Source organism: Tamandua tetradactyla, chromosome 4 (genome assembly GCF_023851605.1).
Source record: "Tamandua tetradactyla isolate mTamTet1 chromosome 4, mTamTet1.pri, whole genome shotgun sequence".
Taxonomy (NCBI): domain Eukaryota; kingdom Metazoa; phylum Chordata; class Mammalia; order Pilosa; family Myrmecophagidae; genus Tamandua; species Tamandua tetradactyla.
Genome location: NC_135330.1, coordinates 80,465,626 through 80,753,983, shown reverse-complemented (window position 1 = coordinate 80,753,983; position 288,358 = coordinate 80,465,626). Strand labels below are relative to the sequence as shown.

Genomic DNA, 288,358 nt, shown 5'->3' with positions numbered 1-288,358 from the left:
TAAAATGAGTCCACTCTTCAAACTTTCATGACATCTTAAATCCTTTTAGAAAGAAGGGATGGAACTCATTTTTTTCAAAAAACTTTAGAGCTGTGTGCCTAGTATAAGCTTAATAAGAGCGGGCCTAACTACTAACAAAAATGGACCCAGTGCAAAACCCATCACCCCCTGGTTGAACAACAAAAGAACCCTGCTCCTTTTCTTTCAAACTAAGGACAAGAGTTTAGCTACACCAAATCTGGTTCTGGTTGAGTAAAGGGCTTAGAAGAAGCATTTTTCTTCTTTAAACCTTAACTAAAATGAAGACACCAGTGTCTTAGTACTATAGCAAAAATAATTCTGTATTCCTGGTGCCACTATGAGATTTCCATAGACATCCTGGGCTGCAGTATGACTGAGCTCCAGCTTCACCCTTTGGCCTGTGATCCGCAAAGGTGACTTGGCTGGAAGACACAGCCTTCCTTGCACACACACCCCAGCCTCATCCCCACTTGAAAAAGAGACAAAGGTGGATCCTCCATCCCTTTCACTCCTGCTCATGCCTCCAGCTCTGAAGGAAGGGAGAAAGAACCATTTCTTACCATTGTCCTAAGGCCTCCTGCAATCTGGCCTCTACCCACCCCTATGACCTCATCTCCTACTTCTCTCCTCATCACTCACTCCCCTTCCACTGTCCTCACCTACTTACTGTCTTTGAACCACCAATCTAGTTCCTGTCTCCAACTTTTCTGTTTGCTATTCCATTTGCCTGGAATTCTCTTCCCCCAGCCCTTTGCAAGGTTTCATTTCCACATTTCTTTGAGTTCTCTGCTTCAATGTTGCCTCCTCAGAGACTCTTCCCTGATTACCCCAAATGGTCAGCAATCCTTTGCTCACTGTCCCCTCACCCTCCTTTATTTTTTTTTAAAGTAACATTTGTCACGACCTGACATTGTATTGTATGTCCATACGTTGCCTTATCTACTTCGGGCAGGCCTAAAGCTAGGTCTGTTGGGGGTATGATATGCCTGGGAAATAGATCCTAAGAAACTCAGATGTACCCAGCCATGCAGCAAACTCTTGGAAATGGCCGAGGTGGTTCCCAGCACCCATTTCTGGTGGGCAGCCAGGAGGTCTCCAGCACAGGTGGGAGGGAACAGAGAGTATAAAACCCTCACAAGAGTGGCAAAAGGACCATCTCCTAGAACCTACCCATCCAATGAAGTTGTATGAGGCTCATCAGCAACTGGGTGTCCTCCTGGGGCTGAAGCCAAGGAGATGCCACTCTGACTTGTTTCCTACAGTGCTTTGGCTCTGCAGAGCTTTCTGTGCGGAGTTAATTGTCCCCTTTGTATGAAGGAGAGCAGCCCAGATCCTCTACCTGTGCCTTCTGGCATCTTCCCATGGTCTCACCGAGACCATGATATGGACAGGACGAAGCTCAATGGGGACAGGGGCTTTTCTGTCTTGCTCATGTTCTCAGTGCAAAAGCAGTTATCCGTCACAAAGCAGGCACTCAGTAAGTGCAGAAAATGTGTCTGTGAGATAGCAGGTACTCGATGTTGTTTTAATGCCTAAGTAAAAGAACAGTGAGAAAGCCTCTAGTAGTGAGAGGAGAGGAAATTATAAAACAAATACACAGGAACTGGGAGGGGAGGATCAGTCTTTCCCTCCAGAAGAAAACAACTTCAGAGGTGCCCAAACCCTGGAGCAGTAACTTCTGCCTTTGACCAGCAGCCTCTTACTCAGACAAGGCACGCAGCCTTGTGGCATCACTGGGCCTGTGGGGCACGGCACCCAGGGCTCGGCTGGCTTTCTTCCCTGATAACAAGGTTCTCTGAAGTTTACAAAACTAAAAGGCATGGCCCTTGTTGCTCAGAATGATCTTAAACCTCTTCCAGATTTGCTTCCAGTCCCTCTCGGAGCCTGAGCACCAGGACCCACTGTCCTCCTCTGAGGTAGAGCCTTCCTCGCTGGCACTCGGCTCTGACTTCCATCCTCCACTCTGGCTCACAGCTCTTGCTGGATGTAGCTCTGCTCCCGGGACCTATGCCCAGCGGCCCTACTGGGTTCTTCCTGTCCCCACTAATGGGACCTGGAAATAGGCTTCCATAGAGTCGACCCAGCACTTAGACAATTGGGTGGGACATCAAAGGAACCAAATCAAATGCCCCATCCTGACACGTTCTCTCTGGGGAAGGTGGGAGGGGTGGGAAATCCTGTGGAAGCAGAAGATGACGCTGAAGCAGGCTGGTCGTGGGAAAATTATTGGCTTAAAAATGAAACTTTGAGAAACAAAGGTAGAGGTAAGGAAGTCAAGCTCAAAAGCTATAACTTGCAACTCTTTAATCAATATAGGAAACAGGAAAGACTTCTGTTTGCTACAGTTAGCTGTTTTTTTAAAGATCCCATTTAAAACCACACTCCATTAAGGAGGGTGTGTCTAGGTGGATGACTGAAGAAACATTACATCCTACCGTGCCATCAAGGAAGGATAATGAGGCAAACAGCAGGCTGGTCACATGATCTTACATAAAGACGTCAGCAGAAGGGAGTTCTCTAAACCCAAGTGTATTTCAAAAATAGAGATTGAAAAAATGCAAAAAGTCATAGAGCAAACAACTGCACTTTGCAAGTTTCCCTGTCTTGCTTCTGTCCAGGAGTCACTTGGTGCCTGGGAGCGTTGAGTGGAGGTCTATCCTGCCAGGGACTTGAGGTGTGTGTGCTTTGCTCTCGAGTGATAATGAAGTCACCTGGTTTTAGTCTGCCCTTTGGTGCCCCAAATCACGGGGCCGACTCCAGGGGTGTATGGTGTCACCCAGCCCCCAACACCCACACCTACACACACAAACACAGACAGACACCCTGCAGCCAGTGATTCTTTCCAGGGAGGGACTGTGTTAAAATCTCAAAACCAGGGGATCAGTGTCTGGTTTCAAAAAGCATGTTCCATGCACTTCTCGTTTACTCATATAAATTACTGAAAATACAGCTCGGCAGGAATCTTTGTATTGGTATGCATTAGCAGAATTAGAGAAAGGAAGCTTCGTAGCCACAGGGTTTTAAAAAAAAAAATCAGTGAGAAACACTGCTTGAGTGAGTCCCTGTCCTTGGTGAGGGCATCAGATATGACAGGGCAAGTCAGAGGGTGTTTCAGGCCTGTTTCCTGCCCATAATACATAAGCCTTGTTATTTGGGAAGAAAAATAAATTCTGACCTCTAAGCAATTGAGACCACAGGAAAATCTGTTTGCATTAGCCAGTTGGATGCTGGAAACATTTGTTTTTGTCTTCATAAAAATTATTTTACTAACAGATGTCTGATGTCTACCTGAAAGAATTACTGAGCAAAGAACAGATTTGCCACAAACAGCAGCTTAGTGAGTCGTCACTGATGTAAGGCAATGCACCAGCTGCAGACATTTGGGGAAATGGAACTGGAAGGGAGCTGGCTGTGAAACTCTGATAGTATGGCGTCTTGATGGAGAGACAAAGCACTGAAATCTATGTGATTGGAATTTTAATACACTGAGATTTTATACAAGGGTTATAGGATGTCAAGGCTTGTTAGCTGCACATCAGAGCATTGATTACAGAGCTGAAAATAGGTCTTCTGCCTAAAAATTAATGAAGGCTTAATACCAGGACTGTCTTCAATAGGCAGCAACCTAAAATTAAAAAAAAAAATTAAGCTCTCAAGAATGAAAGTGACCCTAGAAGTGAGTTAGTCTAAGCAATCAAGAAGTCAGTTTCTACAGCCAACAAAGAAACTGAGCATGAGTCGAAGAGGCTGGAGTGCTGTTCTGTTTAAACACTGGTACAAAGACCTATTAAACATATTCCAAATCCTCCCAAAAGGCATAAATGTATCCATGCACAAATGCACACACACATATATATGTGCTCACACACATATTCTTAGGCATTTTTAACCTTTCATCTACAACAAGCTTGCTGCTTATCAGAATTATCTCAGGAGTTTCAAAGACCCCTGACCAATTAAGTTAAAAGCTCTGGGCATCAGACCCAGGCATCAGCACCTTTTAATACTCCCCAAGTGATTCCAAGGTGTAGCCTAGGTTAAGAGTTGTAGCTCCAGAGAAAGTGTATTTATTCATTCATTAGCTCACTCTTTCATTCAACATTTAATGAGCATTTAGGATAGGCCAGACACTGCTCTAGATGCTGGGCATAAAATGGTGATTTAAAAAATTGTTCCCTCTGATCTCATGGAATTTTCAATCTAATGAGGGAAGATTAATTAACTACATTACAGAGTATATCATTTAAAATGTAACAAATGTTCTGGAGGAAGGTTATGGTTCTATGGGCAGATATAATGCAGTGTCTGACCCAGGTTACTGTTGAAGAAGACACTCTAAGGAAGTGACATCTGCATCAACATCTAAGAATAAGTTGAGTGAACCGGCAAAGAAAGGGAGAGCTCCCAGCTTCGCCAAATACTAGTTTGATGAACTTGGGCCGTTTCCTTAACTTCTCTCTAGTTGTTAAAATTACATTAAATAACACAAAGTGCCTAGACCACTCCTTGACACAAAATCCATGCTTATAGATTGCGGCAATCACTGCTATGTCTTCTCCCGCTGCCTCACAGTGACAGAGTTCCAAACTACCCATGAAAGACTGTCTGATGGAAGTGATAATGGCATTTACAGAGGAACCACAGAGGTGGTGAGATACATATCCAAAGTCAGAAAGTGACTAGGATAAAAGCAAATGTGTAAGGTCTAGTACTATTTTTCCCCCCTGCATGTGTATGAAGTGCTTTTAATACAATTATACGTGCAATGTAATGTAGAGCTGCATCAATGTTCTGGAGGAAGATGATGGTTCTTTGGTTCTGTATCAATTAATGTAAGCACGTGTCTCTGCAGGTACAATTCATAAAGACAAACGGAAAGACATGACTCTGGCCAAACACCCCCAAAACTAACCTCGATGAATTACTTTCTGAGAAGCTGTGGGAAGAAACATTCAGGTCTGGTCTTCATCAGACAGCTGGATAACTGTGCCGTGGAGCTGAGAGTCGCTAAAGAGATCCCAGAGGCATCCTACGCAGGTGCCTTCCGTAAATGGAGCAGCCTAAGGGAGCGAGATCAAGGCTGAGCTGTGGCTCCCTTTCACTTCAGCTTTAATAAAAAAGCACCACCTCCAGTTCCCATGCTAACAAAAGGATTAACAGCCGAGACTGAGGTAAACCCTCCATCAGTCCACTGGACCAGCGTGATCCCCACAGAGGCACTGCGGGCTTGCCTTGGGCATCAGCCACATGCCCTCTGCTGTCGCCTCCTGACACGAGAATGACAAAAGACTCATGACAGTCTCTGAATTTCGTAGAGCCCACAACAGTGTGTGTCAGAGGAGAGGGGACTCAGGTTCACCAGGGTTAAGGGTGAGGGTTGAGAGGTGGCTTCTGGAAATGGAATGGGGAGGTAATGTGCCCTCCGCACGACGATTTAGACACCTCTGTCCTCACTGGAACTGTACCGCAGACAACACTCAGACTTAGCAACATAGTTTCCATCTCTAAGTGGCTTACATAAAGACCACAATGCTTGGCACATATGGGTACTGCTGAAGCAATAGTACAATAAGAAGCTAGAAATACTGCTGTTATTTCCAAGATACCAACCTTAGATTAACTTTCAGATCTTCATTCATTCAAAACATACTTACTAAGGAGCTACTATGATTCGGTGATTGTTTACTTTACTACGTTTGGGGCTTTACTAGAAGCGATAAGGCCAAGTTCTTGCCCTCAAGGAATTCACACACCCCACAGGGGAGACAGATGAATAAGGGAAGGAGTGCACCCAATGCAGTGATAGTGCCCTGACGAAGTTGTCCAGGCTTCCAGTCTCCATACACCTGCGACAGAACTGACCAGACAGGAGTAACTATTCACCAAATAGTTACTGAGTGCCCACCACGTGCCGGGAACTGTGCCAGAACCTTGGGACTCAGTGGGGATCAAAACCAGACAAGGACCTGGCATCGTGACTTTGAAGTCGCGAAGATCTGGGCTCAGTTCATCTCTACTCCTTACTAGCTAGGTTATCTTCTATTTTATAGCCTCTCCAAATCACTGTTTCTTCATCTGTCAAATGGGACTAATAATAGTATCCACTTCTTACCTTTCTGTGGGAACCAAATGAGAAAATGCACATGCTTTCAGCGTGCCTGACACTGAATACTCAAAAGCTATTTTTTAAAAAATCATTGTGTGTGCGTATGTGTGTGTGAAATTAAAACCAAGAATTTTTATTTATCCCTGCCGTAGCAAGTTGACCTGAAACAAAGATTGTAGAGTCCTCGAGAGTATGAGGAGCACAAGATTTGGGAGAGGTGTGTGTTTCGTGCATGTGGGGGCGGGGGGGGGGACACAGAAATTAGGTGCCGAGATTCTCACCTCTATAACACAGAGTTCTGATACACATGTCCATGTCCCTGTTTTTCACTGGTGAGATCTGTTTGGGGTAACTACTTTAAAATTTGTTTTTAGCCATGGCCAAGAAAACATGAGAATCTGAATGTTTGTTCCTATTGAAAACATAACTGCTCCCCAAGAAGGCGAGGGGTATTTTTCTACATGATACCAAAGCATGAAAGGTACCCAACTTCATCACACATTTAGGGTACATTCACTTTTGCCCCCAGTATTTACTGAGCACCTGTCTCTCACAGGTATGATGACCACATTACAGAATTAAACCAGGACATGGTCATACCAGAACAAAAATAAATCCTAATACAACATATAATGAATATACACCTTTAACATAAAAATATGAAAAATGTGTATTTATTTGAAATGACATGTTATTCCTTATCATTTCCTTTTCTGTTATATATATATTTTCTAGACAAAACAATAAGACTAGTTAACAGTGTTAACTGGTAGTAATTAATGGTAGGACTAATTTAACACAGACATATTTGTGAAAAAATATGACAGTATTTTGTAGTGTTTCTTCTGATATAGCAATTATTTTAATTTTTAAAACTCTTTATTGGATATTTAAATTTTATAAGCTATATTACTGTGTATTCTAAAGACACACAAATGTAAGCTTTTTAAAAAGAGAATATAAATTCAGGGGTGTGAGGGTAGTTCAGTGGTAGAATTCTTACCTGCCATGTGGGAGACCCGAGTTCAATTCCCGGACTATGCACTTCCCAAACAAACAAACAAAGAAACCAACAAAAACAAACAAAGAAAAAATTCAACAAATGGTTCTGCAGTAAAGGGATACTCACATGGAAAAAGAATGAAATGTGACCCAGCAATACAGCACATAAAAAAATAGAGAAAGAGGATATAAATGCAGTAGGGCTTATTAAACTGATATCTAAATTTAATAAAAATAGCAATGACATGCTTCTTTCTCCCCATGATTAAGCAGGATATTTTACTCCTCTGTTTCCTTTTCAATAATACTTCTCTGAACTGACTGCAGCCTTTAATACATCCTTCTTTTCTTTTATGTAGTGGTAAAGTGAATGCAGTCAAATGTAAAATTATCTCCTTTTATCAAGTGCACATTACATTGATTCCTTGTGGCAGTCCAATGTGATATCATCAAGTTAAATATCTTAACAAATGCATTTGAACACGTAATACTCAAGCAACTGCAGGATTTTAGAATTGCAGGAATTCATTTCCCAGACTCCAAATATGTCCATTCGCTTTGTATTTACAGGTTTGTTTTGGTGGACCAGCTGTTTGTCAATCAGCTCCTTTTAATCCATAAATTCATCATATAGGATGTTCACATCTAAAATGTCCATCATTTTGAAATACTCAGAAGCACATCGAATGCCATCAATCCTAATTCTTTCTTAACGAAAGTAGTTTGAAAGCACAGAGGTGACGCACCGAACTTGAAAACAGAACTTAGATTCCAAACAAGCTAAGGCTTTAGTAAAGACATTGAGAAAGTTTTGTTTAACTTGGCTGCTCTTTACTGTGTTGCCTGGTTTTGTTAGTTCTGGGGCAGTCCTAGTTCCCTAAAAATAAATGTATTTTTTTCTGTATGAGTTTTTATCACAACCACCACATAAAATTAAACTATTCAAGGGCAGCCGCTTCATCCTTTTCTAGGCTCCTTATGGCCTCTATGCGCCTATGATCCGAAGATCACCAAGTAGGTTTGGAGAAACAGTATGTACATTTCTGTTTTACTATAACCATTTTCTCCATTTTTATCCTCAATGTTTTTCCAAATTAGAAAAGGACATTCTGCCTCTCCCCACCTTTGAAAATGTAGTTTTATAACAGACCAGCACTTTAACATCGTTTCAATGTCTGGCATCTTGTAGGTACATACCTAAAGCTATCTCCTTCTATTTCTACAAAACTCAAAATCTCATTAAGTGTTTCTGTACATTTTAAGGAAACTGAAAAGTGACCAAAAACTTCCACTTTGAAACCTTCAATACCTCAGGTAAGCAAGTCATATCCCTTTTTTAATCAATGTTGTGTAAAAAGTTTAGCAGGACATTTTGCAGGTAAGACTTTTTTGTTTGGTTTGTTAAGAAGTTTATAAACTGAATAGAACTTTCCAAGATTTACATTCACACTGTCTGCTGATATGCATATAGATAAGCATATCTAAGCATAAAAGTTTAGTTTGTAGTTGGGCAAGATATCAACAGTTTTTTGTTTTATGATCTTTGCGGTTGCATTAAAATCTTCATGGAAACAAAGAGGACAAATTGAAATTCCACTTTTCAAATCAAATCAAAGTACTTAAGAACTCAGGGAACAATTTTTGTTTTCTTGATGCAATTCATCGCTTGATATACTGTAGAAAGATTGGTAAGATCTGATAGGACCAATTCTATGTCGCAAGAGACCAACAACACATCTGTCATCAAAATGCCCTCTTTTGTTTGTCTGCAGGGCATTTTAGCTGCAATCTCAGAATCAGGAAGTGTAACTTTGCTCAGTTTCATATAACAATCAAGTGAACAGAAGATATTGAGTGTTCTTAGGTGTAGTATGCCCAATCTAATTCAGTGTCCACTATTTTTTACTAAGAATTGTGGTCTTTTGGGGAAAATGATTTTTGATTGATTTAGAAGTATTTGCCTGTCTCATCCTGGACTTGTGAGATGTTTCCAAATGTACTTTTCCCATCCCCTTCTCTGCCATGCCCAATCCCAAAATTTGTGTAGTGTACTCTATGTTCTCTTTGTATCATTTTCCAACTAATCCAGTTGTATGTTCTTTCAATGGATCATTAAAGAACTCGGTCATTTAGTTTTTTTTTTTCTGCAATGATATCTGGAACATGCTGGCACTGATATTACAATCGCTCTCATTTTTATTATCTGAACTCTTAGAAAACTCAATCACAATATTCACAAGTTTAACAGTTTAATGAGCACTATCTCAATACAAAGCAAACAGCTAATCCACAAGCAAAGTCAAAGACTGGCTGTTAGCATTCGTGGTTTCAACACACAAGTTGCATGACTTAGGTTATGCCAGGATGGATGATCCATAAATCATGATTCCAGCATCAATGGCCTGGGACACAAACAGTGACAACGAGTAGACAAGGTGGATACTTTATACCTGTCCATTTGACACGGAATCAGTGTTCATTTCAGCTCCTATTTTGGAGGGCCACTACATGGGTTGTGTACTTCCCACCCCCCCCAACCTTCCACACCCATCCCAGAAAATGGGGAGGATTCATGTCCCAGGAACTGGTTTTCTGGAGCCAATGGGGCTAAAACCAGTACAGTCCTAGGAAAACCGGGATGGCTGGTCACCCAAAGGGGTAGTAACTCCTACCGCCATCAGGGCTAAAACACCCTTCTCCATCATCCCAGCCCTAAGAATGTATGCAGCTCCCAGGAGCAGAAGAGTCTGATGTAGTGTGGCAAAGGGCTTAAACATCTTGCAACCTTTAACTGGAATGGCAGGCAGTGCATTTTGAGGGAACACAACACTCCCACACACACACAAAATAATCATTAAAGACTAGTATGCGTAGTCTAATATACAAAGACTATGCTTTGAGCAATACTTAGTTAAATCCTTCTGTAATTAATCACTGGAGCTCTATTATAAAAGGTGACTATGAGATATCATACAAAATAGAGGTCTTCCAATTTTTTTGCTGGCATGCCCAATAATTTTAAAAACTATGCACCCCTTGCTCATTTTTAAGTTGATATATAAAAATTATAATTTCTGGTATATTGTGAATACTGACATTTTAAAATAAAATAATTATATTATCTAATGAAATATAATATGACCATTTTTTACTCACATTCATCCACTTTTTAAAAATGAAAAAACTCTTTTTTTAATATTTGAAAATTTAACATCTTTCTTGTTCTACTTAAACTCATATTTCTATTCTGCTTCCCTACAGCATTTCATCCTAGTATATTCTATGGTTAAAACTCTTCGATCATCCCATCACAACCACTATATATATATATATATATATAAATTTAAAACTGGTTTTATTTCCTGTGACCTAAGGTGTTAAACACTTAAAGAATATTTTTCAGGTACATTAGCTAAAAAATAGGTAAAATATATATGTGCTTTATTTTTCGCAATTGGTAGCTAAAATCTATATTACCAAATCATATCAGGAAATACTTGCTCCAGTTATATGCAATCTTTATTTTATCTCATAAAATGTTAAATTAGTTTTAACTCCTAATAACAAAAATAAAAAGGCTCTTGATGTATTAAAAAATTAGTGTTACTAATTTATATTATTCAAATATAACTTGCTTTCTAGCTATAAAGGGCTGAGCATTGAGAATAGCTAAAAGAAAAATTGCTTACAATGAAAATATCTTAAGAAATCTTTTTTAGAATTCAATTTTCCTTATCTATGTCATCTGCATTACTGTTACAAGATTCTTACTCAATAATCAGGAGATGGAAGAGGCAAAGTCATTTAAAACTATCATTTCTCCCATCACCCCCCTCTACTGCTACAGCTGGATCTGAATTTCCCAACATAGGGATTGCCACCTCCACTTGAACCGAAATGAGTAAAACTGGGAAAGATAGGAAGCCTGGGGATTGACGGTGTTTTCATTACGTATCAAAAGAATCTCTTCCTTTGTTTGGCATCAGGAGATCTTTATACCCTGGGGCTATGTGTCCAAAGTAAGATTTCAAATGAGTGAGTGATATGAAGAGTTTTCTAAGAGTTTCTCGGTGAGGAGGGTTGAATTCTGGAAATTCATTTCCTTAAAACTATGTGTTGTACACTTAAATTTTTTTTCACCCACCCCAGGGGTGTACCGAATCCAGGTTGAAGAATACTGAATACAAGAGTTTAGTTCTGCAGTCAGCCACATGTAGGTTATAATCCCAATTCTGACATTACTAGCCTTTGACCTTGGGAAGGTTGTTTAGTCTCCCGGAGTCTCAATTTTCTTGAGGGTAAAATGGAAATAATGGGACTCATTTCACAAAATTACAATGAGAATTAAGATATCACAGATAAGGCAACTAATACGTTGCCTGTGAATATAATAGAAGACCCTAAATGAACAGTTATTATTAGTATTATCACTGTTTTGATTTTAGCACAGAAGCTACTATTATTAACCCCCTGCAGACGGCATAGAATTAGATGAGTAAAATAGGCACCAAAAGAGGATCCAGTGCAAAACAAAGCCTATTTTGTTACAGACCATGTGGTGGCTTCATATTATTTATTCCAGAAAAACATGTTCTTAGTTTTAACTCATTCCTGTGGGTGAGAATTCATTGTAAATAGGACCTTTTGATGGGGCTACTTCAGTTGCGGAGTACCCAACTGAATCTTAACCTTATTACTGAAGGCCTTATGGGGAGGGTCGGAGAAAGAAGACACAAGGAGCAGCCAGAAACTGGAAATTATCAGAACCCAGAAGAGAAAGAAGACATCATCCTATGTCCTGTGATGGAAAAGCCAAAGAAACCCAAAGATTGCCAGCCAACCAGAAGATACCAACCCTGGGAGGAAACAAGCTTTCTAGTCTCAGCAACTGGAAGCCAATAAATCCCCATTGTTTAAGTCAACCCATTGTATGGTATTGTTTTAGCAGCCAGGAAATGAAAAACTAAACAGTCCCTAATGGCTTAAGATTTTTGCTGTTTTCATGGTTGAAAGGAATTAGTGATAGGATTCCACATAACCATTTGGTATGATTCTTATTGCAGAGAATGGGTTCACTCATTCTCACTCATTCTCAACAATACTTTTGAAGTCCTTTGTTTAAAAACCCCTTTAGGGTTTTCTACATATAGTATCATATCATCTGCAAACAGTGATAGTTACTTTCCAATTTTGATGCCTTGTATTTCTTTTTCTTGCCTAATTGCTCTGGCTAGAACTTCCAACACAATGTTGAATAATAGTGGTGATAGTGGACATCCTTGTCTTGTTCCTGATCTTAGGGGGAAAGTTTTCAATTTTTCCCCATTGAGGATGATATTAGCTGTGGGTTTTTCATATATTCCCTCTATCATTTTAAGGAAGTTCCCTTGTATTCCTATCTTTTGAAGTGTTTTCAGCAGGAAAGGATGTTGAATCTTGTCAAATGCCTTCTCTGCATCAATTGAGATGATCATGTGATTTTTCTGCTTTGATTTGTTGATATGGTGTATTACATTAATTGATTTTCTTATGTTGAACCATCCTTGCATACCTGGGATGAATCCTACTTGGTCATGATGTATAATTCTTTTAATGTGTTGTTGGATACGATTTGCTAGAATTTTATTGAGGATTTTTGCATCTGTATTCATTAGAGAGATTGGTCTGTAGTTTTCTTTTTTTGTAATATCTTTGCCTGGTTTTGGTATGAGGGTGATGTTGTCTGCATAGAATGAATTAGGTAGTTTTCCCTCCACTTCGATTATGTTGAAGAGTTTGAGGAGAGTAGGTACTAATTCTTTCTGAAATGTTTGATAGAATTAACATGTGAAGCCGTCTGGTCCTGGACTTTTCTTTTTAGGGAGCTTTTGAATAACTAATTCATTCTCTTTACTTGTGATTGGTTTGTTGAGGTCGTCTATTTCTTCTTGAGTCAAAGTTGGTTGTTCATGTCTTTCCAGGGACCTGTCCATTTCTTCTAAATTGTTGTATTTATTAGCGTAAAGTTGTTCATAGTATCCTGTTATTACCTCCTTTATTTCTGTGAGGTCAGTAGTTATGTCTCTTCTTTCATTTCTAATTTTATTTATTTGCATCCTCTCTCTTTTTCTTTTTGTCAATCTTGCTAAGGGCCCATCAATCTTGTTGATTTTCTCATAGAACCAACTTCTGGTCTTATTGATTTTCTCTATTGTTTTCATGTTTTCAATTTCATTTATTTCTGCTCTAATCTTTGTTATTTCTTTCCTTTTGCTTGCTTTGGGATTAGTTTGCTGTTCTTTCTCCAGTTCTTCCAAGTGGACAGTTAATTCCTGCATTTTTGCCTTTTCTTCTTTTCTGATAAAGGCATTTAGGGCAATAAATTTCCCTCTTAGCACTGCCTTTGCTGCGTCCCATAAGTTTTGATATGTTGTGTCTTCATTTTCATTTGCCTCTAGGTATTTACTAATTTCTCTTGCAATTTCTTCTTTGACCCACTTGTTGTTTAAGAGTGTGTTGTTGAGCCTCCATGTATTTATGAATTTTCTGGCCCTCCGCCTATTATTGATTTCCAACTTCATTCCTTTATGATCCGAGAAAGTGTTGTGTATGATTTCAATATTTTTAAATTTGTTAAGACTTGCTTTGTGACCCAGCATATGGTCTATCTTTGAGAATGATCCATGAGCACTTGAAAAAAAGGTGTATCCTGCTGTTGTGGGATTTAATGTCCTATAAATGTCTGTTAAGTCAAGTTCATTTATAGTAATATTCAGGTTCTCTATTTCTTTATTGATCCTCTGTGTAGATGTTCTGTCCATTGATGAGAGTGGTGAATTGAAGTCTCCAACTATTATGGTATATGTGTCTATTTCCCTCTTCAGTGTTTGCAGTGTATTCCTCACGTATTTTGGGGCATTCTGGTTCGGTGCGTAAATATTTATGATTGTTATGTCTTCTTGCTTAATTGTTCCTTTTAATAGTATATAGTGTCCTTCTTTGTCTCTTTTAACTGTTTTACATTTGAAGTCTAATTTGTTGGATATTAGTATAGCCACTCCTGCTCTTTTCTGGTTGTTGTTTGCATGAAATATCTTTTCCCAACCTTTCACTTTCAACCTATATTTATCTTTGGGTCTAAGATGTGTTTCCTGTAGACAGCATATAGAAGGATCCTGTTTTTTAATCCATTCTGCCAGTCTATGTCTTTTAATTGGGGAATTCAGTCCATTGACATTTAGTGTTATTACTGTTTGGATAATATTTTCCTCTACCATTTTGCCTTTTGTATTATATATATCATATCTGACTTTCCTTCTTTCTACACTTTTCTCCATGTCTCTCTCTTCTGTCTTTTTGTATCTGACTCTAGTGCTTCCTTTAGTATTTCTTGCAGAGCTGGTCTCTTTGTCACAAATTCTCTTAGTGACTTTTTGTCTGAGAATGTTTTAATTTCTCCCTCATTTTTGAAGGACAATTTTGCTGGGTATAGGAGTCTTGGCTGGCAGTTTTTCTCTTTTAGTAATTTAAATATATCATCCCACTGTCTTCTAGCTTCCATGGTTTCTGCTGAGAAATCTACACATAGTCTTATTGGGTTTCCCTTGTATGTTAAACTCTTATCCTTTTAAGCTTTTAACTAACTTATCAAAATCTGTTTGCTAGGCTTGTTTAAGAGCCAGAACCCCATGCTCACTCTCTGCTTGTACTGAAAGATGATTCAGTAGCCTGTTCAAAACTGGGTGTGAAATGGTTAAACAGTAGTAGGATGTGAGGCTGCTGCCGCTGTAGATCTGTTTAATAGTGTTGTGCCTGGCACCTTTGACTTCCACCCAACCGCGGAGGCCTTTTCACATCAGATTTGAGCTGCACATATGAGAAATCCCATGAAAAATCCAGGGGCTGTGAAGTAGGTCTTCCCAGTTCCCACCTCCCCGGCTCCTGCCTCCTTGGCCTCCCACTTGCAGCCGCTGGTAACAAAACTCACAGTCTCACAGTCTGCTATCAGAAAGCATATTTAGAAAAACGCTGAAGTTGGCAAATCGGCAAAAATGGAGAATGAGGCCCTTTTCGAGAAATTCTTAGCTAGTTACAGGATGTTTCAGATAGTATTGGAAGATAATTCTCTAACCTGCAATTGATCCATTTTCAGTAGTTATAATCCAAACTTAGAGCCACTGCAGGTACAGAGACTAAACATTCTCTGCCAGTGGAATAAAGTCCTGGGTGGAAAAGCAGTGTAAGACAAAAGCAAAAGCATCTGCAGATCTGAACAGAATGAGCAAGCGACATCAGAACAAAAACAGTCTTCCTAGACACACTTGGACAAGGATTTCAGTAATTCCTACTATGGAAGAATTGGAGGTTAATTATTTGAACCAAAACAGATAGTACATAATATTGTGTGCTATAGATAATTATACTTGATCGAGTTTATTGTAAGGCAAACTATATATAGTTCTAAATTCAGTAAGTGAATTGTCTTTCTCAATTAATGCTTTATGCTGTGTTTATAAAGCCTAGAGGCAAATAATCCCTTTAAATAAGTGTGCTAATACATATATCTACAGCGAGTAGATTTCTACTGATATTGCAGATAAAGTTTTTTTTTTAACTTTTTTTATTAATTAAAAAAAATTAACAAACAAAACATTTAGAAATCATTCCATTCTACATATATAATCAGTAATTCTTAATATCATCACATAGTTGCATATTCATCATTTCTTAGTACATTTGCATCGATTTAGAAAAAGAAAAAGACAACAGAAAAAGAAATAAAATGATAATAGAGAAAAAAACTACACGTACCATACCCCTTACCCCTCGCTTTCATTTACCACTATTTCAAACTGAATTTATTTTAACATTTGTTCCCCCTATTATTTATTTTTATTCCATATGTTCTACTCTTCTGTTGATATAGTTGCTAAAAAGGAGCATCAGACATAAGGTTTTCACATTCACAGAGTCTCATTGTGAAAGCTATATCATTGTTCAATCATCATCAAGAAACATGGCTACTGGAACACAGCACTACATTTTCAGGCAATTCCCTCCAGCCTCTCCACTACATATTGAACAACAAGGTGATATCTACTTAATGCGTAAGAATAACCTCCAGGATAACCTCTCGACTCTGTTTGGAATCTCTCAGCCATTGACACTTTGTCTCATTTTACTCTTCCCCCTTTTGGTTGAGAAGGTTCTCTCAGTCTCTTGATGTTAATTCTCAACTCATTCTAGGATTTTTCTCAGTCCTTTGATGCTGAGTCTCAGCTCATTCCAGGATCTTTGTCCCACGTTGCCAGGAAGGTCCACACCCCTGGGAGTCATGTCCCATGCAGAGAGGGGGAGGGTGGTGAGACTGCTCATCGTGTTGGCTGGAGAGAGAGGCCATATCTGAGCAACAAAAGAGGCTCTCTTGGGGGTGACTCTTAGGCCTAAATTTTAAGTAGACTTGACCTATATTTTGTGGGGTTAAGTTTCATGTGAACAAACCCCAAGACTGGGGCCTCAGCCTACAGCTTTGGTTGTCCACACTGCTTGTGAGAATATCAAGAATTCAACTTGGGGAAGTTGAATTTCTCCCCACTCTCACCATTCCCCGAGGGGGGCTTGCAAATACTTTTCCAGTCACTGATCAAATCATTCTGGGATTCATCGGGGCATCACTCTGGACAAACCAACAAAATCTCATGTGCTACCTGAGATTCCAAGTACTTATGACATTCAATCAAACTATCTACATGAGTTATATTAGGAAATGCTCTAGTCAAAATCTAAATTTTGTAACAAATAAACATTTTTTGCTTTAGTCTCACACATAATGTGACATTTTAAAGTATTAATTATCATCTATTTTCAGCACCTGCAGATGAGGTTTTGGTTCCTAGAATGAACAGATGAGATAAGCAGTATGCCTTGAAATAGATTGGCTTAGCCAGGCTTACTCCTGTCTGATATCCCACAGTTATCCTGCTGTTTACTGGTGGTTTAGTTTTTTCCAAATACCTATGGCTACATAGCAGCTTTAGAAACTCCAAACTGAGGGTTTACTGTGCTTTGCTGCAATGAAATGCGAAAGCAGCATCATGGAGCTTCCTCCTAGGTGCATTTATGTTCTGATCCCAGGAGTATTAAGGCTTTACTGTTTTCCCTCCATTATATAGGCGTGTATTTTCTATCACAGGAGTTGTTTGACTCTGAAAAATGGCATTTGTTGTGGGATGTCTCACTTTTCCTCTGAAAACTGGGACTGCTAATACATAATAGTCACTTTTCCCACCAATCCCTCAGAACTGATGACAGCCTTAAACATCAGTCATATCCAATGTGTGTTATCAGAAACTTTACTGATGTGAAATATTATGCAGGTGTCTAAGTGGCAAGCAGTATCACCAACAACTATTTAAGGATGTCAATGGACTATTGATCACCATGACATAAATTTCATTTTAGGGAAGGAGAGATGAAAAGTCAGAAAAAGATAAAGAGGCTTGCCCAGAGGCACATACTGACTCAGGAGCATCGGTGAGAAGAAAATTCTCCCTTCTCCTCATCTATCCCTCTCCCAATTTGCTTGCTGCCACAGAGTCGGGGCTCTCTGATGTGGCATTTCCTGTCCAGATTGCTGAAGCTGCTCAGAGAATGCAAGGCAAAATGCACCCAATTGCAATCAAAACAGTACTTTGAAGAGTGATTGCCCACTCCTCAAAGGCTTCTAGTCATTGTGGGCAAAGGAAAAAAAAAACCTGGGACCAAGACACATGCTTTGAATGTCCTGCGCTGAGGGAAGGGAGACTCCAGATGAGCTCCAAATGATAGTATCTGGTTTCTTTCCCTTTCTGGCTCCTGTTGCAGAATGTGCAATGCTTGCCCAGCTCTGTTGAAGGGTTTCTTTCCTTTAGCCCTTATTAGCGATGCCTAAAGCAGAAGCACAATTAAAAAGAAGGTTTGCTTCCCTGGCAAAACCAGAAGCAACTGGCAACTGAAGGGAACTTTTTTAGACTTCCCTCCCACCCTGGGAGAATCTGATATACCCTCATGGGGCCTTCTCCACCTTCTCTGCTAGCCACGCCTGTTGAAAATCCCTGTGTCAGGGAGATTCTGTTACTGATGGAATTGGACATGTTCTTTAGATGTGTTGAGTCAACACAAAAGGAACAATAACAGGTGCTATAGTGACTCTTCACTCAACCTGAAATAAGCCTAAATTTTAAACAAGGAGTCAAGCTAATACTCTACTGGGCTGGCTATGACTAATTAAAAAATCTGAGTGCTGCTCAAGGTCAAGAGCATTTAAACCAGACCTTGCAGGATATGTAAAGATCTGGTTGCCAGGTAGAGGAGGAGCTGGGAGAATGCAGAGCCACGAGCTTTAAGGTCAGCAACACAGAAGAGGCATCAGGCTACCATCCCAGAATCAGGTTCAGAACACTAATCAGAGTCAGGAAAGATAGAGAAGAGCATGGTGGAGGTGCTGGGCTAGAGTAGCGTGAAGCAGAGCAGAACCAGAGGGCAGCAGAAAAGAGCGTCCAGCGGATATCAATGCTGGGCTGCATCAGGGATGTGTCTCCCTCCTGACCGTGACCCACGACTAGCTCTGGTTCTCTAACAGTTTGGCTGGGAGACTTCCAGGGCCTGGGGGCAGCTCTGGAAACAGGTGTCCCCCTAGTAGTCACAGGACCTCAGGGGCCCCTGCTCAGCACAGGACCTCAGGTGCCCCTGCTCAGCATCCTGAGGATCGTTTTATTTAAAGAAAAGAAGACATGCTTTTCTATTGTGTGCTTTCAGTCTTCTAAATGAAGTCATTAAAAAATGTGTGTTGCTAAGTTTTGTTTTGTGCATGTTTTTTTTTTTCTAGTAGTGAAATAGTTAGCTTTTCTCTATGTTGGATTTGTTGTTGGAGATTGTGTTCCACATAAACTTCGACATAAGCTCAAAAGCAAAAAGCATCTAAGACATTTCTTTCCTATCCCCTCATACTGTAAACCTAACACCTAACATTTTTAGCTTTGCACACATATAAATTATGGCAGAACTAATTTCCTGTTTTACAAGCTCGTCCAGACAAGTGAAGCAGCTGTCACAAATGACTAATGACCGCGCTTACTTGTTATGATATGTCTGAGGAGCAACAGGATTAAAAGGTGTTTTGTCTTTACTAGTTGGAGGACAAATGCAATGCTGTGCTGTGTCTCAGTCCAGCTGACCTGTGACTCTGCAGGGCAGACGTAAGAGAAGAGTGTCTGACTGAGCTTCTTCATGTGCTACAAGAAACACCCAAACTGGTCCATTGTTCCTGGGATTCCCCTTACACCTTTGAACACATTTCTCCTATGAAGTAAATCTAGATCTCCAAAGTTTCTCCAAAACAAAAAAGTAAGCGTCATTTTACTTTCAAATCAACAAGAGTCAAAAATTTAGACAGAGAAGTCAGAGAAAAAAATATAAGGCTAGATCAAGAGGTAATGGGTGTTTGTACAAGAATTCGGCCATATATCTCGCCTCTGTCTTGAACTGCAGAAAGGAAGAAAGAAAAAAGGAAGAAAGAGAGGACAGTGAGAAAGGAAGGAAGGAAGGGAGGGAGGAAGGGAGGGAGGGAGGGAGGGAGGGAGGGAAGGAGGGAGGGAGGGAGGGAGGGAGGGAAGGAGGGAGGAAGGAAGAAAGAGAGAAATAAAGGAAGGAAGGAAGAAAGAAAAAAAGGAAGGAAGAAAAAACTTAGCGGGCGTAGACAGATGCTGACACCTTTTGGAAAGACATTTGGCCTAAAATATTTTCTCACAATTAGAAATGACTGAACTACAATCCTCATCATGGAGAAATTATTTTGAGACAAATTTCTTCCCTTGTTTCTATGCAACTAACATGTAGTGTGTATGTTGGCTATACATCCACACTACATATTATAAACTTGTCAATATTTGAAAAAATGTGCCTATATATTTACAATGACCCCTGCCCTAGACCATGTTACCCTGCTAAGAAACTTGGACCTAATCAAAATATGATCAGAAGACGAGGTCATTCCAACTGGTTTCCTCCATGCCTATCTTATCTTTTCAGGATATTCTTACCAGAATAAACTGGAACCTCTGTGGCTCCTCCCCAGCTTACTCCACCTACAACACAATTTTAAGAAGAAAAAATTCAGAAATTCAAGAGATATCATAACAATTGTGCCGTTCATTCCAGAGAGCCCAAATAGAGGTGCCCACTGTTAATGTGCGTGCTCTGTAATGCAAACAAGGCCAATGAACCTCTAACATAGTAAGGCCAGAGCTATCATTTCTTAAAAAGTAGGGTTAAACCCATGTTTAAGAAGATCAATGGAAAAGCAAAATTAGTTCTCTTTGTCCTGGGGATGACTGCTTTTCAGTAATTCAGGTGAAATTAGCCATGCACCGGCTAATTAGGTGAAATTAGCTGGTGCAAACTGGACTGGTGTTGGCTCATGTTCTAGTTTGCTAGCTGCCAGAATGCAATATACAAGAAATGGAACGGCTTTTAGAAAGGGGAATTTAATAAGTTGCTAGTTTATAGTTCTAAGGCCGAGAAAATGTCCCAATTAAATCAAGTCTATAGAAATGCCCAATCTATGGCATCCAGGAAAAGAGACCTTGATTCAAGAAGGCCAATGAAGTTCAGGGTTTCTCTCTCAAGTGAGAAAGCACATGGTGAACACAGGATTTCTGTCTCATCTAGAAAGGCAAGGGGCAAACATGGTGTCATCTGCTAGTTTTCTCTCCTGGCTTCCTGTGTTGATGAAGCTCCCCAGGAGGTATTTTCCTTCTTCATCTCCAAAGGTTGCTGGCTGGTGGACTCTCTGCTTCTCATGGTTACATTGTTCTGCTCTCTCAGAATCTCTCTTTTCTTCAAAATGTTTCCCCTTTGTATAGGATTCCAATAAACTAAGCAAGACCCACCCAAATGAGACATGTCTCCACCTAATCCATTTTAACAACCACTCCTGATCACTCAAGATCACATCAAGATGTGACTCCCTAAGTCACATCTCCAGGAAGATGATCCAATTACAGTTTCAAACATACAGTACAGAATACGAATCAGAAGAAATGGTTGCCTTTACAAAATGGGATTAGGATTAAAACATAGCTTTTCTAGGGTACATATATCCTTTCAAACCAGCAAGCTCACCCAGTATCTCCCCCTCCTTATGCCCTCCACTTGCCCCCTTACACCCATCTGAAAGGGGCTGAAATGAAGGCTGAGTTCAGCCACTCCTCCCTGCAGAGTCAGCAGAGGCCAGGTCTGGGGAAGACTCCACTGACATCCACCTGAAGCCTGAGGTGCTGAGTTTGTAAGATACAAAAACAAACGGGGCTTAGACTTCTTTAACCTGTGGGAAGGTACAGTGAACCCACAAGGAGAAAAGGGGCTTAAAGAGAGTGTTCTCCACATGGGAAATCTTGGGGAAACAGAGTTAGGGAACGAGAGAAATCTTGACAACTTGTGAATTATAAGGAAGAAAGATAGATAAATAAACCCACAGCGCTTAATCCTGGACTCTTTTACTTTGGGACATGGTTTACCACTTCATTCATGTTTAAAGCGTTTGGGAAGGAAGAAAAGATGCAATATTCAGGACTCTATTCAGTCATCTTCTAAAGACTGCATACTCCTTCCTTAACATTTTTCCAGGCCTTACCGTCTCTCAGATACAGAATTAGTTGTTTGGTGATTCTCTCTTCTAGTAAATGCATAAAGGTCAGGCAGATTCCATTATGCAATCTTTCCCCATTGAAGAGATGAAGGGGCATTCCTCACAAGACAGAAAGGAAATACTCTCTGAAGCCCTTTTCAATGCAACTTCCTTGTGCCACTTCCCTGGCACAAGGAAGGGAGGGAAGTAAAAATGGAGCTAATCTGTTTCAAGGATCCATCTTATATCTCAGTTCTTTAACTTCTATTATTCAAGGAAGGAAATTTTGATGGTTCCATTTGATGGTTTCATCACCCCTGGGAGATGAAAACTAGACAAATTCTTGTAGCTTCTCCCACCAAATGATAGAGACATTTTTATTAAATCTGGAGTGGCCTTGTGACTTGCTTTGACCATTTGTGGCAGGAATGACACAAGTTCCAAGCCTAGACCTCAAAAAGCCTTGCGGCTCACACTCTTGTCCTCGTGAAACATGTCATGTGTGACAAACCCAGGCAAGCCTCCTTAAATAGAAGAAGCCACACGGAGAGAGAGGCCCCAGAGATGGGAGTGAGCCAGCTCTCCTCATATGGAGCAGATATGAGCCAGTGGTGGTTTCTTAAGCATGTCTGCAAGAATCTTAGGTTCTCCTCACATAACATGGTGGAATTTAATTCCTTTGCCCTTGAATCTGAATTGAATTTCATCACTTGCTTCATGAATATAATCCAGTAAACATGACATTGGGTGAATTCTGAGGTTAGATGAGAAAAAGCAATACAATGTCCATGAGGATCTCTCTTGAGGCATGAACCTTGAGAATTCTGAGTGGACAACAGCCACCATATGTGAGAGAACACATGGAAAGACTCATAGGAACAGAGAGAAATACTTGCAGAGCCTTGGCTGTTTGAATTCGCCCAGTGTCAGTCACCACATGTGTGAGCAAGACAGCCTTCAGATGATGCCAGCACTAATATTCAAGCCACACTACAGTGATACCAGGTAGAGCAAAAATGAACTGTTTCTACCTACCACCGCCCAATTGTCGACTTGTGAGTAGAATAAATAATGTTATTCCTAGCTACTAACTTTCGACCTTAGACACAACACTGCATTTTCTCAATCTGGTTTCTCATAAGTTGGTGAGCTAAGGTTAGTGGTGTGCTTAGGCCTCAACAGCTTGAAGAAGAAGCTGAGAACCAGAAACTAGAATCAAGAGGGATGATGGTAGAGATCCCTACCTCAGCTTCAGAGGCAGCTGAGGTATCCAATGCCTTACACATAAAGGTCAAATAGAAGGGAGAGAAGAAGGAACAATCCAGCAAGCATCATAGGACAGAACACATTCTCAGGTAGGCAAGCAAGGACTACTTGGTACCCAGCCATCCATGGGATTTCATCATGAGTAAGGGATTGGGGAAAACAATTCTGCATCTCAGAGGAGGTGCTTTCCTCTCTGTCTTGTGATTCAGTTAAAGAGACAAAAGCAATACTCATGAATCCATTAGAGAGATAATTGAGTGTTCAATTACTAGGACTATGTGTTCAAAGAACCGAAAATTTCAATATGTTAAACATGAAAATCACCTCCACACAAAACTATCCATATTAATTCGCCCATCGCTAGTTGACCTTTCTTTAAGTGCAAAGAGCTGGATGAAGATGGGTCACGGATGCATTCCATGGGTCACAGATGCATTCTATGGCAACAAAATGAGGCAAGCTATTTAATAGAAATTAGGATGTGTGAAAATGAAACATCATAGAGAAAGGGTTTAGACTCTGCAGCAGGTTGAACTTGATGGTGAAATTTCCTGGACAGCCCCAAATCATTGCCTTCCCTCCCAGCATATTTTTTGGAAATCCATTGAACGTCCTCTTTTCTTCATGAACTACTCACCTGAGCATCATTCCCATATTTTTGTATAGTTTAAACCAAAGCCTTTAGCCATGAGAGAACCTTGTGCGCTGAACCACAGGGGCAGAAAACTATAAAGCAAATGAAGTCAGGGATGCTGAGCATTTGTTAGGGGCTAAAGGGTAATTTGCCTTGGATCTGTGACTATCTGAAATAATCTCATATTCTCACTGTAAGATGTTACTGCAGCTTTTCTATTCATTTGCCAAGAAGATTATGGAGAAAGAGCAGTTCAGAGAACTGTGTTCAAAATAACTATTGTTGCTATTGGTAACTAAAACGGAGTAATTTGAACTAAAGGGAATCTGTGCCCCTTTTCTGCTTTTCAAATGGTTGGAACGTTTGAAAAAGGGATTTAGTTTATTTTTGGTTTTTATGGTTCAAATATTTCTCAAAAGGTCATAGGCCTTGGGAAGGTTTATATACCCTATTTAGACTACTAAAGCCATGTTTTAATAAGAATGTTTGGGACTTATCCAAAAATTAAATTAAAACTATGAATTGGAAGATAAGTAGGCTATCAGTACTGACCCGACATCTGTCTGTCCCTATTCAGGGATGTCATTGTAGATCCTTTCACTTCACAGCAGCCATTGCTCATACCCCACAGGCTTATCCAGTGTCCTCTTACAATTTCTTTGGCTTCTTCCTCTCAATCCTCTCTCTGTGCTCACCCTTTGAACCTGATGAAACAATTTGGCTAACTCAGTATTATACATTGGGATTTTTGAAACTGGCCTCAACAACAACAACAACAAATGCATTGGCCTAGATAATTGGAAGGTTCAGAAGTTCATGCACGTCTTGGTACAGGGGCTGAAATGATAGATCCTGGACCCATTTTTCTCTCTGACTCATTACTCAGCCTCTTCTGTGTTCATTCAGATGGGCTCCAAGATGGCTGCTGCAGGCTCTGGGAGGAACTTCCTGCTAGGTTCAAATATGATGGAAAAGAGTAGGTGTCTGACTCAGAATTCTCAAGAAAAGTCCAGAGATTTACTCTGATTAGACCAGTCTAGGCTGCATACTTACCCTTGTGCCACTTCTTGTGGCCAAGAAATGTGATGAGCCAATTGGCTTTGGACTTATCCCGGTTCAGCCCCCAGAGCTAGAACACTACGGATTCTACATGGAATGAAATGGAGAAGGAACTACTAACAGAAGCAGAAGGACTGGATGCCAAGGGGACAAACAACAAAAGCCCATTACCTCCAACTTTGACCTTCAACCCTTTCTAGTCTCAGATTACACTCAACACTCTAGCCATATTGAACTCTTCATTCTCCTAACTTTCCATCTCTTTTTGCCTTCATGCATGCTGTTTCCTCTGCATGGAATGGAGTCTGGGCATATCGTTGGCCTGTCATGATAAAGGACAACAGATAACAATTGATGTAGTTGGACTCTGTCTAATAAAACACCTTGGCAACACCACAGACCTATAGAAATGATGCTTCTAAAGTCTATTGATTACCATGTAAGCACCTCATCTATAAGTTTAAAATCTATCCTGAGACAGAAATACCTCTGATAGAATGTCTGCTGCAGATGCACGGTGCCCAGAAGTCCTTAACATGGTGGCCAGTTAACTTTGGAGCGCTTCCATCTCTGATGTCCTAAGAATAGTTAAGGACTTATCCTCCAAGCATTCAATAATTGTGTGGACACTACTAGACACCTGTTGTAGTTGTTCAACTTAGAGAATAGAAGTCTGACTTCAGATATATGAATGACCATGAACTAAGTAGTAAATTGAAAGAAACAGACTTATGGTGTGTGTGTTTTGTTTGTTTGTTGGAGGTATATCCATAGAACTATAAGGAAAGGTTCAAAAGGAAGATCATTTCATTCAAAATATATTTACCAAGAGTCTGTTAAGTGCCAAAGTTGGTGATGTAACATTGAAATGACATAAGATTCTGCCCAAAGTGCAAATTGTTTAGCAGGAATCAGACACACGAACTATTAATAGCACATTAATACATGCATTGACAAATGCTCCGAAATGTGGCAGATACTCCCTGATTGAGAACCACTGCAATCTTCCCCTCCTCTTCCAACACTGCCACCTGGAGAAGAAGTGAGGCTTTGCGACATTTTAGTTCCCTCCCAGCTTGACATCTTCCAATTGGTGACTCCTCTCCCCTAGTTTTTGCCCCCATTAAATCCTGCTGCATCAAGACCATTACAGCAGCACTTTTCTGCCACTTTCCCTGCTGTTGTGAAAGGCCTGTGAACTGGAAGAAGGCTCACTGAATAATTTAAAGGCAGGTTCTCACTTCAAGAACCAGTGCCCCAGTTACCTAAGATAGCATCAAGCCTCCTACCTTTTTACCTGTGACTGAGGCAGACATACGCTGGTGGTGGCGTTAGCTAAAACATCCAGTGAATCAGCAGTGGTAATATCTGCCAAAAACACCTCACGAAGTGTAGACTTCACTCAGAGGTGAGAGATGATGCTATGTGTGGGAAAAGAGCTGTTAGATTAGCTGGTCAGCAGCAGGGTAAGCAGACAAAAGTTATCACTAGTCTTGGGCTACAACATCACAGTTTCTATTAAGTTGTTTTTAATATCAATCATGGACATTTTACCTACTTCCTCCTACTTACGCCAGTCTTCTGTTATTTCAGAAGGCATCTTTACCAGGAAATTCAGAGAAACACAAAGCATTAATACATTTGAGTCCTAAATATAAACAAAAGTGAAGCTCCCTCTGTGAGGTAAACAAATGCAGGAAGATGTAGAATTCCCAAACAAGCTTTGTCCTTTCAAATTCCCTACTAAAGTTTATTTCCAAAAAATTCCTTCAATTATGAACCTGCTCACAAGATTTCTAAGTGTAGCTATTGAAATGTGCCGACTTAGGGCAAAATGATTGAATAGAAGCTAAAGTTGGAGGAAGAATAGAAACAAATCCAACGAACAGGGTCCTCCCTATATCCCTCTGTGAAGGTTGTGTGCATTAATTTAATTAACCCCCGGGATTAATTTAGGGGAGCCCCCCTTAATCCTTCCTTATTCATGCAGGGAACCCAGCCTGAGCCTAAACCGGGTTCCCTGCAGGACTCAGGAGCGTCATGGCATGTTTGTGAGGGCTGGGAAAGAGGGTTCAATGGGGACTTACTTATGGGAGGGATAGAGGAACCTCCTGGGAAAAACTTCTCCTTGGGGAAGAGACTGCTGAGGCAAACAAGTTTAGTACAAGGATAGTGATCCCGAGTGGGAGGGGTAAAAGGGCAACAGGGGTGGGGCTGGGGCGCTTGCAGGTTAAAGGCACCCCAAACTACTGTTTGGGGGACCCCTGAAACATTAAAACATCAAAAATTACCCAAACTGGATTATATAAACTGGCATATTTTGCAAATTTACACTGAACACATTCATGTCTTAAACAGGCACGCACACAAACCACATTGCAAACAATTGTGCTATTCACAAGAGAATTCAAGGATTTGTGAGAATCCCCAATTTATAGTTCGGCACAGGTGACGCACTGCAGCACAGAGACACAGGGCTGGGGCTGCGTGGTGAATGCTGTCTTCTCTCAGATTTCCTCGTTCAGAGCTCATCCCCATGACTGCTCTGAGGGTACCTCTCTCTGCCCTTTAGGTGCCCTCGTGCTTGGTCCACCCCTACCCAGCCTGAAGCTTATGCCTTGAAGGTTGCAGGAAAAGAGCAAGCAGAAATCACAGCTCATTATTCAGAAGCATTGAGAGACGGGCAAAAAATCCTTCTAGAGCCAACAACTCCTTCAGCAACTCTGGTGACTTTGGCAACCAGAGAAGTCAGCTCAGATGCTGGTGTCCTGGCATGGGGACCAGCAGCCTTGGCACAGGTGTTGCTGGGGCGTCACAGAAGTGGAAGTGCCTTTGATTGACACCAGCAGTGGCTGCATCTTCCAGCTCACTGGCAACAGAACTGTCATTTTGGTATTTTTATAAGACACACTACCAGAGAAAGCCAGGGTGGCGGGAAAATTGTAGTAGCTTTGCGATGAGCAGGAATCGCTTGTTCCATCAGCTAATTCTTCTGTGACCTTTCCCCTGGGGACCAAACTCCCCTCAGAGAGCACACATTCTGCTCTCCAAGGCTGATTTACCAGGGGCAGGCCATATGGGGAACCATTCCTGGGATGGGTGGCTGGAATTCAGTATTAAGAAGTCCACTTGTCCACAGATATGTCTTCCTCTCCTATATATACACTTCAGCAATAATTTTTTAATGTCATAACTTGAACTCTTTTGTCTCATTTCTAGATTGGTTCAGAGCTCACAGAAGTGAAGTGCTATTTTTTGAGCCTCTCAAACACTCTTAGGAATCATTATCACCTCCATTAGCAGCAGCAGCAGATCACCACTGTATTCTCAGGACTTGGGATATTCTTCAGTCCTAACAGACACCTAAAAATATATTTGAATCAATGAAAAAAGATGTACAATTCTCAATTTGAAGGGTATGGGAAGAAGACATATCCAGATAAAAATTGTTTGGTGATGTGACAGTGACTCAAGTTTTACCCTAAGGCTGATAAAATCCAGGAAACACTGGTTACTCATGTATTGATTCATTCTTTCAAGAAATATCTTCTAAGTATTTATCATGTGCCTGGCATGTAGAAGAGAATTTTTACCATTAGGCAGTTCATAGTGTAAGCTTGATAGACAAATTTGAGTATGAGAAACTGAAACTCAATATGATACATGACTTACTAACAATGCAAACTGGTTTCTATAGTAGTATAGAGAAGGTGACAGTTAATTCATGGTGTCCAAAGATAGCTAAAGTTCCAGAAGGCTGGGGAAAAAATCAACTGAGGTCTATGGATTCAAAACCTGGAAAGAGAAGAAATGCTTGGGAGGTCAAGTGAACACCAGTTAACTGGCAGTTATCTGGAAGCCAGTGGATGAAATCTCAATTCTAATGAGCAGACAGTGATCTATTCATTCAACAAGCATTAGCTGAGAGCCCATTATGTGCAAAGAACTCTCCTGGGCCTGCAGTGGATGCAAGTATGACAGAAAAAGGACTAAGACACCATACAACCAGATGAAAAAGGGAAACAGGAACCTTTTCCGGTTTTTATCTCAGGACAGATCTTTCACTCAAGGCTCTGTTTTTGGAAACAGTTCTCCTTCTCAAGGATTTCCTACAGAGAAGGGAAAACCAAATAACCTGAGCTTTGACTCACACCTGAACCTATGATTCTGGAAAATGTAATGAAGAGGATCAAATTTAGAAAAGTCTCATTTCAAACTTTTGAGCAATTCTCCATATTATAGACAGTAAGTGTTAAAATTACCTTTGGACAAGGTATTCCTTTGTGTTGGAAACCTCACAGAGATGGCTGCTCCAACCCACCAGGTAGGCACTGGCAGAAATGTTTATATCATGCAACCCTTTCTTCCTGGTGACGGTTAATAAGATAAAGAGTGGTCATCTAAGACGGACCAAACTCTTTCCAGAATTTGGAAATTGATGCTGAGCCACATGAATTGCTGATGTCTACATGAATCAAAACAATACGAACTTGGAGACTGTCCAAACATCTTTCCGTCTTACACAAAGAGAAGCAGCAGCCACTTTGTGGAGAAGAAACTGGTGCACCAGAAGGAACATGGAGGAACTGCCCTAGTCATGGATGGCTTCAGCCCCCTTGTGAGACAGGATCTCCTGGTGGGGCACTTTTTCCCTACAATAAATCCCACATGCACACACCTGCTTTTTTTCTTTAAGCTACTTTGAGTGGGATTCTTGTTACTTATCACCAAAAGAACTTTGAACTAAAAATTAAAGTGAAGATCTTCTTCAAGGATGTATAGGTTTGTAACTCTCCAGCTGCAGAAAGTTCAATTGACTTGCATGATTCTATAAAGTCTTTCTTGTAGGGAGACTTGCTAAATATGAACTTAAACACATTGTCCTGCAAATCATTGTTTTTGGAAAAAGCTGTTACTCGAGGAGATCAGCTGCTGAGATAGAAGTAGGGCTATACAGGCATGGGCATTGTCTCAAACAGAGGAGAAAATTGCAAACAAACTGAACTGAGTTTAGCAATGTTTGCCCTAGACTAGACTGTCTGTGCCCTTTATATGGTAGTATACTCACCCAACTGAGGAAATTAACTGATATCTAATTGCTAAGTTTTAAAGGGATATTCTGGTTGACTGAATGTTCCTGAGGCTAGAAGTCACTTTCTGTGGAATAGAAGTTGTTGTTTTTTTTCTTCTAAAGGGAATGGAAATCCCCAGAACCTGTCATATTGATCCAGGGTCAGAAGGAAGAGACTTAGAAGGCAGGGAATCCTTTACCTTTGGTGACATGAGGCTTTAGCTTGGCGAGGCAGAGATTTGAAGTCTTTCCCTATGGTAGGCAGAAGAAAGCTAGCCTCCACCACAGTGAAGCAGGGCCAGGAACTTTTCTGGCTTTAGCCAGGGGACTCCAAGAGCTGTCATATCTGATATTAGTTTTATATTTTTCTGCATTGTAATTTCCTTCTGCGATATTAAGGCCTTCCATAGAGAGTTGTTGTTACAAGCTGATCTTGGCATGTGAGTAGGAGCAGAACCTGTGTGGAGTAGCAGAGGGTGAGTAGTCTGCCTTCATCCTGAGGTCAGCTTCACAATAGCAGCATTGACTGAAGGGAGGGAGAGGTTTCTGGACTGCAGAAGGTGGCTAGCAGGAAAGTGAACGGTGGCCCTTGGAAGAGTGGGATTTGCCAGTCTGGACTAGACGTGACTGACTCGAGAACCAACATCCAACACTTCCCAGGTGTGTTAGAGGAGAAGGAACAATTTTGGCAGAGACTGGCTAGGTGCTCAACATGATTGTTTCCTCCTCCTGAGCACATAAGACATTTCCCAGCTTCTTAGACACTGCTACCTATCACAACCTGCCAACCCCCAACCTGGACCATTCCAGCCAATCCTGAAGAACACTTAGGGCAATAAATAAGATTCCACAAAAGTCCCATGTACTAGGGTAACTTTCCAGAAACCTAACACCTCCAGATGGGTTCCTGGACCAGATAAGTCCTGAAACCCAGAGGGACCAAACATCAGTAAGACCCATCTCCCTATCCCATATTATAGTCAGCCGTGAAAAAGTTCCATAGCCCCAATACCTCTAAACAGTGAGATAGAAAGATCAAAGGTGATGGTGGAGTTATACAGAGAAGGTAGTGTTTAACAAACAAATATGATTTCTGAATCATTATATTGATATTTCTTTTAGTCTCCAGTATCTTAGAGCAGTTAGAAATAAAATCCTAAAATTGTAGAACAGTAGGCCATACCAAACTCTGAAATCTGTTCTACAACTAATTGTGCTGCGCTTTGAAATTTATTTGTATATATGTTATTTTCAAACATAATATTTTTTCCCAAAAAAGAAGAAAGTTGATTGTGATGATACAAAAACATGTATTGCTTCTAGCCTCCTATATTGTGGAGCAGCTAGAAGGAAGAGGATGTTATGGTAGTCCATGAAAAACTTTGGAATCAGTCCTGTAACTCCTTGTTGAAAAATTCCTTGAAAACTATTGCTTTTTTCTGTCTTTGCTTTGTATATATGTTATATTATACAATAAAAATGTTTAAAAAATTGATTTGTTCAATATATTTCAGGTTAATTACAGATGAAATTAAATACAATGTACTTCCGTACTGGTAAGGAAAAAAAAAGAGCATTTAATAGTAAAAGAGTGGAACAACAGCAAAATAATGAAACAGCCCAAATTTCAACCAACTGAACTGATAACAACGGGACATAGAATCTGAATAGTGAGTTCTGAATAGTGACACGTTATGCAACAGTGAAAAATAAATAGCAGTTACACATATTTATGATAGGTGAATAACAAAGATGAAATCCCCAAATGAGTCGTATAATGTTACAAAAAACGAGTCACATATAGAACAATTAGGTAGAACAGTTCAATATATCAAATAGATCGCACAAGGCACCTCTTTGGCAGAACTGTAAGCAAAAATAAGGGAACGGTAAATAAAAAATTCAGGACAGTGGTTCTCTCTAGAAAAGAAAGGTGGGAGATAGGGTCAAGGAGGTGGGCCTAAGGACTTCAAAAATGTCTCACTGTCACCACTATTATTCAAAATATTACTAGAGTGCTAGCCAGAGTGATCAGGCAGGAAAAAAGAATAAAAAGCATCCTAATTGGAAAGGAAGTAGTGTAACTTTCATTATTTATAGATGACATTATAGTATATTTGGAAAATCCTCAGAAATCTATGACAAAGCTGCTTGATGAATGACCAATTTCAACTAAGTCTGTGATCGAAGATTACTGTACAAAAAATCAGTATTGTTTCTATATATAAGTAATGGCCTGAGGAGACAAGGAAAAAGCTTAGGAATACGCTTAACATATGCATGGGAAACTACAAAACATTGCTAGATCAAAGATCTAAACAGGAGGAAAGAGAGTCTGTTCTCATGGATAGGAAGGACATTAAGATGTCAATTCTACTCAAATTGATCTACAGATTCAATGCAAACCAATCAAAATTACAACAACCTACTTTGAAGACTTGAAAGCTACTTATCAAATTCCTTCAGAAGAAAAGAGACATTGAATCGCTAAAAATATACATAAAAAAATTGAAGTGGGAGGATTAACGCTTTCTGACTTTGAAGCTTATAATGACTTCAGCATGGTACCAGCACAAAGACTGAAATATTGACCAACAGAACCGAATAGACGGTTCAGAGACAAACCACCTAATCTATGGTCAATTGATCTTCAACAAGGCCCTCAAATCCACTCAACTGAGACAGAATAGTATTTTCAAGAAATGGGCATGGGAAACCTGGGTGGCAACAGACAAAAGAATGAGAGGAATGTGCCAGTTTGGAACTGTAGTGTACCCCAGAAAAGCAAAACTAATCTGCCTCCTGCAACCACGAGTGGACAGTGACTGCAGTGGCCATGCCATTCCCACTGGAGACACGATCTGCAAGCCTGTGTGTAAGGAAGACGACAGGGTGGGCACAGCATCTGAGGATTTCCACGGAGAGAGGAATGAAAACCAAGTCAGCATCAGGAGCCTCCATGTAGTCTGTGAGGCGTCTGGGGCCTCTGATGCTTTTGCTGGGGTGGAAGGGATCAAATATAATGAATCTACCAGGCTTGATGTGTCCACCCCCAAACTCGCGCTGCCTGCCAAAGGGGGAGATGCGGCAGGGAAGGGCAGTGTAGTAGGCGTGTGGAGTATGACAACATTCAAAGTCAGCAAATTCTGAACAGATCAATGCTGCAATAGCGGGAGCAGCCTCCGAGGGCCCAAGAGGAAGCAAGAGCAACATGGCCATCGCAGTGTTGTCAACGTGTCCTTGAAGAGTACTTAGGGAGTCATGGTACAAACTGGAAGCAAGACCTCAGCGTTTGCTTCTAGCAGAGTGGTGTGGGCCACGCTCTCTCCAGTGAGCAGCATGAGTGTGGAGATGACCAGAACAATCATCTCCCAGCAAGGCTGTTAGAGAAACAGCTCCACACTCAGCAGCGGAGCCGCCTATCTCCATCTTGGTGAGTGAAGGCCACAAGATTGGGCAAGAGGCAAGCCAGTGAGTCTCCCATCTATGCTGAAGACTAGAAGGAAAGAAAAGAAAGGGGGGAATGAAGGGAAAAGGACAGAGCCCCTGAGGGCAGGAAAACTTTCCGTCACCCTAAGACCAGAGAAAGTCATTGCAAGACAAGAGAATGCAGCACTGACCAAAAATCATGGTGTCAGTCCTTGTCCAGACACAGATCCACCAGGGAAAATAAAAAGGAGAAAGGTTGTGGGGGCAGCAGGCACTCTGCCACTCACAGGCATCAGGTGCACACCCACAGGAAAGGAGCCCAAGTCTTCTAAAAAATCTGGGAGGGGCATATCCACGGCTTGTTCAGGCTCCATGAGCAAGCGACCACATAAGATCAGTTCTTTCTGAGGTGTGTCCGAGTCAGCCTTTCTACTAAATCACCAGCCTCGGCCTGCAGTAGAGATGAGGACACTGTGTCCAAGACAGTGGAGAGGAGCAGCACAGGGTCATCCTGGAGATAGCAGAGTGTGAGCACAGGGTGATTATCGGTGGCATGATGCCTGAGACAATAGAGTCAATGACCTTTGAAGCCCATTAAATAGCTTCAAAGAGGACAAAGGATCAGTGGAGTATCCCCAGAAAGCCTATTCCAGTTTTCCTTAATGCAATTTAAATAAAGAATTACATGACCTCAGCATGGCGTGTTGTGTTCTGATTTTGCATGTCCTGCAGTCTAGTAGCAACCTCACAGGGGACTGTGATGTCAACTGTACTGCAGCTATGTCCAGGGAAGGGGAAGCCCGCCTCACCCATGCTTGGAAGAACTGTATGGATCACTCCAGAAGACTCCAAGTTGCCAACCCATTTCTGGTTGGTCTCACAAGGCTGAGGCTGGGAATCTCCACTACCACACTAGCTCCCACCTTTTTACAAACTTTTGTTCCTTCTGAAGGTCCATAAGGTCCATAACAAAGCAACAGCAAGACTCATGGGAGGGGGTATGCATCCAATGAGAAAGGGAATGCAGCAGAATTTGTTGCATCCAAGGAGAGAGGAAGAGCAGTAGAATTTGTTGCAATTAGAACAGGGGAGACTAGCAATTCCACTCCTATGTATATATTCTGAAGAAACTGTCACTCACACATGTTGTAGGAGACAACTACAAGAATGTTTACTGTGTTACAGCAAAATAGTGGAAACAGCCCAAATCGTCAACATGTGAAAATGAGATTATACACAGTGAGAAATGAATAGCAGCTACACATATTCAACATAGATGAATCCCATAGTGCTGTTCTAAAAAAGTGAATCCCACATGTTGTTACAAAAAAGCAAGTCATGGCTTGCCCTTGTGAAGCTTGTGCATGTAGTGGAAATGTTTAGCCTACCTATGGTATGCCTAAGTGTTACTGCTGGAGGACCTCTTTTGTTGCTCAGATGCAGCCTTTCTGTCTCTAAGCCCAACTCTGCAAGTGAGATCACTGCCCTCCCCACTATGTGGGACATGACATCCAGGGGTGAATGTCTCCCTGGTGGTATGGGAGATGACTCCCCGGGATGAGTTTGGCCCTGGCACCCTGGGATCAACAATGGTATCCTGACCAAAGGGGGATAAAAGGTGTAACAAAGAAGTGACAGTGGTTGAGAGAGTTCAAATAGAGTCGAGAGGCTACACTGGAGGTCACTCTTAGGCAAGCTTCAGTTAGACATTGCTACCTGTCATAGCTTCCCAAACCCCAATCAAAACCGTTCCAGCCAATCCTAAAGAATACTTAGAGCAATGTATAAGATTCTACAAAGGTTCCATGCATTAGGGTAACTTTCCAGAAACCTACTACTTCCAGATGGGTCCCTGGACAAGGTAAGTCCTGAACCTAGACGGCCAGTCTCTCCAGAACATCAGTTAGACCCATCTCCCTACCCAATATTATAGACAGCCCCTTTGAACGTGAAGAAGTTAGAATGGGCATAGCCCAAACACCCCTATAGTCTGGGATAATGAGATCAAAGGTGATGGTGGACTTATACAGAGAAGGTAGGGTTTAACAAATGAGTATGATTGCCAAATCATTATATTGATGTTTCTTTTAGTCTCCAGTGTCTTAGAGCAGCTACAAGTACAAACCTAAAATTGTGGAATTTTAACCCATGTCAAACTCTGAAATCTGTTCTATGACTAATGTGGTGATGTGATTTGAAATTTATTGCTTTTTTGTATATGCATTTTCACAAAAAAGAAAAAAAATCAAAAGTGATGATAAAAATTATTAATTCCTTCTGGTCTCCAAAGTTCTGGAGCAGCTAAAATGAAAATTCTGAGTTGATGATATGGTAGCCCATGATAAACTTTGGGATCTCTCCTATAACTACTTACTGAAGAGTGCTTTGAAAACTACTGTTTTTTTTTCCTTTCTTTGCTTTGTATGTATATTATACAATAAAAATTTAAAAAAAAACAAGTCTCAGAGTACATGATAATGTCACTTATAGAACAGTTCAAAACTCAGATCAGATAGACCATACAATGGTAAATGCAAAATTAGGACAGCAGTTCTCTCTAGGAAGGAAAGGAGGGAGATGGGGTCAAGGATGAAGGCACAAGGACTTCAAGAGTGGGGAACAGTTCCATTTCTTCAGCAAGCTGATAGGTCCATGGCGTCGATGTATTTTGTTCACATTTTAACATCTCTGAACTGAAACAATTATCTCAGGTCTATCTTTTCCCTTTATTTCCACGTCTATGTTCAGATATATCCTTTCCCTATCTTTTCACTTTTATTTCGCACAAGAATGATTATATATAGACAAGAGTGACATCTAAGACAAAAAGTCTAAGCTATCAATAATTGTAAATGCCAAACATTTTAGATAAATTATCACAAGAAAGTCAGATTGATTATGATACCATATCCCTAATTCATAAATGAAGACACTAAGGCTCAGAGAAGGTAACCTGCTTGAGTCACATAGTGGGACCTTGACAGAAGAGTGAGCCCCAAGCCCACTTTGTGGGTAAAACCCTGTCTCAGGCATGGGGGTCAGCAACACGGACAATCTAAAGAGACAGAGATTCCACAGAACCCCAAGACATCCGTGTTCACCACCATGACCCAGAAATGTACAGAGATGAACCCCAAAATGCCAGCTATTTAGTGGAAGGAGTTGAGGAAGATGTGGGGAGGTAGGGAGGCTCCTGGTAGAGAGCCATTTCTCTTGGTTTTTTAACTTAAGTGAGCTCCAAGTCCTTAGCTGCCTTATCTAAAGAGCTTCCAACCACCCTTAAGCTGGGTCTGGCTCCCAGGCTTCTGTCTGCAGGTTCTGGTGGGTGATCCACGCTGTAGTTACAAACAGACCTCCCTGTTCCACCATGGGCCACTCCTGACAGAGCCCAGTCCTCCCTTGGCCAGTAATTAATCTTTTGAAAGACAGGCTCAGTATGATTTCTCCACACCAAATTGTCAGGAAATTTCTTTTATGGTGGTTCCATCAAATTCTTAATTCCCATGTCAGGAAGAAGATTCTGAGCTAAAACACAGCATGCTTCTTTTGGGGACATCCACTGTTAAATCCTATACCCACTTTCGGGGAATGCACAGACCAATTCAAGGGAGTTAGGTGGCGGCTCTCTTGTTAGTGGTAGAAATGGGGCATTGGGAGGGGTCTCAGCTGAAAAGGAAGAGGGACCCACATGAACCCACCATCTCCTCTGCCAAGGGTCCTGCTCCTAAGAGAATTATTAGAGCGAGACAAGTTATTAAGAAAGGAGGGAACATGCCAAAGGTTAGATATGAATTGGCTCTGGGAGAAAAACAACCTTAGAATCATTAACCCAAGGCTTCTGAGAAGATAGGAGGGTCTGCTGGGAGACAAAATTATTGGTTTACTCTTTCTTATATATCTATATTTTTTGTCAAGAAATCTGTACACATATAAAGTCCATACCTGGTAAACAACCAACGGTTCCCAATATCATCACACAGTTGTATATTCATCACCATGCCCATTTTTAGAATATTTGCATCAGTTCAGAAATAGAAATAAAAAAAGAAAAAACCCATACATCCCATACCTCTTACCCATCCCTCTCATTGACCACTAGTATTTTAATCTACCCAATTTTTTAAATCCCCCCATTATCCTCATTTTCCTTTTTACTCATCTACCATATCTTGGATAAAAGGAGCATCAGACATAAGGTTTTCACAGTCATATGGCCACATTGTAAAAGCTATATAATTATAATCATCTTCAAAAACCAAGTCTACTGGACACCGCTCAATAGTTTCTGGTATTTCACTCCAGCCACTCCAATACACCATGAACTAAAAAGGGATCTGTATAATGCATAAGAATAACCTCCACGATAACCTCTTGACTCTGTTTGAAATCTCTTAGCCACTGAAACTTTATTTTGCCTCATTTTTCTTCCCCGTTTTGGTCAAGAAGGCTTTTTCAAGCCCATGATGCCAGATCCCTGCTTATCTGGGGAGTCCTGACCCACATTGCCAGGGAGATTTATACCCCTGGGAGTCATGCCCCACGTGGGCGGGAGGGTCATGAGTTCACTTGCCAAGTTAGCTTAGAGGAAAGGGCCATATCTGCAACAACAGAAGTGCTCTAGGGGTGACTCTTAGACACAATTATAAGTAGGCTTAGCTTCTGCTTTGTAGGAATGTTTCATAGGGGTGGACTCCAAGATCGAGGGCTCATTCTATGGAATAGGTTGTCCCCACTGCTTACAATAATATCAGATGTTCCCCAGATAGGGAAGTTGAATATTTCCTCCTTTCTCCACACAGTCCCCCAAGGGGACTGTGCAAATACTTTTTTATTCTCAGCCCAAACTACTTTGGGATATATTACAGCATCATACGAATCTATACACACCCACAGGATCTCACACCCTATTCAAAATTCTGTGTAATTATGGTGTTCAAATAATCTGATCATAGAAGTAAAATTAGATAATGTACCCAAAATACAAATTATGCACCAAATATACATCCTTTCCTTTGACCTGACACAGAAGTTGAAGCTTTTAAATATGGACCATATCATCCTGTACCCCGGATTCTGCTCTCCCTGAGTCCTCTCCACATCAGCTTCATTCACATTTCTAGTTGATGTCTGATCACTTTTTCAACCTTTTTAACTGTTGCTGTATGGGGTAATTCTGACCTTTGTGGCTTCAGTGCTCTCACTCAGCGTCTCAGGTGACATATACAGACCCGAAATTTCAGGGTACAACAGGGTTATCCTCAAATAGCTCAGTATCTCAAAATTTAGAAATAACAGTTACAACTCCTGAATATATGTGACTGCTGTAAGAGCTTACAATCTTGGACCCTTTACATTAGGCCCCGACCTGATAACCCATGCTCCCAACTTCAATTCAAGTCTGTACATTATAGTTACTCCATATAATTGAGGCATGATAATATTTGCATTTTTGTTTCCCATTTTATTCAACATACAGTTCTTAAGGTTCATTCACCTGGTTGCATGCCTCACAGGGTCATTCTTTCTTGCAGCCACTCAGTAGTCCGTTGTACATGGACACACAGCTCCCTCCTCCTTCCCTCAGCCGCTGTACCCTTAGGCCACCTCCATCCACAGTGGATTGCAAACACCGCCTCCATAAACATCAGTGTGCAAATGACTATTTGTGCCCCTGCTCTCAGTTCCTCCAGGCATATACCTAACAATGGGGTCTCAGGATCCCATGGCATCCCCACCCTTAGCCTCCTGTGGAGCCACCACACTGCCCTCCAGTGAGGCTGCATTTCTCAGTTTCTCTACCAAAAGGGAATAGGTATATCTCTTTCTCCACATTTTCTCTGTTTCTTTTTAAACAGCTTTATCCACACATCCTAGAATCCAACCTAAGTAAATAGACCTGCCTTTGCCACCATAATATATATGAAAAAAATATTGGTTTACTCTTGAGCAATTTTCTCCTTAACTCAAGTGGGGAATAAAGATGACATCACATTCCTTTGATATAATTCCCACAGAGGCAATGCTAGATAAACATTAGTCTTGAAGAAGAAAATGCAATAAAAACATTTGCATATTCTTGGCTATTTATAAAAATTTTTAGTGTATTTGCTTTCTACTGATTCTCACAGCTCTCCATTTTGCAGATTAGCAAACTGAAGTTCAGAACATTTAAAGGCCTTACAAAATCTGGAAGGTGATGGTGCAAATTTGCTGGTAACAGAGTTATGCTCCTTTACCACCCCACCCTCCCACCCTCCCATAGTCTTCCTGAGGAGAGAACTTCACCAGATGAAACAGAAGCAGGAACAATGACCCCAAGGCACCAGGAAAGAGAGAAATGGCCTGGTGAACAAATCTTCAGGCGGAGCCTCTGGACAAGGTATGGGAGAGGGAACAACTCCAGTACGACACCTTTCATGTAGCACCTACTGGGTGCCGGCCCTGGGTGCCACAGGGCGACAGAGCCAGTGGCAGGGACAGGACAGGTGTGCGAGTACTGATCACCACTTCAAGTGAGGGATACAATGAGAGATGCATGTTCAGGGAACAGGATCCATTCAGAAGAGAGATTCTGGGGCACAGGAAAGGAGTTGTGAGTCAGGAAATGCTTCAGAAAGGAACACTGTTTTGAAGGATGAATAGGGCTATTTCCAAGGAAGAAAGTATGGGAGAGAGTACCAGGCCACAAAAAAGAACTTGTGCAAAGTGCAAAGGCTTGAAACATCACGGTGTGTTCAGGGCAATGACAATTATTCTAGTGTTGCTGTTCAGAGGGCAAGAGGAGAGGGGGGACTGAGGCTGACAATCAGGCAGCTGGATCTTGGGGAATCTGGGGCTCTGTGCGGATGGCTGGGGCTCTGGGAACCCCTGCAGGTCGGGGCCTGATGGCAGTGGGATCTCTCTGCCTTCAGAGGGCAGAGGAGATGGGCGAGGAATCCTCCAGGAAGCACAAATCCCAGACAGAGATGCTGAGCCCTGAATGGGGGGCCCGGGAGGAACAGGTCAGGAGATGCAGAGATGAAACAGGACAATATTCCATCCACGTTCTGGAAGACAGGGAGCTCATGGTTTGGGCCAGGCACTACAGGAGGTGGAACTACAGAAAGCGGGGGCGTTTTCCCCTTTTGGGGACTGCTGGTCTGTAAGCAAGAAGAGAGGCTCATGTGGAAGCAAGGAGGAATGAGATAGATATAAAACCGTAGGGTTTTGACTCTGGTGCTTTGAAGGGAAAAGCACAAGGGTAAAGCAGCCACGGGGACCTGGGGGCTTCCGTGCGCAGAGATCTCTGAGAGGAGAGACCACCCCAGTGTTCCTCGGCTCATCTACCTGCTCAGGAGCCCCCACCTCGACTTCTCCACTGCGCCCCGTAGAGCCCCTTGTGGCCACAAGCTGTTCCTGCAGGTCGGCGCTTGAACGACTGGAGCCAAGCCTGAGGCTGCCGGTCCCCCTTTGCCTCTGGACACCACGACTAGCCTAGTGCTGACTCACTGGCGGCCAGCCCAGCCCCAGCAGCTGAGGGTCGCCACAGTGTGAGCAATCACTACTGTTTCTTCCATTCATTTTAGCCATTCTGGCGGTTCTTTTCTTTTTAAACAGTAGAATACATTTTAAAAATAAAGTATGGAGACCTACAGTAGATGGTAGGGATTTTGCAATGTCTCTCAATGAAAACAATTAAAAGTTCGCTACTAAATCTACTCTGAAAGTTCCCAGGACTCTGAAATCTTGTTCATCTATCTTGACAGGGTTTTCATTACTATTTCAGGTTAAGGGAGATTTTTTTCTTAAAACTCTCCTCCTATCACATTCCAGAATCTAATGCATCATGACAAACTATCTCAAATCTTTGTGACCAAAACAAAAACCGTTTTTTAATATCTCAGAAATCCTACATTAGGAATTGGGGCTGGGCTCCGTTGGGACCTTCTGTGCCTCACAGTCTCAACTGAGATGCAGATGTGGATGTGTCCCGCTTAGCTGGAGCTCGGGCTGGTCTGGAGGGGCCGACGTAGCTTCATTCACCCGTCTGGTGCCAGCACGGGAAATGGCTGGAATTGTCTGTATTAAACGCCTGGGCGTGGCCTCTCCGACATGCTGGCACACACTGGCCTCAGAGTTAGTGTTCCAAGACAACCACCCAGAAGCTATTTTTTACCAAACTTCAAAAGCTACCAGCCTAACTTTTCTCACGTTTTACTGGTTACAAACAAGTAATAAGATCAGTCCAGATTTTTTTTTTTACTGCAACGAGTAGTTTATTCCAGCCCCTTTCAAAGGGGGGTAGGGGGGATAAATCAAATGAAAAACCAGTCTCTCTCACATATACAATGAGGAAACTCCTGCAGTGGCTTCAGTGCCATGCCACTGATCTCTTTTAGGAGAAAGAAGCTCACGACAGTAATGATTAAAAATGGCAAGAAGTTGCACCACTTACAATATTTATTTCTTATGATTTGCAGTATGCAGTGTACTTAAAAAAAAAAAAGAACTTTGCCCCAGTTCACCTTATAAATTAATTTACTAATATAGAGTTATGCTAGAAACAATATTTTCAGAAGTCTATACAATTTATCACTTACAAATATATCCATAAAAACAAGTTTTTTGTGTACATAAGTGGGGATAGGTAGTCTCTTTGGTTTTGTTTGTGTTATGATTTTTTTTAAGTAATGCTGATGTAATTTATATTTCAGTAAGGCTTTTTAATGAGAGCTCTTTTCTGTGCATATATTTCAGAATTGAAAAAGAAGCTTTCTTCTTTCTAAGAACACTGTCTTAGAAAATGATACAAGCGGAAAAGTTTAAACTTTTTAGTTTGTGCTCCTTCTTCTAAAACAAAATTAAAAAGCAGTAACACATCAAAGATCTAAAAGCAGGACACAAAGGCAATTCAAAAACATTATCTTCATATTAATGGAAGGCTATTCTAAGAAATTCAACAACTATCCACATTTTATGAGCACTTTGTGAGTAAATTATTTCATTCAACAAATGGTGGTTGTGGGTTTGCCAGGTACTAGGAACTCTGCTGGGCACTGGGTGGGTTAGGAACTCTGCTGAGCACTGCGTGGGTACTGGAAACTCTGCTGGACACTGGGTGGGTACTAGGAACTCTGTTGGGCACTGGGTGGGTACTAGGAACTCTGCTGAGCACTGGGTGGGTACTAGGAACTCTGCTGGGAACTGGGTGGGTACTAGGAACTCTGCTGAGCACTGGGTGGGTACTAGGAACTCTGCTGGGCACTGGGTGGGTACTAGGAACTCTGCTGAGCACTGGGTGGGTACTAGGAACTCTGCTGAGCACTGGGTGGGTACTAGGAACTCTTCTGGGCACTGGGTGGGTACTAGGAACTCTACTAGGCACTGGGTGGGTACTAGGAACTCTGCTGAGCACTGGGTGGGTACTAGGAACTCTGCTGGGCACTGGGTGGGTACTGGGAACTCTGCTTGGCACTGGGTGAGTTCTGGGAACTCTTCTGGGCACTGGGTGGGTACTGGGAACTCTGCTGGGCACTGGGTGGGTACTGGGAACTCTGCTGGGCACTGGGTGGGTACTGGGAACTCTGCTGGGCGCTGGGTGGGTATTGGGAACTCTGCTGGGCGCTGGGTGAGTGTTGGGAACTCTGCTGGGTGCTGGGTGGGTACTGGGAACTCTGCTGGGCGCTGGGTGAGTGCTGGGAACTCTGCTGGGTACTGGGTGAGTGCTGGGAATTCCTCTGGGCATTGGGTGGGTACTGGGAACTCTGCTGGGCATTGGGTGGGTACTGGGAACTCTGTTGGGTACTGGATGGGTACTGGGAACTCTGCTGGGCACTGGATGGGTACTGGGAACTCTGCTGGGCACTGGGTGGGTACTGGGAACTCTGCTGAGCACTGAGTGGGTACTGAGAACTCTGCTGGGCACTGGGTGCCTACTGGGAACTCTGCTGGGCACTGGGTGGGTACTGAGAACTCTGCTGGGCACTGGGTGAGTGCTGGGAACTCTGCTGGGCACTGGGTGGGTACTGGGAACTCCGCTGGGCACTGGGTGAGTGCTGGGAACTCCGCTGGGCACTGGGTGGGTCCTGGGAACTCTGCTGGGCACTGGGTGGGTCCTGGGAACTCTGCTGGGCACTGGGTGGGTCCTGGGAACTCTGCTGGGCACTGGGTGGGTACTGAGAACTCTGCTGGGCACTGGGTGGGTACTGGGAACTCTTCTGGGCACTGAGTGGGTGCTGGGAACTCTGCTGGGCACTGGGTGGGTGACCACAAAAGTCATCACGATGGAGATACTTTTGAGCATTGAGGCCTGCTGAGATTTAAACGGAGAGAAATTAGAATACACTTCTTGATAAGGAAATGGCCAAGACCACATTGTAGCAGTCTTCTTTGGGCTCAGGCAATTGTGGTGGCCACCACAGATCTATCTTTCATATTTTCCCTCTCCTTATCTCCCTTTCCCATACTCTTCCTTATTTTCTTACTTTCCTCTCTCCTCCCTTTCAGCAAACGAATCTCATAAGGGCGTCCAATGGACATTAGTTAGTCCCTTCCTCCCCCACCCTTCTCCCACATCTTCAAACTCTTCAACTTCTGGGTGAGAGGTTACTTAGATACTTAGACCCATAGCCTACTAGACGGGAAGAGGTCAGACTATTTCTAGATGCACTTTACACATGAGGAAGTTGAAGCTCACAGAAGAGAAGGGAATTTCCCAAGGCCCTACTTTCAGAGTACTGGAGCACAGCACAAAACATAGGCAACTGTGGGGTCTCAAAGATGACGACAGTTTCCTTTCCATTTCTGACTACTTGAGACTAATGCCACTTGTTTCTGTTCTACAGTCATTGCTTCACCATAATAATTTTCTTTTGACCTGCTGGGTCAAAGGGTGAAACCAGTGATTTCAGGTTTCTGTACCCAGAGAAGCCAGTCTCAGGCCTCACTCGGGGCCAAGACTTCAGAGATGGTTGGGGGACTGTGGGTGGAGCAAATTAAGACCAATGAGGGCTGCCCCTGCCACCTACACCTCTGCAATCACAAAGCACGTAGCCTGTTTTGCTTATCCTTGTCCTTTGGAAGATTAATGTCTGTATATATCATATGTAAAAGCTTCTCTCAACTTTCTCCCCAACCTTTTAAAATTTTTGCCACATTTATTAGGCTTTCTAGATGTAGAGAGGTTGCCAATGTATGATAAAGTAGAGACAGAAAACCACGTCTTCTGATGCCCATTTCTCTGAAAAAGAAAATGATAGAAATATGTTCTGGAAATGACTTTGAAATAGACTCTAGACAGGCCCTGGAAGTGACACGGGAAGGGGCACACATGAGGCTTGCTCTGTGGACTAGAGGACAAGGAGCAGAGGCTGAGAAGGGGAAGGGAAGGAGGTTCTATGCCAGACTGGTCATAGTTAGAAGACCTTTTCATATTATAACTGCTGTTCTGTGTCTGCATTTTATTCCTCACTACTCTCTTTATAGTTGACATGCTAAATGCTTTTTGAAATATCTCCACTTTCAAGGTGTTCTGAAAGTGCCTAACATATGTTTAAAGCAGAGGTAGTAAAATGACACATTTCCTAATTATCTTTTTGTTAAAACTCATACGAAATATTATAGGGTTCTTTGGCATGGCCAAACCATCTCTCTGAATAGCACACATTTTATGTACTGACTTGGGGGAGGAGGGAGAAGGAAGCGCAAAGAGTTCTGTGCCAGGGTGCTTGTAATGGGGCAAGACTAACTATTGTCCCTATGTTTGTGCATTTGGCTTTATCTTGCTGTATATAGAGTGTATGTAATAGACGAACATGTCCTAACTTACATCTCATCTTCTAGATGTTAAAGAGACTGCCAGTGTATGACAAAAAATATGGTTAGTAAACTAATATACCTTGTACATTTTGTGTTAAAATTCCTAGGAAAGATTTTTTGAAACTGTAAGTGTTATAGCCTCCGGGGTTAGTGAAGGGGGTGAAAGGGAAGGTTCTGAATCTGAGTGTTCATATTTGGAAGACACTTTCAGATGAACTGTTGTTACACGTGTGGAGTTTACTCATGACTTTTCTCTCTATAGTGGGCAAACTAAGTACCTGTTTGAAACAGTTAGTCCGTCTAGATGTTCAGAAGTCCCTGATGTATGTTAAAAGTAGAAGTAGGGAAATGGTACTTTGTAAATATGATTTTGCTCAAATTCACAGAAAATCATGCCACTGGAAATGGGATTGTTAAACCATCTCTGTGGGTAGCACAGCACTGTCTACTTGTTCTGTGGTTTGGAGGAGGTGGGAGGGAAGCAATTGCAGAGTAATATGTTAGTGTGTGCAGACAAAGCTTTTTCTGTTCATTTTGTCTGACTGTATATATAGTGTATATAATGGACAAATAAGTCCTAATTTTGCATCATCTAGTTTATAGATGCTAAAGAGATTGCCAGTGTTTGACAAAGGAGAGTGAGCAAAATTAGCATATTATGTAAACTTCTTGTTGAAATTTATCGGAGAACTTGTCTTTTGTAAATGACTTTGGGATACAAATTTGTTCACCCACCTCTAAGCATTACACTTGCCTGGACTTGTCCACTGAAATGGGAGTGGAGAAAAGGAAGTAAGGAGGGAATCGTTTGAGGCCAAGATGGTCATGTTTAGGAGATACTTCAGATTATAACCAATGCTGTGTGTGTGCAGTTCTATTTAACAATATTATGTAAGCAGTGGACAAGTAAGTTCTTATTTGAAATATCTAGTCCTTCTAAATGTTTAGTAGTGCTTGATGTATTTCCAAATAGAGGTTGTAGGGTAATGCTGTTAAATAGCTTTTAAACACTGATGGGAAGCATTGTCTTTTTTTTTTTTTTTTTTTACCTCTGCCTTTCTTTTTTTTTTTTTTTTTATTAATTAATGGAAAAAAAGAAATTAACCCAGCATTTAGAAATCATACCATTCTACATATGCAATCAGTAATTCTTAACATCATCACATAGATGCATGATCACCGTTTCTTAGTACATTTGCATCGGTTTAGAAGAACTAGCAACACAACAGAAAAAGATATAGAATGTTAATATAGAGAAAAAAAATAAAAGTAATAATAATAGTAAAAAAAAAAACAACCTATAGCTCAGATGCAGCTTCATTCAGTGTTTTAACATGATTACTTTACAATTAGGTATTGTTGTGCTGTCCATTTTTGAGTTTTTGTATCTAGTCCTGGTGCACAGTCTGTATCCCTTCAGCTCCAATCACCCATTATCTTACCCTGTTTCTAACTCCTGCTGGACTCTGTTACCAATGACATACTCCAAGTTTATTCTCGAATGTCGGTTCACATCAGTGGGACCATACAGTATTTGTCCTTTAGTTTTTGGCTAGACTCACTCAGCATAATCTTCTCTAGGTCCATCCATGTTATTACATGCTTCATAAGTTTATCCTGTCTTAAAGCTGCATAATATGCCATCGTATGTATATACCACAGTTTGTTTAGCCACTCGTCTGTTAATGGACATTTTGGCTGTTTCCATCTCTTTGCAATTGTAAATAACGCTGCTATAAACATTGGTGTGCAAATGTCCATTTGTGTCTTTGCCCTTAAGTCCTTTGAGTAGATACCCAGCAACGGTATTGCTGGGTCGTATGGCAATTCTATATTCAGCTTTTTGAGAACCGCCAAACTGCCTTCCACAGTGGTTCCACCATTTGACATTCCCACCAACAGTGGATAAGTGTGCCTCTTTCTCCGCATCCTCTCCAGCACTTGTCATGTTCTGTTTTGTTGATAATGGCCATTCTGGTGGGTGTGAGATGATATCTCATTGTGGTTTTGATTTGCATTTCTCTAATGGTCAGGGACATTGAGCATCTCTTCATGTACCTTTTGGCCATTTGTATTTCCTCTTCTGAGAGGTGTCTGTTCAAGTCTTTTTCCCATTTTGTAATTGGGTTGGCTGTCTTTTTGTTGTTGAGTTGAACAATCTCTTTATAAATTCTGGATACTAGACCTTTATCTGATATGTCATTTCCAAATATTGTCTCCCATTGTGTAGGCTGTCTTTCTACTTTCTTGATGAAGTTCTTTGATGCACAGAAGTGTTTAATTTTGAGGAGCTCCCATTTATTTATTTCCTTCTTCAGTGCTCTTGCTTTAGGTTTAAGGTCCATAAAACCGCCTCCGATTGTAAGTGTCATAAGATATCTCCCCACATTTTCCTCTAACTGTTTTATGGTCTTAGACCTAATGTTTAGATCTTTGATCCATTTTGAGTTAACTTTTGTATAGGGTGTGAGATATGGGTCTTCTTTCATTCTTTTGCATATGGATATCCAGTTCTCTAGGCACCATTTATTGAAGAGACTGTTCTGTCCCAGGTGAGTTGGCTTGACTGCCTTATCAAAGATCAAATGTCCATAGATGAGAGGGTCTATATCTGAGCACTCTATTCGATTCCATTGGTTGATATATCTATCTTTATGCCAATACCATGCTGTTTTGACCACTGTGGCTTCATAACATGCCTTAAAGTCAGGCAGCGCGAGACTTCCAGCTTCGTTTTTTTTCCTCAAGATGTTTTTAGGAATTTGGGGCACCCTGCCCTTCCACATAAATTTGCTTATTGGTTTTTCTATTTCTGAAAAATAAGTTGTTGGGATTTTGATTGGTATTGCATTGAATCTGTAAATCAATTTAGGTAGGATTGACATCTTAACTATATTTAGTCTTCCAATCCATGAACATGGCATGCCCTTCCATCTATTTAGGTCTTCTGTGATTTCTTTTAGCAGTTTTTTGTAGTTTTCTTTATATATGTTTTTTGTCTCTTTAGTTAAATTTATTCCTAGGTATTTTATTCTTTTAGTTGCAATTGTAAATGTGATTCGTTTCTTGATTTCCCCCTCAGCTTGTTCATTACTAGTGTATAGAAATGCTACAGATTTTTGAATGTTGATCTTGTAACCTGCTACTTTGTTGTACTCATTTATTAGCTCTAGTAGTTTCGTTGTCGATTTTCCCGGGTTTTCGACGTATAGTATCATATCGTCTGCAAACAGTGATAGTTTTACTTCTTCCTTTCCAATTTTGATGCCTTGTATTTCTTTTTCTTGTCTAATTGCTGTGGCTAGAACTTCCAACACAATGTTGAATAATAGTGGTGATAGTGGAAATCCTTGTCTTGTTCCTGATCTTAGGGGGAAAGTTTTCAATTTTTCCCCATTGAGGATGATATTAGCTGTGGGTTTTTCATATATCCCCTCTATCATTTTAAGGAAGTTCCCTTGTATTCCTATCCTTTGAAGTGTTTTCAACAGGAAAGGATGTTGAATCTTGTCAAATGCCTTCTCTGCATCAATTGAGATGATCATGTGATTTTTCTGCTTTGATTTGTTGATATGGTGTATTACATTAATTGATTTTCTTATGTTGAACCATCCTTGCATACCTGGGATGAATCCTACTTGGTCATGATGAATAATTCTTTTAATGTGTTGTTGGATACGATTTGCTAGAATTTTATTGAGGATTTTTGCATCTATGTTCATTAGAGAGATTGGTCTGTAGTTTTCTTTTTTTGTAATATCTTTGCCTGGTTTTGGTATGAGGGTGATGTTGGCTTCATAGAATGAATTAGGTAGTTTTCCCTCCACTTCGATTTTTTTGAAGAGTTTGAGGAGAGTTGGTACTAATTCTTTCTGGAATGTTTGATAGAATTCACATGTGAGGCCATCTGGTCCTGGACTTTTCTTTTTAGGAAGCTTTTGAATGACTGATTCAATTTCTTTACTTGTGATTGGTTTGTTGAGGTCATCTATTTCTTCTTGAGTCAAAGTTGGTTGTTCATGTCTTTCCAGGAACCCGTCCATTTCATCTACATTGTTGTATTTATTAGCGTAAAGTTGTTCATAGTATCCTGTTATTACCTCCTTTATTTCTGTGAGGTCAGTAGTTACGTCTCCTCTTCCATTTCTGATCTTATTTATTTGCATCCTCTCTCTTCTTCTTTTTGTCAATCTTGCTAAGGGCCCATCAATCTTATTGATTTTCTCATAGAACCTACTTCTGGTCTTATTGATTTTCTCTATTGTTTTCATGTTTTCAATTTCATTTATTTCTGCTCTAATCTTTGTTATTCGTTTCCTTTTGCTTGCTTTGGGATTCGTTTGCTGTTCTTTCTCCAGTTCTTCCAAGTGGACAGTTAATTCCTGCATTTTTGCCTTTTCTTCTTTTCTGATATGGGCATTTAGGGCAATAAATTTCCCTCTTAGCACTGCCTTTGCTGCGTCCCATAAGTTTTGATATGTTGTGTTTTCATTTTCATTTGCCTCGAGGTATTTACTAATTTCTCTTGCAATTTCTTCTTTGACCCACTCGTTGTTCAAGAGTGTGCTGTTAAGCCTCCACATATTTGTGAATTTTCTGGCACTCCGCCTATTATTGATTTCCAACTTCATTCCTTTATGATCTGAGAAAGTGTTGTGTATGATTTCAATCTTTTTAAATTTGTTAAGACTTGCTTTGTGACCCAGCATATGGTCTATCTTTGAGAATGATCCATGAGCACTTGAGAAAAAGGTGTATCCTGCTGTTGTGGGATGTAATGTCCTATAAATGTCTGTTAAGTCTAGCTCATTTATAGTAATATTCAGATTCTCTATTTCTTTATTGATCCTCTGTCTAGATGTTCTGTCCGTTGATGAGAGTGGTGAATAGAAGTCTCCAACTATTATGGTATATATGCCTATTTCCCTTTTCAGTGTTTGCAGTGTATTCCTCACGTATTTTGGGGCATTCTGGTTCGGTGCGTAAATATTTGTGATTGTTATGTCTTCTTGTTTAATTGTTCCTTTTATTAGTAGATAGTGTCCTTTGTCTCTTTTAACTGTTTTACATTTGAAGTCTAATTTGTTGGATATTAGTATAGCCACTCCTGCTCTTTTCTGGTTGTTATTTGCATAAAATATCTTTTCCCAACCTTTCACTTTCAACCTATGTTTATCTTTGGGTCTAAGATGTGTTTCCTGTAGACAGCATATAGAAGGATCCTGTTTTTTAATCCATTCTGCCAGTCTATGTCTTTTGATTGGGGAATTCAGTCCATTAACATTTAGTGTTATTACTGTTTGGATAATATTTTCCTCTACCATTTTGCCTTTTGTATTATATATATCATATCTGACTTTCCTTCTTTCTACACTCTTCTCCATACCTCTCTCTTCTGTCTTTTCGTATCTGACTCTAGTTCTCCCTTTAGTATTTCTTGCAGAGCTGGTCTCTTCGTCACAAATTCTCTCAGTGACTTTTTGTCTGAGAATGTTTTAATTTCTCCCTCATTTTTGAAGGACAATTTTGCTGGATATAGAAGTCTTGGTTGACAGTTTTTCTCTTTTAGTAATTTAAATATATCATCCCACTGTCTTCTAGCCTCCATGGTTTCTGCTGAGAAATCTACACATAGTCTTTTTGGGTTTCCCTTGTATGTGATGGATTGTTTTTCTCTTGCTGCTTTCAAGATCCTCTCTTTCTCTTTGACCTCTGACATTCTAACTAGTAAGTGTCTTGGAGAACGCCTATTTGGGTCTAATCTCTTTGGGGTGCGCTGCACTTCTTGGATCTGTAATTTTAGGTTTTTCATAAGAGTTGGAAAATTTTCAGTGATAATTTCTTCCATTAGTTTTTCTCCTCCTTTTCCATTCTCTTCTCCTTCTGGGACACCCACAACACGTATATTTGTGTGCTTCATATTGTCCTTGAGTTCCCTGATGCCCTGTTCAAATTTTTCCATTCTTTTCCCTATAGTTTCTGTTTCTTTTTGGAATTCAGATGTTCCATCCTCCAAATCACTAATTCTATCTTCTGTCTCTTTAAATCTATCATTGTAGGTATCCATTGTTTTTTCCATCTTTTCTACTTTATCGTTCACTTCCATAAGTTCTGTGATTTGTTTTTTCCGTTTTTCTATTTCTTCTTTTTGTTCAGCCCATGTCTTCTTCATGTCCTCCCTCAATTTATCGATTTCGTTTTTGAAGAGGTTTTCCATTTCTGTTCGTATATTCAGCATTAGTTGTCTCAGCTCCTGTATCTCATTTGAACTATTGGTTTGTTCCTTTGACTGGGCCATATTTTCAATTTTCTGAGCGTGATCCGTTATCTTCTGCTGGCATCTGGGCATTTAGTCAGATTTCCCTGGGTGTTGGACCCAACGGGTTGAAAGATTTTCCTGTGAAATCTCTGGGTTCTGTTTTTCTTATCCTCCCCAGTAGGTGGCGCTCGTGGCACACGTTTGTCTGCGGGTCCCACCAGTAAAAGGTGCTGTGGGTCCTTTAACTTTGGAAAACTCTCGCCGTGGGGGAGGTTCGCCAGCCGAAGCGGCTTGGAAGAGTGCCAGCCGGCCCGGGGGTCCGAACGCGGGGAGGGTCGCTGGCCGCCTCAGCTTGTGAGAGCGCCCGTCCGAATTTCTTAGTCGGCCTGGGGCACCAAGCATGGCGGGAGAGCACCAGCCGCTGCGGCCCAGGAGAGTGCACCGTTCCCAGACGAACCGGGGAGTCACGTGTTTGGAAAGGACCCCCCCAGTCACCATTCTCCGTGGCCTGGGGATTTCCGATCCAATTCTCTCAGTTGGTCCGGGGGGCCGCGCATGGTAGGGGCGCCAGCCACCACGGCTTGAGGGGATCGCCTGCCCAATTCTGCCAGCTGTCCCGGGAAGGAGGAAGGGAGGGACTCCGGCCGCTTGCCGCCCCGCCCGGGGAAGCCTGTGCCCCTCGGCGATCTCACCGTAGCGGGTTCTCTCAGCCAGTCAGCCATTCCAGGATGGGGTACGCTGTCTTTTTTATCTCTGTCGTGGCTCCGGGAGCTGTTCTGTATCGTTTCTACTCCCCTAGTAGCTGTTCTGGAGGAGGAACTAAGATCCGCGCGTCTTACTAAGCCGCCATCTTTTCCACAAGTCGAGCATTGTCTTTTGAAATGGAATTGTTAAACCACTTATGAACATTGTGCTCTTGTATCTGTTCATTGGTTTGAGGGAGGTGTGAGGGAAGAAATGGCAAAAGATGCTTTGCTAATGTGTACAGAAAATTTCTGACCGTCCGCTGCCCTGTATGTTATGTGCATTCATTTAACTTTGCTGTACTGTATATATATAGATCTAATAGACAAATGAGTCCTTATTTTATCATATCTGGTCTCTAGATATTAAAGAGGTTGCCAGTGTATGATAAAAGTAGAGTCGGTCAATAACATATTTTGTACACTTTGGATTAAAATTCATAGAAAAGCTGTAGTCTGGAAATGAAATAGTAAAACTACGTTTCTATAGACTTGTTTTAATTGGACATTTTCTCGGCCTTCGAACTGCAAACTAGCAACTTGTTAAATTCCCCTTTTTAAAAGCCATTCCATTTCTGGTATATTGCATTCCAGCAGCTAGCAGACTAGAACACTTTCCTCTTCAAGTTTTATTTAACTATAGATTTCTGTCTTTTGAGTTTTCATGAAGTATCTGACCAACCAGCACAGATGACTTCAGGCAGTTGGACGCCCAGGGAGGGTTGTCTGTGGATAAAGATGGTGTGAAGGATTGCTCTCCTTCACTCTCATTGCTTTACTTTTGTCCCTAGGAATGAAGAGTAGCTGAATAAAGCATAAATTTTATCGGGTATAGCATATTAACTTGCTCACAGAACTGTAGGATTTTGCAACTATAAGGAAAATTTGGTTAAGAGTAAAAATTCCCTTGGAAACCATGTCTCGTTCTAGGTTGTATCACTTTCTGTGCAGAATAAAAACTGAAAAACAGAGAAACAAATCTCTTGTTTCCGAGTTCATTGCCAGGTTCATGGAGGGTCTTAGAATCATATGAATTTCTTTAAATGGACGGTTCTGTTGACTCTACTCAAGTATTCCTTTTTTAACAGAATTAGGTTTACCTATTCTCTTTAACAGTTGTTTCGAGAAGTACGAATAATGAAGATATTGAATCATCCTAACATAGGTATGAAATTTTTACATGTATTTAATAGCTGATACTTTTTCTTTAATATGAGGATGCTTGAAAAGATAAGTTTTCTAAAAGATGCAATTTTAAAGATTTAATATAAACAGAAGAAAAGTGAAAACCTGAGGGATAACCCGAGAAAGTGATACTTTGGATGAAACTAGATTAGAAAGAAGTTAATTAATGGTTACAAATTGCTGTTTTCTACTCTTCTGCTATCTACTGCTTTATACTAAAATAATAGATATGACTTGGAGTTAAGGTTAATACATATAAACATGCTTTTTGTATTTATTTCCTTACTACATCTCTCTAGAGATTGCTTGCCTTTAGGTATTTACAAAAAATGAATTCAGTTAATTTGATAATAAGAATTTGAGTTTGATCATAATTTATAGGCAAAATAACTATTTGCATTTTAAAGAAAATAAAGAGTTAATTTCAATTTTAATGAATTTATTTCAGAAAGATCTGAATTTATCCCTATCTTTACAAATGAATTTATTGATCAGATATATTATTATTTGAAGTCATTTAATTTTAGGAAGTGAAAAACAAACCTTTTCTTAATCTCTTTATTTTTTGAATACTGGTTTCTCACGCATTTCACAATCTTGTCTTTATCAGAGATATTAACTCTTTGTGGTGATAGCCGCAACTACATAATTCTGATAATTTAGTTTTTAAGTAGTAACTTTTGTTGTATTACATAAATGTAGAAATATTTATTTTTATTTTTGTTTCTGTATTATAGATTATTTGACATGTTATGATAGGTTCATTTTAAGCTTCATTTAAAATTTTCTTTTATTGTTCTGATTTTGAGACTCACCCTTTAGTTGCCTTATTCCAAATTAGAAAAAGAAATGGTTTTTTCACCCAGAAACATAACTCTTTTTGACCCAGCAGTTGGTTCCAAATCAGTTATGGTAAGTAGTTTTCCTCTAGGAGTAATAACTCTTGGAAGAATTGTTAAACTTTAAATTTTATTAAAATATTTTTTAGTAGATTTTCTACTGGTTTGTGTTACCTTAAATTTTCTTAAAGCACATCACAGCTGTGCTGACATTTATAGAATTATTTCTCTAATATCTTTTTTCAGTAAAATTGTTTGAAGTTATTGAAACAGAGAAGACCCTCTATTTAGTCATGGAATACGCCAGTGGTGGTAAGGATGAGGCAGTTTAAAAAGTTATCTTTGATGTGACAAAATTATCAGTGCCTCGATGTGCATTATAACATTGATGTTTTTATTATTGCTAATGAATTTTTATTAAAATGCTTTAAATTATATCATAAGGAAAATTCAGTGTTTATTTTCAAGACCTCTTAATGCTAAATTTGATTATTGAAATCTTTGCTTAATTCATATTATTTAGAGGAATCTTCTGAGACTCTTAATTTGCCTTGTCATCTATGAATATTTTAATTCTCTAATCTAAATTTTATTATGTTATAATAATATATCATAATGCTATTATGATTAGAAGCTCTTTATTATTACAAGGAAGATATTAAATATGGAATGTAGTTAATAAAACTTATAGGAAAAGAATTTCTAGGTCAAATGTTTATTTCCCTGATTATGCATGTATGACAGATTATCCATATTCATAAATTTTCAAGATAATTCAAAAAATGTTTCAATTTAAATAGGTATTGACTTATGTAATTTTAATAGTTAGAAGACTGACTTGATAGAAATATTGTAACTTGCATTTTCAGTAGACTCTAATGTATATTTTGACTACCACAGTGCCAAAATTAGGTGATTTCGGAATATTATTAAAATATATGATAGAAGATCACTTTCTTATACTGCACTTTCCCTCGAATGGGAAAGAGGGACGTCAGCTCAGTACTGCTGTTCTGGTGGGCGCAGAACTCAACTTTCTCAGGAATGAATTCAGAGGGTCTGGAGTTAAATCATTTAATAAGTAAACAATGATATTTAAAGGTGGATTTTAAGAGCTCAGAGAATTTAGACAATTGAAGAAGAGGGAGGCTGGTCGAATATTTTAAGTTAACTTTTTGCTAATCGTTAGTAACACAGTGTTGAACTTAATGTTGAGCCCTTTTTAGCTAATAAAGTTTATAGATTTTTATGCTAAGATTTTATATAAAATGGAATAAAGAGAATTTATTCTCATCTGTAGCATCTGAACTATATATTTTATATTGTCTCTGACTACAAATTTTTGTTACAAATATTAAATATGTTAATTGCTTTTTCAGTTGTCTGTACAGATCGACTATTTTGGTAGATTTGGTTTTTTATAAAGCTTTTTCATCCTGAAAATATTTGTGTAGATTTTTATTCAACTTAAAATCCTTTGTCATTAATGTGTATTATTATAAATTTTTTTGATTATGTTAATACAGCCATGTAAATTTGGATAAAATTTAGGCTTGTGATATAACTAATGAAATACATTTACCACATGATGAATTTTTTCCCTTTTTGTTTCTGTTCTTTAGTTAGATTCTGTAATAATTTGGTCAGCACAGGCTCCTTGAGTATATTTTCAGTATAGTGACTTGTTTTTTGGGAAAGGGGCTGGGTACACTTCAGTGCGAGAACCTGCAGACTGTAAAAGCTGCTGGGCTCCCGTCTGTTCTCATGAAGGCCCCAGGCCGTGCGGACGGCCATGTGGACATGTTGGGATGAGGATGGTGACACGGCGACTCTCCACGGGTCCTGGTGAAGGGGGCTCCGCTGGAGACTGCGGGGCACCAGGGCTCCTCCCTGCGGTCCTCAGTGGCCTGGTCAGAGGCCGTGGGCAGAGTGCGGACGGGGCAGGCTTGGGACTCAGCCCGACCAGCTGCTCCCGCCTTCAGTTCCGTTCTGGGTGGTGGGTTTTCTTCAGCTTAGGACCCTCGGCCACCAACCCCGGGAAGACAGCAAAACCCAGCATGATCCCATGGTAGAAGGATCTAGGAACATTTTCTTGCCTTTTTGAATCTCTTAAAAAATGACAAGGTAACACTGGAAAATAAAACACTTAATACATGTCCTCAGAAATTTCTAGATGTTTTTATAATTGAATCTGGCATGCATACCAGAAATCTAGGACGAACGAGGGTTGAATCAGACAGCTGCGTCTCTGCCGGAAGGAGACTCTCGTGCGCTAGGGGGGCAGGTTTCAGTGGTTGGGTCAGCAGGGAGCTCCTTTATGATTCGGAACCATCTCTAGTCCAAAGGAGCCCATTAAAAGTAGGCATCAGGGTGACTCAGGAATGGTACATTTATTCCCTCCTTCATTCATGCAAGCAATACTTATGAAATCTTCATTATATACCAGGTAATATTTGAGGTACTGAGACTAAAGTGGGGAACAAATATAAACTCCCTACCCTCAGAAAGATTATGTTCTAGTTGGAGAGACAGATCACAAACAGATAATATATAATAAAGTGAGGGACTGAATCATGTAAAGACCTGGGGTATGAGCATCCCAGGAGAACTTAAGAGTCAATCCAGATATTTAAAGGCTCTGATAAAATCCTTCCTCACCTAAACTCACATGTCTAGAAGTGAGACTGAATTAATTATTACAGCAGGGTGCCCAGAGCATCCTTTCATTTCTCTGTTCTCATCATCCTGTTTAGTCACTGAAGTATGCATCATGTAACATGCTGTCTGATATTGTAGACGTATTAATTTCATCTGACATCCATCCATTACATATTTGATTTTTAGTATTTTATCTCCCAGGATTGATATTGCATATATTCCTATGTACTATTTCAGTAGACTTAGGTACAAATGTGTCATTTATTGAGTGCTCACTAAATGCCAGTCACTTTCCCCAACACATGCATTATTCCATTTGATCCTCACCACAGCCATGTGAGGTAGGAAGTAGATAGAAACTGAGTCTTAATGAATTAAGAAATGTCCTAATGTTACTCAATAGATACTTAGTGGTTAAACCAGGATTCATACCCAAATTAGTTTGACTCTAAAGCCTGATTTTTAACTATTCTGTCCCTTATTAGAGCTCTTTAAGTTATTTCATGAGTTAAAAAAAATATATATATATACACACATATATAGGTTTTTCAATATGTTGCAAGTTATAATTATAGGACATAAAAATAAATTTTTAATATTGTAACTGAATATCAATTTGCTTTTTTTTGCTAATATTGACCAGAGAAGAATGAAAAAAAAATCACCTTATAAACTGTAAGATGTAAAGTTATGGATCCAATAGAAAGTTTCTAGTTATTTTTAAATTATTTCAACAAATGTTTGTTGTCTACCCACTTTTTGTTCTATCATGGGGACAAGGGTATAAATTAAGCACTGATGTGATGATGGTGTTCAGGTAGTTTATAGATTCATTTGGTGTGGCAGAAGATACATGCAGGAATGATTTAATTATGTATATTTTACAGGTAATTACAAAAACATGTGAAATGAGTAGAATGAGAATAAACGTAATCTGAGTGTGAAAAGGTAAAGAAGAAAATCATGTGGAGGGAAGGAGTAAGATGGAATCTAATCAAGACTTCTTGATGGATAGAATTTAAAAGAGAAATACTACATGATATGTCTTCTTTATTTTGTTTGAAATGTAGGCCCCAAATACAAAACTAAATGTGATTTTTGATTGCCCATGCTGTGACTACCCTTTATTAGGACAGATAATAAAGAGTTGACTGTATTTTTATAGAATACATGGAAGCAGAAAGCAAGTTTTCTCTATATTTTTGTGATTCATTTTTAAAGAGCTTTTCTGAGTCATAAGCTGCTCTCGATACTCAATTTTAAATGTAATATATTTTTTCTTTTATTCTATTCCTTTATTAATTTGTGGCTTATAAAGACCTAGCAGAAAATTGTGAGCCAAAAGTTTTCTTTAATTCAAGGCAAAAAAACTTGAAATTGCATATGTAATTTGGAAATTAACAATCTGTGCATATTTTTACTTGCTTTACCTTTCTGATTCAGGTGAAGTATTTGATTACTTAGTTGCCCATGGAAGAATGAAAGAGAAAGAAGTCCATGCAAAATTTAGGCAGGTATGGAAAGTAATTTTCAAGTTTGTTTTCCTGATATTTTAGTGGTGAACAATGGGTGGTGTCATAAATTGGACAAACTGAGTACATGGTATTTTAAAAAGAAAAATTCCTGTTTCTTACATTTGATAAAAATGGAAAACTTCTGGAAAGATCTGTTTTTCCCGAACATAAATTTGAAATAAATACGGGTGGTTATTTGGAATAGTGAAATTTTTATACGTGTGTCTCACCTTATTAATTCTTTGAGAGCATTAGAAGCATAGACTGGACAGAGATAAAAATAAGGTCACCTTTGAAGCTTTACCTATAATTTTCATCAAGTATTATTAGATATATGTATATAGCATTTGTGTTACTATTGGAGAGATTTATATATTGCTTTCCTTTATAATTCAAATATTTTTGTAGATATAAAGAATGCAGTCATTTTTTTTTTTTTGCCAAGTAGGCATGGAACCTTGAAAATGTGACAGAGGAATATGGTAAGATATTCATGTTGCCAGTTCAACTTGAATATGACTTGCTACAAAAATAATAAAATAAGAAAAAATCTGTGAAGTCCATCTAGGTTTTGATTTTTCAGTTTTAGGAACAAAGTGACTAAAGTAAGCCTGCTTTATAAATTATTGTAGAAATGACAAATTAGTGAATTGTAATTTGCTCATAAACTCTATGAAATGAAGTTTGAGCAGCAAACTTACCATATCCAAAACTTTCCTTCAGTGAATTTAAAGTCTTTTGTATAAAAATGTTTTATTATTAGTTCTTTAAGCTGAACAATAATTCTACAATTGAAAGGTACCTGTAATCAATAAATTTGGGGAACACTGAATACCAATATGTTTCTCTAAGAAATTTACAGGTATTTCAGCATATTAAAAGATCTGAGAAGTCTAGATTGGGAGGGGAATAAAAAAAGTCCTATTTCACAATTTTTGTTTTTGTTTTTGATTTTGGCATAGCATTCCCCAAATTGTTTTACAGTGGAGCGAGTGAGTTCATTTTGCAGAGCCTTTACTGTTAATATCTCATGATTACTACTTTTTGGAACGCTGTTTGAGAAATGCTGTATACAGAAGACATGCATAGCCCTCTCATTAGGATAGATTCCTAGAGGCATTCATTTAAATTAGCTGAATCTAACAACTGATGGTGAGAAAGGAACGTTGAGAACCTGAATGGTGTTCATTCCCCTACTGCTAAATCTTCGCTATCCTCGGATGGAATCCAAGTTTACCCTTCATAGCACAGTCATCACTTTATATATTATTGCTCATTAAAAGTTAGTCATAGTAGTTTGAATAGCAGACCAGCAAGAAAATTCCAATTGACATTAAATATTCCTGTTGGGGAACTGTTGAAAAAGTGGTCAGACTTCAACTAGAAATATGAATGAAACTGATTTGGATAGGATTGGAGTAGATCAGAATACAGGGTAAAGGATGATATCGTCTATATTTTAAAACTTCAACTTCTGTGTGAGACCAAAGGGAGAGATGTTTATTTGGTGCAAAATTTATATTTTGGGTAGTGCATTACCTAATTTAACTAGCATGGTCAGTTTTGTTGAACACCATAATTACATGAAATCTTGAACAGGGTATGAGATCTTGTTGGTTTGTCCAGGTTAGTGTGATGCCCAGATATATCCCAGAGTAATTTGGGGAGTGAATAAAGAAATATTTGCAAAGTCCCCTTGGGGACTGGGGAGAAAGGAGGAAGTATTCAATTTCCCCATTTGGAGAATTCCTGATATTCTCTCAAGCAGTGGAGACAACCACATCAATAGGCTGAGCCCTTGATCTTGTGGTTCGCCTCTATGAAACTTATTCCTGCAAAGGATACTCTAAGTACACTTAAAATGAGGCCTAAGAATCACCCCCAGAACCTCTTTTGTTCCTCAGATGTGGCCTCTCTCTAAGCCACATTGGCAGGTGAACTCACTGCCCTTCCCTCTATGTGGGGCCTGACTCCCGAGGGTAGAAATCTCCCTGGCAACATGGGACAGGACTCCCAGGTGAGCCAGGACCTGGCATCGAGGGATTAAGGGAGCCTTGACGAAAACAGGGTCAAGAGAAATGAGACAAAATAAAGTTTCAGTGGCTGAGAGATTTCAGACAGAGTCAAGAGGTTATCCTGAAGGTTGTTCCTACACATTATAGAGATATTCCTTTTTAGTTTGTGGTGTATTGGAGTGCCTGGAGGGAAGTACATAAAACTGTTGAGCTGTGTTCTAGTAGCCTTGATTCTTGAAGACAATCGTGTAACGATACAGCTTTTACAGTGTGATTGTGTGATTGTGCAAACCTTGTGTCTGATGCTTCTTTTATCCAAGGTATGGACAGATGAGTAAAAATATGTGGATAAACTTTTTTAACTTTAGCCATTTTGTGAGTGGAAAGTGGTATCTCATTGTGGTTGGTTTTTTTTTTTTTTTTCTCTTGCGGGGGGTGGGGGTGGGGGGTTGCATCGTCCGTAAATTGAACCCGGGTCTCCTGCATGGAAGGTGAGCAGTCATTGTGGTTTTGATTTACATTTTCTCCATGAGGCTAATGATGGTGAGCATCTTTTCACGTGCTTTTAGCCATTTGTGTATCTTCTTTGGAGAACTGTCTACTCAAGTCTTTGGCCCATTTTTTACTCGGGTTGTTTGTCTTTCTGTTGTTGCTCAGTTGAAGATTTCATTATATATTCTGAATGTTAACCCTTCAACAGATACGCAGTTTCAAAATATTTTTTCCCATTGTGCAGTTTGTCATTTTACTTTCATGATAAAGTCCTTTGAAGCAGCTTTTTAATTTTTTTGTTTTGATGAGGTCATTTACTTTTTCTTTTGTTGTTAGTGTTTAGGCTGTAAAGTGTAAGAAAACAAAGCCTAACACAAAATCCTAAAGGTGCTTTCCTATGTTTTCTTTTAGAAATTTTATAGTTATGATGCTTATATTTAGGTCTTTGATCCATTTGGATTTGACTTTTGTATATGATGTAAAGTAGAAGTCCACCTTTCTTTTGCAAATGGAGGTCCAGTTTTCCTCCTAGCAGTATGTGTTAAAAAAAACTATTCTTTCTTAATTGAGAGGTCTTTGCCTTCTTGTCAAAAATCAGTTGACCATAAATGTGAGAGTTGATTTCTGAACTCTCTTGGATTCCATTGGTCTGTATGTCTGTCCTTGTGCCAGTACCATGCTGTTTTGATTACTGTTGCTTTTTAATACGTTGTAAGATAGGGAAATATGAGTCCTTCAGCTTCATTCTTTCTCAAGATGGTTTTGACTGTTTGGGGACCTTATTCTTCTATACAGATTAGATAATTGGATTTCTATTTCTGCAATGAATGCTTGAATTCTGATTGTGATTGTCTTGAATCTGAAAATTGCTTTTAGTAGAATTGACATCTGAACAATATTTTGTCTTCTAATCCATGAACACAGAGTGTTGTCTTTTAAAAATTTCTTTTGGTGATGTTTTTTAGTTTCCTCTGTAAAAGTCCTTAACATCCTTGGTTAGATTTATTTCTAGGTAGTTGATTCTTTTAGTCACTGTTTTAAATGGAATATATCTGTGTCTAGATGTACTATCCATTATTGAAGTGAGGATTTGAAATCTCGTACTATTAATGTAGAACTGTCAATTTTTTCCTTTAAATCTGAGAGTGTTTGCTTCATATATTTCGGGGTCTGTGGTTAGGTGCATGTCTATTTATAATTGGCATTTTCTTGTTGAATTGATCCCTTTATCTGTATATAATGACCACTTTTGTCCCTTGTAACTTTTTTACTTAAAGCCTATTTTATATAACTTTAGTACAGCTACCCAACTCTCTTGGTTACAACTTGAATGGTATATCTCTTTCCATCCTTTCACTTTCAGTCTAGTTATATCTTTGAATTTAAGGTGAGTCTCTTGTAGAACACATATAGTTGAGCTATGTTTTTTATTCATTCTGCCAGTTTCTACCTTTTGATTGGAGAATTTAATCCATTTGCATTTAAAGTCACCACTAATAATGCGGGACTTTCTGTTGTCATTTTGCTATTTAGTCTTTTTAAGTCTTATACTTTTTTTATCCCTCAGTACTTTGATATTTGATTGTTTGCATTGTACCATCCTGAGTCCCTCCTCATTTCTATCTGGATATATTTTTCATGTATTTTTCTTATGGTTAGCGTGGGATTAAAATTTAACTTCCTAAATATATACCAATCATATTTGATCCGATAACAGTTCGACTTCAACAGCATACACATACACTGTTCCTATAACCCTGCTGTCCCCCCAACTTTCTTTGTGTTTGTTACAGATTATATCTTCGTATATTGTATTCCCAAAACCACAGTTACCATTACTATTTATGCATTTGCATTTTCACACCTGTAGGAAGTAAGAAGAGGAGTTGCATAACAAATTACGTATGAAAAAATACAGTGCAATGTTGTATCATTTATAATTACCCAAATTGATGCCTTTACTGGAGTTCTCTATTTCTTCGTGCCACTTTGAACTGCTGTGTAGTGTCCTTTCCTTTCAGTTGGAAGAACTCCCATTAGCATTGCTTGTAGGGCAGTTCTAGTGGTGGTAAACTCCTCAGCTTTTGTTTATTTTGGAAAGTCTTCATCTTCCCCATGATTTTGAAAGAAAGTCTCACTGGATATAAAATTCTTGTTTAGTAGTTTTGTTTTGTTTTGTTTTCCAGCCCTTTAAATATTTCATCCCACCACCTTTGTGCCTTTATAGTCTCTGGTTAGAACCCAGAACTCGGTCTTACTGGGCTCCCCTTGTGTGTAATACATTGTTTTTTTATGGCAGCTTTCCAGTTTTCCTAGCCTTCTTGTTGTCCTTTCCATTTGACAGTTTGGTCAGCACATGACAGGGCACATTTTTCTTCAGGTTGATCCTGTTTGCTGGCTCTGGGCCCCTTGGGTGTGTGCAGAGAGTCTCATCCTTCGCTAGATTTGGGAAGCTTTGTGTTATTATTTCTTTGACTAGTACTCCTCTTTCTATCTGGGACCCCCATAATGCATATATTGGTGTGCTTAATATTACCCTAGAGATTTCTCAGGCTCTTTTGCCTTGTGTCATTCTAGTTTCTTTCTCCTTCTCGGCCAGCCTGCTTTCAGTTGTGTTTGTCTTCATGTTCACAGATTTGTTCTTCTGTCAGCTCCAACCTGCTCTTGAAACCTTTGTGGGAATTTCTCGTTTCATTTCTTGGGGTCTTCAATTTCAGTATTTCTCTTTGGGTCCTTTTAAAATTTCTACCCCTTTTTACGATTCTCATGTTGTTCAATCACTGTTTTCCTAATATCCTCTTGTCCTTTCTCTGTATTTTCCTTCTCCTTAAGATACTGAAGATGGTATTTTTAAAGTCTTTGGTTGGGATGTCCATGGCTGGTCTTCTTCATTGATGTTTTCTGGATTTTTATTATCCTCTTCCTTTGCAAGCACCATCATTTCCTGTCCCTTTGTTTGACTTGTACTCTTGTCACACATACTTACTTTATTATTTTAAACTATTAACTCTGGGATTTACTCCCCGAGACGCCTGTTTCTTTAGTTTGTAACCAGTCGGCGACATGACGGGGATTTTTGTGTCCACCCTCCCATCGGGAATGTGAGCTCAAGGCTAGTGCAGGTGCAGGGTCCTCCTTGTCTCTTCTGGACCCGGGTCTTGTCCTGGGCTTGTGTTTGCGCACAGCCTTGGGGGCTCCCCTGTTTATGGGAGTTTGAGTGGCTCCTCTGCTCCCCAGGATAAAGACCTTTCCTCTCCTTGTTCCACTGCCAGGTTTACAGCAGGTGAGCTAGAGCAGCGTCCACCTCCATTGTCTCTTACACTGCTGTCACTGTCTCAGCTACTTTTGTGCAGAGGGCACATGCTGGTGGGTGGCAGGGATCCCAGAGGAGGCCTCCAAGTCATCCTTTCCTGGGTGGGTCAAGGCCACACGCAAGCTCCACATTGCCAGGAGACGGGATGAGGAAGGGCCAGGAAACGTGCCAGGGTTTCCTCCATGGTTCCTCAAACCTGTGCTTTTTTGACCTGTCCAACAAATGAAGCCCTTCGCTGATCTCCACAGCTCTGAGGAAGCAAATTGTCTTTGTCTCCTCCATTGCCCTTCTCTGAAGCGGGTTAGAACAATGGCTGCTCTTAGAGCCCAGCCTCCGGTGGTTAAGCCAAGCCATGATCAGCAATTGGCCTGTGCCCACCCCGTATCTTGGAGAGGTGGACATGAATGTCCTTTTCCGGCAGCAGCAAGCTGTGTCACCGGCCACACCCCACTGCTGCCTTCTATGAGGGCGGGGTCTGGGCCATGCTAAGTAGGTGAGAGCATTTTACTTGTATTTACTGTAATTCACCAGCCTCTTCCCTGATGCTGTACAGTGTTCTACTGATTCCAGCATTTCAGAATAGCTGATTCAAGCAGTTCCTGCCTGTTTAGTAGTTGTGGCAGAAGGACTGATTCCTGGCGCTTTCTGTCTGTCCTGTCATCTTCCCACAATCCTCTCTCTATTTGTTTTCCTCCTTCTTTTCTTTCTTTCTTTTTTTTTTTTTTTTGTTTTTTGGCATAGGCAGGCCCAGGAATCCAACCCCGGTCTCTGAGAATTCTGCCACTGACCCAGTGTTGCAGCGCCCTCTATTTGTTTTTAAATTTATTTTTGAGGAACTCTGTTTTCCTTCATGATTTAATTAAAGCTCCTGAGGAATTAATGTAAATTTATTTTTATTTGCTCTGTTTTTTGAAATTATTATTATTTTCATATTTTAACAGTGAAGGAATGTACTCTATTAGAAAGGATATATTATGCAAAGATATGCAAGAATTGACCCTGCTGTTAGATGTATCAAAGGCACTATGACAATTTATAACCACGTTAACAGCCACCACCTATATAATACCTCTGCATTCTTTATAATTTGAGGGCCTGCGGGAAAAATCATAATACTGATGCATTCTTCCAGGATCAAGGCTGTGACTTAGAACATGGCATTTCTGACCTACTTCTAAGTAACTGCAAAGTACCCCAGCAACCACACTTCACTGTCAAACACTGGCATGTGTGGTCTGAGAGTCAGTGCATGGCTGATGCTCCATAATAGAAAGATTTAGGGAAGAGCTTATATCCCATTTTTTAAAACTTTCTTATTGTATAATATGGCATATATAGAAAGCAAAGAAAGAAAAGCAATAACTTTCAAATCAACTCTTCAACAAGCAGTTACACAACAGATCCTGGAGTTTGTCATGGGCTACTGTTTCATCCTCTCAGATTTTCCCTGTAGCTCCTCCAGGACATTGGAGGCAAGATGGAATATATATATATATTTTTTTTTCTATTATCATAATCAACTTTTTTTCTTTTCTGTGAAAAATAACATATATACAAACGAGTAATAAATTTCAGAGTACTTCACAACAATTAGTTGTAGAACAGATTTCAGAGTTTGGTATGGGATACAATCCTACAATTTTATGTTTTACTTCTAGCTGCCCTGAGATACTGCAGACTAAAAGAAATATCAATATAATGATTCAGTACTCACACTCATTTGTTAAACCCTCCCTTCTCTGTAAAACTCCGCTATCACCTTTGATTTTTCTCCCACTCTTTAGGGGTATTTGGGTTATGCCCATTCTAACTTTTTCAAGTTGGAGAGGGCTGTTGATAATATGGAATGGATGGGTGGAACTAGTTGATGTTTTGGAGAGGCTGGCCCTCTAGGTTTCAGGACTTAACTGGTCCAGGAACCCATTTATAGGTTGTAGGTTTCTGAAAGTTACCTTAGTGCATGGAACTTTGCAGAAGCTTATATATCACCCTAGGTGTTCTTTAGGATTGACTGGAGTGGATTTTGTTGGGATTTGGCAACTTATGTAGGTAGCAATGTCTAACTGAAGCTTGTGTAAGAGTGACTTCCAGAGTAGCCTCTTGACTCTATGTGAACTCTCTCAGCCACTGATACCTTATTTGCTACACTTCTATTCCCCCTTTTGGTGAGGATGGCATAGTTGATCCCACGGGCCCCAGGCCAGACTCATCCTTGGGAGTCATCTTCCATGCTGCCAGGGTGACTTTCACCCCTGGATGTCATTTCCCACATAGTGGGGAGGGCAGTGATTTCACTTTCAGAGTTGGGCTTAGAGAAAGTGAGGCCACATCTGAGCAACAAAAGAGGGCCTCCAGAAATAATACTTAGGCATACCTATTGGTAGGCTAAGCTTCTCTGCTATATACATAAGCTTCATAAGAGCAAACCTCAAGATCAAGGGCTTGGCCGATTGATTTAAGTGTCCCTGATGTTTGACAGAGTAACTGGGGTTTTCCTGGTGGTAAAGTTTTAATAGTTCCATAGTTTTTCTCCCATCCCTCAAGGAACTTTGCCAATACTTTTTGATTATCTGCTTAATATCCTCTGAGATGTATCCAGGCATTACATAAACTATACAGGATTAAAGGCCCTCATTCTTATTCTGGGCTCCCTGTGTTTCAATTGTTTGAAAGATCTGTCCAGACCGTTTAGTTAAATTATGTACTACAGAAAATTTAGGTTCTGGACAAAATAAACCTTTCTTCCTTTGGTCTCAAAGAGTAGATGATGTTCTAAATTTTAAACAATATCTTACTTACCCCTGTAGTTTGAATTACCTTAATCCCAACCTGATCAGCTTCATTCTTATCTCTAAATACCAAATTATACATATATAAAACAGCCTCTCAAAATCCAGAAATACTAATTACCACTCTGCATGGTATGTTACTGCTTTAAGACCTTACAATCTAGGCCTTTGTTTTCTTATAATCATTTTCTAAATGAGACCATACAATAATTGCTCTTTTGTTTCTTGCTTATTTTGCCTCACCAAGTGTCCCACAAGTTCATTTGCAATGTTACTTGCTTCACAATTTTGTTCCCTTTTGTAGCAGCACAATATTTGATTATATATACCTATACACCATCATTTGCCAATGTACTTCTCAGTCAGCACATCCTTCAGCCACCTCCATTCATTAGGCATTATGTATAATGTCTATTCTTTCAAAGACACCATTCTGGAGCACAGATAAATATTGAAAAACTATGCACTTACTCTCCTAGTATAGCCCAATAACAAACCTGACAGACCCAGAAAACAGTAGGCTAGTTTATCTTTAAAAAAAGAATCTAAAAATTCCTAAATTACATTAGCACATAATATATTAAGATTATTTAAAAACAGCTATACTGCCCAATCAAAAATATTTTTCACCATTGGGAATTCCATTAAGACATTTATGGAATTTGCTATCCCTCAATATATGATTGAAATGAACTTTTAAAACTAGGAATAGAAGGAACCTTTCTTAATAGAAAAGGTTTCAGGTGGAAACTATAAGCATATACTTAATAATAAAATACTGGCTTTCCCATTAAAGTCAAATAATGATATCAACAGCTTTTCAGCTTTATACAAAGGTTATAATCAAGAAAATGAACTGGATATAAACATAGTACAAGAAGAGACAAATTGAGATTATTTACAGATATAATTTTTTTCCACCTAGAAACTCAAGAGTTCAGCAAAGCAGCCATATTGAAGAATGATAAACCAAAATTTTTGATATTGCAATTTAAAAAGAATCCAAAACTCTCACTCAGCAGTGGTCATGTGAGCCACATATTGGAGATTTTCAGAATTTTAAATGTGAATACCCTTTTTCTACTTTGAGGAATTTATTATTTAACAGTATTCACAAAATTGCACAAATATATATGTATATGTATACACACACACACACACACAAATGGGAAGCATCCCCCACCATTTTATTTTGAAGATTTCAGAACCAATAGAAAAACTGAAGGAGTAGTATAATCAAAACCTGAATGTCATCCTCTTAGTGTTTTGCCATACTTGCTTTCTTCCTCCCTCTCTCTATTTTTGAAGATATAATTATGTATACATTTTGTTACTGTTGAGCCACTTGTAGAATCATATCCTTTGTCCCATACACAGCAAAAACATTGCCCTACATAACCACCATGTCATTATGTCACTCAAGAAATTTGTCATCAATTCATTTCATTATCTTTTAAAATATAGTCCGTACTCAGATTTCTCCATTTGTCCCAAAAAGGCTTTTACTGTGTTTTAAAACATCTTGAACCAATAAAACTCATTCATTAGTATTTTTAGTTGCCTTTCATCGTGACACTCCTCTGATCGTATGATATTGACATTTTATAAGACCCGAGGCCAATTATCTTGTAGAAGGTCCCATATTACAGATTATTTAATTCATTAGATTCAAATTAAATTTTTTGGTAGGGAAAGATTGTCCATTGTAAAAAATAGCTTTATAAGAATTAAGTAATCTGCAGAGTGATACTTCAAGAATGTCACTATATCCTCCCTCCTCACCAGAAATGGCAGTGAATTGCAAAACTTGCTTATTTGCCTACTAACCTTCTTAGAAATTTATTTTAAAAAATGATCCTCCTTTGGTTAGCTTCTTAAGCTCTTTTTTTCTAACACTAATGAAATCTAATTTATTCTTGTTTTATAAATAATATTAATTCTTATTTTATAAATTATTAATAACTTTGATGTTCATGTAGACGTGTTCAAAGAGACTGAGCAAAGTCCAGCTTACTCACAGATGCCCATGGAAATTCGGTAGAATAAGGCTCTTACATCAGAACATTGGGATAATGTATTTTTTCACACCATCCATAAATATTATGATCTGTTATAAATCTACCAGATTCATATGCTTTTCTAATATTTGTTATAAATGATACCACATTTTTTATTGCATAGTCCTGTATGCTAAGTATATGTCCATTTTCTAAAATAAAACAATAAATAGTACAAGCAAATACACCTTACAAATAAAAAAGGAAGAGGAGGAGGAGAAGATATGCGATGGGTGTAGTGTGCCACAATGACTTTTGGAGCCTTCAATGATATAAAAAAATTCTGATTTTCAATTTAGGCAACTTCTACTCCAAAGCAACCTATAACTTTGTTAGTCTGCCAGTTATAACATAGAGTTTGAAACAAAACATGTAAGAACAAGTCCTTTATAGAATTGCCTGCATTTACAAAAGGCACATTTAAAGTTTTTTCTTTGGGAAATTCTTTTTCAGAATTTAGGGAGGAAAAATGTAGGAAAATTCACTGTTTTCTACCACAGTATACCTCCAGAGGAGAGTCTAACGTGAGAATAACGAAAGAAAGTTTATGATGAACAGCCGATCTTACAGAGGTTTATATTGATTTGTTTTACAGAGAGAACAGTATTTTTTTTTGAAGCAGGATTCTCAAAGGAAGACAAAGGAATGAATTCATTAGTCCCAGAACACCAGATTGTCAGTTGTTTCGGATATACCTTGAGCCTTGCTTGTTAACCAAACCTATTAAAATAGGCTCCTTTGGATAAACTTCTTGGTTTCAGTGCAAGATGGATTAATGTTCTGATGACTTATGATGACTTATAGAATATGTCATATTAACAAACACTTCCAGAATTTTTCTTACATTGGGAAAAAAATGGGTTTTAAATTGCCTATCTTAAAGAGATTTTTATATGCACAAAAGCAAGAGCTTTCCCTTCCTAGTCTTAAAATTCAGTCTTAGACAGATGTAATTCTGAGTACTTTTGCATTGAAGAACCATGCTGAGCTTCTGAAATTTGATACTGTCTTTTGAAATGAGAGGCAAAAAATAAATGTTAGTGATCTGAAACAATTATAGGAGTATTTTCGTCAGTTCTTTACGTTGTCACTTTTATTATTTTCCACTTAGGTTGAAAACCTTCTCCTTGATGCCGATATGTAGACTGAACAGTACTTGTTGACCTATTTGAAATGAGGGACCAAGACCCTCAGCTCGCAGCATAAGCAACAGTTGTATAAGGTGCATTTGCCAAATTAGGAAAAGAGTGGATTTCACAGGAAAGACGGCAAGTTCTATTTGGGAGAGCTGAATTTGAGGTTACTGTTGGATGGAGCTATCTAATAAGCTTTTGGATATAAAGATCTGTATTTGGTGGGAGAGAGGTGAATAGAATTCTAGATATAGGAATTTGCCTCAGAGAGCACACAGAGCACAGAGTAATGTACCAGGAACTAGTCTAAGGACTTTACGTGTATTAATGCACTTGATCTTCCAAAGGGCCCTACGAAGGAGATACTGTTCTTATGGTAAAAGAGAGGAATCTTCAGTGAAGCTGCTGACAGCCAAGGAAATGGTGTCAGACAAGCCAGGTCAAGAGAATTTTAAGAAAAGGCAGAGTACACACGGTTATTTCTAACATCTTTGAATTGTTACTACTAAGATTTTAAATTTCACACCTGAGATTTTTAATATTCCTGTTAACTTCAAGGTAAAGGATGCACTAATTTTACCTGTATACCAGCCATCCCATGCATGAGTGAAAATAGAATTTGACTTGTATTGAATATAAACTACTGAGGCATTATAGTTTGGAACCAGATTCGCTTGGTTTGAATCTTCATCCCCACCCCAGTATAGCCACTACCCATGTGTCTTAGGCAACTACTTAATTTCCCTGTGCCTTAGCTTCCTTAGGGTCTTTGAAAGTCTTTAGAACACTTCCTGGTATATCATTCTGCTTGTGTAAGTTATTATCTCTTATAATCACCAATATTATCCTACCATGCATCTTTAGTATCACTTATATGAATTTAGATTGTTTATTGGGATGCCAGTGACTCAGTCAAAAGTTTGCTGGTAAAGTACTATTGCATTATGGAGAAAGGAATGATATATGTAGTGTTACAATCCATAAGCACAGAACATCCTTCCATTTATTTAGGTCTCCTTTGATTTCTTTTAGTAATGTTTTGTAGTTTTCTGCACACAAGTCAATGTGCTGGTTTGAAATGATGTATGTACCCTAGAAAAGTCATGTGTTAATCAAAATCCCATTTCATTCAGAAAGAAAAGATAGACAATAAAGATTGAGATGTTATAATCTAGGAATGCCTAGAGTGTATAATAATAGTGACTAAACGTGCAAATTTTTAAAATGTTTGTGCATAGGAAGAACAAACACTACTGCAGGGTGTTAAAATAGATGGTAATTTATATTTTAAAATTTCACCTTATGTGTGAGAATAAAGCAAAAAATGTTTGTTTGGTACAAAATTTATATTTTGACTAGTGCATTTCCTAATATAACTTATGTAGATAGCTTGATTGAACACCATAAGTACTTGGAATCTTGGGTAGGACATGAGATTTTGTTGGTTTCTTCAGAGTGATGCCCTGATGCATCTCAGAGTGATTGGGTCAGTGAGTGGAAAAGTAATTGCAAAGTCCCCTTCGGGGAATGGTGAGAATGGGGAGAAATTCAACTTTCCCATCTCACAAGCAGTGTGGACGGCCAAGGCTATAAGCTGAGCCCCGAGATTTGGGGTTTGTTCATATGAAACTCAAGCCCACAAAGGATAGGTCAAGTCTACTTAAAATTTTGGCCTAAGAGTCACCCCCAAGAGAGCCTCTTTTGTTGCTCAGATGTGGCCTCTTTCTCCAGCCAACACAACAAGCAAACTCACCACCTCCCCCTCTCTACGTGGGACATGACTCCCAGGGGTGTGGACCTTCCTGGCAACGTGGGACAGAAATCCTGGAATGAGCTGAGTCTCAGCATCAAGGGATTGAGAAAAACCCTAGAATAAACTGAGACTCAGCATCAAGGGATTGAGAGAACCTTCTCAACCAAAAGGGGGAAGAGTGAAATGAGACAAAGTGTCAATGGCTGAGAGATTCCAAACAGAGTAACCATTCTTACACTTTAGGTAGATACCACCTTGTTATTTAAGATGTAATGGAGAGGCTGGAGGGAACTGTCTGAAAATGTAGAGCTGTGTTCCAGTAGCCATGTTTCTTGATGATGATTGAATAATGACACAGCTTTCACAATGTGACTGTGTGATTGTGAAAACCTTGTGTCTGATTTGATGCTCCTTTTATCTACCTAGTCAAAAGATGAGTAGAACATATGGAATAAAAATAAATAATAGGGAGAACAAATGTTTAAATAAATTTAGTTTGAAATGCTAGTGATCAATGAAAGCAAGGGGTAAGGGGTATGGTATGTATAATCTTTTTTTTTCTGTTTTCATTTTATTTCTTTTTCTGTTGTCTTTTTATTTCTTTTTCTGAATTGATGCACATGTTCTAAGAAATGATGAATATGCAACTATGTGATGATATTGAGAATTACTGATTATACATGTAGAACGGAATGATCATTTGTTAATGTTTTTGTTAATTTTTTTAATTAATAAATAAATAAATTTTTAAAAAAGAATTTTAAAAAATCCCATTTCATAAAGGTAGAATAATCCCTATTCAATACTGTATGTTTGAAACTAATCAGATCATCTCCCTGGAGGTGTGATTTAATCATGAGTGGTTGTTAAATTGGATTAGGTGATGACATGTCTCCACCCTTTAGGTGGGTCTTGATAAGTTTCTGGAGTCCTATAAAAAAGGAGACATTTTGGAGAATGAAGGCAATTCGGAGCATGCAGAGAATGCTGCAGCACCATGAAGCAGAGTCCACGAGCCAGCGACCTTTGGAGATGAAGAAGGAAAACGCCTCCCGGGGAACTTCATGAAACAGGAAGCCAAGAGAGAAAGCTAGCGGATGACGCTGTGTTTACCATGTGCCCTTCCAGCTGAGAGAGAAGCCCTGAGTGTGTTCGCCATGTGCCTTCTCACTTGAGAGAGAAACCCTGAACTTCATCGGCCTTCTTGAATCGAAGTACCTTTCCCTGGATGCCTTAGATTGGATATTTCTATAGACTTGCTTTAATTGGGACATTTTCTCAGCCTTAGAACTGTAAACAAGCAATTTATTAAATTCCCCTTTTAAAAAGCCATTCCATTTCTGGTATATTGCATTCCAGCAGCTAGCAAACTAGAACAAGTCCTTTACATCCTTGATTAGATTTATTCCTAGGTATTGCATTCTTTTAGTAGCTATTCTAAATGGAAGTTTTTTTCTAGATTTTTTTCATCCAATTGTTCTTTACTTGTATATAGAAACACTACTGATTTTTGCATGTTAACTTTGTACCGCACCATGTTGCTGAATTTATTATTTCCAGTACCTTTGCTTTGGATTTTTCAAGATATTTTTATATTAGATAAGTCATTTGCAAATAGGCACTTTTACCTTTCCTTTCCAATTTGGATGTCTTCTGTTTCTTTTTCCTGCCTAATTGCTCTAGCTAGAACGATGTTCAGCAGCAATGGTGATGGTGGATGTACTTGTTGTATTCCTCATCTTAGAAGGAAAGCTTTCAGTTTGTTCACCAGTGAATGTGATGCTACTGTGGGTTTTCATACATACCTTTTATCATGTTGAGAAGGTTTCCTTCTATTCCTCGTTTTCTAAGAACTGTTACCAAGAAGGGGTACTGGATTTTGTCAGATGCCTTTTCTGTAGCCATTGAGAAAATCCCATGGTTTTTTCCTTTAATTCTTTTAATGTGGTGTTTTAGGTTTTCTTAAGTTGCTGATCCACCCTTGTATATGTGGGACAAATCACAATCATGATGTATAATTTTTGCTTGTTTGTTTTTGTTTTGCTTTGCATAGGCAGGCACCAGGAATTGAACCCAGGTCTCCAGTATGGCAGGCGGAAATTCTGCCACTGAGCCACCATCACACTGCCCTGTATAATTTTTTTGATGTGCTGTTGGATTCTGTTTGTGAGTACTTTGTTGAGGATTTTTGCATCTGTATTCCTACAAGATCCTGATCTTTAATTTTCTTTTCTTCTGGTAATTTTTACCTGGTTCTGGTAAGAGAGAGATTTTGGCCTCATGAAATTTGTTATGGAGTATTCCCTCCTCTTCAATTTTTTGCAAGAGTTTGAGTAGATTTGATATTACGTATTCTTGGAATGTTTGGCAAAATTCTCCTGTGAAATTATCTGGTCCTGGTCATTTCTTTTTGGGAGGTTTTTGATTACAGGTTCCATCGTTATTAATTATTGGTTTGTTAAGATTTTCTACTTTTTCTTGAGTCAGTGTAAGTCATATGTGGTTTCTAAGAATTTGTCTATTTATCTAGGTTATCTAATCTGTGATATACACTTTTTCATATAGTTTTTTTTTATTTCTCTGGGGTTGGAAATAATGTCCCTCTTTTCATTCATGATTTTAGTTATTTGTATTCTTTTTTTCTTTATCAATCTAAGGTGCATCAGTTTTATTGATCTTTTAAAAGAACCAACTTTTGAAGATTTGTGATTCTCTCTATTGTCTTTTAATTCTCTATTTCATATATTTCCACTGGAATCCTTGTTATTTCTTTCCTTCTGCTCCCTTTGGTTTAGTTTGTATTTTTTTTTTCTAGCACCTCCAAAACTCTGATTTGTGATCTTTCTTCTTTTACAATTTAAACATTTAGAGCTATAAATTTCCTTCTCAGCACAGACTTTGCTGCACCTCATGAGTTTGGGTATGTTGTATTTTTGTTTTTATTTGCCTCGAAACATTTCTTAATTTCTCTTGTGACTACTTCTTTGACCATTGGTTGTTTAAGTGACATTGTTTAATTTCCGCTTATTTGTACATTTTTCATTTCTCCCTCTGCTACTGATTTCTAGCTTTATTCTGTTGTGGTCAGAGACAATATATCAGATGATTTCAGTATATTTGAATTTATCAAGACTAGCTTTGTGATCTAAAATGTGGTCTATTTTGGAGAGTGATCCATGTGAAGTTTATGGATAGAGAAGGAAGTTTATTTTGCTGTTTTTGGGTGAAAAGTTCTATATACGTCTCTTAGGTGTAATTGGTTGGTAGTTTCGATCAAGTCTTCTATTTCCTTATTGATCTTCCATCTAGATATTTGTTCTAGTTTGAAAGCTGCCAGAATCTGATGTACCAGAAATAGAATGGCTTTTAAAAAAGGGAGTTTAACAAGTTGTGAGTTTACAGTACTAAAGCTGGGAAAATGTCCAAATTAAAGCAAGACTATAGAAATGTCCAGTCAAAGGTATCCAGGGAAAGACATCTTGGTTCAAGAAGGCCGATGATGGTCAGGGTTCCTCTCTCATCTGGAAAGGCACATGGCGAATATGGTGGCTTCTCTCCTGGCTTCTTGTTTCATGAAGCTCCCCTGGGGGTGTTTTCCTTCTTCATCTCCAAAGGTCTCTGACTGCGTGGGCTTTCTCAGCTCTGAAGCTTTTTCCAAAATGGTTCCCTCTTAAAGGGCTCCAGTAAGCAACCCCACCTCGAATGGGTGGAGACACATCTCCATGGAACCCATCTAATCAAAAGTTACCATTCATAATTGGGTGGGTCACATCTCCACAGGAACAATTCAAAAGCTCCCACCCAGCAGTACTGAATGCGGGGATTAAAGGACATGGTTTTTCTGGGGAACACCACAGATTCAAACCAGCACAATATTCTATCTGTTATTGAAATTGGCACATTCAAGTCTCCTACTGTTAATGTAGAACCACTGATTTCTCCCTTCAAATCTGTCAGTATTTCCTTCATATGTTTTGAGACTCTGCTGGTAGGTGAATACATATTTATAATTGTAATGTCTTCATGTTGAGTGAAACTGTCTATCAGTATATGATAATCTTGTTTGTCTTTCATAATAGTTTTTGACTTAAAGTCTATTTTATCAGATATTAGTATAGCTACCCCAGCTCTCTCTTGGTTACCCTTCATGATATGTATTTTTTTCATTCTTTAACTTTCAGTCTGCTTATTTCTTTGAATTTAATGTGAGTCTCTTGTAAACTGCATATAGTTGGATCATGATTTTTTTATCCATTCTGCCAATCTCTGCCTTTTGACTGGAGAGTTTAATCTCTTCACATTTAAATAGACTAGTTACAGTGTGATACTTTTCTCTACCATTTTGCTATTTAGACTTTGCAAGTCTCACACCTTTTTTGACCCTCAACTCTTCCATTAATATGCGAATTCCATATTTATTTAGTTTTTGCATTGTACTATTTTTGAATTCATCTCATTTATTTCTAAATAATTTTGATATATCTGCTTTGTGGTTACCATGGAGTTAAAGTTTAACATCCTAGATCTATAACAGTCCTTTTTGATTTGATATCAACTTATGTTCAATAATATACACATACAATGTTCCTATATTCCTCCACTTCCCACCTTTTTTGTACTTGTTACAAATTTTATCTTTGTATATTGTGTGTCCGTATTCATCGTTGTATCATTACTTTTTATTCATTTCCATTTTAGCACCACTAAGAAGTAAGAAGTGGACTACAACACAATAGTATTGGCGTTTATAGTTTCCTGTTTGATTACCTTTATTGGAGGTCTTTATTGCTTTATGCCACTTTCAACCACTGTCTAGTGTCCTTTCCTTTCAGTCTGAAGAACTGCATTTAGTATTGCTTGTAGGGCAGGTCTTGCTGGATATAAAATTCTTGGTGGGCAAATGTTTTCTTTCAGCATTTCAAATGTTTTCTATGATTGTCTTTGTCTGTCCATGGTTTCTGATGAGGAATCAGCACCTATTCATGTTGGGATTCCCTGGTACATGACTCAGTGCTTTTCTCTTGCAGTTTTCAGCACTCTCTCCTTGTCCTTGGCATTGGACCATTTGATTACCATGTGTCTTGGCATGTTTTTCTTTGAGTTTATCCTGTGTGGGGTTTGTTAGGCTCCTTGAATGTGCATATTCAGGTTTTTCATTAAGTTTGGGAATTTTTCCATCATTCTGTCTTTGAATTTTTCATTTCAGTTATTGTCATCTTGGGCTCGGTTATTTCTATATGGTTCTTTTAGAGAATTTCAAAGAGATTCCCATATGGTTCATTCATTGTTTTCTTCATATCCTTCACTCCTTTCTCTGTGTTTTCCTTTATCTCTGAGCATATTGATGATCATATTTTTAAGTCTCTGTGTGGTATGTACAAAGTCTCGTCCTCTTTGTTACTGGCTTCTGGATTTTTCCCTTGTTCTGTGGCTACGCCATCATTTCCTGCTTCTTTTTTGTCTTGTAATCTTTTGTTACACACTGTACATTTCAGTATTTTAAAGGGTAAACTGTGAGATTTAGTCCCTGAGTTGTCTCTTCCTTAATTTTTTTGTCCAGCTAGTAATATGATAGAGATTTTCTTGAATACCTGTTGTGGTATTTACCACAATTTACCAGCCTCTTTCCTTTCATTCTTTCTTGTAGACACTGTACAATATTCCACTAGACTCCAGGGTTTCAAAATAGTTGATTCAGACAGTTCTTGCTAGTTCAATAATTGTTTTGGTGGAGGGACTGATTCCTGGATTTTCTTATTCTACCATCTTCCCACAATCCCCTTTGACTCTCTTAGTCCCAGTTTTTCATCTGTTAAGTGCAGGTTAGTATATCATGGTTTTGTAGTAAGAGCTTGACATGGTGTCGTATTATACCATGTGGTAACTGACAGCTGTTATTTAGTGCATTGATTAAACCAAGCATCCAGTGCCATCTGCACAAGATAACGGATTGCACGTACTTATGGAAGCATGTTATGTCCAGTTTCCTCCCTTCCTGTTTACGAGCTTGAAGTTCTGTATCCAAACGACATATATATATATTTAATCCTGATTACTACTTGTATAGCTTTGAATGGATGAGGAAGTCAAGAGTGCACACTGGTTGTGTGATTTTTTGGTTTTCAAGTGCTGGTGGTCTTTCTCTTCCTTGCAGTTGGAAGGAGGTGAATCCTTATCCAGTGGAAACTGGTGCCAGAGGTCACAGCCCAGCAGTGACTTGAACAACAGCACGATTCAGTCCCCTGCTCATCTGAAGGTCCAGCGAAGCACATCAGCAAATCAGAAGCAGCAGCGGTTCAGTGATCACGGTGGGGAAAACATTCAAATAAGTGGAAAGACACACAGACTTTACCCACACCTGTGTTTTCAAAGCATTATATGTTCACACCTCTGTGTGCTTGTATGTTTGTGCCTCATCCCATTTACCACAGATTTACATTACTGGCTGATAAATATAGTCCCCTTTACAGGACTGGCTTAATTTTTATAATCAAGTAGTTTAATGTTCAGAGTGAAAATATGAAATACAGGTATTCTTTATACAGAGTTTCTTGTTCGTAAGAAGAAAATGTCTCAGTTGCTTTTCAGCTCACTGTACTGTTTTTTCATTTTAGTGGGTCCATCTATTCCTCCTGCCGTGTCATACACCAAAAGGCCTCAAGCTAACAGTGTGGAAAGTGAACAGAAAGAGGAGTGGGACAAAGACGTTGCTCGTAAACTTGGCAGCACAACAGTTGGATCAAAAAGTGAGATGACTACAAGCCCTCTTGTCGGGCCAGAAAGAAAAAAATCTCCAGCCATTCCAAGTGTGAGTAGATACTCTAGTATATTACAATTTGTGGTAGTTATTTGTTGTCAGAACTTTTGTCAAAGTCTTTGAAAATCTTCTTTTGTTTTATTTTTTAATGTTTCAAAATTTTAAAGTGAACCATACATTTGAAGACTATGCAAAAGAAGACAAGGTTCTCATAGATGTAGTCAAGAACAAAAAAATGTAATATGAAGTCTAAAAATACAAGTAACACTCAACCTCACCCCAAAATGGTACATGAAACTTTTCTGCCTCATTTTCCTGTTGTAATATTTATTTGATGTTATAGTGGGACATTTAATATTAAATTTACAGATAAGCTTTTAAATGAAGGAATACTCGGTTAATAATAATAAAGCCAGCTCCTATTATTCGTTTAAAACAGCAAACTCTACAAATCATTCAGTGGGAACTGGAAGGTAGACTGAGGCACCTTTCTGTAAAGCATCAGAAAAAGATGAAAGTATATAAAATAGGAAAGAAAACTATGACATGTGAAAGACATAAATAGAATCTGTAGCGTTTGGGTAATAGGAGTTGCAACAGAAAAGGTAGAAAATGAAGGGAAGGAAATATTTGAAGAAATGACAGTGAATAAAGAAAGATAAGACTTCATTTTGAAAGAATGCAGAATAGCAAATAGATGCCAAAAAGAAAACCTATCCCTGGACTCGTTCAAGGGAAAATTATAGACATCAAAAACAAAGAGAAGTGTTTACAAAGTTTCCAGAGTGAGAGAACAGGTAACCTTTAAAAGAACAAGAATCAGACTGACATTAGATTTCTAAGAGCAACACAAATGCAGGAAGATAATTGGAGTAATATTTTTTAACTATTGAAAGAAAGGGACTTTTTTTAAAATTAAACATAACCACATACAAACACAAACATTCTCACCATATGATCATTCCATTCTTCCTATACAGTCAGTAACTCCCAATATCATCACATAGCTGTATATTCATCATCATGATCATTTCTTAGAACATTTGCATCAATCCAGAAAAAAAACAAACAGAAAAAAATCATACATACCATACCCCATCCCTCCTCCCCACCGACCACCAGCATTTCAATCCACCAAATTTATTTTAACATCTGTTCCCCCACCATTCATTTATTTTTAATACACATGTTTTACTCATCTCTCAATAAGGTAGATAAAAGGAGCATCAGACACAAGGTTTTCACAATCACACAGTCACACTGTGAAAGCTGTATCATTATACAATCATCTTCAAGAAATGTGGCTACTGGAACACAGCTCTACATGTTCAGGCAGTTCCCTCCAGCCTCTCCATTACACAAAAGAAAGGAACTTTGAGTCTAGAATTTTATATCTGGCCAAATTGTCACTAAACACGGGTACAAGATGAAGCATATTCTTTGTGTAAAATGTCTCAATAGTTGTGCTACATTGCCACCTATCTGAAAACACCCTTAGAAGAAGTACTTATAAGAGGAAAATAAGATCTAGAATGTTGCTGTAAAATATATGGGAATTGTAAGTGATCAAATAACTTGTTAAAAAAAAGTAGTAATACACACTCAAAAAAAAGGAAAAATACTGAAAATTCAGGACCAGAATTCTGGACAGAGTCCAGGATGAGTAGATGAAGAAATTAAAGGATTATGAGAACATGCTGAAATACTTGCCTTGTTAGGCAAAAGATAGGGTTATTTTTAAGAAATCAGTAAGGGTAAGCAAACATGAAATCCAGGAACTTTGGGGCAAATTATATGAGAACAAAAATAGGATTTATGACTTTTAAACCAACAGAATGGGAAAAAATGATCTAGACTATGGGAAGTAGGAAAAAAGAAGAAAGAACGAATACTTGAGTAGAAACGTGAAATAAGATGCTAGAAAACCCAACATAAACTTAATCGTAAGCAGTGTAAATGGGTTAAAGTCACTTAGACCTGTTGTTTCATATAGCTGATTGAAATTGTAACTTTTTGAGTGTAAGATTAGATTATCACATGGTCTGAGAAACAGACATGTATTATTCCTTATAAGAATTGATGCATATGACAGTTTACCTTCCATCTGATCTCCTTGGAAAGAATTGAACTATAATAGGGTTTAATAAAATTTTTTAAAGTAATTTTCCTAATCATTTCTCTTATCTAAACATCAACCAGAGGACAATTTTCAGTTTCATCCCCTCACATAGCAGAAAGAAATCATTTGGGGACCCTTATTTTCTACCACCCCTTATATTAACCTGCCATGTGACTCAGCTCAGTCTCCTTTACCCATGAATATATGCAGTTTTGACTGCTTCTGTGCCTGCCTTAAAGTAGTGCTGCTTCCCTAAAGTTCTCTCCCCATATTATGGAAATCCTGTCTCGGTAGATAATTTCAAGTCCTGCCTCTCAATGGAACCTGTTACTGAATACTCAAATCCTCATAATCCTTTCTGATTGTTGATATCATGTAATTTAACTCTTAGTTATATGCTGTCTTATATTGTTCACTGTTATTTCTTCACATTAATCTCATCTCCCCAATTATATTTATCTCCTGTTTTATACTGACAGAGTAGCCTCCTCAAAATCATTGCTAAACTCCATAGTTTGTATTTAAACCATATTCGTTAATTTAAGGAAGGCATAAAAGCTAGGATATTTATATATATTCAAATTAGCTTTGCCATATTTATTTCTCTTTTATGTATTTTTAAACATAAATGTCAAAAGATCTTGGTAAAGAGATTCTTTTCTTGGCCATTTAGTACTAGAACATATTATTTATTTACTGTTTTAGTTTTGGTAATTTGAAAAGCCAAAGGAATATTTTTTGGAAAATAAGCAATTCAGAGTGTTTAAAATAAAATTAATAGTCACCCCTTTCCTATCTTTTACCTTTTAGTCTCACCTTCTAATTAACTAGTCCTTTGGTATAACTTCTTTAAACGGCAGCTCCAGTCTGCTGTCACAGCCTTCCTGGGTATTTCTCCTTTCAGTTGTTGTGTTCTTCAACTCCAGTAATTTCTGTTTGGTTCATGTTTAAAATTTCTCTGTCTTTCCTAAGATTCTCATATTACTCATGAATTGTTTTCCTGATCTCCATTATTTCTTTATATGTATTTCCTTCATCTCCTTGAGTACTTTTAAGATCTTTTTTTTTTTTTTAAACCTTTGCTCCGTATGTCCACAGTCTGGTTTTCTTCACTGGTGTTTGTGCTGGTTTGAAAGGATGTATGCACCCTATAAAAGTCCTGTTTTAATCCTAATCCCTTTTTGTAAAGGCAGCTGTTTCTTCTAATCCCTATTCAATACTTTATGTTTGAATCTGTAATTAGACCATCTCCCTGCAGATGTAACCCAATCAAGAGTGGTTGTTAAACTGGATTAGGTGTAGATGTGTCTCCACCCATTTGGGTGGGTCTTGATTAGTTTACTGGAGTCCTATAAAAGAGGAAACATTTTGGAGAATGAGAGATTTGGAGAAGGCAGAGATTGCTGCAGCACCACGAAGCAGAGTCCACCAGCCAGCGACCTTTGGAGATGAAGAAGGAAAATGCCTCCCGGGGAGCTTCATGAAATAGGAAGCCAGGAGAGAAAGCTAGCAGATAATGCCGTGTTCCCCATGTGCCCTTCCAGATGAGAGAGAAGCCCTGAGTGTGTTCACCATGTGCCTTCTCACTTGAGAGAGAAACCCTGAACTTCATCGGCCTTCTTGAACCAAGGTATCTTTCTCTGGATGCCTTAGATTGGACATTTCTATAGACTTGTTTTAATTGGGACATTTTCTCAGCCTTAGAACTGTAAACTAGCAACTTATTAAATTCCCCTTTTAAAAAGCCATGCCGTTCCTGGTATATTGCATTCTGGCAGCTAGCAAATTAGAACAGTGTTTTCTGGATATTTATAATCCTTTTCCCTTGCATGGGTCATTATTTCCTGTTTGTTTGGTACTCCTTTGTAGCACAGTGCTTATTTTAATATTTAAGATGTTAACACTGGGATAAAGCCCACTTGATTATGGGGTATAATTCATTTAATGTGCTGTTGGATTTGATTTACAAATAATTTGTTGAGGATTTTTCCATCTACTTTCATTAGTGAACTTGGTTTGTAGTTTCTTTTCTTGTTGTACCTTTATCTGGCTTTGGTGTTTGGGTGATGTTGGCTTCATAGAATGAGTTAGGTAGTACTCCCTCCTTTACAGATTTTTAAAAGAGTTTGAGCAGGATTGGTATTAATTTTTCTTCAAATGATTGGCAGAATTCACCTGTGAAGCTGTATAGTCCTGGTTTTGGTGACTGATTCAGTCTATACTTAGAGTTGGTCTGTTGAGGTCTTCTGTTTCTTCTAGAATCAGTGTAGGTTGTTCGTGTGTCTAGGAATTTGTCTGTTTCATCTAGGTTGTCTAATTTGTTGGCATACAGTTGTTCGTAAATCCCCTTATGATCCCTTTTTACCACAGGGTCAGTAGTTATGCCTCACCCCAGCTCATTTCTGATTTTATTTGTGTCTCCTCTCTTATTTTTGTCAGTCTAACTAAGGGTTTGTCCACTTTTTAAATCTTTTTGTGGGTTTTTTATCTTCAATTTCATCGCTTTCTGCTATAATCTTTGTTATTTCTTTCCTTCTGCTTGCTTTGGGGTTAGTTTGTTGTTCTTTTTCTAGTTCTTCCAGCTGTGCAGTTAGGTGTTTGTTTTTAACTCTTTCTTCTTTTTGAAGGTAGGCATTTAGCCTATACATTTCCCCTCAGCACTGCCTTTGCTCTGTCCCATAAGTTTTGACATGTTGTATTCTTGTTTTCATTCGTTTCCAGATATTTACTGATTTATCTTAGAATTACTCCTTTGACCCACTGATGGTTTAAGAGTGTGTTGTTTAACTTCCATATACTTGTGCATTTTCCATTTCTCTGCCTATTAATGATTTCCACGTTTATTCCATTATGGTCTGAGAAAGTGCTTTGTATAATTCAGTCATTTAAAGTTTATTGAGACTTGTTTTGTGACTCACCATATGGATTCACCCTGAGAATGTTCCAAGAGCCCTTGAGATGAATGTTATATCCTGCTACTTTGGAGTACTGTGTTCTGTATATGTCTGTTAGGTCTCGTTCCTTTATCATATTATTCGAATTCTATTTCCTTATTGATTCTCTGTCTAGATGTTTTATCTATTGGTGAGGGTGATATATTAAGATCCGCGACTATTGTTGTAGAGATGTCTAATTCTCCCTTCAGTTTTGCCAGTGTTTGCCTTATGTATTTTGGAGTACCCTGGTTAGGTGCATTAATAATTATTAATATACAGTGTCTTTCTTTGTCTCTTACACAGTTTTGCACTTGAAGTCTCTTTTTCCCCAGTATTAGTATTGCTATCTCAGCTCTTTTTTGGTTACTGTTTGCAAGAAGTATCTTTTTTCCAGTCTTTCACTTTCAACTATTTATGTCTTTTGGTCTAAGGTGAGTCTCTTGTAGACAGCATATATCCATTCTGCCAATATGTGACTTTAAAAAAATATTTTCGCTGAAAAATCTTCACACACATACATTCCAGACATGGTGTACAATCAATGGCTCATAATATTATCACAAAGTTGTGTATTCATCAAAGTGATCATTTTTTAGAACATTTGCATCACTCTAGAAAAAGAAATAAAAAGAAAAAAGAAAAATTTCATACATGCTATACTCCTTACCTCTCTCTCTCATTGACCATTAGTATTTCCATCTACCCAATTTATTTTACCCTTTATCCCCCCTATTATTTATTTAGTTTTAATCTATATTTTTTATTCATCTGTCCATACCCTGGATAAAAGGAGCATCACACACAAGGTTTTCACAATCACACAGTCACACTGTAAATATATCGTGTTCAAGAATCAAGACTCCTGGAATACAGCTTGTTCTAGTTTGTGAGCTGCTTGGGCTGCGCTACGTTGAGCTCTCTCATGTAAGCACCAGTCGATTAAGTCAAACATCACTCATTGCAGCAGGCACACCTCCTAGCTGACTGCAGATGTCATCAGCAACAAATGAGGTTCACATACCATTGGCTCCTGTCCACTGAGGAGATCACCTTTTTCTCTGCCTCACTCTCTCCAGGCATCGGGGCCACTCCTGGGCTCTCTGCCATTTCTGGGGCACATGCTCAACCCCTCCATGTGGTGGCAGCCAGGCTCTCCCCAGTCCCCAAGGAGCATGCTATACCTTCTCAAAGGCCTGAGGCGGCACAACTCTTCCATTGCAATGAGATGGAAGACTCACCCTCTGCCCTCAGGGCAAACTCACCCTCTCCATGTATATGGGTGTGTGCTGGTTTGAAAGGAAGTATGCCCCCTAAGAAAAGCCATGTTTTAATATAAGTCTCATTTTGTAGAGGTAGGATAATCCCTGTTCAATACTGTATGTTTGAAACTGTGATTGGATCATCTCCCTGGATGATGTGATTTAGTCAAGAGTGGTTGTTAAACTGGATTAAGGGATGACATGTCTCCACCCATTTGGGTGGGTCTGGACAAGTTTCTGAAGTCCTATAAAAGAGGAAACATTTTGGAGAATGAGAGACTCAGAAAGGGCAGAGAATGCTGCCGCACCACGAAGCAGAGAGTCCACCAGCCAGTGACCTTTGGAGATGAAGAAGGAAAACACCTCCTGGGGAGCTTCATGAAACAGGAAGCCAGGAAAGAAAGCTAATAGATGACACCATATTCGCCATGTGCCCTTCCAGCTGAGAGAGAAGCCCTGACTGTGTTTGCCATGTGCCTTCTCACTTGAGAGAGAAACCCTGAACTTCATCAGCCTTCTTGAACCAAGGTATCTTTCCCTGGATGCCTTTGATTAGAGATTTCCATAGACTTGTTTTAATTGGAACATTTTCTCGGCCTTAGAACTGTGAACTAGCAACTCATTAAATTCCCCCCTTTAAAAACCATTCCGTTTCTGGTATATTTCATTCCGGCAGCTAGCAAACTAGAACAGGGTGTGTCCTCTCTCCTGGCCAAAGAATCTTGGCTTCAGACCTGAGCTTCCATGGTTCACACTCTGCAAACTCCAACTAGTCCCTTTTGTGTCCCCCTTTGTCCAGACTGGCAGTGGTTCCATTTATACCAACAGTCTCTTCAATCACTCCAGGACTTCTCCATCATTCTCTTCACAGTTCTTCCAAAATCGTCCCCTTGTCCATTTAAAAGCCATTCCAACATATTTGGTGTTTGCAAACAGCAGCAGCATCCCACTCTCCGGTACCAAATCTGTTCTAGTTTGCAAGCTGCTTGGGCTGTGCTACATTGCACTCTCTCATGTAAGCACCAGCCAGTTAAGTCAAACATCATTCATTGCAGCAGGCACACCTCCTAGCCAACTGCAGATGTCATCAGCAACAGATGAGGTTCACGTACCATTGGCTCATGTCCACAGCAATAGAGCTAGGCACCTTCACCTGGCCAAGTTGACAACTAAGTCTAACTCCCACACAGCTCAAGTGTTTCAGGTACTTCCCTCTAGCTACTCCAATACCCCATAAACTAAAAAGGAATATCTATATAGTGCATAAGAATAACCTCCAGGATAACTTTCAACTCTGAAATCTCTCAGCTACTGAAATTTTATTTTGTCTCATTTCTCTCTTCCCCCTTTTGGTCAAGAAGGCCTTCTCAATCCCTTGATGCCAAGTCCAGGCTTATACCAGGATTTCTGTCCCATGTTGCCAGGGAGATTTACAGCCCTGGGGTTCATGTTCCATGTAGGAGGAGGGCAGTGAGTTCACTTGCTGAGTTGGCTTAGAGAGAGAGAGGCCACATCTGAGCAACAAAAGATATTCTCTGAGGGTGACTCTTAGGCCTACTTATGAGCAGGCTTAGCTTATCCTTTGCAGGCATAAGTTGTACAGGGGCAAACCCCAAGATCGAGGGCTCAGCCTACTGATTTGGTTTCCCCACTGCTTGTGAGAATATCAGAAATTCTCCAAACAGGAAAGTTGTATATTTCCTCCTTTTTCCCCATTCTCCCAAGGTCCCCTTCTTTAATTACTGCCTAGATAACTCTGGGATTTATCAGGGCATCAGACGAACCCAGACAAACCACCAAAATCACATGGTATTCAAGATTCCACATACTGAACGGTGTTCAACTAAACTGACCATAGAAGTTAAATTAGGAAATGCACTTGTCATCATCAGGTTCATGTGTCAACTTGGCCAAGTGGTGGTACCTGTTTGTCTGGTTGGGTAAGTGCTGGCCGGTCTTGTTCCAGTGAGGACAATTCATAGAGTTAAATCATTATCATGTCAGCTGCATCCACAGCTGATTCCATTCGTAATCAGCCAAGAGGAGTGTCTTCTGCAATGAGTGATGCTTAATCTATTCACTGGAAGCCTTTTAAGGAGGATTCGGAAGAGACAGGCTCTCTTCCTGCTTCTGCTGGTGAGTCTCTCCTGTGGAGTTCATCCAGACCCTCCATCGGAATCGTCGGCTTCACAGCCTGCCCTGTATATTTTGGACTCTGCATTCCCACAGTTACGTGATACACTTATAAATTTTATATTTGCGAGTATTTCCTGTTGATTCTCTTTCTCTAGACAATCCTAACTAATACAGCACTACCCAGAATATAAATTTTACACCCAACAAACAACTCTCCCTTTAGTCTCACACAGAAGTTGAAGTTTTAAAATGTGGACACCATCATCCTTGTGCTGGTTTGATATGATGTATGTACCCTAGAAAAGCCATGTTTTAATCCTAATCCCTTTTTGTAAAGGCAGCGTTTCTTCTAATCCCTATTCGGTATTGTATTTTAAATCTGAAATTAGATCATCTCCCTGGAGATGTGATTTAATCAAAAGTGGTTGTTAAGCTGGATTAGGTGACAACATGTCTCTGCCCATTTGGATGGGTCTTCATAAGTTCCTGGAATCCTATAAAAGAGGAAACATTTTGGAGAATGAAGGAGATTCAGAGAGAACAGAGAACGCTGCAGCACCATGAAGCAAACAGTCCACGAGCCAGCGACCTTTGGAGATGAAGAAGGAAAATGCCTCCCGGGGAGCTTCATGAAACCAGAAGGCAGGAGAGAAAGCTAGCAGATGATGCCGTATTTGTCATGCACCCTTCCAGCTGAGAGAGAAGCCCTGAGTGTGTTCGCCATGCACCTTCTCACTTGAGAGAGAAACCCTGAACTTCATCAGCCTTCTTGAACCAAGGTATCTTTTCCCTGGATGCCTTAGATTGCACACTTCTATAGACTTGTTTTAATTGGGACATTTTCTCAGCCTTAGAACTGTAAACTAGCAGCTTATTAAATTCCCCTTTTTAAAAGCCATTCTGTTTCTGATATATTGCATTCTGGCGGCCAGCAAACTAGAATAATCCTTTGCCCCATATTCCGATGTACCTTAGTCCTATCCAGATCAGCTTCATTCATATCTCTACTCGAAGTCTAATCACTTTTACAACTTTTTAAACAGTTCCTATATGGGGTACTGCTGACTTTCATAGCTTCAGAACTCTAACTCTGAGTCTCAGGTGTCACATAAATACCTGAAGTTTCTGGGAACAGCCGTATTATGTACAAACAGCTCAGTATCTCAGGATTTAGAATTAATAGGTACATCTCCTGAATATATGTGACTGCTCTAAGAGCTTACAATCTAGGACCCTTAACAGTAGGCCCCAACCTGATAACCTGTACTCTCAACGTTAGTTCACTGAGTTTTATATTATAGTTAGTTCATATGATTGAGGCATGATAATATTTGCCTTTTTTGTTCCTGACATTTCACTCAACACACAGTCCTTAACATACAAGCCGAGTTGCATGCTTCACCACTTCATTCCTTCCTTCTCACAGCCACTCAGTAGTCTGTTGTGGGATACACCACAGTTTAACCCATTCCATGCCTCAGTCCTTGTACCCTCAGGGCACATCCATTCATCATGGAGCAGGAGCACTGCCCCCACAAACACCAGTGTGGAGTGTCCACTTGTGCCCCCCCTCAGGTCCTCCAGGCACACACTGGGCAGTGGGGCTGCAGGGTCACATGGCCTCCCCACCCCAGCCTCCTGTGGACCACCCCACTGCCCTCCACGGGGCTGCACCTCACAGCTTCCCTACTGCACTGAATAGGTGCATCTTTCTGTGTATTTTCTCCAGCACTTGTTTGTCTTTGTTCATTTTTAAACAACTTCAGCAAGTAACTTTTGATTGGGGAGTTTAATCCATTAACATTCAGTGTTATTACTGTAAAAGCAGTACGTACTTCAACTGCTTCATCCTTTGTTTTTATGTGAAATTATTTTTGTCTCATTTACCCTTGTGGTTACCCTTACTGATAACCTTCATTTCTTTACTTTACTCCAAACCTCATTCTCCTGTCCTTTCCTTTGAACCTGCTGAACTCCCTTTAGTCTTTCTTGTAGAGCAGGTCTCTTGCTGATGAACTCTCAGTTTCTGTTTATCTGTGACTATTTAAAGATTCTTGATTTCTAAAGGACAGTTTTGCCATGGAAAGAATTCTTGGCTTTCAGTTTTTCACTTTCAGTAACTTGGTATATCATACCACTGCCTTCTCACCTCTGTGGTTTCTGATGAGAAATCAGCCCTTAATCACATTGCAGTTCCCTTGTATGTGTTGTGTCACTTTTCTCTTGCTACTCTCAGAATTCTCCCTTTGTCTTTGGCATTTGACATTCTGTTTTAGGATGTGTCTCAGAATAAACATATTAGGATTTACTCTGTTTGAAGTATCTTGTGCTTCTTGGACATGTATATTTATGTCTTTCCTAACAGTTGGGAAATTTCTCACCATTATTTCCTCAGATATTCTTTGTGCCTCTTTCCCCTTCTCTTCTCCTCCTGGTACACCCACGGTGTGTTTGTCTGTGTTCTTTGTGCTGTCATTCAAATCCCTGAGACCCTGCTTAATCTTCTCCTTTCTTTTTTCTCTCTCTTCTTCCTTCTGTAAGATTTTGATTATCCTGTGTTGTAGCTGCCTGTTCAAATCTTGTTATATGACTCTAGTGTAAAAATCTCTTTTATTGTGACTTTCATTCCCACAATTTCTGTGTTTCTTTTTATACTTTCAAATTCTTCTTTTTGCCCACCCAGTGTCTTTGTAGTATCTTTTCTCTCTGTAACCATATTTATCTTCATCTCCTTAAACTGATTTAGGAGATTTGTTTGAGCATCTTTGATTAGATGTTTTGACATCAGTGTCACCTCTGAAGTTTTGATTTGTTCCTTTGAATGGGCCATATCTTTTTCTTAGCATGGCTTGTAATTTCTTGCTGATGTCTAGATATCTGATTACCTTGATAAGTTTACTCTGAAGGTCAGTTCCTCTCTCTTGCCTGGGGTTTTATTGTTGTTTAGCTTTGCATTAACAACACTTGTTAATGCAAAGCTAACAAGTAACAACACTTGTACTTCTTTGACACTTGGTCCAACTTATTCCAGACCTTTCAAATTACCTGTATTTAACGATCAGTTTTTCAGTTCTTCTTCAACTGATTCTTGCCCTGGATATATGGTACAAGTTTAAAGATTGCACTGTTTATGCAGTTGTTTCACCCCCTGGAGAAAGCATCCTTTCCTCTACTCCCTCTCCAGAAATCTTGATCTGTTTGTTTTTTATTGTTTTGTCTCTATCATTTTGTTTCATTGTGTTTATTTACTCTCCTTTTGTTGTCTCTTGCTCCTGTTCCCTAGAGGGCAAATTCTGGGAAGAGGGCACCATGGAGAGGACTTTCTCAAGTCGGTATTTCCCAGAAATCAGGGCCAGGAACCCATGAACGGGGTGGGGTGCAGACCCGCTCCAGGAGCCCCGGGGAACAGGTCCGTAAAGATGCCAGACCCATTTTGACAACTCCCAGAGCTGGGCTTTCCTGGTCTGCCCAGCAGATGGTGCCTGAGCAGGTTGTTCCCGCAGCTCTAAGGAGGCCCTGGGTCTTTAAACATCCACCATGTCACCCCGTCAGAAGGTGGACTGAAACGATGGCCGTGCTGTCCCTGTTCGGGACGGGCTGCAACTGCAGCTTCCAGCCAGGACCTGCTCCTCCGAATCCATCCATGAAGAGCTGTGACTGCTGCTCAGCTGTGCCCTCCTCCCCTCCTGTGGAGGGAGGACATCCATATCCCTGTCCATCTATGCAGCCCACCAGGGACGGGACCCTGAGGTGACCCTCCTGGGGAGTGGGGGATGGGTGCTAGCCGCTGTCGCTCAGCAAGCTCCTTGCAGTTCGTGACATAATTTCTCAGCCTCTTCCTTCTGTTCTTCCCTGGACCTTGTATCATATTCCCCTGGCCCCCAGAGCCCCAGAACAGTTGTTTCAGAGAGTTCCTGCCTTGTCTACTGGCTGTTTCGGAGTAAGAGTGGATCCTGGCGCTGCCTGCTGTACCCCCTTCCCCAGAAGTCTCAAAATCCAAGTCAGCACCCATTCTTGATAAAACCAATTAGAAAGCTAGGAATAGAAGGAAACTTAACATGATAAAGGGCATTTATGAAAAACTCCCAGCTAACATCCCACTTAGCGGTGAAAGACTGAAAGCTTTTCCGGTAAGATGAGGGACAAGACGAGGATGCCCACTGTCACCCTGTTACTCAGCCTCGTGCTAGAAGGTTTTGTGAGAGCAGTTAGACAATGAAAGTAATACAAAGCATCCAGGTTGGAAGGGAAGAAGGAAACCTTTCACTGTTTGCAGGTGACATGATCCTATATGTAGAAAGTCCCTAAAAATCCACAACTATGCTCCTAGAGCTACTAAATGCATTCAGCAAACTGGTGGGGAACAAGATCAACACTCAAGAATCAGTAGTGTTTCTGTACACAAAGAGCAATCATAAGAAATCAAGAACAAAATTCTACTTACAACAGCAATTTGAGGAATCAAATATCTAGGAATAAATCTAAACAAAGGATGTATGCAGTTTAGTTTCTAAAACTGCTGGAGTGAATTATACCAGAAATGGAAAGGATTTTGAAAAGGAAATTTATTAAGTTGCAAGTTTGCAGTCCTACAGCCATAGAAATGTCCAAACTAAGACATTCAGAGAAAGATACCTTAAATCCAAAGAAAGGGCTGATGAGGTTCGGGGTTTCTCTCTCACCTGGGAAGCCACATGGTGACATCTGCTAGCATTCTCTACTGGCTGTGTGGGTTCTGTTGGCACTAAAACTTTTTCCAGAACAGTTCCCTCTTAAAGGACTCAGGTAAGCAACCCCACACATGGATGGATCGAGACACATCTCCATGGAAACCGAGTAATCAAAAGTTAGTGCCCACAATTAGGTGGGTCACATCTCCATGGAAACAATCAAAAAGACCCCACCCAACAGTATTGAATGAGGATTAAAGAACAGGGCTTTTCTGGGGTCCACAACAGATTTAGATCAGCACACACTTGTCCACAGACAACTGTAAATCAGAGAAGACCTAAATAAATGGAAGAGCATTCCATGCTCATGGATTGGAAGACTAAATACTCCTGAGATGTCAATTTTCCCCAATGTGATCTACAGATAGAAAGCAATTCCAATCAAACTTTCATCAACCTTCCTTGCAGAAATAGAAAAGCCCGTCAAAATTTACGTGGAAGGGTAAGGGGCCCTGAATAGCCAAAGTCATTTTGAAAAAGAATGAAGTTCAGACACTCTCACTTCCCGATCTTAAAACGTTTTACAAAGCTACAGTAATCAAAACTGCATGGTACCGGCATAAGGACACTCATATAGGCTCACAAATCAACCCTCATATTAATGGCCAAATGATTTTTTTAAAAACTTTTTTTATTGTATAATGTAACATATATACAAAGCAAAGGAAGAAAAAAGCAGTAATTTTCAGACCATCTTAAACAAGTAGTCACAAGACAGACCCCAGAGTTTGTTGTATACTACCATAACCATCATTACAAATTTTTCCTTCTAGCTTCTCCAGAACATGGGGGCTAGGAAGTGGGGGCTACCAAATGATTTTTGACAAGGGGGCAAAGACCACTCATTTGCAAAAGAATAATCTCTTCAACAAATGTTGCTAGGAAGACTGGATCTCCATTTGCTTAAAAAAAAAGGAATCCCCTCCCTTATACAAAAATCAACTCAAAATTGATAAAGGCCTAAATGAGAGAACTGACTAAGCCCTGGAAGCAGCTTCAAGACCTTTTGGTAGGCAATAGTTTCTTAGCCTTTACATAGAAAACACAAGCAAAAAGAAAAAAATATTTATATAAATGAGACCTCATCAATATTAAAAACTTTTCTGCCTCATAGGAGTTTATCATGAAAGTAAAATGACAACCTACTCAATGGGAAAAATATTTGAAACCACATATCCAATAAGGTTATTAAGGAGTTATAAAAAGAAATTCTACAACTTAACAACAAAAAGACAAACAACCTAATTTAAATATGAGCAACAGACTTTAATAGACATCTCTACAAAGAATGTATACGGAAGGCCAGAAATCACATGAAAATTTGCTCAATATCATTTAGCCGCCAGGGAAATGTAAATCAAAACCATAGTGAGAGAGACTTCCGGAGAAGATGGCGGCTTAGTAAGACGCGCAGGTCTTAGTTCCTTCTCCAGAACAGCTACTAGGGAAGTAGAAACGGTACAGAACAGCTCCCGGAGCCACGACAGAGACCAAGAAGACAGCGTACCCCATTCTGGAACAGCTGACTGGCTGGGAGAACCCGCTGCGGTGAGATTACCAAGGGGCGCGAGCTTCCCCGGGCTGGGGCAGCAGGCGGCCGGAGTCCCTCCCTCCCTCCTTCCCAGGCCGGATGGGAGAATTGGATCGGAGATCCCCCAAGACGCGGAGACCGGCGACCGGGGTCCTTTCCAAACACGTGACTTCCCAGTCTGGCTGGGAATGGTGGATAGGCACTCCCCCAAGCCACAGCGGCCAGCGACCCTCCCCACGCATGGATTCCCGGACCGGCTGGGAGATTCGGATTGGCACTCCCCCAAGCCGCTTTGGCTGGCGACCCTCCCCTACAGCGAGAGTTTTCCAAAGTTAAAGGAGCCACAGCATCTTTTACTGGTGGGACCCACAGACAGATGAGTGCCACGATCGCCACCTACTGGGCAGGATAAGAAAAACAACCCAGAGATTTCACAGAAAAATCTTTCAACCTGCTGGGTCCCACACCCAGGGAAATCTAATTAAATGCCCAGATGCCAGCAGAAGATAACGGATCACGCTCGGAAAAATTAAAGATATGGCCCAGTCAAAGGAACAAACCAATAGTTCAAATGAGATACAGGAGCTGAGACAACTAATGGTGAATATATGAATATTCTGAATATTTCAGAAATGGAAAACCTCTTCAAAAACAAAATCGATAAATTGAGGGAGGACATGAAGAAGACATGGGCTGAACAAAGAGAAGAAATAGAAAAACTGAAAAAACAAATCACAGAACTTATGGGAGTGAAGGATAAAGTAGAAAAGATGGAAAAAACAATGGATACCTACAATGGTAGATTTAAAGAGACAGAAGCTAGAATTAGTGAATTGGAGGATGGAACATCTGAATTCCAAAAAGAAACAGAAACTATAGGGAAAAGAATGGAAAATTTGAACAGGGGATCAGGGAACTGAATGACGATATGAAGCGCACACAAATATACGTGTTGTGGGTGTCCCAGAAGGAGAAGAGAAGGGAAAAGGAAGAGAAAAACTAATGGAAGAAATTATCACTGAAAATTTTCCAACTCTTATGAAAAACCTAAAATTACAGATCCAAGAAGTGCAGTGCACCCCAAAGAGAATAGACCCAAATAGGCATTCTCCAAGACACTTACTAGTTAGAATGTCAGAGGTCAAAGAGAAAGAGAGGATCTTGAAAGCAGTAAGAGAAAAATAATCCATCACATACAAGGGAAACCCAATAAGACTATGTGTAGATTTCTCAGCAGAAACCATGGAAGTTAGAAGACAGTGGGATGATATATTTAAATTACTAAAAGAGAAAAACTGCCAACCAAGACTTCTATATCCAGCAAAATTGTCCTTCAAAAATGAGGGAGAAATTAAAACATTTTCAGACAAAAGTCACTGAGAGAATTTGTGACCAAGAGACCAGCTCTGCAAGAAATACTAAAGGGAGCACTAGAGTCAGATACAAAAAGACAGAAGAGAGAGGTACAGAGAAGAGTGTAGAAAGAAGGAAAATCAGGTACGATATATATCAAACAAAAGGCAAAATGGTAGAGGAAAATATTATCCAAACAGTAATAACACTAAATGTTAATGGACTGAATTCCCCAATCAAAAGACATAGACTGGCAGAATGGATTAAAAAACAGGATCCTTCTATATGCTGTCTACAGGAAACACATCTTAGACCCAAAGATAAACATAGGTTGAAAGTGAAAGGTTGGGAAAAGATATTTCATGCAAATAACAACCAGAAAAGAGCAGGAGTAGCAATACTAATATCCAACAAATTAGACTTCAAATGTAAAGCAGTTAAAAGAGACAAAAAAGGACACTATCTACTAATAAAAGGAACAATTGAACAAGAAGACATAACAATCACAAATATTTACGCACCAAACCAGAATGCACCAAAATATGTGAGGAATACACTGTAAACACTGAAAAGGGAAATAGACACATATACCATAATAGTTGGAGACTTTAATTCACCACTCTCATCAATGGACAGAACATCTAGACAGAGGATCAATAAAGAAATAGAGAATCTGAATATTACTATAAATGAACTAGACTTAAGAGACATTTATAGGACATTACATCCCACAACAGCAGGATACACCTTTTTCTCAAGTGCTCATGGATCATTCTCAAAGATAGACCATATGCGGGGTCACAAAACAAGTCTTAACAAATTTAAAAAGATTGAAATCATACACAACACTTTCTCGGATCATAAAGGAATGAAGTTGGAAATCAATAATGAGTGGAGTGCCAGAAAATTCACAAATACGTGGAGGCTCAACAACACACTCTTAAGCAATGAGTGGGTCAAGGAAGAAATTGCAAGAGAAATTAGTAAATATCTCGAGGTGAATGAAAATGAAAACACAACATAACAACACCTATGGGATGCAGCAAAGGCAGTGCTAAGAGGGAAATTTATTGCCCTAAATGCCTATATCAGAAAAGAAGAAAAGGCAAAAATGCAGGAATTAACTGTCCACTTGGAAGAACTGGAGATAGAACAGCAAACTAACCCCAAAGCAAGCAAAAGGAAAGAAATAACAAAGATTAGAGCAGAAATAAATGAAATTGAGAACATGAAAACAATAGAGAAAATCAATAAGACCAGAAGTAGGTTCTGAGAAAATCAATAAGATTGATGGGCCCTTAGCAAGATTGACAAAAAGAAGAAGAGAGAGGATGCAAATAAATAAGATCAGAAATGGAAGAGGAGACATAACCACTGACCTCACAGAAATAAAGGAGGTAATAACAGGATACTATGAACAATTTTACGCTAATAAATACAACAATTTAGATGAAATGGATGGGTTCCTGGAAAGACATGAACAACCAACTTTGACTCAAGAAGAAATAGATGACCTCAACAAAACAATCACAAATAAAGAAATTGAATCAGTCATTCAAAAGCTTCCTAAAAAGAAAAGTCCAGGACCAGACGGCTTCACATGTGAATTCTACCAAACAATCCAGAAAGAATTAGTACCAACTCTCCTCAAACTCTTCAGAAAAATCGAAGTGGAGGGAAAACTACCTAATTCATTCTATGAAGCCAACATCACCCTCATACCAAAACCAGGCAAAGATATAACAAAAAAAAAGAAAACTACAGACCAATCTCTCTAATGAATATAGACGCAAAAATCCTCAACAAAATTCTAGCAAATCGAATCCAACAACACATTAAAAGAATTATACATCATGACCAAGTAGGATTCATCCCAGGTATGCAAGGATGGTTCAACATAAGAAAATCAATTAATGTAATACACCATATCAACAAATCAAAGCAGAAAAATCACATGATCATCTCAATTGATGCAGAGAAGGCATTTGACAAGATTCAACATCCTTTCCTGTTGAAAACACTTCAAAGGATAGGAATACAAGGGAACTTCCTTAAAATGATAGAGGGAATATATGAAAAACCCACAGCTAATATCATCCTCAATGGGGAAAAATTGAAAACTTTCCCCCTAAGATCAGGAACAAGACAAGGATGTCCACTATCACCACTATTATTCAACATTGTGTTGGAGGTTCTAGCCAGAGCAATTAGACAAGAAAAAGAAATACAAGGCATCAAAATTGGAAAGGAAGAAGTAAAACTATCACTGTTTGCAGATGATATGATATTATACGTCGAAAACCCAGAAAAATCCACAACAAAACTAGTAGAGCTAATAAATGAATACAGCAAAGTAGCAGGTTACAAGATCAACATTCAAAAATCTGTAGCATTTCTATACACTAGTAATGAACAAGCTGAGGGGGAAATCAATAAACGAATTCCATTTACAATTGCAACTAAAAGAATAAAATACCTAGGAATAAATTTAACTAAAGAAACAAAAGACCTATACAAAGAAAACTACAAAAAACTGTTAAAAGAAATCACAGAAGACCTAAATAGATGGAAGGGCATACCGTGTTCATGGATTGGAAGACTAAATATAGTTAAGATGTCAATCCTACCCAAATTGATTTACAGATTCAATGCAATACCAATCAAAATCCCAACAACTTATTTTTCAGAAATAGAAAAACCAATAAGCAAATTTATCTGGAAGGGCAGGGTGCCCCGAATTGCTAAAAGTATCTTGAGGAAAAAAAACGAAACTGGAGGTCTCACGCTGCCAGACTTTAAGGCATATTATGAAGCCACAGTGGTCAAAACAGCATGGTATTGGCATAAAGATAGATATATCAACCAATGGAATCGAATAGAGTGCTCAGATATAGACCCTCTCATCTATGGACATTTGATCTTTGATAAGGCAGTCAAGCCAACTCACCTGGGACAGAACAGTCTCTTCAATAAATGGTGCCTAGAGAACTGGATATCCATATGCAAAAGAATGAAAGAAGACCCGTATCTCACACCCTATACAAAAGTTAACTCAAAATGGATCAAAGATCTAAACATTAGGTCTAAGACCATAAAACAGTTAGAGGAAAATGTAGGGAGATATCTTATGAAACTTACAATCGGAGGCGGTTTTATGGACCTTAAACCTAAAGCAAGAGCACTGAAGAAAGAAAGATATAAATGGGAGCTCCTCAAAATTAAACACTTTTGTGCATCAAAGAACTCCATCAAGAAAGTAGAAAGACAGCCTACACAATGGGAGACAATATTTGGAAATGACATATCAGATAAAGGTCTAGTATCCAGAATTTATAAAGAGATTGTTCAACTCAACAACAAAAAGACAGCCAACCCAATTACAAAATGGGAAAAAGACTTGAACAGACACCTATCAGAAGAGGAAATACAAATGGCCAAAAGGCACATGAAGAGATGCTCAATGTCCCTGGCCATTAGAGAAATGCAAATCAAAACCACAATGAGATATCATCTCACACCCACCAGAATGGCCATTATCAACAAAACAGAACATGACAAGTGCTGGAGAGGATGCGGAGAAAGAGGCACACTTATCCACTGTTGGTGGGAAGGTCAAATGGTGGAACCACTGTGGAAGGCAGTTTGGCGGTTCCTCAAAAAACTAAATATAGAATTGCCATACGACCCAGCAATACCATTGCTAGGTATCTACTCAAAGGACTTAAGGGCAAAGACACAAATGGACATTTGCACACCAATGTTTATAGCAGCGTTATTTACAATTGCAAAGAGATGGAAACAGCCAAAATGTCCATCAACAGACGAGTGGCTAAACAAACTGTGGTATATACATACGATGGCATATTATGCAGCTTTAAGACAGGATAAACTTATGAAGCATGTAATAACATGGATGAACCTAGAGAACACTATGCTGAGTGAGTCTAGCCAAAAACTAAAGGACAAATACTGTATGGTCCCGCTGATGTGAACCGACATTCGAGAATAAACCTGGAATATGTCATTGGTAACAGAGACCAGCAGGAGTTAGAAACAGGGTAAGATAATGGGTAATTGGAGCTGAAGGGATACAGACTGTGCAACAGGACTAGATACAAAAACTCAAAAATGGACAGCACAATAATACCTAATTGTAATGTAATTATGTTAAAACACTGAATGAAGCTGCATCTGAGCTATAGTTTTTTGTTTGTTTGTTTGTCTTTTTAAAATTATTATTTTTTTATTTTTTTCTCTATATTAACATTCTATATCTTTTTCTGTTGTTTTGCTAGTTCTTTTCCTAAATCGATGCAAATGTACTAAGAAATGATGATCATGCATCTATGTGATGATGTTAAGAATTACTGATTGCATATGTAGAATGGAATGATTTCTAAATGTTGTGTTAATTTCTTTTTTTTTCTTTAATTAATAAAAAAAAAACCCATAGTGAGATACCATTTTATACCCTCTAGAATGGCTACTGTATAAAAACTGGAAAATTACAAGTGTTGAAGAGGATGCAGAGAAATAGGAGCAGTTATCCATTGCTCCTGGGAATGTAAAATGGTTCAGCCACTGTGAGAAACAGTGGGGTAGTTCCTCAGAAAGTTAAGCACAGAATTACCGTATGACTCCGCGACCCCACTTCCAGGTCATGCCCCGAAGAACTGAAAGGCCAGACCCGATGAGACACTTCACACAGGCGTCCACAGCAGCATTACGCACAGTTGCCACAAGATGGCAGCAACCCCAAGTGTCCATCAGCTGTGGACGGATAAATGAAGTGTGCTGTATATGTACGATGGAATGTTACTCAGCTGTAAGAAAGAAGGAAGTTCTGATACCTGTAACAACACGGATGAACTTTGAAAACATCAAGTTCAGTAGAATAAGCCAGACACAAATGGGCAAATACTGTGTGATCTCACTATTATGAAATAACTAGCATAAGCCGCTCAGAGTAGAATCTAAAATGTGGGCTACCTGCGGGCAGGGTGGAGACAGGGAATAGGGAGGTCAGGCTTGAAAAGGACTACAAGCTCCAGTTTGGAATGATGGAGATGTCTTGGTAATGGACAGTGGTGATGGTAGGACAACACTGTGAACATACTTAACAGCACTGACTTATGTATCTGAGTGTGGTTATAAGGGAAAATGTTAATTTGTATGTATGGCGATAGAATAAAAAACCTTTTTTTAATCTGTGGAAATGCACGACACAAACATTGAATCCTAAATTAAACCGTGAAGTATATATAGATAACAGGACAATTATAAAAATGTACTTTCTTCTGTTCTAACTAATGTATCACCCTAATCAAGGTGTTAATAATAAGGGCGTTTATGGGAACCTTGTATTTTATGCAAGATTGTTCTGTAAACCCACAATTTCTCTATTAAAAAAATTTTGGAGATAATAAAACTTGTGTTTTTCCATGTTTTTAGCATATATATATACATAAACGATACAAAATTCTTTGCAAAATGAGGATGGGGAAGATTGCTTCTTTCTAGGAAACTCAGATCAGAAATGCTGTAGTGAGTATAATACATTTTATATAAAAATTGTGATATAATGATATAAAATATAATCACTTTACTTTAAGCCCAAAGGAGTTGTCCACTTAGTTGGTTGCTTGGGAAATGCTGTAATTTTTATATATCCACTTCAGAGAAGTTGCCAAGCTAAGGATTTGCCAGGGTAATTTCTACCTGGTCCCCCTATCCTAAACAGAAAAGCCTGGCTGATTAGCAGTCCTCAGAGCTTTCTTATTTGAACTATTGGGTCAGTTATAAATGGTAGTTTTATAAATGAACCTGTGCCAAATAGAATAAGTGACATGGTGTTTCGGTAAGTTCACTTGGCATAATTGTACCCTACAGTACAGCTGTAGTACGTTCAGTGAATTGGTGGTTGCACCAGAGTCACTGGAAACAGAGGGTCAAGACAAGGGACACAGCACGTGAGAATCCTGAATCCAGAAGACACAGTTTTGAAGGAGAAGCTAGTTCAACCATCACTCTTTTGGGAAGAAAAGGAATGTTACAAAAAATAGCCAGAAATATTTTATTTCATTTTTTAAATATTCTAAAACTAATAAAATTTGACCAAAAAATGTTTAAAAATAGGTTATCATGACAGTTGCCCAAATGATGAAATTATCAGAAGTAAAAATCCTTATATAGGTACATTAAGTGCCTGTGGATAATTTTACAGCCTCTCAGTAATTGTGGTGCAATTTTGATAATTTTTCAGGATTTTTTCCCATTTCTCGATTTGTTTTGCAGTATTTTTCCTAGATTTTAAATTTGCAATAAATTTCTATGCAATTTAAACCACTTCAATAGCAAACCTACTGTAACAGCAAAGTTTGAAATAATTTAAATGTTAAAAAATCAGGGGCCTCTTGGTTAAAGTACTTTAGGGTATATATCTCTAAAGCTGCATACCCTGCAGCTGTTAAGATTTGACATGGATAGATGTTAATAACACGTTGAGTGTGAAAGCAGGTTATAGACGGTATGTTTCAAACTATGAAAGATAGATTACATTTCTTGTTTTTTAAGAACCTCAATGAATATCAGTTTCATAATTGATTTTCCATAATCAAATCCACTTTCTTTTGCTTTCAGTTAGCATGGATCATGCCTTACCTACAGAATATTTTTAATAATCTTAGCCTGCTTTGCTCCCATATTTTTTAGTTTTAAATTTATGCTTGTTTTGTAACTGGTGACACAATTCATTCCACCTAGAAACCTTCACTGTTAAAGATTTGAAACCTGCCCTTGATTCTCTTCAACCTTGGCCTTGCCCGCCGCCACCGCTGTCCTGCTGGGCACTGCTGTCCCCCGCTGCGCCATAGCTGCAGCTGCTCGCGCCGGCCCTCGCGGCCTTCTGCTCCCTCCCGCTCGTGGCTCCGCCGCGGCCGTCCAGTCGGTTCGCTGCTGCTCCCATGGGTCCCGTGGGACAGATGAGGAGTTGGATGCTCGCTGGGTGGCATACTTCAACAAGCCAGGCATCAATGCCTGGGAACTGGGTAAAGGGATGAACACGCTGTGGGCAGTGATCTGGTTCCAGAACCCAACCTCACTGATGCTGCTCTGCCGGCATGCAGGCGGTTAGAGGTCTCTGCTAGTGCAGTACGCGTCCTAGAGGTTCAGGACAAGGCAGGACCTCATGAGGAATTCTACCCCTTTGTCATCCAGGAACTTAGACCAACTTTAAATGCACTGGGACTCTGCACTCCAGAGAAGCTGGGCCTTGACAGAGGGCAAACTCCCATGGATGGGCTTGCCAAGGGTTTACTGGTGTTGCCACTTGATTGTAAACTGTCGCCTGGAAATATTAATGATAACATACTACTTTATTCAAACAAGTTTTCCTTTATTGAGAACCAAACCATGTCATGGTAACTTGGACCTTAATAAAAGGGAAACGAGTTTGAACTGAAATTAGGTGTTGTTCCATGTGTTTGTATCAAGAAGCAGAAAATGAAATACTGTAGGGTCACTGGCTTTTTATGGACTGAGAGACGGCTTTCATTCCCTGAAAGTCATCTGACATGAGAGTCAGGTATATAAACATGTTTTGGGTGCTCTGGCTGGTAAATTAGCTGAAGGCTAAGAGTGAGTTATATAACTAGTGCCCATCTGTGGGAACAAATCAAATTGTGCACCTTACCAAAACAGGTGAAATAAACTTTAAAAGTGGCACACACAAAAATGTGCACTTACACAGTTGTGCAAATATGATGCTGTTTTGTTTTCTCTGGACTTAACTCAAGCATATACCTATGAACTTTCTAGACCTCATGACTTAATAAATGATAGGTTAAGTGTGTATTTTAAAGAATAATGATACCTCGATTAGCCAAAAATAGGGAAATTTTTTACTGAAGTCAGGATTAAACCAAACAGTATTTTCTCCCTTTTAAAAATAGTTCCTATGCTAGTCATTAGAAACATAATTCTATAACAGGAAATACAAATTATTTTGACTGGCAGAACCAGGGTCACGGATCAGTATGTGCATGGCGAGAAGAATCTCCCTATGTTCTACCCCTCTTTGCTTTCTCTTTTCTCCAGAGTTCCTTGAGACTTGGTTTGCCTCCTGGTTAAAACCTGAGCCTGCAGACAGCATTCTCAGCAGCACTGCCACACCCCTGTGGGTGGCCTCCCCTGGGCACGCCTCCAACTCTGGAGTATTAGTAATCTGTTCTAGTTTGCCAGCTGCCAGAATACAATACACCAGAAACAGAACGGCTTTTAAAAAGGGGAATTTAATAAGTTGCTAGTTTATAGTTCTAAGGCCAAGAAATTGTCCCAATTAAAGCAAGTCTGTAGAAATGTCCAATTTAATCATCCAAGGAAAGATACCTTAGTTCAAGAAGGCCGATGAAATTCAGGGTTTCTCCCTCAAGTGAGAAGGCACATGGCGAACACAGTCAGAGTTTCTCTTGTCATCCAGGAAAGGCACATGGAAAGGCATGTGGTGAACACGGTCAGGGCTTCTCTCTCATCTGGAAGAGCACATGGTGAGCACGGCATCATCTGCTAGCTTCCTCTCCTGGCTTCCTGTTTCATGAAGCTCCCCAGGAGGCGTGTTCCTTCTTCATCTCCAAAGGTCACTGGCTGGTGCACTCGGCTTGTCATGGCTGTGTCATTCTGCTCTGCTCTCTCTGAATCTCTCTCATTCTCCAAAATGTTTCCTCTTTTATAGGACTTCAGGAACTTATCAAGATCTGCCCAGATGGGTGGAGACGTCATCACCTAATCCAGTTTAATAACCACTTGTGATTAAGTCACGTCTCCAGGGAGATGATCTGATTAGTTTCAAACATACAGTATTGAATAGGGATTATTCTGCCTTTATGAAATGGGATTTAGATTAAAACATGGCTTTTCTAGAGGACATACCTCCTTTCAAACCAGCACATCTCCTTAACAGTCCTGAGACTGGGGGGGCTGGCAGCCCACACTCTCCAGCCTGGGCCCTCGTCTTTAACTCCCCAGGTTTCCTGTTTGTCATAATATTTAGTGTAGAATTGTCTCTTGCTCTAGTCTTGTAAAGCTGCCTGTACAACTCCTCTGCCCTTCTCTCCATCACCGGCTTAAAAAGGAATAAATAGAAATAAAAACCCAGTTTTCTTCCTGTTTCAAAATGACTGCTGGCTGCTGCTATAGGAGAGTATGTTAAAATTTAATGATTTTGCTTTTTTTTGCTTTATCTTTTACCCCAAATATCTAAAGAAGAGAGAAAGGAAGGAGATAGATCTTTTTAATGTAAGATTATGGTAAGTTAAAATTTATTTGATTTTTAAAAGGATTTTTTAAAAAATCATCTGCAACTTAAATACTTTTCTTTGACTTTCCACAAATACAGGTAGGATCTTAAAATTGCTTTTTTCTTTCTTAAAAGAATAATGTATATCCTGGAGGTAGCATGGCAAGAAGAAATACATATGTCTGTGAAAGGACCACGGATCGATACATGACTATGCAAAACGGAAAAGACAGCAGGTAAAATATCATAATACCAAGTAGTAATGAGTTTGTTTCAGCATCATTGATCGTGCTAAAATTGCTATAGCAAATGGATCAAGAGGAAAATACATACAAAATACTAAGGTCACAACCAACCATTCTTATTAGAATATTTTTCCTTCTGCACCACACTGGGAAGGATGGGAAAATATTTAAGGAAAGGAAGGGGTAAAATCTCCTAACCTTTGAGTTTCTGAATAAAAATTGGGAGTAAATATTTCCCTCTGACAGTGCAGATCATCCCATCTTAATCTGATCTTTTAAATTTGAATCTTATTCTCTTATGCAGCTGTTGCTTCCTTCTCTTCTCCCATTTCCCCCTTCTAGCAAAATGATTATTGTATTCAAATAATGAAGGCTCTGTCTTCCTTTATGTAAAGAAATTGTAGCTGTATCCACTTATCAGTCAGAACCATGTAGCTCTTAAAGTGTTTTATTTTAAATAACGCTAACTCTGTTATTATTTTTTAAATGTTTAACTTCTGGGCAGGCCGCAGTGGCTCAGTAGGCAGAGTTCTCGCCTGTCATGCCAGAGACCTGGGTTCAATTCCCGGTGCCTGTATATATATATATATATATTTAAGGGATATATATCCCTTAAATGTTTAACTTCTTTTCATCATAACCTATAAGTTAGCAGTATAGTACAAATGGATAGGGAGCCAGTTCTAATAAAATTTCATTCTCATTTCCATCCCTGGTCATTTAAGTAAAGTAGACAGACCATTCTCACATTTGCTTGCTCTCAGTTAATTGGAGACAATAGGTATGTAAAGTAAGTATTATTATAAGGCATAAGAAGATAAACTTGTTTTCCTAGAACATAAGATACTTTAGGCTAGAAAGATAGCTGAGAATTGATTTCCTACTTATTATTTTTCCTGTACCAAGTCCTAATGTACAATCTCTTTAATCTGCAGTAGTTAACCTATTGATTGATGATGTGAGCTAAAAGTATTATATTTCTAGAGCTCACACCTTTCATGTAATTATGAATTCTTATTGTTTGAACAATAAGTAATAAACCACAGCAACCCATCACACCAATGTGTGATTTATGGTGGAGTATGTCTCGAGCCTAAATCATTTTGTCTGAAACTATCATATGTCCACAAAACTAATTTCATGCTTTTCAGATTCATGTACAGAGCAAGGATGTGTGGACAACAGTGAGGAACCCACCCTATGCACTTACTAAGACTATTCATTTGTTTCATTAGACATCAGTAGCTGTCACTATCAAGTGTTCCAGTCACGAAAGTGTTGGTCCAGTTCTCAAGTTTTAGAAAACTGCAGTTTTTCTTCCTGTTTCACGTTGCCATGTCCTTCTCCCCTCTTTTATACCGGAAGCCGTGCGGAGATGTCCGCGAGCGGCGTGTCTTCTGCAGGCTCAGCTGTGGCTTCTGCAGTACCTTCGGCCCGCTCTCGCCACCAGAAGTCCCTGTCTGCCTCTGGTCATCCTGTCACAGCCACACCACCAGCCCCTAAGGACAGCTCTGGAGCTCACCGGCCTGGGTAACGTGATGCTTGCATTTCATTTTCCTGTTGTTGTTAAGGTTTTTTAAGAAGTTTTACCTTATGAAAACGAAATAGAGTTATCACATTAAATGCTTTCGTAAAAGAGTCAATGTTTGTGGCAGAGGAAAAGTTGCATTGTATAATCTAAATTTATTGCATGCTTTAACCGTTATCAAAAATGTTGCTTATAATTTAAAGATTTCATTTTAAATCTATCTGGAAAGTAAAGTATTGCTGTCTAGTTTACCATTTAGGTCAATTGAGATTTGTATGGTTTGATTTAAAAAAAAAAAAAGAACCCACACTAGACCAGGAGTAATTGCCCTGACTCCTGCCACTTACTTATGCTTAATAAAACTGGGCTGGAGTCCTGTCGTGAACAAAGCAGATGATCTCAGAGAGCCCCTTTAGGAATAAGGTTATATGTCTGTTTTTCTCTATTTATATCTGTTTTAGTTTTTCTCAGACATTTCAGCGCTTTGATTATTAGATTTGTTAATCATATTGGCAGTGTCATACAGCTGCCCTGAGGCCTAAATTATAAACAGAAAATGATTCTAATCAAAAGATTTTTTGATAAACAGTAAAATGCTCCACATTTCTGAGTGGCTTAAGTTTAGAGAATAGTGTAATTTGTATTTGGTCCTTTGTTTTGGTATTCCTGATTCTAAGTCCGGTGATACATATCTGTGTCCCTGTTTCAGTTCCTTCTTAAACTCCAGTGAGCAATTTTTATAAAAGGGATTTCGTTTCAAGCTGAAATTTTATCTCTTCGTAATTATACAGTCCATGCAACCAGCCATGCATTACATCTCTCATAGGAACAAATAAAATAAGGTCCAATGGAAGTGGCCATAGCCATTGTTTTCTAGCTTTTCGCGTGAGAAAAGCTTTCCCGGTCATTATTCTGAATACTGTATCTTCATTTGTCCCAGAAGCACAACCCAGAGAGCGCCTGCCGCATCCCCGTCTGCTCACAGCATCAGCGCCTCCACTGCGGACCGGACCCGCTTTCCCCGAGGAAGCTCCAGCCGCAGCACCTTTCACGGGGAGCAGCTCCGAGAGCGGCGCGGCGCTGCCGAGCACGGGCCCCCTGCTTCCCCGTCGCACGAGGCTGGTGCCTTCCTGCACGCCAGGAGGGGGACCTCGACCGGGATAATAAGCAAGTTAACGTCCAGATTTGTCCGCAGGTCAGTCCCCATGTCCTGTCCTGTTTTGTCCCCTGTAGGTATCAGAATATACTCCTTCTTTCCTTTGATCTTTACAGTAATGCTCTGAAGTGTTTTTGTGCCATTTCACTAGAGCTGCTCTTTTACCGAAGTAGGAAGGAAAGATTCAGGAAGATACAAAGTTTAAAACCTTAGGAGAAAGAGGGGAAGAAATGGTCAAGATGAGAATTTTTAAATTTTATAAAATAGAGTAGAAAGAGCAAAAACTTGACATGAAAATGTGAGTTTTAACAAAAAAAATTAGGCCGTCCTTTAAAGTTTTGATTTAGAAAAAGGAATTAAATGAGTTTACATTTTATTTCAAATAATATTTCTCATCCTAAAATACTTAAGAATTTCTCACTAATAATATACAGTCTACCCTTTTATCTTTGTATAAAAATCCTTTGTACTGGAATCACATAGATTACATAAATAACTAAACACATAAAATCAACATCAAACCATGGTAAAAGCAAAATGAAAACTTCTCGTCTAATAACACATGAAATTGTTCTCTTTTCTGTAAAGTAAATGTACAGTTAACATTGAATTTCCAAGGAGTGGAGCACAATTCAGGTTGCTGTAAATCTGACCTATTATACTGTCCTATTAAATGCTCACTAAAATCCTGTGTTGGGCAGAAAGTACTATGCTAGGTACAAAGCAAAGTAAAGCTGAATAATAGAGTCTGTGCCCTCAGGATTCTTAGAGTATCGAAAGGAGCAGACATGTAAACAACTAACTGACCTAAAACCAAACGAAGAACCTGTGAGAAAGAAGTGCCAGCAACATGTGGAGGGTCAGGAGGAAGACGCAGTGATTTCTCTCTGGAAGGAAGGTCGAGGCTTGATGCCATGTAGTTATTTGAGCTGAGCCTTAAATAATGGGGTAGTTACTTTAAAAAATATTAGCTAAATATTTAATTTCCAATGTTACTAGTGTTCCTAGGATTTCAGAGAGTCTGTGTGAAAAAGAGGAGAAGCAGTTTTAGTTTCCTGCTTAGTCATGGAGCAATTTATGGACTCAGTTCATGAAGCAGTTTGCCCAGGATCACCCAGCTGAATTTAAAACTTTCAGTCCTCGTGAATTTCTTATTGCATCAGTCAATTACTTTGTACTATTCACACGGTTACCATGGAGTATGACACCTTGACTGAGCAAGCCTAAATGGCTTACCAACAAATCAGCATGAACGTTGGATGACAGGACTCGGTGACCATCCACAGGGTAGCAGTCAGGTCATCCACAGTTTCTGCTTCTGGAATTCAGTAGACTATTTAAGGCCATTTCTAAAAGCCAGTATTTTCTCATGGCTTTTAATCATGGTTAAACCAAGATTAATTTTAAAGCAAAAAAAATGGATGGTTTTGAGTTTACACTGGATTACTAATTGCACATTAAGCATTGTGCAAGGTATTTCTCTTACTCCACGATAAAAACTTAGATTTTAGAGGAAACAGTCTGTCTCTCTAGACTAAAAGTCAGGGGAAAGAATGCCAGAGAAGGAAAGTTGGAGGTTAAGATGGAGCATCTCTGTGCAGTCATTCAGCAGAAGTGTGTGAGACCTGCTGCGGGGTGGGCGTTGTGCCGTGCACAGCTGGCACCGCAGTGGCCGTGACTGGTGTGGCTCTGCCTTCCTGTCTTACAAATGTTACACGCAGCTGAACCTTTTGTTTTTCACTTGGCTTCTGGCTTACCTCCCACCTCACACATTAGCAGTCCTTTCTCAGGCCTGCTCTTGTGCTGGTTCTTTTCAGGTCCCCTTGCATTTTCCCCCCAACCTTCAAATATGAGAATGCCCTAGGACTCCGTCTTTGGTCGCATTCTTCTCTGGTTTTCCTCACTCTCTTGGTGCCCTCATTCAGGCTCATGACATCCAATTCCATCTAATAGAAACCCTCAAACTGATCTCTTTAGCCCGGTCTCTCCCTGGAACTGTGAGGCTGTTATCCAGCTGCCTACTCAGCCTCTCCACTCGGATGTGTAATAGACTCGCAAACAGAACATAACACCATGCTACTCTTCCAGTTACCCAGAGCATAAACCTTGGCATCATCGTTGACTTCTCTTTTTCTCAGACCACATTGAATCCATTAGCAAATTATGGATTTCCAGAATCTGACTGCTTCTCATCATTTCCAACACTGCCATCATTCTCGACATCACTGTCAGTCTTTCTCCTCCTAACAGGCCTCCTACTTTCTACCCTTGTCTACCTAGTCTGTTTTCAAAAATGTAAATCTAATCATGCCACTCCTCAATCAAAAACCCTCACATAGCCTTCATCTTTACTCGGAATTTGCTACTCAAAACCCTTACCTGATCATGAGGCCCTGTGATGGAGTGCAGCTTCCCTTTTCCACTCTGATCTCATCTTCTCTCACCCTTCCCCTTGCTGACTCTACACCAGCCACATCGTGCCCCTGACCTCCTGGAGCACAGAAGACACCCTGGTGCTCCAGGAGTGTGTACTTGCTATTCCTTCTGCTTGGAACCTCTTTCCCAGATGCTTGCATGGCTTACTTCTTGTTACTACTTCAGCTCTTTGCTCAAGTGTTGCTTTAGCAAGTCTCCCCTCATCTGCCGTATTTACAACCGGTCCCTCTGCATCCCAACACTGCCTGTTCCCTTTCGCTACTCTATTTTTCTCCATAGCACTCCACACTACCTGGTATCGTGTGTACACTTATTTGTTCCCTGTCTATATCTCCCGACTAGAAGATAAACTTTATGAGACCGTGCATCTTCATTTGTTTTGTTTACTGCTGAACCCCAAGTCCTAGAACAGTGCGTCACAGAGAGTAGGCACTTGGTGTGCATTTATTGAGTGACTAGATGAATAAAGAAGACTCCATTTTAAAAGTAAAGAAACAGATTAATTAATAATTCTGATAAGTGGTGCTGTGAAGGAAACAGGTCCTATATCAGAGGGTAAGTTTGGGAGAATAAGAGTATTCAGTGTCAGCCCCTGAAGGGAGCCAGCATAAAAAATTTGTAAGTATTCACGATGCTCTCATTAAGTTTTTCTTGTTTTTCTTTTCTGTATGCTATATGGCAGGGGTCACATTTCATTCTTTTTCCATATGAGCATCCCATTATTGCAGCACCATTTGTTAAATTTTTTGTTTGTTTTGTTTTGTTTGGTTGTTTGGGAAGTTCATGGGCCAAATAAGGAACCTGGTTCTCCCACATGGCAGGTGAGAATTCTACCACAGAACTACCCTCTCACCCCCACTCATTAAGTTTTGAACAGGAATCTCTGTGGTAGTTAGAAGGCTTTTTGTTTTTGTTTTTTGCTTTGAGCTGGGAGGAGATAGTTTGCTATCCTTTGTCAGCAATTTGGTGGGTTATTATTTTTTTTAACATCTTGATCTTTAAAACAATGTATAAGGTATTCCCTTATGTGGCATTTTGGTAGCTTGAGATTGAAGTGTATAACATACCATAAATGATTTAGTGCAGGAAGATAAGCAAAACATTGGTTTCAGTAAAGAGAGTGATCCTAAGTTCTTAAGGAACTGACAGGCTGGAAAAGAATGCAGCTGATCTTTCTACATTCGCATAATATCCACTTTGTGGAGGGTGGGTGTTTGGAGACAAACTAGAGAATTTCTCCATTTTCAGGATACAGTCCAGCCTTATTATTTAATATTCTTAACTGAGTTCTCAGGTCATCAGCTCTGCCTACTTGCCAGTCCTTCTCGAGTCTATCCTGGGTTGAAGCCCTGCCTTCCTCTCTGCTCCTCTTTCCTTCCTGTCTTCACTGCGCCTAAAGCCTGGAGAAGTGGAACCCTGTGTGCCCGGCCCTGGGACTGGGGTACTCAGGGGCAGGGCTGACCTTGAGTGCAACGTGAAGGCCAAGACGCCTCACAAGGTCTGGGGGCCAACTAAGTTGCAGTACCACTAAATGATAAGAAAGATGGAAAAAATAGGATTTTATAGGGAAGAAATCAAGGAAATTGGATTGCTAAGCTTTAAAAGGGGAATGATACAGATTCAGGGCTGATCATTCATGTGTTTGAAAACCCGTATTACAAAGAGGAAGCCACCCAGTAGAGCTCCCGGACGCATGCAGAGAGTTATGCTGAAATGATCTCATGAGAGAGCTGTTGGCTCGTCTCCAGAAAGAACTTCCCAGGTAGGAAAGTGATTTATACTAGAACCTTCTATCAAGGGAGAATATGGACTTAGCATTTCAAAAATCTTTTAATATAGCATTTAGAACCAGCTGCTTTGGGTAGGTTCTGTGTAACTATTTGCTGTGAACTGGAGAGTATATCAAACATTATTTTCTACCAATAGCTCACTTACAGGGAACAATCTGATCAGTATGGTGCTCTGCTATACTAAGGTATTGGCTTTTTAAGTTTTAAAAGGTGAAGAGTCATGCCATGTTGGGTTTGGAATTAGAGCCAGCTGTGCCTCCTGTACCCTCATCTGCCTCCCACCACTGCAGAGTTACTGGGCTATTTGAGACAGCAGTAGCCCAACTGGCAGAAGCTCTTCTAGCCGTTGTCCTTGATAGCATCCAGTAAAGAGTACCCGCATGTGGGAAACGATGTGATGAGTCAGATGCTCTTTCAGCAGGTGTAGCTGGAGAAGCAGAGGCTGACAGGCACTTTGTTCACAAGGCTGGATGTTCAGCAGCAGTGGAATAGGTCTCTGCTAACAGTGATTTATAAGGCAAAATATAAATAGGACTGGTAATTCCAGAAAACTTGTGTCTCTTCCTATTAAAGGAGCTATTTATTTTACCTAAGCAGTGAAAATCAAGAGCATTACTATTTTTCTTGCCAAGTTTGCACACTGCTCTTCTGTATATATCAGTACACCCACATATAACTGAAAATATGCATTTTCAATTTGGACCTACTCAAAAATGTTTTATTTATTTGTGTGCTACAATGAAAATAGATTTGTATGGATGGAACTGAATTTTTATTATATTTCCCAATGAAACTGCCAGTTATTAAAAACAGAAATTTTGAATGTAGAATGTATTTAATGATCCTTTTTAACTCAGAAAGGAATTAATTTTTTACACTATGTTAGAGTAAAAGAAAGTCCTATAGTTGGAGACCCCGAGAGTCATGTGAAACTTGTATTTTTAACAACTAATGACTGATTATTTTAGAGTGTAGTCTGTGGGTATGGTTTAATGGTTTGAGAGTGACAGAAAATGCGCGTTGCATTCATTTTACATTAATAAAATAAATGTTACTGGAATGGTTAGACATTAAGAAAGCGTTAAACTTCTAAGGTTCAAATTAAAGATTATCCCAGATATTTAATAATGCTTTGTTCCTCGTTCACAATCTATCTCTTAATATATTTAATATATCTTTACTATATTTAAACTCATTTTGGTGTATTTCAAAAATACTAATTACACTCAGCAGAAAGACTATTGGTAGAGTTTTTCTGACATATTAGCTGCTTATTTCACAGATGGATATACAGGTAGATCAATGTTTCTATTTAAGATTGAATCTATGTTTTAGAATCACCTGCTCAGTAAATTGTTGATTACTATAATATTTTATCATGTGCATGAATTCTTAGCATAACTACTGAAAAATGCTTATTAAAAATTGATATTTTTAAAAATTCTTATGTATGTGTTGAATTTAATTTAACTACAAGGTTAATTCTTACATTTTCTAAATTGAGCAACTATTAGAATTCTATTTAATAACTACTAAGAAGTTGAATTTTGTGTTGCTAATTTGTAAATAGTTTTAACTTTAGATTGAACTAAACTAAACCAAAAGATAAATTCTGACCCTAAATATCATGGCTGGGAAATTGGAAGATAATTAAAAAAAAAAAATCCTAAATTTTCAGCTAGCATCTCATGTGTGAAAATACCCAGTAGATGCTCAATAAATTATAGTTATGTGTGGTTATTATGCAAAACATTAGAAATAGTATTAGACTGATTAGTAATAGAAGAATATTGTGTTTGAAGTTTGCTCAACAAGTTAATTCAAAATAATTTTAAAGAGATAGATTTTCTTGATATATTTCTCACTTTTATCGTTAAATCTCAACCTTCACTTTGTTTTGAGGGATGCGAGTGAAGGTGAAGTCAGAGGCAGAACCGACCCCTCCAGGTGAGGAGCCACTATTAATACTCTGCTGCCAGCTCCCTGTGTGGGAAAATGTGCTTTGGGAAAACAGTGCTCAGTAAACCAGACTATGTGTATATCTCTCAGCAGAAACCAGTGGAATGATATATTTAAATTATTAAAAGAGAAAAACTGCCAACCAAGAATTCCATATCCAACAAAATTGCCCTTCAAAAATGAGGGAGAAATTAAAACATTTTCAGAAAAAAAAAATCACTGAGAGAATTTGTGACCAAGAGACCAGCTCTACAAGAAATACTAACGGGAGCACTAGAGACAGATATGAAAAGACAGAAGAGAGAGGCATGGAGAAGAGTGTAGAAAGGAAGACTATGAGTAAAGGAAAAAGAAGGAAAATTAGATATGACATATAAAATCCAGAAGGCAAAATAGTAGAAGAAAGTACTACCCGTGCAGTAATAACACTAAATGTTAATGGATTAAACTCCCCAATCAAAAGACATAGACTGGCAGAATGGATTAAAAAACAAGACCCATCTATATGTTGTCTCTACTCAAAGGACATGAGGGCAAGGACACAAATGGACATTTGCACACCAATGTTTATAGCAGCATTATTTACAATTACTGAGAGATGGAAACAGCCAAAATGTCCATCAATGGACGGGTGGCTAAACAAACTGTGGCATATACATACAATGGAATATTATGAAGCAGTAAGACAGTATGAAGTATGTAACAACATGGATGGACTCTAAGGACATTATGCTGAGTGTGATTAGCCAAAAACAAAGGGACAAATGCTGTATGGTCTCACTGATATGAACTGACATTAGTGAATAAACTTGGAATATTTCGTTGGTAACAGAGACCATCAGGACATAGAAATAGGGTAAGATACTGGGTAACTGGAGCTGAAGGGATACAGATTGTGTAACAGGACTGAATATAAAAACTCAGAAATGGACAGCACAACACTACCTAACTGTAATACAATTATGTTAAGACACTGAATGAAGCTGAATGTGAGAATGATAGAGAGAGGAGGGCTGGGGGCATAAATGAAATCACAAAGAAACATAGATGATAAAGATTGAGATGGTATAATCTAGGAATGCCTAGAGTGTATAATGATAATGACTAAATGTACAAATTTAAAAATGGTTTTGCATGACGAAGAACAAAGGAATGTCATTACTACAGGGTGCTGAAAATAGATGGTAATTAATATTTTAAAATTTCAACTTATGTGTGAGACTAAATCAAAAATGTTTATTTGATACAAAGTTTATATTTTGACTAGTGCATCTCCTAATATAACTTTTGTAGATAGTTGGTTGAACATAAGTACATGGAACCTTGGGTAGGACATTAGATTTTATTGGTTTGTCCAGAGTGATGCCCCAATGAATCCCAGAGTGATCTGATCAGTGAGTGGAAAAGTATTTGTAAAGTCCCCCTTGGGGAATGGTGAGAATGGGGGAAAATTCAACCTCCCCAAGTTGAATTATTGATATTCTCACAAGCAGTGTGGACAACCAAAGCTATAGGCTGAGCCCCCAGTCCTGGGGTTTGTTCACATGAAACTTAAGCCCACAAAGGATAGGTCAAGCCTACTTAAAATTAGGCCTAAGACTCACCCCCAAGAGAACCTCTTTTGTTGCTCAGATGTGGCCTCTCTCTCCAGCCAACACAACAAGCAAACTCACCACCCTCCCCGTCTACATGCGACATGACTCCCAGGGATGTGGACCTTCCTGGCAATGTGGGACAGAAATCCTAGAATGAGCTGTGACTCAGTATCAAGGAATTGAAAAAAACGCTAGAATGAGCTCAGACCCAGCATCAAGGAATTGAGAGAACCTTCTCGATCAAAACGGGGAAGAGTGAAATGAGACAAAGTGTCAATGGCTGTGAGATTCCAAACAGAGTCAAGAGGTTATCCTGGAGGTTATTCTTACGTGTTAAGTAGATATCACCTTGTTATCCAAGATGTAATGAAGAGGCTGGAGGGAACTGCTTGAAAAGGTAGAGCTGTGTTCCAGTAGCCATGTTTCTTGATGATGATTGTATAATGATATAGCTTTCACAATGTGACTGTGTGATTGTGAAATCCTTGTGTCTGATGCTCCTTTTATCTACCTTGTCAACAGACGAGTAGAACATGTGGAATAAAAATGGATAATAGGGGGAACAAATGTTAAAATAAATTCAGTTTGAAATGCTAGTGATCAATGAAAGGGAGTGGTAAGGGGTATAGTATGTAAAATTTTTTTTTCTTTTTCTGTTTTTGTTTTATTTTTCTGTTGTCTTTTTATTTCTTTTTTCTGAATTGATGCAAATGTTCTATGAAATGATCATGATGATGAATATGCAACTGTGTGATGATATTGTGAATTACTGATTATATATGTAGAACGGAATGAGCATATATTAAGTATGTTTGCGTTTCTTTCTTGTAATTTTTTTATTAATAAAAAATTATAAAAAAAAGACCCAACCTGCAGATATTAAGACTTAAAATATAATTCCATTCATTCAGCAGTTGGTTTTAGGTAGAATGGAAATAAACCTCTGAAGTCTCAAATAGTTCATTTTTCCTTCAGTATGTGTTTTTATATATTTTTATCACTTCTGTACTCATTCCTAAGATAATGTTTTTAACCAGAAAAAAGTTCAATTATCTCTTAAAAGATAGTGTGATCTTGTATCCCACCGAATTAACACAACAAAAATAATTAAGTTATTACATGAACTACTTCAAAAGTATGACCCTTGTACAAAGATGAAATACTATTGGGGTATGGGGGAAGACTACCATTGCATGCCATGGACTACGCTAACAGGAGGACAGCAACAGTCCCACAGCAAGACCAGGGTACATAATTAGGAGGAAGGACAAGAGTTTAGGGGAGGTCTGGATTTTTTATTTGGTGAGGGTATGTTTATCAGCTATTTTTCTCTTGTGAACAATGAAAACTGTCTAAAATTGAGAGTATTGATCATCATACAACTGAGTGAGGATAATGTGAGACACAGTCTGTAGACTGTGGACATAATCCATGATGCCCCGTGGATGGAGGTGGCTGAAGGACACACTGGCTGAGAAATGGCATAGGAAACTGTGGTGTATACATACGATTGAATACTGTGATGCTACAGAAAGGTACAAAGCTGTGAGGCATACAACGATATAAATGAACCTGGGGGACACTATGTGATGCAAAATAAGCCAGAAACAAAAAAGCAAATACTGTACGGCCACATTTAGAAAATACTTATAAGAAAACTGGATGTAGATTGTAAGCTCTTAGAGCAGTCATATTTAGTCTGGAGCAATAACTGTTATTTCTAGATTTTGATAAGCTGTGCTATGTATGTATAACCTGGTATTTCCCTGAACCTTTGGATACCTGTGTGACACCTAAGACTCAGAGTATGGATCTGCAGGTCTGAAGGGCAGCACTGCCACATGCAACAACTGTAACTGAAAAAGAGATCAGGCTTCAATTAGAGATAGGAATGGAGAAGATGGGGTCAGGACTAAGGTAAATCAAAATACAGAGGTAAGAAGGACACTATATTTTAGAACTTCACCTACCCAATGAGGCCAAAGAAAGAGAGGTTTATTTTGTCTAAAACCTAAATTTTCTGTAGCACATAATCTAACTCAACCTGTCTGAATAGATTCTTTAAACAACCTAAACGCATGGTTCCCAGAATGGAAATGAGGGCTTGTAATTCTGTATAGTGGAACGTAATGCCCAGATACATCCCGGAGTATGCTGAGCAGATAATTAAAAAGTATTGACAAAGTACCTTGAGGGACTGGAGGAAAAAGATGAAACTATTAAACTGGAAACCCCTGATACTCTCTCAAACATTAGGGACTCCCAAATCAACAGGCTAAGCCCTTGATCTTGAGGCTTGCGCTTGGGAAGCTTATTTACGTAGCAGAGAAACCAAGCCTACCTATAGTTATGCCTAAGAGTTACTTCCAGAGGACCTTTTCTGTTGCTCAGATGTGGCCCTTCTCTCTCTAAGCCCAACTCTGCAAATAAAATCACTACCCTCCCCACTTCATGGGACATGAAATCCAGGGGTGAAAGTCTCCCTGGCAACGTGGAATATGACTCCCAGGGAGAAGCCTGGCCCTGGTACCTTAGGATTGACAATACCTTCTGACCAAAAGAGGGAAAAGAATTGTAACAAAATAAGAAATCAGTGGCTGAGAGAGTTCAAAGAGTTGAGAGGCAATTCTGGAGGCGATTCTTACCCAAGCTTCTGCTAGATATTGCTATTTATGATGGTTTGCCAAACCCCAACCAAAATCATTCCTGTCGACCCTAAAGAATACCTAGGGTTCTATCTGAGATTCTACAAAGCTTCCATGCACTGTGAATACTTTCCAGAAACCTACAATCCTCAGATGGGTGCCTAGGCCACCTAAGTCCTGAAATGCAGAGGGGACAACCTGTCCAAGAACATCAACTAGTTCCACCCCCCCATCCCACTTGACAGCTCTTTCCAACATGAAAAAGTTAGAATGGGCATAGCTCAAATATCCTTAAAGACTGGGAGAAAGATCAAAGGAGAAGGTGGAGTTATAATAGAGAAGACAGAATTGAACAAATGAGTATGACTGCTGACGCATTATAGATATTTCTTTTAGTGTCCAGTGTCTTGAAGTTGATAAAAGGAAAAACCTAAAATTGTGGAACTGTAACCTATATCAAACTCTGAAATCTGTTCTATAACTAATTGAAGGAGTGTGCTTTGAAATTTATTGCTTTTTTGTATATATATTATTTTTCACTATTTAAAAAACAAAAAGATGAATCTTTTGTCATCCTCAGTCCTGGCAAAATTATAGTTAATAAGATCAGCGTCTCAAAGGAAGAAAGTAAAAAGTAATAAAACAGGGTGGGCCACAGTGGCTCAGCAGGTAGAGTTCTCGCCTGCCATGCCGGAGACCCGGGTTTGATTCCTGGTGCTTGCCCATGTAAAAAAAAAAAAAAAAGGTAAGAAAACAATGGATATTCACACATGGACATACATATTCTACAAGTATTTTTTTTAACTACAGTTAGTGCGAGTTGTAGATATATATATTCTAACCACAGTAAATAAAAGTTACGGAGATAGATGCTTTCAAAAGAAGCCAGATTTATCTGCAATAAAAATCTATTCTAGACAATAACTCTTTTCCTGAAATACTGACAATCAGGGAACTGTGCTCTCATTATCCATACAAAAATGTCATAAGGGGCAGGCCACAGTGGCTCAGCAGGCAGAGTTCTCACCAGCCATGCCGGAGACCTGAGTTCTATTCCTGGTGCCTGCCCACATGAAAAAAAAATATATATATATATATATTTTTATGATATATATATATATATCATAAAAGGCACATCTTTTTAGAGCCCACAAATAAGGCTTTATGGGCTTAAAATTTTAGTTTATTTTGCATTTGCATTGTCCCTTGTTTCACCTTGACATAGTTCAACATGCCTGTATGAAATCTTGTCCTTTCAGAAGCAATGAGAGGACACATTTTCTTCCAAGCTTGGCATTCTATTCAAATATTTAAAAGGTGAAAAGTGAGAAGTTCTATTCCCTCTTCCACTATTCTAAAAAATCCATCATCCAGTCAATAGGCAAAAAGAAAAATCACTGTTATATTCTCTTGTTTAAGGAGATATTACATGTATGAAGTGAGACGCGAAGAATTTGAAATTCAACTGAACAAATCTAAAACCACAGTATTTCTTTGGAGAATTCCTGCTATTCTTGCAAGCAGTGGGGATAACCAATCAATAGCCAAGTTCTCAATCTTGGAGTTTGTTCATATGAAACTTATTCCTGCAAAGGATAGAGTAAACCTACTTAAAATTAGGCCTAAAAGTCACCCCAGAGAACGTCTTTTGTTGCTCAGATGTGGCCTATCTCTCTCTCTCAGCCAACAAGGCAAGCAAACTCACCACCACCCCTGCCCCCCGTGGGACATGACTCCGAGGGGTGTAGACCTCCCAGGCAACATGGGACAGAAATCCTAGAATGAACTGGGACTCAGCATCAAGGGACTGAGAAAACCTTCTTGACTGAAAGGGGGGAGAGAGAAATGAAACCAAATAATGTGTCAGTGGCTAAGAGATTTCAAACAGGGTTGAGAGGTTATCCTGGAGGTTATTCTTATGCATTATATAGATATCCCCTTTGTAGTTTAAGATGTATTTGAAAGGCTAGAGGGAAGTGCCTGAAACTGTAGAGCTGTGTTCCGGTAGCCATGTTTCTTGAAGATGATTGTATAATGATACAGCTTTTGTAATATGACTGTGTGATTGTGAAAACCTTCTGTCTGATGCTTTTATCTACAGTATGGACAGACGAGTAAAACATATGGATTAAAAATAAATAAATAATAGGGAGATCAAATGTTAAAATTAAAAAATATATATATTGGGTAAATGGAAATACTAGTGGTCAACAAGAGGGAGGAGTAAGGGGTATGGTACGTATGACTTTTTCCTTTTTTCTTTTCATTTCTTTTTTTTGGAGTGATGCAAATGTTCTAAAAAATGATCATGGTGGTGAATATACAACTATGTGATGACATTGTGAGCCAGATTGTACACCATGCATGGAATGTTTGTATAAAAATGTATGTGCTTGTACGTTGTTTTATGAATTAAAATAAAGTAAAATAAAACCACAGTATTTCAAAACAGCAGTTGTCAAAAATGCAGCTAGAGAGGGATCATATTAAATTCCAAGTTGCTAACAGTTTTTTCTTCTTATTAAGATATTAAAGGAAACCCATCACAGTTTATTCTACTTAGGGATGGGGGAGGAGGAGCAGGGTGGGGATGGACAGGGGAATTATCTATGTAGACTGGAATATCCTGGAAGGCCATCTATTCTACTGTTTTGTCTTTAAACCAGCTTTGTTTTATAATTATTTTTTGACATGGGCAGGCTCTGGGAAACGAACCCTGCTTTATATTTAAACTACCAATTTAAAATTCTACAGATTGGAAGATGACTCCCTGGAATGAACATGGCCCTGGCACCATGGGATCAACAATGCCATCCTAACCAAAAGGGGGAAAAGTGTAACAAATAAAGTATCAGTGACTGAGAGTTCAACTAGAGTCCAGAGGCTTCTCTGGAGGTTACTCTTATGCAAGCTTCAGTTAGACACTGCCACCTATCATAGCTTGCCAAACCCCAACCAAAACCATTCCTGCCAATCCTAAAGAACACCTAAGGCATTATATAAGATTCTACAAAGGTTCCATGCACTAAGGTAACTTTCCAGAAACCTACAACCTCCAGATGGATCCCTAGACCAGATATGTCCTGAAATGCAGAGGGGCCAGCCTCTCTCCAGAGCATCAACTAGTTCCATTCCCCTATCCCATATTACCAACAGCCCTTCCAACATGAAACAGTTAGAATGCGCATAGCCTAAATACCCCTAAAGAGTGGGGGAAAGATCAAAGATGATGCTGGAGTTCTACCAGGAAGGTAGGGTTTAACAAATGAGTATGATTGCTGAATCATTATAACAATATTTCTTTTAATTCTCCATGTCTGGAAACAGCTAGTAGTAAAAACCTAAAAATAGGGAACTGTAACACATACCAAACTCTGAAATCTGTTCTACAACTAATTGTTGTGCTATGCTTTGAAATCTATTGCTTTTTTTTGCATACGTGATTTAAAAAATTAATTAATTAAAAAAAACCTACTGAGAATGAAATTCTTATTTACCCCAACAAAAGATTTGCAAAATCTGCTTAATATGCAAAATAATGTGTAGAGCTGGGCTTTCTATTATGCTAATAGGGACGAAAAAGGGAACATACACATATTTCTATTTACTTGCATAATCAAATGGAACTCTCTTGGCATACAGAAGCTAGTACGGTGTTACTGATTCATTACTGTGGGAGAGAGAACTGGGAAGATGGGACACAAGGGTAAGAGATAAATTTCACTGAACTTTTTATATTGTGAAATTGTTAAACCAATCAAATGAATATTTTACCTATTTAGAAAATTAAATAAATTCAAAATTAACGAAGTTTTAGTATTTCCTGATTTAATGTGATAGCTAAACTGACCAAAGAATGTTTCTTAACAAACAATTCAGAGTTGCACTCATACAAAACTTGCTGCTTCACTTCAAGTTAAGTCTCCACATTTTATTACCCGGTCTGTCTCTTAGGCCCCTGTCCTTCTCCTGCTCCACCTGGTGGCAACCCACTGCCTTGGTTTATAGAAGATTCTTTTCTTTGGCCATCATTTTGTTGCTGAGGCTTATTTTGCTTTTCATATTTATTTTCTTTTTCTTTCTTTTTCTTATCTTTGTCCTCAGCCCCAGTGGCAGAGACAGGTTTATACTCTATTCCAGTCAGTGACTTGTACTGTGCCTTCAGCTGAAGGAGCTCTTGTACAGCTGTATCTATTTGATCCTTCAACAAAAGAAGAAAAAGAAAGATAGTATTTAATTCAAATCACCATCTAAGCACACTTATAAAAATACAATGTCCAGAACTTTATAAGCAGATCTCCAAACATAATTAAAGGTGAAGAGTGTGAGGTGGGGGTGGGGGAATGTTTAACATCCTATCCACTGAAAATAAATAAGAATATTATAAACAGACAGAAATGTGCAAAACAGTGACTAGATGACAGTGCAGTCTGTAACTGCAGACAGTAACCACTAGGCAATGTGGCTATTTATATATAAATAAATTAAAATGAAATAAAATTTTAAAATTCAGTTCCTCAGTCACAATAGCCACATTTCAAGTACTTTAACAGTCCCATGTGACTAGTGACTACTGTACTGGACAGTGCATTGTCCACAAGAAATGGAAATGTTACTGAACATTTCCATCATTGCTGGAAGTTCTATTGGACAGCACTGGTATAAAACTTGTATTCTACGGTAATCTAGTTAAAAGCCATTGATTGCATAAGTAGACTATTTTACAATTACAGTTGATCCTCTTTATTCAGATTCTGTATTTGCAAATTTGCCTACTTGCTAAAACTTATTTGTAAGTCCAAAATCAATACTTGCAGTCTTTTTTCAGTCACCCACAGATACTCAGAGTGGGTGCCTAACACACCTTCCCAGCTGAGGTAGAACAAAGTGAGGCTCTCCCTTCTTCTTTTTTTTTTAAATTTATATATTTATTAATTAAAAAAATTAAGAACAAACAAACAAAAACTTTAACATATCATTCCGTTCTACATATTAATCACTAGTTCTCAATATCATCACATAGTTGCATATTCATCATTTCTTAGAACATTTGCATCAATTCAGAAAAAGAAATAAAAAGGCAACAGAAAAAGAAACAAAACGATAACAGAGAAAAGAAATAAAAAGATTATACATACCATACTGCTTACCCCTCACTTTCATTTATCACTAGCATTTCAAGCTATATTTATTTTAACATTCGTTCCCCCTATTATTTATTTTTATTTTTATGTTCTACTCCTCTGTTGACATGGTAGATAAAGGGAGCATCAGACACAAGGTTTTCACAATCACACAGTCACATTGTAAAGCTATATCATTATACAATCATCCTCAAGAAACATGACTACTGGAACACAGCTCTACATTTTCAGGCAGTTCCCTCCAGCCTCTCCACTCCATCCTGCCAGTCATGGTCGTTTGTTGCTCACAGGGGCCTCCCCTCTCTCGGCCAACTCAGCAGGTGAACTCACTGCTCCCCTTCCGCCATGTAGGACCTGCCCCAGGGCTGCAAATCTCCCTGGAAACATGGGACAGAACTCACTGTACCAGCCCGTACCCAGCATCAAGGGAAGGAGAAAGCCTGCTTGACCCAAAGGGTCTTTATAGAACATAATGACGGGAGACAACAACAATCAACTGTATAAAGAAGACAGTAATCAAGTGCCCGAGTTACTGGTTAAATTTCAAAACCTATGACAACTTATTTTTTCCACCCATATGAATCTGCACAAAAAATTCCTTATCTTAGAAACTTAATAAAATTGACACAAACTATCCCAGAGTTCAAACAAAACCTGCCATTTGAGATTAACAGAGACTTAGAGAATGATTCAAGCAACAACACCACCTTCAGGGCCCACGTACCATGTGCCAGGCACTGTGCTAGGGTCTAGGCCCCTATTTATAGGGATTTTACAGATGAGAGGGGAACAGATAATTTAACAATTACAATATGGTGTGTTTTAAGTATTATGTCAGGGAAGGGTAGTGTCCTTTGGGAATGTCTAGTCAAACCCAGTTGTGGGAAGGAAGGATCGAGAATGGTTCCTCTAAAAGGTCAAACAAGAGAACTGAAAACTGAGCTAGGAGTAGAAATCAGCCATTTGGTGGGGCAGAGTGTTCTATGCAGAGAAAATAGCTTGTGATGCGGAATAAAGAAAATCACACACATAAAACATCACACTAACCTTCGAGGCTTTCTCAACTTTCAGTTTTCGAACTACTTCTCCTTGAGAAGCTACTTTCTCAAAAAGTACTTTAGCTTCTGCTGTTTCTGGACCACCAGGCTCAGTGCTTCTTGTTAGACCTGAATCTGAAGTTTGAGATAATGAAGACTGACCAGGAATATACTCCTTTCCAGTTTTTTCTTTATACTGAGCCTTCAGGGAGAGTAAGCATTCTACAGCTTCGTTCACTTTAGCTTGAGATAAAAGAAAAAAGAAATAGTTCAATATTTAATATCTTATTTCTGAAAATTTCAATCTCATTTAAAAACCTTTAATCGCCCCCAAAGTATTTTTATAAAGAGGTTTGTGTTAGTTAGATACAGTTGTCAACTTGGCCAGGTGAGCATACCTAGTCTTGTTGCTGCGGACACAAGCCAATGGTACGTGAACCTCATCTGTTGCTAATTACATCTGCAGTTGGCTAGGAGGCGTGTCTGCTGCTGTGGCTAGGAGGCGTGTCTGCTGCTGTGAGTGAAGTTTGACTTAACTGGCTGGTGCTTAAATGAGAGAGTGCAACGTAGAACAGCCTAGCAGCTCGGCATTCCTCATCTCAGCACTCGCAGCTCAGCCCAGGCCTTTGGAGGTGCAGAAAGAAGTCACCCCGGGGAAAGTTGTTGGAACCCAAGGGCCTGGAGAGAAGACCACCAGAGACCATCCTGTGCCTTCCACGTAAGAAAGAACCTCAGTGGAAAGTTAGCTGCCTTTCCTCTGAAGAACCAACAAAATAAATCCCCTTTTATTAAAAGACAATCCATCTCTGGTGTCTTGCATGCCGGCAGCTAGCAAACTAGAACAAGTTTCATCAGCCTAAAATAACAGATTAAAGTCAAAGAAAAATTAAAATATAAATCACAGACACCTTCCTATATATAAACCATAAAAATAAAATACACATACAGCACTATCACTTTCCATCTACATGTACAACCAAGTAAATAACTAAGAAAAAATGTGAGCAAATTGTCAGAGACTGAGCCCTGGATCTGTAAACAGTGGAGTCAGAACAGGCCAATACTGAACTAGGAACCTCAAGGCATCAATTATAAGAAAAAGTGACTCTAATATCCTCTTCAGTTTTTATGGCTGCATTGTAACAAGGCCTCCGATAACAAGCGAGGAAGAATATTAAAATGGGGGTCAGAGGAACGCAGGAAAGTATTTAATACACCTTTGAAGAATTTTTACTTATGAGACAGTAAATCACATTTCATTATCCAGCTACTTCATGATAGAATGTTTTGCTGCCTTTTGACTCTGTCAGACACCATGCACCACAGAGAGTAAAAATAAGAGGAGAAAATAGAGAACATGAGGATAGATTGCCTATTTTTACTCCTGATCTTGTTTCTATTCTCTTTGAATTACAAGTGTTTTTACAGCACTGAAATATATAAATTTGAATGTGGTTAAAAGGGGGAAATTTTAGGTTATATATGTTACTAGAATAGAAATTAAAAAAAAAAAACCCACAGGCCTGTACAACACAGTGAATCCTAAAGTAAACCATGGACTATAGTGAAATGCATAATTATAAAAATGTTCTTTCATCAACTGCAACAAATGTACCATACCAATGCAAGGTGTTAATAATAGGGTGACAGAGTGTCTTGGGGCTGTAAGTACCCCAGAAACCATTTCTGTGGGCATGACTCCATCGTGAGTAGGACCTTTCGATGAAGTTATTTCAGTTAAGGTGTGGCCACTTCCATGAGGATGGTTCTTAACCCTGTTACTGGTGTCCTTTATAAGAGAAAGAAATCTAGACAGACAAAGAGAAAGCTAGAGGGAGCAGCCAGAAGTTGAATATCAACAGAATCCAGAAGAAAAGGGAAAATATCCATCTCTACTTCAGCCTGCTGGCTTCTCTTGGGGAATTTATCAAAAATTTTAGTCTGCCTTACGGAATATGGACTTAACCATACCCACAGCTGGATGAGCAAATTCCCACTAAAAACATCTCATGATATTTACATTATATATATCCTGTCAGTTCTGTTTCCCAAGAGAATTACAGGCAGTATATGGGAACTCTGTATTTCATGCATGCTTTTTCTGTAAACCAACAACTTCTTTAAAAAAAGTCTCCTCAACAGAATCTACCTGATCTTAAAGAGGACAGTTAATTGCACAAAAAGGAGCCAAAGTCTCATAGGAGGGAAAAAAAAACTTAACTAAAGGAATGAAATGGGAAAAAAGTTGAGAAATCTTTCTACAAGCATTTTTATAAAGAGAGTCTTATTTGAAAGAAGTTCCATTTTACAATATAAGCAGCTATATACTTACTATGAAGCAGATGGCATACATATGGAAATTTTCTTGTCTGACAAGATTATAATTTGAAAAAATTAAGATGGGCAAAGCACTTCAATATTGAATGAGATTCTCAAAATATAATGAAAATTATATATACATATACCTCCCTCCCTACTTCAACTGAGAAACAGAATATTCCAGATAACTAAGTAACCTATTCAGTTTGCTATTTTTCAAAAAAAAATAAAATTAATCACTATACAGTCTTCTGTGATGATTCAGAAGATACCCTAAAGAATCTTGAGAGAATTAGAAATATCAATACAAAAAATAATCACTATTATTTTATGGCATATTTACTCTGTGCCAGACAACTAGGTGCTTTACATGGATTATCTTATTTAACTTTTAGAACTTCTTATCCCCATTTTATAGAGGAAATAAAGTTTAGAAAGATTAAACACCTCGCCCAAAGTACACAGTAAGTGGTCGAGTTAAGATTTGTAGCTAGGGTTTACTCTAGAGCCTGTGCTCGTGACCACCACAGCCTGGTTAGCATTACAGAAGATACGAGACACTGACCTAATATGCCATGTAAACTGTTATTCAAAAGAATTCTTCATTATAATGCACAGTGCACAACTGAAGGATGAGTTAAAAAGGAATCTCAATGTTCTAGTTTTCTGGGTGGTATACTACTTGGCATAATATTAAACAAAAGCAGAAGCTTAAAGAGCTTTTAAAAAATAAAGACTGTTATAAACTCATCTGACATGCTGATCAAACATGAAAAGTTTTCAATAAATAATTGTTGATATAGATGAATGAGAAAGGAAATTGCATATACAAAAGACTTCAGAGTAAAGTTTAAGATAAAGATTTGCAGATGCTTCAGTGGTAGGATGCTCGCCTTCCATGAGGGAGATCGGATTTGATTCCCAGACAATGCACCACCACCCCAAAAAAAACAAACAAAAAATACGATGAGGATGTGAAGCAAATAAAAGTCATCCTAACCCACTATGTATGGAATGTTTTTGTGTTAAGATTTATCAATAAAAAAATTTTTTTAAAAAGTGATTCTAACCATATGATTGAAAACTGGGAGGGAAAAAGGGAGAGAAAATGGATGAGAACTCACTTGCTTACATATAGGACTACTTCTGTAGCAGCCACTAGAGGGAAACATTTTCCCATGAGGAGCAGAGAAAACTCAGACCCGGATGAATTTAGGATGATAGGAACAGAACCTGCCAAAATGACCTGGCATTTCAATTCTCAGTGAAAAAAAACTTTTTTCACACACTTTTTAGAAACCTTACTTATTTTTTCAACTCTAATAAAGGCCTCACACCTTTGTTCCTTACCAGTACACCTCAGAGAACTATACACACATCTGTAACTATGTCATGCCAAAGCAGAGATCCTCATTTGTTGGGCACGAGGGGTGTGTGTGTGTGTGTGTGTGTGTGTGTGTGTGTGTGTCTGTAACTATGTCATGCCAAAGCAGAGATCCTCATTTGTTGGGCATGAGGGGTGTGTGTGTGTGGGTGTGTGTATGTGTGTGTGTGTGTGTGTGTGTGTGTGTCTGTAACTATGTCATGCCAAAGCAGAGATCCTCATTTGTTGGGCATGAGGGGTGTGTGTGTGTGTGAGTGGTAATCAGAACAGGGAATCCTTCTAAGTGGGGGAGAGGGGAGGCTGCTGTTTGCATCACATAAAAGAATTCTGCCAGCAGATTTAGTGAACTGAAGATTTGCAGATTTATAAAGTAAGACAATTTTTTTCAAGCCAGCTGATTAGAAATCTGCTTTTAGCTTAGATATATAATGCTGTAAGAAGCAGCCCAATTACCGAACATGATCTCAGAAGCCAACATAGCACAATGCAGAGCCCAGATCTGGAGTCAAACCCACCTGGGTTGGGGCACCTCCTCTGCTGCTTATCAACCAGGCCACCTGGTTCATCTCGTCAAGTCTCAATTTACTTACTACTTTTCTCTGACACAAACCATTAATACAAATTCCTCAGCTTTTCCTAGAAGGTCTCTGTGATGATGTAACAGTCACACGAAGTATCCTGTCTTACAATCTGTTCGCCATAGGACTGACCCATATATGCTTTTATAAAAGCAAGTTTGCATTAAATACCAAATACAGACAGCAAGAATCCATTACACAGAAGTCTCCAAAAAGAATCTCAAAAATCAGGAAGGGAAAGATGGGTCTGTTCCTCCTTACTTTCTCCCCCTGTAACCTTTATTTTTTGGTCCGAGATTCCCGAGGTTGTTTAGGATTCAGGGTGAAGGGGGTGGAGGTCAAGGGGAAAAGCAGTAGACTGATGTTTCTTTTCCTGATATTCCATTATTTGGGTTTAAAAACAAAAACATTGGTGAAAAAAAATCAAAGAGTAAACGTGAGCAAAATATTGAAGATAAATTACTGGGCAGCACAATTACAAAGTGCCATGAATTAAAATACCATAACTGCAGAAGTAAAAGGTGATCAGCAAGCACCCCTTCCACATGGTAGTGACAAGACTTGACAACTGAAAACTATTATTTTTCTTTCATATAATGATCATTTGGTTATGTTGTCATGTATTAAATCAATGAATTATTATTAACTAATAAGACCTAAAAACTCTTTCCTCCAGGGCAGGTTTGACAAGTTTTTCTGAAAAGCGTTTCTAAAGTGGCACATCATTCCATCAAGTCCTCTGTTCACCATTTTCTGACTTCTATTTTAAGCAATACTATGATTTCATATTTAAAACACTGTACTCATTTAGATTTCAAATCAAATTCAAAATTCCCTTCTTTGAAACTACAACTTTAAAACTTTTTAAAAATTAATATTTAAAATCACAATGACTTACATGTTATATTAAAATGTCTACTGGTATAGGAAATTGAATAGTTAAGAGGCTTAGACAAATCATTAATATAAAACTATCACTGACCAGCTTAATAAGAAAACTAAAAAAAAAAAAAAACAACCCTAGTAAAACCATAACTCCTTGGTGGTGACAATACAATGCCCATTGCTGGCACCTCTACTGGGAAATAACAGAAAATCTAGATTTGTAGAGTTGGAAATCAGTCAAGGTTTGAATCCAAGCTTTGTAAAACCTTAGAAAGTTACTTTCATATCCACAATTTACTCTTTGGTCATTAAAATAAACAAATAAAAAAGGAATCTCATCTGAACATCTTTGGACATGTTTGTTGTGAGGATTAAACGAGAAAATAGAAAAGGGTATAGCACACAGTGCTAGATGTACTATAAATACCAGTTCTACTCCCAGTAGTTGGATTGTTTCTCTAGAAGGGAAGAGAGTTCTATTAACTACTGTTAGTGTTTAGAGAAAAATTATAAAGAATATTTAGAAAAACAATTAAGGTAGATAGGATTTCATTAAATGTAGGATAAACTAAATTGAAGTCAGTCATTTCAGTACCACATTTATCATTATCAAAAAGCACCTACTACAATACCTGCCCAAGTGCCAAAGAAATCTATACTTTTTATCCAAAGGCTGATTTTCTTTATAACCACTAACAGTGCTTTTTCATGAAAACGCAGTAAAATCGACTAACCTAATGGGACGGGAGATGAAGTGACTATTAATCCAAGTGTAGAACTGGTACTGAATCTCAACACAGTCTATTCAGAGTAAGAAATCAGAGAATAAAAGATGTTTCCTCCAAATTACATCTATAAAGGGGTCCATAGTTGGTGTCCAGGAGGTACGCAGTGTGTAAAACACTTCCTGACATTACCATAGGGTAGGAGACATCAAGGATTATTATTCTAAACCCACACATCTAGCCTCCTCTGACTGCTTGAAGCAAAGCTGTTTTAGGTGACTACGGCTCTGTGCAGGACCTCAACAGACACTATAAAGATACAGACAAAAAAATTAAATCCTGGAGAAAAACCCAAGATCTCCCAAAAGCATTTTTTCTCCTCGCAGAATCAATGAAAATATTTCAGGTGGCAGACTGCTGGTCAGATGTGAGCAACTTGGAAGTAAGGTACAGAGCTTTCAACCTCAAGTTATTCAGTCATTCTCCAACCCAACTCCAGGATACTAATGAGACAACAGGCTCCCTTAGGATATTTTTGAAAGCCCCTCCAGCCACATAAGCCTAGTGGTGTATCATACTTCTCTGTATTTATACCAAAGTCCAGATTCTAACATTTTTGGCAGCACTTTGGGGACTGAACTATATTTATAGGCAGTTAGAGCATTATTTGATCACATTTTAGAACTGTACTGCTGTTTGAGCAGGACTATACATCTTTATAATTAAACAAGACCTTCTCTACTACAGATACCCTTCCCTTTGCCTCTTCTTCTTGCTTATAGCAAATAATTTCATTCCATACCAATCTACTTGGCCAAATGTTTTGCCTAAAGACATCACTGAAATAAGAATAAAATTTATATATGAGACAAAATTTGGTATCCTCTGTAAGGTGTCTGAGATATAAAACTAAATAATGCAATCACTGGTCAAAAACCTCTTAACAACCCATCAACTTCTCCTGGAAAACTTGTTAGAAATGTATATTCACAGACTTTGTGAAACAGAAATTAAGGGGATGAGTTTCTGTCTCAGTAAGGCCTGCAGTAATTCTGATATATACTAAAGCTTGAGAGCTATAAGTGTACCTGGACTACATTCCCACAAACTCTGTTCACCCCTAAATGGCTTCTCACACTTCAGGACTATTTAAAATATTCTTGATTTATGATGTTGTTTTGACTCATTCCATCATACTCACCTTGGGGGCTTTTTCAGCTTTCAGTTTGCAAACTACTTCCCCCTGCGCAGCAATTTCATCATAAAGAGATTTACTTTCCAGAACACTTGGAGATCTCAAGGGGATAGTCTGTACTACTGAAACAAGAGAATTTCCAGGTTTATATTCTTGGCCAGTTTTTTCCTTGTACTCAGCTTTCAAAGCCAAAAGCTGTTTTACAGCCGCATCTATCTCTTCCTTTGCTGCCTTCTTGGCTTTTAACTCACGAACGACATCCCCTTGAGCAGCCACTCTGCTATACAGGACCAGTGACTCCTCAGCTGCAGCACAAGTATCATTCAGAGAAGGTGCTGACCTTTCCTTCAAAGGAGCAGTCTAGGCAGAAAACCAAAGGCAAATTAATGAATTCATGTTAAATGCCTTCCCACAAACTTTGAGCGCACTGATTTTTTTTATGTTTCATGTCAAAACCAAAAATTTTAAATTTCAATTCCTTAAAAAGTTTAAATGAATAATTTCACATTTGTAAAAATTTACCAGAGCAAAAATTTACCCGAGAAGAAAACAAAAGTAGAGACACATGATATCACTGGAGCACCTTTATCAAAAGAAGCAACTGAAAATAATCTAAATATCAGCAGGGGCAAGTTAAATAAATTATGATACACCCATTTGATCTGAAAATAAATCACTATTCCACCACTTTCTAGCTTGCTAGTTGGGTTAGTTACCTAAGCCTGTCTCTTTACTGTATAAGGAGGATAGTAACAGTATTTAGCCCATCATGTTGATAGTATTATAAAAGGTAATAAATCTGTGAAAGGCTGACAGCTACAAAGTCTGAGAAAGAGTAAATACCAATAAGTGTTAGGTATCATACTACTAATAATTTTTAAAAGATGAAATACATAGTTAATAAGAGTACTATGATATGTTTTGATATAAGTAAAGTGTAATTCATCATTGTAGAACAATTCCATTTATATAAAATTGTACATTTATGTTTGTGAAAATGCAATCGATTTTCTAGATATGTTCATTAAAATGATCTTGATAGTGAACCAGCATACTATTTTTATTCTCAACGTCATGCTTTCCTTCATGCTATTCTCTCTGCCCAGAATGCTTCGCCCCCTCTGCTTACTGAAACACTCCACTTTAAAACCCAGCTCATGTTACACCTTCCTCATGACATTTTCTTAATGGCCTGCCACTTAATTTTTCAGAATAATCTTATTCATACTCATGGAATCATGTTTATTAAATTCCAAAATGCCTCCTCTGTGTGCCAGAACTATGCCCTGATCCAGACTCAGTATTTTAAGGAGACTTGTTATAGGTTAAACTGTGTCCCCACAAAGGAGATGTTGAAGCCATAAATCCCAGAACCAAATGTGACCTTCTCTGGAAATCATCTCTGCTGACGTAATCAAGTAAGATAAGGTCCTAATGAGTTAGGGTGGACCCTAACCCAGTATGACTGGGGGGTGTCCATAAGAGATGAGACACAGACACAGAGAGGAGATGGCCACATGAAAACATAGAAGGCAGAAACTGGAATGCCAGGGGTTGCTGGCAAACACCAGAAGCTAGAAAAGGCAAGGAAGGATTCTCCGCCACAGATTTCAGAGGCGGCATGACCCTGACGACACCGTGATTTCAGACTTCTACCTTCTGAACTGTGAACCAATAAAATCCTGTTTTTAAACCATTCTGCCTGTTATAGCAGCTCTGGGACACTAACACAACTTCTTAAGCTGATAACCCAGAGGAAACTTAAACTAAAACAGAATTATTGCATTTTACATGAGGATTAGGTTCTGAAGTCAGCATGTAAGTCAAAAAACACGTACACTCAAAATTTCCTCCTCAAATTCCTTAAATCACTTATAATTCACAATAAATTGTTGGTGAGGTTATACATATAACCATAAGTGCTAATATTTATAAATATATAGTATGTGCATTTATAAATATATAATAAGGGCTGAATACAATAAATGAAGCCATTCTGTACCTGTTACAAAATATATAAACTTTCTGCCCTGCTACACATATTTTGTTACATAAATTGACTCATTCATGGCCGGTAAACAGGTGAACAATGTCAAGGTAACACTGAAAAATCATTCCATTTGTTATGTGATTTTTCCCATGTTAATGTTTCATGTCAAACAAGGTACACGATTAAAGAGAAAGTTTTTGAAATACGTGACAATCTTAAAAAAGAAAGCTGAAAATCCCGCATAAGCGCCGTCCTTTAGTGCAGTGGTACTCTAAGAATGTTATGCTTCTGTAACATTAATCTATCTGAGGAAGCTGCAGGTGCACATGAAGAGCTGTCAAAGATACATCCTCTTGTGCTTTAAAACAGAAAAGACTGATAAAACCGGGTTTACCCTGGGTCAGACTTTAATTTTGATACTACCAGTCTTCATTGGAGGTAAATACCCTCAAAGACCTACATATCAAAGGAGCAAACATTAACCTTAAAGTTTAAGTCTGTAAAAGACTGCTAACTGGGATGCTGAATACAAATGCCAGTCAGCTTTACCTGAATTTCTATTGGAATTTGTGCAGATTTCAAAGAATATCTGCAAATTTCCTAACACTCCTCCTCCCATCAAGACATTCAGGGCGGGGGGGGGGGGGGGGCGGTCTTTGTCTCTTCCCCTGGAGTCCAGGCAAGTTTGTGACTGCTTCAACCAACAGATTAGAGTGGAAGTGACACTACGTAAGGCTCCCAAGGCTAAGGCACACAATACAAGGCAGTGCCATCTTGTCTACTGAACAGTCACTTTTGGAGCCTTGTGCTATCACATAAGTCTGACTATCCTGAGACTATCATGCTGGAAAGGACATGTATGCATGTTCCAGTTGACAGTTCTGAACTGTGAGTCAACAATCAGCATCAACCGCAACTCCTGAGAGCAAGCCAACCTGGCTGTCCGGCCCAGCTGAGCCTTCAGAGGACGGCTGCCCAGCCACCACCTGACTAACCACTTGAAATGCACAGGTTTTTAGTGTTTGCCCCAACTCGATTTTTTCTGTATAAGTCCTGCTTTACAAGATATGTGAAAGATGAACAGCACAGGTGGGAACTGGGGCCCAGTGTGGGAACAGCAGTTCAAGTTCTCATTTCATGCTGAATCCAATCTATACACTAGCAGTTCTCAAGGGGTGGTCTGCAGACTCCAGAGGATCTGTGAGACCCTTTCAGGGACCCAGAAGGTCACAATTATTTTTATAATTCTAAGATATAAATCATCTTTTTTTGCATGGCATACAGTGCAGGGTCTACACCTCTGAAAAACCAGAGGCAGCTACAGAAGACAGACTCTTGTCCCTCAGCACTCCTTAAGTTTAAGGGGACAGAACACTCTAAGGGGGGATTTGAGGCAGATTAGAATAGGGGGAGAGAGAAGAGAGAAAAAACAGTGAAGGAGCCCTGAACAAAGACAGTTAAGGACAGGAGGGCCCGTGTCCAGCCCAGACACCCTGCCTGGGCCACCCAGCAGCTGCCTCCTCATCTGAAGCCAAATGGCCCCCACCTAAGTGAATCACCTGTGGATAAGGGCAAAACCAACTGACCTCCAGAAATGTACTACCTACCATCCACAATGCCCTGGAGGGAAGGGAGGGTAGGAAGAAGGACCCTGAACAAGGAAGGGGGAGGAAAGTAAGTAAAGCACAGCAATAAAGCAGATGGTCCCAATGTTGGGGACCTCTTGCATCTATTCTCCTGTGAAAATGCCTGCACGCTTCTCTGTGTGGTACTCAATATATTTTCTACCTACTTGCCCTTAAAAAAAAAGGCATAAATTTAGTAGATTGAAATGCTAATGATTGATGAAAGGAAAGGGTAAGCGGTATGGTATGTATAAATTTTTTTCTTTTCATTTCTTCTTCTGAATTGAGGCAAATGTGCTAAGATGTGATATGATGATGAATACACAGCTATGTGATGATATTGTGAGTCATTGATTATATATCAAGAATGGAGTGATCGTACGGTAAGAATGTTCATGTTCGTATGTTATGTTTAAAAGATAAATATAAATAAATAAATAAAAGGCAACTACATACCAGGCAAACCCCTGACACTGTGTCAAACATTAGGGACACCCAAATCAATAGACCACGTCTTTGATCTCTTATGAAGCTTACGGATATAGTGGAGAAGCTTAGCCTATTATAGGTATGGCTAAGGGTCACATCCTGAGGATTACTTTTGTTGTTCAGATGTGGCCTCTCTCTCTCAGCCCAACCTTGCAAGTGAAACCATTGCCCTCCCCCTCACGTAGGACATGATATCCAGGGGTTAAAGTCTCCCTGGTGGCATGGGAGATGACACCCAGGGTTGAGCCTGGCCTTGGTGTCATGAGATCAACAATGCCAAAATTGTTGAAAGTGTAACAAATAAGCTATCAGTGGCTGAGAAAGTTTACATAGATTCCAGAGACATTCTGGAAGTCATTCTTATGCAAGCTTCAGTTAGCTAGTACCACTTATCACAACTTATCATAGCTTGCCAAACCCAAACCCAAACCATTCCTGCCAATCCTACGGAGTACCTAGGGCATTACATAAAATTTTACAAAACTTCCATGCACTAGGGTAACTCTTCAAAACCTAGAAGCTCCAGATGAGTTCCTGGTCCAGACAACTCCTGAAATGTAGAGGGGCCAGCCTCTCCAAAACATCAACTAGTTCTACTCCCTATCCCATATTATCAACACCCCTTCCAACATGAAAAAGTTAGAATGGATATAGCCCAAATGCCCCTAAAGTGTCGGAGAAAGATCAAAGGTGATGGTGGAGATATACAGAGAAGATAGGGCTTAACAAATGAGTATGAGTGCTGAATCATTATATTGCTATTTCTTTCAGCCTCTAGTACCTTAGCATAGCTAGAAGTAAAAGCCTAAATTGTGGAATTATAACCCATACCAAAGTCTGAAATCTGCCCTACAACTAATCATTGTTATTTACTTTGGAATGTATTGCTTTTTTGTATATACATTATCACAAAAAAGAGAAGTCTAAAAGAGAAGATAGGATTTAACAAATGAGTGCTGAATCATTATATTGATGGTTTTTTCCTCCGATGTCTTAGAGCAGCTAGAAGAAAAAATGAAAAATCATGGAACTGTAATCCATATCAAACTTTAAAATCTGTTTTATAACTACTTAGTTAAAATGTACTTGGAAATTTACTGTTTTGGTATTTTTGTTCTATTTCATAACAAAAAAAAAAGTTAAAAAAAGGCCACGACAACAATTTCCTCTCACCCACAACATAGCAGCTCCTATCCTTTCCTTTTTTCTGTTTTCCAAATTTCAATGACTGTCAGGAGTTCCTCTCCAAGAGGTGGTGGAGTCTGATAACCAAGTAGACAGGGAGCCAGAAAACCAGTTCTCTGCCCTACCTCTGTCGATAACAGGTTTTGTGATGTCAGGTAAGGCTTATTTCTAATTTATAAAATGAGAAGCTAAGTCTTCCACATACTCTCAGCTCTATACATTGCTTCTAAAACAAAGTAGATTAGCTATTTTAAAAAATCTACTGCAGCTCTATTGGAGAAAAAATTTTCAAAAAGTTTCCTGAAACCCTTCTTTCATTTTTTTCTTTTTGACATAATAACAATAAACTTCATATTTTTTAAAAAAATGGTTTTTGCAAGGTATTTTAGTATCTTATATGAAAGGGCAAGAAGAAAAAGCCCCTCAAAGCTAAGAATTCCGACTTCTTCAGTCATGACATCAGGAAAGATAAGCATTTGAAAAGAAATATACTCTAAACCCTAAGATAAAAACATCAATTATTAAAGACATATTTATACAAGTCTATATTTACCTCATTTTTTGTTGTTTCTGTTTTGGTCTTTTCCTTTGACCCAGATGTTGGCATTTCTTTTGTATGCCCATCAGGAATGTATATCAAAATGCGAGGGGCTTCTTTGCAACTATATGGGCTAAAAAACAGAATGAAGGGACAAAAAAGTTTTTATGAACAAAGTTATCTGAATAGCAATTAAAATTGAATTCCTAGGTTAATTAAATGGCACTGAGTTAATGCTTTTCAAAGTATAAACATATACTCTATTCTGTTCCTATTTAAACCAGAGGCTCTTTAGAGTAGTTTAAAAACAATAAATGAATAAAAACTGACAGTGTTGTCTGGCCAGTTCATTTAACAACAGTTTACTTAAACAATCTAAGTAGGAGCCCAGAATAGGGAATGAGACCTGGTGATGCTGTATAGCTTAATGTAATACTATGATGTAGTCCAGAGTACTTTGGGCAGATAATAAAAAAGTATTTACAAAGTCCTTTGAGGGACTGGAGAAAAAATAAAAAACTATTAAACTTCACCACCTGGGAAATTCCTGATACTCTCTCAAGGACTGGGAATTCTCAATAAGCCAAGCCCTCAACCATGAGGCTGGCCTTTCTGAAACTTATTTTTGTAATGGTGAAGCTAAGCCTATTTATAAACACATTTAAGAGTCATCCCCCAGAAATCCTCTTTTATTGCTCAGATATGGCCTCTCTTTCTAAGCCAAACTCTGCAATAAACTCACTAGCCCTCCCCTTACAAGGGCCATGACTCTCAGGGATGTCAGTCTCCCTGGCAATGTGGGACATGAGTCTTAGAGATGAGCCTGGCCCAGGCATCATGGGATAGAGTACGCTTTCTTGACCAAACAGGGAAAAAGAAATGTAAGAAAATAAGGTTTCAGCGACTAAGAGATTTGAAATAGAGTTGAGAGGTGTTTCTGGAGGTTACTCTTATGCAAGCTTCAGCCGATGATTACATGTGGTATGCCAATCTCCAATCAACAGTATTCCTGGAAATCCTAAAGAAACCCAGGTTTCTATCTAAGACTCTGTACAGTTTTACTTATTTTTCATGTATACGTTTTTGTGTAGCCAGAAGGAAATAACTGAAATTGTGGAATGGTAACTCATTTTATACTTAGAAATTTGCTCTACTATTAAACTGGCACTTTGAAATTTATCACTTTTCTGTATATGTTATAATTCTCAATAAAAAAATGCTTAAAAAAACCTGACAGTGTTCTAATTACAAACCTTCAATTTATGAACTTTCATAGATAGGAACAAGCTAAAGCCAGAACATAACTACATCTACTCTGTTGGCCACCAGAAATGGCATTAGTAGATGCCAATGGTATCACTTTTTTTTTTAACTGTAAAATAAACCAATATATTGACAGTCTACAATAGCAGCTCATCTTTTGGGGAAAAAAAATCAGGCAACAAACAAAAACCTTTCCTTAGATGTTTCTAGAATTCATTCTTTAGTTTAAGGTATCTTTAAAAATAGGTGACTTTCAGTTCTATATTTTATTTCTATGTAAAGAGGTCCTAGCAGACTGATTTAAAAATAATTCTAAATAATTTTTTAAGAGAGTTTTTTCTTTTAATCTTTTTTGGTGGAATTAATAGCTGAGAATAATATCTAATTAATATTACCCATAATGGGCAGTTTTTAGCTTAGATGCAAGTATTTCTTATAAAATAAAACCCAAAATTAAAAAAAAATCTTTGATAATCTAACTTCCCTTGAGCTCTAATTCTAATCAAAAGCTTCCACTCCTCTGGGGTATATACAGTATACATTTAAGCCAAATGATATATGGGAATGAATTGCAAATATTCCATGCCAACTGGAGCCCCTCAAACCAAAGTTTGACATTTTGACCACCATTTGAACATGAACAACGAATACTTTAATCTACAACATACCATTAATTTATGCATAAGTACAGAGCAACGCTTTTTTTTTTTGTAAGCTTTTAACTCCGGCTTTGAAATTTTAACTGAATCTCACTTGAACCTTAAGAAGCAGTAACCATAAACTTATAACTGCCCTACTGAAAAATCTGTGAGTCATATTCCCAATATTTCCCTCGTTCAGATTGAAAGTTAGTGAAGATACGACATGTTATATAGATAAGTAAATATGAAAGCTGTTTATCATCTACAAAGTACTGAAAATGATATATTCATGAGATTCCAGTTCAAATTTTGACAGACAAAACAGACTAGAATTAAAATGCTGTATTGAAAAACAAAAGTAAGAGCTTGGGCATTATGGGACAATTAAAATAATTGTCTAATTTTTGAAGACTGAGATTAAAAATAATGAAAAAACACTTAAGTCATTATAAACCTTTCCAAACCAGCACATTCCACCCTCTGGACCCTAAAAATGGCATGTTTCTCCATATACAAAATACATTCATTCCATAACACTATCAGAGATATCACACCTAAGCTGCTCATAAGCACAGGAATTTAAGCAAAACACTTATTTTATAAGAATTTCTCAATTCTAATTGGTAATTAGCATAATCCACTACCCCTGAGACCATGCATACATAAAAGATTTCTGTAAATTTTTGAGAAGGAAAGATTTAAAAAGAGAGAAAATTCAGTAGACAACAGGATCCTATACATTTCTTCAATATTTTTATAATAGCTTTATTAATATAACTCACACCAAAAAAATCATCCTTTAAAAAGTGTATAATTCAGTGGTTTTTCATATACAAGGCAGTGCAAATATTACTATTATCTAATTTCAGAATTTTTTGTCACCCTGTTATAAACCTCATTCCCTTTAGCTATCAAACTGTGGATGTACCATAGTTTGTTTATCCATGTACCTCTTGGAAGACACTGTAGTTGCTTCCAATTTCTGGCAATTATGATTAAAACTATTATAACCATTTGTGTGCAGGTTTTTGTGTAGACATAGTTTTCAACTCCTTTGGCTAAATATCTAGGAGAGCGACCGGTGCATCATATTGACAGCCTATGTTTGGCTTTGTAAGAAACTCAAATTGTCGTGGAGTGGAGGTTCCATTTTGCATTCCCACCAGCTGTGGCTCCACATTCTCACAATATTCGGCATTGCCAGCATTTTAGATTTTAGCTACTCTAATAGGTGGTGGGGTATCTATTGTTGTTTTAAATTTGTAGTTCCCTAATGATATATGAAGGTGAACATTTTTTCATATGCTTACTTGATATCTGCTTATCTTTGGTGAAGTGTCCAGATCTCTGGCCCATTTTCTAATGGGGCTGCTTGTTTCCTTATTGCACTTTAAGAGTTCCTTTGTATTTTCTGGATACAAGTCTTTTATAAGATACAGTTTTGCAAATATTGCCACTCTGTGGCTTGTCCCTTCTTTCTGTTACGGGTTCAGTAACATTTTGAGTTCTTAAAGGTTCAGTAATATCTTGAGAACCTACTGTTCTGAGCATTACTCTACTTGGTGGTACAAACACCACTGCATACTTAACAAGGGCTTAAAAATGACCAGGCACTGTGCTCTGTCCATTACATGCATCATCTCCTTTGACTAAAGGCACTGGGATACTAAAGATGAGTAAGAAAAAAGCATCTGGCCCTGATGAGCTTAAATTTTAGTGGTAGAAACAAGAACAAAACCGTTCAATAGAGTGAGATAAATATTCCAACAGAGGAAAGTGCCGGCTGCCATGGGAACATTTCAGTGGGGTACCTATCCATCCTGGAAGGACACAAGGAGACTATCTGGAGGAAGTAACATGTGACTCTGTCTCTCAGCCAACATGGCAAGAGAACTCACTGCCCTCCCCATCTACATGGGACATGACTCCTAGGGGTGTAAATCTCCCCGGCAATGTGGGACAGAAATCCTGGGATGAGCTGAGACTCAGCATCAAGGGATTGAGAAAACTTTCTTGACCAAAAGGGGGAAGAGAGAAATGAGACAAAATAAAGAGTCAGTGGCTGAGAGATTTCAAACAGCATCACGAGTCTATCTTGGAGGTTATTCTTATGCATTATATAGACATTCTCTTTTTAGTTTATGGTGTAGTATTAGAGTGGCTACAGGAAAGTGCCTGAAACTGAAATCATATATATGATTATATAATGATACAGCTTTCGCAATGTGACTCTGTGATTGTGAAAACCTTGTGTCTGATGCTTTTTTTATCTACGGTATTGACAGTTGAGTAAAATCTATGGATAAAAAAATAAAATTAGGGCGAACAAAGGTTAAAATAAATTGAGTAGATTGAAATACTAGTGGGCAGTGAGAGGGAGAGGTAAGGGGTATGGTAATATGAGTTTTTTCTTTTTTATTTCTTTTGCTGAAGAGATGCCAAGTATTTAAAAAAATGATCATGGTGATGAATATACAACTGTGTGATGATATTGTGAGCCACTGATTGTACACCATGCATAGAATGTTTGCATGTCAAGAATGTTTGCACATTTGCTTCGTAAAGTTTACAATAAAAATAATAATAATAATAATAAAAGGTAGTGGGCTTGCATCCTGCATGTTCTCCTCACTTGCCAGGCAGCTGTAACATGTGATCTAGTTTTGATCATGTAAATGACAACTGGTTTTCAGGGATGGCAGAGGCCATAAGGTGGAAATGACCTGAGTTCCTGAATAACCATGTGGAAGCAGGACCACCCATTGACCTGAAACACTCACCTTATGCTGGTCCATAAAAAAAACAAAACAGCAACTTTTCTCTCAACTCCTGAGCTTCTGTGATCTCTTTGTTGTAGCAACTTAATCTATTTCACTCATAGAGAATTTAAACCAAAAACATCTGTTTGACAGACTTGACATTAAAATCAATCCAGTCTGATGTGAGTTGAATAATCCTAGAAATGATTCAAACCTTTGACAATTTCACTCATAGAGAATTTAAACCAAAAACATCTGTTTGACAGACTTGACATTAAAATCAATCCAGTCTGATGTGAGTTGAATAATCCTAGAAATGATTCAAACCTTTGACATGGCCTTGATATTAATATTAAAGTAATTCATACATTAAAATGGTTTTTGCTGTGTTAGGTAAAACAATATCACCAGAAGCCAGTAAAATTTGATACCTTTTTAAAAATCTGAAAGTAGTGTTCTACTAAACTTAAGTTTTTTTTTTCCCTGAACAATATTCTGCATGAGATTTTTTTTTTGCTGGGGAGATGCAAATGTTAAAAAAAAAGACCATAGTGATGAACACACAGCTATGTGATGATATTGTGGGCCACTGATTGTACACCATGTATGGAATGTTTGTATGTCAAGGATGTTTGTAATGTTTGTTTATTAGGGTTTACAATTAAAAAAAATATATATATATATATATATAAGCTTGCACATCAAACTAAGAAGTTTAGGTTTAACCCTGAAGTTAACAAAACTTTTCAAGCAAGGAAGAATTTGATAAACTTGGTATTTTAAAATTTTTCGGCTGGTGATGAATGAAAAATGGATTAGAAAAGGAAAAAATTGGAGACAGGATGACTATTAAGAAACTGCCTCAGATTTTGTTGGTTTGTCCAGAGTGATGCCCTGATGAATCTCAGAGTGATTTGATCAGTGAGTGGAAAAGTATTTTCAGGGTCCCCTTCGGGGAGTGGTGGGAGCAGGGGAGAAATTCAACATCCCCAAATTGAATTCTTGATATTCTCACAAGCAGTGTGGACAACTAAAGCTACAGGTTGAGCCCTCAGTCTTGGCATTTGTTCATATGAAACTTAACCCCACAAAGGATAGGTCAAGCCTACTTAAAATTTAGGCCTAAGAATCACCCCCAAGAGAGCCTCTTTTGTTGCTCAGATGTAGCATCTCTCTCCAGCCAACACAACAAGCAAACTCACCACCCTCTCTGTCTACATGGGACATGACTCCCAGGGGTGTGGACCTTCCTGGCAACATGGGACAGAAATACTAGCATGAGCTGAGACTCAGCATCAAGGGATAGAGAGAACCATCTTGTGTAAAAGGAGACAAAGTGTCAATGGCTGAGAGATTCCAAACAGAGTTGAAAGGTTATCCTGGAGGTTATTCTTACACATTAAGTAGAAATCACCTTATTATTCAAGTTGTAATGGAAAGGCTGGAGGGAACTGCCTGAAAATGTAGAGCTGTGTTCCAGTAGCCATGTTTCTTGAAGATGATTGTATAATGATATAGCTTTCACAATGTGACTGTGTGATTGTGAAAACCTTGTGTCTGATGCTCCTTTTATCTATGTTGTCAACAGACGAGTAGAACATGTGGAATAAAAATGGATAATAGGGAAAAAAATGTTAAAATAAATTTAGTTTGAGGTGCTGGTGATCGATGGGGGGACGGGTGGGGGTTATGATATGCATAATCATTTTTTTCTGCTTTCATTTTCTTTCTTTTTCTGTTGTCTTTTTATTTCTTTTTCTGAATTGATACAAATGTTCTAGGAAATGATCATGATGACGAATATGCAACGATGTGATGATATTGTGAATTACTGATTATATATGTAGAACAGAATGATCGTATGTTAAGAATGTTTTTGTTCGTTTGTTGTTGTTTTTTTTTAAATTAATAAAAAAATAAAGAAAAGAAACCATCTCAGAAATCAAGGAAGAAATGCCGAAGGCCTGAAATAAGACAGTGCAACGGATTCATAGGAGAAAACCAGGCACAGAGAACAAACAATAGGGTTTACTGATGGAAATATGGCATGAAGGAAAATGGATCAGAGATGATACCTAGGTATACCAGAATTCTGAATATACTGAATTTGAATTACTTGAAATACAACTAATCAGGAATGTCTGAAAGGCAACTAGATTCACAGGTCTGGAGCTCAGAAGAAAGGTCTAACCAGGGAATCAGAAAGACACAATGAAAAAACACTAGAGACAAAAAGAAAATCAAAAGGAATATGGACAAAAGAGAACATACTTAAAATTCTCCCTATGATAATCCTATTGCTCCATCATTAAAAGTAAGACCACAAACATGATAGTTTCCTTTTAAATATACCTGAGTAGTTTTTATATTTTACAATAAATCTAATGAAAATACACTACAAAGAAAACAGAGGTAACACTTTTTACCCAAATATGTTGATACATTAAAAAGTTTCCCTTATATTTAGATTATGTGAAAATTAATTATAAGATGCTTTAGTTTTAGAAATAATTTAATAGTCAATGTATAATATTGGCTCAAAGGTATCATTTGTTAAAGAAAATTATAAAAGTCTGAAATATTATATATAGGAATAGAGAATTGTCAGATATCAGTATTTAGTGAAAGTTCAAGTTTAAAAATATTACTATAAGAACTTAAAGCATTTTCATATAGATGCTTAGTTATATTCATTTACCTAACAGGTTCATAAGGTTGATCACATATAAAAAATCTTCTTCTCTGGAGTTGTATAATATCTGCTTTTTTCAAATCCTTAAGGCAGGGATCTCCAAGCATTAGTTCTTCAGGCTGTAAAGATGATTTAAGACCAAAATATACTGTTTCAAAATCAGAGCACTAAAATTCTAAATTGTAAGCAGTTGTTCCAGTAGCTAACATAGTCCCATTTTAAACAGATACATTAAATTATTTACTATTTAAACACACACAACAAAAAGGTGAAGGCTAAAACATTTCAACTGTGTTTATTGTATTTTTAAAAGTTAATATTTGAGTATATTTTCAGGACTTCTCTTTTTATCTTTATATTACTGACTGTCAATAATGTTCTTTGTTCATTTTTTTTCAAATTTTTTTTTTATTTAAGAAAACAATTGTCATGGTCAGGTTCATGTGTCAACTTGGCCAAGTGGTGGTACTTGTTTGTCTGGTTGGGCTAGTGCTGGTCCCCTATGAACTGAGGGCATTTCATAGAATTAAATCATGATCATGTCAGCTGCATCCACAGCTGATTCCATTTGTAACAGCCTAGGGTAGTGTCTTCTGCAATGAGTGATGCTTAACCTAATCACTGGAAGCCTTTTAAGGAGGATTCAGAAGAGACAGGCTCTTCCTGTTTAGGCTGGTGAGCCTCTCCTGTGGAGTTCCTCCAGACCCTCCATCGGAATCGTCGGCTTCACAGCCTGCCTTGTGGATTTTCGACTCTGCATTCCCACAGTCATGTGAGACACTTTTATAAATTTTATATTTGTGAGTGTTCCCTGTTGATTCGGTTTCTCTAGAGAACCCTAACTAATACAACAATACACATAGAACCACCAAAAGTGGATATCTTAGTTAGCTTAGCCTAGGCATAAATTAAGTATTCATTCTCTATTTGTTCTTATAGCCTCAATTATCACGTCTAGCCAACCTCTAAACTTCAGTTTCACATTTTTAACATCTAGAAATTTCTACAAACATATCCCTGTGAAGCCTAAATATAACACTTCCTGAACTGAATTCATCATCAGCGTCCCTCAAATCAACTTGAATTCCTGCCTGGGCTAGGAATTCTTTTCTCCTAAACCCTGGAATCATTTTACTCCATTCTCTCTGCTAAAAGACACAGTTTCCCATTTGAATCCATATTTTCTAGATTTTCTAAAATGGATACAAGATTTTTTAAAAAATGAATGTTTTTGTGCATGTTTTATCTAGGCACCGATGCATATTCAGATGTGTAAGATTAATTTTTAAACTCCTAAAGTAAACGAGCTGGACGAGGCAGTCCCGTTCAGAAGGTCACCTTGCTGCTCCTGCTGACGCGTGGCTTAAAGTCCTCGTCCTTCCCCAGCACCGGCTTTGTGATCAAGTGCTCGTACGTGACACAAACTGCCGGGACGGGAAGTGCATGTGCGGTCTCTGCCAGCCAGGTGATCTCAGTGGTTTTCTCGTAGTCTTCGTTCTCCAAATTCAGTTTCGCATCCAGAGATATAATCTTTCCAGCTGCATTTCTAGATACAAGATTGAAAAGTATTTAAAGAAAGTAAACCATAAACTGCCAACAATGCACTATTTTGTTCAACAGTAGTTGTAATAGGTAAAGAATTTTCCTCAGAAAAATTTAAAACCAAACATTTATTTTAGCTTCGATTATATGGCAGACATATTGGGGATGGATAGGTGCTGAAGATATGAATAAAATATAATATAAAGCTATCATGATACTAATAATTCACTGGAGATGAGACCAACATACATCTTGTGAAGAACATTACATATTTACAATTTGTCACCTGCATTAAGCATTATAAAATCTAAAATATTATGTTATATATATTAGATTGAAATTATATACAATAACCAACTGAGATTTCAGTTTACATAAATTATTAAGCATATTATGTTCCATTTAAGTAATCTAAAAAATCAAATCAATAAGTAAAGAATATTATAGTATCTAGGAAGTTCAAATTTATCATTAAACAAATTATTTTAAAGTAAATTTTAGCAACAGAAAATAGATTATATATACAAATCCTGTCCAAAGAACCACCACTCCCAAACAGGCAACTGTATAATGGAATTGGATGATAAAAAGGGCTTTTTTTTTTTTTAACATGGGCAGGCACTGGGAATTGAACCTGGGTCCTCTGGCATGGCAGGTGAGCATTCTTGCCTGCTGAGCCACCGTGGCCCACCCACAAAAAGGGTTCTTAAGCATTAGAAATTTTTTTTATTCCTAGATGAGTAATTTTACATCAGAAGTAAAAGATACCCTGACAACCTATTAGCAAACTGGAACATATATGAAAAAAATTTTAATTTGTGTCCAGAATTTGCAATATCTTACATGTCTAGGCAAATTTACCAGTCAGCAACAAAAAGGGTCTGAACTAACATAATTTTTTAAGACGTAAACAAACATAAAACTTTACTTCCATATTTATTTGAAAACAAACAAGTTCTTACCTGTGCATTTTAGTAATGCTGATGTTGCCCCAGTTTATAAATGTAACCATCTCACTCTCTGACAATGTCTCTGCGTCCGCACCTTCAATGAAAACTCTGGGGCTATACCATACCAGCTTCAAGCCAACATCAGGATTCTGATTAATGAAAGAAAACAGAGTGTTAGTGAAACAACATACTAAGGCTGGTATGCAAAATTACACATTTATTCAATCACTTATTTTATTCTTTAACCAAACAAAATTATATGTTACTATACTGTTAATTGTTCAGTACTCTGCTAGGAAGTAAATACTTCATTATTTTTTTTCTATTTAACATAAATATATCCCCAATTCTGTTCTCAGCATCTAAACTGTACATACTTGCTCGGAACAGGGAGCCTGACCTTGGAGTAGAAATCATGAATTTGAATCCCAGCTCTGTGACATTAGGTCAGCCACTTGATGACTAACAGTGTCAGATTAGGTGGCCTACCCTTGAGATTACTTCCAGCCACCACCGGGCCTAGGACCAGTTCAGCCAGTGCGAGCCGTGCGCAGAGGTCGGCGTGCCACGTCATCAGAGGCACACCCTCTGGACCAGGGCGGGCCGTGCGCAGAGGTCGGCGTGCCACGTCGCTCAGAGGCACACCCTCTGGCCCAGGGAGGGCCGTGCGCAGAGGTCGGCGTGCCACGTCGCTCAGAGGCACACCCTCTGGACCAGCGCGGGCCGTGCGCAGAGGTCGGCGCGCCACGCCGCTCAGAAACACACCCTCTGGAGAGAGGGTGGGTGGCCGGGGCGCTCTCTCCAGGAGGGAGAAGATGGGGGCAATCTGCACAAATGGCCCCATTAGTTGTGATATAATGGCCACAGAAAAGGTGGATAAAGACACTGGCGGCGTTTAGACTGAGTACAGGGAGGCTCCTTCATAAGCCGTGTTGTCTCTGCAGCTGGGTGGGGTGTCAGCAATGGGACCGAGCACTGGATCGCCCGGAATCCATGGGGTGAAGGAGGTTGGAGGGAGACCGCGCTGGTAGGTGCTTTATGAGCATCTATAAAAGTGGGAGCGTCACGTGTTACATCCTGGTCATCCAGAAAGCAGCGCACATTTGGGAACCCCGATGTTTAAGGTGGATGTCTCTAGAAAAGCAGTTTAAAAAAAACATATTAGGCACCCTAATCAGAGGGCTCCTATCAGTACAGGCACCAGGTTGGTAGTGCTGTGGTTTGAAGGAACTGCGGTGATAGTCAAAGTATTTGATGGCTGGTAAGAGCACAGAATACCTAGAAGGGGCGCCTGCCAGCGTGTGGACCAGCTTGGTACTGGCTGGCAAAGCTGGAAAGTTTCCCTTTCACAGTGATTACACTGAAACCACCTGGCAAATGTGGGGTCTGTAAGTGACAGCGCATTGTGTCATAGGCCAATCATGGCCTATGGTGTGGTATTTTAGAAATTAACGAGTTTAGATTCATCACCTTGGAATCAATGGGAGGGGACAGCAATTTCAAATGCCTGAGTGATGAACAACATATGACTTCAAATAAGAATTCCACAACAACAACAAAGGAATCAGTAGCTCTTTTCTCTGGTCCAGGCTGAGAGAAACTTGAGTGAAAGCATGTTTACCTAATGCAGGAGGAGGGAAGCGAATGACTAATGTTACCACTACTGACTTAATACAGCATGATAATCTGCGTGTGGGCTAATAGCTTTGGTGTGCTCCTCATTACCTGGAAGTGTATGGGAGAGGTTAAGTGAAGAAAGCCTTGTTAATAACAAGAAACTGAAAGACCTGCTCATGGGAAGAAAGCAAGGTCTGGTACAAGACCACTGGACTGAGAGGCAGGACGCCCTGCTCTGTCTCTAGAGGGTTTGTGTAAGCGGGATACTCAGTCCTCTGGAAATTGGCTAACAGGGTGTGAGGTGAAGAGGCTGGACTCCAAAAGCCTCTGGTTTTAAAATGTTATGTGCTTTTTATTTAAATTAGTCTCCCTCAAAATGTTGACTTACTTCATTACTAGAAGGTAAATTTCTCAGAACATTGAAGTGATATCAGTTTAGTTTTGTTTTCATTGGCACCAAACTCTGTGGCCATGCTAGATTTTTTCTTTACTTTTCCTAGTGTTATCATCAATTTCTGAATTTTTCCTCTGTCACTTTCCAGCTGGAGCACTGCAGCAATCTGTTTCATTCTGAACAACCCCTCCTGCTTATGCTGAGTTGTTATAAAGAAAGAAAAATGGTTAGTGGACTTTTCCTTGTATAGGATTTGCTGTTCACAGAGCAAACAAGTAGAGATTAACTAAAATACCCATATTTTTATTTAAATCTAATAAACTTGATTGAAGCTCACACTATTGTGAACAAAAATTACATCATATGCTGGGGATGAAAAGAAGAGAGGCATTGAACCTGTCCTTAAAGGGCCCATAGTTTAGAGTTTAGCTGTTGAAAATAAAAAATGGGAATGCATATTTCTTTTATAAAAATTTTAATTTTGTTGCAAGATGATTTTGAAAGTCAAAACCATGCCTCTCATAAAAAGTATAAAATAAACATATTACAGGTTTTATTTCACTTGCTAATTAATTGGGGAACAGGAAAGTACGAAAAGAGCAAATATATTTATATAGGCAATCAGGAATGCTGAACTGATTTTTTTTTAATAGGTGCAAAAACTGGCTTCTTGGAAGGTGCAATCATTTCATCTCCTCTAAACACAATTCCTTTGACTCTCTATGGACAAGAACCATTTGTATTACTATCAGTTTTCTACAATTTGGAGTGTTGTAAAATAGCTCAAAGACTGAAAGGCGTAGGTCACTATAGAATTGGGTAACTCCAAGATGTGCCGAATACCATAGGATGCCCAGTAATCCTTTTATTTTTGTCATTTCAATGCCAATCACAATTTAATTAGAAATCAGAAAACGGATTAATGATACATTATACATTCAAAATAAATTCCTTTGTTAAACTATTTGTCCTTTCTTGTTTTGGCTTTCAGACCGTAGACCTTTTTACTTGGTTATGTTTTGATTGGAAGAATTTCCTTACTAAAATCCCTGATTGTTCTAGCTCACTCTCAGATCTCCTTCCCTAAACTTCTACTGAATTTTAGTCTGCTACCGAATTCAGCCTTTAATTATTTTATGCTCATTTCCTGTGCTTTAATGTTATGTCTTTGACTTATAGGGGCCACAATCTGGCAGGGCCAGAATTCTGTGTTATGGGAGTGTTTTAGTTTGTAAGCTGCCAGAATGCATACACTAGAAACGGAACACCTCTTCAAAAGGGGACTTTATTAAATTGCAAGTTCATAGTTCTAAGGCCATGAAAGTGTCCAAACTAAGGTATCCAGGGAAAGATACCGTGATTCAAGAAAGGCAGATGGGTCCAGAACAGCTCTGTCAGCTTGAAAGGGCCATAGCGATGTCTGCTAGCTTTCTCTCCTGGTCTCTCATTTCATAAAGATTCCCTGGGGTGTCCTTCTGCATTTACAAAGGACTCTGGCTGGGTGGGCTCTCTCGGCTTTCTGCTTTTTCCAGATGGTTCCCTCTTAAAGGGCTCCAGCAAGCAACCCCAACTTGAATGGGTGGAGACACATCTCCATGGCAACCATCTAACCAAAAGTTACTGCCCACAAGTGGGTGGGTCAAATCTCCATGGAAGCAATAAAAAAGATCCCACCCAGCAATTCTGAATGAGGATTAAAGAACGTGGCTTTTCTGGGCTACATAATAGCTTCACACTGGCACAGTGAATATGTCAGCACAATTTAAAAATTGAATTGGAACGTCTTTTGGAGGAACTCACCCTCTCTTCATTTTTCCACAAATGTCGCTGTGCCCTGTCATTAAACGTCTGGACGTTTATACCTTATGCACCCTTCCTGGATCCTGAAGGCGTGTGACCTTGGTGCATCCTTACGATGCTGAAGGAAACAAGCTACTTGCTTTCAGGAGCCTTTTTCTATTGTACATGTATATCCATTTTGCAGTCCCTGGTTCAGTTCTGTGTGTGGGGGTGTGTGTACATAGGGATTTATTCTTTTTATAAGTCAATCAGTAATTAACTCTTTTTTGGCTATGTGAAAAGTAATGGGAACATGAATTCACATTTGTGTATTCTAGAGCTTGCAAAGCAGTTCTGTATGAATGTTCTCATTAATCCTTATAATAATACTCATTTAATGAGGTTGGTATTGTCCCTATTTTCAGATGGGGAACCTGAGTTCCAGAGAAATTAAATGCTTTGCTAAAGTTCACAATGCTAATAAGTAACAGGTCACCTGTTCCTCTTATATTAAATCATGCAAAGACATTCTAGTTAATGAAAGCTTCATGCATGTGCATTTGTTTCTAATGGAAAGGAAAATTACATTTTAAAAATGCTGCAGACATTTTAAGGGTCTATCACTATAGAGTACTGGGAAAATGAAAGTAGGAAAATCTTTAGTTTGCTTTGCATATCACCAAAAAGCATTCCATCTGTAAAACCAAGATTTGGTCTGTATAATTATCATCATCTCTATCTATAATCATGCCCTATTCTTTGATTGCATTTCACCACCTTCTTCTCTGTTCTTTTGCTCAGAAGGCTAAGTAGAACACATTCCGCAGTCTGCAACCAAAAGAGCAGCCAAATGCGCAAACATAAATTTCACTTTTAAAAAAGGCAAAAAAATTATGAATAAGAGGATAAGCTAAATACCATTTATTTCTGTTAGTTCCACTCCCAGATTTTCATTAGATTCACTGCCAGATTACTTTTAAGACCGTACTATTTCTATAAGATGACAAGTTAAATAGAGTACTTATTTTTCATAGGTGGTTTAATCAAAATAAGTTAAATCACAATTATATTGAAATAGATCACATTAAGATTTTGTGCACCATTTCAAAAGGTGAGAAACAAATAAGCAAGTTGATTTGAATTTATTAGAGATTTAAATAGATTAAGGAAACATGGGTTTGGTAAAACAAATAAATGAACTGAGATTTCTATTGGTATTATTTGGTTTGGAAATAAATTTCATTTATTTGGCATTACAGGGAAGAAATTGTTACAACAAAATTGAATTTTCTTAATAACTGAAACTTTCTATTTAGTTAGTCAAACTTTAATGACAGTATTTCCCAAATACATCCGACTGTTTTCTGACTGCTTAAATACAGAGCACTATACCTGACATTCCCAAATAGGGTCATGATTATGAAACTGATTGTTGTCTTCTCTGTAAATACAGCTTCAGGGACTGTGAAAATGGGAAGAATTTGATACTCTCCATTTAGCTCCTTGAATTTCTTTATTTGCATTTGATAGAATTTATTTTAAAATATTTGATGCATTTGATGTACTTTTGATCCTTTTTTCTCCTGTTTTTTCCCTCTTTTAGAAAAATTTTCTTGTTGCTAAGGTAAATCCCATGCTTTGGGTTGGCTTAAACAACAGGAATTCATTAGCTCACCATTTTGAGGCCAGGAGAAGTCTAAAATCATGACATCATCAAAGCGATGTTTTTCCTAGAAGGCTGTGGCATTCTGGGTCTGGCTGTGGTGATCCTTGGTCCTGGCTTTGCTGTCACGTGGCAATGCACATGGTGGTCTCTCCTGGCTTCTCCTTTCTTTTCTGGGATTGCTTGACCCTCAGCTTCTGGAAAGTCTTCAGTAATAGGATTAAGACCCATCCTGACTCAGCTGGGCCACAGCCTACCTGAAGTAACCTCATAAAAAGGTCCTATTTACAATAGGTTTATCCACAGGAATGGATTAAGTTTAAGAACATTATGATCTCAACAAACCAATCACAGTTAAGACATTGAATCAGTCATCAAAAAGCTCCCCCAAAAAGAAATGTCCAGGACCAGATAGCTTCATATGTGAATCCTACCAAGCATATAAGAAAGAATTAGTACCAGTCCTGCTCAAACTGCACAAAAAAATGTAAGAGAAATGAAAGCTGCTTAACTCATTCTATGATGTCAACATCACTCTAATACCAAAGCCAGGCAAAGATAATACAAGAAAAGAAAATTACAGACCAATCTCTTTAATGAATATAGATGCAAAAATCTCAACAAAATACTTGCAACTCAAATCCAGCAACTAAAAGAATTAAAAGGATTATATACCATGGCCAAGTAGGATATTTTGCAGGTATGGAAGGCTTGTTCAATGCAAAAAAATCAATTAATGTGATTTACCACATCAATAAAGCACAGTGGGGAAACCACTTGACCATCTCAATTGATGCAGAAAAGGCATTTGACAAAATTCAACATCTTTTCTTGGTGAAAATACTTCAAAGCATAGGCATAGTAGGGAACTCCCTCAACATGATAAAGAGAATGTATGAAACGCTCACAGCTAACATCATAGTCAATGGGGAAAGACTGAAAGCTTTCCTTTTAAGATCAGCAATAAGACAAGGATGTCTTCTGTCACTGTTGTCATTCAAAATTGTGCTGGAAGTCCTAGCTAGAGCAATTAGATAAGAAAAAGAAAAAGGCATCCAAATTGGAAAAGAAGAAGTAAAACTTTCACTGTTTGTAGATGAGATGATAACTATACCTGGAAAATCCTGGAAAATCTACAGCAAAGCTACTAGAGTTAATAAATTAATACAGCAAAGATCAACATCCCCAAATCAGTAGTGTTTCTATAATAGTAATGAACAATCTGAGGAGGAAAGCAAGGAAAGATTTCCATTTACAGTAGCAATCAAAAGAATCAAATATTTAGGAATAAATTTAACCAAGGCTGCAAAAGATCTATACACAGAAAAGTAAAAGAAATATCTAAAAGAAATAAAAGAAGACCTAAATAAGTGAAAAATACATGCCATATTCATGGATTGGAAGCTAAATATAGTTAAGATGTCAATTCTACACAAATTGATTCAGAGATTCAATGCAGTACCAACTAAAATCCAAACAATTTACTTTGCAGAAATAGAAAACCCAATAGCCAAATTTATTTGGAAGGGCAGAGTGCCCTGAATAGCTAAAAATATCTTGAGAAAGAGGAATGAAGTGGGAGGTTTCATACTACCTGAATTTAAAGCATATTACAAAGCTGCAGTGGTCAAATAGCATGGTACTGGCATAAAGATAAATATATTGACCAATAGAATTGAATTGTGTTCAGAAATAGACTCATCTATGGACAATTGATCTTTGACAAGGCTGTCATGACAACTTAACTGTGATAAAGCCGGCTCTTCAATAAATGGTGTTTGGAGCAAAAAAAAAAAAAAAAAAAAACAATGGTGTTTGGAAAACTGGTTTTCCATATTTAAAAGAATAAGAAGGACCTATATATCACTCCTTCTACAAAAATCAACTCAAAATGGATCAAAGACCCAAACATTAGAACTAAGAATATAAAACTTTTAGAAGAAATTGTAGGGAAATGTCTCATAGATCTTGTGATAGGAGATGGTTTCCTACACCTTATACCCCAAAGCAAGAGCAACTAAAAAATAAACAGATAATTGGGATCTCCTGTAAATTAAACACTTTTGTGCATCAGAGAACTTTGCCAGTAAAGTAAAAAAAGGCAGCCTATGCAATGGAAGACAATATTTGAAAACCATATTTGCTGGTTTGAATCTGTGGTAGACCCCAGAAAAGCCATGTGGCCAGGGCCACAAGAAGGAGATACATGGGGTTATGCAAGGAAGTGTTATAAGTAATGACAATGAACACATTGCCAAGAAAAGCCATGGGATATATGGAGAGAAAGGTAATGAAGAGAACTCCCTGGAGCCCAGTATTTCTTGTGAGGCCCAGAATCCACAACTCTGTTACAATGCTGTAGTTCATCCTGCTTTGGCAGTGAAATGGCAGACATTGCACAGAGTGAACTAGTGGGAGCTAAAGGGCTCTGCATGTTGTTTTTAAGGGATGTCTTTGGGTGTTGCATGTGCAAGTGTGTGAATTCTGTAGTTTGATTATTGATTTGATACAACTTTGTTCAGGAGTTTCCTTATGCTGGCCCTCTCTCTTCCAGGAAATAGCCTCTATTTTCCAGACAGATACCATTCCCTAATGCATGATCCTCCACTGAGCACACACATTAACTAAAGCCAGTGGTTGAAAAGAAAGATACAAAAAATAAATGTCTTCACATACTTCAGTGTTGTTTTTTTGAGTTGAAACTTGTATGAGAATAATTTACATGATTTTCTCGTACATTGCCATATTGCTCAGATTCAGTTAAATATATGCTATCTCTAGATGTCCTTCTTAGGACATATATTAGCAGGAATATCTAGAACAATAGAAGGTGACAGGGCTAATTATACTGGCCACGGTTCTTGAATAAAATGCCCAACTCATTCCCTGAGGATGCATATTCATGGGATCATTGACTATCACAATCTATTTAACAATTTAATCAAATGTCTGCCTTGACAGTTATTCCTCAGTTTGACAAGCAGTTTGCACATACTGACTGAGCCATCACTTGTGGCATTGTCATATAACACCAAATGAACTGGGTTTAAAAACAGAGAGATCTGATTGCTTTTTCATTTTATTATATCTTAAAATTAAGCATATTAACCGCCATAAGCTTCAGTTTTCTTATTTCTGAAAATATGATAAATCAGAATAAATCTTAGATATTTTATAAACAGAGCCAAAGTCATTTTTTTTTTTACCTATTGGGTTTGATTTATTTGATTCTTTATGCAGTCAGTAATTTGTCTGAATTAATGACTGTCAGGACTATTATGATTAGGTGGATCTAATAAAAGTGCTTAAAGTAGTTGTTAATTTGTTCATTACTTTGTTGTTTAAATGTTCTTGGACTTTTCAGAGATGGTATTATATTTATGGTACCCAAACAAAAGCATGAAAGTAAAAATCATTTTTGTGTTTGGATCCACAAATCTGATGGGATTTGCACCCTCAGGTCCTACAGTCAGGATTAAATCACTATGAAAAAATCTAAGTTTCTTATTCATGTGTTAGCTTTACAGACTAAAGAAAGGAAGCTTTTGATTATATATAAAATCCAACTTCAGACCCCCTAGCTTTACTCTAAATTTCCCCGTAGTGAAATAATGTAAGAACTGCCATAACCTGAATGTGTATGTGACAAATGCTTTGTTGAGCCTTCAGCAAACAGTGTGTCATCGTCCTCACAGCTACGTTGAAACTTAATTTTACAGTCTTTATCTGGTTAGTAGACAGTTTGTAGAGCTAAGACAATGGTGACCAGATTACATATTTGGTAAATGGAAGAGCTAAGATTAACACTTAATGCTGTCAGGCCTCCCCCAAATCACTATTACACTCTCTGCCATACACCTTCAGGCAGAACACAGAACAATGACATAAGAATTATTTGATGGCGCAAGAAAGGTTTATTCTAGTGAGATATGATTTAGAGAAAGAAAGTAAAGACAAGACAGTTGTATTCAAATATGTGAAGAAATTGACATTGAAATAAAGGATAATTAATCATTAAAATACTAGGTGTTGAATATGGTTTCAAAGTATATTAAGAGGTCCTGATCTGGGCACTCCATCTGAATCAGAGTTCTGGCATCAGAACCACTCGGGATCAATCTATAAGTCCAAAGTCCCCTTTCAATTACATAATCTTATCTCTCAAAAAAAAAAGATGCTCAAATATAAATTGAACATTCTTCAATGGCTTAAAGCTTAATTTTCTCTCAAAAAATTATTTATCAATGTAAATAATGTTATTTGTCAAATTTATTTATCCTTGTAAGCTTCTCCTATGGAATCTTCTGAAGCTAGGTATGGGGAAGAGATACCAGTTCCAAGATACAGAGTCAAGTTTTACAGAATGCTGAAAGTTTCAAAGAAGCAGGGAAGGGCACCCTCTCTGAGTTAAGAACAAAAGTGGAAACTCTGAAGATTTTTTTTCTCATCTCTTCACAGTTGAGCTCTGTTCTCAGTGCTTTTTCCATGATTTGGGAGGATTATTTTGTGGAGGAGGCTGAACTCAGAAGCAGACCTTGCTGGAGGGATTATCTATTGACTATAAAATTCTTGATCAGAATGCTTGGTCCTGAGTAGAAATATAAACTGCCCTCTATCTGCAGAAATCCAGACAATGGTCAATAGCTTCTTCTGAAATTTGGCAAGATTTCTCTGGCTTGTACAAATCAAAGCCATCTAATTTTGATCATGTCCCTATCTAGTCAACTCATCTGGAATGACCAAAACTTTGTTTTAATTATTATGTTGAATCTGGCTAAAATTGTCTATTGATAAAATTTAATAGACAAGAAAAGTCAGTGACATTTAGTTAGAATCATGGTAAATCAGAGGGCTTAAATCTTGATCCTGGCAATTTCTGTCTGTAACCTGGCATTTTAATTCATATTCTACAAATTTCTGTTGGTTTGCAGATTTAATAGAGGTAATAACAGTCATAATTTCATTGAATAGTTTCAGTAATAAATAATGAATGTGCAACATTAGCCCAAATCTAGGCTCATGTTGAGTTTTAAATTAAAGACAATTAGTATTATTAAAATCCAAAATTTGTGTCATTTAAAAAGTCATGTTTTATGCCATAAGTACTTGGAATGTCAGGTAGGACATGAGATTTTGTTGGTTTGTCCAGAGTGATGCCCCGATGAATCCCAGAGTGATTCGATCAGTGAGTGGAAAAGAATTGGCAAAGCCCCCTTCGGGGAATGGTGAGAATGGGGAGAAATTCAACTTCCCCAGGTTGAATTCTTGATATTCTCACAAGCAGTGGGGACAACCAAAGCTACAGGCTGAGCCCCCAGTCTTGGGATTTGTTCATATGAAACTTAACCCCACAAAGGATAGGTCAGGCCTACTTAAAATTTAGGCCTGGGCTGAGGCCCCCGGACCCTGCCCGCACAGGGCTTCTAGTCCAGTGAGGTCAGTCCAGACTGGAATCCCCACAGTGGTCGGGCCAGGATGGGGAAGCCAGAAGACGGGTCGGGCTGAGATGAGGGTGATGTAAATGTGTGTGTCATTTAAGCTCTTTGGCCATCGGTTGTCCTAAACTGGAATACACACTTCCAGACTGATCATCTCATCCCATGAAAAGCCATACCCTAGAGGCAGTGAGCACAAGAAGTGACCACAAGAAGCTTCAACAAGCCATCCCTGAGAAATATTAGAAACTTAGTTAATTATCATGATGAATATTAAAAATGAGTTTTCATTCCTGTATTTAAAAAAAAAAATTTTTAGGCCTAAGAGTCACCCCCAAAAGAGCCTCTTTTGTTGCTCAGATGTGGCCTCTTTCTCCAGCCAGCATGACGAGCAGTCTCACCACCCTCCCCCTCTCTACTTGGGACATGACTCCCAGGGGTGTGGACCTTCCTGGCAGCATGGGACAGAGATCCTGGAATGAGCTGAAACTCAGCATCCAGGGATTGAGAAAAACCCTAGAATGAGCTGAGAATTAACATCAAAGGATTGAGAGAACCTTTTCAACCAAAAGGGGGAAGAGTGAAATGAGACAGTGTCAATGGCTGAGAGATTCCAAACAGAGTGGAGAGGTTATCCTGGAGGTTATTCTCACGCATTAAGTAGATATTACCTTGTTATTCAAGATGTAGTGGAGAGGCTGAAGGGAACTGCCTGAAAATGTAGAGCTGTGTTCCAGTAGCCATGTTTCTTGATGATGAGTGAATAATGACATAGCTTTCACAATGTGACTGTGTGATTGTGAAAACCTTGTGTCTGATGCTCCTTTTACCATATCAACAGATGAGTAGAACATATGGAATAAAAATAAATAATAGGGGGAACAAATGTTAAAATAAATTTAGTTTGAAATGCTACTGATAAATGAAAGCAAGGGGTATGGGGTATGGTATGTATAATCTTTTTTTTCTGTTATCATTTTATTTCTTTTTCTGTTATCTTTTTGTTTCTTTTTCTAAATCGATGCAAATGTTCTAAGAAATGATGAATATGCAACTATGTGATATATTGAGAATTACTGATTATATATGTAGAATGGAATGATATGTTAATGTTTTTGTTTGTTAATTTTTTTTAATTAATAAGAAGACTCATGTTTTAGTAAGTGGAACTTTTTTAATAATAACAAGGTAGTTTTTAATATTTAATTGGAGGAAAACCTTCTAAAGTATATTTGAAATAATTGAAGTATTATAATGAATGAAATGATTTTTTGGATGATAAAAGATATATCAATTCTAGTTACAATAAAGATAACTTTAACAAATATTAAGAACTCATGCATTGTGCTCATTATTATATGTTTGTCTTTGATTATAATGTTGTAGAAAATATGTTCTCATCTATCTCATGGCTAATGGTGAAAAAAACCACATGAACAATCAACTATTGTGTTGAAATCACAGGCATATTAAAGTAGGCAATAATATTTTAATACAGAAACATAGTTATTTGGTTTTGGATAGGGTAGTGGCAAGACTAATCAAAAGTATGGATGTAGTCTTGTCCATGAAAATTAAGCAGTTCTCAAGTGGTATGAAAGGAAAATAGATAACAAGTAACATCACTGACTTGCAAATATAATGTGACACAAAGCACATCATGTGGGTGGGAAATGGGAAGTAGTTTGGCTAGAAGACTAAGACAGTTTGTGCGCATAGAAGAAGTACTGTGCTATTTGAGGTATAATGATAAGGAACTTTTTCAGATCATTATATTTAGGAGTTATTTTGTGCTTCTAGAATAATTGTAAGTTTTGGAAAGATGAAATAGTATGTTGTATGCTGCAAATTTAGAAAGACAGCCCTAAAGGCAACATGGATTCAAAGGGAAATATTTTAGTTCATGTTGTGCTAAAATTGTTTACATGCACCAATTGGTTTCTAGAAAATTTAATTAATTAATAATTAAAGATTTAAATTAGGATTTATTAATAACAAGAACAAAATAAAAGTTATATAAAAGACAAAACTATATAAAGTGAGAATTTATATGTTAATTTCAGATATTTGGCAGCATTCAGGCATGTTGTGAAATGAACATTGGAAACCCCTTCATGGAGGCAGTGAATTAAAGTTAGATGATCTTAACTGACTCTAGCAGAATATTTAATAGCAGTTCATATTGGCGTTCTATTTATGTGTCATTCACTGAGCTACTTTGTTTAATCCTGAGAGCATGGTTAATGAGGAATTAATAATATTATTGTCTATATTTTACATATAGGAACTTGAAGCTGGACATATTTAATAAATTTTTTTCATTGTCACACAATCAGACATTGGTGACACTGGGATCTGAATCTAGGGAGTCTAACGACAAACTCAATCACAGTATTATACTGCTGTCAATTCTTAGACCCCAGTTTATTCTTCTACATCGTTAACCAAGTCATCATCATTATTATTATCCTTATTATCATCATCTCTGTTTCACAATATCTTCATATCAATTTCTAGCATGAAAAATATAGACATGTGTAAGGCAGGGTACTAGGAACTCACTAAAGCAGCCACTGTGTTCTATAGGAACAAGAAGGTAAAATTTACTAGATGCTTTCACATTCTGGAATGAGAAAACATTTCTGCCAGAAAATTTCATTCTAGGCAACTTTACTTTAGGCATCAAACCAGAGATGATTCTATTTCAATCAGTGTTCAACTTCACATCTGAAGTACTGAAAGAGAGGTGAAAGTGGCTATGTCCCAATTTTCTGCAGTTTTGGAGGGATCAATGAGACTGGGAGGAAGAGAAAAGAGAAAAAAATCTGGGAATTGGAGTGCAGTAGAGAAAGCTTTTTTCTTTTTTGGTGGTGTAGATTAGGAGAGTGAGTCTTGGCCCTACTTGTGGTAAGAAGATGATCCTCTTTATTCTGAGACTGTCCTGTTTTTCCACTGTAAGTCCCATGTCCTAGGAAACTCCTTGTGATGATTTGAATCTGCATGTAATCTAGAAAAAATCTTCTTAAATTTAATCCATTTCTGTGGTTGTGAACCCGTTATAAGTAGGACCTTTTGATGATGCTTCTTCAGTTAAAGTATGGCCTGCTTCAATCAGGATGGGTCTTAATCCTGTTACTAGAGCCCTTTATAAGAGGAAGGAAATTCAGACAAGGAGTGAAAGTCACAGAGGGTGAAGTAAGATGCTAAAAAGCAATGGGACATGAAAGAGAAGGAGAGATCAAGAGATGCCACCATGTGCCTTGCCATGTAGCGAAGTAAGAACCAAGGATTGCCAACAACCAGCCCCAGAATGCTACAGTCTTCAGGGAGAAAGCATTGTCCTGATAAAGGCTTGGCTTTGACCTCTTTCCTAACCACAAAACCATGTGTGAATAAAGTCCCATTATTTAACTAGACACATTCTGCAGTATTTTCTTCAAAATCCCCAGAACTAAAACACCCCTCAATCTTGGGTGAATTGGAATGGTTGGTTACTTTAAGATACTGCAAGCCACTATGATACCTGTTATTAAGAATACTAGTATGAACTAAAACACACATTACTCCCTAAATTTGTGATGAGATAATTATTTGAATTCAACCTGGAAATCATAAGTCTTATTATGAGGGTCTATCACAGATTCTCATATATGGTATGCAGAATGTGTACATTGAATGGGTAACTGAAATCTTTAGAGAAGCATTTGAAATAGCTTAGAGCATCCTGATGCAATGAGAAGTTTCTAAAGCTCATTTTGCTAATTCAATCCTTAGACTAATTGAGGAAATGACATGTTTTTAAACAATGAGCATATTTTATAGGAAAGAAATACTTTTAACAAGACAAACATGCAATAGTAATGTCTCATCATATACTACTCTTGTTTTAAGTTAATTGGAATACAACTATTGGTAGACATGTGATTTTAATAGGTAATTGTGTGGGTTTGAATCTGTTGTGGGCCCCAGAAAAGCCATGTCCTTTGATCCTCACTCAGTATTGATGCATTGGCGCTTTTTGATTGTTCCCATGGAGATGTGACTTACCCAGTTCTGGGTGGTAACTTTTGACTAGATGGGTTTCATGGAGATGCATCTCTGCCCATTCAAGGTGGGGTTGCTCATTGGAGCCCTTGAAGAGGGAACCATTTTGGAAAAAGCTACAGAGCTCACACAGCTAGAGACCTTTGGAGATGAAGGAGAAAAATGTCCTTGTGGGAGCTTCTTGAAACAAAAGTTGGAAGAGAAAGTGAGCAGACATTGCCATGTTTGCCACATGCCCTTCCAGTTAGGAGAAAGACCTTGAATGTCATCGGCCTTCTTATCATTCCCTGGGTGCCTTAGATTGGACATTTCTATAGCCTTGCTTTAATTTGGACATTTTCATGGCCTTAGAACATATGAAGTTGCAACTTAATAAATTCTCCTTTTTAAAAGTCATTCCATTTCTGATATATTGCATTCCACACATTGTAAACTAGAACACATTTTGTACCAGAGAAATGGGGTGCTGGTTTGCAAATACTAATGTGTTAGAATGGCTTTTTAAATGGATAAAGGGAAGATTCTGTAGGAGTGGTGAGGAGCTTGATAGAGAAAGCCTAGAATGCTTTGAAGAGACTTTTGGTAGAAGTATGGACTCTATAGAAACCTCTGATGAGGTGCTGGACAGAAATGAGGCATGTGTTATTGCAAACTAGAAGGAAAGTGGTCTTTGTTTTAAAATGGCAGATAACCTGGAAAAATGGACTGCTGACTCTGGCTGGAAGACAGATTTTAAAAGCTATGAACTTGGATATTTAGCAGAAGAGATTTCCAAATTAAGTGTGTAAAGTGCAGCCTGATTTCTCCTTGTAGCTTATAGTGAAATGAGACAGGAAAGAGACAAGCTAAGAACTGAACTCTTGGGTACAAATAAACCAGAAGTTGATGTTCTGGAAAATTCTGAGCTTCCAGGAAGGGAGACCCCCAGTGAATAGTGACCCAAATGAGGATCTAACCAAATGTTGAACCACTCAGCCATTCCAGAGAAAGCCATGATTGGAGATGCAGTTATCCAGGAAGGACTTGTGGAAACTCCTTCTGTATGACGGGCATGATCCATGCTTACTGCATGGAAGGCCAACTAGAGTGTTCTGGGATCTGCATAAATGGAACCAGTGCCATCCTGAACTAAAGACTCAGGAGAGGGACAAAGTGAATATCTTCAGAGACAGAACCATGGAGGCAAAGGTCTGGGATCAGGAGAACTTGGGCCAGGAGGTCTCTATTTGGAAATAAATCTATATTTGAATTTTAGATTCACTTTTTTCTATGAGAAGTATTTGCATAAGAATATTAAAGAAAAATTATGGATATCTGGGGTTTTTATACAGAGCTATAACTTTAGTTCTCAACTTATTTAAGGCAAAGATATCAAGTTTTAAAATATTTAGTCAGATATAAAGTTTATGCATACAGCTTTCTATGATTACTCATTTTTTCTTTCATTTCATACACATTTGAAAAATAAAAAGAAAACAATTATAATGATGAGCCTGTTATGAATTTAACTGCAATCACCTGATGGATATTCTTTTGTCTTATGCATAAAAATGAACTAAAGAAGTCACACGACTCATACATCTCTACTTAGGTCATGATTTCAATGTAACCATGAAAATTAGAAAGTTGCAATTATTCAAATTATTTCCCTTCTGAGGATTTTCATGTTCAAATGGTGATCTCTGCTAAATCACAAGAAAAACCTGAAAATAAAGGCAAGGCTACCTGCTAGCTTGTTCTCAACAGAGCTCTTTTATGCTTACTTAAGTATTGGCTCCTTCATTCTTAAGATCAATTGACAACATGTTTCCTGACCCAAGTGCAAGGGTCCCTGGTGAACAGCATTTCAGGCAGAATTGCTGATAATTATATGAAATGGATCTCAGAGGAACAATTTAAATGACCCTGCACTGATTACATAATGATGATGTGAAATAAGTTGGCCTTTGCTTTAAAGAACAAAAAGTATTCCAGGTAATGCCTTTATAGAACAAGAAATCTGAATAATGAGAGATAAATTCCATAGCTAAAGTGGAATTTAAAGAATGGATTGACAGTATCATAGAAACAATTACAATGGCCTGCGGAATCTGCATGCCCCAAAAGAACTAAATGGGCAAAAAGGTGATTGGAAATTAAGTCAAAGTTTAGGGTTAAAGAAAAGATTGTAGTTCATTTATTTCTCTACAATGGGAAGGAAGATGTTGACAAATTGACTATGGGGAGATATTTATGTTTCCGTTTAATGATTGTACAAAAACAATCTTTCTGAAATGAATTTAATCATTTGAAAATCAGGTCTGTCTTTGTTTGGGTAGTGTATGATTATGTATATGAATGCAACTCATCTGTGTGATGCACCCATGATCAAATAACATCTCTGTCCCTCTTTGTTAAATATCCTTATATTCTGAAATGTCCATTGTAATTCAAACATATATTTTAATGCTTACATATAGTTTTCATTTGCTTATTTGCTTATTTCAGAGAAAATGTACATGGGTGGATATTAAAAGTCTTCTTAAGCTCTCATGCAGTGGCCATCACATTACTTATTTTTATAATAAACATAGTATTCCAAAATATCAGTCAAATATACCAATCTGTCATCAGGAGAGCAAGAAATGGACAGTTCTGGAATCACAGGTAGCTGTAGTCACATGACCAAGGGAAAATTAAATGGTACTTGATGCTGAGACAGTGGGCATAATGTGCCTTTCTTTGGGATTGTTTTTGGTAGCTGAGATCACCTACCTCCTTCTGTAATGAAACAAATTGTTGTCAATATATTGTTTTGAACAAATACATTAAAATTTTATATATGAGTTCAAGGTGCTATGACTGACTGGGCAGGGAATCGTAATACCTTAAATATGCATTTTGAAATGGTGGTGGGGGGATGCTTGGTGAAAAGAATTACTAAATTCTTTGAGCTAGTTATTAAGTCTTTTATCTCCACACTCAACCTCATATGCTGTGCTCTTGTATTCTGGACTGGATTGGCTGGAATCCCACAAATAGGACCCTGTTAGAACCATGTTATCTCTGCCACTAGGGGACCCTGGTAGGAACTGCAAGGCTAGAAGAACTTTGAGGAAAATGTACCTTCCTGTTGCTCTCCCTAGTCTTTCTGCTCCAAGATCTACCAGTCCTGTAGCTTTAACTTTTGAGTTAAAATATCACACAATACTTTTGATTTTGTGCCATTCTTCTTTTTTTCCCATGCAAGGATGTCCACAGCAGCATTATTGCAACAGCTCAAAATGGAAACAATCCATGTCCATCAACAGAATGGTTAAATTCTGTCATTTCAATCATAGTCATATAATTGAAAACAGTACAATTAAAATTAAAACAGTAACACATAACAAAGTGAAGCACACACATATGTTTGTGAACAAACAAGACAGACACATGAGCATTAGGTAGATGAACCTCCATATTCTCAATCAGTGTCTGATATGTTGGGGTACATATGGCCTCCAAGGTTGCTAAACCTTTTTGACCCTTCTGGACTCTGAGACCCAAGTCACTATGGTGCTGAGAATTGCATGCAGGTGTAGCTAAAAATATTAACGAGGTTTATTAATTCTCCATTTGGACTGTGGACGATGCTATTTGTGATGGGCCTTTTTGAACCCAGAGGCTGTAATTGATAACAGTGCTGAGCACATTCTAGGAATAGATGTTTTAAGTTCCCAGTAGAGCACAAACTATGATAAATTCTACAGAATAGTAGTTCCTATTTGAATACAACACTTCAATTATAAGGAGCAATGTAGGGGTGACCCAAGGACCTAATTAAATCTTCCCACTCTTCTTTTATTCTTTCTCAGGCCTACCTCTGGGAAACCTGGCTATTGGTATTTCCAAGTGGCAAAGACCCACCTGGGTGTGGGAGACTCTAATCTGGTGCTTCTTTTACTTACAGACTATGCTTCCTGATCTGGAAGTCTGTGGATATTAATAATAATGATCATGAGAATGAGATGACAATTCTCAAAGAGGGTCTGGCATGCTCCTATCTCAGGGGGTGGGATATAAATTTGGATAGTGCAGTGTGTAAAGGAAAAAGTCACTGAACCACATAATGGTGTGTGTGTCTGGCCAGAAGGTGTGGGTGAGACATGATGATGACCGGAAAAAGGGTGAAGCAGTTGCTGTGAAGCCTCATTACACTGTTCCTGTAGCAGCAGAAGGAAAGCAACAACCCCAGCTGGTGAGGCAGGAGCACGTTAGACCCTGTGAAGTCAGGAATGGTGGGAAGGACTACTAACCACTTGCATTCAATATCTCTGCAAGGATATGCCAGAAAGATAAATAGGAAGAGGATAAAGATGAGAAGATGTTGACTTATGAGCATTATACATTACACTTAAAAATACTATTATAAATTTCTTTAAAAATTATCATCCTTAACCATAAGAGCTAAGACACTCTCTAGTAAGGACTAGAAAAAACATTTACTGAAAAAAAAAGAAAAGCAAATTGTCTTTAATTGTGATATAAATGTTAAGTCATGCAACTTTCTAATATGAAAATTTATTTGAAAATGTATATGCAAGAACAGTGCAAGCTGTTAAATAAACTATTTTTATTTCATATAAATGAAGAAGTTAAGTATTTTAATATAACAAAAAGCTATAGTTGGTGAGTTTAAGATCTACATTTTAAAGGATTCAATAATTTTAGCATAGCCAACCATTTCAAATGGCATTTGAATTTTACCATTTTGAAAAATAAAATGCACAATTATAATACCAACACCACATATCTTATGACTTTAAAGTTTTAGCTGAAACATGAGCTTCTACAGTAAAAGCAAGAATTCCCCTATATCTAATATAAATAAAATGCATTACTAATAAAGGAATGATGCTGACTTATGAGCATGTTGAATGCAGTGTAGATGTGAACCACAGTAAAGAATCCCTCTTAAGAAAGATCACAACTATGTCTCATGACAACATGTACAGTCATGACTCTATAAAGTTTAGTGCTCAGAGATTTAAAAAATTGCAAGGTGTACTGAGATAAACCTAAGTCTACCAGTACCAAAAATAGGTTTACGTACTAAATATATATAAAAGAACCTCTTTTTCTATTGTAAAATAGATTTCTACCTATTCAAAAGGGGTGGGGTGGAGCAGGAGTAGGGGGTGATGGATACAAAATTTGGCAAGAGGTACATTTCTAGCAGTTGGAAGCCTGATATACACTGTGTCATGGTCAGGTACATGTGTCAACTTGGCCAAGTGGTGGTACCTGTTTGTCTGGTTGGGCAAGTGCTGGCCTGTCTGTTGCAATGAGAACATTTCATAGAATTAAATTATGACCACATCAACTGTATCCACAGCTGATTCCATTTGTAATCAGCCAAGGGGAGTCTCTTCTGCAATGAGTGATGCTTAATCTAATCACTGGAAGCCTTTTAAGGAGGATTCAGAAGAGACAGGCTCTCTTCCTATTTCAGCCGGCAAGCCTCTCCTGTGGAGTTCATCCAGACCCTCCATCAAAATTGTTGGCTTCACAGTCTGCCCTGCAGATTTTGGGCTGTGTCATTCCATGCTTATGCATGACACTTTTATAAATTTTATATTTGTGAGTGTTCCCTGTTGACTTTGTTTCTCTAGAGAACCTTAACTAGTACAACTTGATACCAGGAGTGGTTCTTAAGAAACAGAATCTTAAAAATGGGTTTTTATGAATGGTTTTCTACTCTGACTGGACTCAAAGGCACTAAGGACTCTGATTCCCATAATCATAATGACACTCCCAATGCATGGAGTGAGTTAGCAAAAGAGATAGTCAAAATATCACCATTCGATTCTCCTAATGCTTTGCTTGTACAAAGCCAGGCTCTGGGGGATAATGTTTTTGACACTTTTACAGAGTTTTGTGGAAATAAGAGGTGTAGAGATGTTGGCTGATTGCTGTTTGATCCACTGGATACATTAAGGCATGAAAGAGATGGACTTAAGGTTTCAAACAAGAAGTTTAAATATCATCTGACAGATGTAGAAGTTTCTATGAGTATCCTGAAAGAAAATCTTATTTCCTGAAGCTGTAGACTTGAGAGCTCTGAAAATCAGACTCAGAATCTTATTGTTAGAGTAGAACTTTACAATGTAAACTGAAATCTCAACCTTGCATGGTGTCTGCCATTAAAATGAGGCCGTTGATTAGAAAGGAATGGGACCCTGAAATATGGGATGGGAATATATGGATTGATAATGATGTCAGGGGTGAGGTTGAAACCCTAGGTCATGCTAAGTCTTCTCTAGATAACCCTGTAATAATTTGCCCTGAGGACATAGCCGCCCCACCTCCAGCCTGCCTTAAGGAGTTGGCCACCCAACCTCCACCTGAAAGGATTAACCCTAGAGTGATTAATCCTGTTTCACCAGATGAAACTGCAAATGAATGCCATGAAGCAAATGGCTAGAAGATATTTCTAATTATTTTCATGACCCACCCCCACCACCCCTCATTTCTTCCAAACCTATAACTAGACTAAAGTCCCAACAGGCCCCTGAAGGTGAGGTACAAAGTATCACAAATGAGGAGGAATGTTATTATCCATAAGAACTGTGTGAGTTTTCCAATTTATATAGACAGAAATCAGGGGCAATGGATCTTAAGGGTGTGGGATAATGGTGGGAGGAATATAAGGTTGGATCAGGCTGAATTTATTGATATGGGCCCACTGAGCAGAGATTCTGCATTCAATATTATAGCTCAAGGGGTTAGGAAATGTATTAACAGTTTGTTTGGATGGTTGGATGAAACATGGATCAAAAGGTGGCCGACATTACCTGAGGTTGAAATGCCAGAACTGCCCTGGTATAATGTAAATGAGGGGATCCAGAGGCTTAGAGAGATTGGAATGTTAGAGTGGATTTATCATGCAAAGCCTGCTCTTACACCCCAGGAATGTCTGGAGGGTGCACCTTTCACCAGAACCTTGAGAAACAAATTTGTGAGACTAGCACCATCATTCCTGGAGAGCTCTATGGTTGCACTTCTCTGTAGGTCAGGTATTACTGTAGGAAATGCTGCCACTGAGCTAGAATTCTTCAACACAATGGGAATGACTGGATAATGAGTTGGCAGAAGCCAGGTGGCAGCACTTAATTTCCAAAGACAGGGTAGATGTGGCTATTAAAGTAGACAACAAACTCAAAGCAGAGGTCAAATTATATGACTCACAGAGACTCGTGGTGTTGGCTAGTAAATCAAGAAGCACCTAAAAATACAATAAATGGCCAGTCTACTAAATTCTTGTCTGAGCTGTATAAACAAAAGAGTTCTAGGTCAAGTGATCAGGAGTCTAACCTGAATTAGAAAAACACAGAGTCACAGCTCCTTAATCAATTTCCAGGCTTGAGACAGTTTACAGACCCAGAGCCCCTTGAATGAAGAGGAGGCTAAGTCCCTTTGAGGGAGAACCCTGTTACACTGCCACAAGTTTATACTCTTAATCTTCCTCTAAGCCTTCCCCAAGGAGACCGATGGCCTTCTACCAGGGTACCTGTGTACCGGGGAAAAGGAAATGATCAGATATTTGGGGGATTATTAGACACTGTTTCAGAAGTGACATTAATTCCAGGGAACCCAAAACATCACTCTGGTCCACCAGTCACAGTGGGGGCTTATAGAGGCCAGGTGAGCAAAGAAATTTTAGTTCAGATTCATCTCACAGTGTGGCCACTGGACCCCTGGACACATTCTATAGTTATTTCCCCAGTTCCAGAATGTATAATTGGAATAGAAATTATACTAAGCAACTGGCAGAATCCCAATGTTGGCTCTCTAACTCATGCAGTGAGGGCTAATATTGTGGGAAAGGCCAAGTGGAAGCCACTAGAACTGCCCTTACCTAGCAAAATAGTAAATCAGAAGCAATGCTGGATTCCTGGAGGGATTCCAGACATTACTGCCACTCTTAAGGACTTGAAAGATTCAGGGGTGGTGGTTCCCATCACATCCCCATTCAACTCTCCTATTTACCCTGTGAAGAAAACATGTGGGTCTTGGATGATGACAGTGCATTATTGTAAGCTCAATCAGGAGGAAACTCCAATTGCAACTGCTATTCCAGATGTGGTAACATTGCTTGAGCAAATCAACATCCCCTGGTACCTGGTATGCAGCTATTGATCTGACAAATGCTTTTATCTCAATAGCTGTTAGTAAGAACCACCAGAAACAATTTGCTTTCAGCTGGCAAGGTCAGCAATATACTTTCACTCTCCTACCTCAGGGGTATATAAACTCTCCAGCCCTATGTCATAATGGTGTCCATGGGGACCTTGATAATTTTTCCTTCCCACAAGACATCACACTGGCCCATTATATTGATGATATCAAATTGATTGTATCTAGTGAGCTAGAAGTAGCAACTACTCTAGACTTACTGGTAAGGCATTTGTGTGTCAGAGGATAGGAGATAAGTCCAACAAAAATACAAGGGCCTTCCACCTCAGTGAAATTTCTAGGTGTCTAGTGGTGTGAGGCATGTCAAGATATCCCTTCTAAGGTGAAGGATAAGATGCTGCACCTGGCCCCTTCTACAAACAAAAAAAGAGGCACAATGCCTGGCTGGTATCTTTGGATTTTGGTGACAACATATTCCTCATTTGGGTGTGCTAGTCCAGTCCATTTATCAAGTGACCAGAAAAGCTGCTAATTTTGAGTGGGGGCCTGAACAAGAGGAGGCACTGTGACAAGTCCAGGCTACTGTACAAGCTGCTCTGCCACTTGGGCCGCATGATCCACCAGATCCAATGGTGCTGGAAGTGTCAGTAGCAAATAGACATGCTGTTTAGAGCCTTTGGCAAGCCCCTATAGGAGAATCACAATGCAGACCCTTAGGATTCTGGAGCAAAGTCTAACCATCTGCTGCAGATAACTACTCTCCTTTTGAGAAACAGCTGTTAGCCTGCTACTGGGCCATAGTAGAGACTGAACACTTAGCCATGGGCCACCAAGTTTCCATGAGGCCTGAGTTTCCTATCATGAGCTGGGTGTTGTCTGGCCCACCAAGACATAAGGTTGGGCTTGCACAGCAGCACTTTATTGTAACATGGAAATGGTATGTACGAGATAGGACCAGAGTAGGTCCTGAAGACACAAGTAAGTTACATGAAGATGTGACCCAAATGCCCATGGTCTCCACTCCTGCCACACTGCCTCCTCTTTCCCAGACCAGAGCTATCTTGGGGAGTTCCTAACAGTGAATTGACTCAGAAGAGAGAACTCAGACCTGGTTTACAGATGGTTCAGCACGATATGCAGGTACCACCCAAAAGTGGACAGCTTCAGCACTCCAACCCCTTTCTGGGGTGTCCTTGAAGGACGGTGGTGAGGGGAATTCCTCCCAGTGGGCAGAAGTTTGGACAGTGCTGTAGAAGCCAAGAGTTTAAAGCAAGACCTACAGAATTTGTTGCAAGCTGCTGGCCTCAGGATTGCCGCGGTAAACTGTGGAGATTGTTATGTAGAGCAGTCTGGGCGGAAGAGAATGTTTACCCCAAACAGCTATGTTAAGTATGAAGAACACTGTGAGATAAGAATCTTGCTCCCTCAGGAAATGCCTGCATATCTATTGACATCCTGTGGTATATAACTAGGATCTGGTTAAGAATAAAATTGTCTGAAGTCTGTCTGAAGTAAATTCAAGCTTCACACCCCCTGAGCCCGTCTGTGTCTTTCTTTCTTTCTTTCTTCCTTTCTTTTTTTCTCATCATTCCTTAATATCCTTCGAGCTCCATTTCAATAGGAAGCAACATTTGGCACCCAACATGGGGCTCGAAGAAGAAGACTCCAAATCAATATTAAGGAACCAAGGAAAAGTCTCATCAGAGGCACGTGTGTCCAGCCGATAGAAGAGGACTTGAGTCATATTGGTAAAGTAAGCATTTTCCTTGGATCATCAGGGTAATGGGTAATCATAATAGGTGGCTGGAGGAGTATGTGTGTGTGTTAAAGCTACTGGGGTGCCTGTTAAAACATCTGAATTAGTAAGCTTATTTGATCTCATTCAAAAACATTGTTGTTGGTTTCAGCCTTAAGGCCATAATGTTTTAAATCTTAAGTAATGGAAATTGGTTATGAAGGCTTTGCAGTGAACATAACAAAACAGGGAAAATATTCCTGTTTCTATTTGGTTATTGTGTTCAGTCAGGCAATGAACTACCTGGCTCATGCTTTGTCTTAAACTCTAAGTTGTGTTTCTTCTCAATCTCCCACTACCACTTCTTACCCTGTTTTGACAGTTGCTTGAGCCAGACTCGGCAATTGGCGCCCGAACAGGGATCTAATAAGGGAACTCTTAAAGCATAAAGTGAGGAGATGCTCCAGGGACATCCACTACAAATACTACAGGTGGGCCTTTTTGGGTTGAGCAGTGACCCTTATCTGTAAAGAGGTTTGAGGCTCTGACTCGGTTGATTTGGGAACAGTTTGGAGCAGGACATTTAGAGGAGTCTTGTGGTTCTTGGAATTCTCCAATATTTATTGTAGGAGGGAGGTCAGGAAAATGGAGAATGTTGACTGATTTGATAAAAGTTGATACTGTGGTTCAGCCTATGGAGTCATTGCAGCCTGGCTTGCCCACACCAGTTGTAATTTCTAAGAACTGCTTTATTATGATAGATTTTTAAAATTGCTTCTTTGCCTTGCCTTTGGCAGAGCAGGATAAAGAAAGATTGGTTTCTGGGCTTGTTCTTGATGGGCTGCCTTTATATAGGGATTCATGTACACCTGAGTCAGAAAGTATTCAGTAAGAAAGGTGCCATACCAAATGGGAGTCAGTGCTCATTGATGGTTCCTGTGGCAGGTTGGTCCCCAACGGGCTATGCAGTTCGGGATTGTAGTTCTGACTCAAGGTATTCTGTTAGGTTACCTTTGTTTAGTCTGAATGATTATTCTATGAGATTTATACCAATGCTACAGGTAAAGTCTTGTGACGGAGAGTGGGAATGGTAGCCCCATCTTCTTTTGTTGGCTTAAATTCTTGACAGGCAGTGGTTTGGAAACTGGCCATGAGTTTAGCTCCTATTCATATTTTAAAAAGAAATATATTTTAAGAACTTTAAAACTAAAACTTCTTGTTAAAAACTATATATTGATAGTTAATGCATATTTGAAACATTAACTAAAGTATTTTAAGTATTTAACATTCTAACAAATTTAATTTTGATGGTAATTACATATGTGGTAAAATATTTGTTCAAAGTAATGATTTAAGTATGAAAAATATGAAAGATGTATTTTTATTAATAGGAAAGCAAAATAGTTTTATCCTAAAATGAATAACTGTTACTAAGTGAGAAAAATATAGGACAAAGCCTGAACTAATATAATAAGTGCTGAGGGTTTGTAAAAATAGAAATTATGGTTAAAATCAAGAAAGATTTAATGAGTCTAAAATGACAATGTTTTCTTGGACTTTTAGCCTGTTCTAATGAAAAGATATTTAAAAAAATTCTAAATAATTAGTTAGAAAGCAAAGAGTCTGTGTTTTATCAAAATAACTTATGTTAACTTTTATCATGTTGTTATCTGTATAAAAAATACTGATTTTCTCCTGGGTATCATTATACTGGCAAAAAGTACTTCTTTTCTTGCCCTAAACCAGGTGGCTTAATCTATTAATCTAAGTACTATTACTATAAATTAATCTATTACTGACTAAATAATATTCAAATCATTTAAATACCTAAATTCCTTTCAGCCAAAATACTTTAATGCTTTGTCCAGTGTTTATATAAACTATATATGTATAAACTAAATTTATCCCAAGATAATCATGGCTTATATTGAAAGCAGATCAGATTTGAGGGTTGAATGCAAGGAAAAAATATACTTGTGGAGTCTTTTTTGTTCACCTGATGTTGCCATTACATGCAACTGATATTGCTATCACATGACCTTGGTAAGAAATAGTTAAAATGTACACTCTAGCTGGGAGGACTGGCTATCCCCCCAGAAGGAGGTGTACTTTAATAAAGATATCTAGGTCCCAGGAAGCTCCTCTTGGTCCCTAGCCAGTTCCCAGAGGACCCAACTGGGCCCGGTCATGTAAGCAAATCAGAATTTGGCCACTATTGTGAGAAAATATCATAAAAACTGCATGAAATAAATTTAAAATTAGCAAAAATGCACAACCAACTATAAAGAATCCACATTCTTGCATTCCTTTTCTATCAATCCAATGAATTCAATTTTAAAAATCTGGTCATTTACTATGGGTACACGTCACTATTGACACTCTGCTTTCATTTTTGCTACCTGCCACTTTAGGGATTCCTAATTATATGTTACAAAACTTGTTTGATATTTTACAAGGAGATTTTAATTTATTAAGCAAAAGGCAATTAACAGCTGCAGCTGAACAAGAGTTACAATTAATTGAACAATGCATTCAAAAAGGACAGCTTGTTCAAATAGATCTAAAAAAGCCTGTTGATTTTATTATTTTCTTTACCTTGCTATCTCCCACAGGCCTATTTTAGCAAGACGGTGTTTTAAAATGGATTTTTTTACCAAACAATTGACAAAAATGTTTAAATACATATTTGCAAAAGATTATTTCTTTAATAGTCAAAGGTCACCAAAGAAAAGAGGTCATGATCCCTAATTGCATAGTGTGTGATCTCACAAAGGAAGAGGTTCAAAGTCTATATATTTTCAATACCTTTTGGCAAATAGCATTAAGTGACTTTAAAGGACAAATGAATAATCATTTGCTATGTCAAAACTTTTACAATTTTTAAAAATAAACGCAATGGATTTTGCCAAAAATAGTTCCAGCTTCCCCGCTAGCTATTACTGTCTTTACTGATGATAATATTAATGGGAAGCCTGCATATGCCACCCCAGTGGAAAACAAGTTAGAAAATGCCTTATACATCAGCCCAGCATACTGAATTAGCAGCTGTAATTCAAGTATTGCAAAGTTTTCCACAATCTCTTGATATTGTTTCTGATTTTGAATATGTTTACCAAACAGTTACTCACATTGAGATGGCTTCTTTGTTTAAAAGAAATGAATTGTCCTGAATGTTTTTACATTCACAAACATTAGTCAAAAGCTGAATTACTCCCCTTTTTATCATGCATATAAAGAGCTCAAACCAATCTTCCAGGTCCTTTATCATTACAAAATCAGCAAGCAGATACTCTTATGGGGGTAATGCAAAATCCCACAACATTTCACAAATTGACTCATATCAATAGCAAAGGGCTGTGAAAGAAATTTCCATCTTTTTTAAACAGCAAGCTCAAGACATTGTTAGGACTTCTCAAACCTGTGGGCCTTTAAATGCACTCCCATTTGCATCAGGGATTAATCCTAGAGGTCAAAAAGCAAATGAATTATAGCAAATGGATGTTACTCATATTTCACATTTTAGTAAAATGCAATATGTACATGTTATCATAGACACTTGTTCTCATTTCATCTGGGCTACCGCACAATCTGGAGATCGTTTTTACCATGTTCAATCACATTTACTTAATGCTTTTGCTGTTGTGGGATGCCCTCAATCTATTAAAATGGACAATGGTCCTGTTTATACAGGAAAATAATTTCATAAATTTTGTACTACTTTTAATATTACTCATATTACAGGAATTCCACAAAATCCCTCAGGGCAAGGAATTATTGAACGAGCAAACTGGATGCTAAAGTCTATGCTTTTAAAACAAAAAGGGGGAGACAATGATCAGGAGGATGATGTTATGAAAATAAGTACTCCTCTTTGTCCGCTGGCCCGCCGCGCGGTGCCCACGCCCCACAGCAGCCGACCCACCCGCCCTCCTCTCACTTCTTTGTCCGCCAGCCCACACCCCGCAGCAGCCGACCCACCCGCCCTCCTCTCCCCTCTTCCCCCTCATGCTCCGGCAGCTCTCCAACCACCACGGTGCCCTCTTATGCCTTCACCGGCTCCTCCGCCACCAGCCTTGACAGCCTTGCCACCCTCACCTTTCCTCCTCCAGAACAGCTACTGGGGGAGTGGAGACAATACACAGCAGCTCCCAGAGCCATGATGGAGATCAAAGGGACGGCATACCCCATCCTGGAACGGCTGACTGCCTGGGAGAACCAGCACCGGTGAGATCACCGAGGGGCGCGGGCTTTCCTGGGCGGGACGGCAAGCGGCCGGAGTCCCTCCCTTCCTCCTTCCCAGGCCAGCTGACAGAATTGGGCAGGCAGTCCCCTTGCTCCGCGGCGGCTGGCGCCCCCACCATGCGAGGCCCCACGGACCAACTGAGAGACTTGGGTCGGAAATCCCCAGACTGCGGAGAACGGTGACCAGATTCAACATCCTTTCCTGTTGAAAACACTTCAAAAGATAGGAATACAAGGGAACTTCCTTAAAATGATAGAGGGAATATATGAAAAACCCACAGCTAATATCATCCTCAATGGGGAAAAATTGAAAACTTTCCCACTAAGATCAGGAACAAGACAAGGATGCCCACTATCACCACTATTATTCAACATTGTGTTGGAAGTTCTAGCCAGAGCAATTAGGCAAGAAAAAGAAATACAAGGAATCAAAATTGGAAAGGAAGAAGTAAAACTATCACTGTTTGCAGACGATATGATACTATACGTCAAAAACCTAGAAAAATCCACAACAAAACTACTAGAGCTAATAAATGAGTACAGCAAAGTAGCAGGCTACAAGATCAACATTCAAAAGTCTGTAGCTTTTCTATACACTAGTAATGAACAAGCTGAGGGGGAAATCAAGAAATGAATCCCATTTACAACTGCAACTAAAAGAATAAAATACCTAGGACTAAATTTAACCAAAGAGCTCTTTCTCCGCCGGCCCGCCGCGCGGTGCCCACGCCCTGCAGCAGCCGAGCCACCCGACCTCCTTCCCCCCTCTCTTTCTCCGCCAGCCCGCCGCGCGGCGCCCACGCCCCGCAGCAGCCAAGCCGCCCGACCTCCTTCCCCCCTCTCTTTCTCTGCCGGCCCGCCGCGCGGCGCCCACGCCCCACAGCAGCCGAGCCGCCCGACCTCCTTCCCCCCTCTCTTTCTCCGCCGGCCCGCCGCGCGGCGCCCATGCCCCGCAGCAGCCGAGCCGCCCGACCTCCTTCCCCCCTCTCCTCCCCCTCCTGCTCCGGCTGCTCTCCAACCACCACGGTGCCCTCTTCCCCCGCCTTCACCATGCTCCTCCGCCACCAGCCTCGACAGCCTTGCCGCCCTCACCTTTCCTCCTCCAGAACAGCTACTGGGGGAGTGGAGATAATACAGAGCAGCTCCCGGAGCCACAAGGGAGATCAAAGGGACAGCGTACCCCATCCTGGAACGGCTGACTATCTGGGAGAACCAGCTCCGGTGAGATCACCAAGGGGCACGGGCTTTCCTGGGTGGGACGGCAAGCGACCGGAGTCCCTCCCTTCCACCTTCCCAGGCCAGCTGGTAGAATTGGACAGGCGGTCCCCTTAGGCCGCGGTGGCTGGTGCCCCCACCACACGAGGCCCCCCGGAACAACTGAGATAGTTGGGTCGGAAATCCCCAGACTGCGGAGAACAGTGACCGGGGGATCCCTTCCAAACACGTGACGCCCCCGTCGGCTGGGAACAGTGCACTCTCCCGGGCTGCGACAGCTGGCACCCTCCCGCCACGCTTGGTGCCCCGGGCCGACTAGCTAATTTGGCCGGACGCTCTCCTGTGCTGCGACGGCCGGCGACCCTCCCCGCATTCGGAACCCCAGGCCGGCTGGCATTCTTCCAAGACGCTTCGGCTGCCGAACCTCCCCTACGGCGAGAATTTTCCAGAGTTAAAGGACCTACAGCAACTTTCACTGGTGGAACCCACAGACAAACGTGTGCCACGAGCGCCACCTACTGGGCAGGATAAGAAAAACAGAACCAAGAGATTGCACAGAAAAATCTTTCAACCTGTGGGGTCGAACACCCAGGGAAATCTGACTAAATGCCCAGACGCCAGCAGAAGATAACGGATCACGCTCAGAAAATTGAACATATGGCCCAGTCAAACGAAGAAACCAATAGTTCAAATGAGATACAGGAGCTGAAACAACTAATGCTGAATATACGAACAGAAATGGAAAACCTCTTCAAAAACGAAATCGATAAATTGAGGGAGGACATGAAGAAGACATGGGCTGAACAAAAAGAAGAAATAGAAAAACGGAAAAAACAAATCACAGAACTTATGGAAGTGAACGATAAAGTAGAAAAGATGGAAAAAACAATGGATACCTACAATGACAGATTTAAAGAAACAGAAGATAGAATTAGTGATTTGGAGGATGAAACATCAGAATTCCAAAAAGAAACAGAAACTATCCGGAAAAGAATGGAAAAATTTGAACAAGGTATCAGGGAACTCAAGGACAATGTGAACCGTACAAATATACGTGTAGTGGGTATCCCAGAAGGAGAAGAGAAGGGAAAAGGAGGAGAAAAACTAATGGAAGAAATTATCACTGAAAATTTCCCAACTCTTATGAAAGACGTAAAATTACAGATCCAAGAAGTGTAGCGCACCCCAAAGAGATTAGACACAAATAGGCGTTCCCCAAGACACTTACAAGTTAGAATGTCAGAGGTCAAAGAGAAAGAGAGGATCTTGAAGGCAGCGAGAGAAAAACAATCCGTCACATACAAGGGAAACCCAATAAGACTATGTGTAGATTTCTCAGCAGAAACCATGGAAGCTAGAAGACAGTGGGATGATATATTTAAGTTACTAAAAGAGAAAAACTGCCAGCCAAGACTCCTATATCCAGCAAAATTGTCCTTCAAAAATGAGGGAGAAATTAAAACATTCTCAGACAAAAAGTCACAGAGAGAATTTGTGACCAAGAGACCAGCTCTGCAAGAAATACTAAAGGAAGCACTAGAGTCAGATACAAAAAGACAGAAGAGAGAGACATGGAGAAAAGTGTAGAAAGAAGGAAAGTCAGATATGATATATATAATACAAAAGGCAAAATGGTAGAGGAAAATATTATCCAAACAGTAATAACTCTAAATGTCAATGGACTGAATTCCCCAATTAAAAGACATAGACTGGCAGAATGGATTAAAAAACAGGATCCTTCTATATGCTGTCTATAGGAAACACATCTTAGACCCAAAGATAAATATAGGTTGAAAGTGAAAGGTTGGGAAAAGATATTTCATGCAAACAACAACCAGAAAAGAGCAGGAGTGGCTATACTAATATCCAACAAATTAGACTTCAAATGTAAAACGGTTAAAAGAGACAAAGAAGGACACTATATACTAATAAAAGGAACAATTAAACAAGAAGACATAACAATCATAAATATTTACGCACTGAACCAGAATGCCCCAAAATACGTGAGGAATACACTGCAAACACTGAAAAGGGAAATAGACACATATACCATAATAGTTGGAGACTTCAATTCACCACTCTCATCAATGGACAGAACATCTACACAGAGGATCAATAAAGAAATAGAGAACCTGAATATTACTATAAATGAACTTGACTTAACAGACATTTAAAGGACATTACATCCCACAACAGCAGGATACACCTTTTTTTCAAGTGCTCATGGATCATTCTCAAAGATAGACCATATGCTGGGTCACAAAGCAAGTCTTAACAAATTTAAAAAGATTGAAATCATACACAACACTTTCTCGGATCATAAAGGAATGAAGTTGGAAATCAATAATAGGTGGAGTGCCAGAAAATTCATAAATACATGGAGGCTCAACAACACACTCTTAAACAACAAGTGGGTCAAAGAAGAAATTGCAAGAGAAATTAGTAAATACCTAGAGGCAAATGAAAATGAAGACACAACATATCAAAACTTATGGGACGCAGCAAAGGCAGTGCTAAGAGGGAAATTTATTGCCCTAAATGCCTTTATCAGAAAAGAAGAAAAGCCAAAAATGCAGGAATTAACTGTCCACTTGGAAGAACTGGAGAAAGAACAGCAAACTAATCCCAAAGCAAGCAAAAGGAAAGAAATAACAAAGATTAGAGCAGAAATAAATGAAATTGAAAACATGAAAACAATAGAGAAAATCAATAAGACCAGAAGTTGGTTCTATGAGAAAATCAACAAGATTGATGGGCCCTTAGCAAGATTGACAAAAAAAAGAAGAGAGAGGATGCAAATAAATAAGATTAGAAATGAAAGAGGAGACATAATTACTGACCTCACAGATATAAAGGAGGTAATAACAGGATACTATGAACAACTTTACGCTAATAAATACAACAATTTAGAAGAAATGGACAGGTTCCTGGAAAGACATGAACAACCAACTTTGACTCAAGAAGAAATAGACGACCTCAACAAACCAATCACAAGGAAAGAAATTGAATCAGTCATTCAAAAGCTTCCTAAAAAGAAAAGTCCAGGACCAGATGGCTTCACATGTGAATTCTATCAAACATTCCAGAAAGAATTAGTACCTACTCTCCTCAAACTCTTCAACATAATCGAAGTGGAGGGAAAACTACCTAATTCATTCTATGAAGCCAACATTACCCTCATACCAAAACCAGGCAAAGATATTACAAAAAAGAAAACTACAGACCAATCTCTCTAATGAATACAGATGCAAAAATCCTCAATAAAATTCTAGCAAATTGTATCCAACAACACATTAAAAGAATTATACATCATGACCAAGTAGGATTCATCCCAGGTATGCAAGGATGGTTCAACATAAGAAAATCAATTAATGTAATACACCATATCAACAAATCAAAGCAGAAAACTCACATGATCATCTCAATTGATGCAGAGAAGGCATTTGACAAGATTCAACATCCTTTCCTGCTGAAAACACTTCAAAAGATAGGAATACAAGGGAACTTCCTTAAAATGATAGAGGGAATATATGAAAAACCCACATCTAATATCATCCTCAATGGGGAAAAATTGAAAACTTTCCCCCTAAGATCAGGAACAAGACAAGGATGTCCACTATCACCACTATTATTCAACATTGTCTTGGAAGTTCTAGCCAGAGCAATTAGGCAAGAAAAAGAAATACAAGGCATCAAAATTGGAAAGGAAGAAGTAAAACTATCACTGTTTGCAGACGATATGATACTATATGTAGAAAACCCAGAAAAATCCACAACAAAATTACTAGAGCTAATAAATGAGTACAGCAAAGTAGCAGGCTACAAGATCAACATTCAAAAATCTGTAGCTTTTCTATACACTAGTAATGAACAAGCTGAGGTGGAAATCAAGAAACGAATCCCATTTACAATCGCAACTAAAAGAATAAAATACCTAGGAATAAATTTAACCAAAGAGACAAAAAACCTATATAAAGAAAACTACAAAAAACTGTTAAAAGAAATCACAGAAGACCTAAATAGATGGAAGGGCATACCGTGTTCATGGATTGGAAGACTAAATATAGTTAAGATGTCAATCCTACCTAAATTGATTTACAGATTCAATGCAATACCAATCAAAATCCCAACAACTTATTTTTCAGAAATAGAAAAACCAATAAGCAAATTTATCTGGAAGGGCAGGGTACCCCGAATTGCTAAAAACATCTTGAGGAAAAAAAACGAAGCTGGAGGTCTCGCGCTGCCTGACTTTAAGGCATATTATGAAGCCACAGTGGTCAAAACAGCATGGTATTGGCATAAAGATAGATATATCGACCAATGGAATCGAATAGAGTGCTCAGATATAGACCCTCTCATCTATGGACATTTGATCTTTGATAAGGCAGTCAAGCCAACTCACCTGGGACAGAACAGTCTCTTCAATAAATGGTGCCTAGAGAACTGGATATCCATATGCAAAAAAATGAAAGAAGACCCATCTCTCACACCCTATACAAAAGTTAACTCAAAATGGATCAAAGATCTAAACATTAGGTCTAAGACCATAAAACAGTTAGAGGAAAATGTTGGGAGATATCTTATGGATCTTACAACTGGAGGTGGTTTTATGGTCCTTAAACCTAAAGCAAGAACACTGAAGAAGGAAATAAATAAATGGGAGCTCCTCAAAATTGAACACTTTTGTGCATCAGAGAACTTCATCAAAAAAGTAGAAAGACAGCCTACACAATGGGAGACAATATTTGGAAACGACATATCAGATAAAGGTCTAGTATCCAGAATTTATAAAGAGATTATTCAACTCAACACAAAAAGACAGCCAACCCAATTACAAAATGGGAAAAAAGACTTAAACAGACACCTACCAGAAGAAGAAATACGGATGGCCAAGAGGCACATGAAGAGATGCTCAATGTCCCTGGCCATTAGAGAAATGCAAATCAAAACCACAATGAGATATCATCTCACACCCACCAGAATGGCCATTATCAACAAAACAGAAAATGACAAGTGCTGGAGAGGATGCGGAGAAAGAGGCACACTTATCCACTGTTGGTGGGATTGTCAAATGGTGCAACCACTGTGGAAGGCAGTTTGGCGGTTCCTCAAAAAGCTGAATATAGAATTGCCATACGACCCAGCAATATCATTGCTAGGTATCTACTCAAAGGACTTAAGGGCAAAGACACAAACGGACATTTGCACACCAATGTTTATAGCAGCATTATTTACAATTGCAAAGAGATGGAAACAGCCAAAATGTCCATCAACAGAAGAATGGCTAAATAAACTGTGGTATATACATACAATGGAATATTATGCAGCTTTAAGACAAGATAAACTTATGAAGCATGTAATAACATGGATGGACCTAGAGAACATTATGCTGAGTGAGTCTAGCCAAAAACTAAAAGACAAATACTGTATAGTTCCAATGATGTGAATCGACATTCGAGAATAAACTTGGAATATGTCATTGGTAACAGAGTTCAGCAGGAGTTAGAAACAGGGTAAGATAATGGGTAATTGGAGCTGAAGGGATACAGACTGTGCAATAGGACTAGATACAAAAACTCAAAAATGGACAGCACAATAATACCTAATTGTAAAGTAATCATGTTAAAACACTGAATGAAGCTGCATCCGAGCTATAGGTTTTTATTTTGTTTTGTTTTGTTCTTACTATTATTACTTTTATTTTTTTTCTCTATATTAACATTCTATATCTTTTTTGGTTATATTGCTAGTTCTTCTAAACCGATGCAAATGTACTAAGAAACGATGATCATGCATCTATGTGATGTTGTTAAGAATTACTGATTGCATATGTAGAATGGTATGATTTCAAAAAAAAAATGGACAGCACAATACTACCTAATTGTAATGTAATTATGTTAAAACACTGAATGAAGCTGCATCTGAGCTATAGTTTTTTTTATTTTTATTTTTTTTCTTATATATTTTTGTATTTTTTATTTTTATTTTTATTTTTTCTCTATATTATCATTTTATTTCTTTTTCTGTTGTCTGGCTATTTCTTTTTATAAATCAATGCATATGTACTAAGAAATGATGATCATACATCTATGTGATGATATTAAGAATTACTGATTGCATATGTAGAATGGAATGATTTCTAAATGTTGTGTTAGTTTATTTTTTTTAATTAATAAAAAAAGAATTACTGAGTGCATATGTAGAACGGTATGATTTCTAAATGTTGTGTTAATATCTTTTTTTTTCTTTCTTTCCGTTAATAAAAAAAAAATAAGTACTCCTAAAGATCAATTAGCAAAGGCATTGTTTACTCTAAATTTTTTAAACATTTATGATAATTCATCACAGACTCCAGCAGAACAACATTTTAGTAATTTGGAAAAGAAAAATGATATATCCCAAACAGAACTGCAGCTGCAGCCAATCTATTGGAAAGATGTTAAAGATGATTTATGGAAACCAGGAATGGTAAAAGTGTGGGGCAGGGGATTTGCTCTTGTCATTGCAGATGATGGAACTTCAGTTTGGATTCCCTCGAAGAGAATAAAACTCAGAAATATCAACCTGGACAAAAAATAACTAAATGGGTAATGTATACTATAGGACATACAATTTTGATTGCTGAAGGACAGGGACATACTTATACTTACTGGGATTATCTGTGAGCCCTAACATGGGCCAATCCAACTTTACCAAAATAACCTAAATACAAGTTTAGGATTCCCAGGTCCAGTAAGAAGAAAACTGGTGTCAAATTTAATTCCATTTTTAGAAAGACCTATATGCTTAACTCTGGATACTGTAAAAGGGAATTTTATAAAGCTTAACAGTAGCTAATTTTTCCTGCTTAATTTAGCTATTTACATATATTTTAGCTTCTGAAATATCCAGCAAAAGCATTTGTGTCATTTTATATTCACGGCTATGCATTTAGTGTGAGTTAAGAATTATAAAGAAAAGAATTATGGGCCCCATCAGGCTGAAGATAAACAATCCTGGCGCCAAGGTTACTTGTTGTAAAATTGTTAAGAAATGCTTATTGTAAAACTGTTCTTATCTGCTTTTTTGCAAAACAGCACCTGTGACCCATGCTCAACCCCCACCCCCCTCATCTTACCCTTTAAAAAGCTTTTGTAGACTTAAGTTCGGGGCTCTCTGTTCCTGCATGTTCAGCGAGCCCCACACATGTGTGGAAAATAAACCCCTTGCGTGTTGCATGAGAGAACGTCTCTTGGAGTCCTCCTTTGCGTGGCAAAACTCTCAAATTCTTACATTTGGAGGTTCCACCGAGATAAGCTCTTCATAGGGGAGGCTCCAACAGCCTTCTCTCTTGGGGTAAGTGAGGCCTTTTTCTCTGAGGTGCGATCGCTTAGTCTGTCAGACTGGCAGTGACTGTCGGAGAGTCGCGTGAGCACTCCCCGACCGCAACCAACAGACGTGTCCAGGGGTTGCAGGTCACTCTCCCGAGGGATGCCTCGGGATTGGGGGACCTCTGGGGACGCCTGGAGGCTTCCTACAGGGCCGACTCTGATTCTGTTTCCCTTCTGATGGGGGAAACTCGATCAAAGTCATCAGGCCAGTCTGAGCTGTGTCTCTGAAACTGTATAAACGTGGTGTGCCGGCTCTGTGTGTGTCTGTCTGTATTTATGTGTTAGGAATTGTCTTTGTTTTACCAAAGATGGGTCAGGAAATGTCGACTCCACTTTCTCTGACCTTAAGACACTGGTCTGAAGTCAGGGAAAGAGGTCAGAATCTATCTCTTATTGTAAAAAAGGCAAATGGCAGACCTTCTGCTCGGCCGGGTGGCCCTCTTTTAACGTGAGATAGCCTCGGGAAGGAGCTTTTCATCTACCCTTGATTCGGGCCGTCAAGTCAGTCATCTTCCGCACTGACCCGTATGGCCACCCGGACCAGCAGCCCTACATCATGGTTTGGCCAGACCTGTGTGAAAACCCACCTCCATGGTTAAAGCCGTTTCTTACTCCTCTTGGTCAACATGACTCTCCCTCTGTACTCCCAATCAAGGTGCCGGGTCCTTCTCAAGCTCCAAAACTCTATCCTTCCTTACCTCCTGCAGTCCTACCGGAATCCCAATCGGATCTACTCCTCTTCGACGCAGGTCCTTCTTCCCCTCCTCCCTACCTTTCAGCTCCGGTACAGGACCCCCCTCCTCTTAGATCACCTTCTCCCTCCTCTAGTTCTCTCTCTCCGCCCTCTTCCACTCCCTCTCCACAGGTTCACCAACAGATGATCCCAGATGAACCAGGACCGGCACATAGTACATGAAGCAGACGAGCACAAAGCCCATCTGATGTGGCGGTCACTCTCCCCCTCAGACCATATGGGCCTCCAGTGGATGATGGACACGGGAGAGAAATGCCCGCTCTACAATACTGGCCCTTTTCCTCCTCTGACTTATATAACTGGAAAAATAATAACCCTCCTTTTTCCGAGGCTCCCACTAGGCTGACTGGATTGGTGGAGTCCCTTATGTTCTCTCACCAGCCCACTTGGGATGATTGTCAACAACTCCTAGGGACTCTCTTCACCATGGAGGAGCAAGATCAAATCCTACTGGAAGCCAGGAAGCAAGTTCCTGGACAAGACGGGAGACCCACCCAACTCCAGCATGTCATCGATGATTGGTTCCCACTGCGCCACCCTAATTGGGACCCGAACACCTCTGAAGGTAGGGAACATCTGTCCATCTATCGCCAGACTCTAGTAGCGGGTCTCCGAGCAGCCGCACGCCGGCCCACCAATTTGGTCAAGGTAAGAGAGGTTATTCAGGGAGCGGGCGAATCGCCCTCAGTCTTTTTAGAAAAACTAATGAAAGCATACCATAGGTATACGCCCTTTGACCCTCAATCAGAGGATCAAAGAGCCTCAGTGGCCATGGCCTTTATCGGCCAATCAGCTCCAGACATTAGACGCAAGCTGCAGCGCTTAGACGGGTTGCAGGACCTAGCCTTGTGAGATTTAGTCAAAGAAGCTGAAAAAATGTTTTATAAAAGAGAAACAGAGGGAAAAAAAAAGAACAAAGGAGAGAGAGAGAGAGGAAAAAGAGTTGATAAGAAAGAAAAGGAGAATGAAAAAATTAACAAAGTTCCTGGCCACAGTAATTGAAAGAAACACTGAAGGTAGAGGACGAGCTAGAGAAAATCCCTCGAGTCAGCGTTATCGTACCCCCCTTAGTCCAGACCAATGCGCCTACTGCAAAGAAACTGGGCACTGGGCCAAAAACTGTCTGAAAAAACGGAGGGGTACTAGGCCCCCAAATTGGCAACAACCGGCCACGTTGGCTCTAGAAAGTGAAGACTAGGGGAGTCAGGGCTCGGGACCCCTCCCCGAGCTCAGGGTAAAATTTAATGTGGAGGGGGTACCGATTAATTTTGAAGTCGACACGGGAGCAGTAGTGTCGGCCCTCCAAGAACCTATAGGCCCGCTCTCTACAAAAAGGTCCTTTGTGCGGGGAGCAAATGGCAGTCGTTACTGCACCTGGACTACCAAAAGAACCATGGACCTGAGGAAGGGGAAAGTTCAACACTCCTTCCTAGTTATCCCTGAGTGCCCTGCCCCGCTTATGGGAAGAGACTTGTTAACTAAACTAAGGGCGAGAATCACCTTCAATCCTAAGGGGCCAAAGGTGGAATTTTTAAACCCGCTAGTAAGCCAACCTGTAATAACTGCCCTCACCTTGCCAGTCGAAGAAGAATATCAGCTATACATAAAACCAGAACAGCTCCACAGTTCTATTCCTCAGGCCTGGCTTGAAGAATTCCCTAATTCCTGGGCAGAAGTTTCCGGGTTAGGGTTGGCAGTCAATCAGCCCCCAGTAGTAGTGACCCTAAAGCCCACCGCCTCTCCAATTTGGGTAAAACAATACTATTTAAGCAAGGAAGCTCGGGAAGGAATCAAGCCCCATATAGAGAAATTCCTTGGCTTGGGAGTACTTAAGCCCTGTCAATCAGCCTGGAACACTCCCTTATTGCCGGTCAAAAAGCCAGGGACTAGCAACTATAGACCAGTGCAAGACTTAAGGGAAATAAATAGCAGAGTGCAGGATATACATCCTACGGTGCCAAATCCCTATAACCTGCTCAGCACTCTCCATCCTGAAAAGACTTGGTATACTGTGCTTGATCTAAAAAATGCTTTCTTCTGCCTGCCCTTGCATAAGGACAGTCAACCCTTGTTCGCTTTTGAGTAGATCGATCCAGAGACGGGATCCTCGAACCAACTGACTTGGACACGCTTGCCCCAGGGGTTCAAAAACTCCCCCACCATTTTTAACGAAGCTCTTCATAAAGACTTAAGCTCCTTCAGAATTCAGCATCCCAGAGTCACCTTGCTACAATATGTGAACGACTTACTGTTGGCAGCAGACACTAAGGAGGACTGTGAGTATGGAACCCGAAAACTGTTAAATGAGCTAGCCGCACTGGGGTACCGAACCTCGGCCAAAAAAATCCCAAATCTGTAAAAAGGAAGTAATCTTCCTGGGATATACTCTTCAGAATGGAAAGCGATGGCTCACCAAGGCTAGAAAGAAAACTGTAACACAGATACCCCCGCCCACAACCCGAAAGCAGCTACGAGAGTTCTTAGGGACAGCGGGATTCTGCTGGTTGTGGATCCCAGGGTTTGCAGCCCTTGCTGCCCCATTATATCCCTTGCTCAAAGGGAGCGCTGATTTCCAGTGGGGAATAGAACAGCAGGAAGCCTTCGACAGCATTAAAAAAAAGCGCTCCTGTCAGCTCCAGCTTTAATCCTCCCAGACGTAAATAAACCTTTCACGCTCTACATAGAAAAAAGGAGAGGCGTGGCTAGAGGGGTCCTAACACAGGCTTTAAGCCCCTGGAGGAAACCGGTGGCCTATCTGTCCAAGCAATTAAATTCAGTTGCCAGCGGATGGCCACGCTGTCTCAAGGCCATCGCGGCAGCTGCCCTCCTGGCAAAAGACGCAGACAAACTCACTCTAGGACAGAAGCTGACCATAATAGCCCCCCACGCCCTGGAAAGCATAATCCACCAGCCTCCAGATAGATGGATGTCAAATGCCAGAATTACCCACTATCAGAGCATCCTCCTAGACAAAGACAGGGTGATTTTGGGGGGCCCCGTCAGCTTTAAGCCCGGCTACCCTGCTCCCAGACGAGACCGCAGGACCTGTGCTGCACACTTGCCAAAAAATATTAGCTGAAGAAACCGGAATCCGCAGAGACTTAAAAGACCAACCATTACCTAACTCGGAGGTAACCTGGTTTTCAGACGGAAGCAGCTTTCTCCAACACGATAAGAGGCGAGCAGGAGCGGCGGTAGTCAGTGGGACAAAAGTTATTTGGTCTTCTAGCCTCCCGGAGGGAACATCTGCCCAAAAAGCTGAACTAATTGCCCTCACAAAAGCTCTAGAATTAGCAAAAGAAAAGCGAGCGACTATCTATACAGATAGCATTATGCCTTTGCTACTGCCCACGTACATGGGGCAATTTACCAACAAAGAGGGCTATTAACCTCAGCTGATAAAAAAAATCAAACACAAAGAGAAAATTCTTAAACTCCTGGCAGCAGTCATGCTTCCCAAAGAACTAGCCATTATCCACTGTGCTAGCCACCAAAGAGGCTCGGACCCAATAACCATGGGTAATAAGCGAGCAGATGAAAAAGCAAAAGTGGCAGCATTAAGGGACCCTATAAACTTGGTCCTAATAACCAAAGAAAACCAGCAACCCCCTGAAACACTATCTGAAATTACACCCCAAGGAGAATCGGAAGCCCTAGCTTACATACAGCAGGTCCACCAGCTCACTCACCTGGGGACAGGGAAACTACAGCAGCTCCTGCAAGACCAGAGGGAATTGTACCCTCTGGCAGCCTCAAAAAGGAAAGAACTGGCAGATCGCATAGCCAGAAAATGTCAGGCATGTCAAATTATAAACGCCTACCCCACAAAAGCACCTAATGGGAAAAGACTAAGGGGAACTCGACCTGGGCAGTTCTGGGAAGTCGACTTTACTGAAATTAAACCTGCAAAATATGGACTTAAATGCTTACTAGTTTTTATAGACACCTTTTCAGGATAGGTTGAAGCCTACCCAACTAAAAGAGAAACGGCCCAGGTCATAATCAAGAAAATTATGAAAAAAATTTTTCCCCGGTTCGGTCTACCAAAGGTAATAGGGTCAGATAACGGACCCGCATTTGTAGCCCAGGTAAGTCAGGGTGTGGCCAGGATATTGGGGATTAATTGGAAATTGCATTGCGCATACAGACCCCAAAGTTCAGGACAGGTAAAAAAAATGAACAGGACAATTAAAGAGACCCTAACCAAATTAGCTATAGAGACTGGCTTGAAAAATTGGACCATGCTCCTGCCTTATGCCCTGTTCAGAGCCAGAAATACCCCCTCTGCTCTCTTGTGTAATCTAACCCCTTATAAAATCTTATATGGAGCACCAACTCCAGTCAAGGACATGTCCTCCATTCTAGAAATTAATAGTTCACTTCATACCCCCTTGCTTGACAGGCTGTGAGCCTTGGAAAAAGCCCAGCAGTTCCTATGGTGGCAGCTCTCTACCTCCTACCAGCCAGGAGACAACAGAACTCCGCATCAATATCAGGTGGGAGACTTTGTCTATGTCCGCCGCCACCAGGTACAGACTCTTAAACCTCACTGGAAAGGACCGTATCAGGTACTCTTGACCACCCCCACCGCAGTCAAGGTTGATGGCATCGCATCCTGGATCCATGCATCTCATCTCAAACCTGCGCCTTCACCCTCTGAGTCCCAATGAAAACTGGAAAGGACTGACAATCCTCTCAAGCTGCGGGTTCGTAGGATTACTACTCCTTCTCCTCCCTCCCCCACGGGAACCCAATTCCAACCCGCATAAGCCTTGGAAATAAACAATATCCAAATGGGAAAATGGGAAGACTATAAAAACTTGGGAGGGAGCAGGGAAGCCTTCATTCCTGGTACCCCCTTGTAATCTTACCACTCTGGGGGTAACTGTCGCTGCCGGTATAGGCACAGGGACTGCTGCCATTGTACATAGCAATCAACAAACCAGTCAATTACAAGCCGTGATAAATCAAGACTTAAAAGAAAGAAAGATCTGTCTCAGCCCTTCAGAACTCTCTAACCTCCCTTTCAGAAGTAGTTCTGCAGAATAGGCGGGGACTTGACTTACTTTTCCTTAAAGAGGGGGAACTATGTGCAGCTTTAAAAGAACAGTGCTGTTTCTATGCGGATCACTCTGGTGTTGTTAAAAAGTCCATGACAAAACTCAGAGAGCGCCTTCATGAAAAACAAACAAACAAAAAAAATGAGAGGCGCAACAGGGATGGTTTGAATCTTGGTTTACTAAGTCCCCCTGGTTAAGGACGCTATTATCTGCTCTCGTTGGGCCTTTAATTGTGTTACTTTTAATAATAACTATAGGACCATGTATTCTAAATAAAATTATACAGTTTTTACAGGGGCAGATTAGAAATGTCAAATTAATGCTCATCAGACAACAGTACTCAGTGTTAAATAATCCAGAAAATCTCTAAGATTAGAGATATATACGAAAAGGAGTGGGGAATGTAAAAGGGAATTTTATAAAGCTTAACAGTAGCTAATTTTTCCTGCTTAATTTAGCTATTTACATATATTTTAGCTTCTGAAATATCCAGCAAAAGCATTTGTGTCATTTTATATTCACGGCTATGCATTTAGTGTGAGTTAAGAATTATAAAGAAAAGAATTATGGGCCCCATCAGGCTGAAGATAAACAATCCTGGCGCCAAGGTTACTTGTTGTAAAATTGTTAAGAAATGCTTATTGTAAAACTGTTCTTATCTGCTTTTTTGCAAAACAGCACCTGTGACCCATGCTCAACCCCCACCCCCCTCATCTTACCCTTTAAAAAGCTTTTGCAGACTTAAGTTCGGGGCTCTCTGTTCCTGCGTGTTCAGCGAGCCCCACACATGTGTGGAAAATAAACCCCTTGCGTGTTGCATGAGAGAACGTCTCTTGGAGTCCTCCTTTGCATGGCAAAATTCTCAAATTCTTACAATACAAAGGATACTTGCCTGTTAGGTGGGAAAGAAAGTTGGAATGGATGGCAGTCATGTCATATGGATCGAGCAGTTATCATAATTAATGATTCCTATGGAATTGTAAGATTCCCCTGTGGGGTTGAAGATAACTGAGACTATATGGATAGGCAAGCTAAACCAGAGTTATTACATAGAGGATGATTTGTGCCAAATTCATAGGGTGATAAATACAGCATTAGTCAAAGAAATTGACAGAAAATTTTCCTAGGACTGAGACCAATTTTTATAGCCAATTCTAGTAACTATAACTTCTTTTTAAATAGCAGCCATAAGCACTATATACAAATATGTATTAGAGATCCATATATACTTGTTAAAGTTCATATGCATGTAAGAAATCAAACTTCTAATTGTGAAAATTATTCTCTATTCACTTGCCCCCAAGCATTTATGTTGCAGGAAAATGAGACGATTATAGCAGCAAGGAGAAGAGGTATTTGGCTGCCGGTGCAGATGTCAAGATCTTTGCAATCCTCTCCAGAAACACATATACTGATCCATTTGGCAAAAGAATATCTAAAAAGGACTAATAGACTAATTGGATTCATTATTGCATCTGTCATTGGAATCATTGGAAGCATCACAGTGGCTGCAGTTGCTGGAACAGCATTGCAACAAACTATACAGATGCAGCATTGTTAGAAAAACACCAGTGAACTGTGGCATAGACAATCTCATTGATGAGCAAACTAATAATAGACTAAATGATATAGAAATGACATTGGTTCATATTGGAGATCAAATGTATAATTTAAATTTTTTACAAAGTTTAAAGTGTAAAAGGAATGAGAGCAGTTTTTGTATTAGCCTCTTTTAACATATGGCCTGTCTGAAATAGAATGGGAAAAGGGAAAAGGCATCTTTTAAGGCTTTCAGATAGTTTAAATCCTGATATCTTAGAATTACAAAAAAGGGGTATTAAAATGTAAATTAGAATAATCTACATGTAACCTATGGAGGTAATGTTACACAATCACTTACCCAAGAGCTAAAAAATCTTAAGTTTGGGGCTGTTTATACTTCGCTTCCTCCTCAGCTGTTTTTAACAACAAAGAAAAAAGGTGATTCTTGCAAAAACTCTTGGCTCCCTCCTGAATCAAAGTCAGAGAGCTTGACTGGCAGCCAATGACGGGTAAGACCCTTCAGAGCCTAAGGGCAACCTAAGACAGGTGCGGTCACCTCTGCTTATAGTCAACCTAAAAAGGTGATTCTTGTTTTCCTTGGCTAATAAAATAAAAAGGGGGAAATGTAGAAGCCAAGAGTTTAAAGCAAGACCTACAGAATTTGTTGCAAGCTGCTGGCCTCAGGATGGCCGTGGTAAACTGTGGAGATTGTTATGTAGAGCAGTTTGGGAGGAAGAGAATGTTTACCCCAAACAATTATGTTAAGTATGAAGAACACTGTGAGATAAGAATCTTGCTCCCTCAGGAAATGCCTGCATATCTATTGACATCCTGTGGTATATAACTAGGATCTGGTTAAGAATAAAATTGTCTGAAGTCTGTCTGAAGTAAATTCAAGCTTCAGACCCCCTGAGCCCGTCTGTGTCTTTCTTTCTTTCTTCCTTTCTTTTTTTCTCATCATTCCTTAATATCCTTCGAGCTCCATTTCAATAGGAAGCAACACAGTGCACCTGGTTGTTCAATTTGCTTGGAAGGAGAACTGGCCAGAGGTGCATTTGTATATTGACTCATGGACTGTTGTTAATGGTTTAGCTGGATGATCAGGGACTTGGAAAGACCATAATTGGAAAATTGGTGACAAAGAGGTCTGGAGAACAAGTGTGTGGATAGACCTTTCTGAGTGGGCTAAAAACATGAACATATTTGTATCCCATGTGAATACACACCAGAGGGTGACTACAGCAAAGGAGTGTTTTAATAATCAAGTGGATAAGATGGCCCATGCTGTAGATACCAGTCAGCCTCTTTCCCCAGCAAATCCTGTCATTGCCGAATGGGCTCATGAGCAACATGGTCATGGTGATAGGGATGGAGGTTATGCATCAGCTCAGCAACATGGACTTCCACTCGCCAAGGCTGACTTGGCTACAACCACTGCTGAGTGCTCAATCTGTCAGCAGCAGAGACTCACACTTAGCCCCCAATATGGCACCATTCCCCCAGGTGACCAGCCAACTGCATGATAGCAGGTTGATTACAATGGACCACTCCCTTCATGGAAGGGGCAGAGATTTGTTCTAAATGGAATAAACACATATTCTGGATATGGGTTTGCTTTCCCTGCATGCAATGCATCTGCCAAAACTACCATCCATGGGCTTACAGAATGCCTTATCCATTGTCACGGTATTCCACACAGCATTACTTCAGATCAAGGAACACACTTCACAGCAAATGAAGTGTAGGAATGGACACATGCTCATATAATTCTCTAGTCTTACCATGTTCCCCATCATTCAGAAGCAGTTGGATTGATAGAATGGTGGAATGGCCTTTTGAAAACTCAATTATGGTGCCAACTAGATGGCAATACCTTGAAGGGCTGGGGTAATGTTTTCCAGGAAGCTGTATATGCTCTGAATCACCTCTGCTGTTTGGTGATATTCCTCCCATAGCCAGGATCCATGGGTCTAGGAACCAAGGGGCGAGAATGGGGGTGGTGCCATTCACTATTACCTCTAGGAATCCACTAGGGAAATTTTTGCTTCCTGTCCCTGCAACCCTGAGCTCTGTTGGTCTACAGGTTTTAGTTCCAAAAGGGGGAGTGCTTCCACCAGGAGAAACAATGATTCCATTGAACTGGAATCTAAGATTGCCACCTGGTCACTGTGGGCTACTCATGCCCCTGGACCAACAAACCAAGAAGGGGATTACATTATTGGTTGAGGTGATTGACCCTGACTATCATGGGGAAATAGGACTGCCACTACATAATGGAGGTAAAGAAGAGTTTTCTTGGTATATAGGAGATCCCCTAGGGAATCTTTTATTACTACCATGCCCTGTGGCTACAATCAATGGAAAACTGCAACAACCCAATCCAGTCAGGACTACCAATGGGTCTGAAACTTCAGGAATGAAGGTTTGGGTCACCCCACCAGGCAAAGAAGCATGGCCAGCTAATTGCTTGCTGAAGATAAAGAGAACATGGATTGGGTAGTGGAAGAAGGTAGTGATAAATATGAACTACGACGACGTGATGAGTTACAGAAATGAGGACAGTGATGCTGTATTGTTCCTTTATTACTATTTAAATTGTAAGATATCAAATTTAAGAATGAATATTACCCAAGGACTTGCACCCTAATCTGGAGAGATTTTCTGTTTCCAGTTATATGCAGGACATTTGAGTATTCCACACAGCATGGCATCAGTATTCATGATACTGATGAATCATGTTAGGTGAAAGAAAAAAATATGTGTTTTAATGTCTTTTATTTAGAAATTAGGTATGGTTTAAGGTGATATATATGGCTGCCAAGTTGACAATGGGTGGACTGTCATGGTCAGCTTCATGTGTCAACTTGACCAGGTTGTGGTACCCATTTGTCTGGTTGGGCAAGTGCTGGCCTGTCTGTCGCAGTGAGGACATTTCATAGAATTAGGTCATAATCACATCAACTGCATCCACAGCTGATTCCATTTGTTGTCAGCCTAGGGGAGTGTCTTCTGCAATGAGTATTGCTCAATCGAGTCACTGGAAGCCTTTTAAGGAGGATTCAGGAGACAGGCTCTCTTCCTGTTTTGCTGGCAAGCCGCCTCTGTGGAGTTCATCCAGACCCTCCATTGGAATCATCAGCTTCACAGCCTGCCCTGCAGATTTTGGACTCTGTGTTCCCATGGTTGCATGAGACACTTTTATAAATTTTATATTTGTGAGTGTTACCTGTTGATTCTGTTTCTATAGGGAACTCTTACTAATACACACTGCTATAGTGCATCTTTCACATAAGGAAAATATACTTACTAAATGTGTGCAGCACTTTTCAGGTTCTTGACCTCACTTGGTAGTGAGGTTCATGTTTAGATGCTTACTTAATGTAGAACACTAAATTATATAGCTAATTCAAGCTGTTCCCACAGGACATCAGTGTTTCTTAAGCTAAATCCAAATGTTCCCTGACAAAATTGAATACTGATGCCATACACTCAGTTCAGAGAAAAAAATTACTAAAGTTAATAGATTGAATTCTCTCAATTTTAGGATTTTCCCCCCTAATGTTTTTGTTAGGCTTTTGTTGCCTATCACCTGTTTTGATGCAGAGAAAAGGTTTGAAAAGTTTGAAATGCTATGATACTAGAAAAATCTGAAACAGTTGGTCATGCTTACTTCAATTACTTGTGCTATTTATGAAAATATGCCTATAGTTTTGCTCTTATACTTTTTAAGGGCCATATTTTCCCATAGATAATGTGTTCTGAGTTCATATTATATAATTCAGTATGCAAGCATTTTAATGAGTGTTGCTTCCTATGAGACGGAGCTCAAAGGATATTAAGGAATGATGAGAAAGAGAGAGAGAGAGAGATAGAAAGAAAGAGACAGACAGGATCAGGGGGTCTGAAGCTTAACTTTAGCAAACAACAGACAAATTTATTTTGAACCAGATCCTGCTTATATACTGCAGGATAACGAAAAGCATGCCTGCTTTTCCTGAGGAAACAAAGTACTTAACTTTCTTCATACTTAACATAATCATTTGGGGGTAAACAAACATTCTATTCTGTTCCTCCCAGACTGTTCCAAACAAAGCAAGTAACAATCTCCTCAGTTTCTTGCCCACCCAGGGACACCAGCTGCTCCCAACAAATTCTGCAGGTCTTGTTTTAACCCTTTGGCTCCTACATTTCCCCCTTTTTATTTTATTAGCCAAGGTGACTGTGCCTGTCTTAGGTTGCCCTTAAGCTCTGAAGGAAGGGTCTTACCTGTCATTGGCTACCGGTCAAGCTCTCTGACTTTGATTATTTGTTGTTTAACACAGCCAAGGAGGAAGAGAAAGAGTATAAACAGCCCCAAACTTAACAATGCAGTTCCAGTAATCACAGCCACAGTGATAATTCCAATGATTCTAATGACAGCTCTAATAATGAGTCCAATTAGTCTCTTAGTCCTTTTCAGATATTCTTTTGCCAAATGGATCAGGACTTGGGTTTCTGGAGAGGATTTCCAGGATCTTGACATCTGCACCAGCAGCCAAGTGCCTCTTCTTTTTCATGCTGCTATAATCGTCTCATTTTCCTGCAACATAAATGCTTGGAGACAAGCGAATAGAAAATAATTCTCACAATTAAAAATTTGATTTCCTATATGCATACAGTGTTTATGGCTGCTATTTAAAAAGAAGTTATAGTTACTAGGATTTGCTATAAAAATTGGTCCCAGTCCTAGGAAAATTTTCCATAAATTTCTCTGAATAATGTATTTATCATCCCCAAAATTTGGCACAAATCATCCTCTATGTATTACTCTCTGATTTAGCTTGCCTGTCCATATAGTCTCAGTTATCACCAACCCCACAGGGGCCACATCTCTTACAATTCCATAGGAATCATTAATTATGATAACTGCTCAGTCCATATGATGTAACTGCCATCCATTCCAACTTTCCTTCCCATCTAACAGGCAAGTACCATTTGATTCCATAGAGTTATACATATGGGTCTTTCTAAAAATGGAAGAGTTAAATTTGATACCATTTTTCTTCTTCTTTAAGTAGTTTTGGAAGTTTTGAATCTACTGGACCTGGGAATCCTAAACTTGTATTCAGATATTTTGGTAAAGTTGTATCTGCCTGTATTAGGGCCTGCAGCAAAAGTGGGTTAGAAATATAAGCCCAATAAGTATAATTTTGTCCCTGTCTTTCAGCAATTAGAGCTATATGTCCTATAATATACATTACCCATTTAGTTATTTTCATCTGGGTTGACATGTCTGGGTTTTATTCTCTTTGAGGGAATCCAAACCAAGTTTCCATCATCTGCAATGACAAGAGAAAATCCCCTTCTCCACACCTTTATCATGCCTGGTTTCCATAACTCATCTTTAACATCTTTCCAATAGATCAGCTGCAGCTACAGCTGCAGTTCTGTTTGGGTTGTATCATTTTTCTTTCCCAAATTACTAAAATGTTGTTCTGCAGGAGTCTGTGATGAATTATCATAAATGTTTAAAAAATTTAAAGTTAACAGTGCTTTTGCTAATTGATCTTTAGGTGTACTTATTTTCACAACATCATCTTCCTGATTGTCCTCTCCCCTTTTTGTTTCAGGAGCATAGACTTTAGTGTCCTTGCAGATATGTATTTAAGCATTTTTGTCAATTGTTTGGTAAAAAGATCTATTCTAAAACACCATCTTGCCAAAATAGGTCTGTGGGAGATTGTAAGGTAAAGAAAATAATATAATCAACAGGCTTTTCTAGATCTATTTGAACAAACTGTTCTTCTTGAATGCAGTGTTCATTTAATTGCAATTCTTGTTCAGCCACAGCTGTTAACTGCTTTTTCCTTAATAAATCAGTATCTCCTTGTAAAATATCAAACAAGTTCTGTAACATGTAATTAGGAATCCCTAAAGTGACAAGTAGCAAAAATGAAAGCCGAGTGTCAATAGTGACTGGTACCCATAGTAAATAACCAGATTTTTTAAAGTGAATTTTTAAAAATGATTGAAAAGGAATGCAGGAATGTGGATTTTTTATAATTGACTGTGCATTTTTGGTGATTTTAAATTTATTGCATGCAGTTTTTGTGATATTTTCCCACAATAGTGGCCAAATTCCAATTTACTTACATGACCAGGCCCAGTTAGGTCCTCTGGGAACTGGCTAGGGACCAAGAGGAGCTTCCTGGGACCTAGATATCTTTATTAACATACACCTCCCTCTGGGAGGATAGCCAGTCCTCCTGGCTAGACTGCATGTTTTAACTGTTTCTTACCAAGGTCATGTGATAGTAACATCAGCTGCGTGTAATGGCAACATCAGGTGAACAGAACAGACTCCACAAGTAGATTTTTTCCTTGCATTCAGCCCTCAAATCTGATCTGCTCCCAACATAAGCCATGGTCATTTGGGGATAAATTTAGTTTATACATATGTAGTTTATATAAACACTGGACAAAGCATTAAGATATTTTGGCTTAAAGGAATTTAGGTATTTATATGATTTGAATATTATTTGGCCAATAATAGATTCATCTACAGCAATATTCCTTAGATTAATAGATTAAGCCACCTGGTTTGGGACAAGAAAAGAAGCAGTTTTTTGCCAGTATGATGATACCCAGGAGAAAATAAGTATTGTTTTATACAGATAATGACATGATAAAAGTTAACATAAGTTATTTTGATAAAACACAGACTCTTTGCTTTTTACACTGATTATCTAGAAAAAATTTTTATATCTTTTCATTAGAACAGGCTAAGAGCCCAAGAAAATATTGTCATTTTAGACTCATTTTTTCTTGATTTTGACTATGATTTCCATTTTTACAAACTCTTTGCAATTATTATATTAGTTTAGGCTTTGTCTTATATTTTTCTCATTTTGTTTGTCCTTTCTCTCCTTTAATTACTCCAAATATTCTCTCAATTTTTCTATCCTATTTTTTTTTAAGAAATAGCTCCTTCTTTGAAGAAGCTTTTTGAGACTCTTTTTCCCAACTAGAGTTACCTTGTCTCTGGCTATATTTCCTGGCTGTGTCATCCTTATGCTATTAACCATTTCCCTTCACTATTTTTTTCCTAACCAGAACCTAGTTTCTTTATTTTTCCTAAACTCCCTTCTGTTATTGCCCCATGTGGCCTCACTGAATTGTTATGGAAAAATGTTTTCAGCTCAGAACTTTCTTCATTCCTTTTCCCTCAATGTCTCCCATCTCACTATGGGGAGTCTGCTTTAAGCTCTTCTCTGTTTCATACACAAAGTCTTTTTCTTTAAAATACAAATAACTCTTAAAATTTATCAGAACCTTATTTTTGTAACGGCACCCTAACAATGTTTTCAACACACAAACATACATAAATACATACTCCTCCACTGCTTATTGTGATTACCTGTTGTGTACCCTGATGCTCCAAGGAAAATGCTTACTTACCAATATGACTCGAGTCCTCTTCTATCAGCTGGACACATGTCCCTCTAATGGAGACTTTTCCTTGGTTCCTTAATATTGTTATGAAGTCTTCTTCTTCAAGCCCCATGTTGGGCACTAGATGTTGCTTCCTATGAAATGGAGCTCAAAGGATATTAAGGAATGATGAGAAAGAGAGAGGGAGAGAGACTGAAAGAGAGAAAGAGACAGACAGATGGGATCAGGGGGTCTGAAGCTTAACTTTAGCAAACAACAGACAACTTTATTCTGAACCATATCCTGCTTATATACTGCAGGGTAACAAAAGGCATGCCTGCTTTTCCTGAGGAAACAAAGTACTTAATTTTCTTCATACTTAACATAACCATTTGGGGGTAAATGGACATTCTGTTCCTCCCAGACTGTTCCAAACAAAGTAAGTAACAATCTCCTCAGTTTCTTGCCCACCCAGGGATGCCAGCTGCTCCCAACAAGTTCTGTAGGTCTTGTTTTAACCCTTTGGCTCCTACAAATGAGCCCAAAACAGCATTATGAATTTTCAATTTATTGGCCCTAAATATGCTGGAGAAACACTACATTAAGGTCTGAGCATAAAACTATCTTTGGGGTTCATGCCAAAGGTTAAATTCCAAAATCAGACTACCAAATTCTATCCTAAAATAAAAATAGATGGCAAGAATTCCAGTATAGATGCTCAGCTTCAATTTTTTCTTAAGTACTTAGTATATACATTAAGTATGTTACTATAATTAAGTTGTATACAATTTGTTTGTATGTATCACTGCATTACCATTTGAGAAATTCTGCAGTGCACTGTTAGGCAGTTAGTTTTAAAATAGTGAAACTTCAGCTTTTAGTCCAAACAGCCCTGAGAACAATGCATTCAAATTACAGCTCAACTAGAAACCATCTACTTGAGAAACATTAAAATACAGAAAACAAATTCTGGAAAAGTTGTAATTTAAAAAGGTTATCAACATTTGAGACACTACCAGACTACAATAATTTTAAGAGTCAGAAGTACTTTGGAAATAAGGAACAAACATACAAAGCTATGTGTTTCCATGTACACACTCATATTGTGCTGTAATGAAAAACTGTGTCCTAAAATTTTATAGCCTAAACACTTTATTGTGGCATCTCCTATAAAAGATGGTATGCTCAAGCTGCAGAAGAGTTCTGGTATAATACAAAGCATTGGTACAGAAGATTGTACCAAAAGTGGAAAGAATCAAGAGCTTGGTTATTAACAATTTCTTCAAGTGACTGACAACCCTTGGAGAGAAACATGAAAGAAGCATCATAATTATGTTTATGATGCAAATGCTTATAAGTGAATTTGACTTGATTAATTTATTTTGACTATTTCCAACAGCATTCAACTTTGTAGCACACACAATGTCTGTCACAGTAGAAATAAAATATTGAACTGTTACAGTAGAAATAAAATATTAAACTAGAAAGAAACATATGTTCTGTTAACATAATACTGTATATAATGTGGTGAAAGGTAGGCAGATAAAACTATTATACCACTTATGTAATCTATCAACATGACATTCTATATTCTATGCATGGTAACTTGAGATCTTTAACATTTGTTACAAATGAAGCACAACAAACACTAGGAATCAATATTTAGCACTTTTCTGATGTCATCAAAAAAGAATAAAGTCACTTCTAAAAAAAAGAATGAAGTCAGTTTTATGTTTAAAAATAGATGTTCCCTGCTTCCTTTTAATACAAATTATAGAGCTTTACACAATGAAATACTTTATTCTAGAGAAACATCTATTAACTTACACGAAAATATGCAGTCCTATATCTATAAAATCTATACTTACTATTGTAAGTCAGAGGAATTTTTATACTTCATATAGTAATCTAATGAAAGTGCTTATAAATAAATAGGTTTTGCCTTTCAAGGTTTGAAGATAGATATGCACTGTTATAATCTGTACAGTCTTACACTGCAAATGAAAGCATATTTATGTGAAGCTTCACAATTAGGAAGAACAAGGGAATGCTACTCCAGAATTAATACTAACCCAGGCCACTAGGAAGGCTAACTGTGGTCATATGTACCATTCTTTTAAGTCTGACAAGCCAAGTCATATAAAACAGGAAACAATATTACCATGTGCACAGAGAATCAGTTTTGCTGTATTTCTGAAGTTGAAGGGCACCTTTGTCATTACAAAATATTTCTCTTTATCTGAAGAAATGTTGCTTACCTTATTATGTAATGTTTACAGATTCTGATAGGAAAATTATTACCAGTTTTCTATTCTTTAGTTTCTCATGGTATATCTTTTTCTGTCCTTATAGTGACATCTTTTCTTTAATTTTATTTGAAGCTATGTATGTGGAAAACAATTTTGTTTTCTAACAAAATCTCTCAATCTTAGTATTTTATTTTTGATGTTCTGTTTATTTACATTTAATTTAAATTCCAATCCATTTTTGTTGGTAGCTGGTACCTTAATATTTGCTTTTGTTTGAACTGTTTCCTATTTCCTTTTCTCTTCTATGTGTCCCTCTTTTTTACTAATAGATTGTTATTCCATTGTGGTTGTTTGAAGCTGCCATTTATCTGAGTAAAGGTCATGTTCTTTTATTCCAGTCCTGTAGGTACAGACCCATTGTAGGTGGGAACATTGATTAGTTTATTTTAATTGCAATGAGAACCACCCCATTAAAGTAGGTTGTAATCCCCTTACTGGGGTCTTTCATAAGAGGGAAGAGGGCCCAGGAAAAGCTAAGAGTTCAGAGAAATGCCATGATGAAGCTAAGAATGGACAATGGCTAATTTTAATACACTATTGCATCTAACATTTTGAAAATTAGATTCTACATGCTTAATTCCTTGTTTGCTGTGGTTAACAGACCATGTTCTTTATAAATCACTATATGAGCATGCAAAATGACAAAAGCATATCTCGAATCTGGGTATAGGGTAACTGATCTGCACCCAGCTTTAGGGTTTTCTGAATGGCAACTAAATCTTCTTCCCTTTGCACTGAAGTTCCAGGCAGAAGAGACATCACCTTGTCTGAATAGACTTCATCCAACAACTTACACAATCATATTTTGGGCAAGTCCACTCCTGCAGTTTTTATTTTTCTGGGTGAAAGGTGGCAGCATTGAGCATATTTATAGTCTTTAGGATAAAATTTGAATTGTTCAACAGCACTGTTCAATAATGACTCAGTCTTTCCATAGGGTGCCATCGTCCCCTTTTTGTTCTAATATGATAAGGACATAGTAGGGGCTTAGAATATGGGTTGGGAAGCCTAAAGTAAATGTTTCAGCTTCTTGAAGGAGCTCACAATTGAATGCCACTGTGTATTAAAAAGTAGGCAATCTTTGGATCACCCTATCAAGCTATCTTGACAAATAAGCCACTGGCCACATATTTCCTCCAAAAGGCTGCACTAGCTCTCCTAAGGCAATGCTTTGCTTTTTATGGACAGAGGTTAAATTCTCTCATAGGGTCAGGGAGCCCCAAGTCTGGAGCTGACATCAATTTATCCTTTAAACTTTGAAAGCCAATTGTATATGCTGGTGTCCATTCCAAAGTGTCTTTTTCCTATCCATTCAGGGCCAGATATATGGGTTTGGCTATTAAGCCAAAATTGGTTATCTACAGTCAATAGTAGCTGGCCACACCCAAGAACCCTCTGAGTTCTTTTTTGGTCTTTGTCATGGCTACTCATCAAAGAGCCTCTTTTCTACTAAGCAGCAGAGCTTGTTGTCCTTGTAGACAGAGAGAGCTCAAATCTTAGGTATTTGTAATGGGTCTGTGCAATCTCAGCCCTTTCCTCAGATAATTTATATGCTTTCATGCCTAGCTTGTCAGCACTGCTATGGTGTTAGTGTCTGAGGATTCTTCTAGCTGTAAGAATATCATCTACATATTGAAGAAAATGTTTCTTATGGAGATTACTACCTGGAGACCTCTGGACAAGGCTTGTCCAAATAGAATAAGGATATTTTTCAAACCTTGAGGAAATATAGCCCAGTAATATTTCTGTTTTATTTCTGTGTCAGATTCCTCACACTCGAAGGGAAAAAGGTTTTGAGAATCTTTATCTAATGGGATGCAATAGAAGACATCTAAAACCAAAAACCAAGTATATGCCTCAGAAATATTGATGAAAAGAGCATATAGAGTAAACCCTAGTTGGATGTATATCTTCTATTATTTGATTTATAGCCATCAAATCTTGGTCAAGTCTGTAATCTTGAATCTATGGTGGGCTAGTTTGAAAGGATTTATGTATCCTAAAAAAGCCATGTTTTAATCTTAATCAATCTTGTGGGAACAATTGTTTCTTCTAATCCTTATTCAGCACCATAGGTTTGAAATTTGATTAGATTATCTCCATGGAGATGTGACTCACCCAATTCTGGGTATTAGCTTTTGAATATAAGGATATGTGACTCCACCCATTCCAGGTGGAGCTTGAGTAGTTTACTGGAATCTTTTAAAAGAAGAAATGTTTTGGAGAGAGTCCTTTTCAAAAGACACAAGAAAGCCACAGCAGAGCTGAGCAAAGCCGTGGCAGAGCCATGGGGCTGAGAGCCCATGGTGCCAGAGATCTTTGGAGATGAAGAAGGGATATGTCTTCAGGGCAGCTTCCTGAACCAGGAAGCCTGAAGAGAAAGCTAGCAGACATCACAGTGTTAGCCATGTGCCTTTCCAGTTGAGAGAGAAACCCTAATTCAGCCTTTCTTAAGTACAGGTAACTTCTTGTTGGTGCCTTTATTTGGAAATTTTATAGACTTGCTTCAATTGGGACATTTTCATAGTCTTAGAATTGTAGACTTGCAACTTAATAAAAGCCATTTAAGAGCTGTTCTGGGGCAGGTCACTGTGGCTCCATTCAATCCTGGTGTCTGCCTATGTGGGAAACAAAAAGGTGTTCAGTTTCTGGCATATTGCATTCCAGAAGTTAGCAAACTAGAATATTTGGTTTTAGCACTGACAAAATAATGGTGTCAAAGTCTGATTGAGAGGGTCTCATTAGAATCCATTCTAGAATTATGTTAATTAATGGCAATTAAATAATGTGCTCTCTGGCTTCTCATATAAGTGGATATTGTTTTAAATGTGGTGGAATGATGTCCAGCCACAATCTTACATGACTTCCTGAACATCTTTGGCTCACCCCAGGGAACCTCTTTAGCCCATACCTTAATATGAATTTGTTGCTTGATGTTTTGGGTACACTGATTCTTTCTGGGCAGGCTTAAAATTGCTGCTTGCAAAGCACAGGTATGGATTGCTAGACCCTGTAAGTTCATTTCATCAGGTTAGAAAGAGATATTTGCTTGTATAGAAATTTGTAAGCCAATTGATCTCTAATTTGGCTTTGCAGCAACTTTGGGCACAATCTGTTATTAGCAACTCCAGACATGCCCCAAACAGTGATGGATTCCTTTGAAGTACAATTAAGTTCAGGATTTAAAATTGAATAAGTTGCTCCCATATCCACTGGGAAAGTAACTAGTTTTGTACCCACTTGGAGTGAGATCTCATGTTCCAATGGGTGATCAGGATAGATTATTTCTTTACTGGTGGAAAGTACCCCAGGGACTCATCGTTCCAGGTCATTATCTTCATCTCTTGTCAGCTATGGGCATTAGGTTGCTGATACACATTTTGTTTCCTTTCATGTCAATCTGCATCATTCCTTATTTCAGTAGACACATTGCTGCCAGAGACCACGGCTTTCCCTGGGTCCACTGGAGTCTTGCATTTCACAGACTTCTTTGGCTGCTTCAAAGTCTTACTCAGGACTTTTCCTAAGAGATTAACATTGAGGTTAGCTAGGTAAGTATATTGCTTCTTTTTTTTACATGTAGAATCCTGATTATAAAAATCTTTAAAGGTAATTTCCATAAGATCAAATATTGGTTTACCTAGTTTTCTTCCAGCTTTTGTAATTTCCCAGAAATCTTGAAATTTGCAAAAAACTCTGGCAAATAAAGGACTGATTTATATCATGTTTATTTATTTAGTCTTTAGGGTTTATTAGTAAACATGCATTAAGCCCTGAATACCCTCCTAGAAATCCTGAGGGGATTTCCTTTTGATCTTGGATGACTTCTTGTACTTTACTCAAGTTATTTTGTTTAAGCACCAGTTTACAGAGGTCCATTATAACGCAAGCTTTATAATGATCCAATTTTGTCCTAGTGGCTTGTTCATTTGTACTCTAATGGGGGTCAACTTGTGGAATGGATAGGTTTTCCAGGGATGTGTACTGCATTTCCTAGATCATTATTGCTTAAAGAATTATTGTGCTGCTTAAACTGTTTGTACTCCAGAAAAAACATGTGCTTTTAATCCTCATTCAATCTTGTGAGGGCAGGCGTGTTCATTTAATCCTGATCCAATATTGTAGGGTGGGACCTCCTGGTTAGGTTGTATCCTTGAAGAGGTGACACATCCAATTGCAGGTGGTAACTTTCGATTAGATTGAGATATGACTTCACCCATTCACATTGGGTCTTAATTTGCTTACTGGAAACTTTAAGAAAACTCCAAGAAAGGGGAAGCATTCAGAACTGATGCAGACACAAACATGTGAAGATACATGGAGTGCCAGCACAGATGTTTGATAGCTAATACAGAGATCAGACATCTGGAGATGGAGAAGGAGCTGAGAGAGCCATTTGAACAGAGAAGTCTGTAGGAAAGAAACTTCCAACCCCAGGAGATGTTAAGCTAAGAGAAGTAACCCAAAGTTTTTCCCTTAGTAGCTAGGTGAGGATCCACAGATACTTAGAGAGGACGCTGCTGCACCAAAGACAGGAAGCACCAGAAGCAGGAATAAGGACCAACAGATGCCAGCCACCTGCCTTCCCATGTGATAGACATTGGTCTTTCTTAAGATTTAAGGTATGTTTTTCCGGATGTCTTAGTTTTGACATTTTAAAGGCCGTAGAGTTATAAACTTGCAAATTAATAAATCCCCTTTATAAAAGCCAATCCATTTCTGGTATATTGCATTCCAGCAGCATTAGCAAATGGGAACAGATTTTGGTACCAGAGAAGTGGGATGCTGTGGTTTGCAAATACTAAAAATGTTGGAATGGCTTTTTACATGGATAAAGGGAAGGTTCAGGAAGATTTGTGATATGATTGGTAGAGAAGGCCTGTATTATTTTGAAGAGACTGTTAGAAATACAGACTCTAAAGGTACTTCTGATGAGGCCTTAGCCAGAAATGATAACTGTGTCATGCAAACTGGAAGAAAGGTGACCCTTGTTTTAAAGTGGCAGAGAAGTTGGCAAATTTGAGCACTGGTGGTGGAGGGTAGGCAGCATTTGAAGGCCATAGCCTGGGATACTTAGCTGAGGAAATTTTCAAACAAAATATGGAAAATGTAGCCTTGTTTCTCCTTGGAACTTATAAGAAAACATCACAGGAAAAGGATAAGTTGAGAACTGCACCCTTGGGTACAAAGAAACCAGGAATTGATGGTATTTAAAATTCTGGGCTTCCAGAGAGCAAGACCCCATAGAATAGAGCCCATTGTGAATTTAAGCAAACATTAAACAAATGAGCCATTTCATAAAAAGCCTGGCTTGGAGATGGAGTTATCCAGAAAGGATTTGGGAAAAGTCTTATAGCTTGATGGCTTTGATTCCTGTATGCTACATGCTAAATCAAAAATATTTTTTGTGAGATATGTATTAAACAGAACCACTGCTAGACTAGTCTAAAAGGACAGAATGAAGGAAAAATTGCTTCAAAGGCAGAATCATGAAGCTAAGGTATAGAGCCAGGAAATCTTGGATTAGGAGAGTAGACCTACCCATTTACATGAAAGGGTGAGTTTGCTCTTAAGGCAGAGGGCAAACCTTCTGCCTCAATGTTCAGGAAGACTTTTGGTACCCATTCCTTGGGTAAAAGGGAGAGCCTGCGTGCCATCCATTGCTCTTATGGGGTTAAGAATGTGCCCTAAGAAGGAAGATAATCCAAGTGCTGCACTGATGTTTGGAGAAGATAGAGCTGAGAATAAGGTGGTCTCCTCAATGTTCTGCAAGATTGCAACTCTCGCTCCAGCATTTGGAGAGAGCAGGACTCCTGCATATGCCCTTGGAAAGGGTGGGACTGCTGTTCTATCAAGGTTGATAATGAGGCCCGATAGATAACATATCTATAATATAGTCATTTAAATCAAGTGCAATTTGTCTTGCAGGTTTTCAGAGCTGTTTGCATTCTGTGAACCCACTTTGTCTTTAGATTTCTCCCTCTGGCAATGGGAATGATTAACCTATACTGTTTCTCCTTTGTATATTACAGATGAAAACCAATTTTGCCTTGGAGTAGCTAAGTGAGGATCCACAGATGCTTAGAGAGGAAGCCACTGAAAACAGAACCAGGAACAAGGACCAGATGCTAGCTACATGTGTTTTGATTTGGCAGATATCAGCCTTTCTTAGGAGTCAGGATAAGTTTCTCTGGATGCCTTTGTTTGAACATGTTAAAGGCCTCAGAACTGTAAATGTGTAAGAATAAATCCCTTTATAAAAGTCAGTCCATTTCTGGTGTACTACATTCTGGCAACATTAGCACACTGAAACTGTTATCATGATCAAGAGCCTCTTCAATTACAATTCTTCTTTCTTCTGAGTTCAATAGCTCATCTACTTTTTTTTTTTTTTTTGGTCTAACTACAAATGAACAGCCTGTAGAGCAGTTCCTTATTTCTTTTTGCGGACAATACTTCAAGGCCCTTGGTAGATGAAGGGCCAGCTCTTGATGCACTCCAAGAAGAATCATTCTTTAAATAAACTTCTTATTTTAGAATGATTTCATATTTAAAGAAAAATTGCAAAATAATACAGAGCTACATTATACCCCTCACCCAGTTTTCTCTAAGGCTAACATCTCACATTTGCCATAGTACATTTGTCAAAATTAAAAAACCTACATTGGTACAATAGTATGAACTACACACTGATAAGTTTTTCCATGAATGTCATTTTTCTGTTCCAGGATTCAGTTCAGGGTATCATATTGAATTTAGCAGGAAAAAACTTCTAATGTTCTACTGCTGAGAACCAAAAATCAGCAATTTCTAGGCAATACAGCTGATCAACATCAAAATGTCAATGTGAGCAATTATAAAAATGAATTTAGTGCCCAAGAGCCACCTAAGCACACCATAGTATCCAATTCTTCATAATTCTAGGGCAAAGTAAAAACAAAAGTCAGTCATAAAACCTTTTTTTATGTTCCTAAAGATGCTAAAATACATTGACAGGGTATTTTTAAATCGTATATCCTGTGAAAATATCTCATTAAAATAATTCTTTTTATATTACCTAGTATGGATTCCTACATTTTCCTAGATACAGTCACAGAGAGAGGCTGATTTGGATACTAAATCTGCCAGCTAGGGAGGTTTCCCACAGACACGAGAGAAACAAACAAAGTTCTTTTGGTTATCAAAGATGATAATGGATAAAGACCGGTGGTCATCAATCTTTGGTGTGCATCAAAATCACCTGGAGGGCTTGTTAAAGCACAGATTACCGGATCCTATCCCCAGAGCCTCTCATTAGGTAGGTCTGGGTAGGGCCCAAGTGTTTGCACTTTTAACAAGTGAGGCAAATGCTGCTGGTCCAGATACTGCACTTTGAAGATTACTGTCTTCAATCCTCCCTCATTCACCTTCATGGATAATTTACTTGGTTCAAGAAGGCCAATGAAGTTCAGGGTTTCTCTCTGAAGTGGAACAGCACATGGCAAGCACAATCAGTTTCTCTCTCATCTGGAAGGGCACATGGTGAACATGGCGTCATCTGCTAGCTTCTTCTCTCCTGGCTTCTGGTTTCACGAGGCTACCCAGGAGGTGCTTTCCTTCTTCATCCTCAAAGGCCACTGTCTCGTGGACTCTCTGCCTCATGGTGCTGCAGCATTCTCTGCTCTCTCCGAATCTCGCTCATCTACTTTTGATTGAATATCAGTCCAATTAGTATTATGCATTGTAAGAACTAAATCAAATATGCTTTCCATTTTATCTGGGCTCTGCTTAATAGCTGGTGTCATGGTTAGGAACAGGTGTCAACTTGGCCAAGTTGTGGTACCTCTTTATCTGATTGGGCAAGCGCTGGCCTGTCTGTTGCAATGAGGACATTTCATAGGATTAGGTCATGATCATGTCAGCTACATCCACAGCTGATTCCATTTGTAATCAGCCAAAGGGGAGTGTCTTCTGCAATTAGTGATGCTAAATGCAATCATGGGAAGCCTTTTAAGGAGGACTCAGAGGAGACAGGTTCCATTCCTGCTTTGGCTGGTGAGCCTTTCCTGTGGAGTTCATCCAGGCTATCCATTGGAGTCATCGGCTTTGCAGCCTGCCCTGTGGATTTTGGAGAATATTTACCCCAAATGGTTATGTTAAAGATGAAGAACACTGTAAGATAAGAACTTTGCTCCCTCAGAAAATGCCTGTATATCTATTGACATCCTGTGGTATATAACTAGGATTTGGTTGAAAATAAAGTTGTCTGATGTCTGATGTAGAGTTAAGCTCCAGACCCCCTAAACCCATTTGTGTCTGTCTTTCTTTTCTTCCTTTCTCTCTCTCCTTCTCATCATTCCTTAATATCCTTCGAGATCTGTTCCAACAGAAAGCAACAGGAAAGGCCAAGTGGAAGCCACTAGAACTGCCCCTACCAAGCAAAATAGTAAATCAAAAGCAATACCGTATTCCTGGAGGGATTGCAGAGATTACTGCCACTCTTAAGGACTTGAAAGATGCAGGGGTGGTGATTCCCACCACATCCCCATTCAACTCTCCTATTTGGCCTGTGCAGAAAACAGATGGGTCTTGGAGAATGCCAGTGGATTGTCGTAAACTCAACCAGGTGGTAACTCCAATTGCAGCTGCTGTTCCAGATGTAGTATCATTGCTTGAGCAAATCAATACATCCCCTGGTACCTGGTATGCAGCTATTGATCTGGCAAATGCTTTTCTCTCAATAGCTATTAGTAAGGACCACCAGAAACAGTTTGCATTCAGCTGGCAAGGTCAGCAATATACTTTCACTGTCCTACCTCAGGGGTATATCAACTCTCCAGCCCTATGTAATAATCTTGTTCACAGAGACCTTGATCGTTTCTGCCTCCCACAAGACATCACATTGGTCCATTATATTGATGATATCATGTTGATTGGACCTAGTGAGCAAGAAGTAGCAACTACTCTAGATTTACTGGTAAGGCATTTGTGTGTCAGAGGATGGGAGATAAATTCAACAAAAATACAGGGACCTCCCACCTCAGTAAAATTTCTAAGTGCCCAGTGGTGTGGGGCATGTCGAGATATCCCTTCTAAGGTGAAGGATAAATTGCTGCATCTGGCCCCTCCCACAACCAAAAAAGAGGCACAATGCCTAGTTGGTCTTTTTGGATTTTGGTGACAACATATTCCTCATTTGGGTGTGCTACTCCAGCCCATTTATTGAGTGACCAGAAAAGCTGCTAATTTTGAGTGGGGACCTGAACAAGAGGAGGCTCTGTGACAGGTCCAGGCTGCTGAGCAAGCTGCTCTGCCACTTGGGCCGTATGATCCAGCAGATCCAATGGTGCTGGAAGTGTCAGTGGCAAATAGAGATGCTGTCTGGAGCCTTTGGCAGACCTCTATAGGAGAATCACAATGCAGACCCTTAGGATTTTGGAGCAAAGTGTTACCATCTGCTGCAGATAACTACTCTCTTTTTGAGAAATGGCTTTTGGCCTACTACTGGGCCTTAGTAGAGACTGAACGCTTAACCATGGGCCACCAAGTTACCATGAGACCTGAATTACCTATCATGAGTTGGGTGTTGTCTGACCCACCAAGCCATAAAGTTGGGCGTGCACAGCAGCACTCTATTATAAAATGGAAATGGTATATACGAGATAGAGCCAGAGCAGGTCCTGAAGGTACAAGTAAGTTACATGAAGAAGTGGCACAAATGCCCATGGTTTCCACTCCTGCTGCCACATTACCTGCTCTTTCCCAGACCAGAGCTATAGCCTCTTGGGGAGTTCCTTACAGTGAATTGACTGAGGGAGAGAAAACTCGGGCCAGGATTACAGATGGTTCAGCATGATATGCAGGTACCACCCGAAAGTGGACAGCTTCAGCATTACAACCCCTTTCTGGGGTGTCCTTGAAAGACAGTGGTGAGGGAAAATCCTCCCAGTGGGCAGAACTTCGAGCAGTGCACCTGGTTGTTCATTTTGCTTGGAATGAAAACTGGCCAGAGGTGCGTTTGTATACTGATTCATGGGCTGTTGCTAATGGTTTGGCTGGATGGTCAGGGACTTGGAAAGACCATAATTGGAAAATTGGTGACAAAGAGGTCTGGGGAAGAAGTATGTGGATAGACCTTTTTGAGTGGGCTAAAAACATGAAGATATTTGTGTCCCATGTGAATGCACACCAGAGGGTGACTTCAGCAGAGGAAGATTTTAATAATCAAGTGGATAAGATGACCCGTTCTGTGGATACCAGTCAGCCTCTTTCCCCAGCAACTCCTGTTATTGCCCAATGGGCTCATGAACAAAGCAGTCATGGTGGTAGGGATGGAGGTTATGCATGGGCTCAGCAACATGGACTTCCACTCACCAAGGCTGACCTGGCTACAGCCACTGCTAAGTGCCCAATCTGCCAGCAGCAGAGACCCACACTCAGCCCCTGATATGGCACCATTCCCCTAGGTGACCAGCCGGCTACATGGTGGCAGGTTGATTACATTGGACCACTCCCTTCATGAAAGGGGCAGTGATTTGTTCTAACTGGAATAGACACATACTCTGGATACGGGTTTGCTTTCCCTGCACGCAATGCTTCTGCCAAAACTACCATCCGTGGACTTACAGAATGCCTTATCCATCGTCATGGTATGCCACATAACATTGCTTCGGATCAAGGAACACACTTTACAGCAAATGAAGTGCGGGAATGGGCACATGCTCATGGAATTCTCTGGTCTTACCATGTTCCCCAACATCCAGAAGCAGCTGGACTGATAGAACGGTGGAATGGCCTTTTGAAAACTCAATTACAGTGCCAACTAGGTGGCAAAAACTTGAAAGGCTGGGGTAATGTTCTCCAGGAAGCTGTGTATGCTCTGAATCAGCGTCCGCTGTATGGTGCTGTTTCTCCCATAGCCAAGATCCATGGGTCCAGGAACCAAGGGGTGGAAATGGGTGTGGTGCCACTCACTATTACCCCTAGTGATCCACTAGGAAAATTTTTGCTTCCTGTCCCTGCTACCCTGAGTTCTGCTGGTCTACAGGTTTTAGTTCCAAAATGGGGTGTGCTTCCTCCAGGAGAAACAACAGTGATACCACTGAACTGGAAGTTAAGATTGCCACCTGGTCACTTTGGGCTACTTATGCCTCTGGATCTACACACCACAAGGGGATTACATTATTGTCTGGGGTAATTGACCCTGACTATCAGAAAGAGGTAAGACTGCAACTACATAATGGAGGTAAAGAAGAGTTTTCTTGGAATATAGGAGATCCCCTGGGGTGTCTATTAGTACTACCATGCCCTGTGATTAAAATCAATGGAAAACTGCAATGACACAATCCACGCAGGACTACTAATGGCTCTGAAACTTCAGGAATGAAGGTTTGGGTCACCCCACCAGGCAAAGAACCACAGCCAGCTGAAGTGCTTGCTGAGGGGAAAGGGAACATGGAATGGGTAGTGGAAGAAGGTAGTGATAAATATGAACTTCGACCACATGATCAGTTACAGAAACGAGGACTGTAATGCTGTTTTGTTCATGTTATACTATTTAAGTTGTAAGATATCAAGTTTAAGAATGAATGTTGCCCAAGGATTTGCACCCTATTCTGGAGAGATTTAATGTGTTTCCAGTTATATGCAGAACAGCTGAGTATTGTCAGGTAAAAGAAAAAAATGTGTACTTATTTGTTTTCATTTGGAAATTAAATATGGTCTAAGGTGATACATATATATATAGGTGCCAAGTTGACAAGGGGTGGACTGTCATGGTTAGGGACAGGTGTCAACTTGGCCAAGTTGTGGTACCTGTTTATCTGATTGGGCAAGCTCTGGCCTGTCTGTTGCAATGAGGACATTTCATAGGATTAGGTCATGATCACGTCAGCTACATCCACAGCTGATTCCATTTGTAATCAGCCAAAGGGGAGTGTCTTCTGCAATTAGTGATGCTAAATGCAGTCATGGGAAGCCTTTTAAGGAGGACTCAGAGGAGACAGGTTCCATTCCTGCTTTGACTGGTGAGCCTCCCCTGTGGAGTTCATCCAGGCCATCCATTGGAGTCATCAGCTTCGCAGCCTGCCCTATGGATTTTGGACTCTGCGTTCCTATGGTCACATGAGACACTTTCATAAATTTTATATTTGCAAGTGTTCCCTGTTGATTCTGTTTCTCTAGAGAACCCTAATACAGCTGGGAACCCAGATTTCTCATTGCATAGATCTGAGGTGGAAAAAGGGATATGTATGTATATGTATTTCCTAGGTGTGCTGTGGTAATCTTTTCCAGATAGCACTTGTCTGAGAAGGAACTGTCACTGTCTTTGACTTGAAAGGTAGCATAGTGATATGCTACTCATATCACTCTAGATATGAGGTGTGAAGGCCATTGCATGGGAGCTGAAAAGCTTCCTGTGTTCATTCTTGGTCACCTGGCAAGAAAACAGAGGGGGATGAGCAGGTGGGAGAACCAAACCTCAGATACCAGCAGAAAGGGGAGGAGCATAGGAGCTGTGGGCATCCACAAAGGGGCTTTAGCTACCACTCCCTTGGTCAACAGCCCTGGGCACTCCACAACCTAATGTCCAGAAGTTTCAGCTACCAATCTCCCAGCCCAGAAATCTGTAGCCCCAGTCAAGAGCTCAGGGCATGTCTGTTTTGAGGCCTAAGTATACCAGCCACTATCTTTTCACCATGGAGTTCAGAAGCCTCACCCAGCACTTTCTTCACTTGGGGGCTGTGAGTCTCAGCCAGCCCTTTCTTTTCCTAGGGCTAGGTCCTCCTTTATACCCTCTGAAGACAAAAGTTAAGGGGTTCTTAAGAAAAATCTCAATTTTTCTGGTAAAATGCCATCCCCAGACATTCTCACAGCAACATTTCATCCTGAGGTAGAGCCATAAAACACTGCAAATAAGAAATTTAAATTCCATTTGTTTATTCTATTACAAATTCATTCAGTTACAAAACAACATTATATTTTACTGATCATTGACTCGGCTGTTTTTGGCCATCCCCCAATTCTTTCTCATGGGCTCACACCCATATTGCTCCCAATGCTTTGAATGCAATTTAAAAGATCATTCTGCTTAGTTTACTTAGATTTCTCACACATGTTCTTTGTCAATTTTAATAAATCTTCAGACAATCTTTTGAGACAAGACTCAACAAAAACCTATAACCAAAACAAAAGTTTAGGCAAAAGGTCAGTGTCATTTCCTTATACCAGGGGCTGCTCCTTTTTCCCAAACTAATCAAATTTCCAAGGGCAGTATCCTGCTTACAGCTTTGGCAGGAAGTGATATGCTATGAAATGCCTACACAGGACCCCCATTCACATACATTAAATTTGTAGTCACACACCAGACCTCTCTCCTTTGCAGTCAGCTGCCATCAGGATGTTAGAAACCCAGGGAAAGAAATTCTCTCATCTAGTTCTCAGAGAAAGAATTTGTCTGATGACCTTGGAGCCAAGAACTGTGAATGTCTTGCTTGGGGATCCTGGAATCAATCCAGCAGCAAGCCATTCAGATTTTAGGACTCACGTTGTTGGATAAATTGAAGATGAGCCCCCCCAAATCTGCATTCATCACTTGGTGCAGTTAATACACAGACATATCAAAAGGACTGTGGAGGAAAAGAGGGTTTATTTATGTGAGTGGAAGTGCATAAGGAAATTCTTTAATCTATCTCCCTGTAGTGATTTTTCACATGGCTTTTATACACGTCAAAGACAAAGAAAGCTAATAATTTGGAGTAACATGCAACAGGAATCTAAAGAACTTCATAAGTTCCTTATATTAGTTATTTACTACATCATTTACAATTATATCTTCAAAGATATATTTTGGATGGTACCTCCAAGTCTGGGGTGATAGATGAGAAAACTCAAACAACAGTGAGTTATGTATACCTTAATTGGTGTTTATTCTCCCTGGGTACATGTTCTACATATTGCTTCTCTGTAAGACTCAACCATAAGTACACAGCTTGCTTACAGTTTTAAGCTTATATTCAAAATGCTAACAATACAGATTTAATTCATTAATTTGTAAGAATAATGTTGGCATACTGGCCAAACCTTCCAAATTAAATTTCATTTGCTTCTTAAATGTTTTTTGTGTTATACATTGAGATGGCTATTTATGAAAGAGTTGAACTTTCGAAAAATTATTAAAAAGTACACCTTTAAATTGCAAACTCTTTGGTGATATCAGAGATATAGAAAACTTTTTTACAGAGTAATTTTTAAAATCTTTCTACAGGGTAATTTGGCTGCCTGTTTAGAAGCCACCTTTCATTGAGCAATGACTGATAGTATTCAATTTTTGACACAACAGCTAACATTGTATTTACTAGAGTTTAGTATTCCTGTGTGCTTTCCTGAGAATTATCTGTGTCAAGAATGGTAAACAGGTGTTTTGTCAAGTGTGAACTTCACTTGATTGGTATTGACTATACCAAGAGGAGAAATTCAAGGTAAAAAATGTCTTCCTTGTAGAAGAAGGAATGTTGTGAATTGATCTCCTCCTAAATGTTAACCTAATGCCTAACCTTGCACAGGCTAGAAGGATAAGGAGGTGGCATAGTGAGGGTGGGTGAGATGGTTAGCATAAAGCATAATACCAACTAATCCCTTAGGTGTTTTGTTTATAGCATAATCATCCCAAGAGATTTCCATTATGGTTCTCTAAGATGTTACCTTAATAACCTATGGGTCAGTTGCTTTAACTTCTTAAAGTTTTATGGATGAAGTGAATCTTTTGTTTTACATTTCAAATGTTATCATTGCAGGCACCTGCAGATCATGGATTTTATTTTTAACTGCTTTACCATAACACATTCTGTTGCAACACCACTATTTACTAAGCTGATCTTCTCAATAGACATTGAATTTACCTCCAGTTTTTCATTATTGAAATCTATTTTACAATTTCATGCTTGGTCATTTCATCCTGAAGGCAGAGACAATACATGCTCATGAAAATATACCTTGAGATATTAATCCTAGAATGTACACATTTTGAAATTCTCTAGATAATGCCAATTGCTCTTCAAAGCAGTTGAATAATTTTACATTCTGAGCAGTGGGGTATATTCATTCCCAATTTTCTACATCAATGTCAAAACTTTATATTGTCAATTGTGAAAGTTTTGTCAGATGAATGTAAAGGGATATTAAATTTGGATTTAATGTGCATTTTCCCAGTCACTAGTGATTTGACTATCATTTAAGTTATTTACCTTCTGGATGTTTTATAAAAATCACTTATTTATATATTGTTTGTTCTATTAAATTATTTTTCCTTCTAATTAATTTTGAAACATTTCTTACATTCTGGTGACTGGTTACTTGTTATGTATTTTGTGTATACATTTTCTGAGACTGTCCTTTATTTTTCAATACTATTAATGTGTGTCTATCTTACAGAAAAAATTTTAAAATGTATGTACTCACATTTACCAATCTTTGCTTCTAGGACATCTTATTTAGGGGAGGTTTTGTTTAAGTAATTCTTTCTGGAATTCATTTTAATATTTTGAGGTTACAATGATCAGATTTAGGTTTTTAATACTTCTGAATTTTATTTTTGTAAATGTCATGAAGTAGAGATTTTTAAAATATGTGTATGTTATTCTAATTCTCCCAAAAGCATTTTCTTCTCTAGTTTTCCTTCTCCACTGATACACAATGTATCCTCTGGTATATTTTGGTCCCCATATTAGCTAGGGTTCTTTAGAGAAACAGAATCAGCAGGAGATATCTGTAGATATAAATTTATAAAAATGTCTCAAGTAACCATGGAAATGTAGAGTCCAAGCTCTGTAGGGCAGGCCACAAGCTGGTAACTCTGATGAAGTTCCTCAACAAACTCTCAGGAGAGGCTGGCTGGACAACCACGGGAATGGAAGAGTCCAAAATCTGTAGGGCAGGCTGTGAAGCTTACTATTCCAGTGAAGGGTCTGGATAAACTCCACAGGAGAGGCTCACCCACTGAAGCAGGAAGAGTGACGCTCTTCTGAATCCCCCTTAAAAGTCTTCCAATGATTAAATTAAGCATCACTCATTACAGAAGACACTCCTTCTAGCTGATTATAAATGCAATCAGCTGTGGATGCAGCTGACATAATCATGATTTAAGTCCATGAAATGTCCCCATAGCAACAGACAGGTCAGCACTTGCCTGACCAGATGACCAGGCACCACCACCTGGCCAAGTGGACACACGAATTTGACCATGACTGACCCCATCCATGACTGGGTTGGGTTCTTTTCCTTTGATACATTTTCTACACTGAACACACTTTTTAAATGACTATATTATAGATATGTTATCTGTTGGGCCTTGAATCAACTTTCTCATTCTTCCTTAAAATCTGTTTTAATTTTCATGGATCTTAAATTTGACATATGAATTTCAAACAAAATCCTAAAATTACATTAAATTAGGTTAAGATTTTGAGTAAAAACTCACTGAATTGAAGATAAGGTTTTTTTCTGGAGAATTGACACATTGAGTCTTCTCATTATTGTACAAGGTAGTCTATGCCAAATAATCTCATCTCCTTTATATCCCTAAATAATTTTAAAAGCTATTTCATAAAAAAAGTTTCCTCTTAGTTGAAAGTTATTCCCAGTTACTTTATATCTGAAATGTCCCCGTGAACATGTATTATCTGTTTGTCATAGGACAAATCAGAGTACTGTTTCTATGTGACAATATTTTGGGGGGGTAACAAAAATTTTCTGTAGCAAGTAGGCTAGAACATTTGAATAAATGGAAGCAGTTTCAAGATTAACGGTATGGAAAGTAACTTTTACAGACATAAAGGAAAGTTAGCTTGACTCGTTCATTGAAAGAGGGTTTCTTTGTCTTACAGGAACAAATTTAAGGCAGGTGGACTTTAATTTGTATTGGATCAAATGTATAGAACTAGGAGCTTGATTGGCTTTCTGGGTCAGCTGCCTTGGTGGAAATTTGAATTTTCAAAAGATATTAAGATGACTGTCAAGAGGGAGTTGAAAGAAGTGCTAGTACATGAAGCTATTTAATTCTGTGAGTTCTCTAAGTCTATCTCTATATGATTTTTTTACTTTATTCTCTTTTAATCCTTTTAATCAGAGATTTTCCCTTGGCCAGTTTCCCCCATAAATTTGATTTTTTTGAACAGTCCAGTTCTTTTTCTTGTAGAATGTTCCACATTTTGGATTTGTACAGTTGCTTTCATAGTATTGCTTAAATTCTATTTCAATCCACTGTTTTCATTTTATCTGAATGATATGTTTGAAATTTGATTAAATTCAAGTTAAAAATTTTTTTAAAGATTATCTCAAACATAATGTGTACTACTAAATACAACACATCAGGTGACACATAATGACAGGTGGTTTAACTATTATTGAAATTAATTTGATCATTTGGTTAGGGAGGTAACCACATGTGCTGGTTTAAAAAGATGCATGCCCCCTAGAAAAGCCATGTTTTAATCAAAATTCCATTTCATAAAGGTAAAACAACCCCTATTCAATACTGTATGTTGGAAACTGTAATCAGATCATCTCTCTGGATGTTGTGATTTAGTCAAGAGTGGTTGTTAAACTGGATTAGGTGACAACATGTCTCCACACATTTGAGTGGGTCTTGATTGGATTACTGGAGTCCTATAAAAGAGGAAATATTTTGGAAAATGGGAGATTCAGAGAGAGTAGAGAATGCTGCAGCACCACAAAGCAGAGAATGCATGAGCAAGTGAACTTCAGAGATGAAGAAGGAAAATTCCTCCTGGGGAGCTTCATGAAACCAGAAGCCAGGGGTGAGGAAGCTAGCAAATGACACCGTGTGCACCATGTGTCCTTCCAGATGAAAGAGCAACCCTGACCCATTCACCATGTTTCTTTCCAGATGAGAGAGAAACTCGGACCCATTCACCATGTGTCTTTCCAGATGAGAGAGAAACTCTGACTGTGCTATCCATCTGCCTTCTCATCTAATAGAGAAACTCTGAACTTCATCAGCCTTCGTGAACCAAGGTATCTTTCCCTGGATACCTTAGATTGGACATTTCTATAGACTTTTTGTAATTGGGACATTTTCTTGGCCTTAGAACTGTAAACTAGACACTCCTTAAATCCCCCCCCCTTAGAAGCCATTTTGTTTAATGGAAAAGGGGGAATTTAATGAGTTGCTAGTTTACAGTTCTAAGGCCAAGAAAATGTCCCAATTAAAGCAAGTCTATAGAAATGTCTAATCAAATCATCCAGGGAAAGATACCTTGGTTCAAGAAGGCCAACAATGTTCAACATTTCTCTCTCATCTGGAAAGGCACATGGCTAACGTGGCAGTGTCTGCTGGCTTTCATGTGGCTCTACTAAAAAGGGACTCTCTCCAAAACGTTTCCTCTTTTAAAGGATTTCAGCAAGCAACTCCACCTTAAGTGGGTGGAGACACACCTCCATGGAAATCATCTAATCAAAAGTTACCACCCACAATTGGGTGGGTCACGTCTTCAGGAAACAATTAAAATGCTCCCACCCAGCAATACTGAATGAGGATCAAAGGGCATGGCTCTTCTGGGTCCACCACAGATTCAGACTGGGACATCCACCCTATGGACCCCAAAAACAGATGCTCTTTCCAAATGCAAAATACATTCATTCCATAACAATATCAGAAAACCTTAAACCTTAAAGCCAAATGAAGTCCCAAATTAGAAACAGTAAAAAATCTCATCAAGTCAGTTACAGGCATACTCTGTCCTAAGGCAAAATTCTCTCCATTTGCTCTGGACCTTTGAAAACTCATAACAAGATATTTGCTGCCAACATACAAAGGAGGAACGTTCATAGGATACATATACACATTGCCATTGAAAGGAAGGGACACAGGGGTCACCAGACCCATACAGTTTTGAAAACCTGCAGGGTAAAGTCCGTTAGATTTCAAAGTCTGATCCAAAGACACTGGAGTTGGGAGAAGAGGAGTTTCCAGGTATAAGTAAAAAGGTTTTCCTGAATTTTGGGGGGAAAATTCACTCATTTGAGCACACTGGAATTGGTGAAAGAGTAAAGAGGTTATGAGATATTTCTGTACTAAGTGAAATGGAAAATTACACTAAAATTATACCTATGCAGAAAATAAAGGATTGATGCAGAAAATAGGATGCCAAACATAAATATGCAGACATTTAGAGCCTGTGAGGAGGGGTGCCTCTGGGGTCAAAAGAGAGGTGAGGTGGGGGATGGGCAGTGGGTACCCCTTCCTCTGGGCTTCCCCTCCCCCACCCAGGAAACCTTTGTGACTATTCTAAGCCCTGTGATGTCAGGCCGCCCCTAGGCTGCAGAGTGCTTTCTCTGTGCCTACTTGCCAGAGGAAGCAGTTCCTTGTGGTTGGTGAAAACTTTTCTCTGTGTTTGGAGCAGCCCCAGTGACCCGTGGTTGAGCTCCTGCTCAGCCATGTGGGAACTGGGTCCCCTTATCCTCCTCTGGTCTGTAGTGGGGCTTTTTGTCCTGTGGCTCCACTGCAGGCAGAGGCAGGAGATGTTCCAGGGAGTCGAAAAACATCGAGACTCCAGTGGGGTAAGGGACCCTGGGCCCAGTTCACAGTAGAGATTCACTGCTTTCCCCTATCCCATGTCCACTTTCCTAACCCATGGTATTGGCCCAGAGGGACAGCTTAGTATAAACCTCTCAGAATGAACATGCTGTCATCGTGGGAACAGGTAGGGTGGGGAGATATTGCTTCAATCCAAACTTCAAGGCCTTCCAGGTGGGTGGGGAAGAAGGTTAGAGAATAAATCCCTAATTGCCCATCTTTGTGGGTATGGACTGTGATATTGGGAAATTCGGGCTATCCAGAGAGCCCCACTCAACACTCGTTCACTGTCCAGATACCATCTCAGGTGCCTCTGGGCCAAGCCTGTTCCATGGGTTCAACTCAGATGGAGAGCAATGCCAGGACTCTGGAGGGCTCTGAGAATAGGCTCTTGTGGAAACTCTGAGGTTGGGAGCAGCACATTGTACACAGCACACTTGCTCCTGGAGAACTCAGATTCTGTGCCTGTTCAAAAGAAGATTCTGGACCCCCCCCCCCCACAAAGCATCCTGACAAAATTAATGATCTCCTTAGGAAAACAATTTGTGCAATTTCAAGATGGAATAATAATAGAAAGGAATTGACTCCCTTAAAAATGAATAACAGGCAATATACAAAGGATACATTGTTCAGACATGAGGATCTGAAAGGTTTCCTTCAGAGATTGTGATTATATTCCTTGTTTCTTGGTTTTTCAGTGTCAGTGCAGAGACCCGGAAATGGAGAGAGAGGGTGGATTGAGAGGTAAGGCCCTGTGTTCCCTGCACACCTGCTCTAAGGGTGCATCACGTCTCACAATCCCCGACAGTCCACCCCAACTGCACGGTGTGAGGATGTCAGGTGTTGGGGTGAGCCCCTCTCAGGGAGGAAAGGCCCCAGGGGCAGGGTCACAGGAAAGACACCCAAACCTTGGGCCATGCCCACATCCTGCTTCACCCATGCTTAGAAGGAGAGAAGGAAGGTGTGAGACACAGTGAAGCAAATCTAGGTTGGCTAAGGAGGCAGGAATTGTAGTGCCTGCCATTGACAAAGATTTAACTGCACTAAAACTGAGGTTTCTATTGTGAAATAACTTTTTTTCAGTTTAGTTCAAATATGTGTGGGAATCTCAGGAGATAATTAATATGAAAGCACTTGATAAATGATTAAACATTAAACACATGGGACCCCCCCATGGTTTCCATTCACCAACTGTCATTGTGGCCTCAACTTGGAGCACTTAGAATCCCTTCCTCCAAGTCTCCCCTGAAGGGCTGTGACATGCAGCTCCATGGAAGTGCCTGGACTCCTTCACCACATGTAACCCAACCTTCTGATTTCCCAGCTTGGAGAGATTGCCAGGGAGGATCCATGAGAACCTGGGACCAAAGTCCTCCTCAGAAAAGGTGATTTGTCTCTTCATATTTCCTGCTCATCCTTCTCACTTGTGCTGTCCAAGGGTCCCAGAGAAGTCTAGGGTGGACCAGAGGGGGTTTGTACAGGGAAGCAATGTCAGAGAAAGCCCTGGGTGCATGTTCAATGTCTACTAGAAAGTCAGGGATGCAAGAGGTGTGTCGGGCCAGAAGCTCCGACCCTGGCGAGGCTTGCCTAGGTGTCCAGTCCCCCTTCTTCCTCTTCTGAAGCTTCCACTTTCTGTCTTCTGCAGCCCCCTGTGCAAGCACCCTGGACCGGCCAGAGACCACAGAGTCACCTCTCAACCCTGGGTCTTTCCATCAACTTGAGATGACCACCTGCTGAAGGGGTGCCTCGTGGAGGTCCCTATTCCTATGGTGACTTCTTCGGCAGTTTGGTTTCTGGCATCCAGGTCATCTCCACACCTGCAGCTGACACCATCAAGAGCTGCAATCTCCATCTGGGTCCCAACTGCCTCACTGTCTCCTCCACAGGCTGAACCACCTGCCTCTCTGGGGGAGACCCCTGGAACATGGCTGCATGGGATGATCTGTTTCCAGGTGGTGTTTGGGGAAGCCCATCATCCCCTACTTGGCACCACCTGGATGGTCTCCTGTCCTCCCACATTCCCTCCCTTCCTCTCCTTCCCCTCTTACCCCTCCCTACCACTCCTCTCACCTTCACCCCTGACCTTATTCCTGCCTCCATGGTCACCCCCCACATTGGCTCCCACATATCCATCCCCAATTTCCCTACAAACCCTGGGATCCTGCTCACCTCTGACTCCTTGCTTCTCCTTCGTCCACACCTCTTTTCCCACTTCCCTGTCATCCCAGTTACCCTTGCCACTGGAGCATTTGTTGGCCCTGTTCCTGCCTGGCCCCTTCCTTTCTCTACCTTTGCCCTCCCCTCTGCCCACCTCTCTGCCCTCAGAATATTCAAGAGGGATTCTTCCATTCCAAACACTGGCCCTTTCCTCCCTTCCTTCAGAGTTCCCTCCTGTCCCAGTACTCCTACCCCTGCCTGACCTTCCCCAAACCACATCAAGACCTGACCCCACCAATGACCAGGCCCAAACCATCCTGCCCCACAGGGATGAGGACATTAACTGCAGGAGTGTGCAGGCCTGTTGTCTTCTACCTCCAGCCACCCCTGCACAGCCAGTGGGACTCCACCCCATCAGGAGGGCAACTGCCATCCGCCCCTCCAGGCTGGCAGTGACCCACATGACCGTGGTCATCTGAGGGTCCACAAGGACATAGAGTCCAGGCTCCAGGCTTGCCCAGGTAAAGTATGCCTCAAGTCAGGTAGGTGGCTCCTGGGGTCTCTCATTGCCATGTCCACAGGGTGGGGTCTGAGGGGTCCTGGCAGCTGCTAAGTAAGTTGAAGCCTCGGGAGGCCAGAAGAAGCAACCTCTGGGTGCAGAAACTCCCTAAGCTCATCCTTGTAAGGCAGCACCACAATAAGATCACACTCCAAACAATTCTGAAAGAGGAGGGCACCCCTAATTCCACCTCAGAGCATGTCCACAAGAGAAGGGCTGAAGGAGTCTCCAGACCTAAGGAAGAGGACCTCTGCCCTGGTCAGAGATTTTCCTGACACCCTTTGTTCCACTCCCTCCAGGAAATGAACGAAGTGGGGCAGCAGGGAAGAGGAGCCCCTGTGGGCACAGCAATGTCATCAAGGGATGTGAAGGCCCCCTCATCCCATCGCAAGGGGGCCCAACCCCTAGGAGGTGCCCACAGGCTAAGAAGAAAAGCCCCCATGCCCTGGGCTCCCTGGTCCATGCAAGAGCACAATGGGACCTCAGTTCTCCAACCCAGGGTGGGCCCAGTTCTCCAACCTGGGCATTAGGATGCATGTAAGAGCAAGGCAGAGAAAGACACATTTCTCAGAAAACAACAGAGACTATGTACTATTCTCCGGCAGCACCCCCAAATGAGCTGCACTGCACACCCCCACCAGCACACCACAGACGTTTCTGCATAGAAAGTCTCTACTGCTGGGCTGCCAGGGATTGAAAGCTCTTGTTCCTTATCAGGATAGGGTAAAATATTTTATCTGAAGCTACTGTCTATTATGATAATTTGTTATTTATCAAATAATACACCAAGAAGCCAACACTCATTCTTCACATTTTTTATGTCCCCAGAGAATTACCCCCAGTTTATAATTCTTAAGTGTTACTTTGTGGGAGATATCAAGTCAAGCCTCAGGCATTCCCTGAAATCTGTGCAATGTGCTCCATACTTAACAGCAGTTTCTCAAAACATTGGCAGATTACTATTATTTTTCAATCTTGTCTATAAAACCCTTGTCTTTGTGTTCCTTTTTGCTTTCAAGTAGATTCTTGCAGTGCTCTGACACTGATTTGCTTTCTTTAAGAATGTGAAGCCTGGTAGACATTTTTTCCTGAGTTGTTACAGAGAGTCGTTCTTCATTCACTCTGAAATTACTAGGCTTTCATAGAACAATATTATCCTAACTGTAGCAAACACAGATGAGTGGGAAAATCAATCAAACATTAAAAATAAACAAACTTGTCTCTAAGTTCCTTTCTAAACGTGGTAGACCCTTCAATTTTATCATCCTCACCACAGCTACTTGCTTTGCTGATTAGCAAATGCTTTACAAACACGCACAAAGTGTCCTGAATTTTTCCTGTCATTTTCAAATATGACACAATGGTAATGAATTGAGAAATGTCCCTCCATTCAGATCTTTGATTTGGTAAATATCCATGTTTGTTTCTCTCTCTCTCTCTCTCTTGGGTTTTAAAAATGAATTTTGGCCTTTGCAAATGGAAAAATAAAGCGGTCCATAATTGTAAATATATTTATGGAAATCAAATTCATTGACGCCCCTTTCACACCTTACAGATCCACAGTACATTTACCATTATCTAACTCTCTCGCTTACTACAGCTGAAACCAATGCTTTATTGTTTGTTGCTTTCATTGAATGATAAGGAGAAAACATTAATAGGTGTGTGGGGTATCTATTGTAGTTTTAAATTTGTAGTTCCCTAATGATATATGAAGGTGAACATTTTTTCATATGCTTACTTGATATCTGCTTATCTTTGGTGAAGTGTCCAGATCTCTGGCCCATTTTCTAATGGGGCTGCTTGTTTCCTTATTGCACTTTAAGAGTTCCTTTGTATTTTCTGGATACAAGTCTTTTATAAGATACAGTTTTGCAAATATTGCCACTCTGTGGCTTGTCTTTTCTTTCTCTTACGGGTTCAGTAACATTTTGAGTTCTTAAAGGTTCAGTAATATCTTGAGAACCTACTGTTCTGAGCATTACTCTACTTGGTGGTACAAACACCACTGCATACTTAACAAGGGCTTAAAAATGACCGGGCACTGTGCTCTGTCCATTACATGCATCATCTCCTTTGACTAAAGGCACTGGGATACTAAAGATGAGTAAGAAAAAAGCATCTGGCCCTGATGAGCTTAAATTTTAGTGGTAGAAACAAGAACAAAACCGTTCAATAGAGTGAGATAAATATTCCAACAGAGGAAAGTGCCGGCTGCCATGGGAACATTTCAGTGGGGTACCTATCCATCCTGGAAGGACACAAGGAGACTATCTGGAGGAAGTAACATGTGACTCTGTCTCTCAGCCAACATGGCAAGAGAACTCACTGCCCTCCCCATCTACATGGGACATGACTCCTAGGGGTGTAAATCTCCCTGGCAATGTGGGACAGAAATCCTGGGATGAGCTGAGACTCAGCATCAAGGGATTGAGAAAACTTTCTTGACCAAAAGGGGGAAGAGAGAAATGAGACAAAATAAAGAGTCAGTGGCTGAGAGATTTCAAACAGCATCGCGAGTTTATCTTGGAGGTTATTCTTATGCATTATATAGACATTCTCTTTTTAGTTTATGGTGTAGTATTAGAGTGGCTACAGGAAAGTGCCTGAAACTGAAATCATATATATGATTATATAATGATACAGCTTTCGCAATGTGACTCTGTGATTGTGAAAACCTTGTGTCTGATGCTTTTTTTATCTACGGTATTGACAGTTGAGTAAAAACTATGGATAAAAAAATAAAATTAGGGAGAACAAAGGTTAAAATAAATTGAGTAGATTGAAATACTAGTGGGCAGTGAGAGGGAGGGGTAAGGGGTATGGTAATATGAGTTTTTTGTTTTTTATTTCTTTTGCTGAAGAGATGCCAAGTATTTAAAAAAATGATCATGGTGATGAATATACAACTATGTGATGATATTGTGAGCCACTGATTGTACACCATGCATAGAATGTTTGCATGTCAAGAATGTTTGCACATTTGCTTCGTAAAGTTTACAATAAAAATAATAATAATAATAATAAAAGGTAGTGGGCTTGCATCCTGCATGTTCTCCTCACTTGCCAGGCAGCTGTAACATGTGATCTAGTTTTGATCATGTAAATGACAACTGGTTTTCAGGGATGGCAGAGGCCATAAGGTGGAAATGACCTGAGTTCCTGAATAACCATGTGGAAGCAGGACCACCCATTGACCTGAAACACTCACCTTATGCTGTTCCATAAAAAAAACAAAACAGCAACTTTTCTCTCAACTCCTGAGCTTCTGTGATCTCTTTGTTGTAGCAACTTAATCTATTTCACTCATAGAGAATTTAAACCAAAAACATCTGTTTGACAGACTTGACATTAAAATCAATCCAGTCTGATGTGGGTTGAATAATCCTAGAAATGATTCAAACCTTTGACATGGCCTTGATATTAATATTAAAGTAATTCATACATTAAAATGGTTTTTGCTGTGTTAGGTAAAACAATATCACCAGAAGCCAGTAAAATTTGATACCTTTTTAAAAATCTGAAAGTAGTGTTCTACTAAACTTAAGTTTTTTTTTTTCCCTGAACAATATTCTGCATGAGATTTTTTCTTTTGCTGGGGAGATGCAAATGTTAAAAAAAAAGACCATAGTGATGAACACACAGCTATGTGATGATATTGTGGGCCACTGATTGTACACCATGTATGGAATGTTTGTATGTCAAGGATGTTTGTAATGTTTGTTTATTAGGGTTTACAATTAAAAAAAATATATATATATATATATATAAGCTTGCACATCAAACTAAGAAGTTTAGCTTTAACCCTGAAGTTAACAAAACTTTTTAAGCAAGGAAGAATTTGATAAATTTGGTATTTTGAAATTTTTCGGCTGGTGATGAATGAAAAATGGATTAGAAAAGGAAAAAATTGGAGACAGGATGACTAATTAAGAAACTGCCTCAGATTTAGTTGGTTTGTCCAGAGTGATGCCCTGATGAATCTCAGAGTGATTTGATCAGTGAGTGGAAAAGTATTTTCAGGGTCCCCTTTGGGGAGTGGTGGGAGCAGGGGAGAAATTCAACACCCCCAAATTGAATTCTTGATATTCTCACAAGCAGTGTGGACAACTAAAGCTATAGGTTGAGCCCTCAGTCTTGGCATTTGTTCATATGAAACTTAACCCCACAAAGGATAGGTCAAGCCTACTTAAAATTTAGGCCTAAGAATCACCCCCAAGAGAGCCTCTTTTGTTGCTCAGATGTAGCATCTCTCTCCAGCCAACACAACAAGCAAACTCACCACCCTCTCTGTCTACGTGGGACATGACTCCCAGGGGTGTGGACCTTCCTGGCAACATGGGACAGAAATACTAGCATGAGCTGAGACTCAGCATCAAGGGATAGAGAGAACCATCTTGTCCAAAAGGGGGAAGAGTAAAAGGAGACAAAGTGTCAATGGCTGAGAGATTCCAAACAGAGTTGAAAGGTTATCCTGGAGGTTATTCTTACACATTAAGTAGAAATCACCTTATTATTCAAGTTGTAATGGAAAGGCTGGAGGGAACTGCCTGAAAATGTAGAGCTGTGTTCCAGTAGCCATGTTTCTTGAAGATGATTGTATAATGATATAGCTTTCACAGTGTGACTGTGTGATTGTGAAAACCTTGTGTCTGATGCTCCTTTTATCTACCATGTCAACAGCCAAGTAGAACATATGAAATAAAAATAAATAATGGGGGAACAAATGTTAAAATAAATTTTGTTTGAGGTGCTGGTGATCAATGGGGGACGGGTGGGGGTTATGATATGCACAATCATTTTTTTCTGTTTTCATTTTCTTTCTTTTTCTGTTGTCTTTTTATTTCTTTTTCTGAATTGATACAAATGTTCTAGGAAATGATCATGATGATGAATATGCAACGATGTGATGATATTGTGAATTACTGATTATATATGTAGAACAGAATGATCGTATGTTAAGAATGTTTTTGTTCGTTTGTTGTTGTTTTTTTTAATTAATAAAAAAATAAAGAAAAGAAACCATCTCAGAAATCAAGGAAGAAATGCCGAAGGCCTGAAATAAGACAGTGCAATGGATTCATAGGAGAAAACCAGGCACAGAGAACAAACAATAGGGTTTACTGATGGAAATATGGCATGAAGGAAAATGGATCAGAGATGATACCTAGGTATACCAGAATTCTAAATATACTGAATTTGAGTTACTTGAAAGACAACTAATCAGGAATGTCTGAAAGGCAGCTAGATTCACAGGTCTGGAGCTCAGAAGAAAGGTCTAACTGGGGAATCAGAAAGACACAATGAAAAAACAGTAGAGACAAAAAGAAAATCAAAAGGAATATGGACAAAAGAGAACATACTTAAAATTCTCCCTATGATAATCCTATTGCTCCATCATTAAAAATAAGACCACAAACATGATAGTTTCCTTTTAAATATACCCGAGTAGTTTTTATATTTTACAAAAATCTAATGAAAATACACTACAAAGAAAACAGAGGTAACACTTTTTACCCAAATATGTTGATACATTAAAAAGTTTCCCTTATATTTAGATTATGTGAAAATTAATTATAAGATGCTTTAGTTTTAGAAATAATTTAATAGTCAATGTATAATATTGGCTCAAAGGTATCATTTGTTAAAGAAAATTATAAAAGTCTGAAATATTATATATAGGAATAGAGAATTGTCAGATATCAGTATTTAGTGAAAGTTCAAGTTTAAAAATATTACTATAAGAACTTAAAGCATTTTCATATAGATGCTTAGTTATATTCATTTACCTAACAGGTTCATAAGGTTGATCACATATAAAAAATCTTCTTCTCTGGAGTTGTATAATATCTGCTTTTTTCAAATCCTTAAGGCAGGGATCTCCAAGCATTAGTTCTTCAGGCTGTAAAGATGATTTAAGACCAAAATATACTGTTTCAAAATCAGAGCACTAAAATTCTAAATTGTAAGCAGTTGTTCCAGTAGCTAACATAGTCCCATTTTAAACAGATACATTAAATTATTTACTATTTAAACACACACAACAAAAAGGTGAAGGCTAAAACATTTCAACTGTGTTTATTGTATTTTTAAAAGTTAATATTTGAGTATATTTTCAGGACTTCTCTTTTTATCTTTATATTACTGACTGTCAATAATGTTCTTTGTTCATTTTTTTTCAAATTTTTTTTTATTTAAGAAAACAATTGTCATGGTCAGGTTCATGTGTCAACTTGGCCAAGTGGTGGTACTTGTTTGTCTGGTTGGGCTAGTGCTGGCCCTCTATGAATTGAGAGCATTTCATAGAATTAAATCATGATCATGTCAGCTGCATCCACAGCTGATTCCATTTGTAACAGCCTAGGGTAGTGTCTTCTGCAATGAGTGATGCTTAACCTAATCACTGGAAGCCTTTTAAGGAGGATTCAGAAGAGACAGGCTCTTCCTGTTTCGGCTGGTGAGCCTCTCCTGTGGAGTTCCTCCAGACCCTCCATTGGAATCGTCGGCTTCACAGCCTGCCTTGTGGATTTTTGACTCTGTATTCCCACAGTCATGTGAGACACTTTTATAAATTTTATATTTGTGAGTGTTCCCTGTTGATTCGGTTTCTCTAGAGAACCCTAACTAATACAACAATACACACAGAACCAAAAGTGGATATCTTAGTTAGCTTAGCCTAGGCATAAATTAAGTATTCATTCTCTATTTGTTCTTATAGCCTCAATTATCACGTCTAGCCAACCTCTAAACTTCAGTTTCACATTTTTAACATCTAGGAATTTCTACAAACATATCCCAGTGAAGCCTAAATATAACACTTCCTGAACTGAATTCATCATCAGCGTCCCTCAAATCAACTTGAATTCCTGCCTGGGCTAGGAATTCTTTTCTCCTAAACCCTGGAATCATTTTACTCCATTCTCTCTGCTAAAAGACACAGTTTCCCATTTGAATCCATATTTTCTAGATTTTCTAAAATGGATACAAGATTTTTTAAAAAATGAATGTTTTTGTGCATGTTTTATCTAGGCACCGATGCATATTCAGATGTGTAAGATTAATTTTTAAACTCCTAAAGTAAACGAGCTGGACGAGGCAGTCCCGTTCAGAAGGTCACCTTGCTGCTCCTGCTGACGCGTGGCTTAAAGTCCTCGTCCTTCCCCAGCACCGGCTTTGTGATCAAGTGCTCGTACGTGACGCAAACTGCCGGGACGGGAAGTGCATGTGCGGTCTCTGCCAGCCAGGTGATCTCAGTGGTTTTCTCGTAGTCTTCGTTCTCCAAATTCAGTTTCGCATCCAGAGATATAATCTTTCCAGCTGCATTTCTAGATACAAGATTGAAAAGTATTTAAAGAAAGTAAACCATAAACTGCCAACAATGCACTATTTTGTTCAACAGTAGTTGTAATAGGTAAAGAATTTTCCTCAGAAAAATTTAAAACCAAACATTTATTTTAGCTTCGATTATATGGCAGACATATTGGGGATGGATAGGTGCTGACGATATGGATAAAATATAATATAAAGTTATCATGAAACTAGTAATTCACTGGAGATGAGACCAACATACATCTTGTGAAGAACATTACATATTTACCATTTGTCACCTGCATTAAGCATTATAAAATCTAAAATATTATGTTATATATATTAGATTGAAATTATATACAATAACCAACTGAGATTTCAGTTTACATAAATTATTAAGCATATTATGTTCCATTTAAGTAATCTAAAAAATCAAATCAATAAGTAAAGAATATTATAGTATCTAGGAAGTTCAAATTTATCATTAAACAAATTATTTTAAAGTAAATTTTAGCAACAGAAAAGAGATTATATATACAAATCCTGTCCAAAGAACCACCACTCCCAAACAGGCAACTGTATAATGGAATTGGATGATAAAAAGGGCTTTTTTTTTTTAACATGGGCAGGCACTGGGAATTGAACCTGGGTCCTCTGGCATGGCAGGTGAGCATTCTTGCCTGCTGAGCCACCGTGGCCCACCCACAAAAAGGGTTCTTAAGCATTAGAAATTTTTTTTATTCCTAGATGAGTAATTTTACATCAGAAGTAAAAGATACCCTGACAACCTATTAGCAAACTGGAACATATATGAAAAAAAATTTTAATTTGTGTCCAGAATTTGCAATATCTTACATGTCTAGGCAAATTTACCAGTCAGCAACAAAAAGGATCTGAACTAACGTAATTTTTTAAGACGTAAACAAACGTAAAACTTTTCTTCCATATTTATTTGAAAACAAACAAGTTCTTACCTGTGCATTTTAGTAATGCTGATGTTGCCCCAGTTTATAAATGTAACCATCTCACTCTCTGACAATGTCTCTGCGTCCGCACCTTCAATGAAAACTCTGGGGCTATACCATACCAGCTTCAAGCCAACATCAGGATTCTGATTAATGAAAGAAAACAGAGTGTTAGTGAAACAACATACTAAGGCTGGTATGCAAAATTACACATTTATTCAATCACTTATTTTATTCTTTAACCAAACAAAATTATATGTTACTATACTGTTAATTGTTCAGTACTCTGCTAGGAAGTAAATACTTCATTATTTTTTTCTATTTAGCATAAATATTGTGTTAGTTAGATTCAGTTGTCAACTTGGCCAGGTGAGCATACCTAATCTTGTTGCTGCGGACATAAGCCAACGGTACGTGAACCTCATCTGTTGCCAATTACATCTGCAGTCGGCTAGGAGGCGTGTCTGCTGCAATGAGTGACGTTTGACTTAATTGGCAGGTGCTTAAATGAGAGATCGCAAGGTAGCACAGCCTAGCAGCTTGGCATTCCTCATCTCAGCACTTGCAGCTCAGCCTGGGCCCTTGGAGATGGAGAAAGAAATCACCCCAGGGAAAATTGTTGGAACCCAGGGGCCTGGAGAGAAGACCGGCAGAGACCATCCTGTGCCTTCCACGTAAGAAAGAACCTCAGTGGAAAGTTAGCTGCCTTTCTTCTGAAGAACCAACAAAATAAATCCTCTTTTATTAAAAGCCAATCCGTCTCTGGTGTGTTGCATTCTGGCAGCTAGCAAACTAGAACAGAGTTGGTACCGGAGAGTGGGGTGCTGCTGCGGTTTGCAAATGCCAGATATATTTGAACGGTGTTTTGGATGGCTTAAGATTTTGGAGGAACCGTGAAGAGAATGATGGAGAAGTCCTGGAGGGCTTGAAGAGACTGTTGGTGTAAATGAAACCACCGCCAATCTTGACAAAGGAGGACACAAAAGGGAGAGATTGGAGTTTGCAGAGTGAGAACCACGGAATTTCGGGTCTGAAGCCAAGAAACCTCGGTCAGGAGAGTGGACCCACTTGTATACGTGGAGAGGGTGAGTTTACCCTCAAGGGCGAGGATGAGTTTCCCCTGTCATTGCAGTGGAAGAGTTATGCAGCCTCGGGCCTTGGAAAAGGCATAGCACGCTCCTTGGGGGACTGGGAGAGCCTGGCTGCCACCATGTGGAGGGGTTGAGCGTGTGCCCCAGAAATGGCAGAGAGCCCAGGGGTGGCCCTGATGCCTGTAGAGAGTGGAGCCCAGAGGTGGTCTCCTCGATGTTCCCCGAGGTTGATTTGGAAAGAGGCCGGCCACTGCATAGGCCCTTGGAAGGGGTGGGACTGCCGCTTTCTACAGCCGAAGGATAAATGACTTTCAGACTTGGAAATCCAATGGTGTTTGCCTGCAGATCTTCCTTCCAATTTCTCCCTATGGAAATGACAATCTATATCCTGTGAATATCCTCCTTTGCATCTTGGCACTAGACAACTTGTTTTGAGATTCACAGGTCCACAGCAAGAACAGAATTTTTTGCATCTGTTTAAGGTGATGCTTGAAGTTGCCAAGTTGACAAGGGGTGGACATGTGTTAGTTAGATTCAGTTGTCAACTTGGCCAGGTGAGCATACCTAATCTTGTTGCTGCAGACATAAGCCAACGGTACGTGAACCTCATCTGTTGCCAATTACATCTGCAGTCGGCTAGGAGGCGTGTCTGCTGCAATGAGTGACATTTGACTTAATTGGCAGGTGCTTAAATGAGAGATCGCAAGGTAGCACAGCCTAGCAGCTTGGCATTCCTCATCTCAACACTTGCAGCTCAGCCTGGGCCCTTGGAGATGGAGAAAGAAATCACCCCGGGGAAAATTGTTGGAACCCAGGGGCCTGGAGAGAAGACTGGCAGAGACCATCCTGTGCCTTCCACATAAGAAAGAACCTCAGTGGAAAGTTAGCTGCCTTTCCTCTGAAGAACCAACAAAATAAATCCTCTTTTATTAAAAGCCAATCCGTCTCTGGTGTGTTGCATTCTGGCAGCTAGCAAACTAGAACAAATATATCCCCAATTCTGTTCTCAGCATCTAAACTGTACATACTTGCTCTGAACAGGGAGCCTGACCTTGGAGTAGAAATCATGAATTTGAATCCCAGCTCTGTGACATTAGGTCAGCCACTTGATGACTAACAGTGTCAGATTAGGTGGCCTACCCTTGAGATTACTTCCAGCCTAAAACAATCATTCACTGTTTTAGGGCTGAGACAGCATTATTTGTCACTTAGTGTGTCTCCAACTAGACTCTGCTTTGCTATCCTCAGCAAAGGAAAAAATAAATGTTACTTTTGAGAAGTAGCTAGAGGACATTATAGGACAAAAGTTGTCACATTAGGACTGAGCAGGAAATTAGGGCTGTTTCATATTTTAGAAGACAAATTTTAAAGGTAGTAAAAAGTATAAAGAGATCACTTGAATAAATGTTAAACAGTATGTGTTTGATAAAATGTTTTCTCAATGAGTGTACCAATGCATTTGAGAAAATTCAGTATGTTGTAATGATTGATAGTATACCAGCTCAGACCAGAACTGTCAGGCTAAATACAGAACATTTTATAAGGAAATATTAATAATGGAAATTCCACATATCTAATTAAATTATCTAGTCAAACTTAATAGCCTGCTTCCTAATCAATTAGTTCTTGTTAAATGTTGAGCAGCACTTAGTAATTTCACTTAAGATGCTTACCCACCAGTCATTTTATCAAATAAGTACGCTTAATGGGTTTTATTTTCTCCATTCAAATTTTAAAACATTCAGTAAACCTCACATTTTTGCTAATGTAGTTAGTGGATGATATCAGATACCACCAACACTTACCTGGTTGAACCAATCAGGGGCAAAGCAAACATAATGCAAATCAATCAATCAAACACACTTGCCATCTCTTGTTAGGGATCCCCTTAAAATAACTCAAATCTTCAAAATTAAAAAATAGCTAATGTCATAAACATTGAAAATATTTATACCATTTCACAATGCATATTGCCTTATATATGAACTAGTCTATGAACATAGTATCCTATAAAAAAACACTTGACGATAATTCACAAATATGGAATAAAACAACCTACTTTTGCCTCAAGACTGTCAGCTAAGCTGCACTGAACTATTAGTGTGGTTTAACTCAGAGGAAGGGAGCTCCCTTCTCCCTATATTTAAGATTCATATTATGGATTCAGATGGACAGATATCATTTTCATTTCATTGATACTTTCCAAAATAGAGCATATGGCAATGTGACAGATTCTTGAGTCAATCTGTGACTCAATATTAGTGTGTCTAATGTTTTGGCTTAAAGACAAAGATGACAGTTAGTGAATAACCTACTGAATAGAAAATGCATTTAAGCTTCCGTTTAAAGATAAGAATGCAAATGACTGATAAATGAAAGTGAGGGGTAAGGGGTATGGTATGTATAATCTTTTTTTTTTCTGTTATTGTTTTATCTCTTTTTCTGTTGTCTTTTATTTCTTTTTCTGAATTGATGCAAATGTTCTAAGAAATGATGAATATGCAACTATGTGATGATATTGAGAATTACTGAATATATATGTAGAATGGAATTATAAGTTAATGTTTTTATTTGTTTGTTCTTAATTTTTTTAATTAATAAATAAATTTAAAAAAATAAAACAAATATATAAGACTGTCCAACACAGTGAACCCTAATGTACACTATGGACTATAGTTATTGTATAATCATAATATAGTCTCATCAATTGTAATAAAGGTATCACACTAAAAAAAAATGCAAATGACAATACCTCACCTTTCATAATGACTCGAGGAAGAGATAAATTATTATATGCTAACATGCTATCTCTACAGAATAAGCAATCGGTACCAGCTGAGGGTAACAGCACTGTGTAATGTACTGTTGATTATTAATAGGATGAATATCTTCAGCAAGAAATCCACAAAAAAGTTTACTTCATTTGGTATTAAATCCTGATAAATACTGTTTGATAGAAAATGATCCTATTTTGTTGGCTATTGCCACCAAAGCATATTTTAACTTTTATTACCCTGCTCTTTCTTTTCAATAAAGAAGAAAACACATTGGTGAAATTGCAGGGTGGCCTTTGGAAGTTTGGCTACTTCTTTCATTTCTTCCTGGGCTTCAGGGATATTCACTGGGATCACTTCTTTCTTCAGTAATGCAACATATCGTGGAGCCACTGGGTCAATAACCTGCAACAAATACATCCCTGGTGTTAAAAAAAAAAGGCCTTAATTATTTCAAAAAACTTCACAACTTCCAGGTCAAGATGGCAGCTTAACAACGTGTGCATTTTAGTTCGTCCTCCAGAACAACTACTAAATAACCAGAAACAGTACAGAACTGCTCCCGGAGTCACGATAGTGACCAGACACACAGCGTACCCCAGTCTGGACCAGCTGGACCGGCTGCGAGCACCCCCCAGAACCGTGAGTTCCCAAAGCTGCGGTGGCCAGCACCCCTCCCCCACAGGCTGCTTCCCAAAGGGGAAAGGAAAAGACTTTATCAGTGCAAGAGTTGAGCCCAACCAAACACCAATTGTGGCATTAATTAACAAATTCTGACTACTAAAAATAGGCCCCCAGCTTAGGTGAACCTGGTCAAAGCGGAGGTTGCTCATTTTTGCCCAGGCACCAAGGTGGCAGGACTGACAGAAAAAGGGGGGGAAAAAAAAGAAGGAAACAGAGGTTTTTGTGGCTGTGTATCTACAAAGGCTTCACTGCCTCTGGATACAGTGGCAGGGCTTTTCAGGCTGCAACTGCCCCAGGCATAGGCAGAAGTGAGCTCTTTTTGGGGCTTATCTGGAGACTGTGCCTTCCCCAGGGGAGGGGTGAAGCACCAACTCAGGTGGAATCCCTCCATCAAGGAATTCAGACACCAGGGCTTGGTAATTTGAAGCCATTAAAACCAGCCTACAGCCTCTCCTCTGTCTCCACTATGCCCCCAGCAGGGAGAGTCTGCCAAAGTTAAAGGTAGTGCATCATCTTATGCTGGTGCGACCTGCAGTCAGACAAGTGCCACACACAGGGCAGGATAAGAAAAACAGAGTCCAGAGACTTCACAGGAAAGTCTTTCAACCTGCTGTGTCTCACCCTCAGGGAAAACCGACACAAGTGACTCTTTCCTCTTGATAGGAGGCCAGTTTGGTCTGGGAAAATCTGGCTGGGGTCTATAATATCTAAGTAGGCCCTCCTAAGTGTGTGTGGGGGAAAGGCACCACACAAGCAGGGCAAGAAACAAGAAAACAAGAACTGAAAAATTCTCCTCTGTTAAACAAAATTTAAGCTAAAGGTCCAGATAAAGCTGAACGGAATGTCAAAGAACAGATAGACAACAAATTCATCCAGCAAGAAAACCCTAGATAAAAGAAGTGAAAGCAATCTCCAGAATAAACTAATTAAGGTAATTAAATGCCTAGACACCAGCAAAAAATAACAAATCACACTAGGAAAATTGAAGATATGGCCCAGTCAAAGGAACAAACCAACAATTGAAATGACATACAGAAGCTGAAACAATTAATTCAGAATGTACGAATAGACATGGAAAACCTCATCAAAAACCAGATAAATGAATTGAGGGAGGATATAAATAAGGCAAGGAAAGAACAAAAAGAAGAAACTGAAAGTCTGAAAAAACAAATCACAGAACTTATGGGAATGAAAGACACAGTAGAAGTGATGAAAAAAACAATGGAAACCTACTGTTCTAGTTTGCTAGCTGCTGGAATGCAATATACCAGAAATGGAATGGCTTTTAAAAAGGGGAATTTAATGAGTTGCTAGTTTACAGTTCTAAGGCCGAGAAAATGTCCCAATTACAACAAGTCTATAGAAATGTCCAATCAAAGGCATCCAGTGAAAGATACCTTGGTTCAAGAAGGCCGATGAAGTTCAGGGTCTCTCTCTCAAGTGAGACGGCACATGGCAAACACAGTCAGGGCTTCTCTCTCGGCTGGAAGGGCACATGGCAAATACGGCATCATCTGCTAGCTTTCTCTCCTGGCTTCCTATTTCATGAAGCTCCCCGGAAAGCGTTTTCCTTCTTCATCTCCAAAGGTCACTGGCTGGTGGACTCTCTGCTTCATGGTGCTGCAGCATTCTCTGCCCTCTCTGAATCTCTCTGAATCTATCATTCTCCAAAATGTTTCCTCTTTTATAGGACTTCAGAAACTAATCAAAACCCACTCAAATGGGTGGAGACACGTCATCCCCCAATCCAGTTCAACAACCACTCTTGACTAAATCACATCATCCAGGGAGATAATCTCATTACAGTTTCAAACATACAGTATTGAATACAGATTATTCTACCTTTATGAAATGGGATTTATATTAAAACATGGCTTTTCTTAGGGGGCATACTTCCTTTCAAACCAGCACATTCCACCCTCTGGCCCCTAAAAAAGACATGTTTTTCCCATATACAAAATACATTAATTTCATAACAATATCAGATATCCTTAAACCTTTCAGTAGCAATACAAACAAAGTATCAAATTAGAGACAGTATAAAATCTCATCAAATCAGTTACAGGCATGGTCTATCCTAAGGCAAAATTCTCTCCATTTGCTCTAGACCTTTGAAAACTCATAACAAGTTATTTGCTGCCAACATACAAAGAAGGAACATTCACAGGATACATAGACACATTTCCATAGGGAGGAAGGAACACAGGGGTCACCAGACCCATACAGTTTCGAAAACCTGCAGGGCAAAGTCCATTAGATTTCAAAGTCTGAGACTCATTTATGCTCAGGGCTTTAGAAAGTGGCAGTCCCACCCTTTCCAAATGCCTATGCCAGCCTCTCTCTGAATGCAACCTTGGGGGATATTGGGGAGACCACCTTTCTCTTGGCTCCACCCTCTCCAAGCATTGGGGCCGCACCCGGGCTCTCTGCCATCTCTGGGGCACACGCTCAACCCCTCCATGTGGTGGCAGCCAGGCTCTCCCCCAACCCCAAGAAACGTGCTTCACCCTCTCCAAGACCTGAGGCGGCATGACTCTTCCACTGCAATGAGGTGGAAGGCCCACTCTCTGCCTTTGGGGCAAACTCACCCTCTCCACGGGCTTGGGTGGGTCCACTCTCCTGGCCCGAGGCTTCCTGACTTCAGATCTCAGCCTCCACGGTTTTGCCTCTGAAGTTATTTTTCCTCCAATGTGTCCCTTCTCTGAACCCCTCAGTCCAGACTGGCAGCAGCTCTGTTTATACAGGTCCCACAGCACTCTCGTTGGCTTTCTATGCAGTAGCCTTGGATCATGCCCATTATACACAAGGAGTTTCCACAAATCTTTCCTGGATAACTCCATGTCTGATCCTGACTTTCTCTGAAATGGCTGGCTAGTTCCACATTTGGTTAAATCCACACTATACTCTGTAGTCTCCCTTTCTGTAGGCCCAGAATTTTCCGGGACCTCAATTTCTGGTTTCTTTTTACTCAAGAGTTCAGTTTTCAGCTTATCTCTTTCCTGTTGCATTTCACTATAAGCTGCAAGGAGAAACCAGACTGCACTTTCAACATTTAATTTGGAGATCTCTTCTGCTAAATATCCAAGTTCATGGCTTTTAAAATCTGCCTTCCAACCAATACCATTAGTCAACTTTGCCAGATTATCTGCCATTTTAAAACAAGGATCACCTTCCTTCCAGTTTCCAATAACACGTGCCTCATTTCTTTCTAAGGCCTCATCAGAGGTATCTTTAGAGTCCACATTTCTACCAACAGTCTCTCCAAAGCATTCTAGGCCTTCTCTATCAAGCTTCTCACAACTCTTCCAAAATCTTCCCTTTATCCATTTAAAAAGCCGTTCCAACATATTTGGTATTTGTGAACTGCAGCAGCAGCACCCCACTCTCCGGTACCAAAATCTGTTCTAGTTTGCTAGCTGCTGGAATGCAATATACCAGAAATGGAATGGCTTTTAAAAAGGGGAATTTAATGAGTTGCTAGTTTACAGTTCTAAGGCCGAGAAAATGTCCCAATTACAACAAGTCTATAGAAATGTCCAATCAAAGGCATCCAGTGAAAGATACCTTGGTTCAAGAAGGCCGGTGAAGTTCAGGGTCTCTCTCTCAAGTGAGACAGCACATGGCAAACACAGTCAGGGCTTCTCTCTCGGCTGGAAGGGCACATGGCAAATACGGCATCATCTGCTAGCTTTCTCTCCTGGCTTCCTATTTCATGAAGCTCCCCGGAAAGCGTTTTCCTTCTTCATCTCCAAAGGTCACTGGCTGGTGGACTCTCTGCTTCATGGTGCTGCAGCATTCTCTGCCCTCTCTGAATCTCTCTGAATCTATCATTCTCCAAAATGTTTCCTCTTTTATAGGACTTCAGAAACTAATCAAAACCCACTCAAATGGGTGGAGACACGTCATCCCCCAATCCAGTTCAACAACCACTCTTGACTAAATCACATCATCCAGGGAGATAATCTCATTACAGTTTCAAACATACAGTATTGAATACAGATTATTCTACCTTTATGAAATGGGATTTATATTAAAACATGGCTTTTCTTAGGGGGCATACTTCCTTTCAAACCAGCACACCTACAATGGTAGATTTCGAGAGACAGAACATAGGATTTCTAAACTGGAGGACGGAACATCTGAAATCCGACAAGAAACAGAAACTATAGGAAAAAAATGGAAAAATATGAGCAGGGACTCAGGGAATTGAAAGACAATATGAAGCATATGCATATACGTGTTGTGGGAGTCCCAGAAGGAGAAGAGAAGGGAAAAGGAGGAGAAAAACTAATGGAGGAAATTATCACTGAAAATTTCCCAACTCTTATGAAAGACTTAAAATTACAGATCCAAGAAGTGCAGTGTACCCCAAAGAGAATAGATCCAAATTGATATACTCCAAGACATTTAATAATCAGAATGTCAGAGGTCAAAGAGAAAGAGAGGATCTTGAAAGCAGCAAGAGAAAAGCAATCCTTCACATACAAGGGAAGCTGAATAAGACTATGCACAGATCTCTCAGCAGAAACCATGGAGGTGAGAAGACAGTGGGATAATATATTTAAATTATTAAAAGAGAAAAACTGCCAACCAAGAATTCTAGATCCAGCAAAACTGTCCTTCAAAAATGAGGGAGAAATTAAGACATTTCCAGACAAAAAATCACTGAGAGAATTTGCGACCAAGAGACCAGCTCTGTGAGAAATACTAAAGGGAACACTAGAGACAGATATGAAGACAGAAGAGAGAGGTGTGGAGAAGAGTGTAGAAAGGAAGACTATGAGTAAAGGTAAAAAGAAGGAAAATTAGATATGACATATAAAATCCAGAAGGCAAAAGAGTAGAAGAAAGTACTACCCATGCAGTAATAACACTGAATGTTAATGGATTAAACTCTCCAATCAAAAGACATAGTCTGGCAGAATGGATTAAAAAACAGGACCCATCTATATGCTGTCTCTACTCAAAGGACAAGAGGACAAGGACACAAATGGACATTTACACACTAATGTTTATAGCAGCATTATTAACAATTACCAAGAGATGGAAACAGCAAAAATGTCCATTAACAGACAGTTGACTAAACAAACTGTGACATTTACATAAGATGGAATATTATGCAGCTGTAAGACAGAATAAAGTTATGAAGTATGTAACAACATGAATGGACCTTAAGGACATTATGCTGAGTGTGATTAGCCAGAAACAAAAGGACAAATACTGTATGGTCTCACTGATATGAACTGACATTAGTGAGTAAACTTGGAATATTTCCTTGGTTACAGAGACCATCAAGAGATAGAAATAGGGTAAGATATTGGGTAATTGGAGCTGAAGGGATACAGATTGTGCAACAGGACTGAATATAAAAGCTCAGAAATGGACAGCACAATATTACCTAATTGTAATACAATTATGTTAAAACACTGAATGAAGCTGCATATGAGAATGATAGAGGGAGGAGGGATGGGGCATAAATGAAATCACAAAGAAAGATAGATGATAAAGATTGAGATGGTGTAATCTAGGAATGCCTAGAGTGTATAATGATAGTGACTAAATGTACAAATTCAAAAATGTTTTTGCATGAGGAAGAACAAAAGAATGTCATTACTGCAGGGTGCTGAAAATAGATGGTACTTAATATTTTAAAATTTCAACGAATGTGTGAGACTAAACCAAAAAATGTTTATTTGGTACAAATCTATACGTTGACTAGTGCATCTCCTAATATAACTTATGTAGATAGTTGATTGAACACCTTAAGTACATGGAACTTTGTATAGGACATGAGATTTTGTTGGTTTGTCCAGGTGATGCCCTGATGAATCCCAGAGTGATTTGATCAGTGAGTGGCAAAGTATTTGCAAAGTCCCCTTTGGGGAATAGTGAGAATGGGGGAAAACTCAACTTCCTCAAGTTAAATTCTGGATATTCTCACAAGCAGTGTGGACAACCAAAGCTATAGGCTGAGCCCCCAGTCTTGGGGTTTGTTCATATGAAACTTAACCCCACAGGGGATAGGTCAAGCCTATTTAAAATTATGCCTAAGAGTCACCCCCAAGAGAGCCTCTTTTGTTGCTCAGATGTGGCCTCTCTCTCCAGCCAACACAGCAAGCAGACTCACCACCCTCCCCCGTCTACGTGAGACATGACTCCCAGGGGTGTGGATCTTCCTGGCAGCATGGGACAGAAATCCCAGAATGAGCTGAGATTCAACATCAAGGGATTGAGAAAAACTCTAGAATGAGCTGAGACCCAGCATCAAGAGATTGAGAAAACCTTCTCGACCAAAAGGGGGAAGAGTGAAATGAGACAAAGTGTCAATGGCTGAGAGATTCCAAACAGAGTCGAGAGGTTATCCTGGAGGTTATTCTTATGCATTAAGTAGATATCACCTTATTATCCAAGATGTAATGGAGAGGCTGGAGGGAACTGCCTGAAAATGTGAAGCTGTGTTCCAGTAGCCATGTTTCTTGATGATGATTGTATAATAATATAGCTTTCACAATGTGACTGTGTGATTGTGAAAACCTTGTGTCTGATGCTCCTCTTATCTACCTTGTCAACAGACAAGAGGAACATATGGAATAAAAATAAATAATAGGGGGAACAAATGTTAAAATAGATTTAGTTTGAAATGCTAGTGATCAATGAAAGGGATCAGTAAGGGGTATGATGTGTAAAGTTTTTTTTTCTGTTATATTTTTCTGTTGTCTTTTTATTTCTTTTTCTGAATTGATGCTAATGTTCTGGGAAATGATCATGATGATGAATATGCAACTATATGATGATATTGTGAATTGCTGAGTCTATGTGTTGGGAATGTTTGTTTCTTGTAATTTTTTTTAATTAATAAAAAATTAAAAAAAAAAGATGTAATCGAGAGGCTGGAGGGAACTGCCTGAAAATGTAGAGCTGTGTTCTAGTAGCCATATTTCTTGATGATGACTGTATAATGATATAGCTTTCACAATGTGACTGTGTGATTGTGAAAACCTTCTGTCTGATGCTCCTTTTATCTACCATGTCAACAGCTGAGTAGAATATATGAAATAAAAATAAATAATGGGGGAACAAATGTTAAAATAAATTTAGTTTGAAATGCTAGTGATCAATGAAAGGGAGGGGTAAGGGGTATGGTATGTATAATCTTTTTTTTCTGTGTTATCATTCTATTTCTTTTTCTGGTGTCTGTTTATTTCTTTTTCTGAATTGATGCAAATGTTCTAAGAAATGATGAATATGCAACTATGTGATGATATTGAGAATTACTGATTATTTATATAGAACGGAATGATACGCTAATGTTTTTGTTTGTTCTTAATTTTTTTAAAATAAATAAATAAAAAACAAAACCACAAATAAAATAAACAGCAGCACAGGAATACTAATTGGTTTTCTTTGTTACTGCATTTACTAATTTTTTTGGTTTGCCAGTTGACTCTTTTCTAACATTTCATTGTCAAGCAGAAAAAAGAAAAACAATCATAAACAAAGACCATACGAAGGAGTTAAAAATTCATTCCTAAAGCAAAACTACTGGCAGGTGAAAAGAAACCAATCAGTTAAAGCATAACATTAGAAATAGTTTTTAAAATAATTTTAAATCTGATAATAGAAGGTAAAGAATCCCATTGGAGTCATATTTTAATCCTATAGGTAAATGTGATTTCAATATTGTAATTGTTGGAGAAGCCCACTTTAAAGGAATATGGATATTTGTTTTTTCAGTATCACTTTCTATAATCAATGTCAGGACCCCATCACTATCAAAAGCAGAACAGCTTTAGGTCACTATAATAAGGCAATTTCATAGATTAGAAATATAAACAAGGGAATATATTTCTACTACTCTGCAAGCTCCTTGTTAGCTGGGTCTCTATATGGATCACTATATTTCCAGTTTCTAACAAAGGCCTGGCATATTCAGATAATCAGTATTTGCAGACTGACTGAATGAATGGTCATACTCATTTCATGCTAATCTGTTCTACCTTTCAAATACCCCTTCTGGGGCAGATATCATTTTCTCCTTTACTGTTCAATTTAAAATTATCCATGATGAACAATCTCAATAGCTGTGTGTAGGCATTATATACATGGAAGAAAAATATAGATAGATGCAAATGTAGACTCAAATAGCTAAGTAAAGTAAGATTTTCCCCCCTCATTGAAGGATGCAGGAAACAGGGGCATGGCTAAACAAACCTGGCTGGTTTTAGTTTTGCTTTGAAGGTATTCTTCATGATAATGATAATGATAATGTAGAAATTCTGAATGAAGTAAGAGAAGAAACTGTTTTTAGAGTGTCATTCATGCAAAGTCAGAAAAGCCATTTATTTAACTTTCCACCCCACCTGCTACTCATTTGTTTATAGTTCACGTCAGTACTAAATCCAGAACTGAAATCCACACCAGCTACACTCTAAACCTACTGTGTCACTCTTTCTTTGAACCTTAAAGAACATTCTTACAGCTAAGTGTCCCTTCTTTCTGCATCTACTAGGCTAGAAGGATCAAGTATGTAATTTGTGACTACTCAAGTTCAGAACCTAAGCTAGTACAACACAGTTTCTTTAAAGAAGCTCAAATTCTTCCTGGGAAGCTGACTTTGGTTCACTTTATCTCAGTTTACTCATCTGACAAAAGGTGCAGAAGCAGTAGGGTATTTCTCTTAACTAACTATAATATCACTTGGGGCAATTGTTAGCACAGATTCTCAGGCCACTTAACTTTAAAGAATTATGATACTAATTATTTGAAGTGAAGTCTAGAAATCTGTATTTTTAACAAGCATTACAAAGGATGTTGAGTACATGAAAGCTTGGGAAACGCTGGATCAAAAGACTTAAAAGTTCTTTTAGCTCTAAAAGCGTACAACTGTAAAAGTTGCTGGATCAATGGTTCTCAAATGACTCCAGAGTCCTAAGGATTTCAAGGAGGTGCCCTGGTAGCCACCAGTTGAGGGGTAAAGGGCAAGAAAAAGGCTGAAGACAGTAGGACTTTAGATTCCTCTAACACACTTCAACCCTAACAGCTATCTATACTTTTGTTTTATATTTTGGGATCACTCTAAAAAATTTCATCTGAAGGAAAACCTGCCTTACCTAAAGGGGGTGGGGTAGTATGTAGTCTCTACATACTTTAATTTACTAGTTAGGGACAGATGCACAGGAGTTGGGATAAGGTTGAGGAGAAAATGTTATTATCATCACACTTTAATTTTAAATTTAAAAATTAAAGCAGTAAATAAAGGTTAACAGCTGTGAAATGGATACCCTAAAATGTAATTCTACTGCTTTGACAGAAAAGTTTAAATGTTAACATTCAATTAAATAAAATCAGGAGGAAAATTAAGATAACAGAGTGAACTCAAGAAATCTCTTTCATTAGTATCAAGGGAAATATTTTTCTATGGAACTAGATATGTTCTATTTAACTGTAATGCAAAAAAAAATTATGTACTAGTTTCATGTCAGACTAAAGAAAACAATGACCATAGCATTTTCAGAGGGCTAATGAGACTGTCAACCTTTCCACATCTCACGATCCCAGTCACCCTTATCTCCCTTCTTTCCTTTACTATGTATAATAAACTGTGTAAATAACACTCTTTTTCCACAGGAGCATGTAATTAAAGAACTCCAGCTAATGTTTTAGCAGAAACTGCTTTTTAAAACTACCAAGTTACTAAAAGCAAAAGTGTCCAAAGATTCTGCCTTTAATGTTTACTTCATAAAGCCATAGAGTTAAATTTAATTCACTGAGGCTGCACTTAAATTTCATTTGTGCTTGGAAAGAGCAAAAGAAAATAAAGCAGTAGTAAGAGAATGAAAGTGACGTGAAGTCTAAAGAAGAGATGAATAAGTCAGGGATCAGAGGGAATGAGTTTCAGTGTAGAAAGATGCAATGAAAGTCAGCAATAGGAACAAAAAGTACATGACCAGAATGCTTTCCTTTTCACTACCAATATAAATTAAATCATGGTGCTGTGTTCTTAAAACTGTGCCACAAAACCAGTATGATTGCTAATCATTATACTGATATTTCTTTTAGTCTCCAGTATCTTAGAGCAGCTAAAAATCTGTTCTACAACTGTGTGATGTACTTTGAAATCTATCGCTTTTTTGTATATAAGTTACTTTTCACACACACAAAAATACATATTTCTTCTAGTTTCCAGTGTTTTGGAGCAGCTAGAAGGAAAACTCTGAAGTAATATAATGGTAACCTAAAACAAACTCTGAAATCTGTTTTGTAACTACTTGTTGAAGTATACTTTGAAAATTATTGATTTTTCTTTCTTTTCTGATACATGTTATATTTAGCAATAAAAAATGTTAAAAAAAAAAAACAGCAGCAGACAACAGGACAAAAAAAAGCAGACTGAAGATACTCATCTACTTTCACTCCCTCCAAATTCCCACTACAAGGGCATGGAGGATTTTGTCTTGTTTAAAGGCATAAACCCAGGAGGACTAGGAGAACAGATGAGGAGAAAATAGCAACAAAATTTTGGAAGCAGAAAAATATATAGAAAAGGGATAATGACTTAGTCCAGAGAAACATCTTAAGTCAACAATGGGGAAGCCAAGAAAAAAGGCTCAGTAATTGGTGTGCCAGGTACCCTGTAAAGGGATGAATGGGGCTGGCCTTGGACTGGCTGAAAGTTTATCTAAGCAGCCCTTCTCCCACTCCATACAACAAAACAACCACCTCTCCTACATCAACAGAAGGATGGAAGTTTACTCTGTGAAAAGGCAGGGTCTCCAGATTCCGGAATATACCAGATGGTTGAAGGCAAGGGTACACGGAGGATTAACCTAGACACTGAGACCTTCTACTATCTTCCCGTGCTTGGCTCCAAAGCCCTGTCAGCCAGGCCTTTGTATTTCAGGCATATGACAAAGAAACTCCTCCAAGAAAAATGTCCAATTAAAGAGATAAGACATTAAGTTACTCAGACGGGTATTCTCCAACTCACTGGCCCAGCTGGGTCATCCTGTGAAGCTCAGCTGACAATTCGACTCTTATCCTTAGGGCTTTCAAGCAGACTTTTAGTCCCACATTTCAAACGTGAGCAGATACCCAAGGCAAACCAGACATTTGAGAAATGCCTTAAACATGAAAGAAAAAAATCAAAGTAAACAACCTGGGACAAAGAAAGATATTACAAGAAGCAAAACAAAAAAAGCTACCAACATTACAACAAAAAATTTATTTTGAAAATTCAGAACAAAAGAGAAATCTTGGAAATACAGCATAAATGAAAACTCAACAGAGGATGGGGAAGACAGAGTTGAGCAGGAATACCAGAAAGTAGAGCCAAACGACAAGATGGGAAACATGGCAGAAAAGAAAATGAGAGGATCAGTCTAGGAGTTTCAACTTCTGCACTAGATAAATTCTAGAGACAAGAAATAAAGCAGTAGAGAAAAAACAAAGAAACAAATAAAAAGAAAAGGTAAAGAATATTTCCCAAAACTGAAAGAATGAGTTTCCAGACTGGAAGTGATGTGTTCTTCCAATGGATGTGAATGAAAACACACCCCACCAAAGCACATCATCATGAAATTTCAGATACTAGGTACAAAGAAAAGATCCTATAACCTTTAAGATGACAAAACAAGTTATATACAAGGTCTCGAAACATCTTCATCTCATGCTCCTCTTCTCAGAGAGCTACCACAGGATATGCTACAAGAAAATAATAAAAGGAGAAGGGTGAGGAATCAGATGATCCATCACAATACAAAGATAAAGGGAATCCCCAGGTGGATGATGCAAAGAAACCTGAGAAGACACCTATGCCTCAAAAGTCAAAGGGCCACTAGTCAAGATCAGATCAATGCAGCACAGAAGAATTTCGGAGAGACATCTTGAGGATAAAACTGAAAGAATATTTGAGGCATTTAAATACCTCGGAAGGAAATTAGACAACTTGCCGGGAGTCTGAGATTGAATTAGAAAAATAAATAAATGGGGAAAAAAAGACAATCACTTCCAAAGAAAGCAAAAAATTATGAGGAAGAAAAAAAAAAGAACCCTAAAAGGAAATAAATTCTCATCATCCATAATGAGAAGTCAACTGATAATGCCTAAAACAAACAAAAACAATCCTATTTAGAGATATGAATCTAAAAGAGATGAAGGTGGTTTGTCTAAGAAGTAAATGGAGGGAAAATAGGTTAGGGGACTGCTGTTCATCTCAACAAACCCTACAGAACTGCTTGACTATAGTGAAATATATTTAATGTATTTGAACTAAGTGAAAATGTACAAACTTATTAAAAATTAAAATCTTTATAATTAGATTAATAATAGTGCAACAATGCAGCTTTGCTTGTAAATTCTACTAGCATTTATTATTAGTAACTGCAGCAACAGAAAGTATCATTTAATAACTCCTTTATGTAATGACAAACTAACCAAACAAACTCAAGGACTAAATAAAAAATTAGGAAACATGCGAGACAAGCAACTATTTTTTTGAGGCAAGACAACAGCACAATCAAGCGTCAATCTCAAAAAAGAACTTATAGAGCACAATCACAGAAACTGTGGTTTAAAACTTGGCATTTTAATGATTTGCCTTATTATAGTGTCCAAGCATCTGCTTCCAATTAGTAATTAACAAGGCCAATATGAAATATTCCTTAATCATCTTTTAGCTTTTAGAAAGTTGGGATTCATAAAGCACAGTCGTTGTGATCAATGAACCTTCACTACAACTTGATGTACATAATTTTAACACTCTGTGTCCTCTCAGTACACAAGGGAACAGTAGAATGGAGTTAACCAGATCTTCCCAGTGCCACTAAGAAAACTAGAGGACATGGTTTTTAAAATGAGGAATAATGCATTTTCAAAGGATTTGAGCAAGTCTTTTCTATAATTGTGATTGTGCTTCAAAGCTATTTAACATCTCAGGTTATGACATGTAATATGCTCAAAGCTATGTGCTGAGGCAATAAAAGCATTAAGTATACCTTCTTACAGAGAGCTCGCAGCCTGAAAGCAGAAAAATGAAATGCAGAGTATTCATAAAAGATTAAAGGAAAAATTATTACTGTTCCCCCAAATTTTATGTTTCTTGTTTTAATCATTGTTATTTGTTTGGAAGAGTTAATATGCCTACTGTACTTTACATATTTAAAAGAGGAAAACATTCCATTTTCCTGAAAGCCTGCAAATGGTAATATTCTTCACAATTTTTTTTTACCATAAGCTCATTAATCAATTTTACATGTATTATATTATTAAATAAAATAGTTAGGCATAAGAAAGAGAACTGATAGATAATAGATGTACCTTTTTGTTAAATGCCCAGATTTTGTCCCATTCCATGTTCACAACTGAACATGAAGAGCCCTAGAAAAATAGTAATAAAATGAATTTAATAGACAAGACATAGTAGAGATTTTTCTTTCTTACAAGCTAAGCACAATTAGAAAAAAATAAACCCAATAAACACTTGCAAGTTTTCTTCCACTGAAAATAAGACAATGTATATAAGCTAATTTGGTCACCCTTAATGGTTCATTGTAATAAGCCCAGTCTATTAACTGGTCAGAGTCAGCAGTAACATAATTCTCTGGGTAAAAATGCCCAAGCTGGCTGTGGGCAACACCAGTTAGGCGTTTAGGGCATTCTCAATTTTTCACTATTATAAACAGAGTATAAACCTATTGTTTTTTCTTTTTACACCAGCTTTGCATTATAAAGAACAAATAAGGAAGAGAAAGAGAACAACAACATAAGTAATACAGACTAAAGAGTAAAATTAATAGATATCTGAAAATTCAATCAGAGAAGCTAGGAAAGAAACCATAACCCACCTGAGCAGCGATAAACTGTTTTAGTCCTTCACCTGTCATTCCTCTTCTCAGTATACCACGAACCGCAGGAAATCTTGGGTCCTCCCTGGCAATATGTAAATGTTTAAGTACTGAAGAGATTTTTTAAAAATTTGTAGGTGTGAGAGTACAAAATACCTCAATGACTAAAACATTATATTTAGCTTGTTAAATATATGGATTATGAGCTGATTATATTAACTGGGCAGATCACAATATCAGCATGCACAAGTGTTTCAGTGTACACAAGTTTATGTAAGAGGAAAACTGTGTAATAGTCAAATATTACACAGTGAAATAATTGTACTGCCAAAAACAGTGGAAGCACACTTGAAAAAAGACACAATGGTGACTTTGTGTATGGAAAAGTATGGAAAACCCAGCCATTGATGCATTTTATTTACAAATATTAGAGGTTCTCATTCTATGTATGATCATGACACTCAGATCCTAAGAGGCTGGTGTCGACCACGTCATGGACTTACTTTATAAAGCCTTTCAAGTTGTTACAAATTTGGGCATCAATATTCTATACAGGCTTGCAATCTTCAAGATGAACTTGCCTTTTATCAAATTCAGCTCCACAGTAAAACAGTAAGAAATGCATATTGCCTATTCATCTTATTCTTAACACACACGTTAGTCATTATTATGTGATGCTACAAATTAATAAACATATTTTTGTTAATTCAGATGAAAAATATTTTTAGACCTTACAGACATGGTGACCCAGCTGAAGAAGTTTCATTTATACAGACAAGTGGCTGTAAGATCACTTTCAGTTTTATATCCTTGCCTTTCTCATAAAAACCTCACATAGGTTATTAAATGTTACAGAGATTTCCAGACTTTTTCTAGGTGCTGAATCCTTTCGGCAACTGTGCCATGAAGTGGCACCTGACCACCAGGGCAGAGACCGTTTAGGTCCTCACCTCAACTCAGAGGTTCGTGACCTTCCAAGGAACTGATTAAAAAGCAACTCTCAGAGCCTCAGCAGAGTGCGGAGAGTGTTAACCAGATACATGATGGACCAGAGAGTCACAACCACTTCTTTATTAAATGCTGAGATAGGCAGAGGATGCATCCTCACGTGTGCTCTCCACTTTCATGCTCTATATACAACATGTACTAGCATGTAGTAGCATTTTAAAAGGGTGGAAAAACCTATTGCACTGATTGAAACGTAGTTAGGGACCAAGAACCCTATAGACCTACCCATTCTACATCCTCCTGACCACCCTCCTCACCCATCAGTTACTTAAAACCACTTATGTACCATGTCCTTACTTCCTTTCTGTTCTACATAACATCAAACACACCATCCATCCACTAGTCCTTCATTGACAAACCATGTGAGTTTTCTTTTGGATAGCACTGTGTTGTTGAGGTTTAGTTGACTATATTCCCAAATATATGGTTTTCTCATGCCTAAAGCTTCAATAATCCAATAAAACTGTTCGTCTCTGTCATGGTATTCTGTTGTTCTCAGGGCATGTGTAACACCTTCAATGCTGTCAACTATGGGGCACGCAAAGTCATATGTTGGATAAACACTAGGAAAAAAAATTTTTTTGAAAATCAACATGAAACATTTTGACCCTTTCCATTTTATATTGAGCATTATAAATGGCAGCACTAATTTAAAATATAGGTTTTTACAAGTTATGAGTTTGTTAAAAAGCAACAGGTTTTATGACTCAAATTAAAGTATACAAAACATTAATGGCCTTTGAGAAAAACTAATTATCTATTTACTATCAGATAAAACAGAAAATTTGCAATTTAATACATAATTGGGTATTAACTTGGCAAATTCTATAATTATATTTCCCTAAAAGTCAATGTATATAATGGTAGGAAGCAGTAAACAATATATATTTTGAGGGAATACAGCTTTTGAGAATCTTAAGTAAATCCCTAAGGGTTTTAATACTTATAGTTAAATGTACTCAAGAATAGTGTTTCCATTCTCTGATGAGTAAAATAAAATTAAATTCCATTTCAAAACGGAATTGCCCTAAAAAACAATTTCTGCCTAAAATAATGTACACTAAACTTATGTAGTTTTCATTTGAATTTTTAAAGATAAATTAACATATTATGCCTTCTAATTTTTAAGACACAGTATCATTAAGATGCTATTCCATTTTGATTTGCAATTATTTATTTCTAAAAATGTGTATCCAAATTCATCTTTGCAAAAGGATTCAGTGTATCTGGTTAGTAAAACAAGGTGTAGTGATTCTGGTAAAAATGATGGACATGCCTATATACCTATAACCACACATATAAGTTTTTTTCTATATATGGACATATACACACACCCACATTCATAAGTTTAAAGAAAGTCAAACTAACTAGGTAGTCATTTACATTTGCCAAAATCTCTTCTGGAGTTATAATTCAGCACTGGTATTCAGTAGGCTTCTTCAAACTATAAAAAAAATTCCATTGTTTGCTCTATCAAGTAAACTATTGGGGCGGGGGGAGACATTTAAGGGAAAAAAATGTAGCCTGAAAACCCATACTCAAAACTACCAAAAACATGGTATCTTCTTGTATTCTGACATTTCTCAAAGTTTTTATTCCTACAACTTTTATAAGTCTATTCATTCTCAGCAAAATCAAAGCTTAATTTAGGAAGAGAAGTATCTTCATCTGAAAAGATATACCACAGTATATATAACCCATACATGAAAAAAAAACACCTTTAGGCACACTCAAGGGCTTTTATTGATGGGTGCTATCTTAGATATAATCTAGTATAATCTGACAGATGAGTAAACTGAAACGCTGAGAGACTAAGTGCCTTTACCCACAGCCACCCAACCAGTTAATCTGAATGTACAAGCACCCAGGACTCTTGACTACTCTGCCAACAGTTACTACATGTTTATGGAGAGGATCAATAAATAGAAGCATAAAAGGTGACCCAGCATATGGGAAGAGATATACTTACTTGTATTTATTCCCAGTTCTTGGGTGTGGTTGAATTTTGCAGCAATAAAGTGTTGGGTGCCTCATACACCCATTGTTACTACTCATGTCAATTTTTGCTTGCGAACAACAAGACTGACCAAATGGGCCCCCTTTTTCCATTTCTTCCTACACTTAGATTCTTCTCAATAGCTATAAAATGATAGATTACAGTTTGTTTGAAGTATTATTACCCTATTTCAATCCAAATTATTTTAACAATCCTGTAATTTGGTACAAATTTTAAATACTCACTTTATATTATAGCACACTTTTGTCAATTTGGTACAAATGCATCACTTTTTTAATGAAAGAGGTCTCACAATACATTCAGGAAACATACTCGATGAATGTGTTTTACAGAAAGTGAAGTCAAGACCTTCCATTGATATATTCTGGGTAAGAGAGGAAGTACAAGGCCTGAAGTTTCCCTCTCATCCAGTGTTTATCATTTTCACATCATGGGACAACTAGCTAGCCCCTCTCTTCTCTTGTTCCTACCCTCAAATTTAACTTTGTGCCTTTGAAGCAGAAGCATTCTCTTCCTCAGAAGTTGCCTTATGCCCAGGGGGCCAGTGAGGCCCAGCCGACGGGGCCCACAGGCATCAGTGCTGCAGCCCATGCCCATGTGAAGAACACGTGCCCAGACTGAAAAACATGGAGACTGTGGGCTCCCTGAAAGACCCTCAGTCATCCCAGTAAGAAGCAGGATACTCTTTGGAACCAAAAATGAGAGCTGATAGGATATAGACAGTGATACAAGAAAGTGGTTTAATCTGAGAAAAAAAGGACTCTATATCCTGAGTGACTGTTGTACTTATGTTGGGATACTAAAAACCTGCTCACACGGCAAGAAAGAATTGTTAAATAATGATTCTCTGTAGAAACTACTTAAGACATATATGATGGGAACTCAAGTTAGGTCTCAAAGAATCAAGTTACATCTAAAAGTCCAGTTGTTAAGTATCTTAAAAAATGAAGAGAATTTCTTGTTTCCTATGAAACGGAGCTCAAAGGATATTAAGGAATGAGGAGAAAGAAAGAAAGAAAGACAGGGTTCGGGGGTCTGAAGCTTAACTTTAACAAACAACAGACAACCTCGTTCTTATCCAGATCCTGCTTATATCCCGCAGGGTGACAAAAGGCATGCATGCATTTCTTGAGGGAACAGAGAGCTTATCTTTCAGTGTTCTCTTCCTTTATACTTAACATAACCAATTGGGGTAAATATTCTCTTCCTCCTACACTGCTCTACATAACAATCTCCACAGTTTACTGCCACCTGCCCTGAGGCCAGCTGCTCCCCACAAATTCTGCAGGTCTTGTTTTAACCCTTGGCTCCTACACTACTATGCTACAGGGAGAACCAGGCATGTTTACAGGAACATAGCACTTTTTCATACGAGCTTCAATTGCATCCAGTGAAAGAAGTGGGAATTTGTCTTTTTAAGACAAAAGAAAAGACAAATCTTGGGAAGTTCCCTAAAGGAGGTGCTTGTAAAGGGGGATGAGAAGGCAGAGAGGGGAAGAAGACAAAGGAAAGGAAGGGAGGAAAGGAGAAAAATTCAGAGATCAGAGAGAAATTTCCTAAAACTCAAGTGCTGAGGTCTATAGCTAACTTTTCTGTGGCCCATAGGCAAAACTAACTTAATGTTAAAATTCCTGGTCTTTCCTACACTGTACTGCTCCATGACGATCTACCAGATTCACCCAGTGGTGCAGTCTGATGTGGGCAAAACTGGTGGGTCAGGATGCTGTTGGGAAAAGTGATGGTAGCTGTGCCTGACCATCTTAAGAGGATTCCAGGGTTATAGGACATCCCCCTTCCCTCTCCCCAAACCTAAACTCATCCCTGATTTCCTACTCCAGCAGGCACCAGGGGAAGTGAGCTGGAATTTCTTAAATTTCCTGATAACAATGAGTAGCTCTCTAAGATTGAAGACGTGTTCCTTGACGCACCAACTACCAATGACGGCCAAGGCCACAGCAGAAGATGGCCAGAAGGAAGCTACTGAAAGCACTTTTGTAAGAAAAAAAAGAAGACTCACAGATGGCTTAATTTAGTCAAAATTGTGACTGAAATCTCAACAAAAATCGTGTTCTGAGAGAAAATTTGCCAGATGTTGAAGGAATAAAGGTGGGAAGATGGTGACATAATTATATATTTTATGAGGTCAAAGAGGACTAAACCTCCTTAGAAATCTGAGAACATTTTCTCAAAGAGCTTCCTTTAGGTAGTGGGCAGAGAGGGGCGCAGCTCATCACTGCCAGGAGGCAGAGGGAACAGAACTAGTCTGAGGAAGCTCCTCACAGTGAAGCTAAATCTATAGATTCTGCATTTGCAGTCAACACCTTGCATGGCATATGCCCAACCACAGCTATTTGAATGACCGGGTGGAGCTGCTGAAAGGGTGAGTGTTGTTATGTGGAGCCAACAAGAATTTAAAGCAACAGTCCTGTCCGTCCTAATTGTGCCAAACATTCCCTTCTTTTTCCCGACAGTTACTATGAAACTAAGAATCTTTTTAGGGCCCATCCTTCTGCAATGGCAAAGGGAGAAATCCCAGTTTATAGGCAGAATATACCATCTTGAAGCTGTAAGGGATCTTAACAAATTGGTAATCCGCCACTCTCAGAGAAAACACCAGCCCAGAAAAGTAGTTTCTTATACATTATTACTATTAGGGAGAGAAACAGGACTAAATTCTGGTTTTTCACTCAGGTTGCATGATAATTTATTCTCCACCTTCTCTGAGGAGATATGAAGAGGAAGCATGGAAAAAGCGTGAACAAAAATGCTTCTAGATCCTTTATGTTATTTAAAGTATTTCTTCTTATTTAAAGAAAGGACATTAATTTTCACCATGGGGCATACATTTCCTCCCTTCAGTATTATATTTATTTAGAAAACTGAGAAACAAATCTTGTTTTATAGAAAATAAGTAAATGACTACAATAGAAGTAATTTTGTTGATTTTCTAGTTAATTGCCCAGGGTCTCCACAGCTCAGGTATCAGAGGATTCCAATGTAAAAATGTTTTTTAGATGTCTAAATATTTTATAGATACTTCACACCTAATATCATTTCCAGAAAAGCATATTATAAATGTGTAGGTAGTTTGAAAATAGGTTTCTACTTGGAAAATTGGAAGCCAGGGGTGGTCCTCTAACCACTTACATGAGCTTGCCTGTAGTTGCAGCGTCCTGAAAGCCTCTCAGTATTGTGTAATTCTATGTACTGCAAGTGCTATTCTCAGATCTCCTATTACGTTGAGGTCCTCTATAATATAACGACGTATGTACAGTCCATCAAGATGTCCTAAGAAGACGAAAGAAGATTTTAGAATGCAAAAACAGTTTGGTGACCATGGAAAGAATATATACACATGGAATAAGAAGAACGCCTCAGAATTATGTGATTAAATCCATCTGGAAACACTGACAGTCTTCTAACCTTTTGTTCCCCTGAGAGTTAGCTTTAAGTGGCATATGATTACGTGCACATGTATTTAAGTTGTATCTAAAATTCAGACTAACAAATGTTGAATTTGATAGAACGAGCGCACTGTATCAGGGTCCCAGGATGGAACAATTCCATTCAGGCGGTTTGACTGAAGACTAAAAAGGGACCACTTTCAGATGGGTGGTCAGGGACAAGGGAACCAAAAACGGAGATGGAGGTCACGGACTTTAACCAAACTGGGACGCTGTTACCTGCCCCCCACCGCACCCCACAACCTGAAGGGGGAAGGGGAGGAAAGGGAGTCACTGATCTTGGTGCGGCATGGATGAAGAAGCCACAGTCATGCGGGGTGCAGACGTGGTCCCAAACCATGGATCCGGAGTGAGCGAGGCCAACAAGGTTAAAGGCAGAAAATAGCACAATTTACCACCAAATGCCGACCTTTCTCTCCCCAAACTTTGATCTCCTGTCCGTGCCGTCCTTTGGCCAACCCCAGTTGGAAATCAGATACCGCCCAGAAAGCTCCACTGCCCGGGTCACACAGCAAGGCAGTAAGAAGGTGGAGGAAACAGATCCGAAAGACTGAAGAGTGAATGGCCACCACAACCGCAGATATTACAAGGCAGAGGCGTGGCACGAGGTCGCCGCTGCTGCTGCTGCTGCTGCTGGCAGGCACCGCCTGGGTCGGCCTTACTTCCGCCCGGGCGGAGCTGCCACCGGCTCTTGCCCAGGAACCAGCTGTCGCGGTTGGGGCGCACAGCCTACACCCGACCTCTTGAATCCCTGCCCGGGTAAGAGCTGCCCGAGAGCTTTCACTGGAGCCACGTGAAACGGCTGCGTCTCCGGGAACCAGCACGTCCCCCGGTGGGGGCCCCGCAGCAGCCCACCTCAGCGGACGGAACCCGACGTGCATAGGGGACACCTCCACCCTGCCTCCTGTGCAGAGCGCAAGCCCGGGCGGCAGTGGCCTGGAGGCGTGGGAGCGCGCCCACCACTGCGGCATCCCCGGTGAGACCCGCAGCCACCACTGGGCCTAGGACCAGTTCAGCCAGTGCGAGCTGTGCGCAGAGGTCGGCGCGCCACGCCGCTCAGAAACACACCCTCTGGAGAGGGGGTGGGTGGCCGGGGCGCACTCTCCAGGAGGGAGAAGATGGGGGCAATCTGCACAAACGGCCCCATTAGTTGTGATATAATGGCCACAGAAAAGGTGGATAAAGACACTGGCAGCGTCTAGACTGAGTACAAGGAGGGTCCTTCATAAGCCGTGTTGTCTCTGCAGCTGGGTGGGGTGTCAGCAATGGGACCGAGCACTGGATCGTCCGGAATCCATGGGGTGAAGGAGGCTGGAGGGAGACCGCGCTGGTAGGTGCTTTATGAGCATCTATAAAAGTGGGAGCGTCACGTGTTACATCCTGGCCATCCAGAAAGCAGTGCACATTTGGGAACCCCGATGTTTAAGGTGGATGTCTCTAGAAAAGCAGTTTTTAAAAAACATATTAGGCACCCTAACCAGAGGGCTCCTATCAGTACAGGCACCAGGTTGGTAGTGCTGTGGTTTGAAGGAACTGCGGTGATAGTCAAAGTATTTGATGGCTGGTAAGAGCACAGAATACCTAGAAGGGGTGCCTGCCAGCGTGGGGACCAGCTTGGTACTGGCTGGCAAAGCTGGAATGACTTAACTCCCTGCACAGGAAAGTTTCCCTTTCACAGTGATTACACTGAAACCACCTGGCAAATGTGGGGTCTGTAAGTGACAGCGCATTGTGTGACCTCAGTTTTCTTCAATAGACAGATACTTTTTTGGTTTTTTTGTTTTTTTGTTTGTTTTTTGGCAATCATGGCCTATGGTGTAGTATTTTAGAAATTAACGAGTTTAGATTCATCACCTTGGAATCAATGGGAGGGGACAGCAATTTCAAATGCCTGAGTGATGAACAACATATGACTTCAAATAAGAATTCCACAACAACAACAAAGGAATCAGTAGCTCTTTTCTCTGGTCCAGGCTGAGAGAAACTTGAGTGAAAGCATGTTTAACTAACGCAGGAGGAGGGAAGCGAAGGACTAATGTTACCACTACTGACTTAATACAGCATGATAATCTGCGTGTGGGCTAATAGCTTTGGTGTGCTCTTCATTACCTGGAAGTGTATGGGAGAGGTTAAGTGAAGAAAGCCTTGTTAATAACAAGAAACTGAAAGACCTGCTCATGGGAAGAAAGCAAGGTCTGGTACAAGACCACTGGACTGAGAGGCAGGACGCCCTGCTCTGTCTCTAGAGGGTTTGTGTGAGCGGGATACTCAGTCCTCTGGAAATTGGCTAACAGGGTGTGAGATGAAGAGGCTGGACTCCAAAAGCCTCTGGTTTTAAAATGTTATGTGTTTTTTTTTTAAATTAGTCTCCCTCAAAATGTTGACTTACTTCATTACTAGAAGTAAATTTCTCAGAACATTGAAGTGATATCAGTTTAGTTTTGTTTTCATTGGCACCAAACTCTGTGGCCATGCTAGATTTTTTCTTTACTTTTCCTAGTGTTATCATCAATTTCTGAATTTTTCCTCTGTCACTTTCCAGCTGGAGCACTGCAGCAATCTGTTTCATTCTGAACAACCCCTCCTGCTTATGCTGAGTTGTTATAAAGAAAGAAAAATGGTTAGTGGACTTTTCCTTGTATAGGATTTGCTGTTCACAGAGCAAACAAGTAGAGATTAACTAAAATACCCATATTTTTATTTAAATCTAATAAACTTTATTGAAGCTCACACTATTGTGAACAAAAATTACATCATATGCTGGGGATGAAAAGAAGAGAGACATTGAACCTGTCCTTAAAGGGCCCATAGTTTAGAGTTTAGCTGTTGAAAATAAAAAATGGCAATGCATATTTCTTTTATAAAAATTTTAATTTTGTTGCAAGATGATTTTGAAAGTCAAAACCATGCCTCTCATAAAAAGTATAAAATAAACATATTACAGGTTTTATTTCACTTGCTAATTAATTGGGGAACAGGAAAGTATGAAAAGAGCAAATATATAGGCAATCAGGAATGCTGAACTGATTTTTTTTTAATAGGTGCAAAAACTGGCTTCTTGGAAGGTGCAATCATTTCATCTTCTCTAAACACAATTCCTTTGACTCTCTATGGACAAGAACCATTTGTATTACTATCAGTTTTCTACAATTTGAAGTGTTGTAAAATAGCTCAAAGACTGAAAGGCGTAGGTCACTATAGAATCGGGTAACTCCAAGATGTGCCGAATACCATAGGATGCCCAGTAATCCTTTTATTTTTGTCATTTCAATGCCAATCACAATTTAATTAGAAATCAGAAAATGGATTAATGATACATTGTACATTCAAAATAAATTCCTTTGTTAAACTATTTGTCCTTTCTTGTTTTGGCTTTCAGACCATAGACCTTTTTACTTGGTTATGTTTTGATTGGAAGAATTTCCTTACTAAAATCCCTGATTGTTCTAGCTCACTCTCAGATCTCCTTCCCTAAACTTCTACTGAATTTTAGTCTGCTACCGAATTCAGCCTTTAATTATTTTATGCTCATTTCCTGTGCTTTAATGTTATGTCTTTGACTTATAGGGGCCATAATCTGGCAGGGCCAGAATTCTGTGTTATGGGAGTGTTTTAGTTTGTAAGCTGCCAGAATGCATACTCTAGAAACGGAACACCTCTTCAAAAGGGGACTTTATTAAATTGCAAGTTCATAGTTCTAAGGCCATGAAAGTGTCCAAACTAAGGTATCCAGGGAAAGATACCGTGATTCAAGAAAGGCAGATGGGTCCAGAACAGCTCTGTCAGCTTGAAAGGGCCATAGCGATGTCTGCTAGCTTTCTCTCCTGGTCTCTCATTTCATAAAGATTCCCTGGCGTGTCCTTCTGCATTTACAAAGGACTCTGGCTGGGTGGGCTCTCTCGGCTTTCTGCTTTTTCCAGATGGTTCCCTCTTAAAGGGCTCCAGCAAGCAACCCCAACTTGAATGGGTGGAGACACATCTCCATGGCAACCATCTAACCAAAAGTTACTGCCCACAAGTGGGTGGGTCAAATCTCCATGGAAACAATAAAAAAGATCCCACCCAGCAATTCTGAATGAGGATTAAAGAACGTGGCTTTTCTGGGCTACATAATAGCTTCACACTGGCACAGTGAATATGTCAGCACAATTTAAAAATTGAATTGGAACGTCTTTTGGAGGAACTCACCCTCTCTTCATTTTTCCACAAATGTCGCTGTGCCCTGTCATTAAACATCTGGACGTTTATACCTTATGCACCCTTCCTGGATCCTGAAGGCGTGTGACCTTGGTGCGTCCTTATGGATGCTGAAGGAAACAAGCTACTTGCTTTCAGGAGCCTTTTTCTATTGTACACGTATATCCGTTTTGCAGTCCCTGGTTCAGTTCTGTGTGTGTGGGTGTGTGTACATAGGGATTTATTCTTTTTATAAGTCAATCAGTAATTAACTCTTTTTTGGCTATGTGAAAAGTAATGGGAACATGAATTCACATTTGTGTATTCTAGAGCTTGCAAAGCAGTTCTGTATGGATGTTCTCATTAATCCTTATAATAATACTCATTTAATGAGGTTGGTATTGTCCCTATTTTCAGATGGGGAACCTGAGTTCCAGAGAAATTAAATGCTTTGCTAAAGCTCACAATGCTAATAAGTAACAGATCACCTGTTCCTCTTATATTAAATCATGCAAAGACATTCTAGTTAACGAAAGCTTCATGCATGTGCATTTGTTTCTAATGGAAAGGAAAATTACATTTTAAAAATGCTGCAGACATTTTAAGGGTCTATCACTATAGTCAGGACTATTATGATTAAGTGGATCTAATAAAAGTGCTTAAAGTAGTTGTTAATTTGTTCATTACTTTGTTGTTTAAATGTTCTTGGACTTTTCAGAGATGGTATTATATTTATGGTACCCAAACAAAAGCATAAAAGTAAAAATCATTTTTGTGTTTGGATCCACAAATCTGATGGGATTTGCACCCTCAGGTCCTACAGTCGGGATTAAATCACTATGAAAAAATCTAAGTTTCTTATTCATGTGTTAGCTTTACAGACTAAAGAAAGGAAGCTTTTGATTATATATAAAATCCAACTTCAGACCCCCTAGCTTTACTCTAAATTTCCCCGGAGTGAAATAATGTAAGAACTGCCATAACCTGGATGTGTATGTGACAAATGCTTTGTTGAGCCTTCAGCAAACAGTGTGTCATCGTCCTCACAGCTACGTTGAAACTTAATTTTACAGTCTTTATCTGGTTAGTAGACAGTTTGTAGAGCTAAGACAATGGTGACCAGATTACATATTTGGTAAATGGAAGAGCTAAGATTAACACTTAATGCTGTCAGGCCTCCCCCAAATCACTACTACACTCTCTGCCATACACCTTCAGGCAGAACACAGAACAATGATATAAGAATTATTTGATGGCACAAGAAAGGTTTATTCTAGTGAGATATGATTTAGAGAAAGAAAGTAAAGACAAGACAGTTGTATTCAAATATGTGAAGAAATTGACATTGAAATAAAGGATAATTAATCATTAAAATACTAGGTGTTGAATATGGTTTCAAAGTATATTAAGAGGTCCTGATCTGGGCACTCCATCTGAATCAGAGTTCTGGCATCAGAACCACTCGGGATCAATCTATAAATCCAAAGTCCCCTTTCAATTACATAATCTTATCTCTCAAAAAAAAAAGATGCTCAAATATAAATTGAACATTCTTCAATGGCTTAAAGCTTAATTTTCTCTCAAAAAATTATTTATCAATGTAAATAATGTTATTTGTCTAATTTATTTATCCTTGTAAGCTTCTCCTATGGAATCTTCTGAAGCTAGGTATGGGGAAGAGATACCAGTTCCAAGATACAGAGACAAGTTTTACAAAATGCTGAAAGTTTCAAAGAAGCAGGGAAGGGCACCCTCTCTGAGTTAAGAACAAAAGTGGAAACTCTGAAGATTTTTTTTCTCATCTCTTCACAGTTGAGCTCTGTTCTCAGTGCTTTTTCCATGATTTGGGAGGATTATTTTGTGGAGGAGGCTGAACTCAGAAGCAGACCTTGCTGGAGGGATTATCTATTGACTATAAAATTCTTGATCAGAATGCTTGGTCCTGAGTAGAAATATAAACTGCCCTCTATCTGCAGAAATCCAGACAATGGTCAATAGCTTCTTCTGAAATTTGGCAAGATTTCTCTGGCTTGTACAAATCAAAGCCATCTAATTTTGATCATGTCCCTATCTAGTCAACTCCTCTGGAATGACCAAAACTTTGTTTTAATTATTATGTTGAATCTGGCTAAAATTGTCTATTGATAAAATTTAATAGACAAGAAAAGTCAGTGACATTTAGTTAGAATCATGGTAAATCAGAGGGCTTAAATCTTGATCCTGGCAATTTCTGTCTGTAACCTGGCATTTTAATTCATATTCTACAAATTTCTGTTGGTTTGCTGATTTAATAGAGGTAATAACAGTCATAATTTCATTGAATAGTTTCAGTAATAAATAATGAATGTGCAACATTAGCCCAAATCTAGGTTCATGTTGAGTTTTAAATTAAAGACAATTAGTATTATTAAAATCCAAAATTTGTGTCATTTAAAAAGTCATGTTTTATGCCATAAGTACTTGGAATGTCAGGTAGGACATGAGATTTTGTTGGTTTGTCCAGAGTGATGCCCCGATGAATCCCAGAGTGATTCGATCAGTGAGTGGAAAAGAATTGGCAAAGCCCCCTTTGGGGAATGGTGAGAATGGGGAGAAATTCAACTTCCCCAGGTTGAATTCTTGATATTCTCACAAGCAGTGGGGACAACCAAAGCTACAGGCTGAGCCCCCAGTCTTGGGATTTGTTCATATGAAACTTAACCCCACAAAGGATAGGTCAGGCCTACTTAAAATTTAGGCCTGGGCTGAGGCCCCCGGACCCTGCCCGCACAGGGCTTCTAGTCCAGTGAGGTCAGTCCAGACTGGAATCCCCACAGCGGTCGGGCCAGGATGGGGAAGCCAGAAGACGGGTCGGGCCGAGATGAGGGTGATGTAAATGTGTGTGTCATTTAAGCTCTTTGGCCATCGGTTGTCCTAAACTGGAATACACACTTCCAGACTGATCATCTCATCCCATGAAAAGCCATACCCTAGAGGCAGTGAGCACAAGAAGTGACCACAAGAAGCTTCAACAAGCCATCCCTGAGAAATATTAGAAACTTAGTTAATTATCATGATGAATATTAAAAATGAGTTTTCATTCCTGTATTTAAAAAAAAAAATATTTAGGCCTAAGAGTCACCCCCAAAAGAGCCTCTTTTGTTGCTCAGATGTGGCCTCTTTCTCCAGCCAGCATGACGAGCAGTCTCACCACCCTCCCCCTCTCTACTTGGGACATGCCAGGGGTGTGGACCTTCCTGGCAGCATGGGACAGAGATCCTGGAATGAGCTGAAACTCAGCATCCAGGGATTGAGAAAAACCCTAGAATGAGCTGAGAATTAACATCAAAGGATTGAGAGAACCTTCTCAACCAAAAGGGGGAAGAGTGAAATGAGACAGTGTCAATGGCTGAGAGATTCCAAACAGAGTGGAGAGGTTATCCTGGAGGTTATTCTCACGCATTAAGTAGATATTACCTTGTTATTCAAGATGTAGTGGAGAGGCTGAAGGGAACTGCCTGAAAATGTAGAGCTGTGTTCCAGTAGCCATGTTTCTTGATGATAAGTGAATAATGACATAGCTTTCACAATGTGACTGTGTGATTGTGAAAACCTTGTGTCTGATGCTCCTTTTACCATATCAACAGATGAGTAGAACATATGAAATAAAAATAAATAATAGGGGGAACAAATGTTAAAATAAATTTAGTTTGAAATGCTACTGATAAATGAAAGCGAGGGATAAGGGGTATGGTATGTATAATCTTTTTTTTTCTGTTATCATTTTATTTCTTTTTCTGTTATCTTTTTGTTTCTTTTTCTAAATCGATGCAAATGTTCTAAGAAATGATGAATATGCAACTACGTGATATATTGAGAATTACTGATTATATATGTAGAATGGAATGATACGTTAATGTTTTTGTTTGTTAATTTTTTTTAATTAATAAGAAGACTCATGCTTTAGTAAGTGGAACTTTTTTAATAATAAAAAGGTAGTTTTTAATATTTAATTGGAGGAAAACCTTCTAAAGTATATTTGAAATAATTGAAGTATTATAATGAATGAAATGATTTTTTGGATGATAAAAGATATATCAATTCTAGTTACAATAAAGATAACTTTAACAAATATTAAGAACTCATGCATTGTGCTCATTATTATATGTTTGTCTTTGATTATAATGTTGTAGAAAATATGTTCTCATCTATCTCATGGCTAATGGTGAAAAAAACCACATGAACAATCAACTATTGTGTTGAAATCACAGGCATATTAAAGTAGGCAATAATATTTTAATACAGAAACATAGTTATTTGGTTTTGGATAGGGTAGTGGCAAGACTAATCAAAAGTATGGATGTAGTCTTGTCCATGAAAATTAAGCAGTTCTCAAGTGGTATGAAAGGAAAATAGATAACAAGTAACATCACTGACTTGCAAATATAATGTGACACAAAGCACATCATGTGGGTGGGAAATGGGAAGTAGTTTGGCTAGAAGACTAGGACAGTTTGTGCGCATAGAAGAAGTACTGTGCTATTTGAGGTATAATGATAAGGAACTTTTTCAGATCATTATATTTAGGAGTTATTTTGTGCTTCTAGAATAATTGTAAGTTTTGGAAAGATGAAATAGTATGTTGTATGCTGCAAATTTAGAAAGACAGCCCTAAAGGCAACATGGATTCAAAGGGAAATATTTTAGTTCATGTTGTGCTAAAATTGTTTACATGCACCAATTGGTTTCTAGAAAATTTAATTAATTAATAATTAAAGATTTAAATTAGGATTTATTAATAACAAGAACAAAATAAAAGTTATATAAAAGACAAAACTATATAAAGTGAGAATTTATATGTTAATTTCAGATATTTGGCAGCATTCAGGCATGTTGTGAAATGAACATTGGAAACCCTTTCATGGAGGCAGTGAATTAAAGTTAGATGATCTTAACTGACTCTAGCAGAATATTTAATAGCAGTTCATATTGGCGTTCTATTTATGTGTCATTCACTGAGCTACTTTGTTTAATCCTGAGAACATGGTTAATGAGGAATTAATAATATTATTGTCTATATTTTACATATAGGAACTTGAAGCTGGACATATTTAATACATTTTTTCATTGTCACACAATCAGACATTGGTGACACTGGGATCTGAATCTAGGGAGTCTAATGACAAACTCAATCACAGTATTATACTGCTGTCAATTCTTAGACCCCAGTTTATTCTTCTACATCGTTAACCAAGTCATCATCATTATTATTATCCTTATTATCATCATCTCTGTTTCACAATATCTTCATATCAATTTCTAGCATGAAAAATATAGACATGTGTAAGGCAGCGTACTAGGAACTCACTAAAGCAGCCACTGTGTTCTATAGGAACAAGAAGGTAAAATTTACTAGATGCTTTCACATTCTGGAATGAGAAAACATTTCTGCCAGAAAATTTCATTCTAGGCAACTTTACTTTAGGCATCAAACCAGAGATGATTCTATTTCAATCAGTGTTCAACTTCACATCTGAAGTACTGAAAGAGAGGTGAAAGTGGCTATGTCCCAATTTTCTGCAGTTTTGGAGGGATCAATGAGACTGGGAGGAAGAGAAAAGAGAAAAAAATCTGGGAATTGGAGTGCAGTAGAGAAAGCTTTTTTCTTTTTTGGTGGTGTAGATTAGGAGAGTGAGTCTTGGCCCTACTTGTGGTAAGATGATGATCCTCTTTATTCTGAGACTGTCCTGTTTTTCCACTGTAAGTCCCATGTCCTAGGAAACTCCTTGTGATGATTTGAATCTGCATGTAATCTAGAAAAAATCTTCTTAAATGTAATCCATTTCTGTGGTTGTGAACCCATTATAAGTAGGACCTTTTGATGATGCTTCTTCAGTTAAAGTATGGACTGCTTCAATCAGGATGGGTCTTAATCCTGTTACTAGAGCCCTTTATAAGAGGAAGGAAATTCAGACAAGGAGTGAAAGTCACAGAGGGTGAAGTAAGATGCTAAACAGCAATGGGACATGAAAGAGAAGGAGAGATCAAGAGATGCCACCATGTGCCTTGCCATGTAGCGAAGTAAGAACCAAGGATTGCCAACAACCAGCCCCAGAATGCTACAGTCTTCAGGGAGAAAGCATTGTCCTGATAAAGGCTTGACTTTGACCTCTTTCCTAACCACAAAACCATGTGTGAATAAAGTCCCATTATTTAACTAGACACATTCTGCAGTATTTTCTTCAAAATCCCCAGAACTAAAACACCCCTCAATCTTGGGTGAATTGGAATGGTTGGTTACTTTAAGATACTGCAAGCCACTATGATACCTGTTATTAAGAATACTAGTATGAACTAAAACACACATTACTCCCTAAATTTGTGATGAGATAATTATTTGAATTCAACCTGGAAATCATAAGTCTTATTATGAGGGTCTATCACAGATTCTCATATATGGTATGCAGAATGTGTACATTGAATGGGTAACTGAAATCTTTAGAGAAGCATTTGAAATAGCTTAGAGCATCCTGATGCAATGAGAAGTTTCTAAAGCTCATTTTGCTAATTCAATCCTTAGACTAATTGAGGAAATGACATGTTTTTAAACAATGAGCATATTTTATAGGAAAGAAATACTTTTAACAAGACAAACACGCAATAGTAATGTCTCATCATATACTACTCTTGTTTTAAGTTAATTGGAATACAACTATTGGTAGACATGTGATTTTAATAGGTAATTGTGTGGGTTTGAATCTGTTGTGGGCCCCAGAAAAGCCATGTCCTTTGATCCTCACTCAGTATTGATGCATTGGTGCTTTTTGATTGTTCCCATGGAGATGTGATTTACCCAGTTCTGGGTGATAACTTTTTACTAGATGGGTTTCATGGAGATGCATCTCTGCCCATTCAAGGTGGGGTTGCTCATTGGAGCCCTTGAAGAGGGAACCATTTTGGAAAAAGCTACAGAGCTCACACAGCTAGAGACCTTTGGAGATGAAGGAGGAAAATGTCCTTGTGGGAGCTTCTTGAAACAAAAGTTGGAAGAGAAAGTGAGCAGACATTGCCATGTTTGCCACATGCCCTTCCAGTTAGGAGAAAGACCTTGAATGTCATCGGCCTTCTTATCATTCCCTGGGTGCCTTAGATTGGACATTTCTATAGCCTTGATTTAATTTGGACATTTTCATGGCCTTAGAACATATGAAGTTGCAACTTAATAAATTCTCCTTTTTAAAAGTCATTCCATTTCTGATATATTGCATTCCACACATTGTAAACTAGAACACATTTTGTACCAGAGAAATGGGGTGCTGGTTTGCAAATACCAATGTGTTAGAATGGCTTTTTAAATGGATAAAGGGAAGATTCTGTAGGAGTGGTGAGGAGCTTGATAGAGAAAGCCTAGAATGCTTTGAAGAGAATTTTGGTAGAAGTATGGACTCTATAGAAACCTCTGATGAGGTGCTGGACATAAATGAGGCATGTGTTATTGCAAACTAGAAGGAAAGTGGTCTTTCTTTTAAAATGGCAGATAACCTGGAAAAATGGACTGCTGGCTCTGGCTGGAAGACAGATTTTAAAAGCTATGAACTTGGATATTTAGCAGAAGAGATTTCCAAATTAAGTGTGTAAAGTGCAGCCTGATTTCTCCTTGTAGCTTATAGTGAAATGAGACAGGAAAGAGACAAGCTAAGAACTGAACTCTTGGGTACAAATAAACCAGAAGTTGATGTTCTGGAAAATTCTGAGCTTCCAGGAAGGGAGACCCCCAGTGAATAGTGACCCAAATGAGGATTTAAACAAATGTTGAACCACTCAGCCATTCCAGAGAAAGCCATGATTGGAGATGCAGTTATCCAGGAAGGACTTGTGGAAACTCCTTCTGTATGATGGGCATGATCCATGCTTACTGCATGGAAGGCCAACTAGAGTGTTCTGGGATCTGCATAAATGGAACCAGTGCCATCCTGAACTAAAGACTCAGGAGAGGGACAAAGTGAATATCTTCAGAGACAGAACCATGGAGGCAAAGGTCTGGGATCAGGAGACCTTGGGCCAGGAGGACTCTATTTGGAAATAAATCTATATTTGAATTTTAGATTCACTTTTTTCTATGAGAAGTATTTGCATAAGAATATTAAAGAAAAATTATGGATATCTGGGGTTTTTATACAGAGCTATAACTTTAGTTCTCAACTTATTTAAGGCAAAGATATCAAGTTTTAAAATATTTAGTCAGATATAAAGTTTATGCATACAGCTTTCTATGATTACTCATTTTTTCTTTCATTTCATACACATTTGAAAAATAAAAAGAAAACAATTATAATGATGAGCCTGTTATGAATTTAACTGCAATCACCTGATGGATATTCTTTTGTCCAATGCATAAAAATGAACTAAAGAAGCCACACAACTCATACATCTCTACTTAGGTCATGATTTCAATGTAACCATGAAAATTAGAAAGTTGCAATTATTCAAATTATTTCCCTTCTGAGGATTTTCATGTTCAAATGGTGATCTCTGCTAAATCACAAGAAAAACCTGAAAATAAAGGCAAGGCTACCTCCTAGCTTGTTCTCAACAGAGCTCTTTTATGCTTACTTAAGTATTGGCTCCTTCATTCTTAAGATCAATTGACAACATGTTTCCTGACCCAAGTGCAAGGGTCCCTGGTGAACAGCATTTCAGGCAGAATTGCTGATAATTACGTGAAATGGATCTCAGAGGAACAATTTAAATGACCCTGCACTGATTACATAATGATGATGTGAAATAAGTTGGCCTTTGCTTTAAAGAACAAAAAGTATTCCAGGTAATGCCTTTATAGAACAAGAAATCTGAATAATGAGAGATAAATTCCATAGCTAAAGTGGAATTTAAAGAATGGATTGACAGTATCATAGAAACAATTACAATGGCCTGTGGAATCTGCATGCCCCAAAAGAACTAAATGGGCAAAAAGGTGACTGGAAATTAAGTCAAAGTTTAGGGTTAAAGAAAAGATTGTAGTTCATTTATTTCTCTACAATGGGAAGGAAGATGTTGACAAATTGACTACGGGGAGATATTTATGTTTCCATTTAATGATTGTACAAAAACAATCTTTCTGAAATGAATTTAATCATTTGAAAATCAGGTCTGTCTTTGTTTGGGTAGTGTATGATTATGTATATGAATGCAACTTATCTGTGTGATGCACCCATGATCAAATAACATCTCTGTCCCTCTTTGTTAAATATCCTTACATTCTGAAATGTCCATTGTAATTCAAACATATATTTTAATGCTTACATATAGTTTTCATTTGCTTATTTGCTTATTTCAGAGAAAATGTACATGGGTGGATATTAAAAGTCTTCTTAAGCTCTCATGCAGTGGCCATCACATTACTTATTTTTATAATAAACATAGTATTCCAAAATATCAGTCAAATATACCAATCTGTCATCAGGAGAGCAAGAAATGGACAGTTCTGGAATCACAGGTAGCTTTAGTCACATGACCAAGGGAAAATTAAATGGTGCTTGATGTTGAGACAGTGGGCATAATGTGCCTTTCTTTGGGATTGTTTTTGGTAGCTGAGATCACCTACCTCCTTCTGTAATGAAACAAATTGTTGTCAATATATTGTTTTGAACAAATACATTAAAATTTTATATATGAGTTCAAGGTGCTATGACTGACTGGGCAGGGAATCGTAATACCTTAAATATGCATTTTGAAATGGTGGTGGGGGGATGCTTGGTGAAAAGAATTACTAAATTTTTGAGCTAGTTATTAAGTCTTTTAGCTCCACACCCAACCTCATATGCTGTGCTCTTGTATTCTGGACTGGATTGACTGGAATCCCACAAATAGGACCCTGTTAGAACCATGTTATCTCTGCCACTAGGGGACCCTGGTAGGAACTGCAAGGCTAGAAGAACTTTGAGGAAAATGTACCTTCCTGTTGCTCTCCCTAGTCCTTCTGCTCCAAGATCTATCAGTCCTGTAGCTTTAACTTTTGAGTTAAAATATCACACAATACTTTTGGTTTTGTGCCATTCTTCTTTTTTTCCCATGCAAGGATGTCCACAGCAGCATTATTGCAACAGCTCAAAATGGAAACAATCCATGTCCATCAACAGAATGGTTAAATTCTGTCATTTCAATCATAGTCATATAATTGAAAACAGTACAATTAAAATTAAAACAGTAACACATAACAAAGTGAAGCACACACATATGTTTGTGAACAAACAAGACAGACACATGAGCATTAGGTAGATGAACCTCCATATTCTCAATCAGTGTCTGATATGTTGGGGGGCATATGGCCTCCAAGGTTGCTAAACCTTTTGACCCTTCTGGACTCTGAGACCCAAGTCACTATGGTGCTGAGAATTGCATGCAAGTGTAGCTAAAAATATTAATGAGGTTTATTAATTCTCCATTTGGACTGTGGACAATGCTATTTGTGATGGGCCTTTTTGAACCCAGAGGCTGTAATTGATAACAGTGCTGAGCACATTCTAGGAATAGATGTTTTAAGTTCCCAGTAGAGCACAAACTATGATAAATTCTACAGAATAGTAGTTCCTATTTGAATACAACACTTCAATTATAAGGAGCAATGTAGGGGTGACCCAAGGACCTAATTAAATCTTCCCACTCTTCTTTTATTCTTTCTCAGGCCTACCTCTGGGAAACCTGGTTATTGGTATTTCCAAGTGGCAAAGACCCACCTGGGTGTGGGAGACTCTAATCTGGTGCTTCTTTTACTTACAGACTATGCTTGCTGATCTGGAAGGCTGTGGATATTAATAATAATGATCATGAGAATGAGATGACAATTCTCAAAGAGGGTCTGGCATGCTCCTATCTCAGGGGGTGGGATATAAATTTGGATAGTGCAGTGTGTAAAGGAAAAAGTCACTGAACCACATAATGGTGTGTGTGTCTGGCCAGAAGGTGTGGGTGAGACATGATGATGACCGGAAAAAGGGTGAAGCAGTTGCTGTGAAGCCTCATTACACTGTTCCTGTAGCAGCAGAAGGAAAGCAACAACCCCAGCTGGTGAGGCAGGAGCACGTTAGACCCTGTGAAGTCAGGGATGGTGGGAAGGACTACTAACCACTTGCATTCAATATCTCTGCAAGGATATGCCAGAAAGATAAATAGGAAGAGGATAAAGATGAGAAGATGTTGACTTATGAGCATTATACATTACACTTAAAAATACTATTATAAATTTCTTTAAAAATTATCATCCTTAACCATAAGAGCTAAGACACTCTCTAGTAAGGACTAGAAAAAACATTTACTGAAAAAAAAGAAAAGCAAATTGTCTTTAATTGTGATATAAATGTTAAGTCATGCAACTTTCTAATATGAAAATTTATTTGAAAATGTATATGCAAGAACAGTGCAAGCTGTTAAATAAACTATTTTTATTTCATATAAATGAAGAAGTTAAGTATTTTAATATAACAAAAAGCTATAGTTGGTGAGTTTAAGATCTACATTTTAAAGAATTCAATAATTTTAGCATAGCCAACCATTTCAAATGGCATTTGAATTTTACCATTTTGAAAAATAAAATGCACTATTATAATACCAACACCACATATCTTATGACTTTAAAGTTTTAGCTGAAACATGAGCTTCTACAGTAAAAGCAAGAATTCCCCTATATCTAATATAAATAAAATGCATTACTAATAAAGGAATGATGCTGACTTATGAGGATGTTGAATGCAGTGTAGATGTGAACCACAGTAAAGAATCCCTCTTAAGAAAGATCACAACTATGTCTCATGACAACATGTACAGTCATGACTCTATAAAGTTTAGTGCTCAGAGATTTAAAAAATTGCAAGGTGTACTGAGATAAACCTAAGTCTACCAGTACCAAAAATAAGTTTACGTACTAAATATATATAAAAGAACCTCTTTTTCTATTGTAAAATAGATTTCTACCTATTCAAAAGGGGTGGGGTGGAGCAGGAGTAGGGGGTGGTGGATACAAAATTTGGCAAGAGGTACATTTCTAGCAGTTGGAAGCCTGATATACACTGTGTCATGGTCAGGTACATGTGTCAACTTGGCCAAGTGGTGGTACCTGTTTGTCTGGTTGGGCAAGTGCTGGCCTGTCTGTTGCAATGAGAACATTTCATAGAATTAAATTATGACCACATCAACTGCATCCACAGCTGATTCCATTTGTAATCAGCCAAGGGGAGTCTCTTCTGCAATGAGAGATGCTTAATCTAATCACTGGAAGCCTTTTAAGGAGAATTCAGAAGAGACAGGCTCTCTTCCTATTTCAGCCGGCAAGCCTCTCCTGTGGAGTTCATCCAGACCCTCCATCAAAATTGTTGGCTTCACAGTCTGCCCTGCAGATTTTGGGCTGTGTCGTTCCATGGTTATGCATGACACTTTTATAAATTTTATATTTGTGAGTGTTCCCTGTTGACTTTGTTTCTCTAGAGAACCTTAACTAGTACAACTTGATACCAGGAGTGGTTCTTAAGAAACAGAATCTTAAAAATGGGTTTTTATGAATGGTTTTCTATTCTGACTGGACTCAAAGGCACTAAGGACTCTGATTCCCATAATCAGAATGACACTCCCAATGCATGGAGTGAGTTAGCAAAAGAGATAGTCAAAATATCACCATTCGATTCTCCTAATGCTTTGCTTGTACAAAGCCAGGCTCTGGGGGATAATGTTTTTGACACTTTTACAGAGTTTTGTGGAAATAAGAGGTGTAGAGATGTTGGCTGATTGCTGTTTGATCCACTGGATACATTAAGGCATGAAAGAGATGGACTTAAGGTTTCAAACAAGAAGTTTAAATATCATCTGACAGATGTAGAAGTTTCTATGAGTATCCTGAAAGAAAATCTTATTTCCTGAAGCTGTAGACTTGAGAGCTCTGAAAATCAGACTCAGAATCTTATTGTTAGAGTAGAACTTTACAATGTAAACTGAAATCTCAACCTTGCATGGTGTCTGCCATTAAAGTGAGGCCGTTGATTAGAAAGGAATGGGACCCTGAAATATGGGTTGGGAATATATGGATTGATAATGATGTCAGGGGTGAGGTTGAAACCCTAGGTCATGCTAAGTCTTCTCTAGATAACCCTGTAATAATTTGCCCTGAGGACATAGCCGCCCCACCTCCAGCCTGCCTTAAGGAGTTGGCCACCCAACCTCCACCTGAAAGGATTAACCCTAGAGTGATTAATCCTGTTTCACCAGATGAAACTGCAAATGAATGCCATGAAGCAAATGGCTAGAAGATATTTCTAATTATTTTCATGACCCACCCCCACCACCCCTCATTTCTTCCAAACCTATAACTAGACTAAAGTCCCAACAGGCCCCTGAAGGTGAGGTACAAAGTATCACAAATGAGGAGGAATGTTATTATCCATAAGAACTGTGTGAGTTTTCCAATTTATATAGACAGAAATCAGGGGCAATGGATCTTAAGGGTGTGGGATAATGGTGGGAGGAATATGAGGATGGATCAGGCTGAATTTATTGATATGGGCCCACTGAGCAGAGATTCTGCATTCAATATTATAGCTCAAGGGGTTAGAAAATGTATTAACAGTTTGTTTGGATGGTTGGATGAAACATGGATCAAAAGGTGGCCGACATTACCTGAGGTTGAAATGCCAGAACTGCCCTGGTATAATGTAAATGAGGGGATCCAGAGGCTTAGAGAGATTGGAATGTTAGAGTGGATTTATCATGCAAAGCCTGCTCTTACACCCCAGGAATGTCTGGAGGATGCACCTTTCACCAGAACCTTGAGAAACAAATTTGTGAGACTAGCACCATCATTTCTGGAGAGCTCTATGGTTGCACTTCTCTGTAGGTCAGGTATTACTGTAGGAAATGCTGCCACTGACCTAGAATTCTTCAACACAATGGGAATGACTGGATACTGAGTTGGCAGAAGCCAGGTGGCAGCACTTAATTTCCAAAGACAGGGTAGATGTGGCTATTAAAGTAGACAACAAACTCAAAGCAGAGGTCAAATTATATGACTCACAGAGACTCGTGGTGTTGGCTAGTAAATCAAGAAGCACCTAAAAATACAATAAATGGCCAGTCTACTAAATTCTTGTCTGAGCTGTATAAACAAAAGAGTTCTAGGTCAAGTGATCAGGAGTCTAACCTGAATTAGAAAAACACAGAGTCACAGCTCCTTAATCAATTTCCAGACTTGAGACAGTTTACAGACCCAGAGCCCCTTGAATGAAGCGGAGGCTAAGTCCCTTTGAGGGAGAACCCTGTTACACTGCCACAAGTTTATACTCTTAATCTTCCTCTAAGCCTTCCCCAAGGAGACCGATGGCCTTCTACCAGGGTACCTGTGCACCGGGGAAAAGGAAATGATCAGATATTTGGGGGATTATTAGACACTGTTTCAGAAGTGACATTAATTCCAGGGAACCCAAAACATCACTCTGGTCCACCAGTCACAGTGGGGGCTTATAGAGGCCAGGTGATCAAAGAAATTTTAGTTTGGATTCATCTCACAGTGTGGCCACTGGACCCCTGGACACATTCTATAGTTATTTCCCCAGTTCCAGAATGTATAATTGGAATAGAAATTATACTAAGCAACTGGCAGAATCCCAATGTTGGCTCTGTAACTCATGCAGTGAGGGTTAATATTGTGGGAAAGGCCAAGTGGAAACCACTAGAACTGCCCTTACCTAGCAAAATAGTAAATCAGAAGCAATGCTGGATTCCTGGAGGGATTCCAGACATTACTGCCACTCTTAAGGACTTGAAAGATTCAGGGGTGGTGGTTCCCATCACATCCCCATTCAACTCTCCTATTTACCATGTGAAGAAAACATGTGGGTCTTAGATGATGACAGTGCATTATTGTAAGCTCAATCAGGAGGAAACTCCAATTGCAACTGCTATTCCAGATGTGGTAACATTGCTTGAGCAAATCAACATCCCCTGGTACCTGGTATGCAGCTATTGATCTGACAAATGCTTTTATCTCAATAGCTGTTAGTAAGAACCACCAGAAACAATTTGCTTTCAGCTGGCAAGGTCAGCAATATACTTTCACTCTCCTACCTCAGGGATATATAAACTCTCCAGCCCTATGTCATAATGGTGTCCATGGGGACCTTGATAATTTTTCCTTCCCACAAGACATCACACTGGCCCATTATATTGATGATATCAAATTGATTGGATCTAGTGAGCTAGAAGTAGCAACTACTCTAGACTTACTGGTAAGGCATTTGTGTGTCAGAGGATAGGAGATAAGTCCAACAAAAATACAAGGGCCTTCCACCTCAGTGAAATTTCTAGGTGTCTAGTGGTGTGAGGCATGTCAAGATATCCCTTCTAAAGTGAAGGATAAGATGCTGCACCTGGCCCCTTCTACAAACAAAAAAAGAGGCACAATGCCTGGCTGGTATCTTTGGATTTTGGTGACAACATATTCCTCATTTGGGTGTGCTAGTCCAGTCCATTTATCAAGTGACCAGAAAAGCTGCTAATTTTGAGTGGGGGCCTGAACAAGAGGAGGCACTGTGACAAGTCCAGACTACTGTACAAGCTGCTCTGCCACTTGGGCCGTATGATCCACCAGATCCAATGGTGCTGGAAGTGTCAGTGGCAAATAGACATGCTGTTTAGAGCCTTTGGCAAGCCCCTATAGGAGAATCACAATGCAGACCCTTAGGATTCTGGAGCAAAGTCTAACCATCTGCTGCAGATAACTACTCTCCTTTTGAGAAACAGCTGTTGGCCTGCTACTGGGCCGTAGTAGAGACTGAACACTTAGCCATGGGCCACCAAGTTTCCATGAGGCCTGAGTTTCCTATCATGAGCTGGGTGTTGTCTGGCCCACCAAGACATAAGGTTGGGCTTGCACAGCAGCACTTTATTGTAACATGGAAATGGTATGTACGATATAGGACCAGAGCAGGTCCTGAAGGCACAAGTAAGTTACATGAAGATGTGACCCAAATGCCCATGGTCTCCACTCCTGCCACACTGCCTCCTCTTTCACAGACCAGAGCTATCTTGGGGAGTTCCTAACAGTGAATTGACTCAGAAGAGAGAACTCAGACCTGGTTTACAGATGGTTCAGCACGATATGCAGGTACCACCCAAAAGTGGACAGCTTCAGCACTCCAACCCCTTTCTGGGGTGTCCTTGAAGGACGGTGGTGAGGGGAATTCCTCGCAGTGGGCAGAAGTTTGGACAGTGCTGTAGAAGCCAAGAGTTTAAAGCAAGACCTACAGAATTTGTTGCAAGCTGCTGGCCTCAGGATTGCCGCGGTAAACTGTGGAGATTGTTATGTAGAGCAGTCTGGGAGGAAGAGAATGTTTACCCCAAACAGCTATGTTAAGTATGAAGAACACTGTGAGATAAGAATCTTGCTCCCTCAGGAAATGCCTGCATATCTATTGACATCCTGTGGTATATAACTAGGATCTGGTTAAGAATAAAATTTTCTGAAGTCTGTCTGAAGTAAATTCAAGCTTCAGACCCCCTGAGCCCGTCTGTGTCTTTCTTTCTTTCTTCCTTTCTTTTTTCTCATCATCCTTAATATCCTTCGAGCTCCATTTCAATAGGAAGCAACATTTGCACCAACATGGGGCTCGAAGAAGAAGACTCCAAATCAATATTAAGGAACCAAGGAAAAGTCTCATCAGAGGCACGTGTGTCCAGCCGATAGAAGAGGACTTGAGTCATATTGGTAAAGTAAGCATTTTCCTTGGATCATCAGGGTAATGGGTAATCATAATAGGTGGCTGGAGGAGTATGTGTGTGTGTTAAAGCTACTGGGTGCCTGTTAAAACATTGAATTAGTAAGCTTATTTGATCTCATTCAAAAACATTGTTGTTGGTTTCAGCCTTAAGGCCATATGTTTTAAATCTTAAGTAATGGAAATTGGTTATGAAGGCTTTGCAGTGAACATAACAAAACAGGGAAAATATTCCTGTTCTATTGGTTATTGTGTTCAGTCAGGCATGAACTACCTGGCTCATGCTTTGTCTTAAACTCTAAGTTGTGTTTCTTCTCAATCTCCCACTACCACTTCTACCCTGTTTTGACAGTTGCTTGAGCCAGACTCGGCAATTGGCGCCCGAACAGGATCTAATAAGGGAACTCTTAAAGATAAAGTGAGGAGATGCTCCAGGGACATCCACTACAAATACTACAGGTGGGCCTTTTTGGGTTGAGCAGTGACCCTTATCTGTAAAGAGGTTTGAGGCTCTGACTCGGTTGATTTGGGAACAGTTTGGAGCAGGACATTTAGAGGAGTCTTGTGGTTCTTGGAATTCTCCAATATTTATTGTAGGAGGGAGGTCAGGAAAATGGAGAATGTTGACTGATTTGATAAAAGTTGATACTGTGGTTCAGCCTATGGAGTCATTGCAGCCTGGCTTGCCCACACCAGTTGTAATTTCTAAGAACTGCTTTATTATGATAGATTTTAAAAATTGCTTCTTTGCCTTGCCTTTGGCAGAGCAGGATAAAGAAAGATTGGTTTCTGGGCTTGTTCTTGATGGGCTGCCTTTATATAGGGATTCATGTACACCTGAGTCAGAAAGTATTCAGTGAGAAAGGTGCCATACCAAACGGGAGTCAGTGCTCATTGATGGTTCCTGTGGCAGGTTGGTCCCCAACGGGCTATGCAGTTCGGGATTGTAGTTCTGACTCAAGGTATTCTGTTAGGTTACCTTTGTTTAGTCTGAATGATTATTCTATGAGATTTATACCAATGCTACAGGTAAAGTCTTGTGACGGAGAGTGGTAATGGTAGCCCCATCTTCTTTTGTTGGCTTAAATTCTTGACAGGCAGTGGTTTGGAAACTGGCCATGAGTTTAGCTCCTATTCATATTTAAAAAGAAATATATTTAAGAACTTTAAAACTAAAAATTCTTGTTAAAAACTATATATTGATAGTTAATGCATATTTGAAACATTAACTAAAGTATTTTAAGTATTTAACATTCTAACAAATTTAATTTTGATGGTAATTACATATGTGGTAAAATATTTGTTCCAAGTAATGATTTAAGTATGAAAAATATGAAAGATGTATTTTTATTAATAGGAAAGCAAAATAGTTTTATCCTAAAATGAATAACTGTTACTAAGTGAGAAAAATATAGACAAAGCCTGAACTAATAATAAGTGCTGAGGGTTTGTAAAAATAGAAATTATGGTTAAAATCAAGAAAGATTTAATGAGTCTAAAATGACAATGTTTTCTTGGACTTTTAGCCTGTTCTAATGAAAAGATATTAAAAAAAATTCTAAATAATTAGTTAGAAAGCAAAGAGTCTGTGTTTTATCAAAATAACTTATGTTAACTTTTATCATGTTGTTATCTGTATAAAAAATACTGATTTTCTCCTGGGTATCATTATACTGGCAAAAAGTGCTTCTTTTCTTGCCCTAAACCAGGTGGCTTAATCTACTAATCTAAGTACTATTACTATAAATTAATCTATTACTGACTAAATAATATTCAAATCATTTAAATACCTAAATTCCTTTCAGCCAAAATACTTCAATGCTTTGTCCAGTGTTTATATAAACTATATATGTATAAACTAAATTTATCCCAAGATAACCATGGCTTATATTGAAAGCAGATCAGATTTGAGGGTTGAATGCAAGGAAAAAATATACTTGTGGAGTCTTTTTTGTTCACCTGATGTTGCCATTACATGCAACTGATATTGCTATCACATGACCTTGGTAAGAAATAGTTAAAATGTACACTCTAGCTGGGAGGACTGGCTATCCCCCCAGAAGGAGGTGTACTTTAATAAAGATATCTAGGTCCCAGGAAGCTCCTCTTGGTCCCTAGCCAGTTCCCAGAGGACCCAACTGGGCCCGGTCATGTAAGCAAATCAGAATTTGGCCACTATTGTGAGAAAATATCATAAAAACTGCATGAAATAAATTTAAAATTAGCAAAAATGCACAACCAACTATAAAGAATCCACATTCTTGCATTCCTTTTCTATCAATCCAATGAATTCAATTTTAAAAATCTGGTCATTTACTATGGGTACACGTCACTATTGACACTCTGCTTTCATTTTTGCTACCTGCCACTTTAGGGATTCCTAATTATATGTTACAAAACTTGTTTGATATTTTACAAGGAGATTTTAATTTATTAAGCAAAAGGCAGTTAACAGCTGCAGCTGAACGAGAGTTACAATTAATTGAACAATGCATTCAAAAAGGACAGCTTGTTCAAATAGATCTAAAAAAGCCTGTTGATTTTATTATTTTCTTTACCTTGCTATCTCCCACAGGCCTATTTTAGCAAGACGGTGTTTTAAAATGGATTTTTTTACCAAACAATTGACAAAAATGTTTAAATACATATTTGCAAAAGATTATTTCTTTAATAGTCAAAGGTCACCAAAGAAAAGAGGTCATGATCCCTAATTGCATAGTGTGTGATCTCACAAAGGAAGAGGTTCAAAGTCTATATATTTTCAATACCTTTTGGCAAATAGCATTAAGTGACTTTAAAGGACAAATGAATAATCATTTGCTATGTCAAAACTTTTACAATTTTTAAAAATGAACGCAATGGATTTTGCCAAAAATAGTTCCAGCTTCCCCGCTAGCTATTACTGTCTTTACTGACGATAATATTAATGGGAAGCCTGCATATGTCACCCCAGTGGAAAACAAGTTAGAAAATGCCTTATACCTCAGCCCAGCGTACTGAATTAGGAGCTGTAATTCAAGTATTGCAAAGTTTTCCACAATCTCTTGATATTGTTTCTGATTTTGAATATGTTTACCAAACAGTTACTCACATTGAGATGCCTTCTTTGTTTAAAAGAAATGAATTGTCCTGAATGTTTTTACATTCACAAACATTAGTCAAAAGCTGAATTACTCCCCTTTTTATCATGCATATAAAGAGCTCAAACCAATCTTCCAGGTCCTTTATCATTACAAAATCAGCAAGCAGATACTCTTATGGGGGTAATGCAAAATCCCACAACATTTCACAAATTGACTCATATCAATAGCAAAGGGCTGTGAAAGAAATTTCCATCTTTTTTAAACAGCAAGCTCAAGACATTGTTAGGACTTGTCGAACCTGTGGGCCTTTAAATGCACTCCCATTTGCATCAGGGATTAATCCTAGAGGTCAAAAAGCAAATGAATTATAGCAAATGGATGTTACTCATATTTCACATTTTAGTAAAATGCAATATGTACATGTTATCATAGACACTTGTTCTCATTTTGTCTGGGCTACCGCACAATCTGGAGATCGTTTTTACCATGTTCAATCACATTTACTTAATGCTTTTGCTGTTGTGGGATGCCCTCAATCTATTAAAATGGACAATGGTCCTGTTTATACAGGAAAATAATTTCATAAATTTTGTACTACTTTTAATATTACTCATATTACAAGAATTCCACAAAATCCCTCAGGGCAAGGAATTATTGAATGAGCAAACTGGACGCTAAAGTCTATGCTTTTAAAACAAAAAGGGGGAGACAATGATCAGGAGGATGATGTTATGAAAATAAGTACTCCTCTTTGTCCGCTGGCCCGCCGCGTGGTGCCCACACCCCACAGCAGCCGACCCACCCGCCCTCCTCTCACTTCTTTGTCCGCCGGCCCATGCCCCGCAGCGGCTGACCCACCCGCCCTCCTCTCCCCTCTTCCCCCTCATGCTCCGGCAGCTCTCCAACCACCACGGTGCCCTCTTCCGCCTTCACCGGCTCCTCCGCCACCAGCCTTGACAGCCTTGCCACCCTCACCTTTCCTCCTCCAGAACAGCTACTGGGGGAGTGGAGACAATACACAGCAGCTCCCGGAGCCATGATGGAGATCAAAGGGACAGCATACCCCATCCTGGAACGGCTGACTGCCTGGGAGAACCAGCTCCGGTGAGATCACCGAGGGGCGCGGGCTTTCCTGGGCGGGACGGCAAGCTGCCGGAGTCCCTCCCTTCCTCCTTCCCAGGCCAGCTGGCAGAATTGGGCAGGCAGTCCCCTTGGTCCATGGCGGCTGGCGCCCCCACCATACGAGGCCCCACGGACCAACTGAGAGACTTGGGTCGGAAATAACCAGACTGCGGAGAACGGTGACCAGATTCAACATCCTTTCCTGTTGAAAACACTTCAAAAGATAGGAATACAAGGGAACTTCCTTAAAATGATAGAGGGAATATATGAAAAACCCACAGCTAATATCATCCTAAATGGGGAAAAATTGAATACTTTCCCCCTAAGATCAGGAACAAGACAAGGATGCCCACTATCACCACTATTATTCAACATTGTGTTGGAAGTTCTAGCCAGAGCAATTAGGCAAGAAAAAGAAATACAAGGCATCAAAATTGGAAAGGAAGAAGTAAAACTATCACTGTTTGCAGACGATATGATACTATACATCGAAAACCTAGAAAAATCCACAACAAAACTACTACAGCTAATAAATGAGTACAGCAAAGAAACAGGCTACAAGATCAACATTCAAAAGTCTGTAGCTTTTCTATACATTAGTAATGAACAAGCTGAGGGGGAAATCAAGAAATGAATCCCATTTACAATTGCAACTAAAAGAATAAAATACCTAGGACTAAATTTAACCAAAGAGACAAAACACCTATATAAAGAAAACTACAAAAAACTGCTAAAAGAAGTCACAGAAGACCTAAATAGATGGAAGGGCATACCGTGTTCATGGATTGGAAGACTAAATATAATTAAGATGTTAATCCTACTAAACTGATCTACAGATTCAATGCAATACCAATCAAAATCCCAACAACTTATTTTTCAGAATTAGAAAAACCAATAAGCAAATTTATCTGGAAGGGCAGATTGCCCCGAATTGCTAAAAACATCTTGAGGAAAAAAAAATGAAACTGGAGGTCTCGCAATGCCAGACTTTAAGGCATATTATGAAGCCACAGTGGTCAAAACAGCATGGTATTGGCATAAAGATAGATATATCGACCAATGGAATTGAATCAAGTGCTCAGATATAGACCCTCTAATCTATGGACATTTGATCTTTGATAAGGCAGTCAAGCCAACTCACCTGGGACAGAACAGTCTCTTCAATAAATGGTGCCTAGAGAACTGGATATCCATATGTAAAAGAATGAAAGAAGACCCATATCTCACACCTTATACAAAAGTTAACTCAAAATGGATCAAAATCTAAACATTAGGTCTAAGACCATAAAACAGTTAGAGGAAAATGTAGGGAGATATCTTATGAATCTTACAATTGGAGGTGGTTTTATGAACCTTAAACCTAAAGGAAGAGCACTGAAGAAAGAAAGAAAGAAATGGGAGCTCCTCAAAATTAAACACTTTTGTGCATCAAAGAACTTCATCAAGAAAGTAGAAAGACAGCCTACACAATGGGAGACAATATTTGGAAACGACATATCAGATAAGGTCTAGTATCCAGAATTTATAAAGAGATTGTTCAACTCAACAACAAAAAGACAGCCAACCCAATTACAAAATGGGAAAAAGACTTGAACAGACACTTCTCAGAAGAGGAAACACAAATGGCCAAAAGGCACATGAAGAGATGCTCAATGTCCCTGGCCATTAGAGAAATGCAAATCAAAACCACAATGAGATATCATCTCACACCCACCAGAATGGCCATTATCAACAAAACAGAAAATGACAAGTGCTGGAGAGGATGCGGAGAAAGAGGCACACTTATCCACTCTTGGTGGGAATGTCAAATGGTGCAACCATTTTGGAAGGCAGTTTGGTGGTTCCTCATAAAGCTGAATATAGAATTGCCATTTGACCCAGCAATACCATTGCTAGGTATCTACTCAGAGGACTTAAGGGCAAAGACACAAACGGACATTTGCACACCAATGTTTATAGCAGCATTATTTACAATTGCAAAGAGATGGAAACAGCCAAAATGTCCATCAACAGAAGAGTGGCTAAACAAACTGTGGTATATACATACGATGGAATATTATGCAGCTTTAAGACAAGATAAACTTATGAAGCATGTAATAACATGGATGGACCTAGAGAATATTATGCTGAGTGAGTCCAGCCAAAAACTAAAGGACAAATACTGTATGGTCCCACTGATGTGAATGGACATTCGAGAATAAACTTGAAATATGTCATTGGTAACAGAGTCCAGCAGGAGTTAGAAACAGGGTAAGATCATGGGTAATTGTAGCTGAAGGGATACAGACTGTGCAACAGGACTAGATGCAAAAATTCAAAAATGGACAGCACAATAATACCTAATTGTAAAGTAATCATGTTAAAACACTGAATGAAGCTGCATCTGAGCTATAGGGGTTTTTTTTTCTTTTTTACTGTTATTACTACTTTTATTTCTTTTCTCTATATTAACATTTTATATCTTTTTCTGTTGTGTTGCTAGTTCCTCTAAACTGATGCAAATGTACTAAGAAACGATGATCATGCATCTATGTGATGATGTTAAGAATTACTGAGTGCATGCAAAATAATGAAAGAAGACCCATATCTCACACCCTACACAAAATTTAACTCAAAATGGATCAAAGATCTAAACATTAGGTCTAAGACCATAAAACAGTTAGAGGAAAATGTAGGGAGATATCTTATGAATCTTACAATTGGAGGCAGTTTTATGGACCTTAAACCTAAAGCAAGAGCACTAAAGAAGGAAATAAATAAATGGGAACTCCTCAAAATTAAACACTTTTGTGCATCAAAGAACTTCATCAAGAAAGTAGAAAGACAGCCTACACAATGGGAATCAATATTTGGAAACGACATATCAAATAAAGGTCTAGTATCCAGAATTTATAATGAGATTGTTCAACTCAACAACAAAAAGACAGCCAACCCAATTACAAAATGGGAAAAAGACTTGAACAGACACCTACCAGAAGAGGAAATATGGATGGCCAAGAGGCACATGAAGAGATGCTCAATGTCCCTGGCCATTAGAGAAATGCAAATCAAAACCACAATGAGATATCATCTCACACCCACCAGAATGGCCATTATCAACAAAACAGAAAATGACAAGTGCTGGAGAGGATGCGGAGAAAGAGGCACACTTATCCACTCTTGGTGGGAATGTCAAATGGTGCAACCACTGTGGAAGGCAGTTTGGTGGTTCCTCAAAAAGTTGAATATAGAATTGCCATATGACCCAGCAATACCATTGCTAGGTATCTACTCAGAGGACTTAAGGGCAAAGACACAAACGGACATTTGCACACCAATGTTTATAGCAGCATTATTTACAATTGCAAAGAGATGGAAACAGCCAAAATGTCCATCAACAGAAGAATGGCTAAATAAACTGTGGTATATACATACAATGGAATATTATGCAGCTTTAAGACAAGATAAACTTATGAAGCATGTAATAACATGGATGGACCTAGAGAACATTATGCTGAGTGAGTCTAGCCAAAAACTAAAAGACAAATACTGTATAGTCCCAATGATGTGAATCGACATTCGAGAATAAACTTGGAATATGTCATTGGTAGCAGAGTTCAGCAGGAGTTAGAAACAGGGTAAGATAATGGGTAATTGGAGCTGATGGGATACAGACTGTGCAATAGGACTAGATACAAAAACTCAAAAATGGACAGCACAATAATGCCTAATTGTAAAGTAATCATGTTAAAACACTGAATGAAGCTGCATCCGAGCTATAGGTTTTTGTTTTGTTTTGTTTTGTTCTTACTATTATTACTTTTATTTTTTTCTCTATATTAACATTCTATATCTTTTTTGGTTATATTGCTAGTTCTTCTAAACCAATGCAAATGTACTAAGAAACGATGATCATGCATCTATGTGATGTTGTTAAGAATTACTGATTGCATATGTAGAATGGTATGATTTCAAAAAAAAAAATGGACAGCACAATACTACCTAATTGTAATGTAATTATGTTAAAACACTGAATGAAGCTGCATCTGAGCTATAGTTATTTTTATTTTTATTTTTTTTCTTATATATTTTTGTGTTTTTTATTTTTATTTTTATCTTTTCTCTATATTATCATTTTATTTCTTTTTCTGTTGTCTTGCTATTTCTTTTTATAAATCAATGCATATGTACTAAGAAATGATGATCATATATCTATGTGATGATATTAAGAATTACTGATTGCATATGTAGAATGGAATGATTTCTAAATGTTGTGTTAGTTTATTTTTTTAATTAATAAAAAAAAGAATTACTGAGTGCATATGTAGAACGGTATGATTTCTAAATGTTGTGTTAATTTCTTTTTTTTCTTTCTTTCCGTTAATAAAAAAAAAAATAAGTACTCCTAAAGATCAATTAGCAAAGGCATTGTTTACTCTAAATTTTTTAAACATTTATGATAATTCATCACAGACTCCAGCAGAACAACATTTTAGCAATTTGGAAAAGAAAAATGATATATCCCAAACAGAACTGTAGCTGCAGCCAATCTATTGGAAAGATGTTAAAGATGATTTATGGAAACCAGGAATGGTAAAAGTGTGGGGCAGGGGATTTGCTCTTGTCATTGCAGGTGACGGAACTTCAGTTTGGATTCCCTCGAAGAGAATAAAACTCAGAAATATCAACCTGGACAAAAAATAACTAAATGGGTAATGTATACTATAGGACATACAATTTTGATTGCTGAAGGACAGGGACATACTTATACTTACTGGGATTATCTGTGAGCCCTAACATGGGCCAATCCAACTTTACCAAAATAACCTAAATACAAGTTTAGGATTCCCAGGTCCAGTAAGAAGAAAACTGGTGTCAAATTTAATTCCATTTTTAGAAAGACCTATATGCTTAACTCTGGATACTGTAAAAGGGAATTTTATAAAACTTAACAGTAGCTAATTTTTCCTGCTTAATTTAGCTATTTACATATATTTTAGCTTCTGAAATATCCAGCAAAAGCATTTGTGTCATTTTATATTCACGGATATGCATTTAGTGTGAGTTAAGAATTATAAAGAAAAGAATTATGGGCCCCATCAGGCTGAAGATAAACAATCCTGGTGCCAAGGTTACTTGTTGTAAAACTGTTAAGAAATGCTTATTGTAAAACTGTTCTTATCTGCTTTTTTGCAAAACAGCACCTGTGACCCATGCTCAACCCCCACCCCCCTCATCTTACCCTTTAAAAAGCTTTTGCAGACTTAAGTTCGGGGCTCTCTGTTCCTGCGTGTTCAGCGAGCCCCACACATGTGTGGAAAATAAACCCCTTGCGTGTTGCATGAGAGAACGTCTCTTGGAGTCCTCCTTTGCGTGGCAAAATTCTCAAATTCTTACAATACAAAGGATACTTGCCTGTTAGGTGGGAAAGAAAGTTGGAATGGATGGCAGTCATGTCATATGGATCGAGCAGTTATCATAATTAATGATTCCTATGGAATTGTAAGATTCCCCTGTGGGGTTGAAGATAACTGAGACTATATGGATAGGCAAGCTAAACCAGAGTTATTACATAGAGGATGATTTGTGCCAAATTCATAGGGTGATAAATACAGCATTAGTCAAAGAAATTGACAGAAAATTTTCCTAGGACTGAGACCAATTTTTATAGCCAATTCTAGTAACTATAACTTCTTTTTAAATAGCAGCCATAAGCACTTATACAAATATGTATTAGAGATCCATATATACTTGTTAAAGTTCATATGCATGTAAGAAATCAAACTTCTAATTGTGAAAATTATTCTCTATTCACTTGCCCCCAAGCATTTATGTTGCAGGAAAATGAGACGATTATAGCAGCAAGGAGAAGAGGTATTTGGCTGCCGGTGCAGATGTCAAGATCTTTGCAATCCTCTCCAGAAACACATATACTGATCCACTTGGCAAAAGAATATCTAAAAAGGACTAATAGACTAATTGGATTCATTATTGCATCTGTCATTGGAATCATTGGAAGCATCACAGTGGCTGCAGTCGCTGGAACAGCATTGCAACAAACTATACAGATGCAGCATTGTTAGAAAAACACCAGTGAACTGTGGCATAGACAATCTCATTGATGAGCAAACTAATAATAGACTAAATGATATAGAAATGACATTGGTTCATATTGGAGATCAAATGTATAATTTAAATTTTTTACAAAGTTTAAAGTGTAAAAGGAATGAGAGCAGTTTTTGTATTAGCCTCTTTTAACATATGGCCTGTCTGAAATAGAATGGGAAAAGGGAAAAGGCATCTTTTAAGGCTTTCAGATAGTTTAAATCCTGATATCTTAGAATTACAAAAAAGGGGTATTAAAATGTAAATTAGAAAAATCTACATGTAACCTATGGAGGTAATGTTACACAATCACTTACCCAAGAGCTAAAAAATCTTAAGTTTGGGGCTGTTTATACTTCGCTTCCTCCTCAGCTGTTTTTAACAACAAAGAAAAAAGGTGATTCTTGCAAAAACTCTTGGCTCCCTCCTGAATCAAAGTCAGAGAGCTTGACTGGCAGCCAATGATGGGTAAGACCCTTCAGAGCCTAAGGGCAACCTAAGACAGGTGCGGTCACCTCTGCTTATAGTCAACCTAAAAAGGTGATTCTTGTTTTCCTTGGCTAATAAAATAAAAAGGGGGAAATGTAGAAGCCAAGAGTTTAAAGCAAGACCTACAGAATTTGTTGCAAGCTGCTGGCCTCAGGATGGCCGTGGTAAACTGTGGAGATTGTTATGTAGAGCAGTTTGGGAGGAAGAGAATGTTTACCCCAAACAATTATGTTAAGTATGAAGAACACTGTGAGATAAGAATCTTGCTCCCTCAGAAATGCCTGCATATCTATTGACATCCTGTGATATAACTAG

At 38.9% G+C, this 288,358-nt stretch overlaps 4 protein-coding genes, 4 long non-coding RNA genes and 1 pseudogene across 23 annotated transcripts in view; 7 read left to right on the top strand and 2 right to left on the bottom strand.

Moving 5' to 3' along the window:
- The first annotated feature begins 63,796 nt into the window (after positions 1 to 63,796).
- Positions 63,797 to 114,188, top strand: LOC143680304 (serine/threonine-protein kinase MARK1-like). Its single transcript, XM_077156809.1, has 9 exons — positions 63,797 to 63,834; positions 63,971 to 64,016; positions 77,933 to 78,086; positions 78,393 to 78,586; positions 104,027 to 104,127; positions 105,502 to 105,666; positions 106,605 to 106,859; positions 112,949 to 112,993; positions 113,096 to 114,188. Exons 1-9 carry the CDS (start codon positions 63,797 to 63,799, stop codon positions 113,226 to 113,228), a joined length of 1,131 nt encoding a protein of 376 aa, XP_077012924.1. The 3' UTR covers positions 113,229 to 114,188.
- LOC143679259 (cytochrome c oxidase subunit 5A, mitochondrial pseudogene) lies at positions 101,402 to 102,021 on the top strand (annotated as a pseudogene).
- A 6,874-nt stretch (positions 114,189 to 121,062) lies between the features above and the next one.
- Positions 121,063 to 146,800, bottom strand: LOC143681116 (bifunctional glutamate/proline--tRNA ligase-like). 4 transcript variants are annotated; one of them, XM_077157888.1, is made up of 8 exons: positions 146,587 to 146,773; positions 146,199 to 146,335; positions 145,033 to 145,240; positions 143,701 to 143,813; positions 136,355 to 136,472; positions 130,519 to 130,872; positions 123,437 to 123,669; positions 121,063 to 121,446 (listed from the first exon to the last, which is right to left on the bottom strand). In XM_077157888.1, exons 2-7 carry the CDS (start codon positions 146,246 to 146,248, stop codon positions 123,661 to 123,663), a joined length of 852 nt encoding a protein of 283 aa, XP_077014003.1. In that variant the 5' UTR covers positions 146,249 to 146,335; positions 146,587 to 146,773; the 3' UTR covers positions 121,063 to 121,446; positions 123,437 to 123,660. The 4 variants fall into 4 exon arrangements, with proteins under 4 accessions (XP_077014003.1, XP_077014002.1, XP_077014001.1 ...); XM_077157887.1 differs by lacking the exons at positions 121,063 to 121,446; positions 123,437 to 123,669 and adding an exon at positions 126,895 to 126,978 and having other exon boundaries at positions 146,676 to 146,800; XM_077157886.1 differs by lacking the exons at positions 121,063 to 121,446; positions 123,437 to 123,669 and adding an exon at positions 126,895 to 126,978 and having other exon boundaries at positions 146,564 to 146,775.
- A 303-nt stretch (positions 146,801 to 147,103) lies between these two features.
- LOC143681122 (uncharacterized) lies at positions 147,104 to 207,245 on the top strand. 2 transcript variants are annotated; one of them, XR_013174377.1, is made up of 4 exons: positions 147,104 to 147,213; positions 204,337 to 204,466; positions 205,399 to 205,537; positions 206,948 to 207,245. It is a non-coding gene; the product is annotated as an uncharacterized LOC143681122 (long non-coding RNA). The 2 variants fall into 2 exon arrangements; XR_013174376.1 differs by lacking the exons at positions 204,337 to 204,466; positions 205,399 to 205,537; positions 206,948 to 207,245 and adding an exon at positions 148,346 to 149,161.
- On the top strand, positions 170,591 to 176,009 carry LOC143681120 (uncharacterized). Of its 2 annotated transcripts, none has more exons than XR_013174374.1 (3): positions 170,591 to 171,028; positions 171,393 to 171,501; positions 174,752 to 175,090. It is a non-coding gene; the product is annotated as an uncharacterized LOC143681120 (long non-coding RNA). The 2 variants fall into 2 exon arrangements; XR_013174373.1 differs by lacking the exon at positions 174,752 to 175,090 and adding an exon at positions 175,120 to 176,009 and having other exon boundaries at positions 170,597 to 171,028.
- On the top strand, positions 180,805 to 190,481 carry LOC143681119 (uncharacterized). Its single transcript, XR_013174372.1, has 2 exons — positions 180,805 to 183,805; positions 184,706 to 190,481. It is a non-coding gene; the product is annotated as an uncharacterized LOC143681119 (long non-coding RNA).
- A 6,571-nt stretch (positions 207,246 to 213,816) lies between the features above and the next one.
- On the bottom strand, positions 213,817 to 257,697 carry LOC143681114 (bifunctional glutamate/proline--tRNA ligase-like). 6 transcript variants are annotated; one of them, XM_077157881.1, is made up of 10 exons: positions 256,752 to 257,697; positions 256,040 to 256,180; positions 252,845 to 253,014; positions 249,868 to 249,952; positions 249,341 to 249,400; positions 235,637 to 235,747; positions 231,487 to 231,623; positions 230,322 to 230,529; positions 228,994 to 229,106; positions 213,817 to 214,070 (listed from the first exon to the last, which is right to left on the bottom strand). In XM_077157881.1, exons 3-10 carry the CDS (start codon positions 252,982 to 252,984, stop codon positions 214,025 to 214,027), a joined length of 900 nt encoding a protein of 299 aa, XP_077013996.1. In that variant the 5' UTR covers positions 252,985 to 253,014; positions 256,040 to 256,180; positions 256,752 to 257,697; the 3' UTR covers positions 213,817 to 214,024. The 6 variants fall into 6 exon arrangements, with proteins under 6 accessions (XP_077013996.1, XP_077013995.1, XP_077013994.1 ...); XM_077157880.1 differs by having other exon boundaries at positions 256,766 to 257,697; XM_077157879.1 differs by having other exon boundaries at positions 256,040 to 257,697.
- LOC143681117 (uncharacterized) lies at positions 220,174 to 224,780 on the top strand. 6 transcript variants are annotated; one of them, XR_013174370.1, is made up of 6 exons: positions 220,174 to 220,472; positions 221,187 to 221,232; positions 221,813 to 221,873; positions 222,134 to 222,440; positions 222,974 to 223,187; positions 223,504 to 224,780. XR_013174370.1 is itself a non-coding variant. In XM_077157889.1 (5 exons), the coding sequence occupies exons 1-4, from the start codon at positions 220,350 to 220,352 to the stop codon at positions 223,122 to 223,124; spliced, it is 381 nt and encodes a 126-aa protein (XP_077014004.1). In that variant the 5' UTR covers positions 220,176 to 220,349; the 3' UTR covers positions 223,125 to 223,166; positions 223,504 to 224,779. The 6 variants fall into 6 exon arrangements, 1 of the variants encoding a protein (XP_077014004.1); XR_013174367.1 differs by having other exon boundaries at positions 220,183 to 220,472; positions 222,134 to 222,242; positions 222,974 to 223,166; positions 223,504 to 224,778; XR_013174366.1 differs by having other exon boundaries at positions 220,184 to 220,472; positions 222,974 to 223,166; positions 223,504 to 224,776.
- The window catches only part of LOC143681121 (uncharacterized), a 163,088-nt gene continuing 132,110 nt past the window's right edge, over positions 257,381 to 288,358 (top strand). Inside the window, exon 1 of the long non-coding RNA XR_013174375.1 lies at positions 257,381 to 257,686. This is a non-coding gene — a long non-coding RNA (uncharacterized LOC143681121). The remainder of the gene's footprint in view (positions 257,687 to 288,358) is intronic.

Excerpts from the sequence above, each read along its gene's own strand:
- LOC143681117 (XM_077157889.1), top strand. The coding sequence starts at position 220,350 with ATGTGGGAACTGGGTCCCCTTATCCTCCTCTGGTCTGTAGTGGGGCTT. Across the intron at positions 220,473-221,186 it reads AACATCGAGACTCCAGTGGG|TGTCAGTGCAGAGACCCGGA; the intron begins GTAAGGGACCCT and ends TTGGTTTTTCAG. Across the intron at positions 221,233-221,812 it reads GAGAGAGGGTGGATTGAGAG|CTTGGAGAGATTGCCAGGGA; the intron begins GTAAGGCCCTGT and ends CTGATTTCCCAG.
- LOC143680304 (XM_077156809.1), top strand. The coding sequence starts at position 63,797 with ATGACGGGGATTTTTGTGTCCACCCTCCCATCGGGAAT. Across the intron at positions 78,587-104,026 it reads AATCTCCAGCCATTCCAAGT|AATAATGTATATCCTGGAGG; the intron begins GTGAGTAGATAC and ends CTTTCTTAAAAG. Across the intron at positions 104,128-105,501 it reads CAAAACGGAAAAGACAGCAG|CCGTGCGGAGATGTCCGCGA; the intron begins GTAAAATATCAT and ends TTATACCGGAAG.
- LOC143681114 (XM_077157879.1), bottom strand. The coding sequence starts at position 252,984 with ATGGAAAAAGGGGGCCCATTTGGTCAGTCTTGTTGTTCGCAAGCAAAA. Across the intron at positions 229,107-230,321 it reads GCGTCAGCAGGAGCAGCAAG|CCTGAAGAACTAATGCTTGG; the intron begins GTGACCTTCTGA and ends TCATCTTTACAG. Across the intron at positions 214,071-228,993 it reads CAACCTTATGAACCTGTTAG|GTTTTTGTTGAGTCTTGTCT; the intron begins GTAAATGAATAT and ends TTTTGGTTATAG.
- LOC143681116 (XM_077157887.1), bottom strand. The coding sequence starts at position 146,248 with ATGGTTACATTTATAAACTGGGGCAACATCAGCATTACTAAAATGCAC. Across the intron at positions 143,814-145,032 it reads GCGTCAGCAGGAGCAGCAAG|CCTGAAGAACTAATGCTTGG; the intron begins GTGACCTTCTGA and ends TCATCTTTACAG. Across the intron at positions 126,979-130,518 it reads AAGCTGAAAAAGCCCCCAAG|GTTCTGTTCCTATCATCCTA; the intron begins GTGAGTATGATG and ends TCATTTTGGCAG.